We start from the raw sequence: 288,358 nt of genomic DNA, 5'->3' as shown, positions 1-288,358 counted from the left end.
AACACCTCCAGTATGCGCTCACGGCTTTGCAGTGTCCAAAGGGCTTTCTCCCGCACTATCTAGTGCAAGCTCTCGTGACCCTTAGGAGGTCAGGTCAGTCCTGCAAGTCCTATGTTATAGATAAGGGAATGAAGATGCTGGAAAGTGAAATGACAAGTCCAAGTTGGAGAAGCTGGTCAGTGGCAGAGTTTAATGTCACTTATATGCCAATAACTGCCCAGCACAGAAAATATAACACGTCATCTTTCCATACCTGTACTTTTGACCCTGGGCCAAGGGAGGGGGAAAAGCAAGGAGTCTTTCTGTCTAATCATATCTTTCCTTCATCCTTCCTTTCTACCATTCCTTCATTCCTCCCACTTTCTTCTCTGTTTGGAACACAGAAGAGGTGAGGAAGAGGACTCTGCCAGAGAGGTAAACAGATAATCACCACTGGGCAGTCTAGTTTCATGCAAATTTACATTATGCTTCAGATTTGAAGCAGTGTGGTAGAAATATATTGATCACGGATCATTTATGTGCAAATACTCAAGAAAGGAGAAGCTTCTTGAGTTGTAAGTGTTGAGTTGTGTAAGTTCGGGGCTGGCAGACAGTATTCGCCCTTTTGCCACATGGGGGCATTGGCATGGTAAATAGACAGCTGGTCAACTGGTCAGGGCCTGAACGTGGGCGCTTTGCACAGCCCCAGGTTTTCAGGGATTCCTCCTCCCTGCCCCACCCCCACACCTGATGCCACTCTATTCAGCATGACTAGGGCACAGAGAGGCACCCAACTCAGCCTGGAGAATGAAGAATTGGCACTAGGAGGTGACACATAAACTGAGCCCTGAATCCTGCAGTGATAGGATAAGATATGTCAGGCATGCCCTTCTCTACCAGCCTGCGGTCTCTCACGTGCGCTCGTGCAGGCCAGCCATGAGGTCTAGGACAGATGCAGAAGCTGCTGGGTCAGCCTCTCTCTCCCCTGGTCAGGGTAAGTTGCCCGCTCAATACTTTACCCTCTTTGCTTAAAATGGACCATTAGCACAGCTCTCTCCCTCACCAAACTGAATCTCTTGGGGGAAGACCTGGACTTATTCTTCTTTCAAACCCTGTCTCCTGTGTATGGTATATAGCAGCTTCTCAATAATTTTTTTTTCCATTTAAAAATATTTTTATATGGCCAGATGTGGTGGTGCACACCTGTAAGTCCAGCAGCTTGGGAAGCTGAGGCAGGAGGATTGCAAGTTCAAAGCCAGCCTCAGAAACTTACTGAGGCCCTAAGCAACTCAGTGAGACCCTGTCTCTAAATAAAATACAAAAAAGGGCTGGGATGTGGTTCAGTGGTTAAGTGGTTCAATCCCTAGGACCAAAAAAAAAAAAAAAAAAAAAAATTTCCTTAGTATGAAGGATTTCTGGGGTCTTGGTTCAAAGGTAGAAGACTTCCTTAGTATGTGCAAGGCCCTGTGTTGGATCCCCAGCACTATCACAAGCGTGCACACACACACGCACACACACATACAAAAAAATTAATGTGGAAAATTTCCAATATATTCAAACAATATAATGAACCCTTTTGTCTTATTATTATCCAGCTTCAATAACTACCAACTCATGGCCAATCATCTTTCCTTTCTACTTCCCATTCACCCCCAGTCCCTCATCCCATTATTTCAAAATTAATCTTAGAAGTAAATACTTGTAAGAAAAGAATTAACTGCCAGTCTTCTCTCACTACCTTTAAAATACCAGGGTGGGTAGGGAGGATAGAGTGGAGAGGAAGAATATTTTTCCAGAGGTCTAAGCCTTCTATGGAACAAGTCCTTATGACGAGAAGAGCTAAGAAGGGAAGGTGGAAGGAGTACTGATTATTATGTGTCAAGCACTGTGCATTATTTTTCTATTTTGTCCTCCTAGGAGGCACAGGCATTATTATCCTACTTTAAAGACAAAGCTTGGAGATCGAGTGAAGTATCTATGGCAGAAGTGACCTTGGAATCCAGTCCCTTGAGGCCTCCAGGTCTGGGTCCTCAACTTCTGATAGGACGACCCCTGCACCCAGCCCCAACAAAGTCTGTCCGAGGTCTGAGGCTTCCGAAGAGCGCTTCCTGAGCTGCTGGCTCCTGCCTTCCTCCTCTCATGTACCTGAGCTCAGCTAATTTCCCTGGGCCCTGGGGACATACCCTGCCAGTTATTCCAATCCTGGGAAGAGGAAGGGTTTCCATGCCCAGGATGCCAAAGAGGAATTAAGTTCCTTATTAAAAAGAAGGTCATTTCCTCCCATTTTAAGTCCCTAGGAAATGACAGCTAGGAGTCCAGAGGAACTTATAAATCAATTTATAAGGAGTTAAACAATAAAATACACATAATAAGCTATTTGTGTGAAAGATCCAAGAGATTGTGTTTAAATGTATTTTTGAGTAGATGAGACTGGATTGGATTGTGACAATAACGGAGTAAACAAAGCCCTAATTATTTTAGGAGCAAGATGACCACATTTTAAGAAAAGGAAATTGGCCGGTACTGGAGCATGACACGTCTCAGGGCCAAATGCTGGTCCTGCCTGACCACTCGGAGTCCAGGCAAGAAGACTTGGCAAGCAGACCTAATCAGGGAGGCTCCCAGGAGGCAAAGCAGCGCTACAGGGCAAGAACTCCTGGGGCAGCTCAGTGAGGGGCGTGTCTTAGGCTTAGCCCTTGCCCTGCGTCCTTGCTCACCAATTCTCTTCTGTATAATTTGGCTTGTTGGATATTTGTTTTTCAACAGGGAAAGAACAAGTTGCTCTGGCCACCGTGAACTTCCAGTAATCTTGAAAGTTGATTTTCTCATTGTAAAGGAATAAATTGGCTTTCTGGCTATAACCTGACTTCTGCAGTCATCCGCCTTCAGGGAGGGAATGGTCCGATCTCCCCACTAGAGTGTGCTTCTCTCTGCCAGCTTTCCTTGTCTCCGTCAGTTAGTGAACGAGTGTCCTGCAATTGTGTCACAGCCTCTTGAGTGTTCCGCATCCAGCTGCCAATGGAAGAAGGATCCAGGTGGGGAATACCAACAATGTCAGGCTTCTGTGGGGTGAGAGAGCAGGCCCTGCTGGTGGAGAAATCACCGAGACAATGATTTGGACTGACTTTGAGTCCCCAGGTTCTGAGGGGAAGATCTGGCCTCTGAACCACAGTGCTGTGAGTGACTTAATGCAGGGACCTGAAACCCTGCATGCTCCAAAGGAACTAGTCAGGATCCCTTCGCCCCTAAGCAGGTTTTTCCAGTTCAACTGAGAAGCATCCCTGTCTTGTTTCCATTGTCAGGAGGCGAAGAAGTTCACAAAAGCAAAACTCTACCATGCTGCTCCTTCCTTCAAGATCCTTTGATGGCTCCTACTACCTACAGCATTAAGTTCAAACCCATGAGTCAGACTTACACTTGTGGAAGCAAAACTAAAAAGATTATTGCTCCACTGTCAAATGAACTGTGGCACCCCATAGATAATAATGCACATCCAATTTCAGATGGATTAAAATATGGAACATACTGAGTCTTAAGGTCAAAATGTGGTGTTTAAAGCAAAAGCTGAGAGTTGCAGTTTTTCCCTCTTAGGGGAGATACACAATTTTTTATTTTTTATTTTTTGGTACTGGGTAACTCACCACTGAGTTACATCCGCAGCCATTTTTATTTTTTATTTTGAGACAGGGTCTCACTAAGTTGCTTAGGTCCTCACTAAGTTGCCAAACTTGAATTTGTAATCCTCTTGCCTTAACCTCCCAAGTGGCTGGGATTACCGGTGTGCACTACTACACCTGACTCACAATTCATTTTGGAGCAAAAGAATTCTGTTATTTAGGAAAAGAGTGTGATTAACAGTGAGTTATTCACACAAAAAACTACTGTTATTATTATCATTATTTTTTAGAAGATCTAGCCTAATGTTCTAAGTCTGGATAAGTGAGAGTAAATTAGACAGGGAAGGGAAGAGAGAGAGAGAGAGAGAGAGAGAGAGAGACAGAGACAGAGACAGAGACAGAGACAGAGATTGATTCCACATAAGGTAACAGGACCCCAGCCATCCTTGACTGCCAGGACAGGGGACTAAGAGCAACTCTTCTCTCCAGGTTCTAGGATCAAGTGGTGAGACCAAGTCAGTCCAGACCTCCATAGGCTTTACAAGATGACAGAGAGATAAATTAAGTAATTGTATAATCACAATGGTGGTAAATACTAAAAGGAGAAGTATATGATACTATGAGGATAATCAACAGAGAACCTTCGAATTCCAGAAAACTTCTCAGGGAAAGTAGTGTTTGAGCAGAGCAAAGGAGAGATTCTAGGAACAGGGTAGGTGGAGAGGTAAGGGGAGCAGTTTCCTGCAGAAGCATGGCCAGAGTGCCCAGTGGAGGCCCTTCTTCCAACGGTTGTCTGCTAGGAAGGGTCTGCCAGCCAGGCAACTGTCCCAGGACCTGCACGTAGCAGAGAGAGCAGTTCAAATCCCAGGTATTGTGAACTTCACCTTCCAGAAATCAGAGTGGAGCAGGAAGAACTGAGAAAAAGGCATGGAGGTGTCTTCCAGGAAATGACCTTGAAAGTTCTGACCTGCTGAATCTGTCCTGATCATTGATGGACTCCCACACCCAGAGCAGTACCTGGCACACTCTAAGAGCAAATCAATTATTCACTGTGGATGAATAGAATCATCAAGTGGGGTGGGGCTGGGTCAAGGGTGGTGACTTCAAGGCAGCCTGGGTTAATACCCACTAAACTGGAAGGAGCTTTCCAGTTTACAGAAAACGTGATGGAGGCATTTAACTTTCATGGCCATTATCTACAGCTATTAAGTACAGCTGCTCTCGATAATCCTAAAAATTCTGGCAATACATGTTCTCTGTCTGCAAGTGGTCCAGTTTGAAGTTCAGATGAACTGCTATTGGCATTCTTCACCCAAGCCAGGTCCACTATGCCGAAAACCTCAGAAGGGAGAGAATGTGTCCTTTCCTTTTCCAGTGGCTGCCTCCCTTGTTCAGAGGTCAGGTCACCATGACCTCTGGGCAAGGATGTTAGATGAGGGAAGAGGCACAGACCAACTCCAAAGCCGATGATTATATTGTTTAGGAAAATACTTCGATGGATTCTTGATTGACAGATGAAGATTTCAACTCCTTTTCCATTTTTTATTATTATTTTAAACGAAAGAGAATGTTTGTCTGAAATATAAAATACAAAAAAATCTGCTGAAAAATTAAAGTTATCTACAATCTCACAAAGCAGAACTAACTAGTATTTAGGTGTATTTCTTTGTGCTGGGGCTTGAGCCCAGGGCCTTTCATATGCTATACAGATGCCCTAACCCTGAACCTGAGCTGCAGCCCCTGAGCCTTACCAGTACTTTGGGTACACACACACACACACACACACACACACACACACATGCACTTACAGAAGTGAGATTATAGAGTACATGTCAATTTGCAACTAATTCAAATGTTCTGAAATTTATTTTAAACACCTTCCTATGTCAGTGGATATGAATCCACATCACTCTTGTAAATTCTGACCTGATCTGGTATTGCAACCTCTAAATTTTTCCATTGTCAATTTCTTCCCACCCTGTAACCAGATTAGTCCTGCTGAAGCAAAACCTTTTGACTGTGTCATTCTCTTGTTAAACCCCTCCGAAGTTTTCCCACTCCTCATTTTCTATAAAGTCCAAATTATTTTAGTCAAAATTCAAGACACTTCAACTTAGTTTTCCACTTTTATCTCCCACTACTTTCCCAGATATACTTGATGCACTAATAAATGCCTGATGTTTCCCAAGGTCCTTTTTATGCTTCTGACCTCTGTTCAAGCTGTTCCCATCCACCTGGAATGCCATTCCCATCCTACTTCCCAGCTGCTGGAACCCCATGCCACCTTCTGGGCATCAATCAGTTATCGCCTTCTTCACAAAACCACATTCCCCCCAGCAAATGAGCCAGGAACTAAGCCAAGTTTCTTATGTAAGGATAAAAGGTAATTTATCACTCTTTGCAATCACTTAAAACATGCTTTGCTTCTCTGGATGTGCGTGGACACATCTATACAGTAAACACAGATTATGGCAAATTGTGCAAAAGAAGATTCATTACAGGGCAGACTTAGAATTTAGCTTTTTATCTTTCTATTTTTTTTTTTTTAATTTGTCCTTTTTAGGTAGGGTGCAGACTTACAATTTAGGACTTCTCTCCCACTAATACTTTTTTTCATTTACAAAAATTATTTATATACACCTACATATCCACAGATATATTTATGTATATGTGTATATATGTATGTGTGTGGGGGGGAGTGTATTCATGTACATAATATTTAAAAGTGTTCTCACAATTTATTTCCTGGAGGCTGACATTTCTAAGGTACCAGGTAATCCTGCAGTGTATATAGTTTTCAGGTGACCATGACATTTCATTAGGGATCTTGCAGGGAAAAGGCACCTGAGTCATGCTCTACATAAATCTGTCCGGAATCGGGCCCCTCCTTAGTTGTGTGCTATAAAATTGACAAATAGTTCTTAATAAATCCACAGAGCTTACCTAATTCAGCTTGGGGACTGTGAGACTTGACAACTGGAGGAATGTTGGAAGGTGTGCTGGTTTGGGGCAATCTCACAGTGAACCAGCTGGATTTTCCAGGTTAGTTCTTCTCGTCCAGCATTGGCATTCCAGGGCCAGACTCCCTTTTCTGCCTGAGAAATTAGACTTCCTCTGCTTCTGGCATCAACTCTGTAGGTACCCAGCATTTTAAAGCTGCAAACATGGCAAGGAGGGCGTTTTGCATGGAGTCTTTTATCTGAGAGGAGTTTAGAGTTCCCACCGTGTGCCCATCAGGAGTTGGCTTATTTAAGAGTTATCAGGATGAAAACACGCAGTTCTCTCCCTCTACCTGAGGTTGCCTTGCCAAATTGCTTGACTGACCTTTACCCACTGCTGATCGGGTCAGCTCCCAGTCCAACAGGGAAGAATCGGTGGTGGGCACTGGAGATCATTCTGGGCTCCCCTGAGCCTTCATTGTTGATGACAGTGTCATGAAGACTTTTCCTGGACTCTGACTCCTGTCACACTCAACAGTCTTTTCACTCTCCCTAAGTGATCTCATCCACACCCCTGGCTTTTAATGCCACCTACAGGATGACAGCTCCCACATGCGTACCTCCACTTCGGCTCTGTCTTCTGAGCCTGTGTCTCCAGCCACCTACTTATCATCACCATCTGGATGTTGGCATCACAACCTCAATGAACTTAAAATGAATTCGTCAGCCGCCTTCTCGACTGGCTCCTCCCTGCAGGTTCCTAGCTAGAGGATGACAGCACCTGCCACCTCGGTACTCAAGATTTCCGGGAGGGAAGTGTCGTTTTCGTTTTGATACCTCCTCTTCCTTTCACCTCCCTGAACTCCATCCTGCTGCATAACTGGATAATCTTTGAGTCCAGTCAATTCGATAACCTCCAGAAAAGTCTTCACTTCTGTTCCTTGCTTTTCACTTTCACCACACCTTTCTTGTTCTGTTCAATCTTTGCAACTCAACAGACCTCCATAGAGCATCACCAGGATTCTCTGGTTCTCAGCCTCAAGTTGGAAAGCTGGGTTTCAAAGTCCCAATGCAGCAAGCCTGCTGGATGGTTCTGCAGGAATAAAAATTCTCTATTTGGACTCTCCAAAGAAGGCCTTGCACGTGGTCTTCCTGGGAACGATCTTCTCAATACTTTTAAATCCACTTGTCCTCTATCCTATCAGTGGACATGGAGTGAGAACGACACAGGCACCTGGGACCTGAGGCTGAGCATGCCAACTAAAGGCGTGTGGATTTTAACAGGCACTGAAATATTCATGCTGGCCTGCAGAGTCACCCTGCCTCATCCAGGGCTGTGATCTGCTACCATATCTCCTACTCAGCCCAATCCCGTTGCTCCCTCTTCCTCTCCTTGCCCCTTTACACCACCCCTTCCCTCCTCTTCCACCCTTCTCTTTCTCTGTCTTTTACCATTTCATTGACATATAGTTGAAATCCGAAAAAAAAAAAAAAACTGCAGATGTTTGCACTGCTACCAAAACTGAGTTTGGACTTATGCATATACCCATGCCCCCCCAGGTATAGTTTTGCTGTTCTTTAATGTATTTTACACAGAGCAGCTAGAGAAGGTCTCTAAAAACACAAATCCAATGGTGTTGCTCTCCTATTAAATACTACCAGTTTTTTTTTTTTCATTAAAAAATTCAAACCCTTGACCACGGTTCACTTTGCTCTGTGCGACCTGGACATACCCTCCTCTCCAGTGCCACCCCACTCCCTCACTCTGTCCTCTTGTATGTTTGCTACACAGGGCTTCTCCAGTTCATTAGACTCAGGGATGGACAGAGCTCCTTCCTGTCACAGTGGTTGTTTCCTCTTTGTCTAGCTAATTTGCATTTATCTTTTAGGTTGCAGCTTAAACGTCTTCTCCAGAGGAACACATTCTGGGGCCCCTGACGTGGGATCAGTGATCACATCCGGCAGCGCTGTGCCCCTTCTTGCACTGCTACCAGCACAGGCTGCCGTCTGATCAACCTGTTTATATGGTTCCCTCTGCTACTTTGTTAAGCTCATGAAGTCAGGATTGGCATCTTGTTCAGTGAGTGTCCAATATGTATTGTGGAATGAATAAAAGATATCCTAACTCTTGATCTTTCCAATGTAGTAGAACACATTAGTAATTTCTGTTGGTGTCATTCCAGCTTTGAGTGACTCTAGCTTTGTTTGTTGCTTGACCACTGATCAATTCTACTTTTTTACAGAATGTGCCATAAGCATTTGCTCTAGCAGGGGTTAGGAGTAGGTGCACTAAGTACTGGGAATCGAAGTTGAATTGAAACTTCTCCTGCCCAGAGGAGTTTACCAACTAACCAGGGTATAGTTCAAGTTTATATTTTTATGGAAAATGTAGACAATGGGAGGTTTGTGGGTTTTCATAGAAACAAAAACTCCTATATATGTTATACTCTGTGAGATCATTCTCCCAAGAATAGGCAGGGTGTCAGAGAAAGGGTTATGGGTTCTCTTGACTGAGCCACTGTGGCAATGGCCAGGTTAATTAGGGTCAGAGTACAGCCCAGGGTCAGGAGAGTTGGGCTGACTAATCTGGTGAGGAGAGCAACTGGGAGTCAGGCCAGGTAAGGTTAGCAGGCTGGGGTTCACCTGCAGGAGAAGCAAACACAGAACACCTTGAGTGCTTACCCTTGGTGGGTCAAACACCTGGCTGCCTCCAGTGATATCTCTCTGTCCACCACAAGACTCACTTGCAAAGGAAGCCTTCTGTTTCCAGCTCATGGCTTGCCAGCAAGGGTGCGCCAGGGACTCCAGGCAAAAGATTGAGCAATCAGCCTTCCTCAGGAAGAGCTGGGTTTGCATCTGGCACACTTGGACACTCGAAACTCTGTGTGATTCTAAAGCAAGTTAGGTTTTATGAAGCTCAATTTCCTCTAGTAAAATGAGACAAGAAAGTCTGTCATCCATCAGGGAGATGAAATAACATGGTTGTTGCTTCACTAGAGTGGATATTCTTTAGTTGTTTGTTCACTTTCTGCCATTAGGACACAGGTGTGGGATTTGCCTTGGTGACCTTTTTCTCTCCTTTCCTTAGGGTCTGGTCCTCTCACACCCCTGCCCCCACATTTCCTCTCCAGTCTTGAAAATCTCCACTTGTAGTGGGATGAGTAGGCTCATGCTGTGGAGGGGAACCTGGAACCTAGAAAGCACTCCACAAGTATTGGAGAGATAAATGGTCAAATGGATGGAGAGACAGAGGGGGAAATGAACATTGAAAGGCTTCTGTTGCTGGGTGTGGTTGTGCAAGCCTATAATTCCAGCAACTCAGAGGCTGAGGCAAGTTCAAGGCCAGCCCCAGCAATTTAGAGAGACCTTGACTCAAAATAAAAAATATTAAAAAGGGCTGGGGAAATGGCAGAATGAATCAAACAACATTACCCTATGTAAATTTATGATTACACAAATGGTATGCCTTTATGCCATGTACTGACAGAGAAACAACATGTATCCCATTTGTTTACAATAAAAAAAAAATTAAATAGAAAACAAAATTAGGGTTACAAAAAAAAAAAAAAAAAAGGGCTGGGGATATAGCTCAGTGCTAGGGTGCTACTGTGTTCAATCCCCAGTACCAAAAATAAGTGAAAAATACAAAAGTCTTCTGCTGCCACTACAGTAGCCATGACCAACATTGACATCATACAGAAGGATCTTTTTTTTTTTTTTGTACCAGGGATTGAACCCAGGGCACTCAATCCCTGAGCCACATCCCCAGCCCCTTTTCATTTTTTATTTTGAGACAGGGTTTCACTAAGTTGCTTAGGCTGGTTTTGAACCTGTGATCATCCTGCTTCAGTCTCCTGAGTTGCTAGGATTACAGGCATGTGCCACTGCACCAGGCCATAGAGGGCCTTTTTACCCTTGACTGTCAGGGACTGCTTTGTTTTCAAGTCACCTTGCCCAAGGTCACAACCCTTCCTGGAGTGACCCATAATTAATAAATTTTCAAAGTGATGCTTGGTCATTTCCACTCAGCTCTGATAACTCTAGAAGATGCTACCTCCAGGGCTCTCTGGGTTCCATTGAGGCTGTCTGGGGTCCTGCCCTGGGTTTGAGTCCTCCCTCTACATCTTCTTCTCCCTTCTCCTTTCCTCAAGTGCTGAAGGCTCAGTGCTCCCTGATAAATTCCTTGCACCCTAAACCCCACTGCAAAGTTCACTTTCTGGGGGATGAAACTGCAACCTGTTGACTGATCCAGGGGCCTTCAGGCACAACTGGGTACAAAGTTAAGCTAGAGAATCCCTGCCCTGGCAGACTTAAAATCTAATGAACAAGAGATTCTCTCAACAAATAAAGGCAGATTCAATATAGTCATTGCTGTTACATAGATGATGCTAAAGAAAAGAAAGGGTGAGTTGAGGGTTTATAGTTGGAGATGGGGCCTCAGGGTCCAGGGAGGCATCCCTGAGCAGGGGCCAGTAAGCTGACTTTATAGAATAAGAAGGAAGCAGGTAGGGGTACAGCCTGCCCAAGCAGAGGGGTCCCTACTCTGTAGTTTAATCTATTAGAGCAACTGAAAGGTAAAGCATGGGGAGCCTGAGGCAGCAAAATATTAATATAGGAAAGAGCTTTATTTTGTGGACTCCTCCCTTTCTTTGCCTGAACCTATTGCTCTAAATCCTTTACCTTCCTGATCTTCCTGCTGCGTCTCGGATGCCCAGAGCTCACTTGAGCTCTCTCTCTTTCTGTTCAGACCTGCTACTTTTCTAACATCCACATTTACCAACTCTTTCCCCCTCAAACTAGTCTGTTCTGTGCCCCTTTGGCTCCCCTTGTACTTCTTTAGTGATTCCAAAAAAAATGAATGACAGTGTGTGCCCCTCCTCAGACCATCTGGTCCCTAAGGAACTTTGACGTAATAACTTGGTTGCAGGTGTGTGGAAGGATTATGCAGAGAGGAAACTGTGGAGGCAGAGGCCCCAGCCAAGGAGAAAAAGGAAAGGTTTTGCTGAAATGCCACGCCAAGGGGGTGAGGAACAGGAGCCAGGTCCTGGCAGGAGGGAGATGGACCGGAACCAGGAAGCAGGTCAAATCAGAGGCCCAATTACTGGACTCCCGGAAAGTGGAGTGTGGGGCTCAGTCAGCTGGAAGGTGGTTGATCTGTGGTTAAGAGACTTTTATGGTCTTGCACTGGCTTCCCTTGAGAGCTGCAGCCCAAGGCACAGGGCCTCCCGCAGGTGTGAGTAATACAGAGAATGGTGGCATGGGAGGACCTGGGGCGGGAGGAAGGGGAGGGTGGGGAGGACAGGCACACCAGAGAAGGGAGGTTTCTGGAGACAGGAACCACACCTGTCTACATCTTTTAAAGCTTTATCACCTTTGCAAGTTCAGCAGTTTCATTTCCACTGAGATTAGAAAGTAAGTGTGAGCAACTGGATAAATAGTGCCTAATTTACTTCTCCCAAAGGAAGTGTGAGAGAATTACCCTGAACTTCATCCTACCTATCAAATATCTTGGCCATAATTGCCTTCTTTATATTTTTGAATTTTGAAATAGATATCTATTTTTGTTATTTCACATACACATTTTTGTAAGGATGTTTTAGCGTTTTATCTTGCAAGCATTCAGTTCAATAACCTTTTCTTGCCATGGTCTTTTAGGTAGGCAGATTTCTCCTACCCTTCTGCTGCAGTGGCCAGACCAAGAGGTGTCTATTTAGTCCACAAACCCATCCTCCTACCAGCCCTGCTCCTGCCATCCTGGCTCTGCCTTCCTTGTTTCCAGCCTCCGCAGCAACCAGTCACAAGTTGAAATGCCACTTTCTCTAGAAGGCCTTCCAACCCCCAGGGGCTCTGCAGGGCCACCTTTGGGCTTCCCTAATGTGGGTGTCCGTAGCACACTCTGTTGTAATCACGGGCTGCTCTGCTCTCTCTTGGGTGTTTTTAAGATTGCCTTGTGACCCATGGAGGGACTGTGAAGTCAAGACAGAGGGCCGGGACTGGCACTGGCACTTTTGGTTTTATATTATGTATTTCAGGGTCTTTTTCCATGTTATATTTGAATATAAATAAAATCATGTTTGCACAGTTGGCAGTGTAGCTCAGTGGTAGAGTGCCTGGCAAGTGCAAGGCTCTGGGTTCAAAATACAAAATAATAATAGTAATAATAAAAATAATATTTATAATAATAATAGTAATAATAATAATAGTGTTTGCTATTTAACTTTGTCATGTTTTACTTAATCATATTACTAAGAATGAATATTGTCTTATGAAACCGTCGTTTCCATCATGTATGTGTATGTGTGTGTGTGTGTGTGTGTGTGTGTGTGTGTGTGTACAATCGTGAAGAAGACAGACATAGGCCTAGACATTTTGAAACATGTGGTGTGGAGCAGTGTTTTTCTTTCAATTTTTAAATTGTCACCTGCAGCAAGAAGTCCATTTATAATGCAGCACAGTAAAGTCAGCCCTCTGCCTAAGTAGGTTATATATCTAACCATGGATGGAAAATATTTTTAAAAATTGTATCTGTGCTGAATATGTATGTTTTTGCTTGTCGTTATTCCCTAAACAGTATAGTATAACAACTATTTACACAAAAATTACAATTGTATTAAGTACTATAAGTAATCTAGAGATGATTTAAAGTATATAAGGGATGTTAGGTTATACACAAATAGTATGTCATTTTATATTCAGGAACTTGAGCTTCTGTGGATTTTTATATTCTCAGGGGGTGCTAGAACCAGCTCCCATAGATTCCAAGGGACATTTATATGGATACAGACATGCAGAATTTTCAAAGCATATTACATATATGACTTCATTCTGATCTGATGTGACATAGAGAGTATTAACGCATTTTAGACGTGAGGATATGTAGAGTGAACGAGTAAGTGATGTGTCAAAGGTCACAGCTCATATTGTTGGAGCCTGGGACCTGAATACCAGGGTTCTGACCTTGTACTCTTCCTCACTTACAAAATTTTATATGCCTACACACAGAGAGCCAGAGTATGACAAGCTTTAATAGCTAATCAAAATAGTGAATTGTGATTTATTATATACAACATTGTTCAAAATCTAACAGCACCACTGTGGCACGAGGGGTTGTAGGCAGCACTAGAGCCTGGGCATGCGATGTGGAGAGTTTGGCAAACAGTACACGAGGTGTAAGTCAATCTTCATGTCCACCAAGGAAAGTTCATTATTTTGATCTTGACTCCATTATTGAAGTGGAATACCAGAAGGAGGGAAGTGGTTATCACAGGCTCCTTTAAGGGCATCGTATTTCATTCTAGGCAGCACAATTTTTAACTAAAGAAAAAAAAAAAAAAGAAAAGAAAATGTTTAGAGGTGGGAGGGCTCACAGCTATGCATATAGGACAAGCTGGAAGAGCAGGCCTGCAGAGGTGCAGGCTGAAGGTGGGATGGAATGGAGGTCTCTAAACACATGAAGGGCTGACCAGAGGACTGGGGCTTGGACTTTGCTTCCTGTGGAGCAATTTCCAAGTGGCAAAATTGCAGATCTTCATGGCATTTGCCTGCTTGGTGACTGCATTTCTTTCTTCTGGACACTGAACCATGTGTTGCATAGGGAGCAGCTCTTCTCCCATTCTTGGTCCCCACCATCTGTTTGGGTAGGCTGACTTTGTCCCTTAATCCCTGTAAATGTAAGACTGATTTCAGCTAATTGGCATAGCCCACTCTCTCTGGCCTCAATGATTAGTTCAAGAATGAGTTTGGGGTTCAACTAGTTCAGTAAGAAGTAAATTTTGAATTCTGATAGAATTGTTGGTCAGAGGATTCCTCACCATGGAATTTAGGGCAGCAATCACGCTGCTGGCGACCACCATGGAGAGAGATTAGTGAAAGTGAAGTCAAGACAGAGTCAAGAGAAGGGATGGAATTATGCCCAATGTCTTCCTCCTAAAGTCCCTGGAACAAGATGTGCCTGATAGCCTCTGGATGCTTTCATTAGGTAAACCAATATGTTGTAGATTTGCTTTCAGGACAGTGGACTCTGCAACAGGGTTTAGGGTACAGGAGTGCCTAGCGGTCAACCCTTGAGGAAGGGAGAGAAAGGGAGCAGAAGATGCAGAAGGAGGACTCAAGCCCAGGGCAGGCTCCCAGACAGCTTCAGCTGAACCCAGAGGGCCCTGAAGGTGGCATGGTCTTCCAGCATTCTCAGGGCTGAGTGGAGATGAACAGGCTTTTATACTTTGACAGCAATCAATTCCTACCTGTGGTTTGCTGTGGGTGGTTTGCACTGATGAAGATTTCAGAAGAGATTGACAGTTACTCCTGCAGTTCTCTAAGTGATGGAGCTGAAAACATTTAATGGATGTGCTCTTGGTGGCACATCAAGGGTCCACTACACAATATATTCCTTATTTATTCATTATTTTATTTTTGCTAAAGACTGCTTCGATTGGACATTTTTGTCACTAGCAACTGAAGAAATCCTTCAGTTATGTAATAAGGGAACATTTTCTAAAGTTCAGCGCTGTCCACAGATGGAAGGGGCTGCCTCAATAGGTGGTGAGGCCCCCATCACCAGAGGGGTGCAAGAAGAGTTTGGCAGATCACTTTGGAAGTGTCCTTCACTGCAGGGACACTTGAGTCAGATGATCTTTCAGATGAGGATCCCATGACTTCACATCTTCTGGAAGATAAAGCCTAGAGAAATCCTGATCACTTCCACTAGACTGACAAGTGGGCACATGAGGACATCCAGAGAATCCCAGCTAAGGATTCTTCCAACTAAAGAAAGACACCTGAATGGAACTAGAAGGTGTCCTAAAGGACTCTTGCTGACAGTACCAGAGGCAAGAGAGCTCTCAGCTGCCACACCTCAAGGGGTCCAGTTAGGCTGAACTAATGCTGTCTTGGAGTCTCCTCAGTCCAGGCCTCTTCCTTCTGTCTGCCCAGCTCTGAGTATCTTCACATGTCTCCTTGTCTCACCTCTCGTGTTGCTGTGTCTCTCATTGAGTCAGCCTTCACCAACTGCAAGTTCCCTTCTTCCTTTTAATACCAAGACCTTGGCCTCACATGCTCCTCTGGCTCTCCCTTTGGGGGACATGGGATTTAGTCTCTCTACCCTGCAACTGGGCCCTTGCTCCCTCAAGCTCTGGGATTCTAGCGCCTGCCAGTCTGGTGGATGTTCCAGTCTCTGCTTTGACTGTCTGATCTGGGTGTGTCTCTAGCCACATGGTCTCAGGTTCAGCTGAGTGTTGCCACTTTGGCGCAGGGAGAAGAGTAGGCAGATTGTATGTGGCGGGAGATAAGGGCCCTGGCTCAGCGTCTAGAAAACCTGAGCTTAAACCCCAGCAGGCTTTGTCACTCACAGAATCACTCTGCATGTCAGAGCCCCCAATTTCTTCATCTATAAAGGGGGGAATCTCTGCCATGCCTCACAAAGTCATGGAGGGGATCATCACAATCCTGGCCGTTCCATGTCTCAGGCATTTTGGTTAGGACTTGACTCTCCTTCTTGATCCCCTCTCCATAACCCTTGGAAGATGACACTTTCCCTCTGACTTTACAGATGAGGAAATGGAGGATTGGGAGGCTAAGTAACTTACCCAAGTTTATATAATAGGACTAAATTTGAATCTTGGTCTGTCAACTTGACATTTATGTACTTCACTATAAAATTAGGAACACGGAAATATTTTACAATGGTGAGAAGTCTTTTCTGCACATTGGCATTTATTACTATTTTTAAATCATCCCTGGGTCTCTTTGGGTCTCAGAGGCACAAGGACTGTCAGACAGAGGTAGTGCTGGCACAGGGTGGGCAAACTGCTGGGAGAGCCATCTTGAGTTTGCAGTCCTTCACATCTTTAATTTCTTTATTCTCTAGAAATGTTCACCTACCAAGAAGAAAATAAGACCTACTGTCACTTGAGATGGATTGGAACACTTGAACCGGAAGTTTGATTTTGAGATCAACTTTGAGGTAAAAACCTCTGTCGGGGTCAAAATAATTAGTGTCGTCGCGCTGCTCAGATACGCCTGCGATATGTGGTGTAGCTCCTGCAGGGGCCCCTACTGCCTCTCTGATGCCCTCAGCATGCCCATCCCAGGAGCAGAAGCAGATGCTGGGAGAATGTTCCCACTCATCCAAGCACCAGAAGGATCACAGGCGTGCTGCTGGAGACCAGGCACTCCAAGCTGCGCCACATCCTGGAGTCTCCAAAGAGCAAAGGTCTGCGGTGGTTCCCCAGGGGCATCACATCAGGAAAGAGGCCGCCCAGAAGGTAAGCACTGTTGCTGCCACCAGCTGTGAGACAAGGAAGAATGGAAAGCAAAATATTGAAAGCTAACTGTCCTCCCAGAGAATTCAGCTCAAGATTTGAAGAGTTACTAGCTTATCCTATTGAAATCAAAACCAAGAATCACAAATTACAAACATAAAAAGTTCTATTGTACCAGAAGGTAAGTTATAAAGTGCCTAGACTTTCTTAATTATATGAATATGTTCATAATATTATATGAATATGTTATCTAGGGTTCTTTTGGCCTAGATAATTTTTTTTTAAGTTTATGAGTTTTCATTTCCCCAAGAAATTGGTTTTACTTGATGCATTTAAGTCTTAAGCTTCTCTAAAAAGAAAAAGAGGGGGAAAAAAAAACCAGTCCCCTGGGGGTGGGATTGGGGGAGAGGGGGAGAGGGGGAGGGTAGATGGGGTGGGGAATAACCATCTTGGCAGGTGCTGGCAGTGAGTAACCAGATGGTGGCGCCAGAGAGGCAGGGGTGCTGAGGGCAGGGTAGGGAGAGGCTCCTGAAATCTTGTCTTCAGTTTCCAAGTGCCATTTCATTTGCCAGGTACTTTGCAGTCTTCAAGTTTCGGCTCTCTGCATTCCTCAGTGCTCTTGTTCCTCATAGTCTAGTGACATGTCCTAGGATTTGTCCCTAACTGGTCACCCAGAGTCCGTCAGGAAGTGACAGCAGTTACCTCCTGCTGCAGAGAGACACTTATTCCCTTTGGAAAGAAACACAAGTTCACCACAGTGGGCCCCTGACACACTGCTGCTCCTTCTTGTTCATAGGTTTGTCTCCTGCTCTGTATTTATGGCAAACATTTATGGAAGGCTTATGCTGGCCCAGGTAGAATCTGAATGCTTCTTCAAGACAGAACTTCCTAAAATGACATACGAGAGTTACAGGTGCTTCAATTTTTGATACCCCTCATCCCTGGCCAGGAGTACAATCATCTGTTTATGATGCTATAATTTGTATTGCATATTGTGCTAGTATATAATACCAATATTCTCTATTTTCTCTGGGTGCCATGATATAAAAAAGCTGTGAAACATTGCCCTCACTGAATCTTTGCAATAATTTATGGATTATTTACTATTAACATACCCACTTTAATCATCAGAAAATGGAAGCACCAAGGGTTTGCTTTATTGGACAATGTCCCACAGTTAATAAGTACTAGGAACCCAAATAGCCTCCCTCTAGAATTCCCATGCTTTTGACCTTAGACCAGTTCTCAACCCTGGCTGCATATGAAATTCCAAGGAACGTAAAAAAATACCAAAGCCAAGAAATTGTCACTGCCAAGAGAAGCCTAAAGAAACATAATCCCCTAAATGGGATCCTGGGACAGGAAAAGGGCATTAGAGAAAAACTGAAGAAATCTGTGTGAAGTATGACTTTCCCTAATAATAATCAATATTAGTCCATTATTTATGACACATGTACCACACTGATGTAAGATATTAATATCCGGGGAAAGTGGGTGTGGAATATACAGGAACTGGACTCTGAACTACCTCTGTAAAACGTCTGTAAATCTAAAAGTGTTCTAAAGTAAAACTTAAAAAAAAAAAAAAATTGCTGGCCATACCTCATAACAATTAACCAGAGTCCCTGGAGGTCAGGCTTTTCCAAAACACTTGCCTGGCCTCCCTGAGGGAGGTGCTAAGCACCCTTAGTGAGGGGTCTTTTCTCCTTCATTTTCCTACCCGAGTACCTAGCAGTGCCCGTCAGTACACATTTGATGAGTAAGTGAATGAATGAATTAGATATTGAATGAACATTTTGACCTTTCCTTAATTAAACTTGGTTAATCACCTCTAAAGAGAGTAAATGAAAACATTTACTGTTGCCAGGTGACCAGCCCGCCAGTGAGTGCTGGTTACTGTGAGGAAAGAACTAGGTTCCACCCGGGAGGACATCAGGAAGCTGTGCCTGCCCTCGAGGCATCTCTTGTGAAGGGTCTTCAGGCCCTGTGGCAGTGGTTAAGCCGCAGGGTCTGGAATCAGATGGTCTAGATTCAAATCTCACTTCCCCCAGTTGTGGTCAGCTTTGTGAACCTAGGTTTGCGGGAACCACACAGGAACTAAGGGCCACAGGAAATTGAAGCAGAAACTGGCCCTGTTGCTGTGGGAAGCAGAACCCAGGTGTGGAGACCTGAGAGAAGAAATGGTGCAGATGGGCATATTGACCGGCTCTTCACTGGATGGAGTTCCTGTCATCAACACTGCACCTGCGACCCAGTTGGAAATCACCTGCTTCAGGGACAAGAGACGAGGCTGTCTCGGCATAACAGCTGGGATCCTGGCTGAGCCACGAGCTTGGGAAGGGAGGAAGGAGGAAAAAGAACTTGTCTGGGCCCCTGAGGAGGAACTCCTCTTGGCTTTGCTGGGTTCCGCCAGGGCCAGAGCTGCTTTCGTGCCTAGTGGGGTGAAGGGGTGAAAGAATGATGTTCATAGAGAGCCAAATCTGCAACAGGAGTTTTTCTAAGTGCTTTATTTGCTAAGCTCATTTAGTGTCCATGACGTCTAATGAACTGATCACTCTCTTTTTATCATTCCTGTTTTACTGATGATGAAACTGAGGCCTGGAGTTAGAAACTCATCCGAGGTCACATAGCTAATAAATAGCAAGACCAGGTTTCAACTCAGGTTGAGTGTGTGCCTCTAACCATTACCCTGCACCCTGGAAAGGGGGATGCAGCCTGGTTTTGCAGGAAAAGCATTCACTTCAGAATCAGGCAGAGAGAGGAGCTAATCTGGTTCTGCACCCTTGGATTTGGCACTTAAACTTCCTCTTCTATAAAGTGGAAATCATAACCGAGTTGTTCTGGGGATTAAATGAGATAATACATAGTCATTCTCTTTCCCTTCCTCTGTCTCCAGGTTCTCCTGTCTTCCTCTGTCTCCTCTACCCTTGTTTTACTTTCACATTTCCTTACCTTGATTTTTTTCTTCTCTCTCTCTGTGTATGTGTCTGTTCTGGTGTGTTGCATACAGTCTAGGCAAGTGCTCTACCACTGAGCTACATCCCAAACCCTGGATGAAGTCTTCAAAAACACTATATATACATACACATATACACACACATTAAATATATGAACATATTTAACACATATAATATACATTATATATGAGTATATATAATGTATGTATTCATATCTATGTAATTAATATATTTGAATTTGTATATATATGAATAGGCCAAAGGAGAATGGGTAGGCTTCTCAGAGGACACTGCACTGGAGGGCAGGTTTGGTGAGGTGGAGGGCAGCATTCTGTGACATGGACAAGACCTGAAGGAAGGGAGCTGAGGGGTCTGCCACAGTGTTTTTGGTTAAATGCATCTCTGGAGGGCTGATGAGCTGCAATGTGGAGATGAACAGGACCAGTCGCCCCATCTGTCGTCTCCTTTGATCATCTTGACAACCTGTATTATTATGCCCATTTTACAGGGAGGTTAAGTCACCTGCCCTAAACCACAAGGTTAAGGAAGAAAGGCGCCAAGTTATGGCTGGTGCCACACAGTCTTCCGCCCAGAATACATAAGGTGAGGGGGCCTGCGGATGTGGAAAAGAGGGCTCAAGAAAACGGCAGCGCTGAGTTTTCGTACCAAATGTCCTTTGTTATGCGTTTCAATGAGATCATGCATTTTTAAAAGCTCTCATATGAAGTGCTATGCAAATGGAAGATGTGTTAGAACCAGAATAAAGATGTGTCTAATGCGATTATGCAAACCCTGGAGGTCTACAGACTCCTGAGAACTGGAGGTACAAGCACGTCCTGGACTTGGGCATCAGGCAGACCTGGGTTCTAGTCCTTGCCCTCTGCGATCACTCGCTAGCATGTGGTCTGAGCATGCTGCCTGAGCATGCCCTTTCTCTGGGCCTCAGGCCCTTTGTATTTAAAGTGGAGACATTGAATCCCCTGTGCTCCAGGGTCTCTGCTGGCACTACAGGTAAGGTTCTGGTCTGCCCTCACCAGACAGCCCAGCTGGGCTCATTCACCTTCAAGTTGGCCTGCAGTGACTCCAAAGGCAGCCTGTCAGTCTCAGGATCACAAGCATTATCATGACTAAATAAAAAACCTGGATAATTCTACTTATTATGTACAAATTCAGAAAATAAGCACAAACATAGAGAAGCCTATAAAGTCTGAAAAATTAAATTTGCTGAAAAATATAATTATGAATATAAAGTTGGTCTAGGCCCAGATACTCTCAGTTTTTTGGTGGGGGGGGGGGTCACTGCAAATTTTTGATTAAATGAAATCCTGATCTTTTCCTTTTTTTATAATCTTCCCTCATTTTAAATATAAGGGATAGGCTTGATAGATAGAAACTGGTTTTAACAATTCTGGTTGGATTCAGGTAACCAAACAAAACAGCTTAATTTTAACAGTTTTTAATTTTAATTTTATTTTTGGTACCAGGAATTGAACCCAGGGGTACTTTACCACTGAGCTACATCTTAGCCCTTTTAATTTTTTTATTATGAGGCAGAGTTGGGATCTTACTAAATTGCTGAGGCTGACCTCAAACTTGTGATCCTCCTGCCTTAGCCTCCTGAGTCTGTGATGACAGGTGTGTGCCATGGCACCTCGCCCATTTTTTTAAAATTAGTGGAGCAGTTTTTGTCAATATCAATTATTTGATTGTTATTACATCTGTCAAATAGAAAGTGAAAAGCCCATTTGATTCCAAACTATTCTCAACATTCTGCAACTTTAAAAAAAAAATCAGTCAAACACAAATCTGGTTAATTCAAATGGACTTTCCCTCTTCAGTTTCAGGAGATACAGTTGCTATTCTTAATTTATACTGCTTTAAGATGAGCTCACTCCCTATGCAATATTCTGTTAAAAAAATTGACTCAAGGCAGCACATCTGGGAGAAGAGTGCCTGGTGTATCAAACCAGCAGACAAAGCTGTCAATGACTGTCTAGAGCCTTCTGCCAGGAGCTGGAATTTGACAGCTGTCTCCCCTTCCTGTCATAAATGATCTAGCTCAGTCAATCAGATTAGCTCAGCCGGGGGAGAAAGCGTTGTCAGGGCAGAGTTGACTGGGGTTAGGTAATGTACTAGGAGTTGCACAACGCACTTGCTTGCCCAAGCTCTCATTCTTAGCCCCCTCAGATCAGTCAGGAGAAGCAAGGATCTGCTGTGATAACAACACCTATCTTCAAACCTCCATGGTAAAAATGTATTTCTCACTTGATGCTACCCTTGTGGCCAGGTGAACTCTGCTCATTCCAGTCCCTAAGGGACCCAGGCAGGCAAAGACTTCATTGCAACCCACAGTGACAAGAAAAGTGGGGAACCTTAAATCTTACTTCTGGAAGGGCAGTAGGCAGCTTCCACTTTCATTTTATTGGACAAAGCAAGTCACAGGGTTGCAGTTAACTTCAAAGCAGGTGGGGAAATGTGATAGTCATTTCACCACAAAGTTATGTAACCTTGGATAGAAGAGTCATGCTGTCTACCTTGGCCTCAGCATTTATAAAATGAGGGGTTCCCTGGCCTCTGTATTCAGTCATTCAGTGCTGTGATGAGGAAACTCTGGAGCCAACTTACCTGTGCTCTTTCTTAACTAAGTCACATGCTGCCTGCATATCCCTAGGTAAGTCATTTAATATCTTTTGGACCTCAGTTTTCTTACCTGTAAGATGGGGATGATAAGAGCACCCAGTTCATAGAGTTGAGGGGATTTAATGCATGTGTTATGAAGTTACATAGAACAGGTAAAATGCTTAAAGTAGCTCCATGTATTAAGTGCTTTACATGTGTTAGTTTTATTACTCAGGCATCCAGTTCACCATTTAGACAATAACTATATTCATAATCTTTCCTGTTTTCTTTCCCCCCCAGTACTAGGAATGGAACCCAGGGGCACTCTACCACTGACCTACATCCCCAACCCTTCTTAGTTTTTATTCAGAGACAGAGTCTTACTAAGTTGTCCAAATAGGCTTCAAACTCACAATCCTCCTGCCTCAGCCTCCCAAATCGCTGGGATAACAGGCATGTGCCACCACATCTGGCTTCCTGGTTATCTTTGTAGGCTCTAATGAGCACTGAGTGAAAACACAGATGTAAAGTTGTATCGCAAATGATAGGCTATCCCTAGGGAGGCAGGATTGGAAGAGGTGGCATTTTTATAGGACTTGAATTTCTTTTTGCCATATTTATTGAGTTCCAGAATGTGCCGGGGCCTACATGGATGCTTTTGCAACAACCTAAGAGGGGGTGTCTCATAGATTGGGAATGGGGCACCAGGGGGCAACTGGTCCTAGATCCACAGAAGGGAAGTGGTGGGGCTTGTCCAGGAAACAGACCGAGGGACCATCTGCCTTGCAGGAAAGTGCTTGCTCTTCTCTGATGCTGAGCTTCCAAGAACTACCTCCCATCGTTCAACCTGCTGTTTTGTCTACTAGAATAAAGCTCCTCAAAGGAAAGTGTTCCTCTGAATTCTTGGTGTTCTTTCCTTGCCAGGACCACAGCAGTGACACCATGGATTGGCCATTAGCCAAAAGGGGAGAAGAAGAAAGTTTAACCCAACATGGTGTCTTGGCAAGCAATATCTCTTCCCAGCTGATAATCTTTGGAATGTCCCTTCTTCTCCCAGGTTTCTCAGCTCCTTGCTGTTAAATCAGTTCCACGGCCCTGTCTATCCACAAAGACTCCATGACTCCTGATCTCCAAATACTTACAGCTTAGTAGGTACGTGTTGACTGGACAAGAAGACATGGCCACACTTAAAAGACTATTTAGAATCCAGGTTAGGCTATTTGGGTTTTCTCTGACACACTTCAAAGTCAGAGAAGAAAAGAGCATATCTGACATTAAACATCTTTCTTCATGTGAGCACAAATTTTCCATTTTGCCTCTGGTTATGAAAAAGAGAGAGAGAGAGAGAGAGAGAGAGAGAGAGAGAGAGAGAGAGAGAGAGAGAGCGAGGGAGGAGGGGATTGGGGAGGAGAAGGGGAAATACAGTCAAACTGTGGCTCTCAGGAGCCCTCATGCACTGTATCCAGAGGAGATTTCCAAGGTCAAGGCCCTTGGTGGGTAAGAGCAGTTCCAGCAGACCCTCACCCTGGTGGAAAGTCCTCTTGAGACAGTGTCATGGGGTCATGCCCTTCCAGCTTGCCAAGGCAAAATGCACATGCTGCAAACACAATAGGGGTGTGTGTCGGGGGTGGGGGGGTAAACAAGTCCTTCCTGCAGATAGGAGTCTGCAGAAAACACATTTTGGGAGTTGCTGGCCAGAGCAAGGGTATGTGACATTTAGCCCTGCAGCAGCTGACATTGCCATAGCAAGTTGACTCGCTCAGCTGGTGAGCAAGGAAGACTGGGCTAGATTCATGGCCACCCAGAGGCTGCCAGATCCAACTCACAGATTTCCTTCCCGCTTATGACGACTACTGCTATCAAGCACCTACCAGGCGTGGTAACTGCTCAGCACTGTGTAGTCGCCAACTTGTTGGTATTTGTTGTTTTTGTTTGTTTTTCTTTAAAAGCACCCATTCTTTTAATCTCATATCATCCCTCTGAAGCAAGTGCTGTTCTCTTTCCCTTCTGCAGAGAGAACCCTGAAGCTCAGACAGTTACCTAACGGGCTATGGTCACACTGCTAGTAAGTGACACGTTTAGGATGTAACCCATGACCTGATTCCAAGTCCATTCCTGAGGTTTGTTTCAGTGCTTCCAGATGGAGCCTCTCGCTCTGGGGACAATGCTGGGCCGGCCTGTGGTTGCCTACCCAGGATGGACGGAGACGTGCATACCGCACCTTATCTCCTGGGAACCTTCAGCAGCCCCAGCTTTCGTGGGCTGAGTCACTGCAGCGTAGCCAGTGTTCTGAGCTGGAACAGTCATAGGAAAGTTCTGGAAACTCCCCCAGGTCTTATCAGCAGAGAATATGTCGAAGACGACTCTGCCACATTCCTCCGCTCTCTCCGACCTCACCTTGCTCGGGAAGGATGAGAGTGAAAACAGGAAGAGCTTCTAATGCCAGCTCAGGGAACTGGAAGGCCTGAAAACACACCTGAAAACAGCTTGCCTGTGAGGGCCCAAGGACAATGACCCTATGCCCTGCTGCACTCCTTGGAGGGCTCACTAATTCCTGCCCCACACCACTCATCCAACCTGACAGTTGGTTCCGAATGCCTAATGTATTCAAGGAACTGGTGGCTCAAAAGTCCAGTCATCAAAAGTGTATTAGACAGATCTGGACTCAAAGTTCAGATCTGCTGCTTAGTGGCTGTGTGACCTTGAGAAGGTTATTCAACCTCTCTTAGTCTCACTTTCCTATTTGTCATTTGTCAAAACTCATTAACTATTGTGAGGATTAAATAAGAAAATAGATATGCTCAGCATAATATGTGACACACCACAAGCACTCAAGCTATTATTATTATGAGGTATAAAATAATCATGTCACACATTCATGAACTCAATTCACTTCTACCGCATTTATGGAGCACAGGATACATCTTAGGAACTGCGCTTGGCTCTGGGAGAGGTGGAAAGACAGATACAGTCTCTGCAGCTCATAGGACATAGTTCAATAGCAATTTCTTACTACACCATGAGGAAGTGTGGCAACAGAGGGTTGCTGTCTTTCATGGGTATGATAGGAGCGGAGAATAGAGATAGGAGAAGGGTCTGCACAGGTTCCTGGAGAAGGTGAACCAGAGCTGGTACCAAAGGGGAATGGGATTGGGCCAGCTACAGGCGGGAAGGTTGGAGGCAAGGGTGGCAAGAGGTGACAGCTGGAGCAAAGGCCGAGCAAGGACCTGTGCAAAGGCCTGTGCATTGCTCAATATAAGGTCTGAGTTGGAGGTGGAATGGTCCAGGACAGAAGGATTGGGGGCTTGGTGTAGAAGAGCTGCTTCAAAAGGGTTGCACTTAACTTTTCTAGCTATTCACACTGGGCAAGTCTTACTACCTTTGGGAAATTCAACTTCCTCATCAGGAAAAGAGAAATAACACTAGCTACTTAACTCCAGGAATAAAAACCATGGTGTTGGCACAGCAGCAGGTGTGTGGTTGTCTCTGGCTCAGCAAGGCTGCCCCCGATGCCGCCAAGACTTTGGGCACGCCAAAGGAGCACCTTGGTGAGAACTCACTGCCTGACAGGAACTGTGATGACCACTCTGGATCCTGCCCCCTGAGCCCTTTCCATGGAGAAGCTGAGCGTGACATGAGCCTTTCTGATGTGTCCAGAGGGAGGGGATTCCCAGCACTCAAAACCCCCCAGCAAACCTGGAGGAGTTGGCCACCAACAAACAGGGACACAAGAATTTACCCAAAGTCCTGCTGCAGGTCAGGCACCCAGCTGGAATGGGGACCCAGGCTTGTGAGGCCTGAGCACCCGAGTTCTTAACCACAGTGCTATTACCTCGACCCATAAACCATGTTCTTTCAAAACAGCGTAATCGCTGAACTCTGATTCATTCCCAAACAGAGCAATTAGTCTTCCCTGTCTTCAACTCACTAATTCTTCTTCCACACAATGGGCCTGGCGTTCCATCTTGGACTATGACGCCCATATTTAGAATACTTCAAATATTGTCCCAGGAACAGACTGTAAACAGAGAGGCGAGCAGAGGGGGAGGAGAGGAAGGGAGGGCAGCGGGACCCGGCAGCAGCCGCCAGCACCTGTCCTCCGGGACCGCAGCCCAGGGCAATCTCAGGCTCTCTGTGCCACCCGCCACCCCTGCCACCACCAGCCCCCCTCCACGTGGTCACCCGGCTTCTGTCCGGTGCCTGGGGAGGAGGGGGAAACCAGATTCAAATATCTGGCCAGCTCACCCCCTGAATGCTGTGGTGGAACAGCAGCCGTGAAGAGGGTTTGAGGGGGCACTGAGCTGAGCAGGGAGCAGAAGCCACGAGGACCGTCAATTCCTTGTTCAAAGCACATTTTTGAGCAGCAGCACCCTGTCACGCTGACGCGGGGCTAGTGGCCCACAGGAAGGATGGACTGGATGCCTGCTTGGCGACAGGCAGGCGTGTGACACAAGGGTAAGGTATTATTTACTCCCAGGAAACAGGTGCTGCCCGGGACGCACAGTCCTCTCTGGCCTGACTTCTCGGCCCACATGTCCCAGCCCTTCTCAGAGACAGCTCCTTCCAACGCCCCACACAGCCGATGCCCTGGGTGCTGCTTCCTTCTCGGCCCTGGTAGCACAGAGCACGCAGCGCCTGGCCGGTGTCCTGGGGGCGGGGCGGCTCCTGCCCGGCCATGTGCTTGCTGGGATCAGCTCATTTTACATAAGCGATTGGCACACATGTCAGGTGACAGCAGCATTTCAGCCCCAGTTAACCTGCAACTGCCCTGTCTGTGCCCGCACGGATGCAGCACAAAGCACAAAGGGGAGGGTGGGAACGCTGCAAGGGTCTCTGCAGACCGGCAAGTCCACTCCGGGAAAACAACCCGACCTGGCCCACTGTCAGCTTGTCAGCGGGAGGGAGACAAACGACCCTGCAGCCTGACTCCGTGCACAGCTGGCCTGTGCCTCCCCGAGCGTGTGCTATTTCCTCAACGCTCTGGTGAGAGAACGTGCAAGAGAAAAGGTCTGGACTTTCTGTTGACTCACAAAACAACACAGAAGGCCGCTAAGATGTCTTTGCACAGTGCGATTAAGGACAAATAGAGAGGGGAAGTGTGTGTGCAGAAGTCTTGCCTGGCTCCGAGCGGACCTGGTGCCAGGGTCCCCCGTGCCCTTCTCCCTGAGCCCCGTGACCCTCACAGCATGTTCGTGCCGACTGCAAGCCAGCTCCTCAGCCCAGCCATGCAGAGGGAAAAACGCTCTCGCCCTGGCTGTGGAGGAAAAACAAACACGGACGATGAGCACACATGGCCCGGGTCACAGTGGGGCAGCCACGTGCTGTGAGTTTAGAAGAGGACTTGGTTGCACATGGTCGAAGAGCTTGGGAGAAGACGGCCACCTAGGTTCCCGGTCAGGCCCTCATCCTCTCTCCTGGACCACAGTAAATTGCATCTTCACCGGCATCTTGCCTCCAAGGTTGCTCCTGTGCTAATGAATCCCACAAGCTGCTGCTAAAGGAGTCTACCTTGAAAATTGACATAGTCCTCCATTCACCCAAAACCCCTCACAGGCCATCATTGCTCCAGGATGAAGGCTAACATCTAACCCCTCCCCCACCCCAGCCTCATCTCTCAGACACATCTTTTCCCACTACTTTTACCTCATTGCTGATGAACTTTGTCATTTCTCCTTCCTTAGATGACTTCCTGGTGAACTTCTATTCATCCTTCAAAACCCATCTATGTAACTGCCTCATAGTATTAATCATGCTGTCTTATGTGCACAATTGCTCTTCTGGTGTCTCCCAAGTGCTTGCTCCTTCGATATCACAGCAACCAGGGAACAAGATGCTTTTACTTCCATTCTACAGAGTAGGACCCTGAGGCTCAGTGACAGCCTGTGACTGTCCCATGGTCACTCAGCTGACAGGTGGTGGAGTCAGGATTCCAACCCACATTGTCTGACTCCAGAGGGCTTTCACCTTTTTCTGGATGTGGAGCAAAAGTCTGTGGAGTTGGGGGTGGAGATGTTTCCCAGTTACTCTCTGGACAGAAAACAAAAGCCCATTGCCCTGATTATTTCCCTGCCTGAGAAGTCCCAGGCTGAAGTTCCACGTTTAGTAGGGGCTCCTCTCCTCCATGGGACCCAGGCTGGACTCCCTCCCTGTGTCACCCAGGTGGGGAGGTATTCTACATTGCACCAGTCCCTGGTTCTAGTTTCTTTTTTCTGTTTTTTCCTGCGATGCTGAGGCTCAAACCCGGGGGCCTCACACATACTAGGTAGTGCTCTGCTACTGAGCCACATCCTCAGTCCTTTATTATTTTTGTTTTGAGACAGGGTCTCGCTGCACTGCTGAGGCTGGCCAGGAATCTGCGACCTCCTGCCTCAGCCTCTGGGCACTGAGATTGCAGACGCGCTTGCAGAAGCGTTCTAGTTTCCTGTGCACATCTTTCACCTCAACCCGAGGGTGGGAAACAGGCCCATGGGCCCCAGACAGGGTCTAGGGCAATATCAGGCACACGGTAAGCAGTCAACCTAAGTCCTTTTATGGCAAAGACATCGATTCACAGAGGCAGAGTCCCCAGTTCCACCTCCAATGACTTTCAGATCTTGGGCAAGTCACTTTCCTTTCCTTGGACTTTGGTCTCCTTATCTCTAAAGTGAGACGTTTGAACTAGAATGCTCTCCATATCTAAGATTCACATAAACTTGACTGTGTGCTAGGCATTGTTCTAAGCGCTTTACATGTGCTAACTCATTTAGTTCTCACAACTTCCCCTGGAGGCAGATACTCTCATGATCTCATTTTACAGACACAGGAAACCAAAGCACAGAGAGGTTAAATAACTTTCCCAAGGCCACACAGCTAATAAGTAGCCTGGATTCAAAGCTAAGCAATCTGGTTCCAGAGTCCATGCTGTAACCATTGTACTATACCTCCTCTCTTAGTTTTCTTTTTAAGACATACATACTATCCTCATTCATTCCATAACCACATACTGACCCTGTCCCTCCTGGTCCCTTCACCACGGTCTCCATGGTGTGATAGAGAGAGGGAGCTGAATAACCCGATCAACCTGGGTGTCCTGCTGGAGGCCTGAGCTGACTGTGAGACAGGCACATCTGCCCTGTGTGTCCCTCAAAGTGGCCTTAAATTGTATTTTCCAGTTTCCTGTTTTATTTTTCATGGACACATTCTGTAACATGACATTCCCTGTCAGGAATCGGAACTCGGCTCCGCTGCCCTGAGGCAGCCCAGTCCTGCCCTGTGTGGAGTGGTCTATCAGCCCCCTTGGCTCCGGCTTCATTCAGGGGACACCATCACGTGCCTCCAGGTTCCCCTGGCCTCCCTGTCCTGCAGCACCGTCCACAGGACTCACAAGCCCACACGCACGTCACCGTCACCCTCCTCCTCCGCCCCCGCCCAGCCGGGGCCCACTCATCCTTCTTGGCTCATTACGGAGTCCACCTCCGTGAGGCCGCTCCCGCTTCCACCACCAGATGGGATCGCTCTCTCCTAACCCTTCTCCGCAGAGTTCAAGTTCCTAGCAGGCAAGAACACGTTTTATAGGCGACGTCCAAAGCACGCAACGCAGCAGTTCCTGGCACAGAGGAGAAACTCAGAGGCACAGTAGAAAGTGCACGGACTTGGCTGTGATTCCAGCCTCCTTGCCTCTCTCTGATCCTGCTGGGATGCACGGAATAGGCATTAAAATACTTAGGGTGTTTGTTCCTTCGGGTCACTACAGAATCGCCAACAGTCTCAAGAAGGGCTCGGTCATTCATACCCAGCACCCACCGCTACTCATTGTTCTGTTTCCTTCTTCCCTTGCATGTGACTCACTCTGTGGAAGCAAAGCTACTGTAAATATGGTTTTGTAACCTCCTTCATAAAAAATTAGTTTTATGAATATGGTCCCTGATGCAAATCTTTTTTTATAGAAGAATGTTTTAAGAAATTGTATTGGGCTGGGGATATAGCTCAGTTGGTAGAGTGCTTGCCTTGCAAGCACAAGGCCCTGGGTTCAATCCCTAGCACCGCCAAAAAAAAAAAAAAAAAAAAAAAAAAAAAAAAAAAAAATTGTATTGAGGAATAATTCACATTCAACAAATGCACGCATTTTAAACGTGTGGTCTGATGAATACTGGCAACTGTATGCACTCCTGTAACCCTTGTCACAATCACAATTTAGAATATTTCCACTGTCCCCAAGAGTTCCTGAATGTCCCTTTGAAGTCACTTTCCCACTACTCTTGGTCCCAGGAAATCACTGATCAACAACCCCCCCTCCCCCATGGTGCAGGTACAGGGGATTGAACCCAGGACCTTACTCATGCCAGGCAAATGCTCTACCACTGAACCCCACCCCCAGCACCTAGAGCCCAGTTTTCAATACCTACATAATATTCCATCTATGGCATTTCCTTATTTTTGTGGCCATTTCCTAATTGTTGAACATAGGATGACGTTTCATTTTTCCCTGTAATAAATGACAATCCAATGAGCAATCTTTGGTCTACCTCTAATTATTTCCTTGGGATAAATGCCCAGATTCGGCATTGTGGATCAAGGGGGTAGGTACAATTTCAAGGTTTATGGTAAATATTTGTGCAAGTTACTTTTAATCTCTCTGAGTCTCGGTTTCCTCATTTGTAAAATAGGGATTAAAAATTCCAACCTCAAGGAGTGGTGAGGATTACATGAGAAAAGAAACAAGACACTTTGACTAACTAGTAAACCATCCACAAATACTTAGGATGCTGACTAGGAGGGTGAGCCTTCGGTCAGGTGCAGCTGGGTTTGAATACTGCCTCGGCTTCTTTTCTGGCTGTTGACCTGAGTGAGTTATGCTTGGCAGGTCTCAATCTGTGCATTGTGAAGTGGGAATAGCAGATCTATCTCCTCAGGGTTGCGACCAGGGCGGTACAATAACCCATGTAAAGAGCTTAGAATAATTCCTAGCTCATAACTGCTCAATAATTTGCAGTTATTCGTTCCGGTCAGGGTTCTTGTTTATAAATAAATAGACACCAATATCTTTAACTTAAAGAACGTAGGAATGTACTGGAAGGATATTGGTAGCTCATGGAATTGACAGGAAGACTTGAACCAAGCGTGGAAAATAGGCAGGAACCAGAGTACACTAGGCAGCTGAGAACACAGCCAGTCTTTGCCAGGGAGTTGTCTGCCTGGCCCATGGGGCATTGCTGCCCTGGAGCCTCATTGCCGAGGTCACCACTGTACACCTACACATGTGGCTGTGATCATTCTGGGCCACTCTGTGTCTCTGTAGCACTTACTTCAGAGAGAGGCGTCCAAATGCCTGAGTCCAGCACATAGGCCTTGGCCCTGCTTGACAGCACTTGGATGAAAAGCTGCAGCTTTCTTTCAGCTGCTACAGACAGAGGAGGGCCCCTGCCTCTTCCCAAGACCTGTACCACAAGGGAATCACCTAAGATAGGAAATGGGCTCAGGCACTAGATAGGAAAATGATTAGGATCCATGGTGCTTTAATTTTTAATTTATGTGCTAAATGTAGGGCAAAATTTTGAAGAAACTTCTTCATGTATGCTTTGATAAAAGGTATTTTCAAGTTTGCACAGTGAGATGGTGTCATCCTGGGCTTTCTTCCTGTGAGAATAGGTCCATACAACTTCCTGGTGTGTGTGTGTATGTGTGTGTGTGTGTATGTGTGTGTGCGTATGTATGTGTGTGTGTGTGTGTGTGTGTGAGAGAGAGAGAGAGAGAGAGAGAGAGAGGTCTAACATGGACAGAGAGGATCTGTGATTTACTGAAAGAGATCACTCTTGATCAAATCCATTTATTTATTTCTTGTTGTTTTGATTCAGGATTTTTTGTTAGAACAGAAGTCCATAAAGTAGGAGGAGGTAGTCAGTCCAGCTGGCCACAGCTCAGGGTAACTTGAGGCCTGCTTGGATTTCATGGGCAATCAGTTGGACACAGTCAACTGCTGTTATTTATTCTTCTGTTATTTACTTAAGCTATGATTTATTGAGTACTTAATTTACATTACCTTATTTAATTCTTGCAATCGTCCAGTGATGAGGGTAGCTCAGAAGATATCTCATTTTCTCAAGGTCATACAACTCTCGAGTGAAAATTTTGGGATCTAAAGTGGAATTTGCCTGGCTTTGAAATCAGGCATTTAGGTACAAGTGTAGCAAAGCAAACAGCATGTCCATGGCTGCAGGGAGCTGAGTCAGGACCACTGTGTAAACAGACCTGTGGGCTGGCAGATGTAGCAATGAGACCAAAGATGGGACGTGGTTTCTCCAACAGTCCACTCAGACATCCCAGGAGATTCCCAGGGCCTGAGCTCAGGGAGCGGAAGCTCATCATCGATGCAATAGATATTGAAAAACTTTGGGTTTTTTCTTTAAAAACTTTATTACAAAAAGTATATATCGACATAGAAAAGAATCTACTTAAATCTCCTTAAAATGTACTTTAAGATCTATGCAAAACTTTACCTTAAAAAATCTACTTATGAAGGTTTCTACTTAACCCTACCTCTCTCCCCCATCCTTCTAGGCAACTGACATTATCAGCACATACATGTTCTTCCAGAGTGCTTTCTCTACATTCACACTTATAAGGAAACATTCACAGGTTCCTCCATGTAAAACATAATTGATATCATACTACATGCATTGTTCTACCATTTAATTTGCTCATAATACATCTTGGGGGGATATTTCCATGATGATTCATGTAGTTTACCTCATTTTTAACAATTGCATAATTTTCCATAGTGTGACTATTGTATGAATAGACCATAATTCACTGAACTATCATCTATTAAAGATTTGGCTTGCTTTGCTCTTATAAACAATGTTGCAACCATCCTCAAATGATGCTTCTGCTTCTGATGGCGAATATAGACTGATGGCCTGTATAAGCATGGCATCCTGTCTCAGTGATTGGCAGGTTTCCCTCCAGAGGATGGTGGGTTTCACTCCGCTCAAGTTCTCCTCTGGAAACCACTCCTGACCAGCCCCGTCTCTTTGAGATGGTCCCTTCTCCTCGAGTCACCTTTGCTCTCTACACGCTGTGGTCATTGCTCTTATCACTCTGAAGTGTGTTTATTTACACTCGTGCTTTTTCTACCAGATTGTGGATTCTGTGAACGCAGGAACTGTGCTGTCTGAGTTGCAGCCCAATGCTTGGCATGTGGTAGAATCCATAAACATTTGTAAAATTAAGCAGAATTCATGTATTTAGTACTCTGCCAGCCCCCTCCCTGGTTGATAAAAACATGATTACTCTTCCTCCTTCTTGCATTGAATCACACATACATAGACAAACAGCATACATAGTATTAAAGAGAAATGAAACACTCCTGTAAAATATTCAAATTCGCCAATGACGAGAACAGACCAAGATGATGTCCTTTTTCTCTCTGTCTGAAGAAAGAGAGGCTGCTTACTTTCGTATTAATTTCCTGGACTGCCTACTATAACCAAGTACCACATACGGTGGTGGTGGTGGGGGGTGCTTAAACAACAGGGGTTTCCTGTCCACAGTTTGGGAGGCCGGCAGTCTGAGATCAAGCTGGGCGGGGTGGTGGGGGTGGATCTGTCCCAGGCCAATCCTTCAGCTTGTGGATGTCGCTTCCCTCTGTGCCTGTCTGTGTCCAAGCTTCCTTTTCTTATAAGACACCAGTCATACTGGATTGGGGTCCACCTTAAAGACTTCATTTTAACTTGATTACCTCTCTAAAGAGCCCATCTCCAATGAGGGCATATTCTGAGGTGCCGAGGCTTAGAACTTCAATGTATGAATTTTGGGGAGAGACACATGCAACCTCTGCAAATCATTTAAAAATCACATCAGGACCTGAGTGCAGTGGCACACACCTGTAATTCCAGTGACGAGGGAGGCTGAGACAGGAGGATCACAAGTTTGAAGTCAGCCTCAGCAACTTGGCAGGACCCTCAGCAACTTAGTGAGACCCTACCTCAAAATGAAAAATAAAAAGGACTGGGGAGGTGGCTCAGTGGCAAGCCTAAGTTCAACCCCCAGTACCCCTCAGAAAAACATCTTGTCAAGGAACTCCGATCAGCAGGAATTATGAAAGTAAAAAAGTAAGGTCTTTGGGTATGTGACTCACAGTGAACAAGGTTGGTAAGACACTCTCCCCTCACAGCCAGGAAGTCGGCAGTGAGCCACCCTCTCCTCTTCTGGCAACGGCATCTGGAGCCCAAGTTCACTCTGACAGTAGCAGGTGCTCTTCTCACTAATTACACTGCCCGACTGCTACTCCCTGGGGCCTTTAAATACCTCTCTGATGATGTGGCATTTTGAACTCCCAGACTGATAAGTGTCTAGTTTCACTAGAGTTTGGTTCTCCAGGTACTTTTTCAACTCAGGATAAATGCGACAGCTTACCTATGCGTCATCCCTCCGTGCTTTATTTCGGATGAAGTTCTGTGATGGAGCCCAGCTTTGTCCAAGAGGGACTTCTACCCTCAGCGTGGTTTGTGGGCCTTCCTCTGTGGTCTCATCCTCCCTAGGCTTCTCTGACCCAGCTCCAGAGCAGATGTGATCGGCATCCTATTCCTCTGTTTCTCCCATTGGCCCATCGGTCTGTCTTGTTTGCTGTGTCCCCTTAACAGCTGACATGGGGACAGCTGATCTTTCTGGACTAGTCAGCAAATCCCAAACTGCTTGTGCCAGAAACCTGCCTCCTGAGATGAGTCTTGCTTTGGCAAACTGGGTCAACTGTGAGGAAAGGGTCTGTGGGGGGGAGACTTGGGAGCACTTTGGGGCAGAGAATGGGAGTTGGGTGGGGGCTGCCCATGAGGGAATGTGGTTGGGAGTTTGAAGAGGGGAAAGCTGGTGGAAATAGATACAAAAGGCTCCCCAAAGGGGCTGCTGGACCTATTCATCCATTCAACCACACACGTGCTCACTCATTCCCTGGCTTGACGGCTATTTCTCAAGCATCTGTTATGTGGCAAAGTTATTACCAGGCACTAGGAAGGACAAGGCAGCAAAACAGGTACCTGTCTTCATGGAGATGACATTTCAGTGTGGACACAAACAAAAGGCAATCAAAGAAAGGCACAAACGCTCTGTGATCGCTGTAATTCCTCTGTGAAATGGGGAGGTCGCTCTTTCGGAGGTGATGAGAAGGAAGATTTCTGAGTATTTTAGTAAACACCCAAAAGAAGTGGGAGAAAAAGCCACATGGCTACTTGGGGGAGGGCATGCCAGGCAACGGGAAAAATAATTCAGGGCCCAAGATAAGAATGGACCAGCATGGATGGCTACAGGAGGAGTCACTGAGGTGGCAGCAAAGGAAGCTGGCAGCAAATGATGACAACTTAAGGCCCAATTCTTCTAGTTTGCTTTCTATTTACTTTTTTTCTTTTTCTTTTCTTTCTTTTTTTTTTTTTTTTTTGTGTTAAGGATTGAACCCAAGGGCACTCAACCACTGAAACTACATCATCCCCAGCCCTTTTATATTTTTTTAGATATAGGGCCTCGCTAAGTGACTGAGGTTGTCATTGAACTTTCAATCCTCCTGCCTCAGCCTCCCAAGCCACTGTGATTACAGGAATGCACCACTGTGTCCCGAAACTCTATTTATTTTTTGTAGCTAACATTTATCGAACGCTTACATGAGATGTGTAGATGGAGCATCCATAATCCAAAAATCCAAAACTCCAAAATGTTCTAAAATCTCAAGTTTTTTTTTTTTTTTTTTTTAGTGCAAACACTCAAAAAGTTTGGATTGAAAGCATTTCAGACTTAGGATTTTCAGTTAGGGATGGTCAATCAGTAAAATCTATGCCAATATTTCAAACTTTAAACTCTGAAATCTGGTGCACTTCTGTTCCCATGCATTTCAGATGAGGGATCCTCAACCTGTATTAAATCATTTATTTTTCAAAAACACTCTCCAGTAGGTATTCTTATCAACCCTATTTTGTAGTGAAGAGAATGAGGCATGGGAGATTCACCTTGCCCAAGCACCCAGCTTGTAGGTGACAGAGCCTAGATTTGTGCTCCAGGCACACTCCGTGACCACAACACGATGCTTTCTTTGGATTAGAGCCTCTACTTTGTTCAGAGCAGCAATAAGCTGCCCCCTCACCTGCGCCTCCCTAGGGTTCCACAGAGCAGCCAGGATCCATTCATCCTCTCCACAAATGTGTGCTGACCTCCACATGCTCATTAGGTGCTGGGGACACAGGAGGACAGGTGAAAAAGGAGACGATTTGCTAGATCCACAAAAGAGAGAAGCACAGGATATCATGAGGACACAGAGGAGGACCACACATCCACCCCTGGGGAGAAAGGTGACCTGGAACCAGGTCATCCTAGGCTCCAGGGCAGAAGGCTGGAACCAGCCTTTCTCCAGCTCCTCTCACTGGGAGAGAGCCTGGCGTGTGGCAACGCCACTGCTGACACCGTCCTTTCCACTTCCCACTGTCCACTAATTACCAATCACTTTCCTCCTGCCCTCACCTCCATCCCTACCCCAGCTGGGATCTCAAGTGTTGGAATAGCTAAAAAGTTGTTCCTCTCCCCAAAGGAGAGGAGCCCTGCTGAGCTGCGGAAGTTTCAATGGAGGCGTGTGAGGATTTACTGACTAGCTGGGAGAGGATTTGGGATGTGATGGCACCTTTTACGACACCCCCCACCCCCGAGTCACAGCATGAGGGCTGCTGCGGCAGGGTGATGAGGGGGTTGGGGAGAGCCATGCCTACTCCTGGAAGGGAGAGCAGCCGGCTGGCAGGAAGGAGCCGTGAGGCCTTGGAAGCACAAGAAAGGACCAACCGACAGCTGGGTGCAGGAGAACCCCCCACAGCCTGGCCGGCCCCAGGCCTCTGCTGCCAACGATAATCCTGGGGGCTGCAGCCCACAAACACTGGCCCTTACTTTCTTCCTCAGAGGGGAGAAAAAAGGTGAGGAAGTGGGTTGCTCTTAGAAGACTGTTATAGTTTCAAAGGAAAAAAAGGAGTTGTTTTTGATGTCTGCCCAGAGATAGAGCCAGGTCCCAGGGGACTGAATTTGTGGTTCCAGTAAATGGAGCAATGTTGACATGGAATTCTTGGATTGGCCTCATTTCGTTAAATACAAGCTGCCAAACCAAATGGGAAATGAAGTTCAGCAGAGAAAGTATGTGCTGACTCTCCCCGCCCCCAAATTTGACTTCCAACACCAATCAGCACACAACTTAGGGACCCTCACCAAAGTTCCAGCATCAGGGAATTTGCTGGCAGGGTCCCAAGTTCACAGGACATGCAGTTTGCTCCTGATGGACTGTCTCTCAGCAGGGCCAGCCTGAGCTCAGGGCCTTGTCACTTTTCAAACTTTCCTTCTATAGAGGGATCAAAAAGGACTAGACAGAGAGATTATTGCAACCAGACCAGCTGTCCTAATTAGGGGTTCCAGAACCGGATATCTTCAGGGAACTCTCAGACTTTCAGTTCCTACTTATTGTGTAAGAGTAGTGTCTTAGGAGTCCACTTCCCACGGCCTGCTTCCGGGGTTCAGGCCAATTTCCTGTGCGTCAGTCACTGAAGGCAAAGATCAGTTCCACTCCTATTTTAACGCCCACCAGCTCTGTGGCTTTGAATGACTTGCTTAACCTCTCTGTGTCTTGGTTCTCTTGGCTGTTAAATAGAGACAGAATAGTCACATTATTAGATTCCTAAGAGGATTAAATAAGAACATATGCACAAAACTAAGGCACAGTGTTCATTCATAGAACCATTTGATACATTGTGATTTTTTTATTATTTTTATTATTAATATCAGTCAACTTCTTAATTGAAGTACTTCTGATTATAAAGAACTAAAATAAGAACGAGAATCTAGTTCAAGAAAAAAGTAGTGATGGGAGGAGGGGTGGTAGGTTACTATAAGAATGCAAATGATCTCGTGGAGTGTGGGACAGGAGGTCTGGGAATGGGAGGATCGGAAGCTGGAAACTTGGAACTAAGATTCCTTATTCTCAAACCTAGTGTGTTGTCCAGACCAAACCTGCCCAATAGGACCACATGCAGTGACAGAAATGTTCTACGCCAGCACAGTATCACTGAAGAACTGAATTTTAATTTCTAATATTATATAAATAAATTTAAGCAAATTCACTGACTTCAATCAATCCACTGAAATGGTTGCACAAATAGAATCAAGTCGGTACCGCGGCTGCGGTGCTGCCCAGCATGTTTCCAGACCTTTCTTTCCTTACTCTTCTCCTGCCTTCACCGTCTCACTTCACAGCTCAGGACCAGCGAGAGATTGCCAGAGTCTTTTGGGTTCCAGTTCCTCAGAGTGTGATTTGATGGACAACACTCATCTTTTCAGGTCAGTCTATGTAAGACCCATGTTGGGGTCATGGAATTACTTCCAGGTCATGGGGTCATGAAGTTTTACCCTCTCTCAATAGGGTTGGTTGGGAATTCTCCCAGGAGAGGCTGAGTGGGGCAGGCAACTCTAAGGCATTGTGCTTTTTTTTTTTTTTTTTTTTGGTACTGAGGCTTGAACCCAGAGGCACTTTACCATTAAGACACATCCCCAGTTCTTTTTATGGTTCTTTTGAATTGCTGAGGCTGTCCTCAAACTTGTGATCCTCCTGCTTCAGCCTCCGGAAAATAGGTGTGCCCTGGATAATTGGCTGTGATAATAGGTGTGCCCCGTCATTTCTGGCAGGCACTGTGCTTTTTACCTCAGGAGAGCAGTGACCCAGTGATTGTCCTCATCCATGGGGCCTGGCCCAGGAACTGGAGCGCTAAGGACAGGAAGCATGACCGTGCCTTTCCCCGGCTTCTGTGGTGACTCAAGCCCTGTTTGCAAGGAAAGCCCAAAGATCTTGTGTTAACCAGTGAATCTGGGGGAAGCAGATAAGGCGGGACCTGCCAGTCCACCTGGGTGCCCTGGGGTCCACATCTGAGCTCGTGGGTGCCCCCCTTGCAGCTAATGATGACAAGACACTGGAAAAACATGGGATCGAAAAAGAATGTTTTTGTTTTCCTACAGATTTCTGCAGCCACAGGGACGCAGCTTAATACGGGCAAGAGAGAACAATGGCAGATCTGGAGACTGTGTCATTGTGGGCTACTGGTTCACTCTGTTGATTGAGCCTGACACGGCTTCCCGCTCCAGCAACTGACCAGTGCCGGCAAACAGCTGGTATGTCTAGTCTTTGTTTTGAGGCCTTTTAATTGGGTTGCCTGATTCTTTGAATCAATGAGTTGTTTAACTTATTAATCAAACACCAAATATTATTAAAGGGACAGCTCCCTGCCCCAAACTGTGCTTGGCTTTGTGGAAAGATCAAAATAGGATTCCCATCAAAATTGGGGGTGAAACACCTCTCATGGCTGTGGTGAGAAAGTGGAGGCTGGGAAGACAGAGCCAGAGCAAGAGGAGACAGTCTCCTCGCCCAGCTTCCACTCCCACCTGTTGCCCCAACCCGAATCTACCTGTCACACAGCAGCCTCAGGGACTGCTCACGTCCATGACAAAACCCTTCAATGACTCTCCATCAGACAGAGAATGGAATACCAGCTTTGACCTGAAAAACCCCTGCCCTGCCCCGCTGCACCTCCCTGACCCCACCTCCCAGGAATTTCAAACTCACTCAGCCTGCCGTGGCACCCTGACCTGCGGCAGCTCCTCCACACCAAAGCCCATCTCATATCCACACAGGCAGGTGCTGCCTCCTGGAGTGTCCTTTTCCTAGATTTTTTGCATGATTGACTCTTGTTCACAGCACATCTTCAGAGAGGCCTTTCCTGATCATCCAATTGCAAGCCTCTCCCCTGTCCCTCTGAATCAGGCCTGCTTTGCTCTTCTTCCTCAGAGTGCTGCAGGCATGCTGCCTAAGGTCCTATGGGTGGTGGCAGGATGGTTTACTTCCCAAACTTCACTCAACTTGAACTTTGTCTTGTTCGCCTTATATATTTTCAACTTCTAGAACTGCACAATGCACAGACAGGTCCTCAGTCATGGTTTAGTGAATGATTGACATAATGAGGGATTGACTGTGGTTTTACCAAGATCCAGGGTTGCATGCTGTGTTTTAGTTGTATGAGCTAGATTTTTATTTTTGAGCAAACCTAAGGAATTAACCCTCTAACTTCCTGAGTGCAGGCTTTGAGTCTTTGGGGCCCCTAGTGTCCTCTGCTGTAAATGGTGATGTCCCTATCCCAAACTGATGTGGCTATCAAAAGTGTGCCTAAGGGCTGGGGATATAGCTCAATTGGTAGAGTGCTTGTCTCGCAAGCCTAAGGCCCTGGGTTCAATCCCCAGCACACACACACACACACACAAAAGTGTGTCTAATTCATTCTTTAAAAATGCATTAGAAAGACCAATTCTGGGGTGAGAACAAATTCAGATAACCTGGACTCTCTCTTGGACATCTAGTTGCTTCTCAAACTTTAGCACTGGGATGTTTTGCTGGCACCTCCAACTGAGTATGTGGAACCGAGTCCAGCATCTTGCATGCACCTCCCCAAGGCAGCTCCCCATCTTGTTCCCTGCATCCTTGAACAGCACAGTCATCCTCCCAGTGGAATAGCCAGGACCCTGAGTCCGATTCTCATTGCCCATTTCCCCCTTTGTCTTCATTTTGAGTCTGTTTTTCCTCCTGCTGCTTGAATCTGTTCACATCTGTCCTCACCTCCGTCCATTCTACTACTACCATTTTCCAGCCCCCTTTTATTCCTTGCTTAGATGACTCAAACAGCCTCCTTACTAGCCTCCCTGCCTCCATTCTTTCCAATTTCCTATCCATTCTCCATCCCACAAACATCACCAGTTAAAATTTGAGTCTCATCATTTTTCCTTCCATGGGTCCCTGTTGTCCCTGAAAATCAGAACTCCTTAACCTGGTTTGTGAGACCTTAGCCTTGCTTACATCCCAGCCTCCCTTCTGGTAACTTCTCCTTCCACTCCATCCTCAACTTCTTTGTGTTTCCCTAACTCTATGTGCTGCTCTTATCTTCATCCCTGATGCCCATGCATTACTCTCTGCCCAGAACATTCTTGCCCTTCTCTTGGCCTTGAAGTTTAGTAGTTCCTTCAGTCTTTCCTACATCAAGACTTCAGGTGCCCTGGTTGAAGATGAGTGTTCCTCCTCAGTGTACCATAAGGAGTTGTCCAACTAGGGCTACTACCACTGTTAATGAACCAAGAGAGCTTTCGACATAAGTGTATTTCTTTCTCATATAACAGACTGAAATTGGGGGGAGGTCATGTCTCCTTCTGCATTCTTGTTTCACCACCCTTAGGGTGTGGCCCTTGTCACCCTGGTCCCAGATGGCTCTCTGCCACATCTAACATTCCATCCATCCTGGATGGCATTAAAAGGAGAAGTAAAGAGAAAGTTCCTTCTCCTTTAAGGGTATCTCCTGAGACAAAGCAATGTAAGAGTATGACAAAGGAGAACAGAGAGGACAACTTGCCAATAGTTAAGGCTAATATTTATGACTAAATAAATGCTCTTTCTCATTTGACTCTCTCAATTGTGCTATGGAAATACTGTTATTTACCCCACCCCTATTTTTAAGTAGATGATGTTTTCTCAACAAGTCAGCCTTGGGAGTCTGAGAACTAATGTGAAGGACGGCTAGCCTGGGCTCACCATGTGATGGCAATCCCTTCTTAGAAAGGTTTTCATGTGATACGCACATGACTTCCATGTTTGCTAACAAACACCAAGGCATTCCAGCACTTTGTGTTCTGTATAGCTGTTAGTTTACATTTAATTTTATGAGATCCAAGTTATATGTGCATGTAGTTAAAGAGTCAAGCAGCTCTACATACTTTGGTTTTAAAAAAATGGTGATCACCTCCCTGATCCCCACTCCATCCCCAAACCCACACCATATGATTCCCACAGGCCAGAGACTACCACCTTCCGTGCCTTAGCAGGCTCCTTGCTGTCTAGCACTGCACTCTCCACCCCAAGCTTAGACAGCTGCTTTGTGATTTCTGTTTAAAGCATTATCTATTGGCTTTGTACCATGGAGAATAAAGATTTAGCTCTGGCATCGACCTACCACCCATGTTCAACACACACACACACACACTGTACACCCGTATACATACACACACACTCTGCACACATACTGTACACATGCACACATACATAGGCAGCACACATACATCCTGCATCCACACACCCCTGCACTTACCTACACACATGCCTTACACACACACCTTACACCCACACACACTGCACACAGCACACTTGCTGCACACACACATACACACATAAACACTCTGCACCTAACCACATACACCCTACACACAACTTATGGCCACACACCCTAAACCCACACATTCTGCACCCACACCTATCCTCACACGCTCTGCACACACACACATCCTATATCCACACATTCACACACTCACACACACACACACACACACACATCCCATACATGCACACACCCTACATCCACACATATACCCCCTTTTCTGTTCTCCTAGTACAAATAATCTTAATTTTCACCAAATCCCTATTTTCACTACTGTGTCATTTAGCATGTCACATTTTCTAATTTACCTGCACAATTTTTTGGTCACCTCACATTATTTTCTTCAAGTCTGCTTCATATTCTGCACACTTACATCTCATTCCCCCTCCCACATGTCTGTAGTTGCATGCTTTCTAAATACTTACACCAACTATATTTAGTTGGTATTCTATCAATTTCATCTTCCTGAAGCAATCTCTCCGGGGCCTTCTAATCAGCTCAGATCTGGACAGGTGGCCTCTGTGCCTGGTGTGCAGCTGTCACTGGGCTCCCGGACTCTCTCTTAGGTTAGAACTCCTTATTTCTGGGCCCCTTGCTCTCCTCTTGCTTGGATTGTTCTTTCATTTTGGAGCGTGGGAAAGAGGACATGTGAAGGTTGTGTTTGTTTGTTTTGACCATCTGTGCACATGTTTAACCTGCCATCCTAGCCTCACGCCAGAGATGAAGCAACTGAAGTTCGGGATTATTCAGCAAATTGGAAGTTTTTTAGTTGGTCCAGGAGACTGCTTCTCCTGCAGGCTCCCCATCACACTGTTTTCCCCTGTATCTTCCCCGCGGATCCTTAAACTCCTTCAGAACAAGATGGAGTCTATCTTGTTCACTGAGGTTATCTCCAGAGGCTGGCCCATCCTGGGCACTCAGCTGATGCTTCCTAAGTGAGGCCGTTGAGTCTGATTCTGCAGAACCTGGCTTACTACATCGTCAATGTTTTGTTCCAGCTTCCCAAACTGATGATCTGTACTTGCTGTAAATTATTTCCCTCCCCGCTGCTTCAGGTTCGTCATCTTAGGAGACAGATGGTCGGCCGTCTACACCTGAAAGAGCTCAGAAAAATTCCATAGGAAGGCCTTGCTTTCACTCGTGAGTCACAGCACATTCATCCAACGTTTATTTTTGTGAGATCCCAATGTATAATCACAAAATATTTTTTTCCTAAAAGAATAACTTTAGCGAAGGCAACGCTGTATTTATGACATTTTTTTCCTGTTTTTAGGGGACCTCATGGAAACTTCATAGAACAAAGGATTTATTTTTATTAGGTTAAATCCGTGTATAAGGCCCTGTTTGCCTGCTGCCCATTATGAACATCTCAAATTGAAAAAAAAAAATCACTCTGATTAATAAAAAAACAACCTGAAACAGATCCCTGCAGCGGGTGACTCTGTATTATGTTAAAATGTAATGTAACAAACAGGGCTCCAGAGCCCTCCCCAGAACCCAAACCTACCACAGCTAAAAATAGCCCTCGGTCTTTCCCTGAGACTCAAAAACAGGAACAGCACAACTTGTTTGCCTCATTATAAGCTCTGCACAGGGATCCAGCCCCTCTTGCAGCCTGGTTCCTACACACTTGAGCAAATTCTCATCAGCCGATTATACATCTAACAGGTCTGACCCTAAGGAAGCCAATTCTGCACAAACACGGCTGCTCCGGGTCTTTAAACAATGCACTGTTCACCCATGGACTTATGGGAGGGAATAATAACCAGAACCACCACTCAGGGGAGGCCTTGGTAGGTTTCCAGGTTCTGTGGGCACAGAGCTGGGTACTCTGTGTATGTTAACCCTTTCAGTACTCACCAAGTGGGAGGATGTCTTATTATCCCCATTTTGTGGATTAAAGAGTTGAGGCCTCAGAAGAGAAAAGAACTTGCCCACACTTACCCAAGACAGTGTAAGCATGGTACCCAAATCCAGCTGGGTTTGACTCTAATGAGCAGCGCACCAAACTACCTTACCTGTAGTTCTATGGTGCCAGGCCAGGGGAGTTTGCTTCACTCAGAAGCAGAGAGTGAGGGAGGAAAGCACTCTGATTTCTTTTGACTCATGAAGATAAAGGTAGGAAGGACACACGGTCAGAGTTGTGAGAGATGTGAAGATGGTCTGTCCTCCAACATCTCTCCTGCTGCAGACCTGATAAGCTCCCACCCAACTCCATGGGAAAAATCACAGACACAGGCTTTGGAATTAACGAGACCTCATGATTTAACTTCTCATTCATTCATTACAAAATATCAGACAACATTGACAGTGATAGTAACAAGTGACCAACACTTCTCTCTGCATCGTCCCTGCAATCCTCACCACGGTCCTATAGGGCACGTTACTGCCATCACTTTGCAGAGGAGGACCCTGATGCTTGGGGCGGTAAAGAAAGAGCACCAGCTTACTATGCCAGACAAAGCCTGGGCTTCTCAGGAGTTAAACATCCCTGACTTAGATCCTAATTTCTACTGTATGGCCCTGGGCCAGTTTCTGAACCTCTCTGATCCTGTTTCTCCACCAGTAAATGGGGATAATTATATAAAACTTGCAGGGTTGTTGTGAGAATGAAATGAGAAAATCTTTTGCAATAGGCATCTAATAATAGTTCCTTGAACCTTCCCCCTTTCTAAAAGAGCTCAATCCATTCTTAGTTTGAATTATTTGAAAGACCTTTTTATATTACATCTGAAAATCTTGCTTTTGATTGCATGGGTCTCCTCTCATGCAAGAATCTAGCTAAGGACAGATCTGCATTTTGGAACTTGGAGGACTTAGTTTATAATTCATTCATTCCACAAATATGTTTCGAGTGCTAGGTGTCCTAGGCTAGTGACAGTGAAGGGTAGCTTAGTGGGGAGAGAAAGTGTTGGGGTGGAGGTTAGAGTTAGCCGCTAAATAAGTCATGCAAATATCTTAAGGATGCAATATCGGGTTCCATTTTTTTCTTCAGTAACTATGAAGAAAATTGATCAAGATAGTGTGATCGCAAATGTCATAGGTATGGTGGCGATGGTGGTAGGCGAGGCTTTTGGCCGAATGCCGAGGAAAGGCTGTGTCTCAGTGACACAGGATGAATCTGGAAGGATCCATCCAAGCCGAGGTCTACAGGCAGAGCATTCTAGCAGAAGTTATAGCAAAGTTCCCATGGTAGGGACAACCTTCCAAGTCCAGAGGACACAGGGGGTCGGCATGAGTGGTACAGGGTGAGTGAGAGGAGAGGAGACAGTGGACAGGGCCAGATGTGACAAAAATTACAGTTTTTCTCCTAAGTTGGGTGGGAAGACATAAAGTAGGAAGGTGACATGGAATAGTCTACTCTTTTCAAAGATAATCCTGGCAGGTGTTTGGAGGATGGTGTGGAGGGCAGGAGCCAGCAGGGTGGAGGAGAGTCTTATTAGAAGCCTTTCATAGCTGTCCAGGCAGCTATGAGACTTGCTGCTGGAGACTTGGTTGAGGATGCAAGTGGAGGCAGCAGTAAAACATGAATGGATTCTGATGGGGATGAAGGAAGGGAGGAAATCAGGTCACTCCTGGTTTTCAGGTTGGAGTAACTGAGTGAGTGATGATGCCACTTTTTAAAATTTATTTATTAAATTAGGAAACCTGGTGAGGTTCAAACTGGCAGGAGAATGGAGTCAAGCTTGCATCATGTTTAATTTGGTTCAGCCACATGAAGGTATCAAGGAGGCAGTTGGATAGAGTTGGGAATTCTACTGAGAGGCCAAGACTGGAGGTATAATTTGGGAATCAGATTTAAATTGGTATTTAAACTGTGGGACTAAATTAGATTACAAAGGAAAGAAGGAATGTAGTCTAGATAAGAGGCCTCAGAATCCCAATATTTAAAATCAAAAAGGAGAAAGATCCAGTAAAGGAAATAAGGAAGAAGCATCCAGTGAGGTAGGATAAGACCAAGACAGTTTGATATCACGGATGTCAAAAGAAAAAAAAAAAAATTTTCAGAAGGAGAGTCAGCCATGTGTGAAATGAGAGTGTGAAATTCTGGTAAGAACAACAAAGTGACTATTGGGTTTGGTCATCTGGAGGCCACTGACCACTTTCCCATGAGGCATCACTGCAGAGAAGGAGAGACAAGAAAGAACCAGTGGGGACAAGAACTGGTGAGAAGCAGCAGGCTGCAGGCACAGATGGCTACTCCACATGCTGGTCAGTAAAGGAGATGGAGCTTTAGACCAACAGTGGGAGGGGAATGTGGGGCTAAGCAGCGTTCACTCATTTCTGCTTTGGCTTTGCCTTGTGTTTGTGGTGCTGGGGATGGAGGCCAGGGCCTTAGCTTCATGCTAACCAGGTACTCCATGACTGAACGGCACCCCAGTCCCCCGGTTTAGTTTCTGAAAACTTTGATTCTTGAACATCTGTGGAGGACAAGCAGAGTGAACCAGTAGAAAGGAAGACAGTGAAGGAGAGAAGAGAGGACGTATTTAAAGAAGTGCTGTCCAGGACAAGGCAAGAGGGGAGAGCGGGCCTAGCCTGAGATGGGAGCAGGGACCTGTCTCCTGTAGAAACAGAGGGAAAGGTGCAGATGTGAGGTACAGGCCCAGTTAAGATGGAAGATTTGTCAGCATGCTTCCTATGGGATTCTCCTTTCCCTCAATGAGTTACAGGTCAAGGCCATCAGCTGAAAGCAAAGGAAGGAGAAGAGAAAGCAAAGAAGAGGAGCGAACACGTGAATAGTAGTTTTGGAGAGAGTACAAGTGAAGATCGTGAAGTGTCACGAAGTGTCCACTTGAGATGTGAGACTATAAATATAAAAGGAACCCCATCCTCATAGTCAGAGGATTCTGCAAGAACACGCAGCTGCTTGGGTACAGATGAGAGAGCTGGAAAGTCAGAGATTGGCAGGGAAGGTTGCTGGAGGGGAGTTACAGGAGTGACCATAAGAAAAAACTGCGAGCTGGGTGTGGTGGCACGTGCCTGTAATTCTTAAGAGGTTCAAGAGGCTGAGGCAGGATGGTTGCAAGTTCAAAGCCAGCCTCAGTAATTTAAGGAGAACTTAAGCAACTTGGTAAGACCCTGTCTCAAAATAAAAAATAAGGGTTGAGGATGTAGCTCAGTAGTAAAGTGCTCCTGGGTTCAATCACCAGTATCCGCCCCTCCTGCCCTCCCACCCCTGCAAAAAATGTATCTGTAAGCTGAGATGGGGTGAGTTGACTGATGAGAACACAGGGGGTTCATAGAATCGAAGTTCTCTCCAAGGTTGTAAACACACTGGGCTGGAGGACCAGAGAGAGCAAACTGGAATCAGAGACTAAGATGCTTGAGACTGGAATTTGGGAGATGGTATATTTAGTGTGATTCCAGGTTTTAGTGCAGGAAATTTAAGTAAATCTGTTTATTTTACTTTGATTAAAACCCTTTAATAGCTTTGCATAGCCCTTGGATCAAGGTCAGACTCCTTAACATCTTGAACAATGTCAGGTCTGGCCTAGACCCTCTGGCCTCCGAGGTCAAGAGACCTCAGAGTCTGCCACAGCATTGAGCTGAAGGTAACTTATTTCCTGGTCTCTTGACATTTCGGGCAGTACAGCTCAGTGGTTAAACACAGAGATCCTGCTTCCAGGTGATCTGGGTTTGAATCCTGGTTCTTTAACTTTCTGCTATGTGACCTTGGGCATGGTATTTCACTGCTCTGTGCCTCAGTTTCCTCATGTGCAAGATGGGACCTATAATGGTATGAACCTTCAAGATTTGCACACATGGCATAGTTCACAGATCACTGTCACCTGGGCTAGTTGTAATTATTACTCCCTCCGCATGTCATTCCTTTAGCCTGGAATATTTAACGCCACCCTTGCTTTCCCCAAACTCAACCTCCCCTCCACCCACCTCCTTCAAGAGTCACCTGAGACATCTGCAGAAAGCTTTCCCTGGTGTCCCCAGAGGAGTCATAGGCTCCATGGCTGTGGCCCTGAGGCTGCCACATCCACTATGACAATGATCCCTGCCTGTCAGGGTCTGCCATTCTTCCTAGTACACAGCAGGTACTCATAAGTGTTTTTTAATAAGACACCGAATGTGGGCAACTCCTCCAGGGCAGTGGGGTTCTGGGATGATGGCGTGCGGAGCTCTGTAGACATGGTGGGGCACAAGCTATGTGGCTTCTCACTCACATCTACCTTGGCCTGGAGTAGCCGTCCCCCACCTGTGGTACAGAACTAGCTCACCTAGGGGGACTTCTGTGCTTTTATTGCTTCTTTTAAAAATATTGAATTTTGGTTTAAAAGAAAAAAAGATTCTACCCAGAAAAATACGAAAATCATTGGTCCTGGTGCTCTGTGAACTCTCCTCCTGCTCAGGAGGTGGCACTAGGCTCAGCAGCACCCAGCCTTTGAGTAGAAGGACCCTGAGGGACATTTTGTTCTTTTAAGACCTGTTGATTTCGATATTGACACAAATTTGATCACACAACCAAAATAAAGTTTATTCATCTATAAGCATATAAAGCAGTGCATGCCTATGAGAAACAGGTTTTCAGCACATGAACTCCGTTTACTGCGCAAGCGCACATGGATTTAGGCCTGCCCGCCATGCCTTGAGATGGCCCAGGGCAGTGACCCAGCAGCGAACCTGGAGTCAGTCCTGTCTTGAGGTTCTAAAAACTGACGTTCTCTGTTCTCCAAAGCAGAATAAAAGCCTAAGGCCATTTCCAAAGCATGGCTGTGAGAATATTGGTTGCCTCTAAAATTTTGGCTCAGACTAAGCAACTCGCCCTGACCTCTGATGCCACGGAGGTGCCGCCCGCCGCCGCCCTGGCAGCGGCTTGTTGCAACAGGCCTGGAGGAGAGCAGAACCACCGCAGCCAAAGTGCAGACAGGCACCGTCTGAGCCAGGGTCAGGTTTCTGTTACAGTGGAGGGAGAGCTTGGGGAGAAAGAGACCGACCGCTAAGGAGCAGCACCTGGGATGAAAAAACCCAACGGTCTCTTGCTAATGGGCCTCCACCGTTGTGTTGGTTTAACAACTGGCTGTTTTTTGATACACATCAGTAGCCTCCAGCGGAAGGAGGCAGATGGGCCAGGTGGAGGCACACATCCAATCCCCCTCACCTTGCTACCTGGAGGTAAGCTGTGATGAAAGCAGGACTTGGACCAATTCTGCCAGACTTGTATTCCTTAGCAGGTTAGGTGCAAAACCCATGATCGGTTCTTTTAAGTGTGTGGGATAAGAGGAGGGAGTTCTGTAAGCACCTTGCCTGAAAGATTCACTGGAGAGAGAAACCCACCACCTGTCCAGGTCAAGGACAGAAAATCGGTGGGAAGAGGGAGTCCCAGACCCAGGGCTGCCCTGGGGCACACTGCTGCCAAATTTGCTGGTTCTCAAGTCTTGTTTGTCAAGAAAACTGTGCTGTGTAACCCCTTCTCCAGCATGAATAATTATTTTTGACATTGGTGATGCTAATTAACAAAACCCTAGTGTTGATTTCTGTATTTGAAAAGCTTGAGCAATCTCTCTAGAGTGTAGATTTCTGAAAGGAGCACTTTGAATATTACCTAACTGCCCTGGGGGCGGAGATGAAAGTGAAGGTAGACACTGGCATTGTGCTTTTTAAAAAGACCTATTTTTAAGCAAATTGTCACGCGTGCAAAATGGTATAAGCACAAAGATGAAAAGGGCCAAGACACTCCCCGCCCAGTGGATCTTATTCATTGATGTATTTATCCACTCACTCGGTGGTGCTGGAAGACAGTACCCAGGCTATGCCAGACTCTGTTCTAGGCCCTGGGATCAGAGTGGGGAGCAGAAAATAAAGTCGTCCCTGCCATTCTGGAGCTTCGATTTCACTGGGCGAGGCTGGCAATAAATAAAACAAATAGATCTGCTACTATCTGGTGGCACTAGCCCCTATGGGAAAAAACCAGGGCTGTACCAGGGACTAGCACATCTCTGTTCAATAGAAATATAATGAAAGCCACAAGTGTAATTTCAAATTTCCTAGCAGGCCCCTTTAAAAGGGTGAAGAGAAATAGTTATAATTTTATTGAAATTTTTATTTAACTGGATATAGTATATTCAAAATAATATCATTCCAACAGGTAATATATTTATTTATTTATTTATTTATAAATTATTAGTGAGATATTTTACATTCTATTTTGAACAAAGTGTTTGAAATCCACTGTTCCCATGTTTACAACTGATCTTAGCTTGGACTAACCACATTTCAAGTGCTCTGTAGGCACAAGTGACCGGTGACTACTTAGGTTAGACAGCACAGAGTTGGCAAGTGAAAGGACAATGGTTATCTTTTCATAGTGTGGCCAGAAATTGTGTGTCTGAGTAGAAGACTCTCAAATGAAGATTGAAGTGAAGTTCTGCAGCAAACCTTAAGGTATCTGGAGAAGACAGACTATCAAGAACAAAGGTTGTGAAGTAGGAATAAGTTTAGTGGCACGGAAGAGCAAGGAGACCAATGGGACTCAACTAGCATGTGCCTTTAGTCCCTCACCTTTCTCCTTGGAATGCAGATGCAGAGCCTGGGGTACAGCAGCCATCTTTTAACCCTGAGGAAAACATAGGCTCTGGAGTTAGACTGTCCCAGTCAAATTCCAGATCTGCCATTGCTAGCTATTTCATTGCTTCTGGAACTGTACTTGGCAAAGGAATAATTGCTTTATCCTATTTCAGATCAATACCTTTGTAAAGTAAAATAAAGGGAATTACTCATAGGGAGTGAAATAAAAGAAAACAAACATAAAATACAAGACCCACTTTAAAAACTTTATTCAACAGACAAAAAATTGTCTTCAAATTGCTACAAACAAACTCATTTTCCATGCTCATTTTGTCAAGCCACTGACAAGCGGGTATGTCCAAGGACAACACACCTGGTAGCAGAGTTGGAAATTCCATAGATTAGTTTTTAGCACATCTAAACCTTGGTAGTCTCATTTGCAAAATGGAGATGATATTAGTACCTCACAGGCTCTTTTCTATATGGATTAAATAAAATAGCCCCTGTAAAAGCAAGCCTAGCTTTGTCAGTAAATGTTAACTATTACTAATTACCATATACTGTCTCCACAATTTGTTGCCCCTAAAAACAGGGACAACTGTGATCAGCTCTCTATGGTACCTGGAGAGCAGATAACCAATAAATACCTGCAGAATTCTTTAAAAAAAAATTGCTTTGAAATTGTCAGGTGAAAGGCATTTGGAAATAACATTCATACTTTTCATTCATTCATTCATTCTTCACTCGTTCATTTCCAGTGTATCATAATGAAGTGGATAGCAGCCTTGGATAAAGACTAAGTTCAAATCTAATTTCTTCCACTCACTAGTTTCAGCAAGTCACTTTAACTCTTCGAACTTCAGTTTTAACATCCAAAAAACGTAGTAGTCACCCCATGTGAGGATTCAATGAGATAATATATGCAAAATACTAAGGTGCCATAAATGGAAGCCCTTGTTTCTGCTCTGCAGAGTGCCAGTTAGTGCAGATCACTGTGCTGGGCACTGACCAGGATGGAGGCCTGGAATTTCAGGCTGGGTGAGCATTCCTGAGCCTTTTCTTGGCAGCACTGGAAGATCAGGCAGCTGGTAGCAAACGGGCACCAGTGTTTGACAGAGGCATACAAATGGAGCCTCACCCATCAGGCTCTGCTCTTGCCCTACCCTGCCTGGAGGCTAGTTCCAAACACTCCCTGGGACTGTGGGTGGTGACAAGTGTCTGCTTTGAAGTCAGCAATTGCACCCAAAGTCCTCCCTGCCTTTAAAACAACGCAAACCCCAACAATAAACCTTCCTGTGTGGCCTGCCACACTGGATAAAATCTTACAGTGCTCCCCACTTTTGGGGGGGCCGAAGGTGCAGAAACCCTTTTTTAAAGTGAAAGTTCTTGAGGGAGAGCTTAGGGTATTTGGGTCATTAAACCCTTTAACTCTCAATTTTATGTGCCAGTCTATTTCATTTGACACAACACTTCTCAGATGTAGACTAGTTTATTGGTTTTTTTACTAGATTATTTTTTAAATTGTAGTAAAATACTCTTAACATAAAGTTTACCATCTTAACCATTTTAAAGTGTACAGTTCATTGTGAACCCAGCTGATGATAAAGTGCAAGTATATTCCACGGTCACGATCATCCATCTCCAAAACTCATTGCATCTTGCAAAACTGAAACTCTGTGCCTGTTAAACAACTCCCTGTTTCTCCAATTCCAACGGCCCCTGGCAATCACCATTCTGTTTTTTTCTCTATGAATCCAATACTCTAGGTCCCTCATGTAAGTGGAATCACGTAGTATTTGTCCTTTTGCAACCGGTATATTAGCTTAATGTCTGCAAGATGCATCCATAGTGTAGTATATATCAGAATTTCCTTCCTTTATAAGGCTCAATACTATTCCACTGAGTGTATATACCATCTATGGTTTATCCATTCATCCATTGGACAAACACTTAGGCTGCTTTTCTACCTTTTGGCTGTTGTAAATGATGCTTCTATGAACATGGGTGTACAAATATCTCTTTGAAACCCTGCCTTCAATTCTTTTGAGTGTATCTGCAGAAGTGCAATTGCTGGATCATACAGTAATTCTATTTTTTTAATGTCTCAAAGGTTCACTACACTGTTTTCCATAGTGGCTGCATAATTTTACCTCCCCAGTAATAGTGCACAGGGATCCCAGCTCCTCCCCATCCTCACCAATACTAGTCATTTTTTTATAATAGCCATTCAATCAGGAGTGAGGTGAGTATCTCATTTTGGTTTTGGTTTTATGGTTTATTGATTTTTAGTCATCATTTTACAGAAGAGGGAACTTCAGCTTAGAAATGGGGGGTAACTTGCCCAAGACCACCCCGCTGATCTGAAGAGAGCAGCCTGCACACTCTGCCCACCTCCTGAGGCATCTCTGGAGCTGAGCAGCCTCAGAATGTGGCCCCTCCTCCACCCAACCCCTTCTGTGCCATGTCTCCAGCCAGTGCTTGCTCTGCCTATGGCGTTCTACAAGTGTCAATCAAGGAAGTGTGATGGAATGGGTGAGCGCCAGAGCCCTCCTGTGCTCTGAGCTACTGGGATGATTCCGCCACTCACTGGCTATAGGATTGAGTGGAGTGAAGTCACATGACAAACTTTGCTTTGCCTCATAGTCTTCAGCAGAAAAAAAAATGCTTGGTAAGAGCTCCCACCTTGAGCGTTTGCTGTAAGGATGTGTGGGATCATGTGTGAAGGGACCCCAGCGTGGTCCCCTGCACGCACAGAACCTCAGGGAACACGGGGCCTCAGAGTGTCCAGGGTAAAGGGCAGCACCTGTCCTGGGAGCGTCCATCAGAAGCCCAGATCAGAGTCCCTGCTCTCCTGCAGCTCATGACTCAGTGGAGGAGACAGAGGTTAACCAAGTGTTTACACTAACCTGGGCTCAGTGGCAGAGGTGAGAAGTGCCCGGTGAGAACCAGTCTTTCAGTCTCTGGGAACAGACAGATTTTCCCTATTTTCATTTCTGTCAGGTTTTCATTTATAAAAAAGGCAAAGCAGCCCCTTTGGCTCTACCTCTGAAACTGAAGAGGAAAGGTCAGAAGTCTTGCTTCAGCATTTATACTTTGTTGTTTGTGGTGGCGGTAGAGCTTGAACTCAAGGGTGCTTTACTGCTGAGCTACATCCCCTAGCCCTTTTTATTTTTTATTTTGAGATAGGGTCCCATTAAGTTACTGAGGCCGGTTTTGAATTCAAGAGCCTCCTGCCTTAGCCTCCCAAGTCACTGGGATTACAGGCATGTGCCACTGCGACTGGCCTGCATTTATACTTTGAAATTCTCAACTCCTCCTTGGCTAGTTTGGGGTCCTCTAAACTAATACTCTCCTGTGATTCTCAGAGTAGAAAACTGAGCTGTGAGGTTTGGGCTTTTTTTTTTTTTAAACACTTCAAAAAGTGCTACCTTTCAAGAGAAACAAGGCATCAAGGGAAGATTTAAGTTTATGGAGACTCCTCCCCTGATTCACACACCAGCCTGTGATGGCAGAACTGTGTCTGTGTGGCTCAGCTTTTACACTCAGGTGCACAGTGCCATCTTCCCTGGCCATAGTAAAAAGTGCAATAGGTGTGCATGAAACAAAAGGGTTCAGTCCAATCAATATTCCCAGCACTTATTATGTGCCTGGCAGTACTAATATTGATTAACATTAATCAAAGTATCCATTTATTTGGGTATAAGTGCCCAATAAACAAATCTAAGCCCTACAAGCATTACCACCTTTGGGCAAATGAAGAACCTGGAAATGGTGGAGTGAGGATTTGAACCTAGATCCCCTGTGCCATCCCTATAGTCCTACTTGCTTGATCTCTGTGCATTACACCTTGCCCTTCGCTCAATCAGGTGTGTGCGTCCCCCTCCCCCCACCCCACTCATAAAGTATCACAGAATTCTAGGGCTGGAGGAAAATGTGGGAGATTCTTCTCCCGTGCTGAAGGCTTGGGTGGAATTTGCAGCAGCCCCTCCCAGGAGCTCTAACTAGCCCTTTGCTAAGTACAAGGCGCAGAGTCTGCCCCGCCTGCCCGCCTGCCTGCCCGCCTGCAGTCATCGCTGGTCTTGCTAATTAGTTCCTCTTTCATCTACTGAGCTCCAAAAGCTTTTCCCCACATTAGCTTGTTAATCTTAGCCCCATCCTCCGATGCAGATGACAAGCATAATTAGTCCTAGTCAGGAGACAAAACAGAGCCAGGAGACAGTGGCAGAGCCAGAGGAAAAACACTGGCTAGCTTATTTCTCCTTCTCTCCTGGCTCGCCTCTCTTGCTGAAGAAGCGTTTTCAGTTTTGCCTTGGATTGGCTTCTGCCCCGGCCTTTCTGTATCCCAATTTTTAAAATATAGTGAAGTTGGTTTGAATCTTATGCACAAAATCGGGCGTACAAACATATCGCGTTGCTTTCTTCTCAACCTTCAACTCAGCTCAGTCTAAGGTGTACCCTCCATCAATAGTTGATCTCAGCCTTGATTGATGCTAACTGTATTTTTCCCATGCCTCCAGAAGCAGTAGCATTTGTAGGATCCATAGGCAGAGAAAAACTCCTCAGCTGTCACTGTAGTTGTGGATCCACACTGCCAGTCCACAGGCTTCAGGGTCGGTGCTCTACTGCAGGAGGATTCAGCCTTGCCAGGTAGGTGTGCAGTGCAGTGCTTGGAGAAAGCAAGGCTTGGATCCTGCTTGGTAGCACTCTCAAACTTCCATCACCTCTTTTCCTCAGACAATTCATGTCTCCCATGGAGGGCTCTCTCCTACCCTCCAGGACCTATGACCATCTCCTTAATAAACTGGCTCTTACAAAAGCCAGAAAAGAAATCGTCTCCCAGCACCTTTGCTTCTGCAGATGCCCCAGAGGCAGAGGAAATGGAGGGTCCTGAGGATCCTCTTGAGATGTGCATGTCAGTGTGGGAGAGGACAAAACCCCAGACCTCTCACTCTTTTTAATTCTACAGCAGAGAACACAGTTAACAGAACACGGTTAACATCCTTTCAGTTTTCACACCATCCAAACAACGTCCCCAATGAGGAAACAAGGTGTGTTAGTTTGCTAGGGTACCATAAAAAAGGACTGCTGACTAGGCAGCTTAATTCCTCCCTGTTCTGGAGGCCAGAAGTCAGGATCCAGGTATCCAACAGGCTTGCTTTCCCCTGAGGCCTCTCTCCCTGGTTTGCTGATGACCTCCCTTCTCTCACTGTGTCCTCACATGACCTTTTCTGTGCACATGTGCATCCTCTGTGTCTCTTCCTTTTCTTATAAACTCATCAGTTATATTGGATTAGAGCCCCACCTGAAGGCACTCATTTAACTTAATTGCCTCTTTAAAAGACTGTACCATCCAAATACATTACATTTTAAGATACCAGGAGTTAGGAAATTCAGCATATGGATGGGGAGGGGCACAGTTCAACTTCTGAAACAAAGGTTGACTGTATTTTTCCAATAAAATGGAGATAATGCTAGTGTCAACCAGAAGGTGCTGCAGGGATCGGATGAGAACTTTTTAGTAGAACACTTAGCACCATGAGAAACATAAAAGTGCTCCGGTGTGAAAGCTGTCCCTCCCCAGCCTGCCTGCTCCATTCCAAATCTGCCTTGAGTCTTTGCACAGAGGGAGCAATCTCCCTGATGCTTCAAGTTTAGCATGGGGGCATCTTGCTATTTCCCCAATCATGATGCTTAACATACTGTACTGTGAAGTTCAGCTAAAGTATCTCTGTGTATGGAAATGATCACAAAGCAGGTCCCAGTCTCATGCCTTCCTCACAGCTGACAGTCAGATGAGCATTTGATTATTACTGACTGCTAGGCAAATGTTCTAGAAGAGATTGGAGGTGGGGTTGTAGGGAAGCAGGGTTTCTCCACCTTGGCACCTTAGACCTTGACATTTGTGCCAGATATTTCTTCTTTGTGTGCATGCTCTGTGCATTAAAGGAGCCTCAGCAACAGCTCTGGTCTCTACTCACTAGATGCTGGTGGCACCTGCTCAGCTGTAACAACCAGTAATGCATCCAGCTACTGACAAATACCCACTGGGGGACAAAGTAGCCCAAATGAGAATGATTGCTTTAGAGGGATTCTAGGGCTTAAGTTAGTGGTTCTCAAACTACTGTGCATTGGAACCTCAGAAACACCTGGATTCCTGATTTGGTTTGTCGAGGGTGGGAGCCTGAGAACTTAGGTTTCTAACTCATTCCAGGTGCTGCTGGTTCAAGGCCACTTGGAACCACTGCCTTAAAGAGACACACGCTCTGAGCAACAATGTCTTATTGACATTCAAATTCGTGTGCTGAGTACTTATTGGCAGAGACAAAAGTGGTAGAGTCAACAGGAATCCTACAGGCTGGGGTTCTTGAGGGATTTATGCCAGATCTCCCTAACTTTGTGTATCCAGGGGACGACAGGGATGGAGGGAGGTGGAGAGAGAGTGACCAAGTGGGGTCAGTTCATGAGTCTGGAAAGACACCACTGGGTGAGGGCAAGGACCTGGAGAGCCCACCCAACCCCACCAGTTTATCTCACAGAGAGGCCCTATGTTCACTGCCAACATTCATACAGTTAAGATTATCTGTTTTACACACTCTTATGGATGCTGAGGATACATGAAGGACATCACAGAAAAAAATCCTTGCCATCGTGGGGCTTAGATGCTGATGCGGGAGGACAGGAAATAAGGATACTAAAAAGACTGTGTGAAACTTAATTTATATTTTATGATATGATTTTTTTTTCCAGTGTGTAAAATGCACTTTGAAAATAAATTAATCATTTTTCAAAGTTAAAAAAAAAAACCTATGTAACAAATTAGAAAACATATGTTCTACTGAAAAAAATAAATTGAAATAGAACTGGAGGTGGGAAGTGGTTAGTTTTGGGGGTGCAGGTAAATGTTTAACAACTGGTTTTATAGGAGAAAAACATGACAGATGGCAAACTATGAATCAGACATCATTAAAGGTGAAATTGGGAAGAAGTGCACAGCATTATACAGTCTTGTTACCAGACAGACAAGGGATATAATAACCTTGAGTATAGATAATAGTAAAATGTAAAGTAATAGGGAAACTATGAGTTTGGGTATTTTAATCTTGGCTTCCAATTTAGTTATAAGTTTGCATAATTTAATTTTTATTAATGGCTTTGTTTATTAAGTGGAACCACAGATTTCCTGAAATTTTGACAATTGGCTCTAGTGAACTGAGACTCACTGGTGGGTAGGGAAGGCCTTGTTGAGAAAGAAAATTTGAACAGAAACCTGATAGAGGTGAGGGACTGAGATGTGGGAATGTCTGAGAACAAGTGCTCTGCTTCTGTCCTGGGAAAAGCAGCATCCAGGACTGGGGTGTCCACGCAAGGGGCCCGAGATGTGCTGTCCCCTGAGCCTGAGCTATCTCTGTCCTCCCGTCACCAAGTGAGTCTTGAGTGCTACTCTCACAGATGACCTCTTGAGTAGAATTCCATATTTTTCTAGGCTTCCTTAAATCCTTTTTGCAAAAAAAAGTGACTATGATGGTGGTATGAGTACACAAATGACCACAAGGAAACCAATGGTGTTCCTCCCTAAGCCACGTGGAACCCAGCAATTGGCCTTCCATTACTGTTCTGTTCCTCTGTCCATGTCTGCCTCCAACAGCCACCTCTGGATCCCCTTTCCAGGTGTGAAAATGCCGGCCCTGCAGCTGATGTTCCGTAGGTGCTTGGTTAGTCCATGGGTCAGCACTAATCTGAACTGGGATGGCTTCGGATATGAGTCTTAGTGATGGTCCTTCTGTTGGGGAAGTCCCCAGGCTGGGTCCCTTCTGCAACAGCAACCTTGTTAGCATGACCACCCATGCCCGGCTCTGCACAGGTGAGGTGAAGAGGAGCCTGTCCACTGCCACAGCTCACTGACCACAGTCCCCAGCCACCTGGCTCCAGGCTGGGGCTCTGTTTAGGTCTCATTACTTAATCCTCATGGCAGCCCTCAAGTGTTGGGGACTGGTGGTGTTCTTACTCCAGTTTTACCACTGAAGAAATGAGGCTCAGAGAGACCAGCCCAGTCCAGCCAAGGTCGTGGGTGGTGACCAAGCTTTCGTTTTGCTGCATAGGGTAAGTAAGAACTGGTTTCACTAGTGAGGAGGTCAGATACGTAGAACATTAACTGTACTCATACCAGGTGGTGTGGATAAGTACTCTGGAACTGCCACCATGCTTGGGAGGCGGAGGAAGAGACCAGCAGTTCCCTCTGGGGTGGGCAGGCTGGGAGCACGTGCATATCATGCAGGCCACAACCTAGCTCTGACTCTGGGTCAGGGTGTATGTGTGTGTGTGCTCTGGGTCCTCCTATTGGGAATACAAGTGTTCCTTGGACCCCAGGAGAAAAGTTTTCCATGGGACTGTCTCAGGATCCCCCTAAGTGCCCTGGGCCAGTGCCATTTATTCAGTATTTATTCACCCAAACAAACTGGGATAATGCTCTTTAAATATTAACTTATTTTCTCCCTTTCCTGGTATTTCCCCCTGAGGCAACAGACTGGTCTGGTCCCAGGCCTCAGGGGAGAGTTGGGGAAGAGGTGTGAAGAGCCTGCAGCTGCCTTCTGGACTTTTCTTTCCAAAACTGAGTCCACAGGGCAACTGAGAGGATTGGGACATCCCTAAAATGTCTAGGGAAATACAGTAAAGACAGAGAAACATCCCAGCAATCCAACTGTGTTTGGGGAGGTAATAGGGAAAGTTAATAAAAGTAGGGGCAAGATGGTCTTAGAACAGGATTCTCGTGGCTGCAGCTCCTCAAAAAGCTTTAGGGAGCCTAGGGGCAGGGGTGCTGTACCTCCTTCCCACACAGAGCTTGAAGGAAGCAGGAGACTGCAGGAGGGAGTGACTACAGGCATAAAGTTCAGAGAGGGAGGGAGGGAGAGAGAGAGAGAGAGAGAGAGAGACAAAGACAGAGACAGAGACAGAGAGAGAGAGCCATGTTCCAGCCTGGGTACAGAGGGTACAGAAGGATCCTTTGTCCTGGTGAGATAGGGAGGTGGTAAAGAGCCCTCTGGGCCTGAGGGACATTGGGACAGGAATAAGTCTGTGGAGGTCTCACTAGAAGCATGGATAGATCCATGAAATAAGAACTAGCTCCCATGCTCTGAGTCCTGGTATAACATAGTTCTCTGAAATTTACCACAATCCTAGGCAAAGGAAGAAAGAAACCCCAAATTGACAGCTCTTAGTTTCTATCACCCTGGGGGTATAGTGGCCCAAGTAAACATTAAGTCTAGTTATAAAATCATAAACTGCAGAAAATATTTAATGAACCCAGAAGATTCTAGGCACCATACTAAGTACGGGGGTGGGCCTGGAAGTAAAGAAAGGAGCAAAATTTCTGCCTATTTCTGAATTAGAAGTGATGGCAGCCTTGGCTTCTACAGATCATCCTCTGTGCACATAGTGGTAAGCACTGGTGTTTATTAGGCACTTACTTTGTGCTAATCCTTGCATCAAGAGGATTCTTTGTCCCATTTTAGGCAGGTTACTGGGGTTAGGAGACATTCAGCAGTTTGTGCAAGACCACACAGCCAGTAATTTCCCCAAGACCACACAGTCAGTAAATGGCAGAGTTGGGACTCAAACCTACAAGGCTGTTATGAATTGAATTGTGTCTCCCTCACCACCACCTCCCAAATACACTAAAGTCCTAACCCTGATATCTTCTGAATGTGACCTTATTTGGAAAAAGGATCTTTGCAGACAATAAAGTAAGATGAGGTCATTAGGGTGGGCCCTAATGCAATGTAACTGTGTCCTTATGAAAAGGGAAAATTTGAACATGGAGACAGGCATGCATGCAGGGAGAACACCACATGAAGATGAAAGCAGAGATCTGGGTGATGCACCTACAAGCCAAGGAATGCCAAAGATGCCAGCAAACCACAGAAGCTGGAAGAGCGGCACGCAACAGATTCTCCCTCCCAGACTTCAGAGGGGGCCACGTCCTGCCAACACTTTGATTTCTGACTTCAAGCCTCCGGAACTGTGAGACAATGAATTTCTGATGTTCAAGCCACCCAATTTGCGGTACTTTGTTATGGCCCCCTAGGACATTAACACTGTGGCTGGCTCAAGAGCTTGTGACTTTAGCCACCAAATTATATAGCCCTTCTGCTAAACCCTATGCTGCTAGTACTGCTGGATTCCACAGAACAGAAGCTGTCTCTCTTCTTTGCTGTATTAACTCTTCTTATTCCCTCCCAATTCCTTGGCAGTATTTTCTTCATATTTTCAACTGAAGCCGAATTCACTCTTTCTTAGCAAATACCTAACTGGAGTGTCCTGTGACTCTTCTTCCCTGGGGCACTGGGAATTCCAGCAACATCACTTATACTCAGACCCCCAGATTGTGACTCCTGCCTTTCCCAACTGAAACACTCTCCCCTGTTCACCAATAAACACCTGGTAAAATCTCAACACACCTTCACGTCATATTTTTTTTCTCTCTTCTCTAGCATCAGCTGCATTAAATTATTATTGTTTCTTTAGACTAGGAATCATTTTGGAAACAGACACACCTGTCCTCTTTACTACCAAACACTGTGGACGCACAGAAGCAGGTGCTTCAAAATGTCCCCACCTTCCAAGATAACTGCACCTGTGGACTTCGAACCTGGAGTTCCTTACCACTTCTTTCTCTTTGGTACTTTTTTTTTTAACTTGCTTTCCCTTGAGGGGAAAAAAATCTTCAAACAACTCTATACTTGGCATAGATCTATCATCTTAGCAGATTTTTCAATCCAGGCAAGAAAACCTTATCCCTCTTCCTTCCTTTCCCCTTCCTGTATTTTAACAAGGCTTGGTCATCTCCCTGAGCCAGCTCAGCAGAGACAACTGGGCTGGGTGAGTATTTTATTTTGGCATTTGAGGATGGTGTTGGTTGGAGCCTTCCATCCGCATGCTGTAAAAGAACAGAATGAAACAAAAACATCCAGCTTTTAGGCCATGGATCCCCTCCAGTTCCAGATTAAGGCAAAAGGCCTGTTTCTCCAGAATCAGAGCACCGGCAGGCTCCCCAAGAGCAGAGAGTGGGGAACAAAGACACTGATGTCTGCTGCCCTTGATGCTTATAGGAATTTAGAGGAGCTGCTGGCCTGTCTCTGTGTAAGAGCTATGCTGAGAACTCTGACATACACCTCTCCTTAGTGGCTTTCTGTCTCCAACCTTAGAGAGTGAAGGCCTCTCTGTCTTGCTATGGGCTGCTTCCCTGGGGAGCCTCGGAGACTCTGGATTTTATAGGAATTGACTGAAGAAGTATGCACTTGCCTGTCCAAGGAGAAAGGTGACATAAGTTATCCTTTCTCATCCACCAACAAAGCCAATGGGCCCACAGGCACGACTGAATCTAGCAAATATTTCTTTAGCTCCTATAGCATGTTTAGAGCATGGGTCAGCTCTGGGCTAGTGGGAGGAGGGGCAGGAGCTGTCTTTTATATTTGTTTTATAATTCTTTATCAAACAGGAAACACTCTATGCTGCTATAACAATAAGACTCTAAGCACAAGGGCTTTTCATAAGAGAGAAATTTAGTTGCTTCATGCACTAGTCCAAAGGCAGGCAGTCTGATGGGGTGGTCCTGCCAAACTCATGTGCCTTCCTACTCAGAACATTCACCAACCTCTGCATTCTAATCAAGGGGAAAGGAGAAACGTTTGTCCAAGGTTCAGCTTGCATCCCATTAACCAAAAATTGGAAACATGGCTTCCTCTAATTGCAAGAAATATTGGAAAATGTCATCTCTAGGGAAGTACCTGTGTGCCCAGCTAGAAATAAACAACTCTATTATTGAAGAAGAAATATTTTAAAACATTTTTGTATTGGTGTGTTATAATTATACATAATAGTGGAATTCTTTGTTACACATTCATACATGCACAAAATAAAACAATGTAATTTCATCAGTTTTATTCCCTACTATCTCTTCTTTCCTTCTCCCCCATTCTGGTCTCCCTTCTCTTTTCATAAGATTCCTCCTATATTTTTCCTCTTTTTTTCTCTCTAGCTTCCACATAATGAGAGAAAACATACAACCTTTAACTTTCTGAGTTTGACTTGTTTGCTTAATATAATAGTCTCATGTTCCCTTCATTTTCCTGCAAATGACACAATCTCTTTCTTTTTTACAACAGAATAAAACTCCATTGTGTATATATACCACATTTTCTTCATTGTTCATCCATTGATGAACACCTAGGGCAGGAATGTATGTATACTATAGTATGCTAACTTTCGTTCTTTAGGATAAATATCAAGGAGTTGTACAGCTGGATTTGTTTGGTGGTGCCATTCCTAGTCTTTTCTGGAAACTCCATACTGGTTTACATAGTGGTTGTGCAGATTTACAGTTCTATCACAGTGTAAAAGTGTTCCTTTTCCCCACATCCACTCCAGAAGTTATTATTATTTGCATTCTCTGTGGTTGCCATTCTAAGTAGAGCAAAATCTCAGCACAGTTTTATTTTCATTCCCCTAGTTGCTAATGATGTTGGTGGTTTTTTCGTATTTGTATTTCTTGTCATTTGTATTTCTCCTTTTGAGAAGCGTCTATTTAGTTCATTTGTCCATTTACTGATTGGGTTATTTGGTGGTAAATTTTTTGAGTTCTTTATAATTCTGGATATTAACCTTCTGTTGGGAGAAGAGCTAGCAAAGTTTTTCTCCCATGATAGGTTCTCTCTTCACATTCTTGTTTCCTTGGCTGTGTAGAAGTTTTTCAATTTGATGCCCACCCCATTTGTTAATCCTTCACATTATCTCCTGAGTTTTAGGAATCCTAGTGAGGAAGGCATTGCCTATGCCTAGGTGTTGGAGTATTTCTGAAGAAGAGATATAATGGACATGTGCTAGTGTCTGACACCTTGTCTTTCACCTATTCACCCACTCAACAGTTATTTACTCATCCCTGTAATCCCAGTGGCTCAAGAGGCTGAGACAGGAAGTTTGCAAAGTCAAAGCCAGCTTCAGTAACAGTAAGGTGCTAAGCAACTCAGTGAGACCCTGTCTCTAAAGAAAATACAAAATAGGGCTGGGCATGTGGCTCAGTGATCAAGTGCCACTGAGTTCGATCCCTGGTACAGCCCCCCACCAGAAAAAAAAAAAAAAGTATTTACTGTGTTCAAGCCATATGTTTGGCACTGTTTTTACTCAATTGCTTAAAGTCCTCCCATTTTTGTTCACATCCACTCAGTTAAAGCCACACTGTGCTGTGTTCTTTAACAGGAGTTTAGATGCCATAGAATTTGGGGGAGGAAAAACTCATTCCAACTAGAAGGATGAATCCAGTTTTTCACAGCACTTAATGGGCACTATGGTGGGCAGCCTCTCAGATGGCCCCAGGGAGCCCACCTCCTGGTAGTCACAGTCTTGAGCAACCCTCTCCCCTTGTGTGTGCTGGACCTGGTGACTCACTTTTAATAACTGAATACAGCAAAAGTGTTGGAATGTTACTTCTGAGATTAGGTTACAAAATGACTGTGACTTCTACCTCTCTCTTCTCTCTCTCTCTCTTCCCCCCTCCTCCTCATCCTGGGGAAATCCAGCTGCCATGTTCGAGTAACAGTATGGAGAAGTTCATGTCACAAGAAAATAATGTCTTCATTCAACAGCCAGCAAGGGCCTAAAGCCTGCCCACAGCCATGTGACGTGACTGAGATTGGAAGCAGATTTTCTGAGGCCAGCCCTGCAGCCATAGGAGCTGTGGAAGCAGCTCCTACCATAGTCGATCCTCGAGGTGACTGCAGCCTGATGAACACCTTGGTGAGCAGCCTTGTGAGAGACCCTGAGTCATGATCACCCACCAAACTGTACCTTGACCTGATTCTGAACCCACAGAAACCGTGAGATTACAGCTAGTGATGCAATGTGTTACACAGCAATAGATGTTTTGTACAAGTACCTGCTCTTTCAGGTAGTATGTGAGGCCATAAGAACGTGAAAGCTGAGTGATGTATCAGTGAGGGGAGACGGGAAGAGAGGTACGCAGGCCAAGACCGTACTTCCAAGAGAAGGTGGTAAGCACAGAGATGGGTGTGCCGAGTGGGAAAGAGGAGCACAGAGGAAGGGCTGTGTCCAGAGGAGGAGCAGAGATGAAGAGACTACTGGAGACCACACTCCAGGGAAAACTGGGAAAAGGTCATTCTGTGGAGAGGGGACAGTATGAGGAATGCCTGACCAGGGGACAGTGGTGTCTGCTTGGGAACAGAGCTCTCTGTATTTTGTGTGCGAAGCAAGAGGTGAAGGAAGAGAAAGCTGAAAAACGACCAAAAACCAGTCTCATGCCAGTAATTAAAAAAAAAAAAAAAAATTATGAAATCCTGTTTTGAGTGAAAGGAGTTAGTAAAGGAACTAGCATGTTCTCAGCAGCCCACCACCTGAATTTTAAGAAGTCAAATTCAATTACCTATACAACACTGACAAGTGTAATTTGTTTCATTGTTTTTGCTCATAAAATCTGAGCCAAGAGGAGCTGACACATTTCCATGATTAATTGTGGTTCCTACTGAGAACCGTTCAGGTGATGTCTGTTGCATTTACAAGTGGGAAATTGGCCCTTCTAGCTTTAGGATTTTACAAATCTGTATTTTGAACGTCTAAGGAGACATTTAGAAAGAATTCCTTCTTTCTTTTCTTCCTCTCTTCCTCCTCCCTCCTCCCTTCCTGTTTTTCAGAATGTCCCATAATATTTCTAGGTGCTAAGCTTCATCTTTGCCAGGAATGGAAAGAAAACAAAAGCCCTGCTCTCTCCCTGTGAGGAGGATTAGCCCTAAGATTTGTAAACTGGTTCGGGAAGGCTCTCTGGGCCATTACTGCTCACGAGCAAGTCTAGTGACTCAGCCGACCACAAGATTATTTGAAATAAGATGACTACGAAACTATGCTCGTGGATAGGGTTGGTCCTTCATAGGAAGAAACAAAAACAATGAAATTAACTTTCAAAATTAAAATGTTTTATGATACCATTTCAAAATTATTTTCTGCATCTGGAATCCATAATTATTAACATGAAGTAACTCCCAGATGCCCCTTGTCTCTGGACTACATGATTCCTTGATCAGGTGTATGCATGTGCTCATGCTAGAGGGGGGCAGGGGCTGTGAGGAGATGGTGTCGGGGCTGTGTTGGGTTCTGCTGGAGGTTGCACCCCTTTCAAATTTAACTATGCACCTTCTCAGATCCTGGAGAAGTTATTCCCTCCTCTGTCCACCATACATGAATGCTTGTGCCTCTATCACTACCTGCACAGATGATACTAAAATATTACCAGCTAAAAAGGCAAAAGTATTGACCAATCAGAATGGGCATAGTGCTGGAGGAGTGTTCTGGGATCTCTCTTTGGTGCCAGCTATTATCCCTTGAGTAGGGAGATATGGGGGGTTGCAGGGGAAAGATTTATTGGCAAGAAGTTCCTTAGGGGCTCAGGGACTCCTTGAGGGCTCCAACTGATACAAGCAGAGCACAACTGATACAGAGCAGTGTTTTAATTTCTATTAGTGGGTAGTTTGAGGGTAGGACTCCATCTTCCTCTCCTTTTTTACTAACATGTCAGTTCATGGTAGCTTACTGAATATTTACTGTGCAAAACTGAAATATACCAGTTTACTTAGACATTGGGTATTTGTGGTTCCACCTGGAGTTAGACACCGTGCTAAGCAATTTAAAGCAAGTTAAGAGTTGGCTTTTACCTTTGATGAGTTTTCAGTCAGTTACCAGACTCTGCTGGAAACTGCCTTCTTCCTCTGGGTATCCCAGTGTCTGGTACAGGGCTTGGCACTGAGCAGACAGTAAACTCTTGCTGATTAACTGTAACTTCACGTGTCTGGGCTAGAGAAGTTGCTTCAGACTGGTCACTCATCGTCTTCCCCTCCAAATCTGCCAGCCCAGCAAAGCCAGTCCTGCAGAATCCCTCCCAGAGATCCAACACACTGTTATGGTTAGCCAGGAACAAAAGCCACTGGGAAAATAACGCATCGCTTTTCATCTGGCTGTTTCAAAAGGAACTGAAGTATTAAAATAAGGTCACAGTTGTCCCAATCAGATCATCTTTTCAAAGGAATTACAGGGTTGTGAGCCAACAGCGACCACATACACCTTTGTAGTCATCAGAACCAGTGTTCTCGACACTGAAAGCAAAATCAAGTAAACAAGGTCGTGCTGTGGACTTCCTTGACCCAGACTTTCAGGAAGGAGCTGACACAGTGCCCAGACCAGCGCTCACCCACATTGCTCTGAAGCCAAACAGACTCCTGTTTTCCCAGCTGTGTGATGCACAACTGCACAAGCCACTTGCCAGAAAACAAGGGCGAGAAAGAAAATAGCCTGTGCAGACAAGGCAAGGAAAGAATTGCTTCAGCTGGCCTTTGTTTTTCTTATTTTCATCATGGATCAAGATATATGAAAATGGAGAAAGTTAGATCTATGACTCTTAGTTACTGAAAAGGAAACAAAAAAAAAAAAAAGTTTTTTTTTTTGTTTTGTTTTGTTTTCCTTTTAGAGATCTGGTCATATTATTACTCCTTCTGGGACTTCCTAATACAAAATCTTCAAACCCCGTGGCGTCACTTTTAGGTCCTTTAAAACCTATTTAAGACAACGGTTCTGGCCACGTCTGTCCCATCTCCTCCCACTCAAAGCTGTTCTTGCTGGGCTGCTGCTGTATGTTGTATTTCTTGTGCTTTACTGGCAACAAGCTTTTGCTCATGCTGTTCCTTCAGCTTAGAATGCCCTTCCTTGCCTTAATCGCTAGTGGAACTCCAACTCACATTTTTTATTTTTGTTTTTCTTTTCAGGACTGGAGATCAAACCCAGGGCCTTGCATGTGCTAAGCACTTGGTCTACCACCTGCAGCTCTCCAATTCATTTTCAAGAACAATTCAAAAGGGGGCTTTCTCTGTGTCAGTCACCCCGTAGTAGAATCGGCTGCTCCTTCATCTGACTCCACAGAATAGGTGTGTACCTGTTATTGCACTAGATCCCTGTATCATTCATTCATTTATTCAGCAGCATTCACTGTCTTTGCACTTTGCTCTCGATCCTGGGGATCCAGGTGTAAAATGTGAGTGGAGGATCCAGACAAGTAAATCAATTGTTACAGACAAAATTGGAAGTTTTCTGTAAAGTCAGGCATAGGGTGCTTCAGAAGGTCAGAGGAAGGTTGCGTACCTGTCTAGTTGGTGAAAGGCTTCCTGGAGGAGGCAGCACCTGAACAGTCTAAAGGATGAGATTTTCTGTCCATCTCCTTTCTTGGCAGAGCACTCTTTGGAGGAAGAGATCAACCATAGACCATACTGAATCAGGTTATTTATTCTACACATGTTTATTGAGCTCTTTACTTGGAGACAAACACTGTTACTCCTAAGTGCAGTTTGGGAACTGTGGAGTAGCCATCGAGAGGTAGAGTAGCGAATGAAGGAAATATTAGAAGAAATCAAGGATGAGTAGCAGGTTTCCGGCTGTGGATAGTGGATCAAAGCTCCATGTGCAGGTGTTCAGGCTGTGGACTCTACAGGCAAGGCCGCACAGGTGGAAGGTTGAATTCAACAAGGAAGTATCTTCCTACTGACACCACGTACAACACTTTATTTATGCTGCTGGAATACACTGGAGTTGAGAGAATGGTTTTGTTGTTTTGTTTTTTCAAAAGCAATTCCTCTATTCTGTCTTGATTGGATCAGGAAGTCCACTTTCCTGCTATCTACATTTTACTCCTTGTTTTGAGACATCAAAAAACACTGTGAATCATTCATGTCTTTCCCACATGTCTTCTAGGTTTGGATCATTTTGACACCTCTACTAGAGATTTTAGGATTTCTGGTTAAAGTGAAGCTTGAACATTAGTTGGGAAACTGAATAATTTATTCAGTTGTTCATATCAATTATTAATCAACAATGGGGCTATTGATATAATGGCATTAATAAAACTAATGGTGTATCCTTATTAAATTAATAACCAAAGATTGGTTTTTTTATTAGTAGGATTATTTCAAGTTATAATTTGATCATCTCATAATAGCGGTAATGCCATTTTTACCTGGAATTTTATCTTCCCTACTTTTATCAGAGTTTTCTTTTTACATAGTGAAAGAAATGTAAGCAGGAATTTTGATCACTGAATATTCTTTATGAAAACAAATAATCCCTTCAAAAGCTTTAATGTATACTTAATATACCCTAAATAATTCCCTTCTTAGAATTTGGCTCTCTCCAAAATATTCTGTAGGTTACCATTTGACTTCCTGGTTCATTAGAAAGATATGCAAATTTTAAAATAAACGTACTGCTTTAATCTGTTTCAGAGTCTTTCAGTAAAATCAGCTTTTCATTAATCTTGACTTCTGTTCTTTGACTTTCCCATTTCTTTCTAGAACAGCTGGGCCCCAGCATATGAATCTCACAATAGTAGAACTTAAGAATCTACAAAAGACAGCTGAGACAGGAAGCTAACCTGTCACCCCTCTCACTGCCTGGTTTCCTCACCCCGCCTCCCTGCAACATTTAATTTGCTCTTAGTGGTGCATCCTCTGTTCATTCTCTCTCTCTCTCTCTCTCTCTCTCTCTCTTTCTGTCTCTCTCTTATTTTGTCTTCCAACTACATCTCTCTGAAGCAATTTGATTTTGGACTGTAGTGTCTCATAATTGATGCAGTTTGATGAAATCTTCTTAACAGATCAACATCTTTGGATTATTCCAAGCCTCCATCTTGTGACTAAGTGGAGAAAGACAGGAGGTAGTTTACTTTTACATTATTTATGGGTAAAGTTATATGTGTACATTATTTATGGGTAAAGTTATGTGTGTACATATAGAATATGCAATGGTTGATAGTCTGTTTAGTTGTTAAAAAAAAAAAAAAACAAATGGTATTTTAGTCAGTTTTTTTGCTGCTATGACTAAATGACCCAACCAGCACAACTATAGAGGAGGAAGAGTTTATTTGGGGGCTCACAGTTTCGAGGTCTTAGTCCATAGATGACCAGCTCCATTCCTCGGGGCCCAAGGTGAGGCAGAACATCATGGCAGAAGAGAGTGGCAGAGGGAAGCAGCTCCCATTCTCAGGAAGCAGAGAGACTCCACTCTCCAGATACAAAATATGTACCCCATAGTCATGCCCCCAATGAACCACTCCCTCCAGTCACACCCTGCCTGCCTCCAGTTACCACTCAAATAATCCCATCAAGGATGAATTCACTGATTATGTTAATACTGTCACAACCCACTCATTTCTCCTCTGAACCTCCTTGCATTGTCTCACATGTGAACTTTTGGGGGATACCTCACATTCAAGTCATAACAAATGGTTATTGGTAGAAACACCATTTCTACACCATTCTTAATTATTTAACATTTTTATCTATTCATAGAAACAAATACTCTTAAAGCAGTCACCTCCAGATTTTTGCCTGTGTACTCCTCAAAAAAAAAATCTGAAAACTATATATCCGTCATGTTTTTTTTTTTAAGTAAACAGCTAAAAAGTTTCATGGTAAATGAAAGTAGTTGCAAAGGATATAATTTACAACTTACTTGACAATAAAGCTTTTCTTTTCTCAGAACACCCATTAATACCTGAAAGAATCACCGTTCTTGGAATACTCCATGGGAAAGCTACCTAAGAGGTTCATTTAATAAATCTTAATTAGCTTCCCAATTAGATAATAAAATGTTAAGCTGTGAGCTGGAGGTTGTAGGAGAATGGATGTGATGGTGGGGGTTCGGGGGGGTGGGGGGTGTGATATGGTAGCTATTGCTATTGATTGTGCTTGTTTCACATAGCAGAGATCCCAACAAATGCTGGGGAAGACTAATAAGGAGGTTATTCCACTTGTCTCACACAGCAAAAAAAAAAAAAAAAAAAAAAAAAAATACTGACAGGGCAGATAGCCCCAGACTAAACAGTAGCTCAACCATGTCAACAGTTAGCCAGTTCTTTCTGGGTCCAGGTAGCATCATTCTGAGCCCCTGATGTAAGGTGGCTGCTTGGCATTCCGTTCCAGGCAGGAAGAGAGAAGGGCAGAGAGAGGGTAAGGGCTTGCTGCTCAGAAGCATGGACTTTTTATTTGAAAAAATCAGACTTCTAGTTACATCTCATGGGCCAGCACTGGATTTTGTGAGCACACCTAGATGCAGAGGAGCTGGGAGTTTGGGTATTTCCTTTTTTACCCTCACTAGTCACGGAAAACAAAGCAGAAGGCATTTGAGAATAGATGTTGGGTGAACCTAGTTAGAGGATCTGTCACATCCTCCTATCCTAAGCCAGGCATCCCACATATATCTATGGCAACAGTCCTGTGGGAATGGTTTATTATCCCTATTTTCAGACAAAGAAATGAAAGCTCACCGCGCTTAAGGCAACCGATGAAACATTATCACTAACTTGTGATGAAAGTGGGACTGGAACCAGTTCTTCTAACCACAACAGACACAGTGACTTTTTGCTTTGCTTCCTGGTAGCTTCCTCCTTCCTGGAGCTAGACCTAAGCCCTTCCGCGGGTAAGGGACTCCCAAAACCTGCACCAAGATCAGAGGAGTGGGCTGGGGGGTAAGGGACTGAACAGGAAGGACTCCCTTGGCCTGTCCTACCCCCGTTGCCAAGCTCTCCTGATGTGGCAAGAGTGGGTCCCAGGATGGAAGGGCAAGGAAGGAAGCAGCAGCCGTGGGCTGGAAGGCAGGGCGCTGGGCTCAATCTCTGACTGAGTCTGGCGTTTTAGGTCACCTTAACTCTGCAGGCTTCAGTGTCTCCACCCTGTTCTTCCGTGTGCCATTGTGTGGCAGGACACTGGTGTTGAGACAGCAGGACTGTGACCTGGTGGGAAGCGGGTGTGGTCTCTCCTCTGGCAGCTTCCCAGTGCTCTGGAGGCTGTCTGTCAGCCGGCTCTGTGTGCAAAACCCAGCTGAATTCTCACCCTGGCAGTGGACATCTTACCTGCCCACTCCCTCCACCTACTACAGACTTAAATACACCTTCACCCTGGGGGCTCTGAGCTGATGTGACCTGCTCAGTCAGGGACCATGGAGCAAGGGTGCCCCAGAGACTCCACCCATGACACAGACTTCCAGAAACTTCCAGAATTCAACTGTTTCTCAGCCCTGTTACCATCCTGGTCTAAACCACCAACATCTCCCACTTAGATGGCTGTAACAGCCTTCTATCTGTTCTGCCTGTGCCTCTACAGTCTCTTCCCTACAGAGCATCCAGAGTGACCACACTGATGCCTCAATCAAGACATGGTGATCCTCTGGGACTCCCTTGTCCCCTCAGAGTAAAAGCCAAAGTTTTGCGAACAGCTTTCAAGACCCTACACTGTCTACATGCTCTTTCTTTCCTTCCCCTGCCCTTCTTCCAGTACCTAATTTTACTTTCTTTACTTCTACCTCCTCAAAACATCTTCCTGCCTCAGGATCTCTGCATGGATTGTTTCCTCTGCTGAGAACATTCTTCTTTGAGAGATCCAAATAGCTCCCAATTCTCCTTTAAGACTTTGGCCTACTGTGATTGCCTTGTTTAAAAATGCCACCCTCTCTGTTCTCTCCCAACATTGCCAGCAGATCTTACCTTAATGGGCTTTTTTCCATGGCATTGATCACATTCAAACAGATTCTATAGCTTATTTATTTATCATTTATTATGCCTATAGACTCTGTTCTACCATCTGGCAGATATAATACTTACCAAATAGTCCATATGCTCCCTCAAATTTCTTAGTCCCGTCGTCATTAGGTGAGGCCATGTGATGAGTCCTGGAAGAAAGTGTTGTGGGTCATTACCTAGCTGTAGTACTGACAAGTTTATGGGAGGTCTCCACCATAATGGAGGAAGAGAAGCCAAGGAAACTCAGATTGAGATGGCGAAGCTTCCTGGGCCCTTGAGTTACCACATGGGAGACAATTGCCCCAAGAAACTTAATGGACTTTGTGCAAAAAAGAAATAAATGGAGCATTATTTTGTTAAGTCACTGATATTTGCAGTCACTTATTAATACAACATAAATTAGTCTCTCCTGAGTAATAGGCCCCATCAGGACATAAAGTCCACAAGAGCAGGCTCTTCATCCGATTTGCTCTCTGATGTATTCTGAGCAGCTGGATCAGTGCCTGGCACATAAGAGTCCCTCAGTGAATCTGTTGAATAAATGCACTGACACCTGAAACAGCCAGATGAAAAGCGATGCGTTATTTTCCCAGTGGCTTTTGTTCCTGGCTAACCATAACAGTGTGTTGGATCTCTGGGAGGGATTCTGCAGGACTGGCTTTGCTGGGCTGGCAGATTTGGAGGGGAAGACGATGAGTGACCAGTCTGAAGCAACTTCTCTAGCCCAGACACGTGAAGTTACAGTTAATCAGCAAGAGTTTACTGTTTACAGGTCAGCATCCTGACCCAGTCTGGGTTTGCACTTCCTCTGCTGTGTAGCTATGCTTGAAAGCTCCTTTGGAGGAGGAATGCAATCACAAGCGCCCCTATATCATCCTTAGTTACCTGCGTAAGGCCTTCTGCATTGCTGATGCTCAGTAAATACTAGACTAATAGTAACAACCAACTGCCAGCCCAAAGGCTGTCCTGTAGCACCCAGGTTGTGAGCTCCTAGGAGAGGGAAGTTCCAATTCAGGCCTCCTTCCATCACAGCATGTAATACTGTCTCATCAAGCATACTAAGGCCCTTTTGCCTGATCTTCCTCAGCTCCTGACTCTCCAACCTAAAACCTGGCCCATTTCCACTCCTGTCTCCCCTCCTCACTACCCATGTTCTGCCCAAGGCTATCCTTGTGTCTACACAGTTGCATTTATTTCCAGCTTCCTAACTGTCATTCATATCTCAAGCTAATATTTACTGGTCTCCAATACCACAATTCTATGGACCATCCTCTTACTCATGGTACCCAATACTTCCTGATTGCCAAATGCAGGAGAATTCCTCATGGTATGTGATGTATTGACAAGCATGCTCCTTGCCACTTGCTACCACTGATCCCATGTACCACACTTTCAAGGCTCTTCCTACCTCTCCCTGGGCATGCCTGTGCTTCAGTGGGCCCCCTCTTCCTCTGGCTACTCCTTACTCATCACCCAGGGTACTGCTATTTCACTGCTCTGTGTACTCAACACACTTCCCCATGGTTTCAACTACCTCCTGTATACTGAGGTTTCCCAGAACCTTACCCCAGCCCTGGCCACTCTTCAGAGCTTTAGGTGATTTGTACATCTACCAATGAGGCAGGCTCGCCTGGATGTCCTTTGACTAAGATGCTTCTTGTGCACCATCCCACACCCTTGTGGCCTTGCCTCTGAGTCCAGCACTAGCTCTGATGAGCAGCTCTTCTCTGGCTTCATCTCAGTTTGCACTGATGGCAACTTTCTTCAGCAAGTGTCTTATGCTTTACCCTGAGTTTTGATGTCCCTGAACATCTATTCCTTCCTTCTAGATGCCTGGGGAAGTCCCCAGCACCTGTGCATAAGCAACCCAGATATGAGGCAGGAAGGTGGGGGGCTGCTACTCCATGGGGAAGTGCTAGACCAATGAGGTGTAAGAGCCAGTAGACATTTATGCCTCTGTCTCTGGAGTGGACAGTCCGAAGAGCAATCGAAATACCTCTCAGGATGCCCCAGGGGGATCCAGTGCCAGTGTCCCAGGCAGAGGTCAACTCCATACTCATCTTTTATTAGCTTTCCATGCTTCCTTATTTCACCTCCTTGATCCCTCTCTCTTCTGTTCCCTGGGGTCACCTTCCACATAAAAGACCCATAGGTAAACCTCTGCCTCAGTCTTGTTAAAGTTCAAGAGAAATGGAGTTAAAATATTTTTTAGGAACCTCTATTTCCACATGTCTAAAACACAGCTCGTGGTCTTTCTTCCAGTCCAATTCTTCTTCCTCTGCTCTTAGCCTACTCAGTTATCAAAGCCAGAAACTGGAGACTCATCCTTGACTCTTCCCTCTTCCTCCTCTTGACCTCATCAATCCCAAATCTGCCCCTCCACGCCTTCCTGAAACTGTAGTTTAAGCCCTTATCATCTCACCTAAGCCTCTGCCTCCTGTCAGCATTGGCCTCTCCACCAACCCTCTCAAATCCATCCCATACCCCAACCACCAGCATGAAATACCTCAAGTACAAATCTTGCCTTGGCATGTCTTTACTTAATCCCCACCAAAAGCTCCATAGGAAAGATAAAACCAAGCACTCCATTAAAGCCCAGGGCCTCACCAGAAAGGAAATGATCATCTTGAAGAGATCTTTTAATATGTTCCCTAGGGAGCGTCCCAACAGCGAAGCTGCTATGCAAATCAAGTTGGCAGGGCTACTCTCCAGGGTCTCTCAATCAGTCTTTCTGGACTGGTAGCTTCATAAGACACAGACTACAGGACAGATAGTGTGAGGACTGGAAAATTCGCTGGAGGTAGAGTTAGAATCCTGGGTTCAAGGCCTGCTCTGACCTCTTAGCTCTGTGTGCCTGGCTAAATTCCCTGGTTTCTGTATTTAAAAGTGGGAAAATATCATCTAACTGCCACAGGGTGTGCTAAGTGCATAAAATGGTAATAGTGAGGATAGAGAGGATAGCTAACATTAACTGAGCACTTACCACTGGAGACATGGAAGCAGAAGGTACTTTGTGAGCAGGTCATGGGTCAGCTACTACCTGGATAATGCTCTCTGAGATAGTAATTTCCTGTGCCTGACCTCAGTCTCGCCCTGGAAGCAATGGGGTTGAACTAGTTCAGAGCTTTTGGACTGGATGGTCAATGACATCCTTCACTGCAATAAAACTGGGTTTATGAGCTAGCACACCAGGGCGATTGCACATCCCAAAGTGGGCTGAGCCTCCGTCTCTTTTCTACTCTGACGTGCTCTCTGGGATGAACAGAGCATGTTGGAGGTGACCTCACTGGTCCTCGCACCAGCCTACTTCCCCTGTGTACTGGGGAGAAAAGAACTGATTGTGTCCTGAGCCAGGAAGTAGAGATGTTGGGTCTCTTGCATTTTTTTTTTTTTTTTTTTGAGTTGGTGGGTGTCTGGCACTCAGTAACAACGAGGGCAATTCTGTCCAAAAAAGCAATCAAGTTTTTTGGCAAGTGCTGAGCTTTCCCCATGGAATTTACTGTCACATCATTGCCAAATTAGACAGATTCTTATCAGAGCCAGGTCAAATCCAGGTCAAGCCCAAGGCCGGTCTCCCTGCAGGCTGTCTGGTCCTCTGGCATGGCTCCTCACACCTTCCTGGGCACCTGGTCCCAGGGATTCAGGCACTGGTACACAGATCCCTCATTTGCTGCCTCTAACTTGATGCTTGTGCTGAAATTGAAAGATTGTGTTTTATTTGTTAATTTGCTTCCTCCCATCCTTCAATACCTTATTATTATTCCCAGTTTGAGTGAAAATTGAAGGAGTAAATATATTCTAAAGATCTTCTCCTGTCTGTCACCACTGAAACTTGCACTTCCCATTGTTTACTAGTTTCTTTTTCTAGCTGATCCTGGTTACAAGATATCAATACCCCTCTACTTTGCATATGATTGAGGTAGTCAAAATAAAAAATCCTAAAGTGGATCTGAATTGAAAGACAACTTATTTGATCGAACTGACAGTAGTCGAAAATGCATTCGTACCAAAAGAGCCATGAAGCTGGGCAGTGATTGTTCCTTTATTTCTTCCTCTTATGGTTTGAATACATCTCCAAAAGTTCAGGGTTAGAAACTGAATCCTGGGTGCACATTGCTGGGGAGTGGAGCCTGATAAGAGGTGCCTGGTCAAGAGGGCTCTGCATCATGAGTGGACTGGTGTTGGGGTCATGGGGTTGGGTTAGTCATTGTGAGTGGGCTTGTTCCCCAGGTGAGTTCAGGCTTTTCTTGCCCACCTGCTTGCCTTTGAACTCTCCTACCCTGCTTTCTACTATGGCATATGCACCATCAAGGCCCTCACCAGATGCCCACAGCTTGATGTTAAACTTCCCAGCTTCCAGAACTGTGAGAATAAATTTATTTTTTAAGACCAATTACCTGGTCTGTGATATTCTGTTACAGTGACATGAAGCAGACAAGACTTTCACCAGACTGGGGGCTTGTGAAGGGGGTTCCCAGCTAAGTTTTCTGAGGGGAAGAGCTTAGGGTAAAGAATCCAGGACACTTGACCTTCATTCATTCCTTGGCACCTTATACCTCTGGCATCTTGTCGACTTTTGGTAGGGTGGGGGCAAGGAGGGGCACAGAGGAAAAGATTTGTCACCTCCAATTCCTCCTCATCACTCCTATGGCATATATGCACTAACAGATTACATTTCAAAGTATTATTTATTCCACAGACAATTGCTGAATGCACACTATGTATGTGCCAAGCTCTGTACTAGAAATTGGAGATGTAATTCCAAGCAGGCTTAGTCCTTGATCTTCAGGATATTCATAACCTAGTACATTTGCTGTGCCAATCAGATGTGGAACATGACAAATGAGTTCTGTAGAATATGGTCCACTTGGATCTCATTTATAGCATCACTGCTGGTATAATTAAATAACTGTTTGGGCAATTAGTGTTCATCTTCCGTTTTAGACTAAAGGTCTCATAAGGACAAGGATGCCATTACCACTACAACCCCTAGCACAATACCTAGCCTGTGAGTAGGGACTCAGTAAACACTCCTGAAGAAGGAAGGAAGAGATGAGAGAGGGAGGAAGAGGGAAGGAGAAGGTTAGATGATCTAGAAAGGAGAGAGAGGGCTGGGGTTGTGACTCAGTGGTGGAGCACTTGCCTAGCCTGTGTAAGGCACTGGGTTCGATCCTCAGTACCACATAAAAATAAGTAAATAAAATAAAGGTTTTGTGTCCTACAACTAAAATGAAAGAAAGAAAGGAGGGAGAAAGAATGAGAGGGATCTATCAGGAGAGGGGAGGGAAAAGGTAGATTAGCACCCTGGAAGAAGGGGGAAGGGATGTTGTAAATGAGCTCAGGGAATCAGGGAAGCCCTAGGGTGTTGAGAGGGAGAGGAAGTGGTTAAAAGTAAGAGGAGGCCGGGCCTCAGGCCCTGGGCTGCACCGGAAGGGAGCTGTTTCATCTGGGAATTTCTGTGGCAGAAAGTCTGGAAGCTGCCCTGGAGCCTGGCGTCCTCTGACCCAGGCCGGGAGGCATCCCGACTCCTCAGAAAGCCACACCTCTGGCTGGAACTGGGTGTAACTGGGACCTATGACTGGAACTGAGCCAAGTCAGACTGAGGATTCAGGCCTCTGGACTCTGAGCTCAGACCCACTGGTCTGGAGCTTGTGCTGCCAAGAATCTAGAGGGAAGCTTCTAGTTTGTGTTTCTCTAAAGAGCTGCTGCGGAGAGGGCTGGTGCTGAGGACAGCCCTGCTGACGCCTGTTTTGGAGGCAGCCCTGGACCCCTCACTTTTACCTTGGCTAACTGACCCCAGTGAACTGTTGCGCTCCTTTACGGTTTCTTGTCCTTAGCAATAATAGCACCAAAATTACACCTTTCTCACTGTTTCTTAGATCCCTTCTTTTTCAAATTGAACTTTGATCTTACTTATTAAAACCACATTTTTTCAAACAAAGATTGTATTGGATCGTCTGAAAATCACAAGCACATTTATATGGGGAATCCTGGGTAAAATAGCACATACAGAGGGATGTGGTGTGCTGGGCCTCAGGCTAAGTGCGATATTTCATCCAGTCTGTGCAACACCCCTCAAGACAGGTATTATTTGCCCCCATTGACAGGGAAGGAAACGAGACCCAGCTAGCTTGAAGACACCTCTCTGCAGTCTCCAGTCACAGAAGTGGAAACAGGACCCAGGGGCTGACACTCGGTCAGGCCAAACTCTCCAGCCCTCTCCAGGCCAGGGTGAGGCAGGCAGACCCAATGGCAGTGAGCTGTGGATGTAGAAAAAACTTGGACAAATGATATCTACCACAGTAGTTAACTCTAATGTTAAAGTTATTTTCTTTTTTGTGGGGTGCAGAGGGTATTGGGGATTGAACTCAGGGGCACTCGACATTTTATTGTATTTTATTTAGAGACAGGGTGTCTCTGAGTTGCTTAGCCCCTCGCTTTTGTTGAGGTTGGCTTTAAATTCCTGATCCTCCTGCCTCAGCCTCCAGAACTGCTGGGATTATAGGTGTGGCTCACCCCTCCTTGTTTACCTTCTAGTTTTTTTTTTTTTTTTTTTTTGTGGTGCTGGGAATTGAACCCAGGACCTTGTGGTTGACAGGCAAGCATTCTACCAACTGAGCTATCTTCCCAGCCCCTACCTTCTGTATTTTTGACAAGTGATTCTCATTTTTCCACTTACTATAAAATTTCATTTAAGTTTAAAGTGAGTTTTTTAAAGAAAAATGTTCAGTAAGGAACAGTGCAGTGAATAGAAAAGAAAGAAGAGTAAAGACAGACATAGGTGACCATCTGTGAATCCAGTGGCCATGCCCAAGGCTGGCTTTGATCTCTGCAGTTGGACTCTGTGATGCTATCACAGAGTGCCGACCCTCATGGGACACGCAAATAGGGGGAGCTTATTGCATCTCACTGGGCCTCTCAGTGTGAGTTTGCCTGGTCTCTAGGTCATGGTTGTGCTTGTCTTGATAGGATAAACACCAGGAATTAGGTACAAGGTGATTTGGTAAAGGTCAGGAAAGAAATGCCCTCAGCTGGATCTAGCACAGCACACTCCAAGGCTTGTTAGGAAGAGTTGCCAAAGATAAGGACCCCTCTGTCCTCAGCACAGGACCTGGGACGTGTCGGGAGCCACAATGGGATGTGTGCATACACAGCAAGAGATAGGTCTCCAGAAGGAAAGTTTTGTAGTGCTGACCAGGAGGCTGCAGGCTGGGAGATTTTCTGCTGTGTCACTGTGAAGGTCACCTTCAGGCCGGCATGCCTCTAATTCTGACCTTTACTCCTTCTGTGGGTACGAGGCCTCACACCAACCAGGCACTCTTTGAACATGTTCTGCATTCATTCCCCTGTCTCTGCACCTGACAGAGGACATGGTACACAGAGGACCTAAGTCAGGGTTGATCAGGCACCCAGCTCTGCTCCTCCACTACCCAGCACTGGATTCGCAGCAATTTACTGCCCAAAGATTGCTGGAACTTTCTTTAACATCACCCGCTTTTCCCAGAGGCATTCCTTAGTGAATGAATAATCCAGTTCCAGGTTAGTAAGGCTCTAACCAGTTCTTGGAGAAGAAATTATAAACTCACCTCTTGAGGTGTCCCTGCTGCCTCCCACCTCTCCCCCTCAGTAGCTGACTAGGTGGGAACACCTTGTGTGCAGTCTGCTCACAGGCAACAGTCCTCTTGTGTTGAAAATTATTAAGTAATAATATTTAGCAACAGGCCAATAATGCTGGGTAACTTGGTTTACTAATTTGAAAGTTGTATGCTCCCTGCGTTTGTGTTCTGTGTAAGGAAAAATTAAAGGTCTGAGCAAAAGTTTAAACAAATCTTTCCTTCTACTGGAATCAAGAGCATTATGCTTGAGGATGAGGTTTTGGAGTTGCACTAATTGGAAACTGAATTTCTACTCCACCAATTAGCTGGTGGCAAGTTGCTTCTCTGAGTCGTCTTCATCTGCAGCTGTGAGTGATTGGGTCTCTTGACTCTCATATAACAGAGATTTTTCGAGGCTCATGCTGGTAATGGGGTTCTGATAAGGCCTGGGAGGGAGGAAAGCAAAACTGAGAGGAGGAACCATTCTGAGGGAATTTCAGAGGCTGGAACCGGATCCCAGGGATCTTCTCTCTAGTGCCCTCTCTCCAGGGGCTCACTTGCTCTCCAAGTGCTGATGGGGCTCTTGGTTTGTGTTTCTCTCCTTGTGAAATAGTTGGTCTCCCTCATCCAGGATCTTTTCCCTACCTCTGTTTCCACTTCCCTGTGCCTTTGTTTTGCTCATGCTTTTAACACTCAGACCAAAGAGGTCTCCCTGGCTTCTCCATCTTTCAACTTCAGTTTCTATAATAAACTGATTTCCTTTATAGATTCCAACTTGAAATGTCTAAAACCAAGAATCTCTTTGGACAAAACTTTTTGTCTTACAATACTACACACATTGCTGACCGGTCTGTGGAGTCTGTGGATGGGTTGCTGTTGGGCTCAAAGTCAGGGGTGTGTGTGTGTGTGTGTGTGTGTGTGTGTGTGCGCGTACTACCACAAGGGGAAAATCAAAGTCACAGGGGGCAACTACATTCCATTGAGTGGCAGTAATCCTCCTCTTAGAAGGGATGCCAGCCATGGCAATTGACACATATGATTCAAAAAACATTTCATAAGGTTGTTGTAAAGATGAAATGAGATAAAACTTGCAAAAGATTTAACGCAGAACTAGAACACATAGTAAGTACTCAAAAAAATGATAGCTATCCCTTGTCTTCTTATTAAGTGATTGTTATTGTTGACATTATTATAATCTACCACCAGTGCAGATGTAGTTCCAAAGGTACAGAGTGATTTATAGGCCACTCTAGAAGATGCACCGGGGGGTTATTTTCTTAACACATTTAGTACATTTACTAAAGGGAGGAAGTGGGAGGGGGAGAGGGATCTCTGCATGTACAACATCAAGGAATAAAAAACTCCCGGAGGCAAATTGTAGGAGTTCCTCTAAAAGTTATCTTTTAAAACCACAAACAGGATCCTGTAAGCCTATCTAAACTCTTAATAACTTCCCATTTTTCTTAAATAAAACCAAAAATTCTTCATAAGGCCTTTGTGGTCTACTCCCCAGTTATGGGTGCCACAGCCACACAGGTGGCTTCCAGGACCCCAGAGCACCTTGTTTGCACTCTACAGAGGGGCCCATGATGTGCTGTTCTGCTGAGGACACTCTTCACTCTTCCCTAGCCCTTTTCTTAGTTAACTTCTACTCATCCTTAGATTCCCTTTTCAAACTCCAGGAAAGCCTCCCTAGGATGGGATCTTCTGTGAAACACACTCGCAGAATCAAATGTGCGTTCTTTGACCCTTCGTTTCACTAGTGGGACTGACTGATTCATGTCCTCTTCTCTGAACTCACATGGACAGTACCATGTCTATTGTTGCTCACCTTTGTGTCCCTGAAGTCTATAGTTCCTAGAACTGCAGGTATTTGAAAAAAACGCCTGTTGAATAAATACACCAATGATAATTTTGCTATCAAATGCCTCAGAGTTATTGCCTCAGAGTCTGTGACAATAATGGAAAGTAAAAATAATGCTTTGTACTTTTTTAAAATTAAAAAACACACAGGCAGAGTTCACCCAGTTTGACTCTGTTCTATGCCCAAAGGAAATAGCACATTTTAAAATAACTGCTATTATATAGGCCACATTCATTGACCAGAATGCAATAAATTTAGAAATTAACAAATGGGAGCCAAGAAAAATCTATACTCCTGAAATATAAAACACACTTCTGAAGTTCTGTTGGTTTAAAGAGGAAGTAAACTACTTGGAACTGGACCACAATAAAGCAGCACACATCAAAGCCAGTGGGGCATGGCCAAAGCAATTTTCAGAAGAGAACTCTAGCCTTCTATTTATCTATTCAAATATAAAAAAGATGGAGAAGAAAAAATAAGGACAAATACATAGTAACAAATGAATTAATTACTGTAGAAGCAGAAATTGATGAAATGGGGTTAACTCAGCAAAACACACCAATAAAACCACAGGGTTGCTTTTTTTAATAGGGTAAAAAATTATTTGATTAGAGAATTAATTTTTAAAAAGAAGATGCTTCATACACAATGTGAATGAAAAGGACTATATACCAATAAAGGATAACTTGGTGAATAACTTGAAATATATACCAATAAAGGATAATCCCCACTAGGGATTGAAGCCATGGGCACTTAGCCACATTCCCTGCCCTTTTTTGTATTTTATTTAGAGATAGGGTCTCACCGAGTTGCTTAGGGCTTCACTAAGTTGCTGAGACTGGCTTTGGACTCACGAGCGTCCTGCCTCAGCCTCATGAGCTGCTGGGATTACAGGTGTGCACCACCATGCCCAAATAAAGGATAACTTTTAAAAGTGACATTATATACAACTTTATACCAATAAATTTGAGACCCAAATAAAAGGGATGTTATCCTAAGAAAATACAAGAAACCAAAATTTACCCAAGAAGCATAAAGCATTAATAAAGCAATAACAATCAAAGAAATGGAACTGTTAGCTAAAAATGTACCCCCTTCCAGTCCATGCAAAGGACACTAGGCTCAGAGGTTTATAAGCAATTTCTCCAAAAAAACAGAAGAATCAATAATAGGTTTATGATCTTGGTTGTGCAGAAGGCCTTCTTAAACAAGTCATAAAAACAAAAAGCCATAAAAAAAGAAGAACAAAATTAAATGTATCTATGACAAATATATCATTAACACAATAAAAAGCCATGACCTAGGTTAAAACACTTGTATTTGTGTATATATGCATGTATGTGTCTACACACACACACACACACACACACACACACACACACACACATGCAAACACAGGCTAAAGAATAGTACTCTGGTGCTGTAGATTGGATTGTGTCCTCCCCACCAAATTCATATTTTGAAGCCCAAACTTTCAGTGTGACTATATTTGGAGATGGGGCTTTAAGGAGGTCGTTTAGGTTAAATGAGATCATAAGGAAGAGGTCTTAATCCCACGAGATTAGTGGCCTTATAAGCAGAGGTAGTTTTCATTCTCTCTTTGTCTCTCTCCCTCTCTTCTTGCACACATCAAGGAAAGGCCACAACGCGATGCCCAGGGAAGAGCCCACACCAGACACTGAGCTACAGGAACCTTGGTCTTGGACTCCTAGCTTCCAGAACTGTGAGAAATTAACTCTTATGGTTTAAGTCATCCAGGTTATGGTATCTTGATATGGTAGCCTGAGTTAAGACACTGGAATGTATAAATCCATAAGAAAAGTGAAGAAAGAAAACCAGATCTCCCCCACCCCAAAAAAGTCAAAGATATGAACAAGATATTTACAGAATAGATATGGTCAATAAACCACAGGAGAAAAAAATATTGCCTATCAATACTAAAATACCCTTCTAACAGTCATAAGATTGACAAACCTTAAGTTTGATGATCTTTAGAATTAGCAAGGGTGAGGGGAAATAGTGTAAATTGCTAGTAGTGACTTTGAGGTAATTACAGAACTCTTCAAATATGAAAAATGTATATAATCTAAAATTCCACAATTCCATTCCTCTATAGCTATTCCTAGAAAATGCCAGACAGTCTACGGCCATACCACCCTGAACGCGCCCGATCTCGTCTGATCTCGGAAAATGCCAGACATACACAAGATATTCACCAAGACATTATTTGTGAAAGCAAAATCTTTGAAAAGATGATCAGTGGTTCTGTCAGCGTGGTCAGCCAGAAGTCTGGGCCTTGAAGGGGTGAAGAGGCAGGCCATGGAGGATAACGAGGAGTTGCTGTATTGGGGTGGGTTGCTCCAATGAGAGGCTCAAGTTAACTGCCTGGGTGAGGACAGCCAGGAAGGAATGTCCAGGCTACATTGTGGCCAAGGTCCCCATAGGAACTAAGCTGACATTGAATCATGCAAGAGACTCACTAGAAATGCTGACCAAATCCAGAGATGATCGGCCTTAGACTTCAGCTGCTAATTACTTTAGGATGAGTAATAAGTGGGGGGACAAGGGACATCACCCTGGAGATTAGCTGTGGGACAGGACTCCGCCCCTTTTGTTGATCCAGGAAGCATAAATAGCCATACCATCCCCTTATACACAGACACCAACCATCTTAGGAGGAAACCAAGGGCGGGGAAAGGCTGAGAGAGTGTTAGCCAAGACACATGGTCACCATCTAAAAGGAACTGCTCACCCGACCAGATTCGATTGCTCTTCAAATCAGATTGACTCCTGAGCATATCTTTCCCCGCACTCACCAATCAATACCATTTAGTAAGGAAGACCAGATCAACAAGGAAATGATATATTATATTCATAATATCTGAATTATGAATATTATTATATTCATGAATATTATATATTATATTCAGATATGAATATTATCATATTTATAATATCTGAATTATGAAGTAAGTGTGTTTTGTGATCTTGCTACCTTCTTCTTTTTATTTTTCCTTCATGAAAGTGCATGATGAAAATCTCAACATTCAAGGAGATAAGGCATTAAGTTTTTCCAGGAAGCAAAATGCTGATTGCATAAAAATGCAGAAAACTCCTGGACTTCAAAAGTGGGCCCTAAAGATGGTGATGAGCATTCACTCCAAGAGCCATACCTCAAGTGGCATGGGGCACTGGTCCACAGACTGGAAGGCCTGCAATCCCCAGGAGGCCAGCCCTGGTGTGGACCACGGGGCTGGGAGCACTAGTACTGATTCCAGTATTCTTTGTGGTGATTATCAGCACTGTATTGGTCTCACTGACTAAAGAAGGAGAATTTCAAATGAACATGAACAACTTCTACTCTGAATGAAATAAATAACAATGACAATATTAATGATGATACTTAAAATCATGATTGGTGCACATGTTATCTGCATTTATCATATATCACCTTCACTATAATCTTGTTATTGTTGTTTTGTTTTTTTGTGGTGCTGGAGATTGAACCCAGGGCCTTGTGCATGCAAAGTAAGCAAGCACTCTACCAACTGAGCTATATCCCCAGCCCCATGAGTTTTGTTTTTTTTTTCCCCTCTGAGGTGCTGGAGTTTCGAACCGCGGTCCTTGCACATGCTAGGTGAGCACTCTCCAAAACAAGCTATTTCTTCAGTTCCCACCATAATCTTGTAAAGATAACTATGATGGGGAAACTGAGGCTTAGGGATGGTTTGTTTGCAGATATGACCATGTATTTATCCCATTCTAGTATACATATGCCCCTCCTCCCACCAACTATTAAAGTCTATTCTCTCTCCTATTGAGTCTTGGATCTTCTTTGGCTGCTTTCAACAACAACAACAACAACAACAACAAACCCAACTGGAAGTGATTTTGGTCCATTCTCATTTACTTTCAAGGACACTGGCAATTTCCATTTTCTTTCTCTTGGAATTCGGTTGCCAAGTAAAGAAGCCTGACTAACCTGTTGAGAAAGGCCAAATGGAGAGAAGGGCCCAGGTTTTATAAGATAATAAGAAGAAAGAGGGAAAGACCCAGCCAGAGCCCAGCGACTCCAGCTACTCCCATTGATGTATGACATCTGTGTGAGGCCTCTTCCTCACTGGAACCCCAGTGGAGCTCACTCAAGAGTGCAGCCATGGGAGTGGCCCCAGCTGACACCAGGCAGAGCACAAGAGGTAGACCCACAGCATTTCAATGAATCATAACATAGTCACTGTCTCAAGTCATTAAGTTTTGGAGTGTTTCGTTATGCAGCAATAAATATCTGAAACGAGAAGCTAGAAGCTTGCCTCAGGTCATCCAACTTGTAAGGAGCAGAGCCAGGACTTGAAGCCAGTTTTCCTTGACCACACTGAGCATGCTCTGAAGAGCTGCATGACCAGTCCATAAATCCTTAAACACACAGACATTATTAGCAGAGGTCTACTAAACCACAGAATGTGAGAGCTGAAGGAGGGGTGAGGAGAACAGAAGAGACACAGCAAGGGTGCAGACGGGCTTCTAACAGGAGCTTGGGGAAAAAATCCTTTTACCCATGAGTTTATGGAGGATGTTAGACGCAAGTTTCTAGGAGGTCCAAGGGACTCGGAAGTGAATGCAACAGGGCATGTGATCTCAGGAAGACAGCAACCTAACTGGAAGAAGAAAAGTGAATAAAAATAACACCATAATACAAAGTGGCACAATTGCAGAAGACAGTTGGGTGTTTCCCTAAAACGTTAAAAATAGAACTGTCATGTGATCCAGCAGTTCTGCTTTAAGAAAAAGAATTGCTGACACAGATATTTGCACACCCATCTCAACGCAGCACTCTTCACAACAGCCGTGAAGGTGGAAGTAGCCCTAGTGTTCATCCTTCAGGTGAATGACCAGCAAAATGAGTAACATCACTCAGCCTTTGAAGGAAAGGAAGTTCTGACACTTGCTCCAATGTGGGTGAAGTGGGAGGGCATTATGCCAAGTGGAATAAACCAGTCACAGAAGGACCGTACTGTGATGCCACTCCTGTGACCAGGGGGTGAAGGGCAGGAGGCAGAGAGAGTGATTGTGCAGAGGTACAAAGCTAGCTCAAGATGACCAAAAAGTTCTGAAAGTGGAGAGAGGTGACTGTTGCACATCCATGTTTATGTGTACTTACTGCCATCAAACTAATCATATGCTTAAAAATAGTTAAGACGGACAGGAGAGTGAAGGATCAAATGTGTAGGAGGAAACTGGTGGAGGTGGTGGATATGTTATTTTGATTGTGATAGTTCCATGGGAGCATACATATGTGAAAGCATATTAAAGTGTGCACTTCCAAAAAAATCGTTAAAATGATAACTTTTATGGGATGCATATTTTTATTTTTTGTGGTATTATATATAGCAGCGGGACTCATTATGCCATATTCATACATGTATGTAACATAATTTGACCAATCTTTTTCCCCAGCACCTTCCCTTTCCCTCCTCTCCTCCCTCTCCCTGATCCACTTACTCTACTCTACTGATCTCACTTTTATTATTATTATTATTATTCTAGTTAGTGCATTATAATTTTATGTATATACATATATATGCAGGATTCATTGTAGTATGTTCATACATGGACATAGCATATCTGGTAGATTTCATATGTGGTACATGTATTTTACTACAATAAAAAAAAAGAACTATCATTAAAAAACAAAACCCCAAAACCACCCAAACCAACAACACTACAGAAGGCAGAGTCATAAGGAGAATGAAACCTGGCAGAGAGCAGAAGCCAGGGTACATGTGGCCTAGGCCCTGATGGGGCTCCTTGTGGTCTCCACATCATGAGGTCTTCCTGACAGTCCAGGAAGGTGAACAGTATCACCCATGGGATACTGGGAAGTAAGTTTATGGATTTAATCGCCCACACAGTAGCCATATACAATTACAGATTGCTTCAAAATTTCAGATAAAGTTTACTATGACAAATTCAGAATGAGTATTTAAAGAAATCTAGAGATGTTGAAGAGTGGCAGGGAGGGGTTAACAATGTGTAAAAATTAACTCCATAGAGGAATATAATGTCCCTGCACAAAATTTCTCTTAAAACTTGGTTATTTTAGAAATAGTAAACATTTAAACATTTTAAAAGTATAGAGTGTAAATAAAAAATAAAGCCATGCATAATCTCACCCTCATTGTTTCATTCTTAATATTTTAGTTCATATTTTTCTAGTCTTTTTTTTTCTGTATATGTAAATCTGTAATTTTTCCACACTGAAAGTACATACCATGTACATTTTATATCCTGATTTTTTAAGTCTTTTTTTTTTGAAATTTTAAAATTTGTTTTAATTAGTTATATGTGACAGAATGCACATCATATATAATGGAGTACAATTTCTCATTTTTCTGATGTATATGATGTAGAATCTCACCAGTCATTTAGTTACATATGTCCATAGGGTAATAATGTCTGATTCATTCTACTATCCTTCCTACCTGTATATTCCCTTCTCTCCCTTCACTCCTGATTTTTAATAAATTTTAATACATAAAGGAAATATTTTTATATCACTAAATATTCCTTAAAACTTGATTTGTAATGATTTACCTCCTATTGACAGGCCCAAATTTTACTACACCTTTCCTATTTAACATTTAGAGATTTCTTTTTCTCTTTCAAATAACATTCTAATGACTGCCAAAGTACACAAAACTTTGACCATATCTCTGATTGTTTCCTTGGAATAGATTCCTAGAATTATATGGAATGTTTTAAATCACTGTCAGAGACAAATAATAATAATAATAATAATAATAATAATAATGGTCTATAGAAGCCTTAGTTCTGAACAAGAGTGGCAAGTATACTATTGCATGTGGACATGTACCTTTGGGTTATGCTCTTAAAAGTTATCTGTCTCTCATGGCCTCCAGTACTTCAGATAAAGAAACACATAACTTATTTATAGTTCAGCTAAATCAATAATTTATGTATATTTCAGACCAATAAATTATCATGTACTGTTGTGTCTCAGCACCTCACATTGCTGACTCTTAGCTAATTCAATAAGTATTTGGTGCATCGATATCTACAGAATGAAATTCTTCAAAAGTAACTGTAGTGACCTGAGACTAAAAATGTGATTCTGGTGTTTTCCCACCACTATGCAATACACAAGTGCAGATGGCTGCATGCACATCTTCTGGCCAGCAGTGGCAAGCACTGCTCCGTAATGATTGCAAGCTGGGGAGCAGTCTCAGTGGTCAGAGCCAAGCTTGTTCAGCGTCTAACACAACTGCTCTGAGCCAGTGAGTGCTGAGCCTCTCTGGCAGCAGTGCGGGTGGCTGTCCTTTCTCAGCCTTCCTCCAGTTGTGTTCACACAGCCTACTTTGCTCTTCTCTGTTTAGTGTCAATAGAGCCCCAGGGAGAGCAAGAATCTGCCCAGAAGTGTAAAACCACCCATTTTATGAAAGCAGAACTTTCAAAACCATTCAATGAACTGACTGGAAATCTCAGAGGATACCCAGACAGCGCAAAATCTGGAAAAAGTGGGGAGCCATCTAAAAAGGGGCCTACTAAATTGTTCACCTTCTTCCATCAAATCAACTCCTTTTTCTGTAATCTGTTGCCTTCACAGACTGGACCTGGGTGCTCCTCTCACTCCTCAGCTCACTTCTGGGGGAAAGATCCTGTCCTTTTTAATGCAAATGTGATGGTGAATATGACCCGGAAGCAAAGCATGGAACACAAAAGGCTGTGAGCAATGATGGAAAGAAAGGACATGAAGATCAAGGGACCCTGAGACTCAGCCTTAAGTCTTTCTGAGTGACCTTGGTCATCACTGAGCTCATGCATTCATTTAACTAACATTTGAGTGCTCGTGATATACTAGAGCAGTCATGCAAGAGAAGTATAAGGCAAGCCTCAGGTGCAATTTAGAATTTTCTAGTAGCCAACTTTAAAAAAAATGGTAAAAGAAACAGGTCAGATCAATTTTAATAACATAGTTTATTAACCCTGTCTGTTCAAAATTTTACTATTTCAACATGTATTTAATATAGAAATTCCTTAAGACTTTTTTTTAACATTCTCTTTTCTGTACTAAGTCTTGAGAATTCAGTATATATTTTATACTTCGAGCATATCTGAATTCAGATAATAAGTTTTTACCAGAAATAGTGGAATTGTAATTAGTCTTCGTAAAATTAATGGTTGAAGATAAATTCATATACCTGAATTATTACAAACATATTTAAAAGTTTTCCAATAATTGATTAAGACTTTATATTTAAATTAATAAAAATTTTATAAAATTTTATAAAATCAATTCCTCCATTTTATTAGCTGCATTTCACATGCGCAATAGCCACATGGGGCTCATGACTACTATACCGGACTACTGTCTTCTAGAGCTCAGGACAAAAACTCGGGTAACACATTGAACCCTGCCCTCTAGATTTCAATCCAATAGGGAACTTGGGCAGAGAAATCAACAACTGCAATACAAGAAGACTTCTTATTGAATGCAGTTAGGACTAGAGGTTTGTAGGTTAATTTTTAGCCAGTTCAGTTTGTGAGAGGAGTCGTAAAAATGGTATTTACATAAGCATTTTAAAATAAACGTACATTCATTCACCAACTTACGGTGTATGACCAATGGGTTCTCTCTGAGTAAAGTGCGTGCTGATTGGAATTTTTATTTGCCTTCCTTGTGTAAGTCAGATTCACTATGCAGGAACAATAATTCTCAAGAAATGAGAAAAAAAACTCAGAGTCGTACCTGCAGGCCTTGGTCAGACACTAATTACAGTCAGTAGAGGACCCACATGACAGGGGCCAATAATGCTGACAGAAGTGACAGATGCCATTCACTGTCTGCTCAGCCACCTTCTCCCTCCCTTCTCTGCCAATGAGAACAGTTTTATTCATATAGAAATAGGATCCCTTGACCTCAAGGAAGCTGGTCGTGGTCTACTCAGACCAGGGAAGAATCACAACTGATTTAAACCTTTGCCGGGAATTGGCTAGCAGTCGGCATATGACTCCGTTCTGACCAGTGAGGTTTCAGGGTAAATCTGTTGCAGTGCTCTGGAAAAGACTTTCTTCCTAGAGCTAATATGTAGAACATCTTTGGTCCTTGCCCCTCTCTTCACGCTTGGAATACAGTTTGTGGGAAGCTGCAGCTGCCATCTTGTGACCATGAGGAAATTAACCTATGGTACACGAATCATCCCACTGCAGATGGTGGAGTGAAGGGCATATTAGCCTGGGCCCCTGTTGACATGTGGGCAGCTACAGCAACTGTGGACTCCTTGTGTGAGATAAGTAAACATCTTTAACAACTACTGCTAACAATCACAATAGCTTGATTAAAGTTACTGTTAACCAAGCACCCCATTACCGGAAGCTGAATACATCCGAATCCTATACTCTTATTCAACAGGGCACAGAATGCACCTGCCAGGTCTGTCGCATGGTGAGGCAGCATCTGAAATACACCCTAGCAATCCATGTTTGCCATCGCCTTCCTTTTTTTTTTTTTTTTTGGTACCAGAGATTGAACCCAGGGCTGCTTAACCAGAGCCACATCTGCAGCCCCCTTTTTACTATTTTGTTTAGCAATGGTCTTGCTGAGTTACCCCAGTCCACCTTTTGTTTCTTTATCCCAACGTGTGACTTGGGTCACTACCTTGAGTGCAGGCCCAATGGACCTCTTCTTCCCTGGCATCTAGCACCAGGCAGGCACCAGGTTAGTGTTAGATAGGCCAGTGGAACTGAATGGAACTGCAAGTCCAGAGATCTTCACTCTCTTGATCCTGGAGTGGTATTTACCTTAAGTAGCATCTAAATCAGTGGTGAATTGTATGTGTATATTGCTATTATTACATCACACAAACTCTTAAGTTCTACTTCTGTATTTGAAGCAAGATGTGCTCCTATTTCTTAAGTTCTCTCTCAGTTTTAGAGTCACGGTATTCTTAACCACTTGACTGATGCTCTAAGTGCCCCACCCATAACCATTTCTTTTGCTTATATTCCAAAGAATTTATCCTAAGTCTCTTTATACTCCTTTCTTGAAGATTCTCCCTTCTCACATTTCTGCCACATAGAGACAAACATACTTCAAATATTTCCTAGGAAATCTGCTCTATTTCCCCCTCCACCTCTCTATCTGGACAGCCTCTGAAGGTGTGGGCAGAGAGGGAAGGCCCGACCACAGTGCCTATGGTTGGTTAGTCCAAAACAGGACCATCGCAAGCGTGGGGGGTTCCGCCTGGGGCAGCCAAGAATCAAAACAGCCTAATTCCCCGGGGGAGTGCTGACGGTACAAACACAGGAAGCCAGGGGCCCACACCAGCTTTGAGGCAAACAGAAGGAATGGAAGGTCAGCAACTCTGCAGAAGCTGGAACAAAGTGGAAGAAGGCCGAAATGGAAGATCCTGGGCATTTCCAAGATAAGCTTTGCAGGGGCCTTGCTTCCCACACCCATTCACAGCCGATGTGGCCCATAGGAAGTGTCACCCAAGCACAGACAGGAGGGAGAATGAGAGGACACTTCTTTCTACATCATTTTCTCTCCCCAGTCCTGCAACTTTTACAGTAAACTTTGTCTGGTAATTCCATTTATTAAACAGGTAATTCCCTGGCCACCCTCTGGGACTAGGCTGCCCCAGGGACAACTGGCCATTTGCCCAGCTGCCTGCACATTTGCAAGTGAAGGACACTATCAGTTTGGATGCTTCAAGGTTCCAGAAGGATGATGGCCTCCCTAGGTGGCCTGCCAGAGAGGAGGTTAACCTCCTGCAAAGAGAGGAGGTTAAAAAAAAAAAAGGAGAAAAGCAATATAATGTGGACAGCAAAATGCTAAGAAGGCTGCTTAGAAAAACAAACAGATCTATATCTAGCCCTAGAACAGCAGCAGCGTGCAGAGGGTGGTCAGAAGCCCAGTGAAGCAAGTAAAAGATAACAGACAGCAAGCAGCAGGCAGCAACTGACAGATTTCTCAGAGAAGGCAGGAGGTAGCCTGAGCAATTATCCAGGGATGAGGCTGAGACCCGCAGAGAAATGAAAAGAGATGGAATGGTGCCAGCAAAGACTGAGGGGAGAGGGGCCTCAGAGGGAACAAGGAACAAGACTCCGTATTTGCCACTAGACACCTGATAAAGCAAGTTCCAGATCAATAAGACAGATTGGGTCCTCTAGGAGGAAGAGAGGAGGGGGAAGGGAATGGCTGTTTCAGGACAATTGCTTTTAAAGCTTTTTTTTTTTTTTTTTTACTAAGATGAGCTCAAAATGAGATCACTGGGAACTATTGCTTCAGCCTACAGCTGCCATAGTAAAATAGGAAGGTCAAGAATTTCTGGAAGTGCAAAGTCACCCCAGTGAGTCATTAAGGGGACTCCCAGAGGTCTTAAGTATCTGTTACCGGTGACCCCAGATTGGGCTCCTGGCTGCAGTGACCGAGCAATGAGGCAGGCACAAAGAGAGAATTCTGGTTCCTGAATACAGCGTGGAGGGCCTTGATCTATAAGCGAAGTTTTGAGTGGCTAGGAGGATGGTGGGTCTGGGCTTAGAGAGGGCTCTTGGCAAGAGTGGGCTCGCAGGAGCATTGGGACTGACTTGACGAGTGGATAGTGGAGTCTGGATGCCACAGCAACCCGCCTTATTTTTAGCAGGGAACCTCTGCAAGGGCCGGGTTTGTTTAGGTATGCCATTCTCAGCACTTCTTTGGCATTTAGCCTCCCTCTCCTCCCTTGACCTTCTGCCACATCCTCTGGCCCATTTCCAAACCTAGATCATTTTCAGGATCCACTTTTTTGGGGGTCTTGCCCCGAAGACCCCAAGCCCACCACATGACCCAACCCACCACCTATCTATTCTTCTGAGTCTGGCAGACATCAGTATAGCCTTCAAATGATTTCTTTTGTCCATTTCTGGCACACTTCTCACAAACTTTCTGAAGTGAAAGTTCCCTGCCCTCAAGTGAGTTAGCTTTTAATAAAAGGAAGTTCCTTCCACTTCTACCCGCTTTCCTCCAACACACACACTGACACACAGCCGCTGGGACATTCACTTGTCTTTGACTTTGGACCATCAATTCTCCCATCATCTCCCAATTACCTTCCTCTCAACAACTGTTAGGAATCTTCTCCTTTCTCAAACTCCAACTGGGTTCACACCTCCACCGCCCCCACACCCAGCCAGGCTCCTGTCTGCGGATCATATCGCCTCTACTTAAGGAACTAGGTCATCTGACATCTTTTTCCTTTCACGGTCCCAGACTTTTGCCTCCCTTTTCCTCACACTGGTCCTCCTGAGCCTTGCACTATGTGCGGCACACTTCTTCCTGGTGCCCCTATTCCTGACCATTCCCTTTACTCTCTTTCCTTCACATGAAAAAGGTTTTTGGCTCTAATTGTGGTTCAAATTACCCAAAGAGCCTTAACGAGTTCTGGATAGAGCCCAAAGAATTGAAAACAGGATCTCAACAAGACATTTGTACCCTGCATTCATAGTGGCACTATCCCAGTAACCAAAAGGTAGAAGCAGCCCCTGGTGCACACACAGATGAATGGATGAACTAACTATGGTATGTCCAAATGATGGAATGTTATTCAGTCTTCAAAAAGGAAGGAAATTGTGATACATTCTGCAACATGGATGAAATAATATGAGACTGGGTAGACCTGTGACTTTTTCTCTGCCACATGGAATATGCTACAGTGTTTGGCATATCTGGGACCCTCAGGAACAGATCTTTTCTCCTCCCTTCCTATTAGGTTCAGGCAAATGAAGGGTGAAGAGAAGTGATGAAAGTCACTCCTCAGCAAGACCCTGGAAGACCCCCACTTATCCCCCTTTCTCTCCCACTCCCTTGGCATCCATAGACGCTCCAGATGGACAAGTCGCAGGTGGAGAAAGGTCTCTTGACCAGGACAGGGTTAGCTGTGAGTCAAAAAACTTTTATTGGGATAAAGCACCTGAGGACTGGGGGGGTTTTCTGTTGCAGAGGCTGACTTTCTCCATCTCTGTCCACTCACTCATTCAACACTTTTAAAAACACTGATTGTGTGCCTGGCACGTGTCTGTGAGATCCTCATCGCCCTTATTTTCTCTTTAGAATCCAACTGGGGATCTTCCTCCTGGAGTTTGCTGTCCCTGGGTCTTGGTCACAGGGCTTCCTGCTGGTCTCGCCACTCTCATGGTGTTCTTCATCCGCCTCTGTCCTCCCTTACAAAAACAAAGGCATTTCACAGAGTTTTGTCCTTGGCTTCTCTTCCTCTCTAACTCTACTGTGTCCATGAAAGGAGAAGAAGCAGGAGTAGGTGAGGAGGGCCTTGCACAGTCATGCAGATCAGACAGCTGTGGAAGGAGAGGGGCAGGAAGGAAGCTTGGCTAGGAGGAGCCCCAGGCTGCCGTGAACCTCTGAGAAAGTGTGGTTCAGGCTGCCGGCTTCCCAGGCGGCGTACTTGCTAGAGGACTCAGTGTTGGATGGGAATGACCTGGCTGTAGCAGCTTTGCCATGCTGACAGTGGCTGGGAGCAGCTCAGGGAGAGCGTCACTTCAGCGTGCACAGGTGGTGGACTCCAGAGGGGCAACAGCTGCGGGCTGTCAGCGGCCATGCTCCTCCCACCCAGTCTCTCAGAAGAGACCTGAAGTGCACTGCCATGGCGGCCACTCCTGTCTACCCGCTCTCTCAGTGGCACTATGTCTTCTCTTGGGACGCTCATTAGTTCCAGCGTGTCCATTGACACTTGATATCCTGGGAGCAGTGAGCCCAGACCATCTGCAAGAGCACACGTTTTATACGTGGTTCAGCTCCAACTTCTCCTTCTCTGTGAAGCTCTTTTCTCCCCCAACTCCCCTTGTGTACCTCAGGCCACCTCTGGCCTTGCCACACAGTCTGGTTTTGTTTTTGTTTTGTTCCGTTTTGTTTTGTTTTGTTTTTAAATGTAAAAGCCTACTTTCCCCTATGGTTTGTGAGCATTGTAAACATGTTTACCTAACTTCACGTTCCTGCAGCCTGATACAATTGAGATATACAGTAGGTGCTCAGTTGTTCACTGAGTGAATTATAATGTGTTATTGGGCTAACCATGTAAAGTGTGGAAAACTGAACAGGCTGGGAGCAAAGGAGATGCATGCAAGTCCTTGCTCCCACACGTACTAGCTCATGAACTTGGGCAAGGTACTGAGCATCAGTGATCCTCATTGTTTTGTCTATAAAAAGGAAGTGGCCTTCATGAAGTACCCACTCTGAAGTAGGCACGTCATACATGGTAGCTCACTTAATAGAAGTTACCTGCCCTCCAAAAGCGAGATTATTATGAAGATCAGCAAAAACCCTGGATGTAAAAGCCATGGGCAAACTCCAAAGCTCTGCAAGAAATGATTTTTTTTACCACCTCTGTGCACACGGATCCCAAATCTTCATTTCTGTTGACTTATGTCCCGAGTCCCAGACTGGTACACCGGATCAAAGACTCTCCTTGCTCATAACAAACTCCTCAGCGAACGCCATCTTCTAGCTCCTAGTTCCTCCGTGTACAGACCTAGTCCATTTTCTTGGGCCTTGTCCTACACTTCCTATAGCCCTCTGCAGGGTCAAAAAGGCCTAAGCCGTGGGCAAGCCTGCCCTGGCCCAGAACGAGCCTTTTCTGACAGTTGCCCTCTGCTTCAGGAAAGCTTCATCCTCTCTACCTATCCAAATTTTGCCCCACTTAAAAACCAAGCTCAGATCCCACCCACCCAAAGTGATCTCTTTTAATTATGAGGAGTGCTACCAGTATTAATAATACTGCTACAATTACTAACATTTAGCTTAAAAACTGCCTGGCATTGTGTCTCTTGAGTCTAACATTTACTAGTTGTCTGACTCTGAGAAAATTAACCTCTCTATATTTCAGTTTAATCATCTGTAAAATTGGTACCTCACTGGGTTCTTATGAAGATCAGATGAAATAATGAGTTAACTACTTAACACAGCGATGGCACCGTTCCCACACAAGCAGAAAAGAGCCTGTGCTACAAGGGTCTCCATTGGACAGAGAACACAACTCTCTGCACACCCAACATAGCATGCAATTAACAAGACCTTTTTACATGGCGAGTTAGTTTTATTGCTCTGGCAATGCAATAATGGCACTGTTAGTCACTTTACCTATATTATTTATTTCTCATGATGGCACAAGTCTCCATTTTCAAAACAAGGAGACAGGTCCAGAAATACAGCAACTTGCCTTAAGTCATGAATTTTATTTCATTCTATGGACTTAAAATTCTGTACGTTGAAAATTCACCCCACATCTCCCTACTGTATGTCATATTTATCTGATTGCAGGTGACCTGAAGGCAGTGCCTATCTGCCTTTGCTTGCCAAAGGCTGTCTCCCAAGCAGACAATAAATATTCAATAAAATACACTGTGATTGAAAGATTAGTTTATTCCTCATTCATTGAGTACCTACAATGTCAGATAGAAGGGTAAAACACACATTAAATCATAAGTAAAAAATACTATTATAGTAAATCACATACTACAGTGTATATGCCCACACACACATGTAATCTATAGTGTAGTACAGAATAGCAGAGGAGAAGCACAACAAAAGGAGCCCTCAATGGATGGGTTCCACACACAGCAAACAGCACTGCGTACAAGTGCTCAGAACAAAACCTATCCAAGAAAACATTGTGTGTAGCAATGACCTAGCTAAAAACATTAGATTAGCAAGCAAAACTTGCAGAATTAGCCCTCCTTCACCCTTCACGGGTTGCAAAATGCTGTAAACAGATCTCTAGCAATGTTTTCGAGGGCAGATCCAGGACAAGGAGTCTGCCAGGAAGACAGCTGCCTCCTCTGCTGACTCTTACTCATGATCTACTGACTGAGTGCTTCTCCCCAGACCACAGCCATCAGAGTCCATGATCCTCTGCCAAAGGAGGCCCAGAGTGTAGCTGCAGTGGGCACCCTAGATAGAAGGAAGGGGTGTTGAAAATCAGGCACTAAACACGCACTCCCCATGGTGTCTCCACTATACACTCTGGACGTTCATTTCAAACACTCCTTTCTGGGCACTGCGGTGCATGACTGTAATCCCAGGAATTCTGAGGCAGAGACAGGAGGAGCACAAGTTCAAGGCCAGTCTCTGTAATTTAGCAAGACCCTCAGCAATTTAGTGAGGTCCTATCTCAAAATTTTAAAAAGGGCTAGTGGTAGAAGGCCCCTGGGTTAAGAGCTCCTCAAACCAACCTCCCCAGTTCCACTTCTGATGGCCTTAACCATATTGCATTGAGAAAACAGAATTTTTCAGAGGGAAATTACTTCATTTTCCCACCACTAAATTTCCAACCCTCACTGAATCTGTCCTTATTCCCTCTTGTTACTAGGGAGGAAGGGTCCTACCCACAATCAGAGGCAGAGAGATACTTCTACACTGCAAACAAGTATAAAGCCAGACAACTAACAACCACTTTGAAGTCCTGGAAATTATCAAAGTCAGGCAATAGATTGAGGAGCTTTACTCATGAAAACTCTACCATACCAAATAAGAAGAGCAAGTCTGTGGTCTTTGTTTGAAACCCCTGGACAGGGTACAAGAAGTGTTCCTATAAACAAGTCACAAAAGCAAGAGCCCACAGGTTCATCTGCGGGGGATGGTCATCTTCATTTGAGAAAGACTGTCAAACTGTTAACATGAGGGAATTTCAGAAGAGAGCATGAGGGGCTGATATAATAGAATTTCCACATAGTACTGGATGCTTGCTAACCTATGCATGCATTCCAGTGAAAACAGAATGTCTGCAGAGACTTGTGATATTCTGTACCGTTAAACATGCTCCTGACCCCATACACACCTCAGCAGAGTGAAAACCTTACCGATTAGAGGTTTCTTAGTACAGCCTCTGGCCATTACCAGTGCAGGGGAGACCTCGGGGAGCCAAGTACTTTTCTGCTAAAATGAAAAGAAAAAAAAAAAAAAAAGCTTAGCACAGACATTAGTGGCTACACCCCCTAGGAGAGGCAGATTTTGCAGTTTTGAGGACAGACAAGTTAGTTACTGAGACAAAAAAAAAAAAAAAATCATAAGAATAAAGCAGAATCCAAAAATAACTAAACATTATTTATGATGTTTTCTTTTTTAAACTAAAAAAAAATTTAGAAAAGAATGACCCATAACTCAGAATAGGAAAACAAGTGGATAAAAACTGATTTTAAATGACCCCAGATGTTGGATTTATGAAAATAAGATTTCAAAGCAGCTTTGAAATATAAATTTTTCTAAGGAATTTTAAAATGTGTATATTCAAAAATTAAGGTTGAACACCTTCGGGGACTTTGCCAGAGGAACACATCTTATAAAAAAGATGCAAATGGAAATTTTAGAACTGACAATTATTGTACCAGAATGAAAAATTTATTAGATAAGACCAAAAACACAAATTTCATTCAATTAATTTTTCACTTTGGATCTGGTGTGATTTCCTCCCTAGAAGTTTCATTTGGGTCTTTTACACATTTTCAAAATCTCTATCAGAAGAAAATTAGTGAGTTTAAAAAATAGATCCACACAGATTACAAACCTCAAGAAGACAGAAAAGAAAACTGTGAAGAAAAACGGACAGAACTCAGAGACCCATGCAGGATTACGTGAAACAGTATATCCCTCATCTAACTGACACCCCAGCTGAGGGTATTTGCACAAACCATTTCCCTTACTGGAAACACTTTTCCTATTTGCCATTTACTAGTTAATCCTTGGCATTCTTTAGATGTCAGCCTGATGCCCCCCCTTAGAGAGGCCTTCACTGACTGCCTACTTGAAAACAGGTTGTCACCTGCTAGAGTTTGATTCTGGTTTGTCCCCTCAAACTCATGCAAGAGTTTAATCCCCGAAGTCTTATTTTAATAGTATTAAAACAATGGGAACTTAATCCAACTCTGGTGTTTACAGTTGGGGTCTTTGGGATGTGACTAGATGATATGAAGTGGTTAGGGTGGAGCCCCTGTGATTGAATCCTGGGAGAGGGAGGGAAAACAGACATAGAGATACACATGTGCTCGTGCCAGGATGTGACACAGCCTACAGGAGCTTTTATGAGAACCTGTACAATGCTCTTTGGATCATGTACCTCCAGGACTATAAGCTAACATAAACCTCTTTTCTCTATAAAGTAGCCTGACTCAGGTATTTCTTTATACTAATGAAAAGCTGATTAACACACCACGCCTTTATCTTATCATTTTAGCACCCAGTTCATTTGTTGAACTCTCATAAGGTTTATGAGGACAGGAACAGTGTCTGTCTTGTTGAACATCACTTATTTAATGCCTCGTTCAATGCCTGGGATGCAGTAAGCATTTAAAATATATTCTCTGAATGAATGAATGAATAAATAAGCAAACTAATAAAATACTGTATTATCACCATTTTACACATAAGCTTGAAGATTTCAGATCCGGTTATGTAACACAGAAGTATGACACAGATCCTGAAGAAGCCAGGATCTGAGTAACAGGTTTCCAGGTTTTGGCTAACACAGTTAAAGTAACATTACTTTCCAATAGTTACGAAGGTGCTCTATTTCTGGGAGCTCTTCAGCCTCTAGTGTTCCAGAAGTTTGGGAAACATCTTGAGCAGAAATTAGCTAAAATATATCCATGGGCTATTGGGTACCTCTTATTCTAATATGTTAAACCTGCACTTTATAGATTAATGCCATACCACAGAAGGGCTTCCATATAGAGTGGAGAAAGGGAACACTTGGATATATTTCACCATAAAATCTAGACTATTCCACTGACTTATGATCAAGATTATTTATGCTTTAAATGAAAACCGGAATAAGTTGTTATGAATTCCTTGAACATGAGAACTGTGTCCTTACAACCTAGCATCCTGAAGGTCTAGAAGAATAACTTAGAACGAATACCCAACTCCTAGTCAAAGAGTGAAAAATGGCAGAAACTGGGTCAAGAGAGGGGACATCATTTTACCATATAGGTTAAAAAAAAATGCCCATGAGATTAAAACATACATATATCTTAATGACATGAAACGATACAGTGAGGATAATAATACTTACTCATAAATTTATCGTGAAGGTCATGTGATCCTGAATACTGAAACCACCCCTGGCACATGCTCAGTGTTCAGTAAGTGAGAGTTACTATTGTCATCATCGCTTTCATCAAGATCATCGTCTGTCATTTTGGTAATTTGAGTAATGCACTCCAAAGGTCATGTCATGGAACTGGACAGCTAATATTTGTGATGGTACAGAAAGTATTTTTTTCTGTGTATTTGCCATGGCCTCTCTTTTCTATTCAAACAATAAGATAATTGTAAAGTAATGACAAACTGGATTGATCTGCTATGATAGTAGTTAAGGCCAGTTGCATTAGTTACAAAAACAATATTAATCCCATTCCAAGGCAAGAATAATGAGTCCTCAAGATTATGGAGCATAGACAGTCTTCAATGATTAAAACAAAACAGACTTAGAGGAAGTTTCAGGAGAGGGAGGAGTATTGTCTTGTATAATGATCCTGGAGGAAGCAGGGTAGATCTGTGGTTGAGTCCCAGCTCCTTCCCTTTTCATAGGACTCTTGAGGCTAGATATATTTGTGAGCAGTAGTTTCTTCATTAATAATGTGGAATCATACAAGTCTATCAAGATTCCTGTGCGTACCAAATAATATAATCTCTGCTAAATTGCCTAGGAGAGAGCATAGCACAAAATACTGAAAAACAAACAAACAAAAAAAGTGATCTTCTTTTTCCTTCCCAAACTTCTTGAATATTCTAGAGTCTGGGGGAAAAGAAGCTTAAAAAAAATCCTTTCTGAGAATAAGGGGCAGCTAGATGGAAATGGGAGAGTCTTAGTTGGGGCCCAGGAGGTATTCCTGTTTTTACAAGAATATGAATTAAGTAAACAATAAATAATGGAACAGCGAAGGAGGAAGAATTTCTGAGTGTCCTCTCTGATTTTTCTTTGATTTCCACTTCTTGTCTGTCTAATGTACCTTCTTCTTAGGGTTGCCTTATAGCACAGATGCTCTTGAAACAAAAATATCCAGGTAACATGAACTCACAAATTAAGAATTAAGTATTGGAAGCTATAATAGAGGTATCATGTTGACATAAATCTTTAGAGGTTATGCATGTTTATAAGATTAATGGGTTCTCTGAGGCTTCATTTCTTCTTTTAACCCACAATTAATTAAGGACCAAGTATCAATTGAGGACTGTGCTAGTGGGCTGCGGTTATAGCTCAGTGGTAGAGTGCTTGCCCAGCATGTGTGAGGCTGAGGCACTGGGTTTGATTCTTAGCATCACATATAAATAAATAAATAAATAAATAAATAAATAAATAAATAAATGTCCATCGACAACTAAAAAAAATATTTAAAAAAAAGAACTGTGGTAGGTTTTAGTAATGCAGACATAGCACCATCAGTTCAAATTGTTTGTCCTCCAAATTCTTTCCTATTACTCCAACCCCGACTAATGTGACTGTGCACGAATATTTACACAAAGACAAAACCCTTTCATACCAATCTATGACCATTGTCAGCTTTTATAATGATAGGAAGTCAGAGGGGAGGAGGGATGCCAGAAGCTACAAGGACGAAACAGATAAACTCATATGGAAGAGGGAAATGCAGTACAAAGTTTAATTTTTGTGCCCAAATCTTCACTGATTCTCTTAATTGTTTCTAGACAGAATCTGCTTTCAGTCTTTTCACTTACAGCAATTAAAATGTCAATGTCAATTACTTCGGTTTTCTTTTGGATACATAAGAGAAACTCAAGTGTTGCTTGGATTGAGTGTTTAAGATACACAAACTTTCTTACATGCTGTGTACGAATCTCATGCACAGACCTCACCAGATTTTCTTACATTCAAATTCCCTTTGTCCCATCTTTAGAGTTACTGTAAATTAATTTTTCCTTGCCATATTGTTTGCCTTGTTCCATGCTATCTTAAACCCAAACTTTGAAATCAAGAAAAATAAAGAACAATATATGGCTCTGACTATTACACTAAATATACTGAGGAAAAGTCTGGCTGAGTATAATCTTTTGGAAATAGGTTTTCGCAAGATAGTTTGACCAGTGACAGTTAAGATAATGACTGCAATAACGGATACCAATTTTATAGGATTTTAATTGATTTCTTAAAAAGTAGTAATTCTGGGTATTTATTTTTAATAATAGCTCCAATTTCTGAGTCCTTTACAACTAGTTACAAAAAGACTTATTAGGAATATTTACCAAAATAGATCTCAATATATTTATCCCTGCAGACATTGCAATCTTTTCCTTCCAATCATTTTCTTACTGTTTGATTTATAAGCAACAAGATGGTTAAAGGTTCAGAGAGCCCCTGGAAGTCTTTCTTCTGGGATACATCCAAGTCATAGCGTGAAACGATATAGCTGCATCAATTATTAACATCACTTCAGTCCTCCGTTTGAAACTGCGGCGTGGAGCAGGCTGTTCCACTGTGTAAGCCACACCATGGGAGCATGTTAAGTCCCTTGGACACTGCTCTAATTCTTTCGGCACTTAGCACGGTGCCTCTGAGCATGATTAGCTCTGTTACACATGTTTTATTTGTTGGGTTCAGATCATTTGGGTGCTATTTGATACTTTAAATCATTAATAGGTGAAGTGGGGTTCACAGTTCAATCCAACATGCATTTATGGAGCACCTACTGTGTAATATGATCATGTCACTCCCATGCTTAAAATCTTTCATTTATTCCCTATAGGTTTCAGGATAAAATCCAAGCTTCCTGCTACAGATATGAGGTCCTACCTAATCCATCAACTATGGCAGATATGTGATGTACAGCTTCCCACTCTCCCCTTCTGCTCCCACAATAAATGGAATCTAATGGACCCCATCATTCTACCTATTGAGACTGGATGTGGGGGTCCTCTCTGCCACGTCCCAGGAGGAAAGGGTTAACTGCCAGAGAAGGATGTTGGCAGTTTTTCTATCTGTTACCCAAAAAACCTATCTGCTCAATGAACACATAAGAGTCAATGCTCTTTTTAAGAGAGAGCAGGTGTGACAGGTCCGGTCATACCAGCTCTGGCCTCTTACCACAACGTGGAAGTCGCCCAACTCTCCTTTATTTATAATACACAGGTAAAGGGGGCCAGGACTGGGTGGAGCTTCTTCTGTGATGGACCGGATAGGGTGGAGTTAGGGCAGCCATCCTCTTAGGGGGGAAATTCCAGGAGGAGGCAGGGAACCACTCCCAGGCAGCACCACATACTTCCTGGCAGTTCCTAGAAGTCAGGCCTCTGCGTCACATGGCTCAACCTAATCTGATTCTACTAAATAAGGATAGCTTCCCGCAGCTGGACATGGCTTCAGAATCCTCAACACAATGCTTCAGGCAACCACCACCAACAGACCAGAGTGAAATCCATTTGTCATTCCTGCCTGTCTCTCTATAGCCTCCAGAACGTCACCAAACATCACTTGCTCCAGTTACATAGGATGATACGTAGTTCCCTGTGCAATCATTTTTATATGTATGCACCTTTGCATATGTACCCTCTTCATAGAATAATCTCCCTCCTCTTCCATGTTTAACTAACTCTTACTCATCCTGCATAATTTGCATCAAGGTTCATCTACACAGGCTGATTTGAATGCCTTTCTTCTGTGCTCAGGGAAAAACTTGAATCTTAACATTTTATCATGCTTGACCATGATTGTCAATTGCTCATTCCTCTCCCTGACTCCTTGAGAAAAGAGATATTATCTTCCCTTACTTTGTATCTCAGGCAGCAAGCACGGAGTCTGGCATATAGTAGGTATTTAATAAATTTCTAGGAATAAATATTCTAGCCACTGTAGCAGGTTCTGGGAATACAAAAGAGAACAATGTTCAAGAACAAGTAACATTTATTCAACACTTCCTGTATGCCAGGTACTATTGTTCTATGCACTTTACATGGATTATCTTATTCAAACTTTACAGAACCAACCCTTCAAGGTAGAATCTGTGATTATCCTCCTTTGGTTAAGTAAGGAGATTAAGAAACAGAGAAATCAAGTTACTTCTCCAGGGTCACATCAGCCAGAGAGTCTTGTTGCAAAGTTCGTAAACTTTACACTCCACCTCCTTGATGTTGCATGAACCCTGTCCCCAAAGAGTTCAAAGTCTGACAGAAGGAGAAAGGCAGGTAAGAGATTATCACCACAGAGCCTGGAAGATCTACAGTAGACACATGCACACCATAAAGCGGGATGGGGAGTGTGAATGTGGTGGGAGGTGGAGGCACTGTGTTTAGGGACACTGTCCCTGAAGAAGTGGTATTCAAATTAGGTTTGAAGGAAAGGGCATTTGAAGTGAAGTGAAGGGAAAGATGCCAGGCAGAGAGAAAAGTGCAAGCAACACACAGACAAGTAAGGCAACATCAAGTTTGGGCACCAGAACTGGCAATCTAATTTGCAAGGTCCAGTGCAAAATAAAGATGTTGGATCCTGTGTGCACAAATTATTAAAAATTTCACAATAGTTCTAGCACAGCAGTGAATCAACAGGGAGCCCTTCTAAGCTCAGGGCCTTGTGCAACAGCACAGGTGTCACGCCCATAAAGCCAGACCTGATAGGCACCATAAATGCTTCAACATTGCTGGAACAAGAAGTACCTGGGGAAGAAGGATTTTATGAGGCAGGAAATGACACTGGTGAGGTCGGCAGAGTCCAAACCATGCTAAATAGCTTGGACTTTGTCCCATAGCTAACAAGAAGCCAGAGAAGGGTTCTCAGCAGCGATGTAACCTGATGGGATTAGTTTGCAAGAAGAAACTTCTGGCAGCTACTGGGAGGAGACTGGAGGGTCAGAGAGGAAAACAGGGGAACAAGCATGGCAGCAGAGGCGACTGAGTGGTCAAAAGAGGCTTAAGACTTGAACTTGACCTTCTCCTCAGGGAAGAAAGGTAGATTTGAGCAACCAGTAGGAGGTGTGACTTGCAGGAATTGACACTCAAGGTGCATGAAGAATCCATGAGGAAAGAGGCATGGACTAAAGGCTCAGCCAGGATATGAAGTTCAAGGGGAAAATTACCATTTTGTTCAGGCCCATCAGATGAGTTTAAGGCAGTGCTTGATAATAATTAATTATTTAGCATCAGTTACATCATTTTTATCAGGGACATCCCCATCCTGGAGAAGGTTAAAACACAAAATGCAAGAAATGAAGCTGTTGCATAGATTTCCATTTCTGTAACTCCCACAAGCAAAGAAGCACATGAAGAGTCTATTTATTTATTCTTGATCTCCTTCCAAAAAACCATTGCTCTTTGGGTCACTTGAATTTTTCCCATGAAATAAAAAGAAATGATCCTTACACCCTTCTGATGAGATTTCTCAATTACCAAGTTGTTCCAAGGAAGATTCCAGAATTCTCTTTGGTTTACTAGTAGTGCTTTGGAAGTTCAAGGTAAATATGGCAGTGTCAGTTTCATTTGCATGGAAACAGTAAATGCCTTGATCCAGGGAGGCTGACAATGGTTCATACAGCTAACCCTCAGATGGTATATTCTTTTGTTTAGTTTTTCAAAGTTCAATCTATTTGTGGAAACTCTTACTCATACTAACTTTCCTTTCACCTCTTTGCTGATAAAATTTAAGGAATTAACTAGATGTGGCGGCACATGCCTGTAATCCCAGCTACTATAGAAGCTGAGACAGAAGGATCTCAAGTTCAAACCTGAACCCTGTCTCAAAATAAAAAATAAAAAGGGCTGGGGAGATTAGCTCAGTGGTAGAGCACTGGCCATACTCATGCAAAGTTCAGCATTCAATTACAGTAAAGGGGTGGAAAAAAGGAACCAGAATATCAACATGCACAAATTTAAATAGTCAAACATGGATCTGCACAGAACTCATAATCATCTTTGTTAAATCATGATAAAGGGTACAGGCTTTAATATCGAATGTATGAGGGTTCATACCGATATGATGTTACACGATTATTCAATCTCCTTCACCTTCAGTTAACTTGGGTGGAAAATGGGACTTAGATCTTCATTGTAAGATTATCAGAGGCCTCAGTGAGCTCAGGAATTCATAAAACAATCGTCCTGATCAATAAAGTCAGGTTCCCTGTTTAGCTTATGTATACTTTTGATAAGAGAATTAAATGATACATAACACCTTTATAACTCCACAATTTCAGTTGGTTGGTGAGTGGTTTTCTTCCCTTTGGGCATAATCCTGTAGAAAAATCATTAGTGGTCCCAACTTCAGAACACCAATATATCAGCCATCCCAGGGTCAGCTCCCAAAACACCACCATCAGCACCAGGAAACTCAGAATCTCCATCCTACAGACAATTGGGGAGCTCTTCTCTTTATTTCCTCCCCAAATTGCTTTTAATTTCATATTCAGTGCTTTAGTAATTTCCTCAAAAGTCTCCCTGGACCTCCCCAGTTGATTGGATCCCCTGCTGTAAATTCTCATAGCAGCTTGCCCTGCTTCTTGTAGAATTTACTACAATTATAATTGAATAAGTAATTCTTAATTAGTTATTTTAAGTGCATCTCCAAGGTCAGTTCCACTAGATCTCTGTCTTGTCACTATATACACAGTACCTGGTGTACTCCCTTGCATATGGTAGGTACTTAACAACCACATGTGACTCAGTGAAAAGAAAGATGCTGGGCCCTAGTTAACTTATTTGGATCAACAAGTATATCATTCATAGATATAAATGCCATGGGTTATTTTATTCAATTCATAGGTATACTCTTCAGACTGAGGACTTCACTTCATGCATAGGATGTTTGTGATTGATAATCAACATAGCATATAATTAAGTTGCTTTCATCATGGTGGGGACGGATTTGTATAGATCCAGCCACACCCCTTCCCTTAATTTCTGTGCTCAATGGTATTCACTTATGACCTGGTGAGATTAATGACTATCACTCGAAGATGCCATGTCTTCTTGGGATGGACAAGTAAGAAAAGGAAGAGAGTGAGATAAACACTTTCCAGATCCAATGAAGTAGTACCATTAAGTTTGCCTCTAGAATTGAGTGTGTCTGAGAATAACTTCCTGAGTCTAGGATTCCTAACAGTGGAACAAACAAGTTGGGGTTGGGGGATACTTAATCAAGAAACTACAATGTAGAAGACATTGAATCCAATGACATTGATATAATCCTCCAGTGATAGTTGAAGAAACTGAGGTTCATAGATGTTAAGCAAATTTTCCCAGGTCAAAGAACTCAGATCCATAATTAAGACAACTGATCAGCAAAGGGTATAAAGAAAATACTGGAAAATGGCAAGAAAGAAAATATATGGGAAATAGAGAAGAATAGAATGGGTCTAGCACACAAAGGCCCAAGGACAGCCTCCTTTCTCCAAGAAATTACAGTTCTAACAGCTGGCTCTGTGACTCAGCCTACCTTCTTACTATGCATTCCATTCCACTTAAACGGCAAAGGTGCCAGGTATGTGAGGGTTTGAGAGTAGAAAAAAGGAAATGTCACCTTAGAACCACAGGGATAGAAAACACCTTAGTAGGGGTATCAGACACTGGGAAAATGTATGAGGGCTAATGAAAAAAGGGAGGAGCACCAGCAAGGGGAAGAAAAGGTACCCAAGAGAACAGGTAGTCACCAAATAAAATTCCTTCCAGTTTACCATTTTGCCCTGCATGAGTCATTACGATCACCACCTCTGCCCCTCCAGCATGCAACAGCTGTCTAATCCTCATCACAGGCAACCCTTGAGCTGGGTTTGTTGTGCAGAAATAATCTGAGAGAGAAAAAAACATTAAAGTAGTTCTACCATTGACCAAGTTGCTCATGTCAAGACCTGGAGACGTTTTTGAGACTTCCGCTCATTCATCATTGCCAATCACTTGCCAAGGCTTAGTCCCACCTCCCACAATGCTTTCAGGGTCACTAAGGTCCTTCTTCGTGGCTCCCTCCCAGTGCTATGCTACCTGCCTCTTAACACTGTTGATGTCAGATATAAGCTCCATGAGGTCAGGAACCAAGTCTACTATTTCACCATTATGTCTCCAGGGTTTAACACAATCCCAAGGCACATAGTAAGAGTTCAATAAATATTTGTGGGAAGAATAAATAAATATTTGTTGACTAACTGAATAGTATCACTTATTCAGTCTGCAAATATTTATTGAGTCAGGGCCCTGTGCTAGGTACCGTGTAAGGCACCTGGGATACAGTAAGCAAGACAAACAGTCCCCAACCTCTTAGAGCTCACAGTCTAGCATCCGCTTCTCTTTTTCTACTGCAGTGTGGTGAGGGATCTCAGATCGTATAGCATCTTGCGCGATTGTCACTCTCTGAGTTCTCTTGAGCTACATGACTTGATCCTTCAACATCTGTTCCTAAGCTATCTCTATGTTATTGTTTTTATCTCCTCACCAGCAAGGCAAAATCCTTGAAGGCAGGAAATGGTTTCGACATTTTGTATGTTTGTCCTCAGTCTACACAGACACTTCTTTTAAAAGACTGTTGTGTTTATCAAAAAGTGACCCATGCTTATCATGGTGATAGAAATCAGAATAGAGGTTGCTTGTGGGATGTGAGGATTGAGTAGACAGGGACTAGAGGGAGTTTTCTGGAGTGATGGAGATGTTATATATCTTACTGGTGGTATATCTTTTTGGGGTTATATCCTGATTGGGATTTATATCTTGAATGGGTTACAAGAGTGTATACATTTGTCAAAACGCAGATAGAGTCGGGCATGGTGGTATCATCCATGATATCAGCTACCAGGGCATCTAAAACAGGAGGATCTCAAGTTAGAGATGTCCTGGGTAGCTTAATGAGACTCTGTCTCAAAATAAAATATAAAAAAGTTGCGGATATAACTCAGTGGTAGAGTACTCCTGGGTTCAATCCCTAACACTGCAAAAAACAAATAAACTAACAAACAAAAAACCCACGTCAGGTCATGCACTTAAGATCTGTGTGCTTTGCTAAAGATAAATTTTTACCTTAATTAAAAATATCTTTAAGGCAAAACACGCTTTTTAAACAAATAAAAGTGTAAGTTAAAAAAAAATCCACGTGACCTGTGATCCCACCACTCAAAGAGAAACATTGCTTATATTTCAACATGTGTCCTTCCAAATTATCCTTTTACATAACACCACACACACACACACACACACACACATGCAGGAAGGATTCATATAGAATGTAGTGTCTTTTAATGTTTTATAAACAGTATACTATCATAAAAGGCTCTTTATCATTACCTTTTAAAGGATCAGTTCGATAAACTAGATAGAAATCAGGATCCTCCACTAGTTGCCAGAGCTTGTGGAGCCTGCGATGTCCCAACACTGTCAACAGCACTTCTTGAAGGTAAAACGCCCTCCCTAAGAAGCTTCCTAGACTAAGAACCATCCTCAGGCTATGGTGCTAATATTGCTAAATCTTAACTACCAGACTATCACTAACAGTAAATCTTCAGGCCGATGTCAAATTTATGATCAGCTTCTGTTTTTGAGAACATTCTAGTGACTGAGTACACCAAGCATCACCTCAGAATTCATTCTTCTGTCCCCTCAGAGAATTAAACTGTTAGAAGATCCAATTTATAGCATGTTACTATTTTATTTATTGTTTAATTTGTACAGATTTTAATTCAAACAGGGTTCCACATAATTGTATGGCTAGACTGTTGTGATCCACATCCTCATAAAACTCACCACAGCCTGAGATCATACAGGCGAATCTCACATTTATATCAGAAATTCAAACCACATCAAACTTAAGACATAATATTTGAAGTCAACAAAGCCACAGCCTACCTCTAACACTTCCCTTAAAATCCATTGCTAAATCAAGTTCCACAAGAAGACACCATATAGGTGAATATTCTAGTGGTTTCTTTGTTTCCTGATGTTGGAGCATAGCCTCAGACAGGAGAATTATTTGAAACTACCCAGAAAATCAGAAAAGCAAGGAGGAGAAGCAAAGATCTGTGAGAAAGAGAAATGTCTTTAGCTTTACACTTTTGGCAAGCGATAAAAGGCAGCTTTAGTGACAGCAGCCAGATGGAGATCAAATGACAACTGTGAGTTCATAATGGTCTCCAGCACTCTGGCAAGCACAGGGGCAGTAGGGGAAGTGGGAGGGGTCAGCTTTACTGGTACTACAAGCCAATCTGGTGCACATCAGCGTTATCTGACGTCAGCTAAAACCAGTTCTGAGGCGCTGCTGCCCCAGGACCAGCTGCTAGATGCTGAAAGCACCCTGGCCTGCCTCTGTGCATGCCCTGAGCTCCTGTCTATGACATTTACAGGACGCTACCAGTTAATTTATGCTCCCTGCAGCAGGAAGGATCCAGATGTTGAGGCTGCAGTTGCTGATCTGAAAGGAGTTCACAAATACAGGAAGCTCTCAGAGGATAAAAGAAAACATAAGGGTATTCTACAGTGAATTTGAGAAACTCATTGTTCTCTATTTAAAAACGCACACACAAGGAGTGTTTGGATAACATCAAGCCCCTTTCTTAGCACACAGAAATACATCATTCACATTATCAAAACTGCCTAAATATCTAAAGTGCACAAACGGGGAAGTTTGGTTCATCTGTAGAATAGGAGCACGTACGTATATTGGGTTTATCTGGGACTGTATTAAAATTCAGAGGAATTTTTCACAACAGTTAAGTGAGGGCTGGGAAGTCCGGTACTTTTGCCATCAGCAACAATGGCCCATATGTTAAAGAAAATAATAATAAGTGCAATATTTTTCTTAGATGAAGGAGTTAAGAACAAATAGTATTAGAAAGGAATTGGAAAATGGGTGTCACGTAACTAACATTGATGGCGTCCTACTACATGCTATGTACTCTAAGTGCTGTATGAATACTCATTATCTTATTTAATGCTCATAATGAACTTACGGCTTTTGTCAGGAAAGAGAAAAAAGAGGTTAGGTGACTTGCCCAAACCTGAGTTAAGTCACATTCTGAACACTACTGATGTCATGTGAACTGGAGATGTTCTGGAGGAAGAGTATAGACGGTGTAGGATGTGAGATCCTGGCCCAGCCACTGAGCTGTGGGTCCTTTGAGCCAGGAGCTAGCTTAATTTCTCCAAAAGACTACAGTCCTCTCAGCAATGAAATGAAGAAGATAGCAGCCTCATGGATTATTGTGAGAGTCTAGTGATGTCATATAAATAAAAATTTACTCATAGTGCCAAGCATATGATAAGTATTTAACAAGTTAGGTTTTGTTATTAATGGATACAAGCATAATCAGAGAGACAGTCTCTAAACCTGAAGCTATTACAGTGGTGGTGATGGTACAACTTCTTCATCTTTCAAAACATCCTGGAAACCAATTCACTGTTGCACACGTTTTATGAGAAGGTCCTCTGAATGTGCACACAAGGGTTGAAGTTTTGACATCTCTGATTGTTGAAAACTATGCTAATATGTGTCTCAGGTTAAGAGGAAGTTCTTTTTTATTGATAAAAACTTAGAAAAGAATGAAGGGAAACATCCATGACGTGGATGTCAAGAAGTAACCTGAGAAAAACTAAATCACAGCATTGTAAAAGCCTGGCATTAAGGGCTCCCCACAGCTAGAACCAAAGAAATGAGGATTACCTTCGGTCTTAGGGCAAGTTTAGCTTCAGGATCACAGATGGACTTGTTTTGATAGTTTACATAAAAGACATAAATCCAAACTTTTAAAGTGGAGTAGAGGGTCCAGTTGCTAGGGATAATTAGAGACATGCCAAATTAACCAAACTTAATTCAGATGGTCATTAAACAATGACCCCACCTGGTTTGCAGTCGTTTTACCATCTGTTGTAGCTGTTTCTTCTCAGATGGGAGAGTTCCCACTAGCTCCCAGGTGTGACCTGTTTATTAGGACTCAGTGCCAAATCACACTGCATAGCATTTGGTAACCAGACAATATATTGAGGTTAATACAGCAAGTTCTAACAAAACCTCAGTTGACCTGTGGAGATGGACTAAAATTTTTGAAAGTTCGAATCAAAGCAAGGAAAACGACTGTGTTTTTAATTCCTTAGATACATTCTCCGGTGATTGAATTTTTAAGACTTTTGTGGTCTTTTGTAAGTACTACAAAAGTGACTGAAGAAAATCATAGAATAAATACAGAATAACAAAATGATGAAGTCAAGAGTATTAGAACTAGAAGTGACTTAGAGTCATGATCAGAGTGTGTCTCAAGGGCTATAGGTGAGTTGGGGCCAGGGGTGAGTGGAAGACTGCATCTTGCAAACTTCTGCCCTGACCCCCACTTCTAGCCGGCTGCTTCAGGCATACCTGGTTTCTATCCATCTATGTGTAGAAGTATGCCTTCTATGTCTTTTGGGAAAAGGAAATTTTCTTTGGGGAAAAAAAAGCTTACAAATATTTGACAAATAAGGAAACCAAGGAACAGAGAGGGTAAATAACCTGCCTCAGGTGATACATCATTCAAGCCACATTCTTGGAGGGACATCAAACTAGATTTATCATAGTTGGCTATATATGCAATGTAGCTATCTACATCGTATTTTACAGCATAATTTTAAAAGTTCCTTAAGTACAAACCAGATGTAAGATATAAACAACCATGTAGGGAAGAATAGAGGTACTTTGGATTAGACAGAGGAGAGTGAGGGGAGGGGAGGGGGCATGGGGGTAGGAAAGATGGTAGCATGAATTGGACATTATTACGCCATATACATCTATGACTACATGACTGGTGTCATGTACAATCTGCATCGTGTACAATCAGAAGAATGAGAAGTTATACTCCATTTATGTGTGATGTGTCAAAATGCATTCTAGTGTCATGTATGACTAATTAGAACAAATTAAAAAAAGATACAAACAACCAAATAAGTCTATAAACAGACCTTTGGTATTTGATAGTGATGCTTTCCCCAAAATGGGAGGACAGCTTGCCAAGGCTGAAGCTCCAGCTGAGAAAGCAAAATCCCTGACACTTTTCTGCTTAGTGACCAGTGATACTAATAAGATTTCCCCCTACTATATCTTAAGGGGATGAGCTGGAACATATGGCAAAAATCCGTGCAGGTCAATGACAGAATGTTAAGTACGATCCATCACTTTGCCGCAAACTGATGCGGCCCGTGAAGCACAAACATCGAGGGTCCATAATGGACAGCCAGAAAACAGAGCGCTCACTGTAGCCTTTGGTTACTAAAAAGGAGGCTACTTTGGACCTCTACGATATAAGGTCATATGGTAGCCAGAAAGAGTGCTGTCAGATAAACGTGGCTGTGGCCAACTTCTAAGACCAGTCATCCAGAAATGAGGGCTCCAAAAGACCCCGTCCTGGGCCCTTTTCGAAAGATCGCAGTCTTACAAGGCTTAATCTTAAATTATTCTGTTTTAATATTTAATATCTTCCAGACCTGGAGCCCGACATTTCATTGCCAAAGTAAAGCAGGACCAAAGAGAAATAGCCACATGCATATTATTCACAGGACAACAGAAATCTTATAAGCAATTTCAAAGTATAAGTTTACTGATGGAAATTTCCAGTTAATAAAGATTAAATGCTTACCAGCACCAAGACAGAGCGCTAAAGTTCAAATAGCCATAAAGAATGCTCTAATTTTCGTTTACTCCTTATTTCTTCTGTTTCAGTCTCCTAAGTACTTCTCAACTTGCTTGTCTTCATCTTCATGGTGCTTGCTGCAAGTTGCTGCTATAATAAAACATCCCATCTTTGTTCTTTAAAATCTCCCAATTCAAAAATCACCTTCATAAAACCTTTAACGTTGTTTTCCTCATCCTTATCATCTCTTTATGCTACACTGAAAGAATAAGCCTTGAAGCTTGGCTATTAAGCACCTATTCATCTATTGGGTTTTATGTGTGTACAATACAGACTAGTAGAGATCACAAATCCTTAGTTTACCAAATAGACCAGTTTATAGCTCCTGGGGGGGGGAAATATATATATATATATATATCCCCCCCAGGAGCTATAAATATATATATATATAGACATATATATATATATATGACAAAGGTTTGGGTGGGGTGGAGGAAGTTTGAAGAATAAAATGCAGATAAGGGTCAAAATCCTCTGTAGTTAAAAAATATGAGCTGCAAAATAGAATTCTATCAAGATATCTTCCTTTCTGATATGTGAAAAGAGATCAGAAGGTTTATGGCCCTATGTTCTGGTTTATTCATTACATCTTTAAATACGTATTATTCCTTCTGCAATATCTGATTTAACAAATATATACTAAGGGTCTATTCTATGTGAGGCACTGTTCTGGTCACATAGAGATTAAACAGTGAACAAAATAAAATCCTACCCCATTGAACTTATACTTGAGGGCTTGGGTGGGCAGGAGAGGGGAGTCGGATAACAAATATATATAAGTAAAAAATATATGTGAGAAGGTGACCAGTGGTATGATTTTAAAAAGAGAGAGAATGGGGCTTTGGGGCTCAGAAGTGTCACAGAGTAGAGGTGTTACACCTAAAGAGTGAACAGGGTAGCCTCATTCATTCTGACCAGGACTGGAAGTAAGCATCTCAAGAAAGGATATTCCAGGCATGCAGTCAGTACAAAGGCCCTGAGGCAAAAGGAGACCAATGCAGCTAGAAAGGAAAGACGAAACCCGAGTTTGAAACAAATCTCTATTCGCCTCACTCTGCTGCAAGGGCGGGAATTGGGGGTGGGGGGCGGTCTGTGTAAGCTACATGCCTCTGCAGCTGAAAAAAAAACCATTTTAGTGTTAGCAGCTAATCACAGAAGTGGATACTTGCTGGTGTCAGCTCCGAGGGTTGCAGCTAGCAAAGCCAGATTCTTCTCCACTCCACTACTATCCAGTGGTGTGTTGCAGCTTTTAATGACTGGCTATGCCCTCCAGTGTTGTAGCAGAACCCAGAAGCTCACTGACAATTTCTTTCTGAGTTCTTGTCTTGTAAATTTGAAGAATGAAAGCCATGGAGAATAACCAAAGGCAAAAGTGAAAGGAATAGGATTTATTTAAGTGAGAAGAAAAAAGATAGAACTCTGGCAAGGCAAGAGGGGACCTGAGAGCAGATTGCCACTTAAATACAAGTCTAGGAGCTTATATAGCTACTGGATAGAGGCACTGATCAATTCCTATGCTAATCAGGTCTTGGAAAAGTACCAACTCTATTGGTCAAATTTTACGCTAATCCAGTCTTGGAAAAGTACCAATGCTGTTGATTTGGTCTGTGACTTTCTAATTGGTTGTGCTCTTTTAGCCTTGAGTTTGAATTTTCCTGTAAACTCCATTTGGGTACACCCCCACTTCCATTCCCCATTCCCCAGCCTCTGCTCTAGACAAAGGCTTGGCTGGAATGTTTGTAATGTTTCTACAGATTTTCATGGAGTGATCTTTACATTTGAAAAAAATCTTAATTGGGGTCCACTGCCTATCCAACTTATTCATGAGCATGGGGGAGTAAAAGATGAGTTCGGGGTAGGAATCAGATTTTTTTAAATACAACTGCTTTACAAAATATAATTCAGAACCCATATAATTCACCCTAAATGTACTCTTTGATGGGTTTTACTATATTCAGAGAGTTGTACAATTTGATAATTAATAATCTCTCAATATTAGTACAGTTTCAACATAAGAAACAGATTTTGCTGGGTGTTTTGAGACACAGGAAGGACTTTGAATCTTACTGAGCGAGTGAAAAGAGAAACCGTCACTTTAGCAGCTAGAGGTGAAGGGACAAAGGACAAAAGCAGAGAAACCAGTTGTTACATTCATCCAGGTGGAACATGGTGGTGGTGGTGAGAAAAGGTTGAATGATTTTACATTTTGAAGTAAAGCCAGTAGGATTTGCTGATGGGCTGAATGTGGGTTGCAAGAGAAAGGAATCAAGAATAACACCCAGGTTTGATTGTTAGTGGAACTACAAAGTAATGCAACCACTCTGGAAAGCAGATTTTTCAAAAAACTAGAAATGGAACTACCATGTAATCCAGTTATCCCACTCCTTGGTACCTAAAATCAGCATACTATCAAGACATAGCCACATCAATGCTTATAGCAGCATAATTCACAATAACCAAACTATGGAACTAACCAAGGTGCCCTTCAACAGATGAATGAATAAAGAAAAAGTGATTTATATATACCATGGAATATATAAGGAGAATGAAATTATATCATTTGCTGGTAAATGGATGGAACTGGAGATTATCATGCTAAGTGAAACAAGCCAGACTCAGAAAGCCAAAGGTTGAATGTTTTCTCTGATATTCGGAAGCTAGTACAAAATAAAGGGGGAATAGAGAAAGGAAAAAGGTGGGTAGATTCCATCAAAATAGAAGAAAGATCAGTGGACTAGATAAAGGAGACTGAGGGGAAGGGAGAAAAAATGGGATAAGGTAAGAACAGTGAAATGAATTTGACCTAACTTTCCAATGTACATACATGAATATACCACAGTGAATCTCACCATCATGTATATCTGCAAGACACTAACAAAACAAAACAAAACAAAACAAAAGCCCTAAAAGTAAATAGCAGAAAGATCAGTAGAATAGAAAGAAGGGAACAGGAGGAGGCAGGAGGGAGGGAAAGGGAAAATACTGGGGACTGAATTAGAGTAAATTGTATTCCATGCTTTTATGTCAAAATGAATCCTAAGGGGCTGGGGAGATAGCTCGGTTGGCAGAGTGCTTGCTTTGTAAGCACAAGGCACTGGGTTCGATCCCCAGCACCCAAAAAAAAAAAAAAAAAAAAAAAAAAAGAATCCTGATATTATGTATAACTTAAACAAAACCAATGGAAAAAAAAAAAAAAAAAAAAAAGGAGTAATACCCAGATTTGGAGGTCAAACAGCAGGAAGAATGGAGTTATCCTTGACCTATAGTAGGATCAGTTTTAGGACAATCAAAAGGGCATCTTTTGTCATTTTAAGTTGGAGATGCTTATTGTACATTGGCATAACGACTATGAGTAAGCTCTGAGGTTCAGAAGAGATGACTGACCAGGTTGGAAATACATCTGGGAGTCATCAGCATATAAATATTTAAGGACATGAGACCAGATGAAGTCACCAAGAGAGTGAGTGAGGATATAGAGAAGAAGTTCAAGGACTGAGCTGTTAAGAGGTTAGGGAGAAGAAAACTTCTGTTCTGTGCATGGCACAGTGGTATATGCCTATAATCCCAGCTACTAAGCAGGCTGAGGCAGGAGGATCATAAGTTTGAGGCCAGCCTCAGCAACTTCATGAGATCCTGTCTCAAAATAAAAATAAAATAAATAGAAAGGACTGAGTGTGTAGTAGCTCAGTGGTAGAGTACTCCTGGGTTCAATCCACGGTATCACCAGGAAAAAAAAAAAATAAGGAAAAGAAAACTTTGTAATGAAATTGATGAGTGAATAGAATCACCTAGAATCACCTCCTCTATTTCAGAAACCTATTCAAGGTGCAGGAACAAAAAACCAATGGCTGAATACCAACTCAGACAACCTGCCTTCCTCACCAGTGATTAGTCCACCAGGCAGAGACTTTCAGAACATTCCTCCTGTGCTGGAAGCCTTCTGATGCACACTTTCCACTTGGGAGTTGGTGAAATGGGGTGAAGGACTCTTAAAGAAATCCTCCTCATCTGACACCTCCACTCGCTGGGCCTGTGTGTCTGGTGAAATGCAAATACCTGATGGCAGCCAAGAGGTTGACCCAAAGTTCAAAATGATACCGTGAGTCCACTATCAGTGACTCTGAACAGTCAAAGAGAATTTCCAAAGGTAAGGACTTCCTAAACACACAAAAAGATGGCACTGGGGGTATTATGTTAGTTTTTAATGGTAGGTAATAAATTACCACAACATAGCTTAAAACGACATATATTTATTATCTCACAATTTCTGTCCATCAGAAGTCTAGGCATGGTTTAGAAGGATTCTAGGGATCTCAGAAGAATAAAACCCCTGTTGGCCAGGCTGCATTACCATCTGGAGGCTTGACAAGGGAAGGATCTGTTTCTGAGTTTCTTTGGGTTGTCAGAAAAATTTGTTTCCTTGCACAAGCTATATTTGCTTCTTTCAAACCAACAGTGGAGAAATAGACCCAGTCTCTCTTCAGAGAAGGACTAGTTATTTTTTGAAGGCCTCACTTATATAAAGTCAGGCCTGGGGCTGGGGAGATAGCTCAGTTGGTAGAGTGCTTGCCTCGCAAGCACAAGGCCCTGGGTTCAAATCCCTGGCACCACAAAAAAATAAATAAATAAATAAAAATAAAGTCAGGCCTAAGAGAATGTTCCTTTCTTTAAGTCAAGTCAACTGATTAGGGACCCTAATCACACCTACAAAGTTCTTTCACCTTTGCAACAAAATGCTATATGATCATGGGGGATCTGGCACCACTGCCACATTCTGTTGTTAAAGCAAGTCCTGTGTTTTGCCCACACTGAAGGAGGGGTGGATTAATCAGAATGTAACACCAGAGACTGGAGATCATCAAGGTCATGTTAGAATTTTGCCTACCACAGTGAAGGTACAAGAACCTAAACTTTAGTGTTAAATTTAACAGGAAGTACTGAGCCTATAAAAGAGCTCATATTTTGGGTGACCATAATATTGTTGAATAATCCTCTCTGGGGAAAACTGACGGACATTCACAGGCCTGCTTTGAGAAAATAATATCACCAGCCAATACAAAAAAATAGACAAAATAACAAAATCAAGATGTCAGCAACCTTGTGATTTATCAATGAAATACAATTCTAGGAAGGTGGTAAATACATCTGTTAGTCAGATGAGACGCGGTGGTGCACACCTGTAATCCCAGCAACTCAGGAGGCTGAGGCAGGAGGATCACATTTTGAGGCCAGCCTGGGCGATTTAATGAGCCCATCTCAAAATAAAATAGAAAAAGGGCTGGAGATGTAACTCAGTGGTAGAATGCTTCAGTATAGGTGAGGGCCTGGATTCAATCCTCAGTCCTGCAAAAAAAATCAAAAAGTGATCTTATCATTTTTTTTTTTTCCTGATGGTACTGGGGATTGAATCCAGGGTCTCCCCTATGCTGAAGCACTCTATACTGAGCTATGCCCCAGTCCTTTTTCTATTTTGTTCTGAAACATGATCTCACTATGTTGCCCCTGCTGGCCTGGAATTTGCAATTCTCTTGCCTCAATCTCCCTAATACTAGTGTTTACAGGTGTGCCACCACACTCTGCTTGATCTTATCCTTTAATGTGAACAATGATCTAATACTGATATAACAAACATTTTAGATGTTAGAGCATTTACTACTCTTTGAAAAAAGAAACATTATAATTCTCTATTACAGAAACCAGTAGTAGAAATGTATATAGGATAAGAATGAAGCTGGGTGGCACATACCTGTAATCCCAGTAGCTCAGGAGGCTCTCAAGTTCAAAGCCAGCCTCAGCAAAAGCAAGGCAGTAAGCAACTCAGCAAGACTCTGTCTCTAAAATAAAATACAAAATAGGGCTGGGGATGTGGCTCAGTGGTCAAGTGCCCCTGAGTTCAATCCCCAATACCACACCTCAAAAAAAAATAAGAGTGAAGAAAATACAAAAATATTTTAAATATGAAAAGCAGGTAGCAGGGCTAAAATAAGTTATTTTGGGATGCGTGGGGGGGGGGCAGGGCACAGGGGAATGAACTCAGGAGTACTCTACCATTAAGCCACATCCCAAGCCCCTTTTATTTTATTTTGAAACAGGATCTCACAAAGTTTTTGAGGCTGGCCTTGAACTTGTGATGCTTCTGCCTCAGTCTCCTGAGTCACTGGGATTAGAGGCCTGTGCCACCACACCCAGAGATTTAACAGTTCCCGAGTACATATTTCCATATGACTTCCAAACATAACCATTTGGCATTCTTATAAGTACTCTAGTACAATGTCACTGTAGGCCTATGTTCTTGTAGCACCTGAGGCTACCAAAGAGTTTTAAAAATGACTTATTGGAGTTATACTGATTATAAAGCTCTATTTAGCTAGCTAGCTAGCTATTAAACTGATCTAGAGAAATTCCTCTGATTTACCATTAAACACCAACTCCTCCCAAGACTAATAACATTTACAAAATAAATAATCTATGGTCACTCTAATATATAACTGCAATTTGTGTAGCTAAATGCAGTTCCTACTTCCAGCCATGAGGGCAGTTTGGGAGAATCACAGATAAAGCATCTGGGTAAACTCATCAATGAGGTAAAATAATATAACATATGCGAGTCACAAAGTATGACAAATGAATATTTTTGAATATTGGGAGACTAAGAGTATCTCACAGAGAAAACTCCACAACACTTGAACAAATAACTTTCCTATGTGGTCAAATATAGCATGCAGAGACTAAACTTATATTTTTGCCATTTTATCACACATTTATACTGCATATAATTGACTTGGGTGGGGCACTGTTAGGACTGTGTTTCATTTGAATTGGTGTAAACAATACATGAGTTCTACTATCCCACGGCTTCCATTCAGATGACTAAAGTCATGGGACTTTCAGCATAGCTAGCTGATGACAGTGGATACTATTTTGTCTCAAAATCCAGTTGAAGCATGGCCATATGAATTTGATTCTAAGCTCTTTACAGGAAAAAACCAGGAATTGTACAGTTCTTGGTATATAATAGGACATAAAAAGTATTTTTGAACTAATGTTTAAGGTGGGATATCAGAATTCACTCAATGCACAGAACTTCAGGATTCTGAGATTTTTCTTAACTCTCAGATTCTATTCAACTCAATAAACAAATGTGTTTTTTGCTAAATGCAGGAAATGTGCTAGGTGCTAAGGACACCAAGCTGATAAGTCAGTCCTTGCTGTCAAGAAACTCACATGAGGGCTGGGGAGATAGCTCAGTCGGTAAAGTGCTTGCCTTGCGGGCACAAGGCCCTGGGTTCGATCCCCAGCACCACAAAAAACAAAAACAAACAAACAAACAAAAAAACAAAAAAGAAACTCACATGAGCCTGCAGGGTGTTACATGCCTATAATCCCAGTAACTCTGAAGACTGAGGCAGGTGGACCATAAGTTTGATGCCAGCCTGGGCAACTTAGAAACTGTCTCAAAAAATGTGGGGAGTGGAGGTTAGTGATGTAGCTCAAAGGTAGAGTGCCCCTGGGTGCAATCCCAGTACTACCAAATAAATTAATTAATCATAATTTTTAAAAAATAAAAAATTAAAAGGGCTAGGGTGTAACCCTGTGGTAGAGTGCCCCTGGGTCCAACTCCTAGTACTCGAGAGAAAAAAAAAAAAAGAGAAAAGAAAAGAAACTCACATTATTTCCTAATTCTTTGTCAGCTTGTTGTCACACTTCCTTTTAAAGAACCTCTAAGAAATAGGTAGTGGATAGACCCTTGGAGTTCCGTAGAACACATTCCAACAATCTCGAGATGTTGACTCAGGCCAGATTGTATAATTTGGGTTTTGTCTGCAAAACTTAAAATGCTTCAATACCTACCTAAATTTCAATGTTGAGGGTTTTGTTGTTGTTGTTGTTTTGCTGGGCTGGGGATTGAACCCAGGAACTCTACAGATGCTCGGAAAACACTCCACCATTAAACTATGTCCCCAGCCCCAATGTTGAGGAGCTCTTTAACAAAAACATCTCATGTAAGGATTTAAGGCATGGATACGAAATACATGGCACCCTTGGGTGAATTAGGCACTGATGATGACTATTCCTTTACTCAAACATTGTCCCTTTTAGGAACTGTGTGCAAAGTGGCAGCTCAAATAAATGAACCAGAAAACCAAACTATTCTTTTCCACTAAATAAAGATTCAAGGAGCTGGAGAGTATTTTGCCTAGAATGATAAAAGCATAGGATCACAAAATTCCCATGTACCTTTGCAAAATTTACCTCTGTGACCTGTAGCAGTGCAGAGACCTTAATAATGTAAGCAATGTTTTGAATGCAAGCATATGGGAGGCATTTTTACCACTTGAGTGACTTCAGTAGGTTTATGAAATGTTTTTGCATATATTGCATAAACTCATAAAATAAAGGAAGGGACTTTTGAACTATTCAGTGAAATCTGTACATTAAAGTTTGTTTTAAAAAACATGTAACTTCTGCTTGCAGTTATAAAGCTCTGCTTTCCTCCTACAAGTTGCCATTATCTCAAAGGTGAAATTTCAGCATATGACTAAAAAGTCCTATAGTTACAGCTTCATGATTCAGCATCTGACATCAATAATTCACAGTGAGATCACAGACTTTCTGTGGAAGATAGTGACATACTCACTTGCCTTATGAAAAATAGTTCAGGGTATGCCCAGAGCATTTTGAATTTTTGCTGTGGCTGGCTTGTGTGGGTGTCAGATATTTGACTCTCAGCTATTGTGCATACAGAAGGACCCTTCTTTGGAAAATGCACTTTGAGAAAGGTGAACTTGGGTTGTCAGGCTGAAATTCTGACATGTGGTCACCAGCTCCCCACGGATATACACGCTAGGTCAGGGTTTCCCAGAGCTACACGTTGCTGGTGGGAAGCCTTTTTGCTTTTTGTGGAAAAGATTCCAACTTGGTTCCCTGCCATCACTAAACACAAATGTGTTGGTTTTTCTTTTTTGAGCTTCCAACCCTTGCGACTTTCCAAAAATAAATCAAACCAGCCATCAGGGCACCGAAATACCACTACTACTAATAAGCAGCTTTGCTTAGACTTACACAAAACTTCTGAGGTAAACTTTGCCCTGGAGGTCTGGACATACTTTTTTTTTTTTTTTTTTTTTTTTTTTTTTTTTTTAAATGTAACCTGCTTACTAATAATTACTAGACTTGGGTGCATTAACCCTGGAAATAGATTCTAATAGCAATCCCTTAAAACAAAAGATATGAAACAATAATTTTAAAATGTGCACCAACTAGAAAAACAATCGGCAGGCTGCTGCAGCCCAAACTGAAGTCACCTCCTGCTACCGCAACGTCCTCCACTCCAGATGGCCCCCCCACCAACCGGATAAGGGAATCCGCTCCGGCCCCGCCTTCCCGGTCTCTGCACCACCCGCGTCCCCTCCGCTCTCCACCCTCCTAGCTCCGCCTTCTTCCGCTCCTCTCAGCCGGGCTCTCAGAGCTGGGGTCAAATTGCCGAAGCAGTCTAATTTGCATGGACCAATGACTGCAGTGCATGCAAATGAGACGGAATGTGGTTGGTTGAGGATTGGCAGGATAACTCCGGCGAGCCAGGCCCTTTGTCCTCCAGTGGCTGTGAAGCAGCTGCCCTAGTGGTGTCGCGGTTCTTGGCGAGGCTAGGGCCCGCGAGCGAGCGACCCGGCGAACGGGGCAGGAAGGCAGGGACGGCGCGGCAGCGTTGATCGCTGCAGGAGGAGCCCGGGCGGGCGAGGGGCTATCGGACTGCGCGGGATCGGAGCGCGCCACAAGAAGCCCGAGAGCGAGTGCAGAGAGCTGGCGCCCGCGCGCCCACGGTGGCAGGAGCAGCCCGCACGCCGCGCTCTCTGTGAAGGACTTGCAGTTGCAATATGACTTTGGAGGAATTCTCGGCTGGAGAGCAGAAGACCGAAAGGTAAGTCCGCCTGCGAACTTATCCGGCCTGAACTCCTCTCGCCCTCCCGGCGCATTTCCCGGAGTGTTTGGGCTGTGGAGTTGCAGGGAAGCAAGCGGAAAAGTTTGTCTAGGGCACCTCCCGCCCTCACTCCCTCGGGATCCTCGAGGGGCACCCGTCAACGGAAACTACCCCGCCGGGGCTTTGCGAAGTCTGAATGGCTTCCGTGGCAGAGAGCCTGTGCTCGTGACCCCCGGGGAGGGTGACGGGGAACTCTCGGGGCTTCTCACGGGACACCCGGTCTCCGGGCGTGAGAGGGGTCATAAGGGGTGACGCGGCCAGGGCAGTCCGGGTTTGCAGAAAGCCCGGGTGCTCTGGCCCTCGGTGCAGAGGGGAGGGTTCGGCAGTGACCCCAGGGCTCGGCAGTAACCCGAGGGCTCACAGGTCCTCTTGTTTTTGTTCGCCCATAGGATGGACAAGGTGGGCGATGCCCTGGAGGAAGTGCTCAGCAAAGCCCTGAGTCAGCGCACCATCACCGTAGGGGTGTACGAGGCGGCCAAGCTGCTCAACGTGTAAGTGGGGCCGTCGCTGTCCCCTCGTGGCACCCCCTTCCCACCCCAGCCTGCGGAGGTCGCCTCCGGGACGCCCCTCACCCTTCAGTGCCTCTCTGCGCAGTGCATCTGCTGCTTGCTGCCTGCCCCGGGTTGGGTGGGGGGAGCCAGAGGCCGGAGGTGACCCCGGGAGCCGGCTGGGGCTGCGGGTGCCCACGCGGGTCTGGGGAGCCTCTGCACTTACGCGTTTTGCCCACTGCCCTCAGCGACCCGGATAATGTGGTTCTGTGCCTGCTGGCGGCAGACGAGGACGACGATAGGGATGTGGCTCTGCAGATCCACTTCACTCTGATCCAGGCGTTCTGTTGTGAGAACGACATCAACATCCTGCGCGTCAGCAACCCGGGCCGGCTGGCGGAGCTCCTACTGCTGGAAACAGACGCGAGCCCAACTACGAGCGAGGGCGCAGCGCAGCCCCCGGACCTGCACTGCGTGCTGGTTACGGTAAGGGAGAAGGGAACTGCGACCAACTGGGGCTAGAACCCTGGAAGGAAGCGAGCCAGGGCTGAGTGATCCGGCTGCAGACCTGTATGGGTGGGGGTCAAGAGTGTGGCTGCCTTTGCCCCACTAAAGTGTGTGGTGGACTTTCAGCCGAGAGGTACTAGTTTCATCATCAGGATTTTCTCTGGTACAGAACAAGTCTAAGCACGTTGGCTGGTGCCAACAGCGGAAGAGATCCCTGTGAGTCAGCAGTCAGCCCGGCTACTCCCTACCTACATCTGCACTACCTCGCGTGACTAATTCCTTTAGCAGGGCAGATTAGATAAAGCCAAATAAATTCCTGGCTCACCCCTCATTAAGAAGTCAGCTTCATTCTCTGCCAGTCAAAGCTAAAAATAGAAATGGTGTAGGAGACTGACCTTATTAATTCCCTAGAAATACATTAAGAGACTTCAGTGGAATTTTTTTTCTTTGAAAATCTTGCAATTTTTAAATGCATCCCCCACCCCATAAAGCTTTTGGAAGGTAGACAAGATGTTTTTAGAGGTAAATGTGCTGGCTTTGTCTTCAGAATTTTGCTCCTTTTGACTGGTTTAGGGAAGTGCAACCTCCTAATGCTACTTCTGAGAAGTACTACGCATTGTCTTTTGGAAGATAACAGGTGGCAATTTCAGTTAGCTGTTCAGCTCCCATCTTAGTGCACACACAGCATGGAAATACTTTTCAGAATTGTTACATTCAAGGCTCTGCCAGGGTACAAATACTGGAGGGCAAACCTGTGAATGATCCTGTCATGCAAAATTGAATAGATATGCAAACTTATGTTCATGGCCCATTGTGGATTTCATGTGGTTAGACTTTGCAGAGTACAGTTTGATAGATAATTACTTTTAGTGGTTTTACAGGAAACCCAACTACCTAGAAGAATTTATTTTGTTTGTGCTTATAACTCGTCTCCTTGTCACATAGCCAAAATATAGAATGTTCAGGTATCTTCCTTTCATTAATAGTGTAATTATTAGCAAATGCTGATGATTTTATGGGAAATTAATTTTTCTAAATTTGTTCCCAGAATCCACATTCATCACAATGGAAGGATCCTGCTTTAAGTCAACTTATTTGTTTCTGCCGGGAAAGTCGCTACATGGATCAGTGGGTTCCAGTGATTAATCTCCCTGAACGGTGATGGCATCTGAATGAAAATAACTGAACCAAATTGCACTGAAGTTTTGAAATACCTTTGTAGTTACTCAAGCAGTTACTCCCTACACTGATGCAAGGATTACAGAAACTGATGTCAAGGGGCTGAGTGAGTTCAACTACATGTTCTGGGGGCCCAGAGATAGATGACTTTGCAGTTGGAAAGGTGAAAATGAAGAAAGAAGCTGTGTTGAAACAAATACAAGTCAAAAGGAACAAAAACTACAAAGAACCATGTGGGAAGGAAAACTATGTATTAATTTAGGATGGTTGAGTTACATTAAAATAAACCAAATATTCTTTGTTAAAAGTTTAAATGTGCAGCAGTAGTTTGGGTATTTTGGTTTATATTCCTCCCTCAAGTTTAAAAAAAAAAAAAAAAAACTGAAAGGGTTAATCATATTTTAAAACCATATTTTATTGTATTTTGATGAGATGTTAAATTCTCAAAAGTTTTATTATAAATTGTACTAAGTTATTTTATAACATGAAAGGTTATTTATGCTATAAATTTTTGAAACAATACCTACAATAAACTGATATGGAATAATTGCATCATTCTCAGTGTATGCTTTTGTCTTTTGTTAGCTTGGACTTGTATTAACAGACATTTCGCTGGTGGCTTGCTCGACCACTAGGTCAGAAAAACGTAATTTAAGAGGAATTGGAGTTGGGGTTAGGAAAAAGAAAAGGTTACATATTCAACTTGCAGGCTGGAGATGCAGCTCAGTGGTAGACCACTTGCCTAGCATGCACCAAGCCTTGAGTTCAATCCTCAGCACTGCAAACCCAAAAACCTTGATGAGGTTCAACTTGCAAAATATGAAAAATTACAACTTAATGATGTTAGTGCTATAGTAAAATTGTGTGCAAAATGTGGAAGCAGAGAGGAATTACCAAAGATACCTGCAGGAGGAGTGAGGCTTTTAATGAGGAGAATCATTTTTATTTGGGTCTTAAAAAGTTTCATTTCTCTTCAGTAGAAGACAGGGATATTACTAGCAGCTGCACTAGTTTGTGCAAAGGTGTGGAGGCCTAAAACATCACAACCTGTTCCAGGAACAAAGTGACTCTGTGTACCTCTGGCATGGACAGATAAGGGAGAGATAGTTGAAAAGGTAGGTGGAGATTAGGCCCAGACTGAAAGGCATTCTATGTCACCCTTATGCATATGGGCTTCTGTAAATGAGCAGCCTGCAGACACCTTCATGATCTGTGTGGCACAGTCAGTATTAGAAGATAATATTGGACTGTGAGAAACCGCTACTGGGATGAATGATGAGGTAAAGAGGCCAATTAGGAAGTGACTATCAGTCTAAGGCTGCACACTTAGCAGGAACTTATTTAGGGGACAAAGTGACCTGGCAGTGTTGTGGTGCCCTCAGCCTCTTCCTAGGGTTTTTTACCCTCCAACTGAACATTACCACCAGTTCTAAGTGGTCTGGTTAAATTATGTCAATTGGTAAAGATGGCAGAGAGGAAAGAAGTAAAAGAAATGGAAGTTTTCAGCAGAACAATCATCTTTTAGTTGGCACAGTCACTTGATAATTAACTGCAACAATCTCCTCTAGACAGAGCCAAAGAAAGCAAAAAGGCTTACTGAGGCGAAGCCTAGCATAACTTCGGTCCTCAGGGTTTTTCTTTTGTACTTCTCAAACCATACCCTCCCATGCCACCCCTGCTATGGGTCTCCCATCCTTACATATGATCAGGAAAAAGTAGAAAAAACCAACTAATAACAACAACAACAAAGAAAAAGAAAACCCTCTTAAGTTTCTGCATATCTTATAACAGGTCCATAAAGAGTCTTTCTTTTCATATTATTTTTAGTTACAGATGGACACAGTACTTTATTTTTATGTGGTGCTGAGGCTCGAACCCAGTGCCTCACATGTGCTAGGCAAGTGCTCCACCACTGAACTACAACCCCAGCCCCTCATAAAGAGCCTTTCAACTTGCATAGATGTTTCTGCTTTTAACTGTCTGCTAGAATTCTATGTGGGCTTGTTTAGGTGTACATCTTTAAGCCAAAGCAAAATCTAAACCATAATTGGAATTTATCTTTTCTTTTTATATTACAAGAAAATTGAGAACAGTGAGTTTTAAACAGCATTTTTTTTTTTTTTTGCATTCCCACCAGAGTAAGGATTTTCAATCTTTTTTCACTACTATGTTTGATTAAAAACCCTTCTGCAAAGATGAGTGAATTAAACCAGGTAGGCAGAGTGGAGAAAAGCAACTTTGATGAAGAGAGCCTTGGTAGCAGCCAGTCTGGGTTGGTCCTTCTCCGTTTGTTCTTATTTATAAAATGGAGATAAAATGACCTGTCTTGCAGGGTTGTTGTCTTTCCTACAACTTGAGGGCAGGAATTAATATCTGGTTTGTGGTTGTAGGCCAGTGGTTAACACACATGCATGGCAGCAATAGGTGCTGAATGTTATTTGTTAAATAAGTGATTAGAAATAATGAGTGCAGGGCTGGGGTGGCAGAGCATATGGTTGGCAAGAGTGAGCCCTGTGTTCAATCCCTGGCACCTCGGAAAAAAAAAAAAAAAAAAGAAAAAGAATGACTGCTAACTACTGGCATATAATAGTTGTTTAATAGAGGGTGTCATATTGATAGCAATAAGAAACCATTTAAGGCTTTACAGAGATTTGTTGCTTATGATATGCATATGTGTGTGTTTGTATGTGTATATGTATATGTATGTTTATATATCTATAAAATTAAAAAGGAGTCTTGAATCTTTATCCTAAATTTATAAGGCTTAGGGATATGAAGTAGTAGCATACATTCTTCAGATTGCCTTGTTTGTCTAAAATCTCAACAATTAGTGCAATGCTATTGTTTGAGATTTGCCTCATTGTTTCTTTTCTGAACATAATATAAAGTTAACATGGCATTGAAAAGTCCAATCATGAAACAGTTAATTATAAATAAGTACACAATTGCTTGGACAGCATCTGCCTCTAATCCATGCCAATATTCTTCAGCTGTTGCTTGTAAAAATCATTATACCTATTTATCATAAGCCAGGTGGAAATGTTACAATAAGAACAAAAATCCCCTCATCTGCCTAAGGTGTGTTATATGTTGAAAAGTGGAAAATACCTATTTTTTTCTACTACTGGCAACTTAACCTCAGCATCATAAGTAGCATTGCCTCCTCCTTCCACAATTAACCAGGACCTCAGTAAGTCAAACTTCTATAAGGAAAGGACCCATGAAAGTAGCTAATCTCCTGTTATTTACTATTTCTCAAATAAAGAAAAAAGATTATTTGTAGGAAGGAGCTATTAGTATACTGTCAATTAGAAGTTTTCAAAGAATGTTTTTAGTTGACTTACTATAACCCTTATGAAATAATTGTTGCCTTTATTTTCAACTATAAGGGTTAAAATTTATTATTTGACATGTGCTAGAAGGCTGTGAGCACTGAGGCATGTTTCTTTCAAATGAAGAGAACTCATTTGAATAGAATTCATTCTAAGTTGAGGGATTTTTTTTTTTTTTTACAATCTTTTCCTAAACATAAGAACTTCTGTGAAAATGTTGTATTCATAGAAACCACCAAGAAACAGTGAGTGTTCACTATGGGCAAGGGACTAGGCTGGTTACACTGAAGTCTTGGGAAAATAATGAGACAGGCAGACTTCAGGGAGCTCACGGTCTGGAGAAGCAAGGAGTTAAGTATATTGATACTTACAATCTAAAGCAGAAAATGCCCAGCAACAAAAGGAAGGCCAAGAGAATCTTTAGGGAAGTTTAAAGGGTAGAAATCTGCAGGGCATAGAGGGATGGAAGGGAGAAAAGGTTGTAAGTTCTTTGATCAGAAGCTAGCACTGTATTTTGCGACTTGCGAAAAATTCTTGATTAATTGAATATAATTTTACTAAGCGCTATAGAGACTACTAAGATCCAGCCTGAGGGAACACTTGCCCTTAAATTGATAATCTATAAGGAAATCAAGATAAGCACATTCATTCCTTTAATGCTCTTTACCAAATACTTATCATGTACCTGGCACTGTATTAGGTTCCAGGGCTATAAAAGATGAAGCACAAGGATGTACACAATTTAGTAGGGATGACTGACACCTGTAAAACTGGGTGATGAGTGACAATAAATGATAAGTGATATACCCCAGACCTAAGTGTTCCTGGGTCAAGGTGTGTTTTCCAGGTCCAATGAGATATGAAAGGTGAAGAGACCTGCCAGAGGACAGTGAAGGGTACTTATTCATTGGAGGAGGAATTACAGCTCAAGGCATATTTAGGGCTAGCTTCTGGGGACGACAACAATAATATGGTTTAGGCTGAGCACTGATCTAAGTATTTTACCTATTGCAACTCACCAGCACTTGCAACAATTCTATGGAAGTAGGTACTATTATTGTATCCATTTTGAAGGTGAAAAGACTGATATATAGACAGAGTAATTTTGCCCAGAGTCATAATGGTTAGTAAGTGGCAAATCCAGATGCGGAATTGTCCTTCGGTAATGGGTGATGACATGGGAAAAATGGCAGGACTCTAACTATGATTTTGCTGCAAGCCAAGCTTTTTTCCAGTGGTGATGCAAAGCAATTAAAAAATAATGCATTGGGTTGCAGTGTAACTCAGTTAGTAGAGCACTTCCCTAGCGTGAGGGAAGTCCTGGATTTGGTTTCCAGCACCATGGAGGAAAAATAAAAAAGATTTAAAAAATTACTGGTGGCCAATTGGGTGTGATGTACATGCCCATAATCCCAGCAACTTGGGAAGCTGAGGTAGGAAGATTACAAGTTTGAGGTCAGCCTCTGCAATTTAGCAGGACCCTCAGCAATTTATTTTTCCCCAGATAAAATATTAAAAGGGCTGGGGATGTAGCTCTGTGGTTAAGTGCTCCTGGGCTTGATCCCCAATACCAAGGGGGGGAAAAAAGAAGAAGAACAAAGCAAAAAACAAAACTTGAGAAGAGAAAGGATGTTATTACTACCACAGAGAGCCAGAAAAAGAGGACACCATGACACAAAGTCCGAGCATGAATGTGGAAATGGATAGCCAAGAAAAATTTGGCTCACTTAATATTTAGCAATTTTTAAGATATCAGCTTTAACATTTAAATGTGGGAAAAACTCTTTGCAAAATCTTGATTACTATTATCTCTTGAAGATTTGCTATATGCTGTAGCCATGACTGGAGCTGTGAGGAGGCTCCTCCCTTTTAGACTAGGATTTCTAATTTGCCACAGACCTCACTCTTCTCTACAGTCAGCTCTAGCTTGCTGGATGCAGGTAGACTTCCCTCCCTAACCTTTTGGGCAAGTGTGGTCTGCTCTTCACCCCCAATCTTTAAAACTATCATCTCTCTGTCTAGGACTCAGAATCTACTTGCATCAAAAGAAGTGCCTACACTATCAGAACTTCTCAAACTGCTGATGAAAACAAGGCCCTGGAGTGCTTGTTAAAAATACAATTTTTCAAGATCCCTTCCCAGAAGTTTCAGATTAAGTGGGACTGTGATAAGGCTCAGAATTTCTTTAAGCGCTTTGGGTAAGTCTTTTTATCAGGAAAGCCTGAAGAACACCTCACGATTTCCCGAGTTCCTGTGGTTGCAGATGCAGCTCTGCCGCTTTGCAAGTCCCAGAGGTGGGGAGGTAGGGAGCAACATTGTCTCCTTGATGTCAGCACCCCCAGGAGCTGAGGGATGAATGTATCTTCCTCTGCAAATTGCAGAGATTCCCAGGGAAGAAGTGTAACAGAACCATACACCACATGGAGACAGAGTTAAAATTCAGTAGTTTACTAATGTGATTGCTACACAAATTACCGGAATCTCAAAAGGTAGGAAAGTTCACAAACATAAAGGCTGTCACCTCCACCTCGAGCTGATCAGTCAACAGATCTGTTATGCTCCAGCACAGTGCTGGAAGTTGAGGAAGAAGATGATTGGCATAATCAGTTGTTGTACTGGTATTGTTGTACAGGCATACTGCTGGGTGTAAGACAGGTAGCAGGTTCTGGAGAATGAATGGGTTCCCATTTTTCTTCTGTCCTCTAGTACACTGTACTTTCCATATTTATTAACTCGTTTGTTTTCCTGCTTAAAGCAACTGAGGCTCAGAGAAGTCAAGAGACATCCCCAAGATTCTTTGGCAAGAACAGAATTTCCAGTGAACTCAATCCTCTTTATACTGAGGCCATCTCTAAAAGGCCAACCAGACAGTGGAGATTGCCTGGGGAGGATGAAGCTAATTGAATCTAATCTTTTACTTAACCCTGATAAACAGGACCAAGCCTCAGGAAAACTTAAGGAGATGAAAAGCAGGGTGGAGAGCATTCTAAGAATTGTTCTGGCATCATAGAATCAGATCACTGGGAAAAGAGATCTTCACAGTGTTTTTATGCTAACTAACATCTTTTTCTGGAATTAATGCTCTGAGAAAGGATTTATTCAGAAAAGCAACAAACTTACATGATTCTATCACCATATTGCAATCATGAAACAAACATTGAAATAAGTACTCAACAAGAAGAGGCTTGCTTGGAGAAGAGTCTTCCCATTTCACTTTGCTTTTTTGTGTGACTATGAAGGACGAGGCTGGCAAAAGAAAGGGGGAGAGCAGAAGAGGTGAGACAGTGGGGTTTTGGAGCCAGCAAGACCCGGGCTGGCATCCTGGGAAAGTGAACATGTAACTTCTCTAAGCCTTACTTCTATAAAAGAGGGTGGAGGATGGGGAGTGTTGTGAAGATGAAGAAAACAATACATTGAAAACACTTAGCTTAGTTCCTAGAAATAATATGTGCAATCAAATAACAATTACATTTCCCATGAGTTGGTAATTTTCTATGTATGTGTGTATGTTTTCTATGGAATTATTCTAAATTTGCAAATTAGAGAGTTGTTTAAATAAAAAAAGAACTGCCCTGCCCTCTCACCGCCCCCCAAGCTGCATAGCCCAACCTAACTGAATACAGCAAGACACCATCCAATTACATTATGTTAATTTTCACTAATTTGGCTTCTCCTTTCAGGGAACCCAATTCAGTTCTTTATCCCTTACTTGGACTCTCAGAGCAGTTCTGTTCAGCTTCTCGGGCTGAGAACAAGCTGCATGCCAAGCACCGAGCTGCAGCCTGTTCCATACAGATGACTATGCCCGGAGTCTGCCTGCAGTCTCGGATGTGGGTACAGGAAGCTGAGAGACACAAGACAACTGTCAAGCCAGCTTAGTGTCATGGCATGTCTGGGCATGTGCAGTGGGCGTGTGTGTGCGCGTGAGCACGTGGAGTGCAGGGTGGTGGTCAGGGAGCCAGCCTTCCAGGAAAGGGAGACGCTTGACAGGAGTCTTGAAGTATGATTAGGAGCTCAGGGGAGAAGGGCGTGGCCCAAGGCGGGTCTCATTCTGTGCTGTTGACTAGAGGATTAGGTGTGAAGGGAGGGAGTGGAGACCTGTAAGATGGAAAGGTGGACGGAGACAAATCACAGAGGACCTTGTGTGTCCTTCCCTGCAGTGTGGACTTTGCCCTGCTGGCAATGAGGAGGAGGTTCTGAGGATTTTTATGTAGGATAAAATGTTCAAATCTGAGTGTACTGTGGCTCACTTTTCTCAGATGGATTCAATTGCCCAGGACACAGTGTGCTGGAAGGGATCTGAGGGTAATGTAAAGGGACATTTATTTATCGTTGCTATCTGTCTATCTGTCCTGTTCCTCTCCCTCTTCCTTCTGCTAACTTCTTTCCTCCCGTCTCCTCACTCCAGTCTGTAGGATACATTTGTCTTGGAGGCCTGGCCTATCCTTTTGCCTTGGTGACTGAGATGGATAAGTAACTTCGACTGGCCAATCAGAGATCTCCTTGGCACTTTTCTGTCACACTGATCCTCTTCAGGTGTGGCCTAGCTGACGGCTATGTCTATGATGCTGGCAGTCATCTTACCTACCAGAGATTAAGCCTGTTCAAGAAAGAAGGGCAGAGAAGAGACTGAAAAGTAGAGCTCCCAAATCCGGTTCTACCTGAAGTTGGTCTGGATTTGCAGTTATGTGCTTAAACTAGTTTCATTCGCAACCAAAAGAAGATGAGCAGTGGAGGCAGAGAGCTTTCTGGAATGTGGGACTTTAGTGCTAAAACTGGGACAGTCCCAAGTAAACCAAGCCAGGGTCAAATATGGAGACTGCAACCTAGATGGGAGACTTGTGCAGTTGTTCAGTTAAGGAAGGACACACGTCCACCTTGTTCCAGTTGTTTAGGAAACTAGCAGATGGATTTCAGTATCTGGAAAATACTTAGACCAGTATAAGGAATGAGAGGTAATTCTTGAATGCCTCTCAGGCTTCCTGTTTGGGTAACTTAGTGACAATGATGCTACCAATGAAATTTTAGGGAGCCGGGCACAGTGGTGCAGGTTTATAATCCAGAGACTCAGAAGGCTGAAGCAGGAGGATCACAAGTTCTAGGCCAGTCTAGGCAACTTACTTAGATCCTTGTCTCAAGAAAAAATAAAAATGGCTGGGGATCTAGCTCAGTGGTAATGTGCCCTTGGATTCAGTCCCCAGCACTGGGGAAAATATAGGGAGAGGAGATGGATTTTACCATGCTGTTTCAGGGTCTTGCGTGACTGTTAAAAATGTCTAGTAGGCAACAGACAAATTCGATGCTTGGACAAGAGATTGGGGCTGGATGTTTAGATGATGTCACAGAGGCTAGTGGAAAAGAATGGTGAGTTTATGGAAGAGGATGATTCACACTATTGGAGGGGTCCATGAGGCAAGGACTGAAAGGCTTCATTGAATTTTGAAATTAGGAGTTCACTGGTCACTCAGTTGTGAGATCAGTTTCATTGCAATAATGGAGGTAAAAGCCAGATTATAGTTCCCTGGGAGGATGGGGAGACTGCACATTGAAAACAAAATTTTAAAAAATTCTTGTTGTTCTTTTTAGTTATACATGTCAGTAGATCATATTTTGACATATCGAACATACATGGAGTATAACTTTCAATTCTGTGGTTGTCTGTGATGTGGAGTACATGGTGGTATATTCATATACAACCATAGGAAAGTCATGTCTGATTCATTCCACGGTCTTTCCTATTCCCGTCCCGCCCCTTCCCTTCATCCCCCTTTGTCTAATCCAGTGAACTTCCATTCTTCTCCCCACCTCCATATTGAAACATTTTGATAAAAGGACAGAAGATGGGGCCTAAGTGGAAGCTGTAGGGCTTGACCTTGACTGGGAGGGCACCTCTCAACCTGTGAGCCTGACGGCAGGTGGGTGGGATGGAGATATGGGGATATGGGAAGGCAGGAAGTTTCAAGAATTCAGGCCAGATGGCTGGTGTGTATGTGTACACATGTGTGGTGTGTGGTGTGTGTGTATGTGTGTGTGTATACATGTGTGTGTGGTGCATGGTGTGTGTGTGTGTGTGTGTATACATGTGTGTGTGGTGCATGGTGTGTGTGTGGTGGAGGGTGTGGTGGGGGGTGGGTGTGTATTTGGTGTAGAAGACAGGGGCACTTGGAGGGCTACGAGCATTTGGAATGGAGGAGTTCAACAAACTCTAACAAAAGGATTGGAATATCATTTAGGACCCAGTAGGAATCAGAAACACTGCCACCACTTTTTCTCAGCTATGATTTAGTCTCTTTGTTCATTCTAATTATCTTCCTGATAACAAAGGTTATCATGTTAAGACTCTCCTTAAAAATCTCTACCAACTACCTATACCATGTAATTCAATGCAAACTGCCGATCTGACCCAACCTTCCTTTGCAACCTCATCAATATTCCCTGTTTCCTCCGTAAAGATCTCTGTTGTCATGACACCCCGGCTTTTTGAGAATTCAGTGCTTTGGCACACTGTTTTCACTGTTGAGACTAGTCTTTCCTTACTCTTCATCAATAAAACTCCTATTCAACCTTTGAAGCCCAACTGATATTTTACTCTTCTGTAAAATCTTTTCTGACTCATTCAGGCAGAGCAACGTCTTATTATAGCATCTGCCACATTTCACAGTAATTTATCTGTTTGCCTCCTACTGTCTGCTCCCCGTTATTTCCATCCAAACTATTCTGAGATCCTATCTTCACTGGGTTTATCCTGAGATACACCTACCACAATGCTAATAGGAGCTACTATCCTAGTAGCAGCTCAACAAACAAATGAATTCCTGTCTAAAAACCAAAGTCCCCATCATTCACATTATTGAGTGTGCTGTTTTTCTTTTGAAGTTATGTTTTACAAACTCATAAGGCATGTTAATACTTTAGTTTCCTGAAGAACTTTACTCAATTCTAAAATTACAGCATGTCGAGATTCAAAATAATTTTCATTTTTAAAAAATTTATATCCAAAACACACACACACACACACACACACACACACACACACCATTTAGTTGTAGATGGACACAATACCTTTATTTTTCATTTTTATGTGGTTCTGAGAGGATCGAACCCAGTGCCTCACACATGCTAGGCAATATTCTTACCACTGATCCACAACCCCAGTCCTAAAATAAAAATAACTTTCTGCAATTCATTTTTCCTTAAAAAATTTATCCAGGACTGGGGGTGTAGTTCAGTGGTAGAGTGCTGGTCAAGCATACACAAGGCCCTGGGTTCAATCTCCAGCACCGAAAAAAATAAAATTCTTTCCAGTCCTGCTGAGAAGTCAGTAACTGAAGTATCAGGAAATGATTCTTTAAATATCTTTTAAATACCTCTAATTATACACAGCAAACCCACATACCCTTCTCTGACTTCATACCCTAGACTTTGGTTTTTCTCCTGATTTTCAATTCACTGAGGAAAATGTGAAATGCCTTAGAGAGGAGATGAAAAAAGAAAAAAAATCCAAACCCAAAAAACTGAAAATAAGTTGTTCTCCCTTCTCAGATTTATGCAAAATTTAAAACTAGAGGAAACATTAAGTATTACTTAGACTAAATCCTTGTTATTAGATGAGGAAACCAAACTAGAAGCCCTGTCCTCAGATTGCACAGAAAATTGGTGGCAATCAGACCAGAAGAGATATTTCCTAATTTTTAGGTACAGTAGTCCCCCTTTGTCCAAGGTTTCAGTCACTCAAGGTTGGAAAATATTAAATGGAAAATTCCAGAAATAGTTTATAAATTTCACTTTTATTACAGTATTATTTATATTGTTATAATCATTTTGTTTTATTACTAGTTGATATTATGAATCTCTTACTGCACCTAACATAAATTTATAATAGATATATATGTATGGGAAAAACATCTTATGTATATATATAGGGTTTGGTATTATCTGTAGTTCATGCAACCGCTGGGGTCTTGGAACATATCCCCCAGGCACAAAGTGGGGGCCGTATGTGTTCTTTCTTTCTCTTAAATCATACTGACTATGATGAACGATTCAGGTTTCTTTGAAAAGCATATAAAATATGCTTCTGGATCTCTCCAAAAAGAGATTCTCTTTCGTTTATAAAGTAGGGATGATCTAGTAGCTCCCTCCTGGATTTGTGGTGAGAATTAAATGAGTTAATAGATGCATAATGTTAAACACAGTACCTGGTTATAGTAAATGCCTAGAATATATTACTGTTCATTCTTACTACTAGTAAGTGCAAGATACCACTTTTTTTCTTTTTTTGGTAATGGGAATTGAACCCAGGGATACTTAACCACAGAGCCACATCCCCAGATCTTTTTATTTTTTATTTTGAGACAGAGTCTCACTAAGTTGCTTAGGGTCATGCTAAGTTGCTGAGGCTGGCTTTGAACTTGCAATCCTACCTTAGCCTCCCAAATTTCTGGGATTATAGGCATGTGCCTGGCCCAAGATATTACATTCTTGATTATGAAAGAACTTGATTATTAAAGAACTTGTTTGTTCAACTTACCTTAATTGATTGATTTTAACATTCCCAAAGTTATTTCATTTTTTTCCCTCCCTACTCAAACTATGCATGAAGACAACCAATGGTAATCTGGCTGATACGTGAGCCGGTATATTAACTTAGGATCTGCACTTTTTAGTTGTGGAAACTGGCATGACTTCTCGGAGCCCATTTCCTCATTTGTAAGATGGAATTAAATCACATTGATTTTCCTTTGTTTAACAGCTGTGAGGCTTTGATGGACAGTCACACGCAAAATGCCTGCCTGGTGTCTGGAGTTCACTGTTGGGTTCTTCCTTTCTCCAATGCCTTTCACAGATGTCTATGAATATTGACAGGTTGTGTAGTCCATATCAAAATGTACTTCATTGTCATAGATCTAACAATCTTACTTAGGACAAATAATTTCCAATGCACTGACCATAGGAAAAGCTTTCAAAGTTAAATGTAGAAACGTGAACCTGTGTGTTCTAATGGGCAATTCTTAGAGTACCGTTCTCAAAAGGGATGTTGCCTTACTTAAGTACAAGCTTTGTGCTAAGTAAGCATTGCTCCTCCATAGTTCTGTTTTACAGTGCCAGTGGTCTACAGATTGAAATATTAAGTCTCTAGTACTTTCTTCCAGGGCAAAGAAAAAATTTGGTCCTAAAAAAATTGACAGATGAGATGAGGGTTCCTTGGATCACAGCTCATGTTTGCCCAGGGTTGGCCGATAGTTAAATGGCCTTAATAGATTTTAATGGCTCAGATAAGGAGACAGCAACTGGAGTAACAGAGGGCTCATCTGAAGGCAAAGGTTATTTGCTGCTTGAAGAGGGAAAGGGTGGAGTAGCAGGCAGAGCCCAGGTCTGCAAGTCAGCTGCGGGTGGCTGTGTCAGGTTATGCAAAGACAGCTGAAGCTGACAGTGGGATCAGGTCCTACAAACACAGTCGGAGCTTAAGCCGAAAGATGGCAAAGGTGGGCTTAGGGAGGGAAAAGTACTCAAGAGACTGTCTACGTGGTCCCCCCAAAAGGCTCATAGTGCTACCCATGTACTATTTAGTCACTGACCCTCTTGCCAATGAGAAGCTGATGATAATCCATATCCAGAAGAGTTGAAAGATTATGTGACAGGGATCACCGCATAAGAAGCCATCACACCTGCAGGCTTATTTCTTGCTTGTAACATTAAGGCAGTGTACATTTCACCTGCCACATTTACTTACACACCCCTCTCATCTCATCACTTGTTTTTGGTAGTACTGGGGATTAAAGCCCATTGGTGCTCTCCCACTGAGCTACATCCTACCACTATTTATTTTTTGAGACAAGGTCTTGCTAAATTGCCCAGACTTGCCTTTTTCTTGTGATCCTCCTCTCTCAGTCTCCTGAGTCCAAGGGATTATACTACAGGACTGCCCTTGGCTTCTATCTTTTAAAAACTTTTTTTAAAAACTTCTATCTTTTAAAAACTTTTCTATCCAATCCTGTCCACAATCCCCAATATAGTTGTTTTCCACTTACTCACAAGAATTTGGGGAATTTGGTCAGAACTGTAAATTGTTGCCTAGTTCTCATAAACATAGTACCTGGGTTCTTCCTCTGTCCTTTACCAGAATGAATTGAGTAACCATCTTTTGTTCATGCTTTTTTTTTTTTGGTAGTAGTGGAGATTGTACCCAGGTTATTCTACCACTATGCCACATTCCCAGCCCTTTTTATTTTGATACAGGGTCTTGTTAGGCTGGCCTTGAACTTGTGATCCTCCTGCCTCAGTCTCCTGAGTAGCTGGGATCACAGGCCTGAGTCGCTGTGCTGGGCAGTTGCCACTCTTGGCATGTGTGTACTGGTTCCAAGAGACGGGCCATCTTTCTAGATTGATAGATTCATGATCTGGTGCTCTTTAGCTGCTTCCCTTTTCTTTCCTTTTGGAAGATGTTGCTTTCCCTTAATCTCTGTGGGAAATACAGCCTGGGGGGAGGGTCAGAGGAGGAGGCAGGGTACCTTCTGCAAGCAGTCAGTGAATGAGTCACCAGAAGTCTATCGACCTTTCCATTTGTTATCTGTTGCCATGGTCACAGCTGGGTCTCAGGACGGGGAACAGCCCTCTGGGCATGGGGAATCACCACCTCTCTCTTAACAACCTCTTCGGTCTCCTTGTTACTTATAGGATAGACACTTAGCATGGGAGACCTTCTGCACATTAGCTTTGTGTCCACTTTTCTTCTGTCATCTCCCAAGACTTCATGTTAATGCACACAGTGTTTCTTCTGCCTTTCAAGCACCAGCTCACAATTCCCTCCCTTGGAAGCCTTCTCAGAAGGCTCTCTGGTGTGGAGCTGGTCCCTGTCTCTTCTGGGCTCTCAGCACCTGTGCTCATGAGTCCCAGCACCTCTCAGATGGCTCTTTCATGCTTTCATGTGTGTGTCTGTCTGTCATTCCTGCCCTTTTCACTCCAGACTCTGGTTCTCAGGTTGGTGTGAGTCTAATTTGTCTTTGTGTCACCAGAGCCTGACTCTCAGTACCCAGAGCCTGACTCTCAGTACCCATATTCCAACAGGTATTCAGGAAACGTTAACTGAATGAAGAGAAATGGTCTTTTATTAATTTATTGAGCAACATGGGCAAAACGATACGAGGCACTGACTCAGTAACAAAAGCAACAGTGCTTTTAATACACTTTCTTTCAAATCTGTGAACATGCTAGCTGTGAAGTAAATGCTTTTATTCTTTCCATAGAACATATTTTAAACAATGATCACAGTGTTAAGGTTAATAAGATGCTGGACAGATGAGTAGCCAAAGAATGTTACAAAACAACAAAATCTCACCAACAATATATCAAATGCAAATTTACCCAGATATCAAGAAAGTAAGTGTTTGTAGTTACATGGCTAAAAACATCATTACAGTAACCAAGTCTGTAAAATTAGGAAAAAAGCACTGTATAACAAAAAGGCCTTTCATAAGCTATCAAGGGAGCACACGTTATAGACAAACCGTTTCTATTTGAAGTAGCTTGTAGCACCAACACGTTGGCAGGACCAGCAGAGGGGCAGTGGTATTGAACAAGGCATCTGGGACAGGAAGGGATCTCGGGGGCCATCTGCTGCCAGCCCCTTATTTTACAAATGGGAAAATGGAGGCCCAGAGAGATGAAGAGCCTTGTCCAAAGTAAGATGATAACAGGATAGGCTAGAAAATGATTGAAGGTTAAATATCAGGCCACTGATTTTAGGTCAGTGCTCTATTTTAATATATTTACATAACTATTTGATTTGATTTGATGTATCTTTTCCTACTGATCTATTATCATGAAATAGATCAATACAATTCATAGTATACTCTGGTATTACATTGATTTCATCAAGAAATGCCTGCAATGTACTGTTGTTATTCACTTCTTGGACCTGTATATATCTTAAATAAAACTCAGAGGGATCAGTCAGATGTTACTACCTTAGTTATAAATTGGTTGAAAAGACAGAATCTGAAGAGAAAATTGTCACATCTTCTACTATGGAAATTAATCTAAGCCTCAAAATTACCAAATCATTGGTACAAAGTTTTTTTTTTTTTTTTTTTCCTGATAATTTAAAGATTAGTAAAGTAGACACACAGTCCAAACATGGAGACCACAAAACAGGCCTTTCCTTTAAAAAGTAAGTAAGGTACTTTTCACTTTAATAAGGTAAAGAATTTAAAAACCTGATTTTTTTTTTTTTTTTAGAAAAGGAAAAAAAAGTATTTATCTACAACCCATGTGAACCACCTTGTATATAAAGTATTTTCCCTATTTAAAAAAAAAAGTGTTTTTGTAAAATACTTTGGAGTCATGTGTTTGGCCTACCCCATCTTGCCGTGGTGATGAGACCTCAACTGGACAAATTTATGATGAACTAATGAAAATATAGGAATGAAAAAGGAACGAGATCACTGTTAACAGAAGCAGCATTAAAGACAAGATATATTGAGTGTTTTTTAAATAGTTCAATGGGAATGAAGCCAAGAAGCTGCCTGTATATATTTAAGTGTGTCATTATAGTGGTAGCAGAAAAAAAATAACACAAATTGGCACTTACCATTATCACAAACCAACTGCTGCAGACAGTTTAACTGTGACTTCACAAGTAGAACAGACCAGATAAATAAAAGTGACTTCTGCATATCATATATATGTATACATATATTATATTTTCCTCACATAGTATCTAGTTATAAGAAATCAACATGTGGCTACAATTTTTCCCCTCTTGGAAAATGTGGACAATTTGATTTCATTTTTTAATGAACATGCCCTACACCTGGTTAGGAAATTACCTGACATTTATACTTACAGACTTTATTCCATCTGACCAGTAAAAATAAAATGAAATCTCCTGGAACCTCAAGCCCATTTCTTATTACAACAAGCTTATTAACAAATACATAGCAAAACCTGCTTGTTTTCTATTAGGCAAAAGACTATGTTTTAGTGCTAAAGAATAAAGTACGCTTGCTACTGGTAATGTGCACAAGATGGTATAGTAAGAATGATTTCATGAAAAGATTCTGTAGTAAGTTGTGCTATAAATATTTAAAGAAACATGTTAAAAATCAGAGTGAAAATAATCAGTATTCTGAAACTGTCAGTAGAAAAAATGCTTATAAAAAAAGAATGTCTCATTAAGTGAAGCATTAAATGTAAAGTTGTCTCTTTAGTGTATATTTCCAATTTCACCTTTTGAAAGGTAAACACTTTCTCTCCTATGCAGAAGCTTGTAATTCACTTGGGACTGAGTGTTTTGCAGAACCAAGCAGTAGGTGACAAAAGGTTGAGGGCAGTGCTGTGACTTTCACAGGGTCAGTTCACAGTGCTGACTAGACAGGTGACTGGGAGAAATACTGACTGTTCAAGCCATTTAAAAACAGGACTGTATTTGCTCACCACCAATGAGCATGACGCTCAAGCCCAGGACGTTGGATTTTAAAAGGGTTTTGCTTTTCAGGGCAGATTGTACACAGGTAAGAAAATCACTGTAAATAATTCTTTCTCAGGGTTGAATCCTTTGTGATTAAGTTTTTAACCTTTCCTTAGTAGTTACTTTTTTTCTTTTCTTGGTGCTGGGGACTGAACCCAGGGCCTTGTGCTTTCCAGGAAAGCACTCTACCAACTGAGCTATATCCCCAGCCCAGTAGTTATTTTTAATGAGCTGAAGGTGGATTAAAGTATCAAATCCTCAGTATGGTATGGGCCCCTAAATAAGCATTTAAAAAGGACCCTCCCTTCCTCTTTGAGAAAGTCAAGATTCCTCTTTGGCCAGAGGAGATGCATGCCTCTGGCTTTCCCACTGGACATCTTGAGGACATAGGGCTATCTTCTTGTCCAGAGGAAGGCTGAGGAACTCCATGTGCAGCTGCTGGGACCCTAGGGTCCAAGGAGTGTACCGCTGAGCCCAAGCCCCTCCTGGGAGGCTTGTAGTCCCCCTTGGAGGGTCTATGGACAAGCAGAATTGAAACTGCAGACATCTGGGGAGAGCATAGGTGTCTTGATACCTTAACGTTTTAAGTCTGTTTCTTTCCCATCATGTCCCATCCTTGTGAGGCTGGGAGGGGACTGTCACCTCTAAAAACAAATAATCGAGCAGCAGAGGGAAGATTCAGGGAAGGTGAATAGAGAAGAGGGGGGAAAACTGGAAATCTGGGCTGAGAAGAGCAGTTGGTTTTCATACATGTTTGTTCCCCTTGGCCAGGCTCACTATTCACTGTCTTATTCTAATCACCAGGGCAGAAATTTCAGAGGTGGCTAGCCCTAACCCAGCAGCAATCAGGAACTGGGAGAGCACAGCTACTAAGGGTTCCCTCCCCTTTTTTAGACTCAAGATGGCTGAAGCCCAAAAGGATCCCTATGAATGAATACCTTATCAAAGGGCTTTCAGTTCAGTTTCAGTTTTTAATTGGCATGGTTCATTATCACCTAAGAGGTCCAGCAAGATTTCAAGAGAGGAGAGATGATGTATCACCTGATCACAATGAATATAATCTTTAGGATGCTCTTTCTTTATTTTTTTGCACAATAACTATATGAAAATAATTTTTATTCTACCTACACAGCTGAAGATAAATACAACTTCTGGAGTTGAGGAACGATGTTACATAGAGAGGGGAGTTTTGATGAGGAAAAAAGCTTTGATATGTGTACATACAAAGACATACATATACAAAATACACCCCTCTCCCTTGTACACTATACAGGTTGGCACAAACCTTATTAAGGATAGAATATGATATAAAGGTTTCAGGACTGAAGTTATTCTTGGCATTTTAATTTGACAGGTGCTCAGGCAATTTAGGTCTTGACATATCTGAATCAACTGTATATATGAAATATATAATTGTGTTTTTAAGAAGGCCCAGGCCAACTCTCCTTAAACAGCAACCCAAAGTAATACCATAGTTACCAAATGGAAAACAAGATTGTTATTCTGTATTAAATCAGTAAAGGGCATTTTAAAGAAAGGGCAACTTGGAAAATAAAGACTTTAGAGTCTATTATTCCAAGAGAAGAGCATTTTAGTTATTAGCAGTGGTTACCAAATAAGCTGGAGGCAAATCTCTTCAAGGAGCTGCTCAGGATTTGCTTTGTTGGGAAGAGGCAAGGAATGGTCCCACTCTTCCACTATAAGATGATGCAGGTTTTTTTATCCTTGAAAGGGTTTTCTGAAGTCGGTATGCCTGTCAGCAAAGGGTCACTCCTGGCGTGCTCCTCACAGTAGGACATGAGGTCTGCTGATGCCTTTGAGACCTGAGGAGGAGATAAACAAAGCAACAAACAAGAAAGAAAATCCTTTATTCAGAAACCTCCACAGTGCATGTGAATGCTAAGCCATGGGGTGGAGACTGATTCAAACGGTGTAATCAGCCTTAGAACATCATTCTCAGTCAGGTGCAAAGAGAATGGTTTCTGGCAGGGATGGCTTTCCCTAGCCAAGTGATCAGATAAGCTGGCATGGTTGTCCCACGTGTGAGTACTGAGAATACCACACCAGCTAGCTAGCTGGTATTCCTGCCAAAATGTTTAACCAGAATCTGATCCACAAAGGAGCATGACCCAAGCCAATGAGTGCACTGGGTTCTTAAAAAATGGATCATGTGTTAGATATTATTATTAGAAATATAAATAAGTTTTAAGTGTCTTACAGAAAAAGTTATATGTGTTTTGTTAATGTGTATACAGAGAAGTGGGGGTGATACAAGCAAACATGGTGAAAAAATGTTAAGAACTGGCAAATCCTGATGAAGAGAATATGAAGATTTAGTGTTACAAGTCTTTTGGAGGTTTAAAATTTTTCAGAGTAAAAATTGTGGGGTGCATCAGGAAAGGAAAAGTGTGTGGAAAAAGGGAAGGTTTTATCTAGTTTTTATCCAGGTAAAAATAGATTGGAATGCAGAACAGAACTGAATTACTGGCTTGAAGCCAGAATTCTGGAGCCAAGTTGTAGAGCTTCAAGATTTACTGTTAGAGGGCAGGGGGTGCCACTCAGTGGTTGAGTGCTTGCCTAGTATGACTGAGGCTCTGGGTTCTGTCCCTAGCACGGGGTGGGGGACGGGGGCAGAATAAACAAGAAAAGATTTATTGTTACCGATTGGGTTTGAGGAGATACAAAAGTTTGCAAAACCAACACAGAAAAATGCTGTGTCTTAGCCCAGCTTGAGTTAGGCATGGAATATGCCATACCCTGTTCTCAGAAGCCTAAGTGGAAGGCCCCAGGTAATAATCAGGTCAGGTGCCCAGGCCATGAGTGTGGGAGAGCTGGTTCTATGGAGCTCTGCACAGGGCAGCCTCCTGCTTTGAGGACAGGTGACCATCTCCAGTCTAGAGGAATTTATCAGATGACTGCTTCTGTTCTTGGAACCAGTCTTAGTCACCACATTCCAGGGTTCTCACTGCCTAGTCCTCTCTTGGGACCAAAGGGGAAAAGACTTCAAAGTCATGTGACCTAAGAAATGCATTCCAGCTCCTCTGTGGGATCTGCACTCACCCTGGGAGTAGAAAGTGGTCAATAAAGGGCACACATTTAAAAAGCTGCATTTCCTAAAAGGAAGACCCTAACTGTTGACTTCAAAGTACCCTCAGCTGCACTGATACCCTAGAACATTTGAAATTCCAGAGGTATGAGAAGGGTGTTTTAGAAATCCACCTGGAACCTCTGTCTCAATTTAGAACACAGCAATCACAGGACTTGACCTGTCTCATTTAGGAAAGGCAGGTCCTTTGGAAATCCTCTCCAGGATTTTACAAACAGAAGGGTCAACTCAGATTCTGATTCTTCAGTTTTATTGAAATGAGGCCTGTGCTAGGTAGGTAATGAAAATTAAGATTGTGAAGCTCTTGACCTGGTCTAGGAAAATCCTGGAAGCAAGCAGGATTAAATGGCATCATCTCCTCTGTCTTGTGGCCCAGTCCTGGAAAAGCAGGGGAGACCACAGCAGGCATGGCCTGTACCCTCAGGTTCCTTACCTTTATCCTTTCGATGGAGGCTTCTAGTCTCAGCTGCTGCACAGTTCTCCTCGCCTGGGCTATGTTGTTGGTGCTTGCTGTTTTGCTGGACATCTTCAATGGTTGTTTTTCCCTGAAATCTGAAGAGAATTTTTTTTTTCAAATGGTGAGTAACAGTCATCTTTAAGTTATTTAAACATTCATAGAAAATGTGTGTTACTTGAAGGGAAACGTGTTGATCTGCCCATCAGCACAGCCTTTTGGAGGCAGTTACTAAAGCGCCCTGAACAATTCCAGTGGTGGCTTAGATGTTCTAGCTTGTCATCTATTTGACTGTCCATATAAAATTGGTTTCCAGAAACCCAGAACAGCAGTTTAATCAATGTAACCCAACATATAGTATAAGAGTGGCCTTTTAAACAATTTTCTAGGAAGAAACAAATACATACCAATATTTGCAGTAGTTAAGGAGCCTTTGGCTACCAGAGGCTACATTACATGTCAATTTAATATGACAACTACATACTCTAACAGAAGCTCTGAGTTTCTTTCTTTTGGATTCTCTTACCCAACGATCAGGCTGATGTAAGTCCTGGCAAGAGAAAACAATGAGAAGGCCTCCTCCAGAGATCTCTGCACAAAGGCACATTTTCAGGTACTATCAAGATGTGCAAATGTTTTCAGAATGTTAGGCAGGTAAGCAAGTCTTTATTCAAGGAAAAGTGGGAAATCTTTTAGCTGAAAAGAATGATAGATTCACATTAAATGTCAAATGAGATCATGAGCAGTCGGAAGCCTGAAATAATCAATAAAGCCTTATCATTCCTTCCTTTGACCTCTCCCTGGCCTCATCCTGGTGGCCAAGGCACTTGCTAATCCTATTACCTTCCCCTTCCCCTGTATGTTTGGCAAGGATTGACTCTCCTCTTTCACCAGAGCCCTTGATTCCAGGCTGCCCTGTTGCCCTCTCTCCCCAGACACCTGATGTAAAACAACGGAAACATTCTGGCCCTTGGGCTTTGACCTGCCTGGTTTCCAGTGGCGCATTTCAAGAGGAAGGCAGGCCTGGGACAAGCACTGCCTGGTGCCCCTGCCATATATGGTTAAGTTTTCTCTTGGAATGGTGGTGAATGGAGGAAAAGGCAGAGCTGGCAGGCCGAGCAGCAGCGTGGCAGTTTTATGACTCACAGGAGCAGGTGGACAGTAGGTGTGTCTCACCAGCACTAGGCAAGGGCTCAGCAGTCTTGGGGCACCTTGGCGCCAGCAGCAAACCCAGGCTGACTCAACCTGCATCAGGACCTGCGGCTGCATGAAGACTTAGACCAGACAGGCTGCAAAAAACACCAGCAAGCCACAGGCTCCACGCTGTCCACCATGTGGGCATTCTGGTGCCCCAACACTGGTTTCATCAGATTATGAAATCCCCAGGACTGAGTTCGAGGACCTGCAAGGGGATTGTCCTCTGAGGTTGGAGGAAGCATTGGGTCAAGTGCACAAATAAAATGACTTTTAACTGGGTGTGGAACTTTCAAATCAGCTTCACCAGCAGACTTCACATTCTTGGGTCTGCACCCTGTGTCTGCCACTTCCCAGATGGGCGAAAGTGGGCAGATTATTTCACTTCTATGAGCCCAAGTTTTTTTGGTGGTTGTTGTTTTGTTCTTGCATACCCAGGGCTGCTCTACCACCGAGCTACATCCCCAGCCTTTTTTATTCTGAGACAAGGTCTTGCTATGTTGCCCAGGCTGGTCTTGAACTTGTGATCCTCCTGCCTCAGTCTCCCAAGTCACTGGGATTACAGGCATGAGCCACCACACTCAATTTTTTTTTATTTGTAATATAAAAATACTACTACCCACTTCAAAAGCCTTTTTGGGATTCATTTGCTGAGGCACATAAGGGTCAGCACAGGACCAAGACACTCCCATAAAACACAACTGCTATTTTTATCCTGGGGGTCACACATAGACCATGAACTGGTATTCCTTGTTTACCTGTCTGTTCTGCCCACCTCTCCCCCATCCTGGTCAGTGAGTATCAAGGGTTTTGACTGACTGCATCTGGGCAGGGGTTCAGGGATGAGCCCTTTTGAGTCTGCCCCCAGGCACTTCTGCCACACTCTGGTAGAATGGAAAGGATGGCGACAGCCGACAGAGGATTGCCATAGGAAAAGCAAAGCCCTAACAAGTACAGGAGATTGGGAGGAGGAAGCATGTGGCAGGGCAGGGTGGCCTTGCCTTGTGCTGGCTTTGGGCAATCTCAGTTCAACACATACCTGGACTAGCTGTCTCTTCCTCCGAATCAGAGGTACTGCTACCCGACCCGAAGAGAGGCCGCAGGTCTCTTCCCTGGGGGTGTCACCCATACCCAGTCACCTGGCCTAACCCCTCCCAGGCCAGCATCTGAAGTGTGCCTGAGGCCGTGGGCAACCTCACCCCAACAGTGCCCAGTGAGTTGGTTATGAATTTCATTACCTTGCAGCACATTGAACTGGGCTGCCCTTTAGCTGGTGGCTGTTCTCAGCCTCCAGAATGTGAACATGACACCTTTTCTGAGTGGCCTGTGGTTTCCAGGCTACACCCTCAGGATTTTCTAAATGTGCCACTTGCGTGAGAATAATGCCAAGCATTCTCCTCCACCTCCAGGGCATAAACTTTCCAAGGTCTGGGCAAGTTTTCCTGTAACTGCAACTGGGTCACACATATGGGACCTTGATCAGTCATTGCTCTCACCCGTGTGACCATAAGCAAACAGTCCACAGTCAGGCTCTATTTATAAAAAGCCTGGGTAGGTCCCTCTCAAAGTGGTGAGAAAGTTGGCACCTAGAACATGGAGGACTTTTTTCCTTCTTGCTGAATTATAATCAGGATTTAAAACAGCTAGTTAGTAAGAAGAAACAAAATAAAACAGAAAAAAGATAAAAACAGGAACTCTTGGGTCCTAGTGAGCCTCCTGCCTCAGTCTCAGCCTCCGAGCAGTTGGGAACTAGTATGTGACACATTTTTATTTATTTATTTGTTTGTTTGTTTGTTTGAGGGATTAAACCCGGGGCGCTTAACCACAACCCCAGTCCTTTTTATTTGAAGACAGAGTCTGCTAAGTTTCTTAGGGTCTTACTAAGTTGCTAAGCCTGTATCCTTTGCTGGGATACAGGTGTGTGCCACCGTGCCCAGCTGCAACACATTTTTAAACGAGTGCTTCTGGTACTTGGTACAGCAGGCTAAGAAAAAAATACAGCTTCTGCCCTCACAGAGACATTAGACAAGAGGAACCCTTCCTCTTGTGCTTCACAAAGAGCCCAACCCCTGCCACTGCTCTCATGTTCCCACTCAATCTGTTCTTGAAAGTTCCTTCCCCTCTGCTGGTAAATGAGTAACTGATTCAAGTTTTGGAGATGGGAGATTTTTTTTATAGCTTCAAAGGTATTAAACACAAACAACTTTCTACTCAGTATCATATAGCAATAGCTTCAAGAAGTCAATTAAATGGGGTATTTGAGGGCATCCCTAGAAAACACTGTACACTGGGCCACTGGAAAATGATATCATCCCTGATTATCACTTCATTCCTATGGAGAAATCAGATCAAAATTATATTGTTTGAAATTGAGGAGCCTCTTCTAGGGACCCTGAGTTTCTCTGCTGAGCTGCCTGGTCTCAAGGCCCCTTCACTCTTGAGGAGCAAGGTGCTCCCAGAGCTTTGCACTGCCTCAACAGCTGGGCAGGCTATCTGCAAACATCTCGGCACCTTCAGAGGGCTTGCTCTGGTCTTTCGATGGCAGGGATGTCTACTGTTTGTGCTACTAATGCCACTCACTTGCTTTCCTTACATCAAGAACAGCTTCCAGTTCGGCACAATGACACACGCCTGTAATCCCAGTGGTCTAGGAGGCTGAGACAGGAGGATCTTGCGTTCAAAGTCAGTCTCAGCAAAAGCAAGGCCCTAAGCAACTCAGTGAGACCTTGTCTCTAAATAAAATATAAAATAGGGCTGGGCATGTGGCTCAGTGGTCGAGTGCCCCGAGTTCAATCCCCAGTACCCCACCTCCCCACCAAAAAAAAAAAAAAAGAAAAGGCTTCTAAGGCAGACACCCTCAATCTTTGTATGGAGCCCAAGAGGGCTCAGGCTGCATCATTCCAGAACACCTCACTAGAATCCTGAATGGGGAATTACTATTCATCCTTGTTTTACAGATGAGGCAACCAAGGTTAGAAAAACTGGTTTCAAAGCCACCCAGTTTGTACACCACAATCCACCTTATAATCCTTTTCTCGCCAGAAGCCACTCTTCTGGAGAGGGAGCAAATTCCAACTAAATCCAAGGAAAGGGAGCAATTCCAACTAAATCTATTCACACTGAGGGCATCACTAAATGTTCCACAATGTGGCTCTTAGGAGTGACTGACACTCATTAACTTGGGGGCAGTGGGCCTGCTGACCACCTTGTGTTTACCCCTCTTGGGCAGAAGGCATCTTGTTTGTCTACCTGGTGCCTGCAGAGCAGTCTTGCCCTCTCATATGCACCAGCTGGGCAAGGGCTGGAGTCAACATCTGGGGTTCTGAGCTCCAGTGCCCCATTCCACCCAGAGGGGTCAAGGCCTGTGTGAGCCTGTGCAGAACACCATCTGGTGAAACTATGGCTATCTCTTCTGTCGCCTTATTTTCAGTTTTATGTAAGGGTAACAGATTTGAATAAACATATGAGGTATTCAGCTAGTCAAATCATTTGCATTGGTTTTAATGCTGTGGTTCATCTGAATTCTCTGGTTCCTAGAAATTCCCAGGAACAAGATGTCCCGTTAGGACATCAACTTTGTTGAGGTGGGCGGTGCTAAAGTCAAGAGAGGAGGAGAGTGGGGATGGAAAGTGTCACCAAGCATGCTCTGGGAGGAAGGCCCCAGGAAGCTTCATGGGCATCATGGCCTAGCCAGTAACTGAACCACTGGAATGAAGCCAACTTTCATGAGCAAACATACCCCTGTGGCTGTAATGATAGAGCAGTTTAGGACAAAAAAAAAAAAGTCACAGGCCTCCACTTCCCTTCTGATCTTGCCTTCAACTTCTAATGTCTTACTCCAGCTCTCTGTTTTCCCTCTTCTGTGAAAAGGGGAAAAGAGAGCCACCTTTCAGGGTTTTCCGGAGCAGACAGAAGCTCTGTGGCTCCCTGGGCTCCTGCATGCAGAGGGAAACAAGAGGAAGATCAGACAGTTACTCTCCAACTTCAAGGCTGTGTGACCAGGTAGCCACGGCTTTCTAAAATGGCCTTGGTGGGAATGGGGGAGTGCGGAGCAGTCTGTTGAGAAACTTTTCTGTTCTCATGAGCACTTATTATTCCTATCAGAGACTGCAAGCCAGAGTCAGACTACAGATGTTTTTGGTTGGGCCACACACAGAGAGTTAGCTCCAGTGTGTGTGTGTGTGTGTGTGTGTGTGTGTGTGTGTGTTTGAACTTTAAATTGACTGTCAACATTTGAGAAATTGAGAGATTTTACTTTTAAAAGGAAGATCAAAAAAGAGCTGAATCTAAGTAGTGGCATCCCCTTCAACACATGCTGGTATACCTGTGGGGCCCCTGATTTGAACTTGTGACTCTGCCTTTCCTCTGTGGCCTAGATAGCTACTTCCAGGGACACATTCGAGGATCAGCCAGGGGATGTGGGTTCACTCTTGCTCTTGTCACTTCCCAGCGCTAAGTCCCTGAGCATGACTTGAAAACTATTTGAAGCCTCAATTTTCTCACGGGAATGAACAGAATAATAATACTTTCCTATTTCAAAGGACTGTTAAAAGTATCAGATAAAGTAAGTGTGTGGTATGTAATCCCAGCTACTCAGGAAGCTGAGGTAGGAGGATCACAAGTTCAAGGACAGCCCTGGCAACTTAGTGAGACCCTGTCTCAAAATAAAAAGAACTGAATATACTTCAGTGTCAAAGTACCCTGGGTTCAATCCTCAGTATCAAACAAAGTGAAACAATAACAACAAAAAACCCCAACAACAACAACAACAAACAAACCCCCAAAACAAAAACAAACAAAAAGTGTGTGGGCTGCTAGGAATGTAACTCAGTGACTGTGAATGCCTAGCATACAAGAGATTCTGGGTTTAATCCCTAGCACTGTAAGAGAAAAAAAAAATTATATCACTATAATAAATATAAAGAATTTGTTTTTGTGCCTGTTCAGCACCTGTATTTCTTGTCATATACCATGTGATGTGTGACAAGCCCTTGCAATCCCTCATGGGCTGGCACTGGGCAGCAGCCCTACCCTCTTCCTGGCTTGGCTAATGGACTACAAGGGCTGGAAAGTGAAAAATGACACCTCCAGGGCCGTGAGAAGTACTGGGTCCCCCACAAGTTCATACGCTGACGTTCTAAACCTCCAGGTACCTCAGAATCTGACTGTATTTGGAGAAAGGTTCTTCAGAGAGGAAATTAAGATAAAATGAGATCCTGAGAATGGGCCCTAATCTAGCATGACTGGTGTCCTTAGAAGAGGAGGGAATCTGACACAGAGGGAAGACTGGGAGAAGACGGCCATCCACAAGCCGACAAGAAAGAGGCCTCAGGAGAAGCAAACCCTGCCAACACGTTGACCTTAGATCTCTAGTCTCCAGAAACATGAGAAAATGAATTGCTGCTGCTTAAGCCCCAAATCTGTGGTAGCTGGCTATGGTGTCCCTAGCGCACGAATACACCTTGCTTCTCCTGCTGCCAGGGCACAGGAAAATGCCAGTTCTGCCAATCAATATGTTCAGAAGAGATCTGACAGGGGGCAGTCAGAGGAAGACTGGTTTCTGCTGACAAGCAGGGTGGTGGGCTAGTTGCTGGGTGTGGACGCAGGGGCATCCCAGCCACCAGCAATGAGGATGAGAGTCCCTCTGGCTGTGACAGCCTCCTGATTCTGCACTCCCTACTGGGTCCTGGGGGCCAGTTCTATGGTGCTGGCAGTCCCTCCAAGGGACTCTGAGAGGCTGCTCCTCCAGACTTCAGGTGATTAGGCAAGCACCCAACCCCTGCACCAAGCCCATTCTACTGAAACTGCCAAAAGCGCTTTCTGTTTGCTGTAACTGAACCATGAACAACACACAACTGCTAATCTGCTGTTCTGTAAAGTGTAAATAACTTGCAGATATTAGCTATGCTTTCTATTACTGCCTTGCCATCGCTGCTGAACACCCCAAACTCTAGGGCTTGAAAGGAGAGAGGAGTAAGACATAAAATTCTCTCTCAGTCAGACCAGCAGCAGGCTTTGAGGCCAATGGTGGTGGAACCTGTGCTCAGCTGCAGGTCCTGCCCCTTCTGCACAGTTCTGAGAGCAAAGGGTAGAAAGAGCAAGCTGCTAGTTACGGGGAGGAGAATGAGAGGGAGAGGAAAGGACGGGCTGCAGAAACTGTGGAAAACGTGGTCTGCGATGGGGAAGAGATGGTGTCTTGAGCTAAGAGAAATTTACAAAGAATCAGCAGAATGGAAAATAAAACAGCTCTCACAAGGCCTCAGCAAGTCGTTCTGTAAGAGTAGTAGGCTTCTAGACTTGTAAATGTTTTTGAGGTCCTTGTCTGGTACCCTAAAATCATTAGTTGATTTTACCTGCTTTCCAGGGAGCTTCTCTCTGAATAATAATGAAAAAGGTAAGTTAAATATATGATTAATTTTGATGACAGCCACCATTTACTGAGCACTTAAGTGTGCCAGGTGAGTAAATTCCATGCACCACTGCATTTAGTTCTTATAATAATTCTGGGAGATACATCCTTTTATTGTGTCTGTTTTACAGATGAAGTGGAGAGGTTAAAAAATTCATGCTTAGAATCATGCTGGTTTACATGGTGTAGCTGGGCTCTGTCTGACTTGACTCTCAAGGTCACAATCACCACCCTGTACCACCTGCCTCTAAACAGAAAGAACACAAGGAAGGAGGGGGGAGAAAGGAGGGGCAGGTGCCAGTCAAAAAGCTCTTCTGGGAAGACACTGTGCCCTATTCAGGGGCTGAGGCTCACTTAGAGAGGTGGTCCCCACACACTGCCAGCAGGAAGTGAGGAGCTAACCAGTCTCACAAGATGGAAGCCAAGGAGAATAGGTTGTTCTCAGTTAAAAGAACAACTGCCCCAGATTCCAGGTAAGGCTTTTGCTAAAGACACAAGATGATCCTATCATCTCTCAGAGCCCCAGAGAAGTTGGCAGGGAGTCATGAGAATGAGCCAAACCAGGTAATAAATCCAGAAGGAGAGGTTGCTGCAGAGCCTGGGCAGCAAGTTCCTGGCTTCACGGTGTCCAGAACACTATGGGCACTTGGTAAAAAAAAAAATCTGATTCAGGGGCTGGGGCTGTAGTTCAGTGGCAGAGTGCTTACCTAGCACGTGTGAGGCACTGGGTTTGATCCTTAGCACCACAGAAAATTAAATAAAATAAAGGCATGCTGTTCATCTACAACTACAAAAAAAAAAAAAATAATAATAATAAAGCAAACCAAAAAAATCCTGATTCAATAGGTCCAGGGCTCAAGAAGCTGCATTTACAAACTTCTTGGGTGACTCCGACAGCTTCTCTTGAGAAAGTCACATGATAGGTAGTCTCTGCTTCCAGAGCCTGCCTGTGTTTATTTCTACCTGGGAATTAAAACAGGTCAATTTAGAAGAATGCCGCCTCCTATCTATGCTTAAATTGTCAAAGCTCTGAACAAGCCCTGAAAAATTCTCTGCTTAATTACTTTCACCTACAGGACTAAGCCTCCTTCAGCTTGAAATCACTCATTTTAACATATTTCTTTGCTACAAAAGTCTAAATTTGTTTTCTTAATAGCCACTTGCTTCTGGAAAGTGCACAGAGGCTAGACATCCCCATCTTGCCCTGCCCAGTGGTACCCTTCACTACTGTTCTCACTACTTCTGACCAGGTACCCTCAGGATTCAATCCTGGGGCTCTGAAGATAGCAGTCAACAAAGGCTTTTATAGTTAGAAAAATGCAAACTGTGGCTCTTTACTTAGGACTCCAAGGTGCTTTATTTCTCTGAGCCTCATCTGTAAAAGGGGAAGGGATAATACTGGTAAATACCTCAAAGGGCTGCTTCCAGGACGAACTGAGGGGACACATGTAAATTAGGACTTGCCTGACACACATTGATCCTCAGGGGAGGAAGAGGATGCTCTCTCCACCCTACGACTTTGGCTGTGACCAATGATGCACTTGATCTTTACCTCAGTTCCAATGTTCAAATGGTAGTCCATTTAAATGTACCCTAGAATGGTCCACAGTCACAGGTGAAGTCCAATGAAACACCCCTGTTGGTCCCTCCATTGTCCTGGTCATTGAGCACCCCTTGGTCTCAACTCTCCTTCTTAACTTCTCATATCAAGAGCTACCTAACAGAAATATGAGGCACATGTGTGATTTGAAAGTTTTCACTGGCTACATGAAAAGAAAAATTAAAAAAAGTGAAATTAATTAATATGAACAAAATCGACAGGTATTCCTTATAAAAATTATTGAGGTAGTTTTCATTTTTTAATACCAGTGTGTATTTTTCACTTACGGTGTGTCCCAATCTGGACGTGCCACATTGGAGTGCTCTGCAGGCCCGGTGCCTTACTGGACACAACACTGTCTATTATGATAGACGGTACAACCTTAGACTCTGGCACTTTCCAAATTCTCATGACTCTGACTCTGAAAAACTGTTTTAATTTCCCCTTTCTCTGAGTCTTGCTCCCAGGGCCTTGAGCCAGGGCTGCTGCCTCAGCTTGCTACAGCACTCCAGGCCCTAATCTTCCCCCAGTACATCCTCTCCTGACACTCTGTTCAGATAGAGTACCACTTTCAGCTTATTCTTCTGCAAAGCTGGCTCCAACAAGTTCCTGGGATTTCCCAGGATTCCCTAAGAGAAGTCCAAAGGGCTTGGCTTTACCCTCAAGATCCTCTCTAATGTTTCTAGTACCATAATAAAAATCCTGATCACCACAGAAGCTTATTTCTACTTAGAGCTTGCTGGAGGTCACACACCAGGCTACATGCCAGACACTATCAGTCTGGTATCTTTCTAGGTCCTCACAATGGCCCTATAAGACAGGTTCTGTTTTCACCCCCATTTTACAAATGAAACCGAGGCACAGTGAAGTATGCCTAGTGCCAAACAGCTGGCAAGCTGGTGGGCCAGGGTTTGTACCCACTTAGGGGGACGGCAGTGACCAGACCAGGAGACTCTACTTCTGTATGGCTGCAGCGACAGGGTACATTGGCAGGCCCTGGCCTCAGGGGCTGCCCTTTCAAGTCCCACCTGTGATCCCCCTCCCAAGCTCTCCACCTGCTTCTCTTGGCTTAAATTCTGTTGTTTTAGGCTCCAGATCACATTTTTACCTCTTGGAAGGAAGTTTTCCCTACTTTTCCTTTTGGTGACTAATTCCCTTTATGAATTCCTGCCATGTGCATATAGTTCAGGGGTTCAAGGTCACCTGAGGACTGGCCATGCAAAGAATGGGTAGGCAGGGGGAGGTGTTTCTGAGTACCCTAAAATTGTATGCAAAATTTGGGGTGTATGTCTAGACTTTTGTTTTGTTTTGCTGAGAAGAGGGTTAATAACCATTATTAAGCTCTCAAAAAAGGTTTGTAATACCATTTATTTCAGTGCTTAATTGTAAGCTATTTAATGCCTATTGTTATGTAGCTGACATTGTATAAATATTGTCTTCCAACTAAACTCTTAGTTCTGTAATACAGCAACTACATTTATTCCTTACTATGTGCCAGCTACTGTATTAGGTACTCTATACAGATATCAGTTCATTTAATACAAACCTAAGAGGTTGGTTTGTCATACTCATTGAGACCCAAACTCAGAATGTTACATAATTTGCCAAAGATCACATAGCTATTAAGTGGTAGAAATAGGATTTTAATTGATTTCTTCAACTTCAAAACCGTCTCCTAATCAAGCAGATGAGGTATCCCATGCCACCTTCTGTTTCATATTGACTAATGTAGAGAATGAGGCCTCAGTAATACCTAGTTAGATAAAGACATGATATAGTAACCAACACATTAGCTAGCAAGTGAACGTACCACCTGGGGGTGTTTGAGAGTCCAGTGTTTGTTTTCTTAGAAACAAGATACACTTTGCTGCTCCTTGCCACAGGTACTCTGCAAAATACTGACTGTTGTGAGTCAATGGATACCCACCTGCTTGGTTCCCTGCATAGTTCTGAGAAGTCCGGGTGGAGTTCCTGGGGTTCCCACATACTTGTTTAGTGTCAATTATTAATTCTGAACTTTTACCTCCAGCATGGAATGCCACTTGTGTGGTTCCCAGGTTCTAAGAGCCATGTTGCAATGTACCTGCATACTGTGCCCCAAACAGGTTTCCAGCTGTTGAAGGTGGGCTCACAAGGAGGTACCCTCTGATGTTGACCCACCGAGGTGTAGGACCCAGCCTCTTCCATGCTATGCTACGCCAGAATCCAGTCATGCATAGAGATATGTGTTTATAGTCAACACTGAGAATGACACTTACAAATAAGCTTTACTCTTTACCTAATGTTTCAAGACTGACTGAGGAAAGATTTGCTTATATCTGCATGGCTGGCTCAAGATGGCCTGATGTCTCATATGTTTACCTAATGACTGAATAAAAGAATGGATGAACTCAACCACTACTTAATATTGAAAACAAAAGGTAACATTAATGGAGTGCTTTTTTTAAATTTAAACTTTTTATTTTCTTCATTTGTTCTAATTAGTTATACATGACAGTAGAATGCATTTAGATACATTGTACAGAAATGGAGCACAACTTCTCCTTCCTCTGGCTGAATATGGTGCAGAGTCACACTCTGCACCATACATGTACGTAGTGCAATCATACGTGTATATAGGGTGATAATGTCCATCTCATTCCACCAACCTTCCCATCCCCATACCCCCTCCTTTTTTTTTTTTTTTTGGCCAGGGTCTGTGTTAAGGGTTTTATGTAAAGTTATTTTATTTACTTTTCACAATGCTCCTGAAAAAGATATTACTTTTACTTCATTAATTAGCTTTCAAATATTAATGAAGAAATAAGTATATAGTAAACATTTTAAATAGTTTGAAAAGGTCTTCAACATAAACTAGTTCTCCTTGAACTCTAGACTTTCCCAGGCAATTGCTGCTCCAAGTTTCTCATATTTCCTTCTGAGGACATCCCATGCATATACAGACATGATCACACATGTATCTGTCTTAAAAATACAGAAGGGAGCATGTTACATTCATTACTCTGTACCTGTTTTATTCTAACAAACACTATATTTTGGAGATCATGTTAATGTTAATATGTAATGACTTCTATTTTCCAAACAGGGATGCTGAAGCTCTCAGAGATATCCAGAAAATAAATGCCAAGGCTGAAATGAAGCCTGGTGCCCCTAACCACTGTTTTACACTGTATCCCTCCTGCATCTCCCAGGACCTTCCTGAGGCCAGTGAAGAAGTGGGAATGACCAGGGATGTAAAAGACAAAAACTCTGTCCTAAAAGGACTCACTGCTTTTGAGGGCAACACTACAATATGAAGTAAGAAATTTCAAAACAATATAAAAATGTACCCAGGACATGTTTCACTGTATTTCAAGGTGCCAGGTGTTGGTGAAGGGAAAGAGACACAGCACCCCTCCTGCCACCCACACACACAGCAGGAAGTCCCCTGGCACCGTGGCTCTCAGCCTGTGGCCTACACTAGCAGCAGCAACCTCAGGATCACTGGGATTTCTTAGAAATGGAAATTTCTCAGATGTCAGCCCAGACCTACAAAATCAGAAATGGGTTGGGCCCTGACCATCAGTGTTCTAACAAGCCCCTGGGTGATTGTGACACTCCTTAAAGCTTAAGAACCACAGTGCTAGAGGAAGTGACTTCTGAATTGGAGCTGTAAGCAGAAGAGTCCATCAGTCTATAAACTAACATTCACTTTAGGTAAACCAAGCTTGAGCCATATTTCCCACACTATCCTAGGACTAAGCTGAGAGCCACAATACAAAGACACACAGCCTGTATCCTGAGGAAGTAGAAGGGATGTAAGTCTCACCTGTCTAAGCCAGGAGGTAGAACATCCACAGGCCCAGGTTGAGGACTCCACCTCTTAGCTCTGACAAAGTGCTCTGTGGCTCTTCTAATACCTAAACCCAGAAAACCTGCAACTTCCTTTCCATCTACGTGACCAACTAACTGGGTGTCCTCCCCGTCAGCTTTCCTGAAGGACCTGCCTTCAACCGTCTATGACCCCCTTGGCTGAACAGGGCTGGAGGTTTCCTGCCTGGGGACCTCTCACCCTGGATGTTGTCTACACAGAGCAATCAGAAGAGAGATATTTAGGACCCTGGCCTTAAAGGTCTAGCGTTTGATTCACATTGAACAGAGGGCATGCTTTCTAATATTGCTAAGCAGACAGGGGTTGGTCCCTTATGCATGCATTTAAACAAAAGCAAAAAACCCAAATGCCTAATGGGATGAATGTAAATAAGGCTACCAGGCAGCGAGGCTGCATCTAGTAAAGATTAGAGGCAACGGTAGCCACTGCCCTGCTTTGAGTGGTGCTGCCTTCTTGAAGGGGCAGGAGAAATGATTGAGAGAGGATCAGACTGGGAAAGGCCTGAGGAAAGCTCGTGCAGCTCAGGGCTGGGGCTGGGCATTGCCAACAATAAACGTGGGGTTACTGACTGGTGGAGAAGGGCTTATGATTAAGTCCTGAATATGAATAAGCAGTGTAAGCAGGCCAAGAAAATTACCAAAGGCAGGAATCAGGAACTCAGAGACGGATGGTGAGTGAGTGCTGCAGCAGGCAAAGAAGCCCAGTGCTGACACAGGTCTGAACTGAATTATTCCTGGAAAGGTGGGAACTGGACAGATGGGGGTGAAGAGATGGAGAGGATTTCAGAATAGTTATTGAGGGATTGAGGGGAGCAGCAGAGTGAGGATTTAAGTGACTTTCTAATGTACAATGGGAGCCACCAAAAGTTTCTGGGCAGAATGACAGGTTTAAGTGGAGGGTTGATGGCAAAATGATTGAGCAATCTCAGGCCGGGAGGACTAGAAGTGAGAGACAGGGGAAGACAAGGTAGACTGTACCTACGGAAGGTCTGGTGGTTGGCCGTTTGATCAGGTCTGGGGGTCAGATGGAACTGGGTGCAAATCTGAGCTCTGCCACTTAGTATAGTAGGATGTTAAGTCATTTATGTTCCCTGAACTCCCACATACCCTAACTGCAAAATAAGACAGTTTTCCCTACCTTTTAGGACTGTCATGATTAAATGAAAAAAATGCAGAAAAAAGTTAACACATGGAAAAAACTCAGTACCTACCACCATCAGGAATTAGAGCATGAGACTGCAAACAGATGAAGACAACTGGAATGCAAAAAAAAAAAAAAAAAAAAAAATTGCTTGCAAGAGATATGAAAATGTAAGAGTGAACACAATTTTGTTCGTGGGGCTGAACAGGGGGTGACAGTAAAAAGATGGCCACTGGTGAATACAGGAAAGAGAGAGCAGAGCACACCTGTGAGCCCTGAGGCTTCCTCACAGGGACAGGCTCAAGCAGGGCATCTTCAGAGGAGAAGAGCAGCAGCAGGACACGTGCTCAGCCTGGGCAACACTGTCACCAAAGCTGGAGGAGGGGGGACAGTGTTAGGGAAGAAGGGCAGCTAATGTTGTATGTTTGTTTATGCCCAGAGAGCATGTAAGGTGAGCACACTCCAAGCTGTACTTACTGCGAGGTGATAACGACGTTAGGGAATTTTGGTGCTGCTTTTTATGTACTCCTGCAGTTTGAAGCTTTAGTTTTTTTGGTAATAGTAGATAATACACAGCACTTAGGTTTGCCAAGCATTGTTCTGAGGGCTTTACAGATAAACTTATTCCTCAAAACAATGCTACGGGTTGTTACTATTCTTCTTCCCGTTTAGAACTGAGGGAACTGAGGGAGGCAGACGCTCGGAAGACAGTCCAGGTCAGGGAGGACTAGGTAGGTGGAGCACTCAGACCAGCACCCGGCTCCAGAGCCTGTGCTCTCAGCCACATGACACTTTTATGATTATAACCAAACAGCAAACATCCCATAATTGTCATTTACCACACTAGGAGGAGGGGTTTATGGGAATAAAGGAAGTAGAGAACAAAAACTAGCTCACTCGACTTGGTGACTGGGGAGTTGCCAGCTGGTGACTGGGGACCTCTACATGACTAATTTTCACAGTGCGAAGGGAACGGAGGTCAAATAATAAAGAACTGAAGAGGAAACTTAACTCAGGGACACACCAGCAGTGGGGATAGAGGAGTATTTAGAGAAGTTTGGCAGTGTAGTGAAGACTAGGAATTGGACAGAAGCCTTCAGTGGGCAGAACTGTTGTATTAGAAGGGTGGTGTCAGAGCATTTCTTTTTTTGGTACTATGAATTGAGCCCAGAGTACTTTACCACTGAGCTACATCCCCGTCCTTTTAATCTTTTACTTTGAAATAGGTTCTAGCTAAACTGATGAGGCTGGCCTCAAACATGATCCTCCAGCCTCAGCCTCCCAAGTTGCTGGGATTACAGGTGTGAGCCACTATACCTGGTTGGCATTGGAGTTTTTCTGAAAGCAGAGTTAGAGTGTTGAGAAAGTAGAGAGTGAGGATGCTGGAAGGAGGGTCATCTGTGAGTGCTGAAGATGATGAGCTCAGGACTGGGCTGGGAAATTAAGAGGAGGAGGGACCAAAAAAGAGACAGAGAAGGTACAGAGAGAGATGAAAAAACAGCAGAGTAGGGAGCCAGAAGCTAAGGCTGAAAACCTTACAAAACGAAGAAAAGAACAAAAAGGAAGAAAGAAAAATCTAAACCAATTACTGATACATGTAACAGGTGAATCTTACAGACCCATGAGCAAAAGCTATCATCTGCAAAAAAGCATGTACTGGCCACTTGAACTATAAAATTCAAGAGCAGGAAAAACCAATCTATGGTGGCAGAAACTAAAAATGGGCAGAATGTGGGTGGGCAAGATAGATGGCGCAAGACTAGCTATGAGTTAGTTGTTGAAGCTGAGTGGCTTCTACAGTTAAGTTGCATGGGGTTCATCCTACTTTGGGATATGCTGAAAAATTTAAGAGTAAGAAGTTAAAAGTAAATTTTTATGATCCTGTACAATATATTACATGACAATCACTGACCTTATCAGCTGGGATCTGTCATTAAAGAATGCCAGATATGTACATTAATGATTATCTAATTTCCTTCATTTCCTCTCCAGATCAGCTCTAACCAGTAAGAACAGTGTCCGCAGGGCAATGAACTAACTGCCTTTCAAGGAGGCACAGATGGGACTACAAGCCATGATCCAGGCCCGCCGCCCATTTCACACAGTGCTCAACTCTGGGTCACAGATGCCCAAGGGTACCTTGCCAGGAAGCATCGCTCCCTTCAGACATCCATAAAAATGAGAGGCAACACTGTGGTCCAGATACCCATGACTTTCCATGCCAAAATGCAGAATAGGAAACTTCATTCATGTTTCATCTCACCTTTCATCTCACCTTCTCTCACGAACCTATGTCTGGAGCTGAGGAGGAACATTCCTGGGTTACAGCAGGGAAGCATTCTGTGTGGGCTTTACGGTACCTAAATATTTATATATTTTCAAAGGGAAAAGGACTGAGGATACAAGAGGTTCCCAAGTTGACTTCTTATTGTTCTAACTCATTTTCTGTTAAATTGATTAGAATTCTACCTCTGAAAGCAAACTTGTTGATTAACAACTTCTATTTTTTTTTTTTTTTTTTTTTAATGTTACTTGAGGGAAAACAGGGAACAGGAAACAAGGGTGGGTTGCTGAAGGTTCAAACATCAGCAGTGGCAGCAGTAGTGTGATTAAATAATGTGGCAGTAAAAGGCACACTTCTTTGGTTCACTGCATTCTGTAAAATTTCTGAATGTCTCCAGTTCATCTAAAGGAATGATATAAAATTTCTCAGAAATACAAATTAATTCAAATTCGTTAATCTTTTTCTTTAGATGGGGTGTAGGATAAAGACTGTTGAGGCAAACAAATCATGACAAAAACATCATCACTTAGAACAGTTGGAGAAATGACAGCAATTTAAATAGGCTGCAGGTTACGACACACAACTTGCCTAGTAAGTTTTGTTCACTTAACACTCAAGAACTTCACAAAATAAGATCTTCAACTGGAACAGAGTGCAGGATTTCCACCTGCAAACTCCAAAAAAGAACTTCTATGGCTACTTTTATCCTGATTTCCCAGGTCAGACCTACTTAAAGTATTCTGCTTCTCTAGACCATGCGTTCTGAGTCGACTTTACAGCTGTGGTCATCCTGCCTCTTGCGAGCACTGACATCTACTTTGCCCACTTTCCTTCAGCGTCACACACTACCTGACGGTGGCTCCTAGAGGGCAGGCATGGTGCATTACAGAGTTCTCTGTACCTTCCACAGGCAATACACAAATACACCTCCTGACTTATTCATCACAGACACACGGATGACCCTGCAATTCCTCTTCATGATTCGGGAAATGGACAATATATTTCTAGGGCTGGGCACAGAGCGAGAATTCAATGAACACTTAATTCCATCAAATGATAACACAGTATCTTAGGTGAGTAATGATAAAGGTCTAAACCTTTATCATGTATGAAAATCAGCATTTCTGAAACAAAATGAGATGATGTCACGCTATAAGAGGATTCCTTCAGAGAAGACTTTTCCAAATGCACTGCCTACTAGACAAAAAGGTTAGGTTAGATAAACTAATTAGTTTTTGATCCTAATTAAGTATCAGGTAGGAACTATAATAACCATCTCTAAATTAGAACATAAAACTTTTCTACAACTGCTTGTGTGTCTAGAGCATAGTTCAACATCAGCTTCCAAAGTACAACATCAGTGAGCAGGGTTTAGTAGTGCATACCCATAATACCTAGTACCAGGGAGGCTGAGGGAGGAGGATTCCAAATCCAAAGCCAGCTTCAGCAACTTAGCAAGACCCTCAGGAACTTAGCAAGATCCTGTCTCAAAATAAAAAATATAAATGGCTGGGGATGTAGGTCAGTGATGAAGTGCTTCTGGGTTCAATCCCCAGTACCAAAACAAAACAAAACAAAAGTACAATACTAGTGCACACGCTCTCACCACTCCTGTAGTTGTGAATGGGAATGTGATATCAACTTTGATTTTAGGATACCTACTATCTTTGGTTTCACAAAGCAACTCTTTCTTTGGTGGCACTTTCCTCCTTGTATTAAAGACCAATATAGGAAAATATGTTTCTGAAGCTGCAAGCTCTGAAGGAAAGCAGTACCCCAAGTCCTTTCTTTGCTTAAATCTGCCTGTGCAGGTCAAGCACTTAGGGTGGAGGGAAGCAGGCTGCTTCCCAAGGCTAAATCATCTTACAAGCAGCATTGGGCACATACTTGCAAGTAAATCCTAATGGTGAATACAACAATATTCAGGACTTTTACTTAATCATGTCCTTAATTGCAAAATCAATTAAACTTTCCTAATACTGAAGAGGTCCAGGGATTAAACTCCTAAGAAAGATCACAGGAGATCAGCATTTGGTTGTCTGTAACCAAACAGGAGTTTCAGAAGGTTGAAGCAGATTCTATCAGAAGTCTGTCCTGAGGATATTTTTAGAAGTGCATGAGTTTTTTTTTTTAAGTTATGTGAAGATTTACTTTGTAACGTATGTATGTATGCATGTATGTAGTTTTTGCAGTACTGATGATTAAACTCAGAATGTACCACTGAGCTATATCTTTAATCCATATTTTAAAAAAAATTAAGACAGGGTCCCACTGAATTGCTGAGATTACAGGCATACCTTACCACCCTTGGCTATGAGATTCTTTTATGCCCAATGAAAATCAGAACAAATGGCATGTGTTTATATTATACCAGAAATTATAAGATTACAAGAATTTGCATGCAATTCTTATAACCAGCCATTACCTGTTAGTGTAAACATTTCCAAATGAACAGACCTGGTGATCACGTGATCCCTGCATGCTTGTGCTCTTACAGGTTGAAGGGATTAACAACTAAAAACTATTCCCAGCTGAGATCTGGGTACACACACCTAGCTGTCAAATGTAGATGCTGCCACATGTTTGTATGCCACTTCCACCTTTACCCAACGAAGAACCCCCCTGTCCTACTTGTAAAGTGGTAAACCTGATAAAATAATAATGCCATCAAAAGCATTGAAAAGTGCTTTCTTACACACCATCTACATTGTGCAGGGTCAATTAATTACTTAATTTTATTTTTATTTGTACTTATGGACTTCTGTGAACCTTTTGAATTAGCATGTAAATTTATGTTATTGGTATTTTTGCAGATAACTGGAAGAAACAATCTTTCTGCCTCAAGAAATGCCCTATTCACTAGTAGCCTATCAAGTGCTTCCTCTTGTAAATATTTAGAGCATTTTTGGTTTCAGTAATTTCATGTGGATCTTCAACAGAGAAAGTTTTTTTTTTTGATTGATTTTTGTTTTTTTCTTTCTCCCTTTTCTCTTAAATGGAAGCTATTTGCAATGGTGAGGATATGGTTTGAGTGTAACACCAAAGGTTCATTGCTGGAAGTTCAGTGCCCAGTGTGGCAGTGTTGAGAGGCAGTGGAACCCCAGTGGAAGATGAGCAGATCACTGGGGATGCCCCTCCTGGAAGTATTAATGGAGATCTCACAGGACCTTAGTTGGTTCCCTTGAGAGCTGGCTGTTACCAAAGAGGACAGCTGGGCCCAAGTCTCTCTGGTTTCCTGTCTCACTGTGGGGTCTCTTCTGCACATACACCTGCCACTGTGATGCCATCCACCACGAGCTCCACCCAACATTGAACTTTCGGCCTCCAAAACTGACCTAAATAAACTCCTTTAAAAAGTATACAGCCTTAAGTATTTTGTTATAGAACAGAAAACAGATTAATATAGCAATTTGTATTTCTCTAGAAGCAGATTATACCTGCACTCAAAAGGTACAACAACATGAAAGACAGAAAGCACCAACGAAGTGAGTGCTAGATGGTTTCCTAAGAGGGATGCCTTCTAGACCCACCTGGGCAGCTCTTTCAATGCACCCAGGGCCTAATCGCATGCCAAACCTCCAGAATCAGGGTATCAGGGTAGAATCTAGCCAAGGTGCATTCTGGGAAAGCCCCAGGTGACTCTGATGTGCACTCCTGGTTAAAAGTCACAGGACTAGACCATGACAGGACTGCTCAGTCACAAGGATGAGGCCTTCTTGACTGTTCTGCCTGGTAAAGGAGCTAGTTTCTTCCCCTTCAGGGCCTCAGCTTCCTCTCCCTAACAGAGGGGAGCAATATAGAAGCTCTGCACCCCACTTCTTGGTTTCCCTCTGAGCAGCCCTACCTTTCCCGTTCTTTAGCACTACTCAGACCACCGGTGTAAGATTCCTAATGGTCAAGGCAGGAACTGAGTGTCACTAAAGTGAACTGTAGAAGTGATACAAACAACTATGGCTACTGCCAACAGAATTACGCTAGGGGGTGGTATGCAGGGGTCAGTACTAAGCTGCTTCTGAAGCCTTGGAAGACTTTACAACTGGGGACCAGCTTACATGGGGAGGGGGACGTTTTCCTTACCATGGGGTTATAAGGCAGGTGAGTATTAAGGAGAGAAAATAGTGCTAATGGATGTCTGGGTGGAGGGAACCATGACCACAAATACAGGAAGCTCTTTTAGCTATAATGTTCTGGGAAAGGGTATCAGAGCAAACTGAAATTTCTGGATGAGATGCCATGAGCAAGGGCTGCTGATAATTTTCAAAGATAACAGCAAAAGCACATAGAGCCCAGAACACAGAATGATGACAAAGACAACACTTCTGCTAAACTTCCTATTTTCAGCTAAAACTAAAACTTTGAACAAGTCTACTTTTTGACGCTGACATGGCTAAGCTAGCCTCTCCTGGTTTCTGGCCCAGGTCTCCCTTGGGTACCTCTTCAGGTTTCAGACTGCCCCTGCCCTGTCTCTTCCCTGCTCTGTCTTTAAATACAGCTGACCTTGAAGATTTGTCCCAGTACTTGGTTTTCCTGTGTCTTTCCTCTCCTCCACTCCCATTTCTTGCGCAGTATTCCTGCATCTGTCCTTGGACCCAGACCATTCCCTCAACCAGAGAGCTTGCCAGTTCCTTGGCTACCAAAGGGTCATATACCTCTTCCTCCCAGTGCCCTTGAATCCAAAGGCCCAGAAGTCCTCCTCTGGACTCAACCCTCCTTGCGCTCTCCAAATAAAATGTCATTACAGTTACCTAGACTCAAAACTTGAGCTCTGTTTCTGAGACCACCACCATGCCCCCTCACATGCAAAGGGCCAGCTAGCCCTGCCAGTTCCATTTTTCTCAGCACCTCACTCTGCAGTCCCCACTAGCAGCCTTTGGTTCAGGTCCTGCTCCACAAGTGTTGGGAGATGATGGCAATGGCCTTGGAGTTTTCAATTCCCTGGAACTGTCCTTCAAGGCTTTTCAGTCTGTCAGACCCTGGGCCTTGGCCAAGATGCCCTTGATAATGACAAAAGTGAACTTGAAACACAAGCAGGCCATGCTGGTGGAGGTGGGGTGGCCATGAGAAGCCTGGAGCACGACCACTAGCTCACCTTCCCTCTCTCCCCTGGGGCAACCTGTGGGAATCTGCAGACACCCAGGGCCTCTGAAACAACTGAAACCACTGTTGAAAGCCACCACAGACACCAACGCAGGTATATCTTCCTAAAACTCATCTCTGATGGTATTATGGCCCTCAGAAACACCAGCATGTTGGTGGATATGCAAATTATGTGGGCAGAATGTTTACACGTTGCTGCTCTAGTCCAGGTGTGTTCCCAACAGGAAGGTGTCCCTACATTCAGCAGAAGATAGTAGCACCATTACACTCTCACCCCAGATGGAGGCTGCCCAAATGACCAAACGGGAGTCGCTTCAGAGAGTACTACACAGAGAACAGCAAAGAACAAGCTTCCACCAGGCTACAGCATGGATGAGTCTCGTGCATGCAAGGCTGAGTGAAAGAAACCAAACACCAGAGTGAAAACGGAACACACACCATGCTAGCTGCACCTGGCACTGTAACAGGTGAAACTGATCTATACCATCAGAAGTCAGGACAATGGACAGTGGTGATCCTCCTAAGAGCAGAGTGGCAAGGGACACACCATGTGTTGACAACGAGGGTGTGCTTCGCTTGTCAATCACTCACTCCACTGATGATCATGGTCCTGTTCTGTCTGTCATACTTCCATAAAAAGCTTAAAACCAACCAACCAACCATCCATTCATTGCCTCACTAACAGCTGGGCTGACAGCAGCTGTCACTGTGGCCCGGAAGCCTTTCTTGATATGGCTATGAGCCAGCCTCATGGCCGTCGCTGTTCTTACTCTGGGGCTTCTTTACCTCTCAAGAATCTAGGTATCCACTGTGAAATGTGATGCTGTGGACATTTCTGGGGAGAGGCATGCCCAGCATTCCACAGCATCATCCACAGCATTCGCCAGATTTTCAGTCTCCCCATAACCCTGATCAGGCAAAGAACAATTGCAGTTGCTGTTCCTCAAGAGATCCCTGAATTTAACTCCATGACTTGCTCTTCTTCCTGTTTTTTTCCTCCAGAAAGTCTTCCCCTTTCCAATCCCCCAATGGAATTCTACCCTTGTTTCTAGGTTACATTAGGTTACTTCTACCACCAAGTCTCCGCTGACCCTCCAACGAAAATCTATCCCCTCCCCCACAACTACTCCTCAGGAGTCTGAGGATGTACAATGAACCCTTATCCCTGCTCACACGAACTCTCCACCAGTAGGGAACCTGATGTATCACAGATAATTTTAATCAAAAAAGCAGCATTAGGAGAGAGAGAGAGCAGGTAAATCCAGGGGGATTCAGAAAAAGGAGAGATTCCTCGGGGCTACGGAAAATCTAGGCAGGCTTCATGGAGGAGTGGCACTGCCTATGGGATTTAGAGCTAGGTGGGAAGGATACTCTAAGTGGAGGGCAAAGACTAGCACTGTGAAAGCCCTGAACCTGTGCAGGGAAGGGCAGTTTCCCTAAGCAGAGACACCATGAAGAAGAGGATGGCAGAAGGAGTGGGTGGGAGTGAACTGGTCAAGCTGCCAGGCTCAGGAGCTTGGATTTTATGCTATAGGCAACTGAAAGCCACAGGAAACTGTAAAGCAGGGCATGATATGCCTCAGGGGCTATGCCTCAGTCCCCCAAATGAATGAGATAAAGATAATCTCTTCTTTGGAGGTTCTGTGGTCCTGGTTCCTCCCTGCCCCTTTCTGCATAACATGGCCTTCTACCAGCTAGTTTGCTTGCACACTCTGCCCAACTCCACCCAACTTAGGTGAATGGAAGACAAGAATGGTTCTAACTCTACCACACTGTCTTACAAATAGCAGCACTCAATAAATATTTAACAAATGAATGTGCAATCACCACTGAAAAATGAGGAAAGTGGGTGGGAAAGCACAGAAGAAAAAAACACCCCGGGTCTAACACAAACAGAGCTGGAGGAGTACAGGGTCCCTTTAACCTTCAGACCCTGTGTGGACACCACGATGCTCACTATTCAGAGTGACTGACATGGAGGAAAGACTGCAATGGCAAAGGAGATACTCAAGTTCCTTAAGACTATGGGGAAGTGTGTGTGGGGGGTGATGTCCAGGTCTATGTTCTGAGATCAGGACTGATGTAGCGAGAGTCCTGTTTGATGCTCAGCACCTGGAACAGGAACCCAGAGAGTCCAGTCTCACTGTGGCCCTCTTTCCTGGGATTTGGGATGGAGGGAAAGAGAGACAAACTGTTCAACCTCTCAGGTTGAACTTCTATATTTTTATACTTTTTTAAAAAAGGAATAAAGAGCTTTGCATGCTGCAAAGAAAGGGGCTCCACCTCTAAATCAAGAAAGAATACAACACTCCACTAGGAGAGAGAGAGGTCCACTCTCTCCCAGGTCCACACTGGGTGGTAGGCTCCAGAGCTTGCCGCAGCTAATAATCATGTTCCCTATGCTATTTTTTCTTTGTACATCACCACCTTTTACTTTTGAAGCCCTTTCACTTATATTATCATACCTCAAACCACCCTGTAATTAAATTACTTTGTCCAGCTGGCACATAAGGAGATCTGATGACTTGCCCAAGATCCCTCAGAACTAGGAAAAGAATTCAGGTTCCTGACTCTCAGACCAGACTCCTTCCCTGGGTCTCACAGTTTCTGGGGAAGTAACTTTCATGGGTGTGGCAAGGACTCCCCAGAGATGACCCAGTGATAGCTACTGCCTTTCTGGAAGTTGTGCACATTTGTCCTTGAGCTTGGGATGGGTCCCTCCATTTGGTGCAGGCCTGGGTGATCATGTGCTTTATCCTGGCCCAGGGCAATGTGTGGAAGCTGAAGCTTGGAGGATGTGAGCAGCTGGTGTGGCTTACCCGAGGGAGGGAGGAAGGGCGTGGGAAAGGAAAAGCAGAACTTAGTACCATTTGCAACTGCAGCACTCCAAAGCTATATCCTGCATGGCCCAGTTTAATGTGTACCCTGCAGTGCTGACTGTGACTGGAATTCCCATTTTCTGGTCTAAGCTTCCTTTTAACTGCAAAGCCTTCCAGGCGGTCAGGCAGTAACACCCATTACTAGCCACTACTATTTAGTCTAGCCCTATTTTTAGAGACAGCTCAGGGTGTTTGCCTCTTTTTCTTTTAAACAACAAAAGTAAGTGCATTGCAAAATTCAAACTATAAGCATGTGACTAGAATAAAAAGTTAAAACTTTCTTTTAATTTCACACCAAAGGGGTAATTCCTGTCAATAGCTTTTTTCTTTCCTGCCACACCTACTGACCTTTACACGCCCCCACACACACACAACTTCATATACACATATGTGATTATTTAAACAAATGGGATATTTGCATATAATTCTGCAAACTGCATTTTTCGTTTAACGACAAACATATCATGTGCAATCAACCTTGCCCATACAGAGGGCTGGTGTGTTTTTCTAATTTTAATTTCTCATTTTGAGTCATTTATAATGTACAGAAAAAGCAAAAAGTACGGTATAAGAAATATTTAGGGTCAATTTTGAAAATTAGTAAATTGCTATAATGGACCTCCTCCCCAGACCTTTCTGGGAGTTCATGCAGGATCAGCTTCAGAACATGCAGGGGAGGGGACCAGCAAAACCCAGTTACATGATATCTGCCTGGTACAGGACTTCACAACAAGTGGCCCAAACAGGCCTGGGGCTTAGAGGTCAGCACTCAGAAACTGAGCCTGCAGGACTGTAAGGCTCCTCCCCCAGTGCCCAATCCATTGGGGGGGGGGGGCTTTAAGAAAAGCTGCAGGTGACAGGGCAGAGGCAGGTTCCGTGAGAGTGCAATGCTTTGAGAGTTTCCCCTTCTTAAAATCCAGGAGCCAGTGGTTTGCAAGGGCAATTGCCTTGTTCAAACACAGGGAACTCAAGTTCCTTTCTCACTAGCATGTTCTCTGCAGATTCTATGGGGCCACCCACATGGTGTGGCTAACCCTGATAGCTATCCTCTGTCCCAGGAGTGCATGCTAATCCTGACTCAAGGGCAGAGACCTACTGCCTAGATCTGAGTCCAGGTCTGGGCTGCTATCTGGAGCAACCAGATGGGGAGGGGCAGAGGGTACAGGGCAGCTAGGGAGAGCACTAGGGGAAAGGGGGTAAGGGCATACTTCCTTTCTGAAATGTTTTTTCAAGATCCATAAAACAGCATTTTGGCTATGGGCAGAGCCCATGGGTAGTGAACATTTTGATTCCTTCTGCTGCCTTTAGAACATGGAGTACTTCTCTGTGTGTACAGCACTGTTTAGGTCCTTTAGATGCACTGAATAATTTAGTTCTTATAACTGCACTGTGAGTGCATGCTATAATATTTTCCCTGTTATACTGATGGGAAAAAGAAGGCACAAGAAACCATGTGATTTACCTAGGGAGTAGCAGACATAAGATTTGAACTCAGTACTGTGGCTCCAAAACCATGCACCTACATATCACACACCTTCTTAAACTGATGTGTCGATCTCAAAATGTATTACAATTAGAAGTAGGGTTCCATGTCATTTCCAGTTTGGAAAACCCTAGTTCAAACAAAGATTAGCAGGCTTCTTTCATGCAAGACTTCTGAGGGTCTCTTCTACACTGGGTTGCATTTATGATCTGCAATAAACATATAGTTTGCAGCATTTCCCCAAATTATTTGAGCATGGAAATGTTTTCCTAGCAATTTCTCATGAGATTAGTAGTTTTGCTGACCATACTGTGAGTAAAATGCTGGCAAAGGAAGTTGTTAGGAACAGGGTTGATTCTTGCCATTGAACTGTGTGATTCTTGAAACTGCTGAACTGGAGCCTGTCTCCTCATCTGGGACAGGAGAAGAATGTGGTCTGAGTACCTCACCGAACTATTTGAAGATGAAATGCATATGTAAAGTTCTTAAGAGGTGCCTGGCTCTGGTTGGAAGTAGGGCCCCATACCTGTAATCCCAGTAGCTCAGGAGGCTGAGACAGAAGGATCCCAAGTTCAAGGTCAGCCTCAGCAATTTAGCAAGACCCTAAGCAATTTAGTGAGGCCCTATCTCAAGATAAAAACAAAACACAACAAAAACAAAAACAACAATCCTGAAGCTTCTGCCCCATCACCTGCAGCTTTCCTGGAAGCTCCCCGCAGTGGACTGGGCACTGGGGGAGCAGCCTCAGGTCCTGCAGGCTCAGCTTCTGAGTGCTGGCCTCTAGTGCTGGGAAACTCTTATGATAATAAAGAATCTAAAATAATTTAAGAAGTGAGATTTCAACTTTAAAAAGCAGAGAATCACTGCAAGTACTATAACCTCTGAGTGTACATTACCAACAGCAGTTTTTGTCAGAAAAACATGCAAAATCCTCACAAAAAAACAACCCTGAAGCACTCAGAGTATATTACCATTCTAAGGAAAGGAGGAACAGGGAAATATTTTTTAAAAACTACCTCTGACAAAAAGTTTCTTTGCAAAGATGATCCTCTGACGTGGTAATAGAGGCAGACAGAGGACAGGGCCAATATTCTGAGTGCTGACAAGTGGGTCATCCCTCGGGACAGAAAGGGTCAGGTCACGCCCACCACACTTGGGACAGAGGGAAGATCCATGCTAACTTTCTTGGGGGTGAATTCTCATCACTGAACTGAAAATGGCTTGGCATCAGCAGGACACCTTCCTGTTCCCTGTTCCCGTCTTACACTGACTCATGCATCTGTGTTCGTTTCAATTGCAGTCGCTGTGGGAGAGGAGCTGAAGGACTGTGTTGTCAGGAACTCTGACTCCACAAAGGCACCCTCCCAGCAACACAGTACTCTTCCCGTCACGCCTGCCAGACACGTGAGGGTGGACAAAAAACAAACCAAAAACTCCACGGAGCAGGCTGGGAGAAGGCTGCAGCAGGCAACCACGGCTGTTTGTGTGTAAACTGGGGGCCGCCTTGCTCTGGGACCCAGCCGGGCACCGAAGGCAATGTGCTCAGTGGACCAGACCAGCTCTGTACCAGGGGCCTGCTTCCTGTTGTGCAACTGTGAGGATTTTGCATGTTTTCCTGTTCCTGTGCGGGCAGGGCTGGCTGTGTCCTGTGGCAGGGATGTGTGAGTGGCGGAGCAGTGGGGCCCAGGGCAGCTCTCAGTGGAACTTGCTCTTGCAGCCTGCAGGCTCAGATGCCTGATGCCATCCCCAGGAGCATGGCCCCTGCCTCTGCCAGGGAACCCATCCATGTGGTAGGACAGACAATTCCTTGGCAAGCACAACCTGGTGAAGGTGAAGCCAGTAACCTCAGGAAATGTGGGAATGAGGCGGAGGATGATTAAAACTTAGGGGACTGAACTCCAGACTGAACTCAAAATGGTTTCCCTAGGTCACTTCTGCAAACAGTCTTATGTGTAAGATGAAAGGGGCTCTGTCTTAGGGCAGGAACCAAATGGGGGTGATTTCCAATGTTCACACTGATGCTGCAAAGAAAGGGTCTTATTCTCCATTTTGCAGACATGTAAACTGAGGCTTGGAGGAATGAGCATGGTCGATGTCAGTACAGGTGCAAGTCATGGAGCCAAAATTTGAACCAGAAACTGTGGGTACAGTGTCTCCTGAAATTTTACATAGGCTTCTAAGCTTCTTTAAAGTGATGTTTACAACTAAAATCAATTCTTAATTTTTCAGACATTAACATTACTTAGTTGGTAAATTATCTACTACAAATTAAAAATCTTACTTGCATCAACTCTTCTTGGGCTACTTATTCTTTTGCATCACTAAATGGAATGTTCTCAGGGGACTGCAAATGGGTTTTGAAATTAGCTAAAGCAAATTCTAATTATAATTCCCATTTTAAATCATTAGCAAAATAAATCACTAAAACTAGTCTACAACCAATTATAAATTATTTCTGTTCTAAGCTAATAGTATATTTAGTGATCTCAGGAAAGTTGTACCAAGATAGAAGAGGCACAAGATGGTGGGAAGCACACTGGACTCAAGGTCAAGAGACCTGGGGTCTACCCAGGCCCCCAAATTAGGTTACTGCAAACCAGCTGTCCCTGCCCTCCGACCTTCCTGCATCAGTAAAACATAGGGCTTAGATCAGATCAATGTCTCTCATCCATTTTAATATGAAGATTTTTATTTTTAGGGGATGCTAGTGCTAGGAATTGAACCCAGGGTCTTATGCATTCTAGGCAAGCGCTCTACCATGGAGTTGCATTCTAGCCCAAGAAGATGCTTTCATTGTACAAACTCTTACTAGATTCTGCTCCTCCAAAGACAGTTGTACTTTTGAAGCCTATTGGTTATAAGATCATATAATGACAAAAAATTAACATAAATGTTCTCCTATTAATTGCAACATTTTCATATATTGAACAAGAGTAGTGCCTTTATGTTTAAGACATTATTATTCAGTTTACTGTCAATGTGTGGTCTCTACAAAAATGCCCTTACCCTTTGTAATAAACTACCCACTCCCCTTTCCATTTGTTACCTATATATTGTGAACCTTTGCATTAAACGAACTCAAAGGTTCCTTTCAGTATCAAGCTTTGATTATATCACAAGTCAAACACTTTTGAAGAAACTACACACTAGCTTTCTATTTTTTGTTCAGAATAATGAAGCAAATTTTTCAGTTAGTGATTTTGTTATGCAGTAAACTACACCCACTGTACAACAATGACAGGTTAATTTATTCTTCCAATACACGTGTGTATATACACACAAAATGCCTGTGCTGGGTAAAGACAGATGAATAAAGTAGACAAGATCACTGGTCTACATCAAGTCTTTAACATGATTCTTGAGCCCTCCCCTCTGTTTTATTTCTAGCTTCAACCTCTCTTGGAGTTCTGATCCATAATCTCTACCTATCTGCTCAACATCTCTACTTGGATATCTAAATTCATCTCAAACTTCTTGTTTGTAAAGCAAACCTCTGGATTTTCTCCCTGCCATGCTTGCCAAAATCGAAAATCCTTTTTCTGATGGCAATCCCCATCTCTGAAATGACATCATTTACCCAAATGCTCAGGTCTAAAAGATTCTTCCTGTCTGAGATTTTCTTGCTGAGGTAGCATCTACAGATACTTGATCACAGGGACCAGAATTATCTTAATGCAACCTAAGTTTATTGAACATGTGAGGCATTAGAGATGCAGGAGAGGATACAGTAACATCACGCAGGTGATAAATTGTGGTGTGGTACTGTGTGGGGACCTGACAGCTGTTGGGGAATCATGGAGCAAAGGGGCTCTCTCTGCTCCAGACAGAGTTTTGGAAATGGGGTTCAAGGTCTCTACCTTTAAAGGAAGATGCCCCTTCAAAGTCTTCCATTTGAAAGGTTAAAGATATCGCCTAATGATGTGCTCCCATAACTCAAATTATCCAACAGTGAACACCAGAGATGAAGGAAGAATTATGCTTCTACTCCTGCACATCAGTGCTGGGCATGAACCAGTCAGGCTGAGTTTGGATATTCAGAGAACAAATGACCTGCTTTACTCTAAGCCTAACCTAGCCACAAAAGCCACTGTGAAACAGTACCTTTGCAATGGCCCAGTTAAGTAGTAGCAACTCTGTTTTGAAGTCACTTTTCATTCCCTTTCAAAATGCATAAAAACTGGGGGCTAGGAGGTGTAGCTCAGTGATACAGCACCTGCCAAGCATGCCTGAGGTCCTGGGTTCAGGCCCCAGCACCACAAAGAAAACAACAGGCCTAAAAATGTTCATATCCTTTGACTCAATAATCCTAACCAGGGAATTTATCCTAAGGAAATAATCCAAAGTATATGAGTGAAGATATTCACTATAAAATTATTCATTAAAAATTTAAAAATGAGTTGGGCATGGTAGTACACACTTGTAATCCCAGTGGTCCAGAAGGCTGAGAAGGGAGAATCACAGGTTTGAGGCCAGCCTGAGCAATTTAGCAAGATCAAAATTTTAAAAATCCAAAATAAAAATAAAGGGCTGTGATGTAGCTCAGTGGTAGAGTAATCCTGGGTTCAATCCTCAGTACTTTACTTCCATATATATATAAAATAAAAATTCATGCCAGCTGGATGGTGCATCCTGAACCATTGAAGGTATATTTGAAGACTGTACAGCTATATAAAATGTGTCTAGCAACACAATGAACCCCACACCATGTACATCCATAAGAATGGAACTCTATACATTCCATGCTTATAGAATTATATCAAAATGAATTCTGCTGTCATATATAACTAAAAAGAACTAATGAAAAATAAAATAAATGTTTAGGATATGACATTAAGTAAAAAATTATATATTCTTGTCTGTGTAACTCACAAGATACATAAAGTTTACATATGAAATGGACAGAGGGCAGAACATACAAAAATGAAGTTCGTATCTAGGAATATTCTTTCACTATTGTTTGAACAATAAAAACAAGTAAAATTCATTCACTGAAATCCTAACTACCAAAGTGATGGTATTAGGAAGTAGTGATTAGATCTCTTCATGATGGGATTAATGTCTTTATAAAATCAGCCCAAGGGAACTCACTGGCCCCCACCATGGTGTGAGGATACAGTCAGAATGCATTATCTAAGTGGAAGCAGACCTCAGAAGACACCAAATCTGAGAGAGCCTTGATCTTGGACATTGCAGGCTCTGGAACTGTGAGCAAGAAATCTTAGTTGTGTCTAAGACACCTAGTTTATAATATTTTTGTTATAACAATGTGTACGGACTAGGACAATAACTTAGCAGATACTCCATGAATATGGATGAATGAACAGGGTTTTATCTATGTTTTATACTATCATCTAATAGTTCTTCTATTTTTTGTGGTGCTGGGGATCAAACCCAAGGCCTAATGCATGTGAGGCAAGTGCTCTACCACTGAGCTACACCTTACGTTCCTTACTACTAGATCTTAAAAAAAAGAATAAAACAACTACGACCCCACTGGGTGCAGTGGCACACACCTGTAATCCCAGTGGCTCTGGAGGCTAAGGCGGGAGGATCATGAGTTCAAAACCATGATCCAGCCTCAGCAAAAGTGAAGCACTAAGCACCTCAGTGAGACCCTGTCTCTAAATAAAATACAAAATAGGGCTGGGGATGTGGCTCCGTGATTGAGTGCCCCTGAGTTCAATCCCCAGTATCCCCCTGTACCCCCCCAAAAAATATCACCCCCAGTAACTCTCCCCACAGTTTCTATTTCAATTTGGATAGGACATACATTAATCAAAAATCTTATTATCTAAATTGAATTCCAGTTCATTTTTATATAATATAGACCAGGGAGAGGCGACAGAAAAGCTTCTTATGTTAAGGACTACTGCTGAGAACTGAAAAGCATTTCTTATAATTTAAGCGTTTTGTTTATTTGCTTGCATTTGAAAGGTCTGACCTTTGGGAAGGACAAACAGTCAGAGGTCCCTGGCTCTTCTGATGTTGCACACTTGAACTTCACAGCCATCATCTTCCTGTGTAAGGTCACCAACACGTGCAGACAAGGTGGATTTCTCTTCTAAACCATTCTTTGTTGCACCACAAGAATGCATTGAGCTGTGTGCAATGATGCATGCCTATAATCCTAGCAGCTCGGGAGGCTGAGGCCATGAGGATCACAAGTTCAAAGCCAGCCTCAGCAACTTAGGCTCTAAGCAACTTAGACCTTGTTTCAAAATAAAAAATAAAAAGGGCTGGGGATGTGGCTCAGTGGTTGAGTGCCCCTGGGTTCAGTCCCTGGTACTAAAAAAAGATAATGCATTGACCCTGGAAGTTCATAGTATTCAATCCAAATTCCCTAAGGAGTACCTGTGCCCTTAGCTGCCCAGTATCTGTTCCCTTTGCTTGCTGACAGGGGAAGGACTGAAGCCTCCCAATTGAGGTCCAGAGCTCAGATTGCCATGGCTACAAAGAGAAACTGACCACCAAAGTTACAAACCACTCTTGGGCTCTGGCATTGTTAGAGACTGTACCAATTGAACAAGATGTATGACACTAGAATTAATTAAAAATTCTATGTAACTTGGGACATTGCCAAAAATCGAATTAAGGAAGTAAAATCTAAGCCAAAAGTCAGCAACTGAAAGGCTGGAGTTGGCTTGCAGAATTGTTTTATTTGGCTCACAGAGAATTATTAAAAAAAAAAAAAAAAAAAAAAAAAAAAAAAGGAGCTAATATTTAGGAATTGGGAGCTTTCACATGAAAATCCAGATTTATGGCTTTCCAGAGAGCACACTCCCCATGACTTCTGGGCTGAGGTGGAGTGGCAGTGGTGCCTTGGGACAGGGTGGCCTTACTCCTTACATGCAATACTTGCCCAACCTTCAGGCCTCTGCAGTTGATACCCTGGGTAAGACATCTTCAAACAGGCAATGGGGCTAGGGACAAGTTTAGGAATCAAAATGCTGGGACTGAAGTTCAGTCCTTTCTACCTCTCCACTTGGAGGTGGCACAGATGAGGATGAGGTGGAGGACTCTCTAACACTCTTGCAGGAATGACTTGAAATTTACAGAAAGACAGCCTACCACAATATACATTAATTAATACTGAGCAACATTTTATTCTCATGACTCTAATCTCTGCTGATTCCCCCTGACCAGCTAATTCACTAAATTTCAGTGAAAGATCACTGGCAAATTATGCCATTTGATTGGTCTCCACATCAAAGAGTGCAACTTTCCACTCTTGGGAAGGTATAATGATTTTTGGTGGTACACAGATGTATATCTATTTTAATATAAAAAGCCAGTATTTATATCAATGTTTGTTAGGAAAAAAGATAATTACCTATCAAACCAGTGACTTTATGAATAATAGTTAATTTAAAATAGAGTGATTAGAATATGCTACCTCATTAGAAGAGTAAAGATGCAAACTGTCCACCTATTAATGAGGAAGAACAAAGGTATCCGGCTGCTTGGTACAAAATTCACAATAAACACTGGATTCAGCTTCTCAGGGTGGAGTCCCCAAGCTACCTTCCTGGATTTATAGCCTAATTGGGAGGAAGCACAGCTGGGAGAGAATGAAATGTTTTAAAGAATTTGCATCCTGGATTCATAATGTCAAGATTTACTATGCTCTGAACCTAGTACCTGAAGCAGGAGCAAGGTGGGTGGGCAAAACATCATCAAAACACAAACAGGACAAAATGCAACACATTTTTGTTAACACATAATAAAAATGACACCTGATTCAGGCACAAATGTCTCTATGCCACAAATGATAGAGATTATTATCTACTGAGGACACAAAGGCAAAAGGAAAGTGGCACCCAGATGAGATAAGGAGGTTGACAACCCAGGAAGTCTCTGCAGAAAGGGATTCCTTGCCAGTTGAGGCCCTAGGGAAATCAGACAATTTATTTAGTTTTACCCTTGTTTGCCTAGGTTTGAAGTTGCTTTCTGACTCCCTCCCTACCAAAGAAAGTTCCATCTAAATGAATGATCTATTTTTAAAATGTAAAAAAAACACATCATGTAAAGCTACGAGAATGGAATCCTAATTAGAATAAGTTATACTCCATGTATTTATAATATGTCAAAATATACTGTCATGTATAGCTAAAAAGAACAAATTTTAAAAACTTCAAAAAAGTCAAAGAGCAATTAAAGGCTTCTGTAATACTTAAGACAGTTCTATATTTCTATTAATCAATAAACTGAATTCCATGCATATAGAAATAGGAGAGGCAGGTCAGTCATCCAGTTCTTTTCAAGTATATTTGTCCCTCAGAGACTTGGGAACATCAGTTGGATGCTAAACAACTGTCTGGAAATATATCAAAGTAGAGAAAATGGTATTTAACTGTCAGCAGAGTACTGAAAATGGAAGTGGAAATAACATAGTAAGCCATTCCAAGTGTGTGTGTGTGAGAGACAGACAGACAAAGGCAGATAGATCCCCAAAGGGCACTGCTTGAATGGTAATACTAAGGACAGTGGTGAGGCCCTCACTGGGTACTTCGTATGTATTAGGCACTGTGCTAAGCGCTACGCTCACCCTGACAGGGTTCCACGTGACACATGAAGAAACTAAGGCAAGAAGAAATGAAGTCAGCTGGAGCTAGCAAATTGCAGAGGTAGACTGACCCCTAACCTTTACTCTTACATGCTGGTTTCCCCCCCCCCCCCTTTGGCTACTTTCTAAGCCAAGAGAGTACTGGGCTAAAGAGCAGGGCTTCTGTGTTACCAAATGCTGCACAGGAATCTAGGGCCTAAGCTCAAATTCTGGGGTATCGGAGGAAAGGCAGGAGCTACCCCTCATGCTCCTCCACTATGTCCCACACCATGCCCAGGCACTTCTCTAAATAATTGGTTTTCAGATATGCAAAGAATGTCTGTGAGGAGTGCCAATTTGCAGTCTGCCCAGAGAGCCAACATATCTTAGTCTAGCGGAAATGGACAGAGACAAGGCACCATTCCAGAATCACCAGTGTGTGGCTGCTACTCATAGGGCAGCTGCTGCGAGGGACTCTGCACGTGCTAACTCCCTGCAGCTCCACCTCAGCCCTACAAAGCATGAATAAGCTCCAGGTTTCAGAGGGAGGAGAGAACTTCAACCATTTGTGCCAAATGATACAGCTAGCAAGGAGCAGATTCAGAATTTGAAATCTTCAAATCTTCTGTCTCTCTTAGCATATCACCTAAGGGAGTGTGTGATCTTGTTTAAAGCAACAGCCAAGGTCAGGGGCTAAGTTCATAACTGGACTCCCAAATCTTCTGTCTCTCTTAGCATATCACCTAAGGGAGTGTGTGACCTTGTTTAAAACAGCAGCCAAGGTCAGGGGCTAAGTTCATAACTGGAGTCAGGTAGTCTGGGTTTGACCAGCTCTGCCACCTACCTACCTGCTGTATGACTGAGGGCAAGTCACTAATTTTCCCTGTGCCTTTTTCTACAACTGAAGGATGAGAGTAATAATTGTACCTATCCTATTGGTACAATTACTATTCATCTGGGAGTGAATGCATTAATATTTGCAGTGTTTAGAATGGTGCTTGATACACAGACAAGAGCATATTTATCTAAGTATGCAAAAAAATAAAAAATATAAAACTTTCTCTTATACACAGATGGCATATAAAGTAAGAAAATGGATATTTTTTCAATGGAAAAAATACACATAAATCAGTTTCTGTAGTGGTCAATACAGCAAACCCATCACAAACAAGGGCTGTGGGACCTGGTAACTTTCCATCCGAATTGTTGAACTAAAGAACACATTTGGAAAAGGGTCCTAAGCTTTAGTCTCAGAACTGGTGTGAACTGGCTGCACAAACTGGAGAAGGCCAGCTCCTCCAGGCCTTGTTTCCTCCCAGGGTCAAACTGTCCCTCATGACAAGGCAGCAAAGAACAGGGAAGGAAAGGGCTCAGGATAGGAGCCCATGGCCCCTGGGGTCCAGTTTTCCCACACATGAATTTTATAACTGCTTCATCTCTTTGAGTTTCAATTTCCACTTTCCTAAAATGGAGAAAATAATGCTAGGGTTGGGGGCAAATAAGAAGGCAACTGTAAGAGTCCTCTACAAACAGGGCTCCTATTGGCTGTGGCTGGGTGGCAGGTGGACCTTAATAAACATTTGTGAAAATGATCTGAAGCACCTCCCACTGTCTGAAGTAACCTCCCTTATTTGTTTATTACAATCTCTCCACCCGCTAGAATTGAAGATCTCTAAAAGCAGGTATGTCTTGATAAAAAGTCAGCACCTAACGAATACTTCTGGACTGAGTGGAAAGTAGGACTACACGGATCAGTCAGTAAATGACTGAAGTTACAGGAGGAGCTAATGAACTGACCTAGAGGCTAATGAAAGCCTAAGAAATAGACATGCGGACACACACACGGAGGGGGGCTGGTGTGTAAAATCGTTCTTATCACCTGACTTCTGGATTCTTTTCTTTGGGAAGGTGGCTTGGGTGGGGAAAAGCACAGTGAAGATACTATAAAGTGGCTAAATTAACATACTCAGCAGGTACAGACTTTCTAAAGCTGAATACCAACCGGGATAATTAAAGGCTAGAGTCTTCTCCTTTTTTAAATTGACTCCCCTATAAACTACCTGCTGACAAAGGCATAATTAAGCTGGTTCTTCTAAGAATATACAGGGAAACTTTTTTCCTTCATTCCTAATTTTTTAAAAAGTCCACATTCCCCCTCCCTAAGTTCATCGAGCACTTAAATCACCAGAACTAAAAGGAAAGTTACAAAATAGTTATTTATTTTTAAAAAATGAAACCTCTAGTATCCCTTCTTTCCAGTAACCAATTCCTCAGAGCCTCAGAAGTACTGGAGCTTGGGGATGGGGGGGACATCGGGAGGCAAGCAGCTGCCCAGGCAAGAAGGTGGTCACACCAGCTCTTTACCAAGGGATGGAGCAGTGCCCAGGATTGTCCTGTTCCTGTGCATCCAATGTGTCTGGGAAAAAAAAAAAATCTGCAATTTTATGATACTTTTCTAAAAATAGGGAGTTTGGATTCAACATGCCAGTTGGTGTTTTGATTTTTAAATTATGTGCAAAAAATTATGCTGAAAACCTAGTGAGTACTGCTAAGTAATTTGAGGTTCTAAAACACGTATTCTCTCAGAATCTGGAGAAAGGTTAAACAGAGACAAAAGGAAGGTGATTGAGATGATACAGAAGGCTTAAACTCTAGTTGAAAAAGTGGTTTCTTTTGGTGAGCTATCATTCCTTCCAAAAGAATGGAAGAAAATTGGTGCATTTCAACTAAGTAACTCCAGTCTTACCTGATGTCATTTCTGGATCTAACCTTTCTGCTTACAACACTGCAAATAATTGCCAACAGCCAGCTTTGAAAGACTAAAGAATCTTCTTAGTGGTGGGTATTGCAAGGTTGGGTCTTAGGATAAGAGTGTTCAAGTCTCCCTCATTAGGCACCAATCATGGACCAGAACGTATTTCCAGAAAGGTGTGCTATGATGGATGTTCACTGATGAAGATTAATTTCAGATGAGCTTGGGCTGTTTAAAAGGCTCTAGTATAATGACAGTGGGGTGGGTGGGTGAGTAGCATTATAAGAAACAAGCATTAATGCTTTCTGCTCTGGATTAGAAGACTAAAGTACTTTAAATGCTTGATTTTACATGCTAACTTCAGCAACACAACTTTCAGCTAATCTCTAACGATCTGGGTTTGTGTGTTTGTGTGTGTGTGTGTGTGTGTGTACACAGAGTCACGTGTGGATCATGAAAGTCACCATCTCTCCCCCTCTCCCCGAAACAAACACCCACAAACGGATGGGGATGCTCTGGAGGTTGAACTGGCTATTTCAATTGTCCAGGAATGTTCGCTATGCAAACCATGTGGCTCCCTGTGCCAAGGCAGAGATACGGTGGGACTTGAGGCTGTAAGGAAAAGGATGTCGGTGCATAGTTCTGTTCTCTGGGGCAAAGTGGGAACCTGCAGAGTGGCTGAAATGTTTCATTATCCTAATCTGCAAAGGGCAAATAATTACAGAACTTGCCACATCAGAACAAGAGACTGTTAGTCTGCAGGGGGAGAAGGAGGGAGAGTTGAGGGATAAAAATCTTCCTTTTAGGGGATTTTTTTTTTTCCCAATGGAGGGAACCGGCAAAGTGGGTAACAATTCACTTCACAATTCATTTTGAAGAATTCTTCTGCTTGCAAAATGTTTCTTCTAAAGAGGTAAAGTCCTGGGTACTGAAGTGTTTGGTTAAGGATCAGTAAGAAATTCCTGGCTTTTCAGAGGCCGCTGCCAGAGAAGCCTGGATGTCAGGAGGTAGGTTACCAGTCAAAGATCAATCCGATGGAAAGTCAGAGGAGGCCACTGGGAAGATGCAATTTGCTTTATGGAAATCTGTGAATTGTTCCCCCCCCCCCCCTTCAGAGACACACAAAGAGGTGTGGGACCTTCAGCAGAAAAGGGCACGAGCAGCAGGCTAGGGCTTGGGGGCAGCTAGGAGAGGGGTGCAAGAAGAACTGCAGTGACTGCTCCTTGGGATGGCAGCTGTCTTATCTGTACCTCTAAGAGTTCCTGAAATAATTAACATGCATTGCCATTCTTGTTTTACCAGTGGTGATTTCACCAGGTCCCTACAGAAACTCAGAAACAAATGTCCTGGTTTTGTTCTTTGAAAGTCAAAACTAACCCCGCAAACAAGGGAGCTGTGCACACTGCAGAGAGCCTGGGAGATGGGACAGGCTTGCAGAGTGCTAATCATTAACATGTTACTTTTGAAGGCAGGACTGCCCTTTCCTGCTGACTCTCCAGCTTCCTTTATGTGATCCTGCCTGGTTTACTCACTGTTTCTCCCACTCACTTCCACACATTCTTCCCTAGCCCTTGCAAAGTGCAGAAAAACCTCTCCCTTGCTGCCAGCCAATTTGACACTTCCCTCACAAACCCTCCTTTTTCAAAATAACTTCATCTTGGACTTATTTTTCCAAGGCCTCACCCTCTTCCTACTCCCCTGGGAGGGGTGGGGAAGTCTACTTCTTCCCAAGGAGTGCAGGAGAATAAAGCAGAAATAATATCTGTAAGAAATAGTAAATAAAAAGGCGTCTGAGAAGAACAGATAATTCCATTTGGGTTTGTGTCCTGTTCTTGTCATTTATGAGTGGTGAAGCAAAGGACAGGTTACTTAACTTTCCTACACCCCAGTTTTTCAAATCTGCAAAAGGGAACCTTTAATTAGGGCAAAATTATTATTTTACAATAACATTATTAGGAGTTTTTGAATAATGTAAAATCTCTTCCAGGGCTATATGATAAGTTAAGTGAGACAAAGCACAGGGAGTCCTTCCAGGACCTGGAACATAGTAGGTACTCAATAAACGTTCTCTGCTACCAACAACGAGGAGGAGGAGGATGATGCAAACCCTTTGGACAGAAATGCCATCCTTTCCCTGAGTGCATGAGGAGAGGATTCAATACTTCTAAAGGCGAAATTGCAGTATCATAAAGAAGGGTCCAGATGCAATTAGTTGCTGATTACGGCTACAGGGGAGCACTTCTCAGAAGTCACAACAGAGCAAGGACTTATTTTAGAAGCCTCCAGTTAGGCTAGACTGGTTGATCCAGATGCCTTACCTGGCTGCAGCTCAGCCACACCCCCTCTCCAGCAGGCTGTCGGCATTCCCAGTGGGATGCACCACAGCCCCACACTCAGGAATGTTACCCCCACCTGGTCTCCCTTGCCAATTTCCCCTCTCCTTTTTGGTAAACTCAAGGCTTGCTGCAAATGGAAAGCAACAGTTCAGTCTCACAAGTAAGGCAAGGGCTCTGCCCCTCCGGTACTGAGTCACCGGTTAAGGTCTGTCTCCTTTGCAGACTCTCCCAGAAAATTACACAAAAACACACCAAGTCAGGCTCCAAATCCGAGGCTCTCAGAAGAGTTCTGATTCACCAGGGCGTGCTTTAGAGCTAGCAATTGGGACAGGAGGGACCCATCGCCCAGCCTGCTGAGAGCCTTGGTCTTCCTTGAAAAAATGTAGAAGAAAGAAAAGCCTGCACCTTTCCTAATAAGGTAATGCCACATGCCAGTTGTGGTTTCGAGTTGCCTGGCACACTGGGATCATATGACAGTCACTGTAGCCACAGCTTCACGTTTGTGCCGGCTCTCCAGGAAGAATGAGAAAGGAGTCTTTGGTGTGCCTCTGGGGATTACAAATGAATAGGGAGCATGCTCTGCGGGTGGAACCCCGCATTTTCCTGATTAACCACACTTGCCTCACATCCCTCCTTCATGCTGCTGCCCGCAGGACTCCTGCTTTGTAGGATCAGGCATCGTAAAAGTTCTCAGGTTGCTTTGTAGGCAGGTTTTCTCTCTCCAACTAGGGGCACACTTCTGGAGGGCAGAAACCCTCCTTTATTTCCTTTGTTTCTCCCTGCTATGCTTATCACGGCCTAATCCACCCAGCAGTTACTCAATAAATGCTTAATGACAGACTAGTGCTGAGAATTTTACAGATCAGTAGGTGATCGCTTTATATCATTAGCCCCCAACTTATAAATCGGCAGGGTTTCAAAAGTTGGTTTCAAAGAAGGTCCTTACGGAGCATGTTTTCCCATAGAAACAGTGTTATAACTGGGGCTTAGGTTTCCAGGCCACTCAGTTCTCAGAATATCCTCTGCATATTTATATACATTCTTGGGCTCTATCATTTGTCTCAGACTCCCATCAGACTGGCAGTGCTAAATTACAGTATCATCAGGAAAGGTCCAGATGCAATCACTTACAGATCACAGCTCCTGGGAAGCTCTTCCCAGAAGGCAGCATGCACAACAGGGCAAAGGGATTGTTTTAGGAGCCGGTATACTACAGACTACATTTCAGTTCTTTAAATTTACCTTAATGATTCATTTTAGTTACAGCAACATTGATTGCAGAGATTTTCCTTTATTAGTTGTATTTTCATGGTTTATGAGATTACATGTAGCATCAGATAATGATTTACACCTTAGGCCAGAGATGGCTGTGCATGCCTATAATCTCAGTGGCTCAGGAAGCTGAGGCAGGAGGATTGCAAGTTCAAAGACAGCCTCAGCATTAGTGAGGCCCTAGGAAACTTAGCAAGACCCTGTATCAAAATAAAAAAATAAAATAAAATAAAAAGGGCAGGGATATGGCTCAGTGGTGAAGAGCCCCTGGGTTTAATCCCTGGTCCAAAAAAACAAAAACAAAAACAAAAACACTACATGTTAGGTACTTAAAAATAACACTAAAGAGGGAGAGGTAGGAGTTATTTGTGCTTATCATTTTAAAAAGATGCATGTACTTTTGGTTTTCCTTTTGTTGTATTTTTTCAACAGTTTTTAACTTCAGTTATTATTCAGGCTACTCAAGATTTTCCCAAACGTTTGCACATATATGCACACATGCACATATATACCAACTCACATTCTACCTATTTCCAAAAAAGATTTGTAGTAAAAATCAAAGCCTCCAGTACTGAATATATACATGTATAAATTCTACTAAGTATCTATATATTCATATGCATCTGTGTATATTCCACTAAATAAATGACTGACATCAGTTTTACAACTAAAAACATAGTTGTTCAACAGTATAACAGAGTCTGTAGGACACCTTATCCCTGGGGTGTAGGAATACTGTTTAATCATCTGCCTTGGGAATAGCACTCACTATAAAGTATCTATGGGCAAAAAAAAAAAAAAAAAAAAAAAGTTTTGGTGGCTCAGAGAGGACAAACACCCTCAGTTGCATGGCCCATAGTGAGGACAGTCTGGGGCCTCTGTGCCCAGTTTCTTCAGAGCCTACAGAATGGCAGTTCCAGGGTGGGAACTTCAAATAGATAAGGGCTGCTGGGTTTGTACCATGAGGACCAAAGAACATATGTGCAAAAACCAACTGTCATACTTCTCCCCTGCAACACTTCCTAGACACTTTGGTAACCCAAGAAATCATACCTTGGCCCTATTCACATTCAATGGCATTCTGAAAAGAGAAATGTAACTTATTTATAGCATGGCAAACAAGATAGATCTTGTCATCTCTAAAATTGGTAGAAAGTGTTATCACGTAGACACTGAAGAAGAGCCCAAACCAAATAAGCCAACAGGAACCTCTGCCAAACCTAACCTCCCAAACACAAACATGTGCAAAATGAAATGTGTCTTCCCCCATCTTTTGGAGTTCAAAGCTGCCTTTCTAACCCAAACCAGCATTGACTCGGTACAACAAAGATGTCAGGTTAATGACTGTGAAGCGTGACAAGTACCAGTGTATCACATCTGCCTTTCAGCAAATTATTATCCTGACAAGAAAGAGCAATCTCCTCCTTCCCCCACTGCACATCTTAGTAACTCCACATGGCTCAACCCTGATTGACTGGGATGACCTTTTAATGAGAAGTTCTGGATAACTGGATATTCTTGTTAGGAACGTTTTGCTTGGATCAGCTCCTTTGGAAGGTCTAACATCTATTCCCTCACTTCCCTATCATTGAAAGAAATATAACTGAATCAGCATAGCAATTAATTACCTTGCATTCATCTTTGTTTGGTGATTCAGAATATTACTCTGCTTCTAGGTCTGACCACTGACAAAGGGCAGCTGTCTAGAGGTAACAAGAATTCCAGACTGGTTTCAGTGAACCTGTATTCCAACAGACTGTTTGCAAGTATGGGTGTTAACTTTGTCTCTGAAAACTGTCAGTGTATGGGGTTTGGAGTTCTAGGTTTTATGAAGTCAAATCCCAGTTAGTTGAACTATGATTCTAATTTCAGGGTGGCAGACCTGTGGTGTGTAGGCTCTCTTCCCCTCCTGTCATCTTGGCAGATGTCAGAAATGCGTCACAGTGCTCTTTCCTGTTGGGCCCAGGGTGAGTTAATGAATAACTTTTCAGTTCCCAGCTCTGGTCAACTGTAGATGGCATATAACTTGCAAACAGTGAGCTAGTCCTGTTTTTAACTGATTTCCTACACTTCAATTTCTTACCTTAGTGCAACTGACAGTTAACTAAGGTATCATTATTTTAGCAACATTCTTTGTATTCTTCTCAGTTAATCCTGCCACTAATCTGAGTTCCAAATAATAAGAGCTAGCATTCACTGCCAGTCACTATGTGCCACATACTGATAGCCACTAAGTGCCATCAAATGTTCCTGTGTCTTTAGAATAATCCCAAGGCAGAGAAAGGCAACTTGAATCTGATCTGTGCTACAGCTTCCAGCAACTTTCCCTGGTGACTCCCAGGCTGAACCCGAGGTCCCCCCTTTGGCTTCCTATAGGCATCACAATGGTCTGCTGATGTGATCGTCTTTCCTATTCAACTTCATGAAGGCAAGACATGCGTCTTACTCAACTATGAATGTCCAGCACCCGGAACACTGTGGAGTACATTGTGAGCATTGTGTAAATATATTGAAAGAATTTTGTTTTAAAAGCTCTGTTTTCAAACAGGCTCTGAGTTTCAACTCCTGCTCTACAATGAACAGATGATCTGTGACGACGGCTACCACTGGAGGTGATTTACAGCCAAAGCAAAGCGTGCTGGGCATGGGAGCCAGGATGCAGGCCGGGGCCAGGGCAGCGCCCAGTGACTTGAGCAAGCCTGTTCTTGGCACATGACTTGCCTCAGAGCACAGCAAGTGCCACAGCTACTCGGTTCTGTTTCTGCCTTTGTGTTGTGCAGATGTATTTTGTGCCTTCCTCACAGAACTGTGCTCTATATCCCTAGCACTTAGGAGAGTGCTTGGTCAGTGGTGAATGAAGACCCTCTGCAGGGGTCTGTGGTAAACAGAGCACTGGCCTGAGACAGGAGAACCCACAGCTCCTTCCTGAAGTGCCCTGACTGCCTTGGGCAGTTTCAGCATGGCTGGGGCAGTACTTGTTAATGGAAGCCTGCTCCAGCAGGACAGGCAGCGGGCACCGAGTATGACCGTGTACGCAAGCAAGCTGCCAAGTTAAAAGCAGGTGCTCGTGTTTCCCCGCTGTGAGGTACCAGGGCAGGTGCAGCCGCTCGAGCGTGTCCACTTGCCCTCTCCTCTAGCACCTCTAGTGTGGCCCATTTTACCATCACATACAGTGACTTGCTATCCCTGCCTGGGTCAGGAAAGGTGTGATGCTCTGACTCTGCTTCCAGCATTTGCTGTCTGTCCATCTCTGAACAGGTTCTCAGGGGACCACGTGTGACCTCTCAGCATGGCCCAGGGCTTTCATGGCTCATGCCTCCTCACCTCTTCAGCTGGTTTCTGATCTGCCCTCCTACCACACGCTGAGCTCGGACTTGCACCTGAACTCATTACTCCTGTACTCACCAGGCTGCTGTGCTCAGGGAGTGGCACTGCCACCAGGCAGCTGGCCAAGTAAGACCCCCGGAGTCACTCTGGGCAGGCCTTTCCTTCATGGTGCCCCTTCTGTCATCTCCAGGTCTGGCTTACTTCACCTCCTCGGTTGTTCTCAAATTGGTATGCTTCTTTCTCCACTGTCATGGCCCTGGCGGAGACTAAGCAGCTCCCAGGAGTCACTGCCATGTAGCAATAGCTTCCCTACCTTCCAGCACAGCCCTCTCCAATCCCTTCTCCAAGGCCAGAGTGTCTTTTTGAAGGAAAATCTGTGTCCGTCTTTTTAAAAACTTCTTCCATAACATGGACATCATTTCCTCTAGGAAGCCTGGCTGAGAGCACCTGTGCTTCCCTCCCTGGAACAAGGCTTGCTGGGGGTCTTCAACAGAAGCAAACTCTGCGAGGGCCCACCTTGCTCTCCTCTGAACAAAGCAGTTTTCCATGATTCCCTCCATGGCAGGCATGCGAGTTTGCTACTCGACAGACATCTCCCCACTTCCTCTTTGCGTGACACTCTTTTGTCCTTTGATTCAGGTGAATCCAGATGAGTCTGGCCACACAGGTGACCCCAGTCCATTTGTCAGGGATGAGCTCAGGGAGGGCATGTGTCTGAGTTCTGACCAATGAGACATGGGGGTAAGTTGCCTGGGGGCTTTCGGAAGGTCTCTTCATTTTACAAGAGATGCACCACAGGTAGTCCCTTGTTTGCCTTGGCATTGTTATGAAGGACTGGGATGTCTGCAACCTACAAGCAGGGCAGGGTGATGCCTGTAAGATGGCGCAACAGATGAAAAGAACTTGTTGTCGATGAGCTGCTCAGTGAGTAAACAGCAGTGAGCTTCTACACGTGAACTTCTTTTTATATGAGAAGATAAGTTCCCTTTTGGTTTCAGCTATTTGGAATTGGGTTTTTTGTTACTTGTAGCTCAAACATATAGTCTCTTGGGCATTTTATACCTCTCCTTTTGTCTTATAGACACTTAGATACAAATCTTATTTCTTCTATAGTCTGTGGGCTTAGGAGGGTAGGTTTGCATTGAACACATCCTGTATCTTCCAGAGACTGGGGCTTATCTCACTTCTGTGCTCGAATGATGGGCCACCACTATCTTTTGGCCTCACATTTTGGGTCTCACTACCCCCCAAGGGATCCCTCTTTGGGGGACTTAATTTGTTTGTTATTTTTATGTTCAATATAGGAAGAAATATAAACAATATAGAAGCCCCATGGACCATGCTAGGGGGAAAAACCTACCTTACGCATCCTTACATCCCTCGCCATACTGAGCACGTGCTTGTGCAAAGTGCATACTCAAAATGTTTGCTAAATGAATAATTTAATTTGCCTTTGATGAGTCAAGAGCACTTAAGACTTTTATAATGTCCTAGGGTCATAACAATGAACAGTAATCATCAACAAACTGTGCTAAATATAACTTGGTCCTAGGACATCCCTAGTGGTAAGTTTCTGTTTGTTTATGTGACAGCCTTGATTCACCAAGATGCGAGAGCTTTAAATAGAACAAGCAGAGCTGTGCATCGTACTGTGGGGCAAAAGCTGGATGCGCACTAAAGGCCTACCTTGTTTATGCCAGACCCTGGGGCTCTGACACTGATCAGACAGACCCACTGTCCTCAAGGGGCTAAGAGTCCAGGGTCTGGGGGGCAGAAAAACAACTTCAGTGTGATACATGTCCTAAGAGGTAAGGTAAAAGGTAACAAGTATCCCAACTCCACACTTGGGAAAAGTCTCCCAGAGGAACACCCACACTGCATCTAAACACAAAGGGCAAGTTCATCAACCTAATAGAGGGGAAGAAAGAAATAAAAAGGAGAAGATCAGAGTCAGGTCTGTGGTTTATAAAATGCTCATTCTGGCAGCATTCAGGGTGAGAGAGAAAAGGTTGAAGACTGAGACTACCATTGAGGTGCTGCCACAGAGATTCGCTGTGGAACATCTGGGTCTTTTCTGGCAAGAAACAGGCTGATGACCAATGAAACCAGGCCTGGTTCCCGAGAGCACATGGCTGTGGCTGCTGCCCAAAGGTTATGACTCTGGGTACCAGCTGCCCATCTTCTGGGCTCAGGATCGCGGTGGATCTGAGTTGGAAGCAACATGATAGAATACGGTGGTTGTCAATTTTCTTTTTGTTTGTACGGTACTTTGTTATGGAAGGTCGAGTCCTTCAAAGAAGCACAGTAGCTCTTGTTGAACCCCGTGAGAGAGAGGAAGTGTGCACGTGTATGTGCATGTGTGATGCAGAGTCCTGCCTCCTCCTTCACCTCATCCCACAGCCACGAGAGCACAGGGATGAGTGGTGTAGGCAGCCACTGACTGCTCCTTGACCAGCTCAAGTGGCCACACCTCTCTGACCCTCAGTTTCTTCATGAGTCCCAGCAATGGCTAGGCCTCACAACCTCTGAAGTCAAACAACTGGACTGCAGTGGTCTCTGCACTCCGAGGCTTACAATTCTCTGGACCAGAGTTTCTCAGACTGTGTGCCTTCTGACGCAGCTCCAGCTGGTCGGGCGGGGCCTGGGCAGCCCAGAGTCTCTAGTCACAGGCATCTTCCTCCATCCTACAGCATGACTTCTCCAAGCTTGTGATCACGATGAAACAGGTGGCAAGAACTGCTCCAGACAAGAGAAAGGAAAACATCCACACGAGCCCGGAGTCCTCTTTACTCTATCATCTTCCGTTACTCAAGTGTCCACTAGCTCTCTAATGACAAGGCAAACAACCTACTTCCAACTGCGTACTAGGGGTGGGGGTGAGCAAGGACAGATACAACTGACAGGTGACAAGCAGGAGGTCTGACAAGACCATGACAAACAGGAGCCTTCCCACCTGAGTGCTCAACCTCAAGTCTCCTGCCTTCTTGAGGACTTAGCTCTACCACAGCCCCAGACTCTACCCCCGTCTCCTTGGATAGGTGGCATTTTGCAAACAGTCTTGCTTTAGAAGGAGGAAAGTTCAGGAGGAAAGGCACTGCTTTCCTTGAGAAGGCTGAGCCTGGGGTCCCCAAGATGCTGGAGAGGGCTAAGAAGTCTGAAAACTACTGTCGATGGCTCAGGTCACCGAAAATGAGAACAGAGTGGTAGGCAGGGGGTTACAAAAACCAACCTCGGGGCTCAGAATCTCAAGTCTGATGAGGAAGTTTTAGTCTAGCTTTGTTTGTGCTTCCTATCATGGTGACATATTAAAAAGAACAAGTACCCAAACCTATGTGATTGAATTAGGTACCTGGAGAATGATTAATGTGGCCTGAGTCCTGCTTTCCCTCCTCAGACCGCAGCAACACTTGTCTGGTCACAGTGGCCAGCTCACCAACCTGGCAGTGGGTTCCTGCAGTCTTCACGGCCCCTGGCACTGGCCTGGTGTCGGGATCAGGGTGTCCCGCCTGGGGCAGACCGGGCACCCTATGCACAGGGGCACACGCTGGTGGTGCCACACTGGGCACTGCACTGACAACCCTCGTTCTGAATTTCAGAGGGTACAGAGAGGATGCTGGACACGACTGTTCCAGAACAAACAAACTGGAGAAATGTCTGCCAGAAAAATGTGAAGCAAGTAAAATGAGCTCAGATGCTCCCTGTGGAAGTGTTTCCTGAAAACACTTGCCATGAGGAAAGACTTTTCCTGACTGCTCGGAGAGACAAGTACCTTACTACTTAACTAGAAGTCTGGAGTTAATTCTAGCACACAGGATGGCCTATATAACCCGTAATACTAAAGGAGGCAGGCAGAGGTGTGGTTTTGGATGGGAGGAGTGTTAGGCCGACACAGTTCCTCCTTAGTGAGTCTTCTCTGTTGGCTAATTACAGTCCCTTAACTATTCCATTTGATAAACACTTATCAAGTACCTACTGTATACAAAGAACTACGGCAGTACAGCACAATGATTTTTAAAAAAAAAGTACTTTAGAATAAGGTGGGCCTGGGTTTGTATTCAAATTTGTTCACTCTTTCCTTAAATGGCCTTGGCAAAGTTATATGACCTCTCTGCGCCTCAGTTTCCTCATCGGTAAAATGAAGGCAGTAATGGTTCCTACCTCTTGGTTACTATAAGAATGGTACTTAAGGCTTCTAGAATAATGCCTGACCTATAGTAAGTACTTGACACTGGTTGGCTATTATCATAATATTTCTGTACACACCTCAATTTCTCCAGCTACAAAATGGGCACAATAACTATACCTACCTCATAGGGTCACTGTGAGGCTTAAATGGATGAATATGTATGAGTGTTTAGTATAACAACTTGCACAAACTAAGTGTACAACAAAAACGAGTAGTTGTTACTCCTAGAAGAGTCTCCTTAAATTATTTTAAAAATAAGATATTCAGATCTAAATGAAGGCTCAGGCAACAAAGAAATCCTTTCCTTGAAAAATTTCAATAAGGACATTTTGTGACAATGTCTATTCTCCTCTCTCCACCCCATGTCCAAGTTGTGTACAAAACTCTATTCCTTATGCTGACTACAATCCACAGTGACACTCCTAGAAGCTCTGATGTCCCTCCAATATTCTAGACTGCCATTTAACATGGGACTGAGGTATCCACACTACTATTTAAGGGACTATTAAGAATATGATTCTGAGAAACAGGGAGCGAGGCACAAAGCCTGCTAGCTCTGGAACTTGGCTTGGAGGGAACAGAAAAGCTGTTTTACAGTATTAAATACCAGAATTAGCCATGGCAGACACTAGCTGTGTGGAGCCCATTTTTCATTATGGCCAAGTGCTGAGCAAAGTACACCATTTGCTGGAGCAAGGGTCCTATGAAGTTTGTGTCTAAGGGCCTAGTGGGGGTGAGCAGAGCTGTGGGTCATAATCCACACTTGGCTCCAAAGTCCACGTGTGCTATTCCTGCCCTCTGCCTCCCCAGGGGCCCGGCCAGCTCACTGGGGTAATCACTCCCCCACACTCTGAGTAGGGCAATCTGTCCAAGGCTTGATTCTCCACGCCACCTTTTTCTTTGCTATTTGACCAACTATGCCACCTAGTGGCCAGTCAGGAACAAACACAGGTCTCCTCAAAAGGCTGGCACACAGGGTGCTCTGGGTCTGGAGAAACCTGACGGAGCACATCAAGGCTAGGAAACTGAGGTACAGGGAAATGAAGCAACTTCTCTAAAATAAAAGCCAAGAATCTTGTGGAAAACCAGGACCTCAGTGTTAGATCATGGGTTCTAAGTCACACTTTGTCTATGTTCTATCCGCAGGAGGGCTCTTCCTGGATTCATTTAACAAACATGGACTGAGCACCTACGTCAGGCACTGTGCCAGATGGTGGGGACATAATAAGTAAGCAGGACAAGTCTTTATCCTCACAGTCACACGAGAGGAGAAGATAAACAGGGAGCTGATGGTAACCACACCAGCTCATGTGTACTAAGAACTTACCCTGCCTGCCGCCAGCCCCAGCCTGTGGTTCACTAACTCACCTCGTCAAAACAGTCTACAAGGGATGCTGATTACTAGTCTTGCTTTAAAAATGAGAGGGAGAATATTTAATTATGGGTAATAAACTTAGGGTTCTTATGCTTTTCAAGGTCTAGGTTTCTGAAAATGAGGTTATTGGGCTAGATACTGAAAGATTTCTTTCTTATTTTTCATCTTTTTTTTTTTTTCCTTTCCTTTTTTGCAGTACTGGGGATGGAACCCAAGGCCACATAAATGCCAGGCAAGCAAGTACTCTGTCACCGGGCTACATTCCCATCCTGACACTAAACGACTCCTAAAGCATCTTTAGAGCTCAGTTTCTTTTCACTTTTCAAAACTTTGGAGTGGAGCTTGCACTGGAAACCAGTGGAGTGATTACCCCAGTGAGTCTGACCACAAGTCTCAGGCTCCCTCTTCTTGCACTGCACTGGTCAGTGTCTGTGGACAACGACTGGCAGTCACTGAACGCTCACTAAGAGCAGGGCTGTGCCCTGCACTGACATCGGCTCATGCAATCTTACCAACAACCCACAAGATAACTTTAAAACGGCTAAGGAGGTCCAAAGATAAATGGAGAGGATTCCAACTCAATCCAGTTGTGGGATTTTTAACCACTGTTCTGCTTCTGTTTGATTTAGTTACATGGTAGATTAAAAAATTTACACTTTGGTGTCCTCAGACTCTCATAACAGAAATGGACAGCAGGCCTAGGTGAATAGCTGAAAGATGAGTTTTTGGTCCACGGAAACGGGGAGCACACTGCTCAACAACACTGCTTTGGGGTGACTGTGAATCTCCAGATACACAGACACATGAACACATAGACATACAAGCACACACCTGGATCCTGCAAAGTCAACTGGTTTTATTTATGATTCCAAAAGAATAAAGCACATTCCAGTAGTTCCACTGAGTACCTAAGAGATCAGCAAACCCTCCAAAGTGGTGTGGACACCCACAAATTTATAATTTGTGATCTATAGATTAAAGAATCTCTCAGTGATTCTGTTATCACTGGGGGGTGGGGTGGGAAGGGCAGGCCTGGGGACCAAATATACCCTTTAAGTGAATGCCCACAATGACCTACGTTCTTCAACCAGGTTCCACCTCCTGAAGTCTCTGTCACCTTCCACTTTCTACCTATTAATACATAAATGGATTAATTCACTCATGAAGTCAGGTCCTCATGATCCCGACACCTCTCAAAGGCCCCCCTCTGACACTGCTGCATTGGGGACCAAGTCCACATGAGCCTCTGGGACAAGTAAAATCCAAACCATACAGTGTATGTATGTGCACACATACAAACATGGCTTCTTTCTGCATGAATAGAGTACATGGTGGTAAGACTAAGATTCTCTCAGATCTTCTGTGAGAGTTAGACTTCACCTTTTTAAAAATGTTTTCTTCCTTTTTTTCAAGAAATACATACTATTAGAGCAAATGTATAAAATATATTAAACTGGATAAAAAATAACAAAACTTGACATGAGGCTCTATTTTCTTATAATCTTTTCTACGTGAGTTTCTAAAGTAGTTGAAATGATGCTCTGCTATACAATTTTATACTTTGTTCCTCTTCAGCAAAAGCATAGCCCTATGTGATAATAAATTCTTTATAAGCATTGTGCTTTAAAATTTTTCTCTTTTTTCTATTTTGAAACAGTCTCACTATGTTGCTCAGGCTGGTCTTAAATTTCTGGGCTCAAGTAATTCTCCTACTGCAAACTCCCAAGGGTCTGGGATGACACAGCATTGGGCTTAGAACTTATTTTGACATAATTTTCAGCTTAAGAGGTAACAGCAAGAACAGTACAAGAAGACTCTGATATCCTTCAGCCACATATGGATCCCTCCAATGTCAACTACTCATGGCGCTTACTTTAACACCCACCTAACCATCTCAGGGTAGGCAAGGGAAAGAGACAAATAAGATGAGCATGGTGGCACATACCTATAATCCCAGCAACGTGGGAGGCAGAGGCAGGAGGATTGGAATTTTGAGGCCAGTCTTAGCAACTTAGTGAGATCCTAAACAACTTAGTGAAACTCTGCCTCAAAATAAAAAAAATAAAAAGGGCTGGGGATGTGACTCAGTGGAAAAACCGCTCCTGGGTTCATTCGCCAGAACCACACACCACCCCCCCAACAGAGAGAAAGGGGGGGGATACCATGTTGTTTTACTCCCAAATATTTAGTATGTACTTCCTATGAATAAGAAGTTCTTTTATGCAACCACACTACAATTAGTCTAATCAGGAAATTAACACTGATACAGTGCTATTATCTTATCTAGAACCTTAATAGATTTTGGCAATTGTCCAAATAATGTCCTTTACAGCAAAAGAAAATCCAAAATTACATACCCTGTTCAACTGTCATGTCTCATTAGTTTTCTTTAACCTGGGACACTTTCTGAGTCTCCGTGTTTCAAAAATACTGACTTTTTTAAGAGTAAGGACTAGGAGCTGGGGTTGTAGCTCAGTAGTAGAGCACTTGCCTAGCATGTGTGAGGCCCTGGGTTCTATCCTCTGCACCACATAAAAATAAATAAATAAAATAAAGGTATTGTAACCATCTACAACTAAAAAATTTTTTTTAAAAAAGAATAAGGACTAGTTATTTGGCAGAATGCCCCTCAATTTGCGTTTGTTAGATGATTTTTTTTCCTGATGAGATACAAGGTGCACTTTGGGCAGGGATACCACATGAATATGCATTAGTGTTAATTACTATAATGAGGTTCCACTTTACATGGGCACTTTCTCATTGTAGAATCTTGGGTTGTTTTATAATTTTAATATAATTCTAAAATGAACTCTTTATAAACTACCTATTGGCTTTTTCCCAATAATTTCTATATTAATAATTTCTTTGTTTTAAAGAATTAAGGCTATTGATATTTTATTAACAACTTTTTAATAAAAAGTTATCACTCTGCAGTCCAACAAGGGATGAGTGTCTACTTTACCCCAGGGTACCTAGCCTTGCATACTGACATACTAAAAATTACATTTTAATTTGGAAAGACAAAAATTAGTATTGCACTGCTATTTTAAGGTAGGTATGCTTACAAAAGAGGCTGTTCCCACCACAACCCTGAGCATATCCATTTGCTTGTTCTGTAGTTCTCACGTTTATTCATTCATAGGGAACATCCACTGAGTGTCCACTCTGGGCCAGTGTCCTAGGCATGAAATGAGGAGCTCAGTAGAGACAGAAGCAAGATAATACGGAGTGTGGTAAGAGATCTGAAATACACAGGGGGTGCAATTGAGAGTCCCCAAAGGGAGTGCTCAGGGAAACAGGGAAAAGCTGGTTGAGAAAGACAAATGAGTGGCTCCAGCTGGGAGCACAGAAGCAAGAGGGTGGGGCCTTGGATTTCACCCCACAGCACGCATGCTGTGCTCAGGTGTCCATGAATTCCTTATCTGTGAATTCAGCCAACCACAGGTCAGAAATATTCAGAAAAAAATGCAACAAGTCCCATCATCATTTGCGACTATAATGCACCAATAAAAAATGTAGAGAGAAAGAAAAAGTATTCAGAAAAAAATCCCTTTGTACTGAACTGTATGTATGGTCATTTTGGAGGTCATTATTCTCGAAATGATACAACATAACAACTACATACATCGTACTTACATTGTATACGATATTAAAAGTAATTGAGAGATGATTTAAAGTATACAGAAGGATGCTTATAAGTTATGTGTACTCCAATGCCATTTCATATGAGGAACTTGAGCAACTGTGGATTTTGGTATCTGCATGGAGTTGGGGGTCCTGGAATCAATCTACTGTGAGTATTTAGGGACAACTGAAATTCTATCAAAGTGTCTACAAAACACAGTCCTTATTAAAAATACCAGCCCTATTCAGACCTGCCCTAGGTATCCATTTCCAAAGTCTGCCCTTTCTCTCCTTCCTGTCTGTCCTAGTTAGCAGAGTCAAAACTTCAGCATGTTGCAATTTGCAAATAATAATGAAAGTCTGAAAATGTTCTGAAATTAAAGGGAATTTACATACCATTCTGAGGTTGCTCAACTCAGCCTTGCAATTACCTGACATCAAGGGACCATTAATGAATCAGGCTGTCTCAACATTATGTTAATGGCTACTTTCAAAAGTAGAAAGGGGGGACAGGTAAGGTAATGAATGGCTTTATGTGTGCACTTGCGTGCATGTGTATTCTTCTGTAAATAATAAGAGTGGCAGCTGTGGCCATAGGCAAAAAGATGGGTGTTCACAAGAAAATCAACCACCCTGTGCTTTGGACTCTGGTCCCACAGGAATTCCAGCTCCCTGGGGCACACGATCACCTTGGACTTCATCAGATGAGTCAAGAGGCAAAAGCAGAGAAGACCCCTAGGAACCCCTAGGAACCCCTAGGAGAAAAACATTCCTTCTGACCCAAGTAAAGCCTGTTAAATATTTAGGGAAATTGGTTTCCAAACAAACACATGATACTGTGAAGGAAAAAAAAATCTTTTTGTTTTGCAAGAGATAAAAAAATTTAAATTTTGCATGAGATGAAAACTTTTTAATTTGTATGAGATGAATAAAATTAGACAAGATACATAAGAAATTAATTATTAGAAGCCTCTGTCAAATATTGAAAAAGTAATTTCTAATAACCTAAGAGATGTGTGCACATGATTTTTCTTCATAAGGAAAGCCAGCATCCAATAAGCAATTAATCTGATATATGAATAACAACAACCTCTTAATGCCATGCTCGCAGATACTAAAGTGCAACTCAGTGTTTCTGAGAGCAAAGAAAGAAAACAAACCACTAAAATCACCACTAATAAAATTGATTGCATCTTTCACTTACAGGATGAAGATCCTGAACAATGAAGACAATAAACATATTCATCCAGGGATGGGAAATACTACTTGGTGAACAAAAGACAGGAGATGAGATTTTTATTATGAAGCCTCTATTTATAAGAGACACAATAGATGCTAAATAATTGGGTCAAATCTAGCAAATAAAAGCAACTGAATAATTAACAAAGGTTTAATAAAAGTGTCAGGATAAGATCATGGCTTAACAATGAAATATATGAGAAGGTTGTTATACTTCAATCATTATCAACAATGAAATATATGTGAAGGTTGTTATACTTCAATTATTATCTTTCTGAGTTTGATTTTCATTTTGCTTTCAAAAAGACACAAAAAATATAGGACACAGAAGTGAAATGACTATTAAGTAGTTAACCTAACTGTGACTAGGAGCTATTTCCTAGCAGTTGTTAGCTACAAGTGTTAAATGAACTGATACAAACAATTTAAACTAGCAAGGTCGAAATCAAAAGATTCCAATGTGGGCAATAAAGTTGAACTTTATAATTTAGGACTTCTAACATTCAGTTTGTGGTTGAAAATTCTTGTTCCCTGGTTGGTTTTAAGTCTCTGCTACAATTTCAAGGAGGGAAAGGAAGCTCAAGACTAATGAGGCTGTGCTATAACTAGCAATGGTGGTAAAGGCTTTGCAAAAATATCCACTGCAGGTTTAGTAGTTACGAGCCTTAAACTTGGGGGCATTTAAACCATTTTACGTTTCTCAGGTATAATGGAGTAGTCAATACTAAGTTTAGGATAACTGTCTCAAGGAGGAAGGCTGGCAAAAAAGAAAGAGAAGTCCCATGGACCAAGGTCCTAGATCACCACAATCTGACAATCTTTTCCAGATAGAACAGAGAGGAAGCCATTTTAAACAATTCTCTAGTTCTCCTCCAGGGGGCGAAGTTGACCAGCATTTCACTGAAAAATTCATTTTCACACTTTGAAATCTGCATAGTGCTGCAAAGATATACATATACAAGGGGCCTCTCCCTCCTCCCATTTCTTCTTAATACAGTTCACTCTGATCAGCAAAGCACTCCAGCTCTTTTGAGGCAAGCAACACGATTAAGGGCTAAGAGTGAGCAGGGACACACACTATCAGCACAATTCTGTGGGCTAGCCAGCCTACAGAAACCTTAAGTAGAAGCTGTGGTTTTTCCAAAGCTGATATGGTTTCAAAATTTTTTTTTAAAGGAGAATTTTCCACTGGGCCTTTTTCAGCCTGCTGAAGACTTACATGGGCTCCCTCCCTCCATGCCTCCTCTGTAAGACCTCTGAGCAACAACAAAGCTACTGGAGGTCTGACCTCTCCCCACTTCCCATCCTACAGGAGTGGTGGGACCTTTCCACTCCATGGAGGTGTCTGGTGTCCAGGAAAGGGCCCAGACAGCAATTTCTCCCTGGGCCTCCCTTCTCCCTCACTTGAAGGGTTAGAAGTTCCCAGTGGAAAACACATGAGGCCAAAGCCTGTTCCTGAGAGAGAAGCAAATCTAAGTTAGCTTCAGTGACTAGGTGGCCACACAAGATAACAGAGGAAAGGCCTGGAGGTCGTGCCAATCAACTCTCCCTCACCAAGATTCAGTTTTTGTAGGTTCTGAACCTTTCACAATTTTGAGAATCCTCTTTAGATCAAGAGTACAAAATTAAGACTACCACATTAGCTATAAGGAATGGGAAGGAGTTGCTGCCACTGTAAGAACCAGAAAGCTTAGCTTCATAATTGCCACTAGCTCCTGGTAGGCTCTGCTGATTGAGAAATATGTTGGTAAGGAGCTCCCACAAAACTTGTCCACAAAATAGAAAATACGGCTTCTCTAAGGCTATGTGGCTCAGCCTCTGCTTCAGGTAGTGGGCTGAGGGGTTCTGGAGTGAAGCATGCAAGGCAACCAGTAGCCCAAAGTCTCTCTCCTCCTTCAGTTTGAGTGCATGGCAGATGCTCATCACTCACTCACTGACCAGCCAACTGAAGCAGCCCAGCTGATTGCCACTGACCTGTCTTTCCCCTTAAGGCTGCACCATTCCTCTCTCTCTGGCTGACTAGCCGCATTTCACAGGAAAAAAGATTAGTACCAGGAAGTGGTGTAAGTCAGGTCCAACACAAGTGCTCACCAGGATAATTCATTCACCACAGTGCCCAGGCCTGAGTTATACTACTACAAAAATCAGTGCAGTCAATAATGACGTAGCCCTCACTCACACACTTGTATCTGGCAACGTCTGGGCACAGGTCTGGAAGACACGGCGGAGTTAGAGCTCTACCCTCTTGGGACTGTCCCTGCATGGAGACAGATCCTGGAGAGGAACTTCTGAAGGGAACACCTGCACTGCCACGGGAAAGGCATGAGCCTCCTTGCTCAGCACCCCGGCTCTGCCATGGCTGAGTTCTCCACGCCTGCCAGATCCAGCCTCACTCTCCAGTTTGGGTCATCCTGTTAGTTCGGGCCCTGTCTCCTTTCCCTTTCCCACCCATGGGAAATGACAGCCCCTTCTCAGACCTTTTAGGGCTACACAAAGGTGCCACCTATGCCGGGCTTAATTAAAAGAGCAAACTAAACTAATGTGAGTTTAGAGCATTTAGCTAAGTGCAGCTGCAATCACACATTTTCACCATCCTTGTAAAAATAATAAATTTCTCCTAATCTGGAGGCAAAAAAATCTGTTACTCAAATCTTAACAGTGAAATGAAATGAGGTCTAAAAAAAAAAAGAATGGGAAGTTGCTTAATTTGGTTAATGTAGTTTATTTTCATATGTGCTACAGTTTGGTCTCTCTAAGCAAATCAACCACTAAATGTTTCCTTGAACAAAACAGTGAGCACAATTCTTATATCCAAGAGTGTCCTCATGGAGCCACTGATCCCAAGGAGAACAGTTTCTGCAAATTCTTATTTTGCCAGTGGAGATAGTGCTAGGATGGGAAAATGGAGGCCACCAGGACTCGGCACTTGCAGAGCCACACCTGTACTGCACATTTCAAACAGATGGTGTCACCTACTTCTCTCCATAACCCTATGCAGTATCATTCCTGCTTAGTGCAGAAATTGAGGCTTCAAGAGGCAAGTGACCTGCCCACAGCCATGCAGGTATTCTGCCATGGATTTGGGGCTCTACAGGTTGAGCCTGATTCTCAGTGCCTGCCACACTGCCACGGAGAACTGATGAGTTCTACAAGGCAGACAGATGCACATATTTTGATTTTCTCTCAAATTCCTATTTGACTAGAAAAAAAAAAAAACCTGTTGTTGGAGAGTTGGGCTACTTTCTTAGGGGTTTAAATATGTCAAGAAAATGTGAAAACAGTCAAATGCAAATCATAATCTGAATGTATCCTGAATGACAGGCCACTGTGCTGAGTTCATCGTGTGCAATGTTTCCTTTAGTACTGCTATCTTGCGAGACAAATGGACTTATCTCCATTTAACAGACGAGGAATCTGAGGCTCAGAGAGGTTAAGTCACCTGTTTAAAGTGTCTCAGTAGCTGAGGAAAGATCTGAACTCTAGTTTGTCTGCCTACACTGTTACCTCCCTGTTGTACAATGTAGGTAAACAGAAAGTATGTTTTAGTTTGTAGTCTGTTAGCTATTTCATATTTGCATACAGACCTTTGAGTGGCCAAATGGAAACTGCTCTGTGTTTTTAGGCCAAGAGAAGACAGGTGAGCTGTCTAAGGGGAGTTCAGTTCTGCTTTCTGAGCCTCTGGCTCCAACATCATCTGGGCACAGGTCCATGTGATATGTCTATGGGAAGGGAAAGGAGGAAAGGAAGGAGGCAGATATATTCTGCCATCTACCATTGTTCACATCTGTATACTTGTTCAGTCTTGCCAAGGGAACCAGTCCACGATGGAAAGTATTTCATACATTCTTAAGACCACTGTCCCAGAGTGACTGCAACTTTAGCTGACCCAAGCTTTTTGCTAGCATGTATCATTTGCTCATTTGAGTTGCTGCCTTCATTATGGGTGGGGGGCCTAAACACAGAGAGTGACCTAATTGTTTCAGGACCCAACACCACAGTGGCTCAATTTGCACATGACAAAGGAGGGCCTGCTGGCAGAGAGGCTGAGATCAAAGTGCTGGGGCCAGAGAAGACAGAAAATGGATGACTCCAAAGAAAATCTGAGCATTAAAGCAAACTTGTTAAAAAGGTGGAGGGCAAGGGTCTTTGGATCCAAGTGGGGCACATTCTGCAAAGCTTGAAATTTTTGCAGAGTTCAGAAACTGTGCATGGAGCCCTGATACAAATGCCCCCATGCAGCACAGCAAATCAGCCCTCAGATCAAGAAAAACTGTCAGGGTCCTGAGCATGAGAAATGGTGACTGAGCACAGCTTCTAAACACACACTAGCTTTCTGTGGAGGTCATTATCAAGTGCACTTTGGCATGCAGGTAGAGAAAATCTACCCGGAGACACAGATCAAAGGCTTCTCTGTGGTCTCGGAGAACAGGGTATTCCAGCCTCACTTTGGAACCCTCCTACTTAGACCCATATTCTCGGATGAGGCATGTGTGTGTGTGTGTGTGTGTGTGTGTGTGTGTGTGTGTATGCACACACACTTTCTGACCCCTCAAACTTTACTGGAAGCTAGGTTTGGCTTGGTAGGAATGGCACCTTTCCAACAACTTCAAGTTATTGGAAAATCCAATGGGATGATTGGGGAGGAAGGAAAAGAGGAAGAGAGAGAGGGAGAGAAGAGAGGAGAGGGAGGGACAGGGAGGCAGAGTAAGCACCCCCATGCCTGGACAAGTTTCAAGCACAGGATGAAGAACCACTTTTCAGGCACTGGAGTGGAGTTTCTTGTACTGACTGGGTCAGGGGTTAAGAGTTAACAAATGCTGAAGTGGAAGTTTCCACTGCGGCATCAAGACGAGACTGATGGGAAATTCCAAAGCAAGGGCCCAGACCATTACATGGAAATTTCTAAGAAGTCAACCTAACTGGCTCTAGACCCATAAGGAGACTATAAACTGTCAGGACAGTGGAAAGAGAGGAGGAAGGTCCCTTGGAAAAGCTCTGATTCCTAGGACCCAGGTGGGTGAGGTAAAGAGGTTTGACCTTCCCCCTCAGGCCCAGAGGCAAGGGTTTGACCAGTATCTCCCAGGTGGCTCCTATGTGAAATCTGCCTGAGGGAACAAAAGCTGCATAAGACAGCGGGGAGAAGGCTGTGTTCCCTCCCATACTGGGGGCTAAAGGAATGAGGACTCCCTGGGCACCTGGATGTAGCCCCAGGCTCCTCAGAACTGGTGCTCTCTGGAGGCCTGCCCTGAGCCTGAAAGGACACCAAGATAGGGCCCCGTGGAAACCAGAGGCAAAAGGAGAAGAGGCAATTCCTGATTCCAGGAGGTCCAGAGAGAAAGGTCCAGCAGCAGATAGTCCTGAAGAAAGCCAGGGTGGAAGCCAGGGGAGAAAGAGGTTCCTTTTCCCCATCAGCCAGGTTCAGAGGGCTCAGGGCAGGTGTAACGATGCAATCAGGAAGGATTTGCACCCTCTCCCTCCCCCACCGCCTGGAAAGACCTGGCATCTGGTCCCTGATCCCTGGTCCCTGGGCCCGGATGGCAGACTTCCCTCAGAATGAATGCTGACTGTTTAGAGCACACTGCAGATTTCCAAAATGAATATGTGTGCATGGGTACTCATGGGGAGGCAGGGTTGACTTTAAGTGGCCTCAGGACTCTTCACTATCTAAAAGTAGCCAGGAAATGGGGGAAAACACACCTGAGTAAACTTGAAAGGAGTAGAGGCATATAAGAATCAAACTGGGGCTTAATTATGGCCCATGAGCATGTCTTACAGTTTACCTTGCTAAGCATTGACTGTGTGCCAGGTACCAGGCTGGGGACTTCACAGACATTACTTCATTCATCATCCCTAACAACTCTACGGGGCAGGCATTTCTGTCCCTTTGACAGATAATGAAACTGTGGCTCAGAGAGGTTAGGCAACTTGCACAAAGTCACAAAGGTAGATGAGCAGAGGGATCAGAACTTATACTCAACCTTATCTGACATCTAACCCTAAACTCTTGTGTTCTTCCAGACAAGGGCCTTTCTGCAGAATGTTTGTGACTGAAGGAAGCCAGGGACTTGAGTCCTGCTCATTTTTCTTTTCTTAGGAGTCCCTGAGCTAGAAAAGAGCAGAGTTTGAGACCCACTGAACTGCATTATCCTAGTGGTCTCCTCCAACACTGGGCTTTGATGATTATATCACTTATGGGTGGGAAGATGGAGAAAGGGGACCCTTAATAGCAGGCAGGAGTGAAAGGAAAAGAGTAAATATCCTGTACTCCCAGAGAAGCAGCTAGAAGGAGGCAGTATAAGGGACCAGGTTCTCAGGAGTAGAGTCCTGTGTATAAATACATAGTTCAGATAGTACACATAGGGTGCTTGGCAGAGCCTGGTATTAGGTAAATTGTAATTGTGATCATGAAAAGTTTATATATAAGTCTGAAAACCTGAACATATAATTTAATGCAACATGCTCAGCCACTGACATCACTGTGTCTGTTCCATCAGGAGCTGTGTTTATCATGGACACTAAACTTCACTAGTGGAGCCAAGACCAAGCCAGTCAAATCTAAATCAGCCAGAGAAAGTCAAGCAATGGCTCTTCAGCAGCAGGGGAACAGCTGAGTCTAAGGAGGAAATGATGGAAAGAAAACCTGATTCCTTTCTCCACTAAAAATGGGCATGAACATACATGCATAATTTTGCAAATAGTTACAGAAGGTGCTCAATACACTGAAACTCAATTATTGCCTCCAGGTTAAGAATGACCCCTGTAGATCTTTGGGCTACAGCCTGAGATCCGCAGGCCGAGTTGCCTACCAGACCCCGCAGTGGGGTCATCACTCATCTTTGCCACATGCTCACTGCTGATATTCTGAATCATGACATCAAACATGAAACAGTTATTCGATGCTACCAAGGCTGAACCTAATTTTCAAGCTTTCAAGTTTAGTGGATTCCAAATTAAGGATTTCTGGTACATGGAAATTTTATCTGTTTGGCATCCTTTTTCCTGCCTTCTTCTAGTAACATGACCCCTCCCTTTTTCATAGGGAACCCCTTCTATGTGATGCTGGTGGGATCTTTCCTCTCATGGGACACAGGGACATGCTTATCAAAGAGATACTGGCCACACTGATTCAAACAAGCAATAATCAATGAAGAGAACTCCTTGGTATTACTGTTTCAACTACAGCAGAGTCACTCTTCACTGGAATTTATAGTTGTGAGAACAGTGGCTGCTGCCAACAGCTACCTCTGCTACTGGATGAGGGACAGCAAGCCTGAGAACGTAGCTGATGGAGTTAAACAGAAGTGTGGGAGAGAGAACAGAATGGCCTGAATATATCTCGTGAGCCACTGAAGAGTTGTGCCTAAGCCTGGGCAGCATGAATACACCAGTTACCTCGGTCAGCAAGTTCGAGCTGGATTTTTATTGATCGCAACCAAAATAATTCTAACTAGCAAAACTGATCTAAAGGAAAACAAAGTCCTGAAGGAAATCCCCTTCATGGATAGCCCTTTAGGGAATTCTGGACTTCTGACAATAAACCTGACTTAATTAAAACTGCTTCTTCCTGTGACATTTCTGCAAAAAGTTCAGGCTCAGCCCAACCTCCATGCCACTCTGCACTGATGGTTCATCGTAACAGTGCTGCCTCCAAGCAGATGCCACCTCCTGGAATATATATCAAAGTCAGACCTAGAGAAGAGACCTAGCAGTGGGCAATGGCAGCGCAGTTTATAGCTGGCTTCCCTCAAACACACACTTGGAGTCAAGTCCCACAAGCTTCTCAAACTGCCCCCAAGAGGTACTGAACACTTTAGTGTAAGAAATGGCCTAGAGTTATGGGGTTCAAAACAAGGATACAGGTGGTGCAAAGGAAGAAGACTGCACATGTCAAAACAGACAGCTCTGCATGGAGAAGTCACTCCACAGACTGCATCATAAGTTAAAAGAATTGGGAATGGAGAGAAATAGAATCACAGAGTACTGTCAGGAAGGTTGTCTGTTATTCTTTTGGAATAAGGAGAGTAGTCAATGTCAACCCAAGTGCCAAACCTGGACCACAGCCAAATGTCAAGGCTCAGCATCAAGAGTGATGACAATCTGTGAAGTCCATCAGAAGCAAGGCAGAGAAAGGGGGGATATGAATACATACATGTACTTGTTATTGCAGTTGAAATTATTAAGTTTTGTCTTGGGGTTAAGCAAGGGCAGTGGAGAAGTGCACGCCTGGTCTGGAAGGCTTCTCTGGACTACACTTGGGTGTCACATCAATTGCCTCCACTGACGGCAGGCCTCCATTATTATACTTGTTGTAGGGACACTGTGTTACCCTTTGTGCTATCATCTTTACGAGCATTCTGTAGAAGCTCCTGAGTCTTGAATCACCATCAACCTTGCTTCTTGTGAGTAACTAGTGTGCTTTTTCGCTCCTCCTAGTCACTGCAAATTGCCAACTATGTGTGTTTTCCTTTTAGTACTGACTGCAGAAGCCCAGGGACAAGACTGTGGGACTTGCTATCAAATGAACAGGTTCCCATCACATTCTGGGACCTAATCTTATTTCTGACTTCATCTTACTTTTTCTTCCCCATACATTTCCTTCCTTCCTTATTTTTCTGAATCCCATTACACTGCATGACTATTTAAAAGGCAACTGAAAAATCTTTGACGGAGGGCAAGCACACAGACTAGATCAGGTGGCAATCAAAATGTAAAACACTCAGAGTCACAAACACATGTGAGTGGAGGACAACTTCACAAATGCTGCCTGCGATGGATGGCAGTCATTACAGGGAAGCTGCAACCTAGCAGGCTCAGGGTTGGTGGACCAGGAATGTCCCTGGGCCAAGCTGCCATGTCAGCCAACATCTTAGTCCCCTCCCGCCTCTTCCTGCTCTCTGGCTTACTGCCTGCATGCTCCACCCTTTCTGAGGCAGCTGAGCATCCTGAGGTCCATCCCAGGGCACTCACACCTACCCTCTCTTAATATTCTGGGTTGCCCTCCCTTTCTTAACTCCTCCACCAAATCCAAAGGTATTCCACCTCTGCAGGACCTTGTACTTGACTGTAAGTTGTCAATGATTGATAAAAAGGACCTTGCTTTCTCAGGAACCCATACATTTTAACAAGGAATTTTGAAGAGTTAAAAAAAAACCCACAGGAAAAATTCACCAATGGTGGAATACACTGCAAAAAAGTGGTACGGATGCAAGTGAACAGGCAATCTTCCTATAAATCTCAAGTAATTCTATGTAAAACCATTAGCACAATACCAGGTATACCCTCCACGTTCAGTAAGCAGAAGACACTAATTACTATTATTGCTGCTATGATTATTAATCCCACCATTCCCTCCACTACCACTCAACTACTCTGCCTATTCCTGTACTTCCAGCATGCACGGAACTGTCTTTTCCATAACGCCGGAGAGCTAGAGATCCACAATCAATTAATGCATGGAAATTACATTTTATGATTTATAAAAGCATTTTATTTACGTTGTCCTTTTTGATCTTCCTGGTAATCATCAAGCTAAATATTATTATTCCCATTTTGCAGCTGGGGAAACTGTAGCTCAGAGAGGTTGAGTTTGTAAGGTCTCAGAGCCAAGCTCAAACCCAGGCCTTATATAAATTTCTTGTTCTCTCCATAACAAGTCGCCAACCACAAAGCATCACATGGGAAACATGTGAGGGCTCTAAGATCCCCAGGGCCCACCCCAGGCTTGACAAATGTGGATGACCCAGTGGAAGGGACTATGAGTCTGTATTTCAACAGACCCTGATGAGCTACTGGTGGGAGAACCAGAGCAGAGTTCATGCTGCTTCCCTGCTGACTACATACCTGTTGTAGTCTCAGCCCTGTGCTAGGTACCACGAGGGAGACATATGATCTTCTGCTCTCCAAGAATTAACAAAGCAATTGAGGAAGGAAGACTAGCCAAGGTGAAAGAACAGTGAACCCTGGATGACGCAGCTTAGTTCTAGAAGAGGTCAGAGTAATTGAGATCACAGATGGCAGGAGCAGGGCTGCATTACAGAGGAGGGAAGATTCTACTGGGCCTCACAAAATGGGAAGGATTTCCAAGCAGGGAAGGAATAAGCAGAACAAGATGCCCTCAAGAGAGATGATAAACAGATTAGTCTGGCAAGAAAAAAGGGAATGGCCGGAGGTGAGCAAGGGAGTGGAGGAGCCAGAGAGTGGAGCCCAGGCTTGCGTGATGGATGGCAAGGAGGGAGGCACGGATGGCTTCTGAGCAGAGGAAGGTCCTGATACGTAAACTGATGGACGACTCATGTGGCAGTGCTATGCAGAATGAAGGGATGCCTCGAGGGTGAACACCTGGATAGGCAGGACCACCTAGGAACCTGCTGAACTGACTGTGATGCCACATGGCAAAGAATAAGAAGGGTTCCAGGGGGCTGACCACCAGGATGGGGCGAAAGAACGGGCCAGGAGACAGGAGTCTCACCTGAGACCTCTCTTTCTCCATGCTCTTCTAATTTTACACAGCTGTTTGCATGTGACTCAGAAATATGACTACAGTTACCCTCCTCCCTGTATCCAGGCTCCTCGCATTGTGATTCTGTAGCAACTCTCATCAAGAGGAGAACCCAAAGTTACAGCTCTTGAATCCAGGCTAGCCACAGAGCTTGCTTTGGTCAAGGGCATGCAGTGGAAGCGCTGCTGTGTCCACTCTGAGTCTCAGCCTTGTATATGTGCCTGTCTCTTGACACCCTGCCCAATCATCAACATGAACAAATGAAGAGCATCTTGAAGGGCCATGAGGCAGGTGGCTTAGCCATTGTTATCATGTCAGCTGACAGTGAGGTGAATCCCAGACCTGGACCTGACACAAGAGGAATTCTAGCTGAAAACAGATGAATCACAACTGAGTCCAGCCCAAATCAAGAGCCAGCCCACAGAATTGGGAGATACATAAATGACTGCTATTGTGAGTAAGTAAATTTTGGGGTGGTTTGTTATGCAACAAAAGCTAACTCATACATATCACAAGTACTAGTACAACTGTATTATCAGGAACTGATGTACCAGGAAGCCCAAAAAACTTCTTCACTTAAAAAGCACATTATTTTCCTAGCTCTAAAGGATATTTTCTCCCGCTGCCAAACTTTTAACACAACCATCATGTTTAGGTGAGATGACAGATGAGAAAAAAAATAAATAAAGCATTAAGAAGAGTACAGCTCAAATATCTATCTTGGAGCTTATGAGCCAATTTTCATTACAACATAGTATAAGGAACTGTCTGAATTCCTTGGCTAAAGAAACACTGTTGTTTTGGATACTGCTTGAAATAAGCAGACCATCAACAGGGGCCTGGAAATAGTTTCATTACCAAAAAAAAAAAAAAAAAAAAAAGATTTTATTTTAATAGTATTTGGCATACTCATGAATCTCTCTACTGCCCATGTTCTTAGCAAAAGAACATGGGTTGCTGTTTAAGGCATGAAAACATTGTAAATCATTTGGGAGAGGAAAAAAGAGCAAATAAATAGACATCTAGTCATAGTACTGGTAGGGATGCATCTAACTTAGAAGGGTGACTGTCATTTCAAAAATAATGTCATACGGTCACTTTGTTTTAATAATGAAAGAGAACTTACCAGTAAGACCTTGTGTGGTCCAACGTTTTCAGGTTTTCAATGGTAGGATGAATCTGAAATAGAATTAAACAAGCATTCCATAAGTCAGTCACTTGGAAAGAGTGTGCTTTCAATCCCAAGTGACTGCCATGATGTTTGAGTATTTATTCTTTTAGTTAAAGATTAACAAAGCTTTTTCTGGCTTTGAATGGAATAGGGAGTGTTTTTTCGCCTACGTACTTCAACTTCCTGAACAGAGAGCACTCTCTCATCTACTTCAGGGCGTGCTGAAAGTCCGAGGCCAGTATAACTATAAATGGTAGTGTTTTCGTCCAAATCCCTCCAAGTCAGTGAGATCCTTACTGCTGCTCTTGCCTTGATCCCTCAGCTGCCTTCTGCTAGGACCAAGCCATGGCTGCTCTATGGAACCAAACAAACTACTGGTCCATACTGGGCTTTCAAATGGGGTCACCTGATCATGTAAAAACCCATGAAGTTGTGTCTTACTGATAATGGTGAGCTTCAGGTACTGCTACTCAACAGAAATAATAATGCCGGCCCCACAAACAATATAAATGTTCCAGTTGTCACATTAAAAAGGTGAAATGAAACTAATCTTAATAACATATTTAACATAGCTTAATTTATCCAGAATATTATTACTTCAACATGTAATCAATATAAAAACTGAGATATTTTACAACTTTTTTTTCAATAAATTTTATTGTGTATATTTTAGGTTTACAGTGTTTTCTAGATATAGTGAGATGGTTAGTATCATGAAGATGATTAACGTATCTATTATCTTACATCCTTTTTGTGACAAGAGTAGCTAAATCTTAATAAAAGTCCCTAATACAATGGGATTTTATTATCTTTGGTCCTCATGTCCTATATTACATCTCTAGATTTGCTCCTCCAGCATACCTGCTCTCTTGTGCATATCTGCAGCATCTCCCCACATCCTCCCCTGCCTTGATTTTGCATAGCAAATCTTTAAGAACCAGTCCATCTCGACTCAGGCTAGCCAAACGGGTTAGTGGCTGCACACTAGACAGCACTGGTTTGGGAGTATGTTCTTGGCCTTCAGGTACTGGCAAGGCTCCAAAGCAAGTCCAGCACACATGGAGATTTTATTCACCTATTTCCTCTCCTAGTAATCCATCATTACCCTGTTTCATGGTGTCATTTTAATAAAAGTCATAAAGCAGTGACAGCAAATAACTTATACAGCACTCCTATGTGCCAGGACCTGTTCTTGTTCATTACCTCAGTTAATCCTCACAAAAACTTTATGCAGTTTAAGTCCATCATCGTTCCCACTTTGTGTTGAGAAAACTGAGGCACACAGAGGTTGAGTCCCTTACCCAAGGTTATAAGGTGGTGACAGAGTCTGCCTCCAGAGCATACTCTAAACCACTATGCTCTTGATTAAATTTGAACAGCTCAGAATAAGATCATTACTTTCAGTTTTAATTATAACCATCAAATGATCCAAAGTCTGCTCTCATGATAACATGGTTAGATAATAGCAGTGACAGCAGATGAAAGAGGTACTGGCTGTGCTGGCAAATTAAATTAAGAAACAACCTGGAGTGGGAGCATGAAAACCACAAGTCAGCCTGGGGTCAGAGAGACTGTGACGGACGTGGGGGCCTATTTGGGTAACCAGGGTAGAAGGAGGGGAGTTTAAGTTGTGCTCTCTAGAAATACTTGTCTTTGTGACTTGTCAGAGGGACGGGCCAATATCTTTCATCAGACTTCCAAGGGGCCTGAAAGATATCAACCTTTGCATCTGTTCCACAGGGCTAGGGACCTCAGACAAGAAGAATCAAGTAGACAAGAATTAAGAATACACATCCTGTGTGCTGGGCACTGTGGCACATGCCTGTAATTCTAGTGACTCGGAAGATTGAGAGAGCAGGATTCCAAGTTCGAGGCCACTAGGCAATTCAGAGACCCTGTCTCAAAATAAAAAGGGCTGGGGTATACCTCAGTGGTAGAGTGCCCCTGGGTTCAATTCCCAGTACTGCAAAACAAAAAAGAAAATACATCCTCTTTCACCTTACTAATCCACAGCCCTCCCCCATCCCCAAAATCAAACTCAGTGAGCAAGCTCAGATCCACATATGAGCTCCATGCCCAAATCACACTGGAAAGAGGTTGGTCAATTGGTCAGCCATGCTGCAGAATCACAGGCCATGAGCTCGGGATGCTGCAGAGCACTGTCGTGCACCTCCTACAGTGAGCAATGAACCTGATAAAAACCCTCCCGAGGCTTCCTCTAGGCTTTATGGTCCAGTCCAAGTTCCTCAACCTTGTCTAAAAAAATTCCCATGACCTCGTACCTGCCCCACATTGTACGACTCCTCATGGGCATCTTATCTTTCAGCCATCCAGAATTATCTATAGGGTTCTAAACACACCCCATCCTCCTCTGTGTCTTTGCAGATTCTGTTCTTTCTGCCAAACGTCCTTTCCCTATAGCATCAGCTTGTCTTCATGCTTTGGTTCAAAAGTCACCACCTCTGGGAATCCTTGTGAACTCCCCAAATGGCCTAGGGACAACTCTGTGGTAACAGAAACAAGCAGGGTTCATTCAATTCAGTTGATGGTTGCTGGTAACAATAAAAGCTGGTCTTTATGGAGCTATGTCTAAGTGCTTCACAAATGTCTTAAATCCTTTTAGTAATCCTATGAAGTAGATTTTATTGCTCCATTTAGCAGGTAAGCAAACTGAGGTACAGAAGTTCATTCAGTAGCCTATAGTTATAAGGCTTATAAATGGCAGGGCCAGATTGTGAGCCCGGCCAGTCTGGTTCAGAGCCTGCACTCTTCACAGTTCTACCGTACCTGCCACCAACTAGGTTCCACAGCCATCTATGCTAACTGCGCTCATGCTTCCTGTTACTTTAAGTAGCTCTTATCCTTCAATTTTTCATGCACTGGTTTCTCTACTCATTTGTTTACAGAATCCCTGATGGTTGAAAATCACTCTTCTAACTCATCTTTTCTCTCTAAGACCTAGCAAAGTGTTTAGTGTATAGTAGATGCTCAATAAAGGTGCACATAGGAAAACACTGGATCAGTACTGGTAGGATGGGTGACAGGGTTACAAGCAGGGGCTGAATGAAAACGCCAGGATAGAGAGTCTCTGAACATGAAATTTAACAAATAAGTTTAACCTCATCTTTTAAATTCAGTCAGTAAAAAGGAGACAATCACTTTCTAGGCCTGTTCACTAACAGAGGGAAAAGAAGTAACCCAAAGCTTGTCAGACTCGATCGTGTCTCCAGTGAGTTCATCAGCTCACTCTACTTTGCATGCAGATCTTAGGTAACAGCATGCCAATGATTCTGGCTGGCCAGAGGGGAAGAATGTCAGAAAGACACATGTTGAAAAAATCTCCTTTGGCTGCCTGAACATGGCTTGGACAATCTCTGCCCTAGCATTCTATGATATGTTTCTTTCCATTACTTTCTAAATCCCTCTTGCGTGACTATGAAAAGTGACCTTGTAGAAGGATACTCTTCTTTTTGTCTAAATAGTGGAAACAACAAAAGTCTTAAGATCTGGGACATACATAGACCTCTAGAGAGAGAAGAGCACCTTCTATCTCTCATCAGAGACTGCACTGAGGTTGTGGTCAAGTCTAACACTCACAGATAAATGAAAGCAGTCATAACTTCCTACTGCATCCAGAATATAAGATACCTGTGCACTAGAATCTAGTGTACATGGATATCAGCATCATCTGTCATTAACAATCAAATTCTAAATCTGTAGTTTGACTCTAGATAGCTCATCTTTTATTAACTGATGGTAATAAATAATAACATTAATTTGCTATTATTGAGAGGTTTACTGAGTGCAAATTATGTGCTGGGCGTGGTATAGATGTTGGAGACATAGCAGTGAATAAGGTAAATAATATTCCTGATTTGAAGTCCTTATACAGTTATGGGAGACAGAAAATGAACATGTACACAAAGAAGTAAACAAGATCAATTCAGTAGGGTGTGGTGGCTCATGCCTGTAATCCCAGTCACTCAAAAGGTTAAGGCAGGAGGATCAAAAGTTTGAAGTCAGTCTGCTCAATTTTATGAGACCCTGTCCCCAAAGAGTAAAATAGAAGGGGCTGGGAATGTAGCTGACTGGTAGAGTGCATGAAAGGCATATGGAAGAGGCCACAGTAGGCAAATGGTGATAAACTGTGAAGCCACTTGACTGTTCAGGTGAGATGTGATGGTACCTTGACCTAGGGTGGAGAGAAGTGGGTGGATTTGGTATGGGTCCTGTAGGTAAAGCAATTCAGACTTGCTGATGAAGTGCATGTGAGGTATGGCACCTAGGTTTTTTTATTTGCTCAAGTAACTGGGTCAATGATGACTTCACTTACTCAGGAAGAGAAACAGGTTGAGCGAGGAAGAAAATCAAGAACTCTGATTTGAGCTGGTTAACTCTGAGGCATTCAAGGGGAGATGCCAAGGAATTACACTGCCCAATAGAGACTAGTACGTATGGGTATTTAAATATTAATTAAATACAATTAAAAACTCACTTCCCCACTTACATGAGTTACATTTCAAGTGGTCAAGTAGCCACAGAAGTGGCTACTGTGTGGAACAGCATAGGTCTTTCCATCACTGTAAAAAGTTTTTGTCTAGAACGTACATGATAACCTTTTGCACTCCTTTTATTACTATAAAGTTTACTGCAACCATAAAATATAAAATTGGAGCCCTGGAAGATCCCAGTTTTACATGGCAACTGGATTCTGATTTGCCTGAATGTATTTGTTTCTTGTTTAACTTAAATTCTCAAGGAAAAAAACAAGTGGCATGAACACCAGATCTACAGGCCTGGTTTCCAGCTCTGTGCTCTCTACCAGTGACTTTCAGCAAGTCATTTAATTTATGTGTGCTTCCATTTCCCCACCTACACAGTCAGGAGTGACCCCCAATGGACAGCTCTGGAGGTAACTCCACTGTCAGGTCTATTTGCTTTTACTCATAAATTCTGATATAATGTTATCTCAAATGGCAAAACAGATGTAATGATGCACGTAAAGAACCCCACTATAGCAATAAATTATATATGCTCCACGAAGGTGGGGCCAAGTTGAAAAAAGGAAAAAGAAAAACCAACCCTATGCTTTAAGTCTATCAGAGAAATCTATTATTAGCTGTTGGCAAGAATGATGACTTTATAAAGCAATGCCATATGTGTCAAAGAAACAAATTAAGTCCTGAACTCCAAAGCTAAAAAGGAAGCAAGATGCTGACACTTTGCCCCATTGTGCAAGGGCTCTGTCCCAGGGATAGCCACCCAAGAGGGGAAACCGGCCTACTTTAACCAAGTGGAACCACCCCATTATCCCTACCTCGAGACTGGCTCCTGGCTGGAAGAGCTGGTCTGGGCTGTTTGTCAGGACTCGTCTGCCTGGTCACTATCCTTCTTCTTTTTTAATTTCAACACTTCCAAATTTATTATTATATCTTTTTTTATTGTTTGTTCTATTTAGTTATACATGACAGGAGGATGCATTTAGATTCACTGTACACAAATGGAGTACAACTTTTCATTTCTCTGGTTGTACCTGGTCACCATTCTTAATGCATAGACTAAAATTTTGTTCTTAATTGAGAAGCTAGCAGTGTATGTTCTCAACTAACAAGTGGATGAGCTGAAGGGGAAAGAATTCTGATAATGCCAAAGTCAGTGTGAAATCTAAAAAAATGCACATATATTTCCATTTTTTTACACTTTAAGACAGAATATATTAAAAGTCAGAGTAAACAATATATTGAAATATTACACTCAACTTATCTTTTCCCCTGTTTCCACTCAAAGGGCAGTAGCACTTTAAAAAATATGGCAAGCTTCTTTGGAATCTACACATATTCCCACCATGCTAGTGCCGATATCTATTTTTGCCTGTTACTTTTGATAGACATGTGTTTTTATGTGACTCTGGCTGCAGATTATAAGCCATTAATAATAAACGTAGTATAGGCTTTGCAGGTGGAGAGATCTAGGGTGAATGCTGAATCCTCAGCTAAAAAGCTGCTCCTGGACAATTTAACTCTAAGCCTCAATTTTCTAAACTGTAAAATGGGACTAGTAATTCCTCTTACATATAGTTGCTATAAAGATTAAAAAGAAAAAAGTTAGCAAGTGCTCCCAAACTCCATGAATGATGGCTACTATTTTTTCATTTCTCTTTAAATTTTAAATATTCAAAGTCTTTCATTCATGATGAAAAGTCATAATTTACTAAATCACCCTCCAATGCTGAATATTTGTTACTTCCAGTTATTATAAATATAATCACATTGGGCATTGTTATGCTCTAGCTGTTTCATTTCTTTATCTTATTTTTCTAGCTCCCTTAAATTCTAAGGCGTAGAATTGCCCACTTCTTTGCTTTTTTTTTTGGAAGGAGGGGTACCGGGGATTGAACTCAGGGGCACTCAACCACTGAGCCACATCCCCAGCCCTACTTTTATTTTATTTAGAGACAGGGTCTCACTGAGTTGCTTAGTGCCTTGCTTTTGCTGAGGCTGGCTTTGAACTCGCAACCCTCCTGGCTCAGCCTCCTTAGCCACTGGGGATTACAGGTGTGAGTCACCGAACCTAACTCCTTGCTTTTCTTAATGGGGTTTTTACTAACAATAATATCAACAAAATGACGAACAGTTCTTAAGATCTTGATATTTTATATGTAAAATGGTATTGCTAGGGTGATTTCTATCTTTCTTTTCTAAGATAATAAGTATAAACATTTTTCATGTTTATTTATTAAGTTTGTTACCTTGAAAAATAATGTTTATATTTTTTGCTCATTCGTGGACTAAAATATTGATATTATGAATTTGAATGACTTCTTTATAGTCCATGATCATCCACAATTAATATGTGTATTTGCTACAAATATATTCCCCAAACTTGCAATTCTGATAAACATCTTTTCATTTTTAAGGTATTTAATAAATAATATGCAACTGCCATATTTTGTTTAAACATCATTAAACAAAGCTATGGCATTGCTTCTTGGCAAACTGTTTGGCTTTTGATTTGCTTTTCAAAGTCCACTTATATCCACCTTGACCTTCAAGGCAAGTCTTGCTAGGGTGCTGGGGAGTAGGACAATTCTCAATGAACATCAGGGAAAACTGGGATACAGACCAGTCTCGTGTCTTGGGTAGGGCCCTGAATGCTGGACTTGGCCAAGACCATCTTTGGAGTCTCTTTTTTCTTTGAACCATAGGACTCCTTGTGAAAGGAAGCTTGTGAGGTCAACTGAAAAGATGGATTTTGTGCAAAATGGATTATTATTCAGAGTACCCATTCTATGGCATTTCCTATTGGAAAACCTTTACGCAAAGCATCAGGGATCCAACAGGTTTGCTGTTCTGGAGGCTCAAGAAATGTTTAGTGAATTTAGTAAATGTGTAAAAATGATGGCTTACATAATGGACCATCCTTAATGTACCTTTTTAAGCAAGCAAAATAATTTAAATAACTTGGACCTAAATTAAGTTTTGCTTCATTATTTTTTTAAAAATCTGGTATGAAAGTCATGTCTTCTCCTAAGGATTCCCTCATTCTTAGGTTCAGTAAAACCACTTTTCTCCCTGAATTTATACTTTTCCACTTTCTACCTTTTATAACAGGTATTTCAGAGTATGTTGTACTTCTTATAGTAGATGGTAAGGATCCAAAAAAGCATTTTTATTTGTAGTTATGTTTCCTAAATTGTCAAGCATCCTACACCAATTCAGTGTTGGTTGGGGATGTGGGGAGAGAAGTTTTAAGTAGTTAAGAGCCATTTAAAGAAAAAGCAGAATCTGGTTAAAATAAAAGCATTGAAGTATAAGTTGCCTTAACTGTGTTTTGCAATATCACTCCATTTTTTGGCAAGCATGCCATCAAGACACAATTCCAATGCATTCTTGAGCCAAAAGTCTGCATTAGCTAAACAACACAACCTGCATTAAAAAATGTCCAAAAATGTTTCCAATCTTGGACAAATCTGTAGAATTCTGCAGAAATATTTGTTTATGCTTTTATTTGCAAGTTCTGATATAACTCATTCCTCAAAAATCCAGTCTTGGTCAGCGTTTGGAAAAAAAACTTATACTGGAACAGCTGTTTCCTAATATCAGGAAAATTCACAGGAAGTGATTAATGTTAACTAGGGAGAAAGAAAAATAATCTGGATCAAATTATAAAATAAAAACATCTAAAATTAATAATTTAATACAGTATAGCCTGTGAGTCACCAGATCTTCAAAACTGAGGGGAAGATTACGTATCTTATTGAAATATTTGTCACTGTAGAATTGTGGTATGAGTGTGTATGTGATGCTGGGGAATGAACCCCGGTCCTTGCATATGCTAGGCAAGTGTTCCACCATTGAGCTACATTTCTAGCCCTTTTATTTTATTTTATTTTATTTTATTTTATTTTATTTTATTTTATTTTATTTTATTTTATGACAGTGTTTCATTAGGTTACAGAGGTTGATCTCCAATTTGCTATCCTCCTACCTCAACATCCCAAGTAGCTGAGATCACAGGCTATGGAGCCTGGCTAGAGATAATTTTATTCATATATATAAAAATTAACATAACATTGATGCCCCACCCTACACAATACAATCTTCAGTCCTACACTTCCCACTGATGTTTATGTAACCCTTACCTGTTGGGCTAGCCATTTCAGGTATTTTCATAAAGTTCCCAGTGCCTTACAGGCAAGGCTAAGACCTAACTACTCTGGATGGTGGTCCCTGGATAGAGAGAACTGAGTCTTTTGAAAAAAATCTAGTGTGCTTTGTCTCTCATGGAGAACTGAAAGGACAGTGACCAACAGCCACAGGCAAGATCATAAGGCAAGACCAACGCAAACTGTAGAAGAAGGAGGTTTGTGGCTTGTTGGCTCTTCTACCATGCTGCTCCTTTTATAAGCTTCTCTGGTACCTACCATGTGCCTGGCAGAGTGGACAGTGCTGGGGGATACAACAGAGAACAATATAATGCCCCTCTCCTCAAGGAGCCTACAATAAGTCATACAGATAACTAATAAGGCAACTACAGCTTTACTGGCGTATAATCTAACTGCAGTGAGCACAAGAAGCTGTGAGAATACAGGCAAGGACACCCCACCTAAATCAGTCTGGTATGATCGTAGAAGGTTTCCACAAGGAAGCAGGGTCAATGCTAAAATGTGATGAACCAACAGGATTAACCAGAAGAGAAAAAGAGTCCCTATGTATCCTGAGGGCTACAAGGAGCTTAGAGTGCAGGGCAAGCATTATTTCAAGTGGGAGATAGGCCTTACTAGCTAGGAGGTAACAGTCAGGCGAAGCCTAAGTGGGTAACTACAGCCAGACCCACAGGGCCAATGGAAAGAACCCAGAATCTCTACATCCTCACCTTGTCAGACCAAGCACTGACAGAGGGAAGAGTCAGAGTTCCTTTAGGTAACAGGCCTCTGGAGGCCAAGAAAACATGGAGGGCCCCACAGTTATAACCTCACTGAGGACAATGCTGGTCCCAAGTCCATGGAAAAACCAATAAGCTACCCAACCCAGCAGATGGGAACAGTGAGCATGCCTTATCACAAGTGCAGGAGGAGATGGAGTTATCTCTATTAACAGGTAAGTTGCTCATTTGAGAAGATAGTACCTATTGATATTCCTTTCTGCTAATTGATCCTGATTCTGAACTAGGAATGAACTCATCTTGGTTTGCCTGGGATTTTTCCAGTTTTAGCACTGAAAGTCTCCTATCCCTAGGAATTCCTGTGTCATATAAGCCAAAATGGCTGGTTACCTGACTCAGAGTTTGTTAAGCGCATAAAGTGGGCAATAAGAGGTACAACCCAGGTATTTGCAAAGAACTGGTGAAAAGTTAAGTGTTACCCCCAGTCCCCTGTCCCGGCTCACCTGGACCCTTTGAGCTATGGGACCCTCTGGAACAGCTTAGAGGCTTCTCTGGGACTCCAATACCATCTGCAGTAATCCATACCGGATAATACTTGCAAAGCATCAGACTAGCTGAGGGCCTAGTGATTATTATCTCTCATGCTAAAAAATTACATGGTTAATACCTTTAGAAAACATCAATAGCCAGAGGAGTGGTCTGAATTTAATTTTTTTTGTTGTTGTCATTAACTGAGAGTTAACCAAGTATCTTTCAGCTTTAGCTTTTGATATTGAAAAATATTCCTAAAATAAATTAATCTATTTAGATATAGAGAAGCAAATGTACTTTCCTATATCTTGGTTAGCTAGGGATTCTACAATGCCCCACACTCACTGCACTGGCTGACAGTCTTACTTTAAACAGTTATAAAAATTTAAAAGGCAACAAGAACATACTGCAGTTTCCAATCAACAGTCACAAGAGGATATTACTTTATGGCAATATTTGGCAGGCAGAAGGTGCCTGATAAATCTTCATCAAAAGAGTGATGATGGTGGAAAATGGAGACATACACAACCACAGAAGAGAAAGTAAGCAGGACTGTTAATGAGATGCAGGCTGGACTGGAGCTTTTCTACAGGGTTGTTGACTAAGGCAGTGCAACTCTGAGCTGCTGCACACAGTCCTTGTCTGAGAAAAGGAAGCAAGAGTTGTTCAAGAATTCATACTCCTTTCCTTATAACAGGGGTAATGACTGGACACAACATGTCTTTCGGTCAGCAGAAGATCCAGGAAGACTTCAAGCTGATCGGTGTCAAGGGCCTACCAGTCAGTCCTGATTCCAAAAGCATCCCAGAAAGCTGAGCCAAGGTCATCCAGGCCTCATGCTCTTTGGCAAGAATCACAGGATGAATGAACATATGAGCCTTGCGATCATTCTCTCACAAAAAGCAATCATATCCAACACATTTTGTTAGTTCTTGGTGAAAAAAGTATTTTTGAAATCCAACCATGCTTGAATAGAGCTACTTAAGAAAAATCTAAAACTATTTAAGAAAACAGGGCTGTATTTTTATTAGCTTCAAAAATGGGGGAAAATCTGAGTAATATTTAGCAGTATTTCCCACTGGTGATATATGTCATAGTTACATTCCCCTCTAAATATTCCAGTTTTATTGGAGTATTCTGGGTAACAGATTTTGCTTTCTGTTCAAAATAAACATTTTGCCCATGTGGTTTAGTCCTCTAATCACATCCCTTTTTTTTGATGACACACTTTCCATCAGACACTGAGATAGAGTCATCACAGAAATATTCAGGTCATTTCCACCATACAGAGCAAGGCCCCACGAGCAGTGCAGGATGCAGCAGAGGGCACTGCCCCATCCAGGTCAGGAAAACAAGCCAAGGAAGGTTTTGTTTTCACTTGGCCCTCTGGCGGGGAAGAGTCGACTTCACCAGGCCCTGGACACAGGTGAGGCAGTAAGCAGAGCCCGCCAGGCTCCGAGTTCACACAAGAAGCAGGTGGGCTGGAAAACATCGCACCCTGGTCTTGGGTGCTCTGTCTTCAACTATAGCCACCAAAACATGGCGGAATACTGACCATTTTTTGTTTTTGTTTTTGTTTTGATTTTGGTCACTGAAAATAATCAAAGGAGTAGGTAAGATACAAAGACTCCAAGCCTTTGTTTATGTTTTCCTGTATCATTAAGAGATGCACAGCTCCCACACCCAGCTGTGTTCAACGTGACCTCAAGGCCTTAATTCAACAGGAAGACAACTGCACACTTGTACCACCCACCTGTTCCTACACCTCCCTGTGCTTCTAGAACTATGTAGAAATCTGTGGACGATGCTTTGGGGAGTATACAAGCATATATTTACTGTACTGTACCAACAACAACAACAACAAAAATCCAGAGCTAGAAAAAAACAAAACAAAACCATCACCCACTGTATACTGGGAGGGGATTTAAAGGCAGCTGGGGCAGTCAACATTCTGTGAAACCAGCCACTTCCATGCTCAGTCCTTCTCTTAGGGATCTCCTGTTTCTCATTTGTTCATGTATCTGTGTTGACAACTTGATTATAAGGTCCTCTGACTGCACGGGCTATACTTTATTCTTCTATGTATTTATTTTCCTTCCCATAAAAATTAGTTGACACATCATAGATTTTCAGTAAATCGGTGGGGGGAGCTCTAGATGTGCTTGTTTTATTTCTAATTATCTATAATTGAAACGTTCACAGTGGCTTAGGAGAAAGGGAAGAGAAGAGTCAATTCAGAATTAGGTTACAGGACTGGGGATGTTGCTCAGTAGTAGAGCACTTGCCTAGCATGCATGAGGCACTGCAAATAAATAAATAAAATTAACAGAAATATAGCTGCTATTTATCTTCTATTGTCAGAGCTAGTTTTCACTCCTGTGAATGTGTCCCTAATTCCATGAAGGGTTGTGGATACTGATGATGTAGACAGTCTTTCTTAACCTTTTAAGACTTACACACCCATTTTTTTGATAACCATAAAACCTTATCCCTACCCGGATTCTGGCACACCCTTGCCTCACTGTCGGGAAACTGATTCGCATTCTCAGGCTCCTTTGCTCAACTCCTCTGCCCCACATCTGATGACTCTCCAATCTCTGTCCCTAGTCCCCGCCTTCTCTTTGAACTCCAGATTTTTATCTGACTGACTTGTAACTCGTCCATTAGGATACCTTATCAGTTCTCTCAAATTTAACAACAGACATGCCCAAATGCTCATCATCATCTGCCCAGGCTGCTCCACTCCTCAGCTTCCCTTTCAGAGGGACACCAAAGACTCCGCCCCTCCAAGTCCAACTTCTCATTGCATTTTTGTCTCCTGTTTCACCAACTCCACATCCAGTCAATCCATCAACAATTCCTGTCAACCCTATGTCCAAAATACCTTCTGAATCCAACCATGTCTCAGCACAGCTCCTGGCTGGTCTAAGCTGCAGCACCTCTTGCCCGAGATGCAACAGCCCCTAGTTTCTGGGCCTTCTTGCTCACTGCCCCAGGATGACTCCACCCAGTAAGGGAGGGTCAGTCATTCACTTCCCTCCCCTGCTCAGAACTCCAGTTCCCTTAGCACACCACTGAAGCCTACCCAGGGCCACCAGGCCCATAGGAACTGGCCCCACTCACTCCAGTCAGTCAGTCATATCAACCCCCAATTCTAGGTCTCAGGGCCTTGACACGTGTTCTTCCTGCTTCTTGAACTTCTTCCCACAGACACAGAGGCCTGCAAGCTCCCAGCCTCCCTGCCTGCAGGCTCTGGGTTCAGTCACCTCTCTTCAGAAGGGGCCTGCTCTGTCTTCCCTAGCCCTGCTTTGCCCTTTCTTCACAGCACTTAGCGCTTCCTGGCACTCTATTTTCTATCTATTGAGTGATGAGGCCTCCCCTTCACTGGAATGTAAACTCCATGAGAAAAGGACGTTGTTTGCTCCCTGCTATGCTCCCAGTGCCTGAGGCAAGCCTGGCACAGACTAGGCATTCAATATTTTTTTTTCTATTCCTGAATGAATGCATATTCTTAACTGGCCAGAAATATTTTGTTGAACTTGATTTTTTGTTGTTTGTATTATGAAAATAAATATTTCCTCTTTCCCCAAGTGAATCATAAAATAATGTGTGATTGTTAAACTACACACGCCTCCCCTGTAGTCTGTCATTTGCCCTCTTCTGAAACACCCCACTGTGCCCTATGCCACCCCCTGCCTCGAAAATCAATGATGTGATGGTTGAATGTATAAAAACCCATGATTGTACCTCAATTTTCGCTAAGGATCTGGCACTTTCTGAAGTTCTTTCTTACTAAAACCTTCAAGCTTTGTTACCTTAAAAAAATACTCATAGACTCAAGCCCATAAAGTCCTGTCTGCCTTATCTATGTAATGGTGGAGTTTCTTTCAGTTATTTCTGAATTCAGCTGGCTCAGAGTTCAATGCCAAGTGGTCTGCTACACTACTTTTGTTGTATAGAACATGCCACAGAAAGTACAGTGGAATGAAAAAAAACTCCTCAGGAGAGGACCCAGACATGTTTATAAATTCCTCCTGCCAGGGGTCTCCAATACATTGGGGTTTCTGGTTACTTGGCCAATATGGGTGCTTTTCAGAGCAGCAGTGTTTTCCTTCATGAATGATCCCTGTTTATCATGATGAACTAAATGGCAGTGTTAGCTTAAGGAGGCAGTCATTGTACCTGTCTTCTGCCATCTTCCCTGGAAGGCAGTGAATGTCACCCCATGAGACCACCATCACTCTCCATGAATTCCGCCTTTCCTGTTCTTGGCCTCTTAGTAAGCCTCAGCTTCAGAGAGTTCAGTCAATTGGTTGTTGTCTACTGTCTCCTTTCTCCTTTTCTTAAAGCATAATAATCTTTCTGCAGTTTTTATAGAAAAGACTTTGGAATTCATGCAGAAAAACAAAATATTCTTAGTCATGAATCATTTGAGGAATAATTCAGACATAGTACAGTTCAAGAATCTGGTCAAATTCTAACACTAGAGATAACATAAATAGAAAACACTGATAGAGTATCAGTTCTGCCCTTTGACCTCCTCAATAAATAAAATGCAATAAATCATATGCAACTTGATGAACTTTTATTTACATGTGTTAACTATTTCTTTACAGCTTAAAAGTTTCTATATGACATAGAATTCTATTTAATCATTTAGGAATTTAAATTGTTGGGTGACTTGTATCAAAGAGAAAAATGGTAGATCTCGATTATGAAGGAAGTATTTTGTTATCCAAATCAAAAGATCCCACAAAAACACTTTCTTTTTTTAAGTCACAAATCTGGATTCCTACAATGTGTGTGTAACTTAACTCTGGACTTAATTCCTCTGCAGTCTTTGCATCCTACTCTGACTGTGAAAGTGGTTTCCTTTCTTCCTCTGTTCTCTGAACACTGAACATGGCAGAGCCAACACTGGGGACATTCTGAACGACCCCCACATTCCTGCACACTTCTGTAAAGCTTCCCTGCCAACCCTTCCGCCTGCCCCCCACTCCAGCCTCCCCAAACACTGTATTTTGTTAATAGTCCTTTGGCTGGTTTTCGCATAGAGTTTCTGGCATGAGTCAGTGTTGGAGCATTTCAGAGGCCCAGCACTAACCCAAGAAAATATTTCCCTCTTGAACTCTTTCATTCCTCTATTCTTTTGCCATCTCCAGAAAGGAGGGGGGGTAGACAAAACTCCCACATACAACAAAGAGACATACAAGCACAAAAACATTTCTATTCAGCTCAAAGTGAACGAAATCCTAAAACTGAGCCCCATATCACAGATGTCTTACAAGTAAATTATACCTGATGAACTTTAAAAAGTTTTTCCTTTCTCTTGTGATTTGTGTGAAAATGTGAGAACACTATATCCTCAACACTGCCCTGCTAACACCCAGGTTTGCTGGGTGAGCTCAGAGCTCAGGAAAGGCAGGAGCCCTACCCAGGGAGGCCCAAGGGGCATTGTGTGGAGGATGCTGGGAAAGGGTTTTGTTTCCTCACCAAAGACAGGGGCAGTGTGATAGGCGCCTCCTGGGTTCTCCACATTGAAGCTGGACATAAGCCACATGACTGTGAAAGTCATCTGGTGACCACAAGAAAGCAAGTCTAAAATTTTAAAACTCAACCCAACCAAGAGGGTGAATAGAAGGGATAAGAAGAACATAGGTCTTTAATGACAAATAGCAGAAGCAGGTTCCTCCTCCTGAGTTTCTGAAGATGTGGAGAAGACTCTTAGGGTCGCAATGAGTCTGCTTTGCTTTTCTGTTATTTGTAGTCTTCATATATTGGAGGGGACAAAAGACAGGCTTATGCCTTCTTAATTTGGTCTCCTCTGACTAGAAGTAAAACTTTTTGCCTAGCAAATGTCCAGCTAATGGAGCAAATATGACTTACTCTTTTTAAAAATGTTATTAGTACATTATAATTATAATGACTTACCCTTCAAGGTTTTATATTTATCACAGAGGCCCTCAGTCTTCCTTAGTCCAGAGTTGTCACTCTGCCTATTCATATTTAACCACTCTTCTAACATTCAAGAAAAAACTTTTTTTCTGCCAACAACCAACTGCTGATCCCCTACCCTGTGCTGGGCACTTTACTAGGCAATGGGGATACGAACAACCCAAAGGACAGAAAATACTATATCCAATTTAGCGATAAGAGACCAAGGAGCAGAGGGTTTAAATATTTTTCCCTCAAACAAAAGCCTACACGTGGCAGAGTTAGGATTCAAACCTAGAACCATCTGAACTCACAAGCCTGTGCTTTTAACTACACCCGCAACTTCAAACACTAGCCATCATTTTGTTGGCCTAATTCAGAAATAATAAAAACTGTATTGCTTCCTAATAGTCTACAATTCTGACTGCCCCTAATCTCGCCATCTGCAGTAAGGTAGCTACTGTGTGTCATTTCTGGACATTTGGTGCCACTAGAACAAAGGTCTGCTTTCACTCAGAAGTCTAACTGTGCCAACAGGGCTGCAGAGCCACCAGGACAACCTTCATGCCGACAGCTTCATTTTGCACTTACTGGCTGCTGTACCTTGATCACCAGAGCCTGGAACTTTTCTACCTTGATCACCAGAGCCTGGACAGTCCCCAGCACATTCCAAGTCCTCCATAAACCATGCATCCTTTTTTTTTTCCCCCAATAGTGGGAATTGAACCCAGGGGTACTCTACCACTGAGTTACATCACCAGCCTTTTAAAAGTTTTTTTTGTAAATTTTGAGATGGTCTTGCAAAGTTGCCCAGGCTGGCCTCAAACATTCAATCCTCCTGCCTCGGCCTCCTGAGTAGCTGGGATTATAGGTGTGCACCACCATGCCCACTCCTACATACATATCCGCTGACTAAATGTGTGAAGCAAAATAAGCCAAAGAATAACATGCTGTCTCAGGAAATCCTGAATGCCAGTTCTTGAAACTCTTAATTTAATGAGTTGATGTCACTTCAAAGACCTTGGCAGACAGTCCCATTCCAGAAGGTGTTCAGTAACTTGCTGACTAAGCTCTCTGTACACAATGTTTATAGCAAATATGTTCCTAACTGAGAAACCCTGGAAACAACCCAAATGTCTAGTATTTGGATGAGAAGTTAAACCAATGACCACTTAACTGTGCAGGGGTTTATTTTATGGCCATCACAAGAGAAGGATGTAGAGTGTTAGGACCCAGACAGACCAACAGAGAACGACATACTGATTTCATCTGTGCAAAAAACTGCACATGGAAATTGGCACAAGAATGGGAACATGGACTCCCAGACTACTTCTTCTCCCAAGTGTTCAATAAATATCCATAATTTAATAAAACACTGACAATTGGCTCTTCTTTCCACTGTTTTGTTTCTGCAGAATCTGTATTAGCAATGTTGTGAATTCTTACAAAACGCACGCTCACAATTTAACATGTGACCAAGTTTGAAAAACACACCTTCTTTGTGCATGTCATGAACATGAATGCTTCTTGACAAAAGATGTCTATTTATTTGCCAAGCTAAACATATAAACTATTCTCAGTATCTGAAGGCCACACTCAGTGAATGCTGAGGGTGTGTGGAAAGTCCAGTATATGACTCTCCGGCTGCAGATTCAGATGACCCAGTCTCTGCTCTACAAAGGTCAGCCTTGCCTACTAAGACTGGCACACTTAGGAAGCTTTCTGCCTTAGACCTGCATTTCTACAAGCTGCATTTGGCTAACTCTGATTGTTCCAATATTTCTGAACTTGGGAGTACCTCTCTCAAGCAATAGTAACAACAATGCATTATCACTTGCTGAACATTTACCACATACTGGTCATGTCTGTAAGCACTTCCCTATGAACCTCAGTTCAATCTTGTTTTGCAGTATAATCCCAAACTCGGAGTATATGACACATAGTAGTGCTCAATAAATTCATCTTTGCTAGAAGCATTATACTTCAGTTCATGTAAATGTCATATCTGCACTACAAACGAGGTGTTGATGTTATAATTACCAACTTCTTACAGATGGGGTACACAGAGGTAAGGGCAATTGCTGTAAGCTAACATTTTACAAAGGTCAAGAGAAATGGGTTAGTTAGCCTCCTATCTCAGCTCACTGATTTTCAATTCTTGGCTCAGTCTCACCTGGAATATTAACACTTTTCTAAGTTAAAAATCAGTGACTAAAACACAAAAACCATGCTTACCAGAGTAAGTTCTAAAATTATTTTTCTACTCATACCTACCTTGTCCTGCCATGAAGACCCAAGACTCTGAAAGACCAGGACTCTGCCCACTTACTACACTGGGTGGAGAAACTGTTCCCCTAAAATGTCCCCGTAAGTATAGAGAAGTCCTGTCAGGCCTTGCTAACTTCATCTCTTCCAAGGAGAACCCCCAGACACCCCCCGCCCCCCCTCCCACACTAGCCAACTTCCAATCACCTTCCTCTACCTTAAACTCTTGTAGAAAGAAAGAGACTCCCTCAGGTGACCTTAAGTACTAGAGGTTTATGGTAAGGATATAGATGACAATTATGGCTCTGGAACCAGGGCCTGCCCAGATCAAAAGGCAGCTGCGTGGGGCGGGGTGGACACGCCTGAAATCCCAGCAGCTGGGGAGGCTGAGACAGGAGGATTGCAAGTTCAAAGTCAGCCTCAGCAAAAGCGAGGCGCTAAGCAACTCAGTGAGACCCTGTTTCTAAATAAAATACAAAATAGGGCTGGGGATGTGGCTCAGTGGTTAAGTGCCTGAGTTCAATCCCTGGTACTTTCCTTACCTGCAAAAAAAAGGCAGCTGAGAACTGAGAGCCAAGGTGCATTAGGACTGGAGTCCTCTGCTCTTCAGTCCACAGGAGGAGCCTGCATCCCACACTGATGATGACCCAGCCTTCCTGTCTCTGCTTTCACTGCTTCTAATGTCCATCTTGGGTCTCCCTTCCTCTGAGTTTCTCCTCACTGGGACTTGCCTGGTGACTGTGAGCACTTGCTCACTCTCCCCACCATAGATATTTTCACCTTCACCTAAAGAGGTCATAGTTGAAATCCATATACAGAATCTGACTGAATACATGGTGCTAGGGTTTTAACCTGGGCTGAGCTCTTCAGGACAGACCAGGTTGCTTGCCAGCTTGTGGCTACCTGGGAGTCAGGGTTCTTCTTGACACAATCAGCCTTGGTTAAGGAAAAAGGGTAAAAGTAGAAGAAATCACACTAGTTAGGGGCATGGTCACACTTCTTCCTGAACAGTGCAGGGTCGCTTTCCTCAGCAGAAAACAAGCCTTTTTAGTGGGGGTTCTAAAAACGCAGGGAGAAAAAACAAACTCAGTTTTTCCTCTACTGTCACTCAACAATCAACCCAATGACTTCTGCAGCCAAACGTACATGGGTTTCCCCCACACACCAAGCAAGAATTCTATAGTAGACACCAGCTGGGTGTCTTTTTAATTCATTTTAATTCTAACACTTTGCCTGAAGATAGGGTTAGATCCCACAAGTTGAGGGCTCAGTCCCCAAGACTTCAGATGACAGTCAAAAGTCCCAAGTTATTTACCTGTGCTTCTGACCAAATGGCTAGAAATCAGGTTCCCGTCCCCCACTCCTTCCCCTTTGGGTTCTACTGATTTGCTTGAGTGTTTCATTGAACTCAGGGAAATATTCGATATTTACTGGTTAATTATAAAGGATGTTATAAAAAACACTGAGGAATACTGGATGAAGAGGTGGACAGGACAAGGTGTGGGAAGGGCCATGAGCTTCCATGCCCTCTCTAGAGGTGCCTCCATGTGTTCAGCTTCCTGGAAGTTCTCTGAACCCTGTCCTTTGCGGGTATTATGGAGGTTTCATTACATAGGTGTGACTGATTAAAATCATTGGCCAACTTAACCTTTAGCTCCTCTCCCCTCCCAGGAGGTCTAAGGATGGGCCTGGAAGTCCCAACCCTCTAATCCTGTCTTGATCTTTTTGATAATCAATGCCCACCATGAAGTCACGTAAGAGCTACCACCCATAGATCAACTTATTAGCATATAAAAACACATCACCTGGAAGATTCAAGGATTTTAGCCCTTTTTAAAAACCAGAACAAGACAGAAGACCAAAAATAGGGCTACAGGCATGGCGGCACATTTGTTAGTCTCTTTGGAGAACTTCACTTGAGGAAGACACTTACAATACTATGCATCCCCGGGCTCAGTCACAGACAGAAGAGCACTGTGTCGTATTCTGCAATCGCTTCACCCCTATTTATTTGACTTCATACCTAATCAGGTGCTACCACTGATCCCAGACCACACAGATGTTCATGAATCAGCTTCATTAGAGGACTTTCACTAATGTATGCCAGTGACTACAACTGCTTACAGAGTGCCAAAATAGCAGTCCTCCTTTTAGTCTCACAACTTTTAACATTCTTAAAAGCTGAGAATCTCAAAGGGGTTTCTGTTTATTTGGATTCATCTATTGATATACAAGAAATTGAAACAGAAATTGAAAAAATATTAAATACATTAAAAATATAATAAACAGTAAATCTATTAGATTGTAACAAAAACTTTTTATGAAAAACAACTGTATTTTCCAAAAGGAAACAAATTTTAGGGAAGAAAAACTGTTCCACATTTTAAAAAATCTCTTTACTGTTAAGTTTCTTTGCAAATTTCTTTAATAGGAGACAATTGGAGTCTCATTTCTGCTTCTAAATTCATTTGTGTATGTGGTACTGGAGATTGTACCCAGGAGCATTCTACCATGGAACTACATCCCCAGACTACTACTACTCCTCCTCTTCCTCCTCTTCCTCTTCTTCCCCTTCCCCCTCCTCCATTTATTATTATTATATTTTATTTTGAGGCAGGGTATAAGTTGCCCAGGTTGGCCTCAAACTTGTGATCCTCCTGGATGGTTGGGATTACAGGTGTCTTCACTGTACCTGGCTCTAAGTTCAATTTGTTGTGCTATGTTGTTTTGGTTGTAGTATATGAGAATCTGGCCTCATACAGATGTACATGGAAAGTCTTTTCAGATAACTGTAGATATTATTCTCTGATACTATAGCAACACTTAATAAGTAGTACTTTTTTTTTAAACTACCTCCTCCTGTGTGTGTGTTTGTGTGTGAATGTTAAGTTGTAAAAGTGTGCTATACATTCTGGATATGTTACTCTTATATTCCCTAGTCTGTGACCTGCCTATTAATTTTCCTAACACTATCTTTTGACAAGTAGAAGCTTTTTAGTACAGTGAACTAAAAAGGCAGTGGGTTCTTAAAAAGTAACTGAAAACCTTTCAATGAATATTTCATATTTTGCTTTATTAGACTGATTATCTTGCACTGCAATAGACCTTTACCCAGGCAAGATTTGTAATACTACATATTGATCACTGAAAAATACTGGTTCACCGAGTTATGCAAGTTTTCCAAATGTGGATATATTATATTACATTATATCCAAAATGCACTACTGAGTTCATCAGGAAAATCTTTCAATATTGGGAAATGGTCAAGATCAAGATATAAATTTTTCAAAACTCTAATTTTTGCAAAAAATACTGATAGTGGCTTTTCTTAAAATGTCAGGTTGACTTTGTTCTTTTTTTGAAAAACTGTTAGCTAAATATCCAAGTCTGCATAATCATTGCTTATCTGTTAGACATTTTGCCCAGGTGGGTAAAGTAGCTAGTTCAGCTTATAACCAAAATAACTGCACAAGTATTTTTCCTTGAGAAACCATAGTGTATTAGCAGAAGAACTTTATTCCCCCCTTTATGTCACATATTAAAAAGACATGTGCTTTAAAACTGACGTTTAATAAATAAGTTTTACTGCTTCAGAGACATTTAAATGAAAGTGGTATTGTTTTGTATGGTAGTAAGAAAGGTGACTACTGGCTTGATTAATGATTAGGCATCAGAAATTAATCCACCACTGCTTTTACAGCATTATTCCAAATGTCAGTACAATGAAAACATCAAATTATATCTTAATATTAATATAAAAACAAAATACCTGATGGACTCCCTGCAAGGATGTCAGAGACTTTATGAACCACACTTTGAAAAACACTGTACTAAAAAGGGTTTATCAACAATTCTTGAATTCCTCACTAAAAGAATACAACCCGTATTAAGTAGGGAGATTCCAGGAGGTTTGATGGATAAGAGACCTTTTTGGTTTGGCTATTAAGACCATGTAAAACACTGAGAGGAGCTCAAAAAACAGTGAAGATCTAGAAGTGTGCAGGGAGCATCTGCGGAGCAGAAGCAGAAGACATGATGGGGGGAGATGGTAAAGCGTGATCTGTGCAGGGCTTCTCTCCCCATGCCTGTTTCCTCACTAATGAACATTCAGAATCTTCACACAGTGACCAGCACATAGAAAGCACACAAGAAATACTCATAGAAAAATTAAATGATTGAGGATCAAAGAAATTAACTATTTGCTCAAGGTCACACAGCTAGGTGTGTGGTGGCTTCAGGACTGAACCCAAGTCTTCATGTCCCAAATTCCATGTTGTTTCCCCACATGCCAATGATGGAAATCATGGGCATGACAATACAGATGGTCCACGATGCAAAGAATTTTTAGTCAAGGAGTCACATAATCATATTTATGCTGTGGAAAGATTGAACCCAACAGTATGTGAGATGGCTTGCAAAGGACAGGGACAGGAGGAGGAAAGACCAATTTCAGCCCTAGTTCACTGTTCTAGGTAAAGACCACAGTGGGTGGCAGTGGGTTTCAGACAGATCTCAAAAAGTTCCCCTTCTCTGACACTTAGCTGTGCAGATTTGGACAAATGGCCTTGATACTTACTTTCCTTAACTGCATAATGAAATAATAGTACATAATATCATAAAGTTATTTTCAGCAGTAAATAAAGGCATACAAAGCAATGAGTACAGTTCTTAGCTCAATAAATATTAGCTAAAAAAAAAAAAAGGAAAGAAGGGAGAGAGGGAGTGAGAAAAGAAGGAGGGAGGGGGGATGAGGAAGAGTGGAGAGGGACAGAGGAGGAAAAATGGCAGTGGGAGGGAAATATTTGTGGAATGAGAGTAAACCTGGGCAGTGTCATAGAGAGAGTGAATCTCTGAGCCCTGCTTGTGGTTTCCTAACCAGAAAATAACAAAGAAGCCTCCTGTCACTCCAAGGTTTCAAGCCTGGGTGACCATAAGAATGAACTGATCTGGAGGTGCCCACAGGGCATCCGGGTGGAGGTGCCAAGGAGGCTGGTATCATGGTGCCAGAGGGGTGAGAGTTTCCCTGAAGATGTGAGAGTCTGCTGCAGAGAAGGGCCCAGAGTGAAGGATCAATATCTCGTGGGGGACATGTGGCACTGTACATGAGGGCAGATGGAAAAGCAATGGGAGAAAACAGGTCAGACACACAAAAAGGAAGCACCTCTGGTGAGTTTCCAAACCCCTGTTGGCCAAACACATTTAGGTTCCACTGGTTTGTAGCCAGCCACTCCTGTCCCTCTGCCAAACCTGGGATCGGAGGCTCTCCCTCTGCATCAGCTATGCGTATTCTGCTCTCGCTCCCCTTCCCCAGATCCAGTTTCTCAAAAAGTGGCACATGTGGCACTCTCTTTTAAGATCATCAGATAACATTATGGCACAACAACAAAAAGAAAAAACAATCATTAAGAAGAACAGTGACACGGTGGTGTCTCTGAAGCCCTGGGCTGTGTCAGAGACTGTGGGGTAGTCCTGCCAGGCTACCTGTGTCTCTGGCCCTGCCTGCTGCATTTCCCTACCTGCCACAACACTCCCCTCTACCCAGTCCAGCAGCCAAAGCTTACTCAGCCCCAGGGCTCAGGCTGGACTTTGTTCCTTCTGCTGCCCACTCTTGGGTCTGTTTCCTGCTACAGAACATAGGTATCGTTCTCTCCCTAGATATGACTCTGTCCTGGACATCTCTGCCCAAGGCAAATAAATGTTCAGCCCCTGTTGTGTGGTTGAGTGGTTCAGGAAAGCAGAGAGTGAAGGAGTCCTCAGAGAAGCAGTACACAGAAGGTGGGAAAGGCTAGCCAGAGAAGCCAACAGGGAGGGGACGGTTTAAGAAAAGAAGCTTCACAAAGAGAAGACAGAGTGACCTACGGTGTGCATTCTCACTAGGAGGGACACTGCCTCCACCAGTGGGGAGGGAAGAGGTTTGTGGGGGAAGTGACTAAAAAAAATTCTTTGATATTACAATGGTTCATGACCCTCCAAAGCTCAACTGTATTCAAGATTTTATTCCTTAATACTTAACTTATCTCATTAGGGAGAAAATTTTAATTTAAGTTAATTAAAGTTGTCCACTCAAACTTACATTAGTTTTTCTCCCTATGTGGTGGTAATGAAAAACAGGCTGAGAAGCAGATCGAGGGGAGGGTGATTCAGAGACAGGCAAGAGAGGTCCACGAGGATTGAATGGAGACAGCTGGGGAGGCAGGGGTGCAGGGGCTCCTCTCTTCCCCTTCTTGGGCAAGCCTCCAGAACCCCACAGGGCTCGTGCTTCCTGTCAGGCTCTACGTCAAGTGCTCTGCACGCATTATTTTACTTTCATTCTCACAATGGCCTTATGAAGTAATGTTTCCTCTACAGATGCTTAGAGAATGTAGTAACTTAGCCAAGGACCCACAAATGGTCAGGGGTAAAGGATGCAAGATGAGGACTCAGCCCAAGTCTGACACATGGTCCAGGTGCACTGACTATGAGCAGAGCTGGCTGGCAGGCCTGGGCACTTCTGTTGGAAGATGGGAAGAGGTGTCCACTGCACAGAGGTGTCTGCTACACAGTGAGTATATCAAATAAAACATTATATGACTGAAACAGCAGAGGAGCAAAGACTGACTATGACCGGGAGAGAAGACAACTGATGAGTACAGCAACAGGACAGCATAGATCCCAGGAGAAAGGGCTGGCCTTGGCAAGCAACAGAGAAAGAAGCTGGGAAAACTGGTTAAGGGATGTGAGCAGGTGAGGGAGGCAGAGCCTCAGTAGACAGGAGCGGGGAAGAAAGCTCCATGGGGACTCAATCAACACAAGAGCATTACTTCTCCAGCAACCTTCCTGAATAAAAATCTATGAATTAACATTGTGCCTCCCCATCTCCTACTGCTCTTAAAAGAAAAAGCAGTTGGGCCTGGTGGTGCATGCCTGTAATCCCAGCAGCTTGGGAGAATGAGACAGGAGGATCGTAAGATCAAAGCCAGCCTCAGCAAAAGCAAGGCGCTAAGCAACTCAGTGAGACCCTGTCTCTAAATAGAATACATAATAGGGCTGGGATGTGGCTCAGTGGTCAAGTGTCCCTGAGTTCAATCCCCAGTACCCTCTGGCCAAAAAGAAAAGGCAAAAAGACATGGTGCTTTAGTGAAATAATTCTTTCCATACTTTGCCTGAGGCAATTCTGAAAAATTCCTACTGCTGAGTGACTTCATACCTGTTAGCATGTCACAGCACAATACCTGCTCACATGTTTGTGGTGATGCTGTTACAAACAAACTCACTGGGCTGCCAGGCATATAAAAGTACAGTACAGACACTTATGTGTACAAATGATTATGGCACTTGTTTCTGTATTTACTATAGCGTATTTTTTATTTTACTATAGTATATGTTTTACTGTTACAGTCCCAGTAGGTCTTCAGGAGGTACTCCAGAAGGCCTTGTTATCACAGCAGAGGACAGCTCCTGTTACCACTCCTGCCTGTGACTGTCACACCTTCCAGCGGGACAAGATGGGGAGGTAGAAGACAGTGATACTGATGGTCCTGACCCCAAGTAGCCCTAGTGTATTTGAGTCTTAGTTTTAACAAAAAAGTTTAAAAAGTTAAAAAAGATAAATTTTAAATAGAAAAAACCTTACAGAATAAATATATAAAGACAAAATATTTTTGTATAGTGTTATATTTTTAGGTTTTAAACTAAATCTTATTACAAATCAAAAGATTAAAAAATTATAAGTTTTAAAAAGTTATAGTAAGCTAATTTATTACTGAAGAATGAAAAAATATTTTTATATAAATTTAGTGCAGCCTGAGCATATAGCATTTAAAAGTCTACAGTCGTGTCCAGTCATGTCTTCAGCGTTCACACTCACTGACTCATCCAGGGCAACTTTCAGTCCTATAAGCTCCACTGTAAGTGCCTCATATATGTGTACCATATTTTACCTTTCATGCCACATTTTTATTATACACTTTCGACATTTAGATTTACTTAAGTACACCAACAGCACTGTGTTACAAATGCCTACAAGTACTGAGTACCGTGAACATGCTGTACCAGTTTGTAGCCTATGAGCAGCAGGCTGTACCATACACCCAAGGTATATGATAGGGTGTACTTTTTAGGGCTTTGTAAGCATACTCTATGATGTTCACACTACAAAACTGCCTAACGAAGTATCTCAGAATGTATTCCTGTCATTAAACAATATATTAGTAATCACCTTAAATGTCGAGGATCTAAAAATATACTAATTATAATTAAGTTAGAAATGGATGATATGCCAACTAAAAGAGTTTGTCAGAGTGGATTAAAAAAACAAGTCAATCAAACATTGTTACAATAAACCCACTTTAAATGTAAAGACATATAAAGATTAAAAGTAAAAAGATAGAGAAAGATAGACCATGCTAAAAATAACCAAAAGAAAGTAGGAATAACTATATTGATTTCTGACAGAAGAATTCAGAACAAAGGAAATTATCAGGCATAAAGAGGGGCATTACATGGTAATAAAGGGGTCAGTTCTCCAAGAAAATGTAACAAATTTTAATGTTACAGAGCACCAAAATACACAAGGCAAAAACAGAACTGCAAGAAAAAATAGATGAATTTGTATTATATTTGGAGACTTTCACACCACTCTGTCAGCCATGGAGAGACACAGCAGGCAGGAAGTCAATAAGTACACAGTTGAACTCAACAGTACCATCAATTTGCTGGATATAATAACATCTATAGACTACTCCATCCAACAGCAGGTTACACATTTTTTTTCAAGCTCACATGGAACATGTAATGAGAGTCCACATACCAGGACATTAAAAACACTTTAATATGCCTAACACTGCACATGCTTGTAATCCCAGTGACTTGGGAGGTTGAAGCAGGAAAATCCCAAGTTTGAGGCTAATCTCAGCAACTTACTGAGACCCTGTTTCAAAGGGAAAAAAGAAAAAGGGGTAGGTGTATAGTTCAGTGGCAGAGCACCCCTGGGTTCAATCCCCAGTACTAAAAACAACAATGTCAGAAACACCTTAATATATAAGAAATAGAAATGATATATAATGCCTGATCTCGGAGCACAATGTAATTAAATTAGAAATCATTAACAGAAATATAGCTAGAAAATTTTAAAATATTTGGAGATTAAATGATGCTTTTAAAAAACTCAAGGGTTGAAGAAATCTCAAGAGAAATTTATAAATATTTTGAACTAAATGAAAATGAAAATCCAACTTATCAAAATTTGTGGGATGCAGCAAAAACATTGCTTTTCAGAGGGAAACTTAGAGAACTGAATGCATGTCTTAGAAAATAAAAAACCTCTAAAATCAGTAACTTAAGTTTCTGCCTTAAAAAAGTATAAAAAGCAAATTAAATTCAAATTAAGCAGAAAAAAATTAGAGCATAAATAAGAGAAATTGAAAACAGGAAATCAATAATGAAAAATCAATTAAGTTAAAAGTTGTTTAAAATTAAAGCCTCTGGCAGGGATAACCAAGAAAAAAAGAACAAATTATTATTAGAAATGAAAGGGCTTAGCATGGTGGTGCACACCTGTAAGCCCAGTAGCTCAGGTGGTTGAGGAAGGACGATCACAAGTTTGAGGCCAGTCTGAGGCCAGTCTCAGCAGTTTATCAAGGCCCTAAACAAGTGAGTGAGACCCTGTCTCAAAATTTAAAATTAAGGAAAAAGGCTGGAGATGTTGATCAGTGGTGAAGTGCTATTTGGTTCAGTTCCCGGTACCAAAAAAAAAAAAAAAAAAAAAAAGAAAGAAAGAAAGAAATGAAAGAGGGAACATTCTACAGATCCGATGGACTTTAAAAGACTAATAAACAAATCCTATGCAAAATTCCAAGTTCATAAACTTGATAACCAACAACAGATGGATCATCGTCCTTTGAAAGATATACTCCACTAAAATTCACAGAAGAAACAATCTAAATAGTCCTGTTTCTATTAATAAAATTGAATCAATAATTAAAAACTCTCCAGATAATAAAGTATCAGACTCAGATGGTTTCACTGGTGAAGCCTTCCAAACATTTTAAGGAAGAACTTACACAAATTCTTTCAAACATTTAAAGAAGAAATTATACAAATTATCTAGAATCTGAGAAGATGGCAGCAGAGAGAATACTTCCTAACTTCCAAAACCAGATAAATGACACAAGTCTCAACTAATAACTCTTATGAACAGAGAAACACAAGAATTCTCAACAAAATAATAGCAAAATGAATCCAAATGCTTATAAAAAGAATGATACACTGCAACCAAGTGGGATTTATCTTGGGTAAGCAAGAGTGGGTCAACATTTCAAAATCAACTACTGAAATCCATCATATCAACAGGTTAAAAGAGAACAATCACATGATCATACCAAAAGAAAGGCATTAGGAAAAATTCAATGGTCATGATAAATAATCTCAGCAAACTAGAAGGAAACTTCCTCAACTTGATTTAAAAAAATCTATAGAAATCCCACAGCTAATGTCCTGCAGCCAATACTGAGTAACTTAAAGTTTTCCTGTTAAGATAAGGAAAAAGACAGGATGTCCCCTCTCGCCAATACTTTTCAACAGCATACTGGAAGTCCTAGCTAATGCAATAAGAAAAAGGATTTAAAGATATGCAGACATAGAAGGAAGAAACAAAACTGTCTTTTGTAATTTGAAATTAAAAAGATGTTACCATCTGTATTAGCACGCCCCTAAAATGAAATATTCAGGTATACACCTAACAATATGTACAAGAACTATGAGGAAAACTACAAAATTCTGATGAAATATACCTAATAATGAAACAAATGGAGAGATATCCCATGCCCACAGACAGGAAAGCACTACTATCAACATAGCAGTTCTTCCCAATGTAATCTATAGATCCAATGCAATTGCAACCAAAATCCCAGCAAACTAGTTCACAGATAACAACAAGCTGATTCTAAAGTTTTAGATGAAGAAGCAAAAAAACCAAATGGCCAACTCACTATTGAAGAGGAACAAATCTGGAGGGCAGACACTACCTGACTTCAGCTCAGTATAAAGCCACAGTAATCAAAACAGGGTGGTACTGGCAAAAGAACAAAGAGATCAATGGGATAGTACAGAATCAGAAATGGACCCACATAAATAATCTTTGACAAAGGAGCAAAGGCAGTAAAATGGTGCAAAGTTAAGTCTTTTCAACAAAAAGTGCCCAAACTGAACATCCACATGTAAAAAGAGAGGGAGTGAAGAGCGTTTAGATACATAATTTACACTATGCATAAGAATTAGCTAATATTGATCACAGGCCCAAATGTAAAATTCAAAGCTATAAAACTCCTAGAGGGTAATAAAGGAGAACATAGATGAACTCGGGAATGACAAACATTTTAGATATAACCAAAGGCATGCTCACAGAAAACTGCTAAGCTGAACTTCATTAAAATGAAAAAAAAAAAAAAAATCCTGCTCTGCCAAAGACAATAAAGAGAAGACAAGCCACAGACTGAGAGAAAATAATTGCAAAAGAAACTTCTGATAAAAAACTGTTATAAAAAATAGAGTTCTTAAAGCTAAACAATAAGAAAGCAACCTGATTTTAAAATGGGCAAAAGACCTAAAGAGACACCTCACTAAGGAAGATATACAGATGGCAAAAAGGCAGATGACAAGATAAACGACATCAGGGAATTACAAATTTTAAAAAGGAGATACCACTATACACCTAGGAGAATGGCTCAAATCCAAACAATGACAAAACCAAAAGGCGGTGAGGATGTGGTACAATAGGAACTCTCACTGCTGGCAGAAATGCAAAATGGTTCAGTCTACACTCTTTAAGATAGTTCATTAGTTTCTTACAAAATTAAACACAGTCTTACCATAATTCAGCAATCATGCTCTTTGGTATTTATTGAAATGAACTGAAAACTTATGTCTACACAAAGCTTGCACATATCAAGTTTTATCGTTTATAAAAGGAGTTTTATTCATAATTACCAAACCCTAGAAGCAACCAAGATGTTCTTCAGTAGGTGAAAATGCATACTACTAGAAGAAGCCACTTTGAGAAGGCTGTATACTATAATATGATTAAAACGATTAGACATTCTAGAAAAGACAAAACTACTGAGACAGTAAAAATATCTGAGGTTGAGGAGGGGAGGGATAAACAGCACAGAAGATTTTTAGGTCAGAGAAACTATTATGAGGGATACTAAGATGCTAGAGAGGAAAATGCACATTCACAAATCTGTCAAAACCCACAGACTGTACAACACTAAGAGTGAATGAACGCTACTGTAAACTATGGACTTGAGCTGAGAAGGGTGTGTCAGTGTAAGTTCATCAACTGCAATGAATATACTATTCTGGTGCAGGTGGTTAAGGCATGGAGAAACAGCAGATAAATAGGACTTTAAACCCTTTGTCCAATATTGCTGGGAACCTAAAAGTACAACAGAATATAAAGTTTACTACTTAAAACTTTTAAAAAAGAAGAGAAAAGGTATTGGTCTATGAGACATCCACACCATGGGCAAGGCCTGCTTTACATCCGGATTTGTGAACACCTTGCAATTAATCTGACCCCGTACCCAACCCTGGACCACAGACTGGGAACCTCTACTCTACAAAAAAGGCAAGAGATGTCCTGGTTGTGGGAGGTCTATTCCCACCTAGACCTGGTTCAAATTCCAGTTCTGTGATGACCAGCGGTGTGATGACAGGTGAGTTACTGAAATTGTGAATGGCTCTCTTTCCTCCTTTTTTCGCATCTAACATAATAGGTATTTATTAGTATCACCTGTGTCCACCTGAATCAATGGTTCAGTTTGCAATCAGTGGTCCCCAGACCAGCAGCCTGAGCATCACCTGGGAACTGACTGGAAGTACAAATTGTCAACCTGCAACTTAGACACACTATATCTGCTCTAGGGGAGGGTCCAGAGATTCGTGCTATCACAGCCCACTAGGAGCTCTGATACTCCTAGGACATTTTCAAGAACCATGCTCTAGAGCAGTGGCTTTCAACTTTTTTGTTTTTCTTTTTAAGCAGAGGAATTCTCTCTGCAATAGGGATCTTCTTCATAAGACTGATGTGTAAAACACATTACTTTGATTGTACTGGGTAGGAAGACCTCGACATGTGCCCTCAGGATTCCACTGTGTTTCCTGCAGTCACCCAGGGGGACTTCAGAGACAGAGAACAGTCTCTGTGGCATAGTTACAGATGATACAACTCTTGGTGGCACCACTGAAAGAATTAAAAGCCTTAAGAGTAAATCATTGGACCATAATTACAAGGCAAACCCTGATGCAATAAAAACAAAACAATCAACAAAACACACTTCCCGGGGCTACTAGAGGTTCAGCCACTTCACTATGGATCACACTCCAAGGTCATTCTCCAGCACTGTATTACTGGCTCGAGGAGACTATCTCGTGCACTTGGGGCAGTTATCAGAAGTGCCAATGCAGCCATCTTCCTGGGCTCAGCTCCAGATTGCTGTTACACTGCCTGCTACCCAGAGCAAATGGTACCCCACATTACATCAGGTCAAAAGACCTACTTGCTCTGCAAGAGTAAAATTACATTTTATGTCTTGTCACAATTTGGTGGCATATTCCTGAAGGGAATTGAGGCCTGTTAATGAGCTGTGGCATGCCAGCTGAAAGCCAATGTCTAGAAATAAAGTTTGAAAACCACGGACATAGAGGTTATAACCAAGGAGACAAATGGGAGAGGGTTTTGTTTACTGAAGAACGCACATTACAGATAATCAAAGAGGGACTTACAGAGGCCAACAGGGAATAAAGAGAGCAAAAGGAGAAATGTGAGAAAGGAGAGACATGGTTCCCAGAGAGGAGGTCCACTGTGGTTTCTGAGATGAGCCAGCTGGCTGTGGAGTGAAGGGAACACCTAGTTAGATTTCCTGAAAATGGGCACTCTTGCTCAAATCAGTCACCCTTCATCAGCACCCTGTCTTCCAGCTCGAACTTCGTGTGGACTGAGTTGTGAATGTCCCTGCCCTGACCGCAAGCATCACTTTGACACAGCAAGTCCATCCAACTGCAGCGTCTCAGAGAAAGGAAAATCCACCTCCAACTAGTACTGCAGTCAAAAAAGCATTTCCAGACACCAAAGACTGTTATTTTAAAAAGCAAGTTTGCAAAAGGAGTTCCTCTCATGACTTCCTAGTTTGTCCCCTCCCAACACCTCTGAGGGGCAGAACAGGTGTTAACTTCCGCTGACTTGAGGCAACTGAGGCACAGGCAGACTGTGTGCCCCACCAAAGGTCACCCTGAAGATCAATGGAAAGCCAGGTCTAGTCACAAAGCAGCAGAGGAGGTCTCAGAGAAACATCTACTCCAGCTCTGGTTTTACAGAAGAACACCTTTCACCTAGAGGGGAGGGAGGGTGTGGTGGGCATGGGTTATTCTCCTGCTTTGGTAGGAGTCACTGGAAAAAGAGAACCTCTTACCTGGTGGCAGTGAGGTAAACAGGAGGTGAGAACTGGCCTTGCTCTCCTCAATGTCCAACACGGTAGCCACTAGCCTCATGTGGCTACATAAATGTAATTTTTTATTAATTAAAATAAAATAAAGCAAAACATTCAACCCTTCAGTTACACTTGTCATATTTCAGTGCTCAAAAGCCATATGTAGCCGGTTGCTCATATACTGGACAGGAAGAACACTTCCATTCCCACAGAGGGTTCCTCTGCATAGAACTGCTGAAGCCTGTACCTTCTATGATCAAGGATGTGGTTGCTGGAACAATGAGCCAGACCTGGAATTCAGAAACCTGCAGCCACCTTCAGCAGCTCTATGAACCCAGGCAAAATTCTGGGCCTCTGTTTCCTCATCTGTAAGAAGGAAGTTGTTGATTGTATAATCACAATGGCCCTTTCAGCTGAACATCCCAGAACTCTGCCTCTGATCTCCAGAGAGCAGACCGGAGAGTCTACCTGCCCTTCTTTAGGACTTCAGGCTTGGCCTTTGATTAAACTGCATCAAGAGAACCAAGCCCCTGAACTTCACTCTTTCATGTAGAAACACTGTCACTGAATCCAAATTAGACAGTGTGCTTTTAATTACCCCAATGGTTAAGATTAAAAAGAATCTCTCTAAATGCTCACTAGGAAAGACTGCAGATCCTGAAGAAGCAATCCCCAGTGTTCCTCCCATCAGAAGCTATATGATAAAATTCACTGCATTTTAGGATCAGGAAAAAGGTATCTTTCTCCAGAACTGGTTGTTTCCTTTGGCCATAGAGTGAAAATGACATGGCATATTATGACTTGGGGTATCAATTAATGCCTAAGCATGTGGCGATCCCTATTCCACAGCAATGGAACACTCACACCTCCAACACAGAGCACCTGGTCTCTTCCTGGGCTTTATCTCCACCCCACAGAATACATACCTTCATCAGATGCCACATCAACACCTTTTGGAAGTAGAATTAAAATAAGAACATATTTTAAAAAATGAACAGTTCAATGACCTTCCCATTATACTGAACTGGGGAAATATAAATGTGGAGTACAGTGCAAACAAAAATTACAAACCTCAAATCACTGAACTGAACAGAATTATTTATCCTAGAAGAATTCACAGAAGGCTGGACTGTGGCAACTTCAGCATCTTCCCCCGCCCCCATTATCTCTAACTCTCCAATTAAATTAAATTAAGCTTCAATTAATTAAAATAACAATAGCCAAGCGTTTATGGAGTGTCTAGTCTACTCGGTGTCAGGCACCGCTGTAAGCACTTTATTAACTTACACTCACTATAACCACAGGAGGAAAACACTGTGATCTCTTTTCCAGGAAAGACACTGAGGCATCGAAAGGTTAAGTAACTTGTTCAAGGTCACACAAGCAGCAAGTGGCAGAGCTGAAATTTAAATCCTGCCTGTCAAGTTTCTACTACGTGAGCCCCCTTTTAAATACTGACAACGAACATTTTCAAAAACATTTCATTGTTAGAAAACATTACAGAAACATCAAGTTAAAAAAATTATATATATAATATATATATATAAAAGTGTGTGTGTGTGTGTGTGTGTGCGCGCGCGCGTGCACGCGCATGCACAAGCCCTTGCGCTTAGTATCAAACAGCTTCCAGATTTTGTCCCTAGCACCCTTCTAGACTGCTGGTCCTGAATCCTTCCTGAGTAGAAATTATGGAGAATGCCAACCCTTCAATTCTGTCACTTTTCCAATTATTTTGCCTAAAACTTCCTCAGCATTGTTTCCTGGGGATGTTAAAAAAAAAAAACAAAAAACCTTCCTTCAGTGTAACCATCAGCTGAAGGCATATTATGATCAGCAAAATTCTTTCTACCTACAACTCTGTATTTAGCAAGGGCAGGTTTCAAATAATAAAAAGACAACTGAGCTGGGGACAGATCATGCCAGTCTTTTCAGCTATTATGAGGCAGTTTAAAAACGAATATGCATGAGTGGCTGCTGGGCTCCTTATAAACATGGTACCTGCTAGGGAATAGTCCCACTTTCTCTTTGCTACATTTGGTATCCTCGGGTCCATGTTGGCTCCACTGAGCCTCAGGTTCAATAACACTTCATGCGCTTTTATGTTTTATGTTTATCCAGACAATCTTATGTGAACAATAAAAGAAAACAAGTCTTTTAAAGGTGCTAGAAAAATAACGCTAAGTTTTGTGTATTTTTTAAGTCTGAGGAGGATGGATGGGGTAGTCAAATGGGCACAGATCTGAATTCTGGTTCTGCTTCCCATGAGTTGTGCAGCATTGAGGAAGTTACTAAATCACTCAGAAGTTGCAATTTTCTCTTTTGAAGATGAATTAACTTCCTTGGTTTTGGTGGATTATAATACATGGTCCAGTAGGCACAAAAAAATAAGTTACTTCCCTCTCCTTCCTATAAATGAAGTTGTAAAAGGTTAGTTTTGAAACCAAGTTGCACCCCTGAGATTCCATTTTTCATTTTTATTTGGTTGGTGACCAGAAATGTTCCTAAGGAACTATCAGGTGCTTCTGGAAAGTGTTACCATACCAAAGTTTCTAGCTCTCAAGGGGGAATGGGAAAAAATACGTGGATCAGAAATTCAATACAAACAAAACCTTTCTTTAAAATAACAACTGTATTTATATCTAGCAAAACAAAGCCACAAATTGTTTTTGTGAGTGCAAATGTTGCAAGTTGCCCTCCCTCACAATTTTTCCTTTACTAAATCTCAGATAAAAAAAACAAAACATACTGCTGGACATCAAAGAAAATTAATGTTGACCTTGAAAACCATTTCTAGTCAAACCCTAGAGATCTACATAGACCCCTCGAAAACAATAATCTGCTCCCAGGCTCCATAGCAGAACATGGCTATGAGTATGTCTTATGTCCTGCAATCCCCAAATTCTGATTTTTCAAAAAAACAGTACATCTAGCAAGACTGCCTCGGAAAAAGGCCTCAGCCAAGACCACTTTGTAACTGTGTCCCTTGTCCCCAGAGGTGCTGTGCTATTATACTGCAGGTTACTAGGTCAAGAAGGGAAAGGAGATGGTCCTTCTCTCAGGACAGCCTTTTTGTTTTTACCTGGCAGGACACAATCATTGGCTTGTAAATAAGAAGAGTGTATGTTTCCAGGAAGCAGCTCTCTGGGCTGACAAGAATTCGTGATTACAGGTTCCTCCCAGACCCCATAAATGGATGAAGAAAACTGAGCCAGAACTGTGAGACTTCTCAGCAACCCAGGCCTAACTTCCCTCCCATGTGTTATCCACAGGAATAGCCAGATTATAACCTCAGTAGCAAGCCCACCTCCAAGGCTCCCCGTCTGACCTGCTGGCATCACTGGAGCTTGAAAGCAATCTGCTGCCCTGGGTCCACACAGGAGAGGCTGGCTCCATAGGCCAGGTGCCCAGTGGTGTAGCAGTGCAGCATTTCAAAATAAATCCCTGGCTGATGCTAGAATGCAGACAAGTTTGAGAAGCACTGTCCTGGTCACTTCTGACTTCTTGAGGTTACAGAAGCACTACATCCTGCTCCCTCAGAGAATCCTGTTACTTTTCTTCTAATGACAGAAGAAGAAAAGTACATGTACAAAGTCAAAACTGTTAACTTTTGTTCAAGTCAGGAAAGCTCAAGGTCAGAGTCCTTCATGTGAATTCATCCCTTTGCCCACCTACATAACAAAGATTACACCTTACACCTGATTTGAGTGTTTAGTGCACAGAACGTGCCCCTGAACAGGGTAAAGGAGACTGGTTCCAAAGGAAAGGAAGTGTACCATGTTGCTGCTGGCAGTGGTGGGGGCAGGGACAATCTGCAAAGCAGATCCACTGCCCTGGAGATATCCTTATCCATCAGCTTCCCAACTCCCAGACTTCCTTGGCTCCTCCCCCTCGACTGGCACTGCCCTCTGGGATTAGTTACAAATTACTCACTCTTGGTGGCAGATCCTCCCCCATGCCTTTCACTCTGCAGTGGCCTCCAGCTTCCAGGCCCTGCCCCACCTCCACAACCAGGTTTCCAGGTGGGCCCTCAGGCTCATGTGACCCATGAACACCTGTGGGACAGCAGGGAGTGAGAGGGTGGGGAAAGAGGGTGCCCTCCCCTGGCCTGGCTCCTGCCCACTCAGCGCCCCCAGGGCAGCAGGCAGGTAATAAGAGGTTGAGTCCAGCAGCACCCCACAGTTTCCCAGTCACAGGTAGACTCCCTGAGGCTGTAGAAACCAGGAAAATAAGGGGGCTGGGGTTCTAGTCCCACCACTGCCATCTACTGGCTCTGTAACCTTGGGCAAGCAACAGGAGTTATCTAGAATTAGCTGTTTCCATCTGTAAGGTGGAAATTAAGGTTTGGCCAAACTCCTCACAAAGCTTTCTGAAAAGTACTAAGTTCTCAAAGTTAGATCATTTTAATTCAATACATACTCTCTAGACACTTGCTGAGTCTTCTATGAGCTGGACACTGCCCATCACTGGCAATATAAAGACAAAAAATGCCATTGAATCCAATGGGGAAAACCCATTCTAGAAGGAAGACAAATATATAGTAGATAAAACTACATACTCCATTGTAATAAGAGTATGCTGGTTGAATAGCTTGCTGCAGGAATCCCAGACAAGGGAAATTTTAAATATGTCCAGAGAAGGGGATAAAGGAGAGAGCACAGTCATGGCAGGTAACATTATGGGTTTTTTATGTAGGAAGTCTTCTAAGCACACCATGTATACAATCTCCATTGAATCTCAAGACATTCTGGGGAGGTAGGCAGGTGCTGCTATTCCAGTTTTTCAGATGAGGAATGCCATGTTCAGAGAGGCAATCACTCTAAGTCACATGACTAGTGAGCGGCAGAGTTTGGCTTTGGCTATGGACTGGGCTTGACTCCAAGACTTTGACTTAATCTTTAGACACATGCCTTTCCCTCAATGGTGAAACCATTCCTGATTGCCTCTCCCGGCCAAGGCAAAGTCAGGCTCCACACTCCTCTGTTCACACGGCCCTTTAACACTCCTATCATACAGCCAATATTTGCCACATGTCTGTGTCCCCACATTAGCTCGGTGGTCCTTAGGACAGGAACAGAAGGCAGAAAGCACTCAGTAAATGCTAGTGTTTAATCAATGTCTTCCTAATGGACAAAAGAATGAAGTTATGATAGATATCAGGGGATAGGCAGAAATTCAAAGGGTAGTCTGAGAGAACTTTCTCAAAAGTAAAGGCAGTACCTTACTCAACTGTATGTCTGAGTCTTATGCTTACAGGTACATAATAAATATATAATAAACTTAAGGCAAAGGAATAGTGTGAGTCACAGAGATAGTATGTAGGGGTAGAGAAGCGCTCCTCAAAGTAATCATGGGAAAAGACCTGCCTTTTAATTTCCAACTTATCATGGAAGAATAGTTTTGTAAAATGCAATAAAAATGAACCTCCAGCCAGGCACAGTGGCACACACCTGTAATCCCACAACCTAGGAGACTGAGGTAGAAAGGTCTCAAATTGGAGAGGCCCTTGGTGAGATGCTGTCTCAAAGTAAAAAAATAAAATGGGCTGGGGATATGGATCAGTGATAAAGTGCCCCTGGATTTAATCCCAGTAACAAAAAAAGAAAAGATGAGCTTAAGTGTGCCATAAAGAACAGTGAGGGTTTCTGTATGCTGCGTGCTGCTCTGAGTGCCTCCACCTATTAACCCTCTCAATTTTACAACCTACCTGTGCAGTAGGTGCCACTATCACACTCATTTTAGAGATGGTAAAACATACACAGAGCAGATAAAAATATTTCCAAGGTTCCAGGTTGGTAAACAGTGTGGCCAGGCTGAACCTAGGCAGCAAGAACTCTTTACTACCAGCTTGGCATGCCCTATGGTACCTGTTGACAGCTTTCATCCAGGAAGTGACCTGTTCAGATCTATTTTAGGGAAGTCAGCCAGGCAGCAGTGTGGAGGGTTGAAGTCAGTGAGGAAACCAGGACAGCAAGGAGGGTGGCACAGAGAGTTACTGGTTAGGAAGGGCTGCCAAGGGTTTGATGGGGTAAATGAGTTGAGCTGAAGGAGGTTAAGAAGAGGAGGAAGGAGATTCACATGACTCAGAGAGTTCAGAGTCTGGAAACCTGGGAGGAGGGAAAGGTCCTGAACTGAGAACAGGAAGAAAAGCAAACATGTTTTGAAGGAAGATGAGATTAGTTTTCAACAATGTCTACTGAATTTGAAGAGCCTAAGATAGTTGATCTAGGATCTACAGTTGCCTTGAGAAAATTTTAGATTGTGATTCTGGAGTGGTTTATTGAGCTCAAGTAGCTCACCCGCCTTTTTTTTTTTTTAACCCCAGTTCTGCCAGACCACTTTGTTCCTCTTCTCCTTTTCTCCTTTGTCTTGATTACACCTAAAATTAGTTTAAAAAGCAGGAGTTCAATCCTAAACCTTCTCCCCTTTGAAAATAACACAGAATGCACACCCAGGACATTATATATTTCCAGCCTGCTACAACTTATTTGCAAACATAAACACATTTCTCTGCAAAGTTTTGATTGCATTTTCACTAAATCCCATCTTTTAGAATGGCCTAGATGATGTAGCCCCTGCCTCCTTCTACCACAGGGGCCTTATTTTTGTGCTCAGACATGCCAAGCTCATTCCTATCTTGGGCAGCCTCCTCAAGTCTGTGCTCAAATGTCACCTCTGCACACTGGTCTTTCCCAGGGTTTTGGCTCAGGCAGTGGTCTGTCCCCAGGGGGACATATCTCCTCTCAAACTCCCATATTCAGTGCCTTCCCAGGACGTACCCTTACCTGAATCGGTCTTGTTAATTTGGTTTCTCTCTAGGATGGAGTATCTTATTCAAAGATATATCCCCACAAGTAGGCAACCTTCATTTGTTGAATGAAAAAAGTTCATTTTGGTGCTTATTAAAAACTGAAAGAAAAAAAAAAAAAAAACAGCCGAAGCGACAGGGCCTTTGTCCACAATGAACTAAATGTCTAAGCAAAGAAACATGCAAGCACAGGAGAGAATCACAGCCTTCCGTGACTCCCTTCTGTCCCCTCTCCTTCCAGCAGGCCATCCCCTCCAGCTCCCCTGGTGGACACCTTTCCTGTTGCACTTTTCATATGGTATTAGCAGGAAGGAGGTGAGGGGACAGACAACATGGCACCACGAAAAGAGCGCCGGCTTCAGAGTTCAACATAATCAGATTCAAAGCAGGATGACACCTCCATTTATTACTGTGCACAGTAGCCTACCTCTCTGAACCTGCTTCCTTTCCTGTAAACAGAGCTAGACTCCCTACTCAGGGCTACAACAAGGAGTGAGAAAGAGCATGTAGAGATGCTACCACATGCCAGTGCAGAGCTGGCACTCAAGGAGTACCCGTCACCATCCTAACATCAAATTTACTGCCAGCACACAATTCTCTCTCAATTAGGGTTTGACAAATGCATAACTATAGAATAGTTTCAGTTGAGATTAAAGGTGATGCGTGGTATGTGACCTTGCTGATCATAATGTCAATTATAATTACAATAATAGTTAACCCCTGAGCACTTATTAACATGCCAAGAGCTTTATATATATCAGTAGCTCTTTTATTCCTAAAATAAAGACAGTACTTAATCAAAACTAAGAAGTATAGTTTGCTCACGTTTTACCACCCCTGATATTGGGATAACTTTACATAGAAGGCAGAATGCCCACCTCTCAAAAGATGTCCAAATCCTAATTCTTAGAATCTGTGAATATGGTATGTTAAGGGGCAAAATAAATTTTGTGTTATGTAATTAAGGTTATAGACCTTATACAGGAGGAGTAACTTATTGAGAAACATTAATCCAATCAACATGATCAAATGAGCCCTCATAAGCAGAGAATTTTCTCTGGCTGGGGGCAGAGACATACATCAGAAGGGACATCAAAGAGATTTAAGGCATGAGAAGAATCTGCCATACTATTGCTGGCTCTGAGAGTCCAGAGGCAAGGACTGGAGAGAGAGGTCTCTAAGAGATGAAGGTGCCCCCCAGCTGAGACCCCAAAGAAAGTAAAGCTCTGCAAAACAACTGCAGAGAATTAAAGTCTTCCAACAACCTACGAAAGCCTAGAAATGGACAACCCCCCAGGCTTCCAATAAGGGCCCAGCTGGCAGACACTTTAAGTTCAGCCTTGTAAAACCCGGAGGAGACAAACCAGGCAAGTCCACCCTGCATTTTAATCTGACAAACTGTGAGATAATACATTTGGACTTTCTTAAGCTGCTAACTTTGTGATAATTTGTTATAGCAGTCACAGAAAATGAATACACTCCTGTCACTGATGTTTGTTATATTTTAATTGGCAGCAGGTTTCCCTTTGTGACACAGAGTATAATGGCATATCTCATAATTGATGACATCTTAGATATATTGAAATACAGTGTTATTATTTCTGCTTCTCAAATGGTCAGATCTAAGTGGTCAGGTGATGCCCAGGTAATTCAGACTATACATTCAAGTTCTAAACCACCATAAATGCTTCCAGAGAGCTCCCAAGGGTAGTGTATCCTGCCAGAAGGCCAAGGAAAGGGTAACACAATCTTCCCAGGTCAGTGTCTGACACAGGGTCACAAATGCAACTGACAACAAAAATCCAGCTGGGTCCAGAAGGTACTTCAATAGCATCTGAGCCACCATGGATCTGGCTCCCAAATGTGCTGGTATCCTTCTATGTGCTGGGGATAGAATGCCAGACCAAGACCTTGTCCTTATGGGCTGACTCTACCGTGGGGAAGATCAACACCATAGTAACAGATCAAGATAAATGCTAGAAGAAAAACAAAACATTGGAAGAGCTTTATACCAAACTTTACAGAAGAACCCACATATTCAGGAGCTTAAAAGACATAGAGCTCTGAGATGGAAGATCCTTTTTCTGTGGGACATTTCAAGGGCCATCACTGCTAGTGGTGTAAATCTGAGTTTGGGGTTGTGGGTTTGTTAGTTTGCTTTTGGTTTCTACTTTTTTGGATGTAGACGTAGGCCAACTTTAAATACTACTGCCCCTTAGGAATTTCTAAAAACAAAAAGACTACAGATATCTTTTCACCAAATCACAATGTCCCTCTTTTTCAATGGAACTCCCACCTTCAAAAAATGAAAATTAATTTTATATTGAAATGACACCCCAAGAGCTAACTAAAGAGCAGCTCAAAAAGCAAGATACAATTTCAAACCTACTCCCTTCCTGGAATCCTGAGTTCTGGCCTGTCTTCTTACACTATACTTTTACTTTCATCTTTCCTTTCACCTTGGAAATAAAATGTCTCTCTGAAAGTGAAATCAAAGGAAAATCAGAAGCCTGATTCAGGGAGTAAACAAAAAAAAATTTGGCATGTATAAACCTTCTGGAGATACACAGAAATGGAAAATTCTAGATTTCTTAAAAGATTTTGTGGGAAATGTCATTGGAATTTACATATTCTCAATCTCTCTTTTGCTCTTGTTTTTTACGAGGGGAAGAAATTCTAGACCAGAAGATCATCTTCATTATGATTTTGGAGAAGCCCCAGTTTAATAATACCATTTGCTGAAAACTATTCATAATTCAGACATTAGCAACTGGCATAAAACCCTACTTTCCACTTCTCTTGATTCTGCAGTGACTATTTGGCAGCCCACTCTACTCTTAGGCCCAAATGAGGCATCACATTCTTAAGTCTGTATTTAAGAGATTCTGACAGGGATGTATGCAAATGGAAAGATCAATCAAGACCCATAAGGTAAACCTACTATCCCAGACAATGATCAAGAAAAGATGTACAAATGGCCCTGAACCTCTACCTTAATTGCAATAAGAAAACATTTAAATACTCTGAAGTGCCATTTTCTACCAACCAGATTAGCAAAACCAAAAAGAGTTGACACTTTTCTTGCTAGTGGGACTGTGGGAACCAGCCATCCAATATAGTGCCATGAGAGGGCACAGTGATCAGGCCCTTCCAGAGGTGGGTTATAGTGCACAGTGATTCAGCAGTCCCATTTCTGGAAATCAGTCCTTAGAGACACCTGCACAAGAGCAAGAAGTCTTATCCTTCACAGCACTGTTTGTAATAGCAAAAGACTGGATATGACTGAAGGGTCCCACATAGGGGACTTGGTCCATGATACACTGCACCATGAAAACAATTTTACTGTTAAAAAAGGGAGATCTCTATGTGCTGAGAGAAATCTCCAGGACCTACTGTTGATTTAAAAAAAAGCAAGGCATAGAACAAACAGATAAATATTACCATCTTTCATGAAAGAATGGGAAGTAATGTAAAACATGTGCTTATGGACTTGCTTTTACCTGTTGCTAGTTGTAGACAACATAGACAAGGTGTGGAGGGGGTTGGGGTGGGAGCAAGATTTTTCAGTGTTTTCCTTTTTATATATGGTGGTGAGATTTGGGGGAGGAACCAAATAAATATGTTGCTTATATTTTAAAATGAGGTTTTATAGCTCTTTCCAGGAGAGTGGTTTTATAGCTCTTTCCAGGAGAGTGAAGAAGAGGCTCTGGAATTCTGCTCAAGAGGAAGACCTGGGTGTAGGCAGGAAAGTTCTCACATGGAAGTCACTGAGCAGAAAAAGTCCAGAGTTCAGGAGGTGAGAGCACAGTGAGCATGGACAGGGTGACTTCTGCCCTATTGGGTGTGAGTGGCCTGGAGCCCCTGATATTTATTACTCCCAGAAGGAAGTCTGAGAATGGCAGGTGAACTGAAGGCAAAGGAGAAACACTCCAGGCAGCATGCCAGTAGCATTTATGTGCTCTCAGGATGTAGACAGTAATGGCTGAGGCATGCTGCTCATCAAACACGAACCTCAAAAAAGAGGGTGAAGCATGAACTGAATCCTCAATTCTGGAGATATTCCTGAAAAGTTGAAAACTGCTGGAATTTTGTAAAATCGAATCATACTGAAAATGCAATAGGAGAGTTTGCTATTTAATGAAATTCCATAGGGAATCATCTTCTGTCTCTGCTTTGGGAATCTGAGTTTGCTTGAAGAAGGGTACATTTAAACAGATTAAATGTGAAAGTGTTCACGTTTCTAATCCTGCTGGCTGTTTTCACAAGGTGTAGTCTCTCCATAAAACAGCAGAAGGCCGAGGTACAAAGTACAGGACAGCACCTTTATCCTCAGCACCACTGCCTTAGCAGTCACACCCACCCAACAGGGCTCATCCCACCTGCTGTGCAAATGCCTCCCAGGAAGAGAAGCCAGGAAGAGGAAGCTGATTCTGACAGTAGGCTTGTTAAAGGACCAGCCTGAAAGAGAAAGCAAGTATGCAGTGCCAGTTGGCACTAATGGGGGCACAAATGAATTTTCTTTTTTAGTCTCTGGTGGCTCTGGCATCAAGGCTCCGCACTTTTTACCTACACTAGAAAAATCGTTTTTCAAAATGTGACATTCCAAAGGCACTTGCAGTCATTGTCACTTGTCCCAAGGAGGAGGGCCCATAGTTGGTCAGTAAATAACATGAATTCCTCTTCATATCCTCAGGAGTTACTACTATTTCTTCCCCTGTATCAGAGAGACTATGTCAGAGCTGCAGGGTACCTTGGCATGAATCAGATGACACTGAGCATGTTTCTGTTCAATTAATAGTAAACAGTGTCAACAACTCCCCAAGTACTTGTCTTTACCTGCCCTTTAAGGAATGAAGAATTGAAGAGAAAGAAGTCCATCAGAGGACAGTCAGTGACTTAAACCTACATGAAGTCCTGTGGTCTAATGTGCACACATGTCTAATAATTCAAAAGGTTTCATTAGTCTAGATATAGCTCAGACTCCTAGTCTATTGATTTTGACACCTTTTCAGTTTGCCTGAGATTTTGGTTGAATCAACCTGGGTGATGGTTTTATCTCCTTAAGATCTTGGTAAGCCTCAATAAACTCCAAACACAGTTTGGACTTTGGTTCCTTTTTCCATCCTCAGATTTAGCTCATGTTGGGATTTCATGGGTTTCAGTTTGAATCTTCATTTGAGAAGAAGCTTCACAGTTCTCCTCTGGAATAATTCTTCCTCAAGAAGCAGACAAAATCTGAGGTCACCATAAGCTTGGGATCAGAGTCAAAATGTCCCAGTGGGGGCTAAGGGTTTAGTGTCCAGTGATTAGTGATATCTTGGCTGGCAGCATCTGCAGCTAAATAAAAGCCTGATTATTCTGCACCAGTGAAGATAAGATGCCACCCCCAACAGGCTCACATGGGTTTGCACACAGCCATTTTGAATGAAGGCAATTCTGTATACATAGAACGCAAGCGAAGACATGGCAACCAATTCAGACACACTCCAGTGAGCATCTGTGACCACGCCAACTCAAGTGCAACCAAGGCTTATGCTTCTCTCCTCCATCAACCAAAGGGAATCCTGTGTCAATTACATGACCATGCTTGCAAAAGGAAAGGTAGGGTATTTCTTTAAGGAAGCACACAGAATATAAGAGCTTCTGAGCCCCCAGCTCCCATCACCTATTTACAATTAATCAATGTGAAAAGTACAAAAGATTCTCAGCAACTGATTCACTCAGACCTAAAAAAAAAAATTCTTTTAGCTACTAATCCTCCAGCAGAGCTGAAATATCACAAGTCTAAATAGTTTGCATCACTCTGGTTTTTATTATAAAGTAATCTTCTGAAATGCAGACCCATTAAAAGAAGACAAAAACCCTCCTTGTCCCAGGATGGCAACCAGACACTCACAGCTAAGCACTTTTACGATACCCAATAAAACCTGACATGATAAACCAAACATTTAAGTGACACTAGAAATGATTTTCAAGAGAGACTTGGCAGTAAATGGGAGTAATCCAGTTACAAGTTACCTTCAGTCAAATCACCTGCACTCTTCTCTGGCTCCAAGCTACCTGCTTAAGACTGAACTGTCCTTCCTAAGAGAGAAGGAGAGAGAGAGAGAGCTCAGGACCTATTGTCAGAAGCTGGTTCTAGAGCAGGACTTAGGAGGCCAGTTCCCTCAGGACCTGTCAAACCTCCTCTGGGCATGCAGGGATGGGAAAGGCAGACTTCAGAGGTCACCAAAGCACTGGGTCTCTGCATTTACTTCAGGCCTGCTGAATCTCACAGTCATTTTGGAGACACTGACCACGAGATGGCTAAAGAGGGGTGAAGTTGATGGGAGGCCCTGATTATTCTCTTGATGGCTCCTTTTTCTCTTAGAAGGAGCCCTCTCATGTTTCTCTTGATCTCATTTATAGCTCCTTGACGGAACTGCCTTCATAAAGCCCTCTTCACTCCCAGATCTAGCTGGATACATGTCTACTGTGGCTCTTGGCAGAGCCCTTAGTTCAGGCGATGTGGAGGCAGAATGACTCCGGGGCAAATTCTGTCCCTGCCCCTTGAGCAAGGTTAGGAATTTGATCTGGGTCTTTCTGAGATACTGCAGGAAGGACTGTGTTGTGATTACTCTTTTTCTATGAAACTTTCCTGTTATAACCAAGAGCATGGATGTCTTCCTAAGTACTGTAGTCCAGGTGTCTGATAGATTGAAGGTGCTGTACAAATGCTGCTTAGCATTTGGATCTGGGAATAGTCATCTTCCATAAATCAAGGTAAGTGAACATGGCCTGCATGCAGATTTTTATTACCCATTGGTGGACTTTTCAAACATCTCTTATGAAGACAAACCCGTAAGCTTCTGAAAGGACCTCCCTTATTCTGCTACATAATTCTCATTGCAAAGGTTTTGACATTAAACTTGAAAATTTTAAAGTGTCATGAAATTTGTTTTTTTCTAAAACAGTACCAAAACCCTGCTATATGTAGTTAATAAGACTGAGTTTGTTTTGAGTAACTATTATATAAATGAACTATCGTTATACGTACATGTGGATTAGGGGAAAACAGGAGAAATTGGGGTGGATGTAATCCCATTACCCATTTGTATTTTCCTCTAGGCTTTTAAAAATGCAGTTGAAAATTTTTAAGTTGGCTGTAATAATGCACTAAAACTTGTACACTGCCTTCCCCCATTTAATCTATAACAGACTTCATGCATTACTGATTTTAAAAGTTTCTGAAAAAAAGGAGAATGGAATTGAGATCTAGAAGAATTATTTGAATAATTAAGATTGTAATCCATTTCATATTTAAAAGACAATGATATTGCCTAATTACTATATGTTCTCTTTTTAAGTTATTATTTGGCAGGACTTTTTAAATTTCCAAGACTTAGAAATATTTTGGAAAATGTTACCATTTCAGATAGCTGTTTTTCTGTTATAAAAATAAGCATGCTCATTATATAATAACATTCCAAAAAACAATTTAATGTTAATATTCATTGAACAGTGACTAAGTGCCCTGCACTGTCCTAAATGTTCTATATAGATTGACTTATTTAATTCCTCACAACAACTCAATGAAGCACAGAGGGATTAAGTAACTTGTCCATTGTATGCACATCTACAGGTATGAGCCAGGAATCTGTCATTATATTATGATGTTCAAGGAGTGCAAGCAATCAATAATTTATTCAATCAAGTCATCCACTGCTTCAGAGCATACTGTCACAGGCAAGAAACAGGTCATATTAACACTGTACCCTTTACAGTCATATGAAATTATTACAAACCACCATCTCTGTGTCCCTGTGGAACAATTAGTAAAATTAGAAGTCATCTGTGGCATGAGCTAAGATTCCAATCAGTCCAATTCTGTGCGCTTGATGTGCATTAAGAACACATACACACACACACACACACACACACACACACACACAGAAGCTTAAAGGGTTTGTTTTAAAGATGGAAGCATTTTTAAAATTTTGCAAATTTTAGCAAATGATCCAATGATGCAATGAGTAGAGTCCCTGAATTAACTGAACATCCATTCTCACAAAAGTTTAAAAATAAAACAAATGCTCACAATCAGTCCTAACACTTCTAGTGGCTTATCTGTTGGCCTTGCACATTAGTACACGCAAAAGCAAATAACCGGATACCTTTAGATCACATTTTTTCACACTTAAATTAAAAATCATACTTGCTTAAAGACAAATACTTCTGTTCCTGGTTTAATTTCCTGCCAAAGGCTAATAAACACAAATATTTGAAATAAACAGTCCTTTTAAATTTGAAAGATAATTAATGAAATGTTTCTGACTGGCCCTAAAAATACCATGCAACCGTAACTGCAGCTCTAAAAGCATATTAAAATTATTAATCATTCAATAATAATTATTCATACTGCTGTGGTAGAAACATGACAAACATATACACATACTTGAACACAAACACAACAGGTACCTTCTTTAGAATTTAAAATTGCTCTATCTAGTATTTCTGGAAGATTCAGGCTGCCATCTTATAATTTATCCATCAGCTTGCTGATGAAGCTAGATTAGTAAGACATCTAAAATTTTGAACATTTACTGTAGGTTAGGTACAAAGTGTTTTCTGAAAATAGGTTCATACACTTATTAAAATTCTAGAGATAGAGGCCATTATTATCCCTATTTTACAAATTAGACTAAAAAATGTTAAATAACTAATATTCTTATCCAAGTCTGTCTGACATCAAAGCCCACACCCCAAACCTCTGTTGAACTGCTTATCTTCAAAATTAGGAATCAGAAAAATTTATATGGCTTCCACAACTTACCTTTGTAGGTTCGGCTTAAGCTGAAATAAAACAAAAGACAAAGAAACAAATCCACCTAATAAAAATCTAACACAGCAAATGACATAATTCTAAACCTGATTTTTTTTTATTACTGCTAGACATGAAAGGTATTTAATATAAAAAATCTAAATTGGTATTAGCTAACTATTTCCTCAAAAATTTTAACCATGAAGGCCTTTGCTCTCACAAATTGACAAATACCTATGTTCTCTAACAAGTGACAACACAAACCCAAGACCACAAATCTAACTGTTGGAGAGCTAGTCTTTCAAATAAGATTGGGACTTTCTACACAGAATTTTTTTATATACATTTTTTAGTCTCTTGTGAAACACAGATTCACATTTTTATATATTTCTATACAAATCTAAGTGACATGCATCATGCCAGAGCCCCTTACCTAGTAAATTACTTGAGCTAAACAGAAATGCGTTGTTTATAAGGCCTAAAGACACACTAGACTGTTCTGTATTTTTTCTGGACTTAAACCAGAGCTTTATGGTGCTGGTTAACTGTTAAGGAAGGTGAAGGGACAGAACATTTGATCCAAAAGTCCTCTTGTCATTAAGTCTCTACAATGTTTGATTACCTTTAGAAATTGTGTGTGTGAACCACAAGTTTGTTTATTGGAAAAGGGTCTTGCTAATATACATAGTCTGGCTTAAAAAAAAAAAAAAAAAAAAAAAAAAAAAAAACCTAGCTCCTTACTTGAAAGTGATTGTTTTGGCAATAGTAAAATTCAATCCCGTCATCCTAGCGCTGCCTGCCTTCCTGGTTCTGCTGGGGGAGGGCCGGGATCCTGTGATAATTTACATCGAGAACCGAGAAGCAGCAGCAATGGTGCAACGTGGTGACTAGCACTTTAAAAACAAGGCCAAACTCTGCTTTTAACATAGAGAACACACAGACACAGACCCTGCCTCTGACAACATCCAAAAGATTCATTATAGACAATCTATTCAGGCGAAGCTACAACCGCCCCAGGAAATATAAACAGTGTCCGCAAAGACAGCAGTGGGGAGAGGAAATAACTGATGGAAAGGAAGCTAATCATGTGGAGTTTGTTCAACTCCACAAGGTCTAATAAATTCCCGTTTGTTTCCACTCGGTGCAGCCATTTAACGTGCGCTGGCACGTGGGCGCAGGGGACCTGCCTTCTAACTCCGGGGTTTGGCCATTCCTTCTCGGTCCCCTTGTTTGTATACAGCCACGCCCGCACAGGATGACCACACGATGACAGGCCTCTTCAGATCCCTCACTCAGATTTCCAGTTGTCCAAAGTTTCACTCCACCGCGTGAGTTCAACGAGAATCACCCTTCCCTTTCGGAACTTATGAATGGTTTAAGTGAAGTTTACGAATACACAAGGCAAGGGACAACTAAGTGTCCGGAGACGCTAGTGACAGCGTTTCAAAATTAGTTTTGATGATGTGCCTAATTAAAATGAAAAGAAGTCACCCTGATCTACGAAGTAAGTGTCCGTGCAATACTTAAAAAAAAAAAAAAAAAAATCACTCAAGACTCCAGCCTGAACTTTGACCTCCCCCTTACCACCTACGAATACAGTCTGTAAAAGGGCAGCCTCGGGGTCACTGCTCCGGGTCCCCTGCGGGGCGTGTCACCTGGGTTCTCTTCTCCGGTGACCCGCTATTTACCCGCTAGACCCCCAAACGCTTAGCGGGTGCCGAGGCTGCACTCCAGCCAGACTGTCGCAGGAAAGGAAGGAAGAAAGTAGGGAAGAGGGGCGTGGCGTGTCCGTGGCCCCCAGACTCCAGCCCCCTGCACAGCCCGGCCCCACCACCAGCACGGCGGGGACAGTGGGGGCCTCCGCGACCCGCACGGGGCGCGCGATGGGGGCCAGGAAGGAAGCGAGACAGAGGGGGGACCTTTCCTCCCTCTCCCCCAAGCCCGCGGGCCGCGGCCCCAGCCCCTGAGACCCCTGTTCCCCGCGCGCTCCGGCCGCCGCCCGTCGAGGGCGCGCGCCGCCTGGCTTTGGGTCTCGGTGTCCCTTGCCCTCCCTCCTCCACCCCCTTCTCTGGCGCCCAGTGCCCCGACCCAGTCCCCGCCCTCCGGGACACTCTTCCCTCCTTCCTTCCTTCCTTCCTTCCTCCGTTCCCTCCCTCCATCTCGCTTCCCAGCACCCGAACTCACGGGCCGCTGCCCCGCGCTGCGCCCCTGACCCCGCGGGGACCGACTGGGCACCCGCGCCCGCCGCCCAGTGCTCACTCGCCTGCCGGTGCGCTGGCCCCGCCGCCGCCGCCGCCGCCGGGGACTCGGTCTCTAAGGGCTCCTGGAGACGGCTGCGACCTCTCCTCCTCCCGCTCCTCTGGGCGCCGGCTCCGCCTCGCTCGGGGTGGGCGGGGCGGACGGCCCGACGGGCGGGGCGGCGGCCGGGACTCCTTCCCCCGCTCCCCGCCCTCCCTCCGCCCGGACGCCCGCGCAGTGCTGCGCTTGGGCCGCCCTGCGCGCGTCGGGTCCGGCCGGCTGAGGGGAGACGCCGCGAGCGGGCGAAGCTCGCCAGTGCCGGCGCCCCTGGCCATCCCCACTTACCCGAATTTCCCCCGAGGACCTGAGTTAGATTCCGGGGCCCTCACTTCGCCACCGGCCCAACGCTGGCCGCTCTGACTCCTTGCAAGTTTCCTTCGCGTGCGAACGCCTCTCCAGCCCTTATGCCAGCGGTCCCCTGGGCTGCGAAGATGAGCGCTGCCAAACCCCTACACAAAAGTTAGGCTCTGCTCCAGAAATTTCTGAGGAAAGCAGCCACAGTAACATTTAAAGGGCCCCGGGGCCACGGAGAGATTTTGTTTCCCAGAAGCGGAGGTATGACCAGATTGTTAAATTTGAAGTTCATCCACCCATCATGAGGTTTCCCTCCACCTCCCCGAAACCGCATGAAATTTGTGTTTCCGAATGCCCAGAATTTGGCAGAGTTCTGCGTAATGAATTAATTGGATTTGGTTGGCCTTTTCTGGATGGATTCGGGGTTGGGTAGATTGAAGAGCCACTTTGGCTTCCACAGACTTCATAGTATTCTTACCGCTTTTCAAAAATAGTATTGAGCACCTGCTTCATTCCCAGTATGGTGCTGAAGGTGATGGGGAGATAACAATCTGACAGAAGGCTTACTTTCAAAAAAACTTGGAGCCCCCAAGCAAGTGGAGCATGTAATTATGCATGTAATTCCAATTCGGGAGGCTGAGGTAGGAGGATTGCCGGCTCTAGACCCAGCCTCAAAATAAAAGTACTGAAGATGTAGCTCAGTGGTAGAGCACTCTTGGGTTCAGTCTCCAGTATTTACAAATAAAATTAAGTTTCTGAATCCTGACAGAATAAAGAAGGTGGATGTACAGAAATTTACAACATTACTACTCAGTAGACTTCTAGAGTATTCCTAGGTATCTGCTTTCTTGTTTGACAGGGTGGATAAAAGAGAAGGTGAGGTCAAAATGGGTCACTTAGAACCAGTGTGGGCAGAGTCCATTCTTGGAGTGATGCATTGGTGAAGGATGTAAGTGTTCAGTTTCACCAGCCGATGAGAAGTGGGCCCCAGGGAAGGTAGGCTCCAAGAACTGCTCTAGTGACTTTCTCTTCACTCCTGCTTTCCTCTTGACCACTACTCAAGTATCAGTTTTTGTGAAATCATTTGGGTAGGGTACAGAAGGGACAACCATACATTTCCTCTCCCTGCTGTAGCTGATGCCTTCTTCCAGTAGTGTGGTCTTAGCAACCTGTGAATGGCATGGTTGTTCAGGTGGAAGTCGTAGCCTGCCAGAGAAGCCCTTTATTTCCTGCTCTGTACATTAGGAAACACTTGACTGATTCAGATACTGGCAATTTGAAGGATACATCCTAAACAGAATGTCCTGACAACAGAATTGACTCCTATGGCCCTACCACAAATTTCCCTTTCCGGGGCACTATAGAGTTTATTAAGTGCTTTCATGTACCTAATTTTATTCTTCTTTCGTTATTCTCTTTAAAAATCTGGAAGGTGAGGTGCCAGAGCTAAGTGGCTTATTGAAGATTTTCTAGTTCAGTGCTATTCAAAGTATGCTCATAGACTAGCAAGAGTCTATAAACTGTTACTCATTTGTCATGGAAAGGGAGCAGAAATTGAAGCTGAACATGTAGACACTTCTATATAGCAGTTATGCCTGATGAAACATTTATTTTGTATGTTGGTTTATTTCACTTTTCTCATTCATTTTATATTTATCTTGTATGAAAGTATCAGCCTTCAACAACTTGAAAATAAAATACAGTTGACCCTCCCTGCATCTGCAGGTTCTAATTCTCAGATTCAGCCCACTGAAGATTGAAACTATCTGAGAAAAAATTAAGTCAGTACTGAAAAGTAAGTACAGACTTTTTTCTTGTCATTACTCCCTTTACAATATAGTATAATAGCTATTAATGTAGCATTTGCATTGTTTTAGGTATTATAAGTAATCTAGTGATGATTAAAGTATACAGGATATGCATAGGTTATATGCAAATACTACGTCATTTTATTTGATACTTTGTTGTCCTCAGATTTTGGTATCCACAGGATGTGGTGGTGATGGTTTTAGTCAGCTTTTTTCTCTGCAGTGACTAAATGACCTGACCAGCACAACTGTAGAGGAGGAAGAGATTATTTGAGGGCTCACAGTTTCAGAGGTCCCTAGAAGGCCAGCTCCATTCCTCAAGGCTTGAGGTAAGGCAGAACATCATGGTGGAAGAGTGTGGCAGAGGAAAACGGCTTATATCATCAGGAAGCAGAGACTCCACTGGCCACATACAAATATATACCCCAAAGCCACACCCTAATTCCTACCAGTCACACCCTACCACTCAGTTATCACTCAGTTAATCCCTATCAGAGGATTAAATCATTGACTGGGTTAAGACTCCACAACCCAATCATTTCTCCTCTGAACCTTCTTGCTTTGTCTCACATGTGAGCTTTTGGGGGATACCACATCTAAACCATAACAGGTGGGAAGGTGGTTCTGGAACCATTCTCCTATGGGCTTTGAGGAACAATTGCACTTCAGATAGTTGGAAAATCCCTGATAAAATTAGTTGAAAGACAAGAATAGTCAGAGCTAACATTTAACCAGCACTTCCTGCATGGCAGATGTTGCTTTAAGAGCTTTACATGTATTAAATTGTTTAATCACCCTAACAACCCCCAGCAGGTAGGCACAGGAAAGTTAAGTCAAACAATCCGAAAGTGGCAGAGCTAGGATTCAAACCCAGGGCACCTAGCTCTACATTTTGTACTTTTACTTATGGCCTTGGATCCAGTGTTCTTTCTCTGCTATTGTTTGCCAAACTTCAGTGACTCACATTTCATCCTCATATCACTGTATCTCCTACTTTTTATTTACATTTTTTAATTGAATCACTTTTGTTACTTCTTACATATATTACATGTGCCGTTAGCAATTCTACCCACAATATCATGAGTTTGATAATCAAGTGCTCTAGTTCATGTTGAAGTACATGATTAACTCCAGCTATAGCTGCTAGTGATGGTGATATCCCCTGTGATCCTTTTCCAACTTCATGCACATTGGTTCCGGGTGTGTTTCCTGCCTACTAGCACCTGTGTCTTCTGGTCAGCATACCACATTCAGCTATACCATTTGTTTTACCTGCACACAGAACAACTGGAAATGGTTGGTAATTAACTTCCTCCATCCTCTCACCTAGCCTTTAACCAATGACAGGGTAGTGTGGAGGTAAAAATACTCCAACTCTTTTGCAACTAATTTGGACCTTTCCCAGTTGGACCAACACTGTCTACAGAGGTCCTTCACTATGTGATGAGGCCAAATTCCTCTTTTCCTCTATGGGACTTTCATATCACCTCCTTCCTCAGCTTCTTACTCTTCAGTTGTACTTCTTACTCCCATACCAATTTTCCCTTGTAATACATCCTAATCAGGACCTGCAACATGAATTGGAGGGGCCTAATACATAATGAAAAATGTCCACAAAATAATTGAGAATTTCAAAATGGCAGCAGCCATATATTAAACCAAGCATAGGGCTCTATATGACTGCATGGGTATGTGTGTGTCTCTGCAGGTCACACATCAGTGAAGCCGGCTTGGATTCTAATAAATCATTTTCACTTGGGTCCTCATCTCAAGGTTTGCTTCTGGGGAATCCCAAGCTAAAATAATCACTATTAAAGTAAAAACAAGCCTAGCCAGTTACTACCAAAAATCATCTGTGTAAACACACTGTTGGCCTTCATCCCACACCGTGAGAGGCCCACCTTGTAGGAGAATGAGTTATGCCAAGATGTACATAAACAGATTTGGTCACAGAAGTATAGTAATTGAGAATGGTCTAGGTTAATGACCACCTCAGTGTCACAAAACCTGAGTTTCAGTCCAATTCTGACAGCAATAGGAGTGTGAATCTGGGTAGTATTTTACAATTGAGTTCCCTGGAAACATGCAATTTGTGAAGGTTTATTGGTGAGTGGTTAAAAAACACACATGTAAGGAAGTGAGGGTGGCAGACTTTGTGGAAGGAGAAACTGCCTCGTAATGTGGGGACAACTGAAACCTCAGCTGGGCCTGCAGCCCAGTGGGGGACTGAAGCATGGTCACTCTTCAGTTTGTTCAAATTGAGTCCAACGAGTTGGACCTTTGCATTTCCATATCCTACCTTGCCAGGAAGTGGTAAACCTTTGGCAAAGAAGTTCCCCAGGGCAGTACCCAGTGATGGACAACTGGGAGTGCTTAGAGGCCAGGACTTCCAGCAGTTGGGGAATAGCTAGGGCAGCCCTGATCAGGGATCTGAGAGAAGCTCTACAGCATACACTACATGCTGGTTATCTTTTGGATCTCATTTGATTCCTAGTCAATCACAATAGGAATACACAGCTCAATGTCGGAGGACCTGAACTTGGTCTTCCCTGTTAGCACTGGGGCAATTATTAGTTGTACTTTCCCTTCCTGATTTTATATGCTTATTTAATTTCCTACTTTTCTTCTCCAGACATTTTTTTTTTACACTTTTTCCTTTCCTTTGTATGTTCTTGCTCTATATTTTCCACTCTTCCCTTCACTTGAAATAAACAAATGAATTAATCAGATGCCTTATGAAGAAGTGGCAGTGGAATGAAGGGAAATTTGTGCCTCATAAGATGAGGTTTTGGGGATTAAATCCTGTCTTTGCCATTAGCAAACAAAACTGGTGAATCTGGGACAATCACTTGGCCTCACTGCATCTCTGCTTGTCTTTAAATGAAGGGATTGTAAGAGAATAGTTTCTAAAGTCCCGATTCTATGAAAATTAAATTTAAAAATTAAGTGACTTTTTCATTACACAATCGCTCACAAAGCAAGCAAGAAAAATGATCTAACATCTCAGGGCAGCCAAATTTTAAAATTAATTGCAATTCATGAATGAATCTACTGTGAACTTTTATTCAATATTCAATAACAATACCCTAACCAAAGTATCAGTAAGAAATAAAAAAATAAAAATAAAAAATAAATAAATAAATAAATAAATAAAACAGCGAGGCAAACCAGTCAGTCTCTGGGTGACCAGGAATCCACAGACTTTAGAACGATTTGTATGGGGTAGCAACTTTGCTCCCCACATATTTTACTTGTCCTGTTGCATATGACCATGCTCTGCCTGAACCTGCCCTGGAAGTTATGGAGAGCTACCTTTTTCTGAGTAGGATATCTGGGCAAGTGTTTCACAAACTGGTTTTTCTGCTCAGTCAGAGGCTGCCATATTCCCATGTAGAAGTCAGGTCAGGGAGAAGCACCCATAGTCTTGGAAATCCCCAGGAAATCTGTTGAAACATGTATTGCCACAGGCAGGAACTTTGACCAAAACTGTGGCTACAGATCAGAAGGCAATTTAACACAGTTCCATCTTCAGATGGGTGGAAGTCATCAAAGCCCTGGGTGGGAGTGACTCAAAAAGGAGGCATTGACTCAAGGTAGTTGATTACTAACTCAGTATGAGTTTTCTGGTTCATTACCAAGCTACACCCCATCCATATGCAAATCAGAAGTCCCCAGCTACTGCTATGTAGAGGTCAAATAAATGCATGGGCTCAAGAGTTAGCCAATATCCACCATTAGAAGAGTTCAACCAATAGTCAGTTAAAAAAAGTAGAGGTGTAGAGGGTCTGGGAAACTAGCCTAAATCCCCAACACAGAAGATATGGTAACTCCATCCATAGTACTCCGTGAAAAAAATATGGATCTAAATATATTCACACGAAAACATACCCTGAATGTATTTTTAAGCATAGAAAGCAGGTTATAGAACAGCATGTAAAGAATTTCCAATTCGTGCTTTAAAAAACACACACAGGCACACACAAATTTCTTTATGAATATATCTGCAATGATAATTAGCAATATATTAAAAGTGACTTTCTTGGAGTGGTGAGATTTCAGGTAACCTATATTTTTTATAGTGCATCAAATTTTTTTTAACAGTGAGCATGTAGCTTTTCTATGAATCACATAATTTTTATGTTTTAAATGTATTATTTTTAATATTATACAATGAAGAAAAAAAGGAATTGGATAGACCAGGAGTTGGGGAACTATGACCTGAAGGTCAGAGGACCACTATTTTTATAAGTGAAGTTTTACTGGAACATAGCCACATCATTCATTTGCCTAATTATCTATGGGTGCTTTTGCTTTACAATGGTAGGGTTGAGGCGCAAGGCCCTGGGTTCAATCCCCAGCAAAAACAAACAAACAAACATACAATTGTAGGGTTGAATAGCTGTGACAGAGTTACGGCTTATAAAACCTAACATATAATATTTATTTCTTTAGGGGAAAAGTGTAGCAATCCCTGTGTAGACAATTGAACTAGGAAACATTTTAAGTATGGCAAATTGCAACTTAGGTTTCTCCAGTTCTTCAGATTTCGGTGTATCTCAATTTCTATTTTTTTTTAAATATGGTCTGTATATTTTAAAGTACCTTCCAGTTCTGGGTAGGGATTATAATAACATAGTGAAAATACCAGTATTTTGGTCATTAGGGCCTATAGTAGTCTCCTTCCCCTCCTGCTCCTTCCCAACCTATTGTTTTCCTCCTTCTTTCCTTTCTCCTGCTCTTCCTTACTGTCTCATTCTTCTAATGAGATAGAGTTTGCTCTCAGATACCGTTTCACTTGAAAGAGAACCAGAGGGAGGATTGAGGTTCTCCTCTCTTTCTGGTTTGGATTTGTCCAAGGTAGAATGATTGAAGAAGTAGGGAACATAATTATCCTGGGAGAAGGATGAGGGCTTAAAGAATAGACGCAGATCCGAAGGACACCAAGCCAGGGAAGCGGAGGGAACGTGTCAGGCCCCAGAGGAAAGACTGTGAATTGGATAGAGCATATCTTCTTTCTCCCCATTCCTCCAGCTCATCCTTCTCATGCAATCCATCTAGCCTCCAAATGCACAGAGTAGGTTCAGGGATTTTTCTCCTTCACGGTCAGTGGTTCCCAGCAGCAAAGCTCCCTACTTGCAGAAACCACAAGAGGAAGCGTAACTGATGCCAGTCTGAACAATGCCAGGTCCTTGCTCATTTCCAGAACTCAACCATAAAAGCTGGATATTGGCCCTGATTTAAAATGTATTCGGATGCTAAGTAATTAAATGTATCAATAGAAACATTCTCTTCATCAACCACTCACTTCAGATCTTCCCTGTAGAAAATATAGGCCCTTGCTGTGTCAGAAAGGAAAGCAGCCTGTGAGATAATGATTAGATTATTGGTTCATCTATAGTCTGTTCTATTGGATTTTGACTCATGTAGTCAACTATGTGGACTGGTTAGTAAGTAGCAATGGGAATGGAAAGTATTTGTTCTGATGCTCTGATAACAGATTGTTCATTTCATTTTGCTTTGGATTTTGGTGAGATGGAAAGTACCAAGCCTCCAATCTCTGTGACTCCCATTGACACAGTTCCCAAAATATCTAAAATACTTTTTTTTTTGAGTATAGGAGAATTTCAGAAAATGTGATTAAAGTTCTTTTTTCTTTTTAATATTTCAGTATTACATGAGTACTGACATTTTGGGATTATTTTTTATATTTCTCAGTTATCTCAAGTTTTGCTTTGTTTTTTGTGATACTGGGGGTTGAACTCAGGAGCTCACACATGCTAGGCAACTACTCAACCTCTGAGCTACATCACCAGGCACCACTCCCTGAGACCCTTTTGTGTGGGGGACAGGGTCTTGCTAAGTTGCTCAGACTGCTGGTCTTGAAGTTGCAATCCTCTTGCCTTGGCTTCCTAAGTAACTGAGATTATCCGTGTGTGCCACCATGCCTGGCTCAATATTTAAAAATAAAAATATGGATTGTTTCTGTCTTGAGACTATCCTGAGAGTGTATACCACATTAAAATTTTGAAGGTAATAAAGGTGCATTAGTTTAAAGAATGTTCTAACCACATTCCTCTCCTGTTTAAACCCCCCTATTATTGTTTTTCCTTCTAGGTCCTGGATTACTAGGGAAAGTTGAATATCTTATGTTAAATCATCATCTATGGTCCCATTCCAATTTGGGCATGGATCTACTTATGGAGGTCTCTGATGAATTGTGCTGGGTATTTCTATATAAAAAAAAAAAAAACAACCCTTGAGCTTTTTCTGGAAGATAGTTAAGTTAATTGGAAACATGAATCCTTTTGGATCTTGCTTTTAAGATTTATTTGGCAAGATTGGAATGGCTGTCACTCTAGGGCTAATTTTTCTTCTGTAGAAATAAGACCTGTGTGCCTACCCAGTGCTCAATAAATCTTGAGATTTTCCAGACTGGCGGCTAAGAAAAGGCACTCTTCCTGGTCCTATGTGAGCAATAGGCACTGTTACTTCTAATTCTTGCAAACAGCTTTTTCTCCAGTGTTGGGTAGTTGGTAGGGAATACTATTCTGGAGTTCATGCACCACCTTGAGGTTTGTTCTAGTTGGTGAAACTCAGCTACATACAACCAGGTAACTAAATCTGCATGAGCTCATCTTCATTCTTCATATTCATCCTCATATTCAAGGGGAGCTTTTAGTCTCTGGGTTCTCCTTCTGCACAACTTCCTTCTTTCTGATTCTCTTTCCTGGTAATTCTAGTCATTTTGATCTCTACTTTCATCTTTATTTCCTCTTATAGTTTGGATCTGGAATATCCCTCAAAGACTCACGCAATGAAGACTTGGTCCCCAATGCAGAAATGTTCAGAGGTGGTCTTTTGGGAAGTGACTGGATCGTGAGGTTTCTGATCTCATTGGTGGACTATCCATTAACATATGTATAGATGAATGGACTATTGGGAGGTGGGGGAAACTGTAGGAGGTAGAATCTGGTTGAAGGGAGTGGTACTTTGGGGGTGTGCCCTTGAAGACTGTTTCTTGTCCCTGGCCCCACCCTGCTTCCTAGCTGCCATAAACAGCTTTGCTCTGCCAAGCCCTTCTGCCTCACCACATGCCCTGAAACCTCTGAAATTATGAGACAAAATAAATCTTTCCTCTTTCAGGTTGTTTTTCCTAGGTATTTTGGTCACAGCAGTGGAAAGCTGGTTAAGACATCTCTCCAACTCAAGTCCACTACCCTTTTCCTGAATTCCCTCTCTATGCTATGGCCTGGAAACTCCCTCAGTGGAGTTTGCTGGATCCACCTCACTTGTTTTCCATATCTCAGGGATTGCTGTGCTTTCATAATTTGAGGTAAATTTTTTTGAAAACTGTTATTTCATATATTTTAACCACTTTTTGTTTACTTGTTTGTTTCAGGTAGAAGGAGAAACCCGCTTTATTTTCTCCAACTCCACTAAGAGCAGAAGTTCCCACATCACTCTAAATCATTCATTCTTCTTTTCCACTTATCATTATTTAATATCACTGTCTGGCTTCTCCCATTCGACTATAAGCTCCACCAGGGCAATTCCTATGTCTGTTTGCTCACTCTTGTCTCCCCATCACCTGTCATATTGCCTGATACACAGTAGTGCTCATTCAATATTGAATGAATGAATGAAAGTCAGACCAGGACCAGATAAAGGGAAGTCTTGAATGCAGATCAAGGAAACTGCAGAGACTCTCCTGAGAGAGAGACTCCTATTCTATTCCTATTCTGAAACGAGAAGGATGTAGGTCAAATTAGATTCATTTTCAGTGTGAGGACCTTGAGGGGTGGCAATACTGGCTCAAACTAGTCTGTAAATCTGCCAAAGATATTGACAGATTAGGTCACATTTTTGGAGTCTACCTGGAATTCAGGAACCTGGCAGTAATAATGAATCTTGCTTTTGACGCTGCCTCTTAATATGATTGGCTCCAAGTCCTTTACAGATATTAATTATGTCTCACAATAGAGACTTTTCTTGAACTAGTAACTCTGGGCCCTCTGTTCAGCTCTTCAGTTCTCCAAAAGCTTGCCTATTTTTCCTTCCTTAGAAGAAATCTAGGGACAGTCTACAGTGATATCCTTAAATATTTAGTGTCCTCAGATGAACTTAACAATTGAACAGTGTTCTTAAAAATTACACTTGATAATTGCAAAGGTGTTTCCACTGGCGTTTTTTATTGAATCTCCAAAGTGATTCACCAGGGTGCAGGTAAACATGTTAGAAAACAAAACTGCATTTATTTATTTATTAATTTTCCTTTGGTTAGTACAATAGTTCTGATATGCAATTTAGAAATAAAGGCACATATATTGGGATTATATGCTTCACATCCTTACTAATGAAGTACACAATTAAAAACGTTTCTAGATGACAGATCTAGTCTCCCAATTTGCTCTAGGTGAGATGGACTTGCTCTTTCTACAAGGCACCTCTTATCATGCCTCTTTTTCATTCCCCCCAAACAAACAAAATCATCTGAGATTTTATTATAATAAAACAACTTTTAAAACAAACTAAAGTTGGAAAGGGATTTTCTATGGCGTTTTGCTATGTACATGCAGTACTGAGTTCACAGCTGTTAATGACCCCACTCTTGTGCAGTATTTTCTAATTTTACAATTACAATTGCACTGAACTTACCTACAGCCTTTTAATTTCAGAAGAACACAGTGTCTACTCTCCACCAAGATTCATATATGCTTAGTTTTTTGTGGAGCCTGTTAGCTCCACCTAGTCACTAAACTAGCAACTAAACAATGGACCTAGAATAATAAGTACAAGACCATGAACATTCCTAGGCCCCATCAGTACATATTGACAGACTGAATTACTGAAGAGATATGGATACAATGAACTGTAGATGTGCTAAGTTATTTACCATAGGATAGTTTATGTAAGCAGCAATTGAGTTAAAACTAAGCTACAACATATTGGTGTATGTGTGTGTACGTGTGTGTGTGTGTATGGGTAGGGACAAGGCGCACTGAAATGTCAGGCATGTGAATGAAATAGACATTCTGAAAGAGGAAACTCTGACCTTGGCCTGCCCACTTGACACTGAATAGACTGGAAATGAACTGTCCAGCTGAGCCATTCCTGGATTTCTAACACACATACACTAATGAACAAAGCAATATGATCATTGTAAGATTTAAGCTTGGGGATAGCAGATCTGAGAGTTGTAGACATTATTTGAGTACCTGGATCCAACTCTACCTGCAACAGAACTACCCTTGGAATTTTCAGTGAGCCAGTACATAGCTTTCAGTTTGTTTAAGTTGGGTTTCTGTCATTTGCAACCAAAACAATTGTGAAGAACACAATAGCTTTCTCTCTTTTAACACTCTTAAAACATGGAAGCTTTGCCTAATCATGTTTCTCCATTGGTGATTTGTGTTTATTACTATATGGATAAGGATCTTATTTAATTGACCCATTTTTTCCCATTTGAAACCTTTTAATCTTTTATTCCTGACCCATTCCCTTCCTATCCATAGACAAACATTCTAATTCTGATCTGTACCTTTTCATTTGCATTTGTTTTTATGATATATATATATATCAAGTGTTAATCAACCTTTCCCCATCCCTCCTCTCTTAGGGTTGATTAAATGCACTAAATTATGGTTAGATAGGAGTAAGAAGTTTTGGTGTTCTATTGTATAGTAAGGTGATGATAGATAATGATGATGTATATGCATATGGTTCTTTCTAGAAAAAGGATTTTAAATGTTTCCTATATCAATAAATAATAAGTGTTTGAGGAGATGGATACTTTACCTTGATTTGAATATATAATGTATATGTATCAAAATGTCACATGGGAGAACATAAATATGCATAATACATATCAGTTAAAATTAATTAAGTAATTAAATAAACAAAATTAAAAATATGTGTTATTTAGCAAATGTATATGTAAAATTTTTAAAAATTCAAAATAGAATTTCTGTCTAAAAAGTATACATTCTTTATACACACACACACACATATATATATATATGTATTTTATATGTATTTTAGTTGTAGGTGGACACAATACCTTTATTTTATTTTTATGTGGTGCTGAGGCTTGAACCCAGGGCCTCATGTGTGCTAGGCAAGCATGCTACCACTGAGCCACAACCCCAGCCCTAAAAGGTATACAGTCTAATGGAACCCATTTTTATTGACAGTTGTTCTGATTTCTTAGCATTTAAAAAATTGCCATTATTCTTGGAATGCTGCTTTCTTCAGTCCAACGACTCCACACATACATTTTGCTTTTTAACAGTAAAATATGATTCTTCTCATCTCTTTTAGACTAGTAATTATTTATTTTTAGAGGGTTTTTTTTTCTGTTCTTTTAATTGTATTTTTGTTTGTTTTCTATTTTTAGTTTTTAAATATTTTTTGGTACTGGAGAGTGAACCTAGAGACATTTTACCATCAAGGTATAATCCCAGTCCTTTATTTTATATTTTGAGTCAGGGTCTTGCTAAGTTGCTGAGGTTGGCTTCAAGCTTATGATTCTCTGCCTTGGTCTCTGAGCCCAACTTTTTAAAAAATTTCTTTTTAAAATTCCTTTTCATTTATGTCTTTCATGTTAGTTGCTTTCCTCAAATATCCATTAATCCTTGACTGATTCTGACTGGATCCTCTATATGGGCAGGGTTCCCTGAGTGATGACAATAGGTAAGGTAATATAGGAGAGGTTTGGCTGTATTGTCTGTAGAACTCTGGTTTCTACAGGTCCCTTGGGTTAGTCAGATTAGCTATCCTGCTTGGGGTTGGGGAAGGATTTAAGCTTGGCTACTGGTATTCCAGGAACCTGGAGGTCTCTTGGTGGCCTTTTGTTTTAATCTAGCTCTTTACTTAATCTCCTTGTTTTTCCTTGTAGTAAGTACTCTGTGCCTTCAACTTGTGTTCATACTCTTTGGATGTTTAATTTTCATTCATTCAGTAAACATTTATCACACATCCCCTTAGAGTATTATCCCAGACACAATTCTAAATGGTTGGGGACCCACCAGCATACAAAACAGATGACCCACCCTGCCCACCTGGGCCTACATTCTAATAGGAACACAACTCCACTGTTTGGCCAGAGTGAGGACACGGGTTCCCTAACTTCCTTTCCTACAAAAGGAAGTGGCAGGATCTGGAGGTCCAAGGGGTCCTTATAAATAAAGACCCCAATCCTCCTATTTTTAGCCTCACCCTATATCCCTATCTTCAAAAGTGCTTGTGCCTTGAATTTCTGAGCCTGTCTGGGTTCTGATACAATGAATTAACTTGCTTTAGTTGGTGTTCTCCTTCCCTTCAATGGACATTTGGATTCATTTTGTTTTGCTAAGCCAGTCCTTCTTACTTGAATGAGCATCTATTTTCCCTCTGTTGTCTGCTCTAGTCTCCCATTTTCCTTGTTTTTAAGGGCTTACGCTTTTTTTTTTCTTTTTCTTTTTTCATTTAATGTTGGTTTGATAGGGTTAGGAAGCAATAGAGACACTCCTATGATCAATCAACTTTATTTAATCATGTATAGCAACTTTCCACCCAGGCACAAAGTACTTGCTTGACAGGTAAAAATGGTGCCAGTCTGGATGGTGGCAGTATCAAGTTCTGATTTTCAGATAGTCACATCTTTGTGAAGCTCTATTGCTTGAATTTAGAATGAGATCACAGGAAGATACATAAACTTCCATGACTCCAGGCCTCATTATCATGGCTCATTTTCTTCCTTTCTCTCCCTCTCCCCTTCTCCTTCTCCCCTTCACCCTCCCTCTCTTTCTGTCCTTAGAATATGTCTTATTTAACTTTCTTCTCCTTCTAGTGACATTTTTTCTTTTCTTTTACTTTCTACTATTGACTTTCATGTTTTCTCTTCTTTGGTATCTACAAAAAGAGAGAATCTCAGATTAAATTCTGAGTCATTGCATACATGTATTATAATTTATAAAAGAGGTTTTCTAAGGACTTGGAGGAAAGTAACAGGTACACTAGTTGTTAACATTAAGTCTTGTCTGTATACAAGAAATAGTTTTAAGAATTTTATGCATATTACCTTATGAAATCTCTGCCTCACCCCGTGAGGTGGGTATTATCTCCATTTTCATGGATGAGATATTAGGTCCCACTACCTTATTTATTTATTTTTGGTAACAGGGATTGGATCCAGGGTTGCTTAATCACTGAGCCATGCTCCCAGCCCTTATAAAAATATTTTATTTATTTATTTTTTTTTTTGGGTGCTGGGGATCGAACCCAGGGCCTTGTGCTTGCAAGGCAAGCACTCTACTAACTGAGCTATCTCCTCAGCCCCAAAATGTTTTATTTTGATGCAGGGTCTCACTAAATTCTTAACACCTCACCAAGTTGCTGAGTTTATTCTCAAACTTGTGATCCTCCTGCTTCAGCCTTTCAAGTCACTGGGAGTACAGGCGTTCACATCACGTCCAGCCCCACTGCCTTATTTGATGAATGTAAGATAACAAAAGTAAAAACTTGCCTAAAGTCTTACAGAAAATTAGCAAATTTATAAAACACAGTCTTTATCCCTCAGTGTGCATGGAGTATTTGTTCCTGGGTCCCTTGAGAATGCCAAAATCCTCAGATGCTCAAATAAAATATTGTATATTTCCATAGTCTAAGCACATCCTCCAGTATATTTTAGATCATCTCTAGATTATTTATAATGTCTAACACAATGTAAATACTATGTAAATAGTTGCTCTACTGTATTGTTTAGGGAATAATGACAAGAAAAAAGTCTCTATATATTCAGTACAGATGCAATTTAAAAAAAAAATTTTTTTTTCTCTTTTGATCAGCAGGGGGCTGAACTCCCTGATGAGGAAGCTGCAGCTATGGAGGCTGACTGCATTCATGAAACAAATCCGGCTTTTTTATTAGAAGAATCTCATGTATTCCTTGCTAAGAGTTGGAGGTGGAGTTTGATGCCCTAAACCTCCAATACCAAAGAAGCCAATCAAGAGCCAATTAGAAGCCAATTAAAAGACAAGGAACTAGATTTACTTCATAGAATAGTAGGGGTTATCTGGTTAGCAGTGCTGGAGGGCTGTGTCTATAAGCCTCACGGAATTTTCTCCTCTCTCAGGGGAGGAGGGAGATGGCTGAGTCTAGGATGCCCAGGCCTGGACATGTTCAGGTTGTTCTAATAAAGGGAACTCACCGGCCAGGCAGTGAGGAAGGGCTGGCGGACCTCAACCACACAGTTGTAGTCCAGCAAGCTGGACCAAGAGCACAAGCTCTAAGAGACAGCTTGTGTCCAGGATGTGATTCCTTCAGGGGTCAAGGGGGCAGGGTAGGAAGGGGAGATTGCCCTCTGCACACAGGCATGTGAAGCAGAAGAGGATGCAGGAAGCAGACCAGCAGCCATTACAAACTGGCCTGTGTGACGCACTGGGATGTTAGGTATGTACCCTCAGGACCTAGGAGGTCCACTTGAGCTGCTTGTGATTGGATGACTGTGTTCCTTGTTTCTTATGTTTTTCTGTTTCCTGTAATGCACACATTAACTTTTTGTTTCTTATGTTTTTCTGTTTCCTGTAATGCACATATTAACTTTTTTAAAATAAAAGCTTTTAAAAAGAAGAGGAGGCCCTTTGTGAATCTGGCTCCAGTCACTGGAATTAGCACCTGCTGGCTCCTCCTGGGGGCACTGTCATGGGGTCTAGAGAAGCATGAGTAGGAATTTTCTCTCCTGGAAGCTGGATGGAAGTGTCCTTTTTTCTGTGAATTGATACAGAAATGTGGGAAGAAAATATAGGTTTCCTTCTTAACACTTTTATTCAGTAGACTTTAGAAGGCTAAATTTTATTTTGAAACAGATGAAGAAAAAAAGTTAATATTTTAAATATTTCTTGTAACTAGTTCTGTATTCCAAATTCAAAACAATTTCTTTTACTACCACTCACAGTAATACACATATTGAATTTTAAGATACTATTCATGATGCACTGTGGTATTTTTTCTGCTGTTTTATCTTTTAAATTAATGCTGGTGTCAACTGACTCCAAGGGTGTCCTGACTCACTAATGGGTCGAGGACCTTCAACTTGAAAAACATTGGTCTAGGAGTTTGTTGACACAATCTTGGATGAAAGAACTGTTCTTGGTTGCAAAACACTTCGGTGGCTCTTTGGTTACAGATAAGGCAAAAACTAGGGTCTAGATCAGACAGGAGTAGCTGAGACAAAAACATGCCTTTTAGCAAAATTGCAAAAGATATTCTTAGATATTTTTAGTAAAATTTAAAAGATATTCTCCTTGGATAAAGATTATTCTGAAGTTAAACTACTTTTATTTCCCTGGCTGTGGGGGACAAGTTTGAAGGAATGACATAGTTCCTGAGATGCAGTATGAAGGAGAGATAGACTGAGGAAGAGGGAGAGGAGGGAAGACTTTGATCTGGGCAGAAGTGGCCCTGGAACATGGGTCCAACAACAGTGGGAGCAACCATGCCTAGGGAATAGTTCATGGCTATGGAGTGCTTGTGTTTGACACTGTGCTTCATGCAGTTTCCATGCTCCATGTCAGAAATGACCTCAGACACCCACAAGTCTTCACTGAGGTTGCTTCATCATGACCATCAAGTATGACCTAGGGAAGGGAAGGAAAGCTTGTTTCCCATTCAAGGTACATCAATTGAGAGACTAAGCCCTGAAAGGTGGAGAGACTAGATACACAGTTGTAAGAAGCATACAGAAAAATGTTGTGTTTTCTTTTTCTGGTTTCCCCAATAGTAACATTTTGCAAAACTATAGCATAATATCAAAAGCAGGAAATTGGCATTGATACAGACAAGACAGGGCTCATTCATATCATCACAAGAATTCCTGGTGGTGTCTTTTTATAACCACAGGCCTTGAAGTCCTGAACCCCTGGCAACCACTTATCTGTTCTCCAGGTCTATAATTTTGTCATTTCAAAAGTTGTTACATAAATGGAAACATAAATTATATAAACTTTTGAGATTAGATTTTTTTTTTTTTTTTTTTACTCAGCATAAATCTCTGGAGAGCCATCCAAGTTCTTGTGGAGTATTAGTAGTTCATTTTTTATTGCTGTGTAGTATTGTTTGTTTAACCATTTACCTTTTTTTTTTTTTTTTTTTGCGGTGCTGGGGATTGAACTCAGGGCCTTGTACTTACAAGGCAGGCACTCTACCAACTGAGCTATATCCCCAGCCCCTAACCATTTACCTTTTGAAGGACGTATGGACTGTTCTCATTTTTGGATTATTGCCATTAAGTGACTATAAACATTTGTATACACATTTCTATATGAACATTAGTTTTCATTTCTCTGGGATAAATGCTCAAGAGTGCATTACTGGGTTTGGTAGTTGTATGTTGAATTTTTGAGAAGCTACCAACGATTTTCCAGACTGGTTGTTCCATTTTATATAACCACCAGCAATGTGAGAGTGAGATGGCATCCTCGCCAGCATTTGGTGTTGTCACTATTTTTTATTTTAGTTGTTCTGACCAGAGTGTAGTCATATCTCATTCTATTTTAAATTTACACTTCCTTCAAAGATAATAAGACTGAACATCTTCTCACTAGCTTATTTGCCATCTGTATATCCTCTTTGGTGAAGTGACAACCAGTATTTTTAATAAACTGCAAGCTAACAATATAAGGTATTAGTATTAATAATATTAGTAATAATATTGGTCATAATTGTAAGCTAGCTTTCTCTCTTTAAAAAAATCCTATATATAACACTCTATGCTGTGCACTAGGGATGCAAAGGTAAACTGAATAGATATGACTCTTTCCCTCAGGGAATTTAAAATCTTGAAATGGATGAGTAACTGGAAAACTTAACGCACACACACACACACACACACACACACACACACACAAACATTTAAAACAAATACAAAAAGAATATATCCTGAAAGGAAAAACAAAAGCTAAGATGTCATAAAAATATTGGAGATTTAATATGTATTTGAAGCTAATGTAATATGTCCAATTACCTGAACACTGAGTAGATGATATTCAAGCACAGTGGAGTCAGGAGCAACAGGCTGAGAGAGCAGCATATGTGAAGGTCCTGAGGCAGGAAAAAACTTGGGGTGTTGTAGAAACCCAAAGAAGACTGGTATACAATGAGAATGGAAGAGCAACATGAGATGTGTAGATGAATTTAGCAGTATAGTCAGGACCCAGGGCTGACACAGAAAAATTGCATTAATCCAAGCAAGAGATGGTAGTTTCAACCACCAAGTGGGTGAAGAGAGAAGCAGATGACTTTGAGGTATATTTTAGAGATGGAACTGTTAGGACCCAGTGAGGGACTGTGTGGAGTTGTGGGGGCAATGGAGATGGCAGGTATGGCTCCCAGGTTTTTTAATTAAACAACCTGGTTGATGGAGCTGACATTACTAGGCTGGTGAAAACAAGAAGAGGACTTGATTTATATGGAGGGTGGTAGGCAGTGGATAGCAGTATGTTATTTTTAGATGAATGAAAATTCTGAAGCTTGGAGTTTGTCAACAAAGAGAAGTCCCATTTAAATGTAGAGTACAAAGACAGGCCCTACAATGGAAGCTGAAACAGTTGAGGTTAAACAAGAACAACTCAAGTTCAAGATACATCACCCTTCCCTTGTTTTAATTTTTTTTTTCCCATGGATACTTTTTAAAAGTGTAACTGGGTATCCAGCAGATGGCAACATTTCTTTATAAAAGCCCAGATTTAGAAGCCATACCTTCTCAGCTACATCAATGTGGATTCTTGTGGGGCACACAGCCAGAGTTTAGTCAGAACTTTTGTGAGTGCAGCCCATCTGCTGAGTTCTTCAGGTAAAGTGCAAAGGTGGAGGTGGTTTTTTGAGCAAGGTCCTTCTGTGGCCCTTTAAGGCAACTAATGCTACGTAGTTAGTCCATGTGTGTGTGTGTAGGACCTGAGACTTGGTGCTTCATATTATGAAAAGTCCCTTAATCCTTCAGAGGCTCAGTGTTAGCACTGGAGATGCCCCAGAAGCCTTGGTTAACCTCTCTGAACTGCTTTCTGCACATGTAGAATATTGAGTATATTCTTAGTACCAATCTCATGGGGTCAGTGTGAATATGAAATTACACAATGTGTGCCTATTAATGTTCCTAGCACCATCCTGGGAAAAAGTAAACGCTTAATACATAATCTTATTATTATATTATTCCCACAATGCCCCTTATCCCTTTCTTCTGGCCCCATACTCTACTCTTCACCAGCATCCAACAGGGGCAGCTTTCCAGGCATGATTACCTAAGTAGAGCTTGTGAGTCATGCAAGATGGTGGCTGCCTTTCAGGTTCTCCTGAGCCTTGCTCCTGGCAGGTGCTTCTCCTGGATAATCCTTCCTCTGCTCTGCATTTACACAAGATGGAATCCTTCTGCAATTGACTTGTCTGATTTTTGGACAGGCAAGCCATGAAGATGGAGAGAGAGAAAGCTCCTGCATGGAATGCAAATGCCAGAAGATCAGCCTCTTCCTGACACACCGCACTGAGTTCAATTACTCTCTGTTCCGTTGCCTTTCCTAATCTACTGAAACATGTACCGTTGCTATCTGTTATAATCATATGTTCCTAGTCTCCCAGGTGGGAGAGGGCCAAGAGCTCATTTTGTTTGGAGCTTGACATAGAATGTATGATTATATGCATATAGCTCAGATTTGTCTGGGGAAGAAGTCTAATTGACGCTAGTGCCTGTGATTCAGCCGCAGGGAATATTTTTACAGCAAGGTCAGCCAGCTTCCCCCACTGTATATATCTTCTCCTTTTCCTACTTGCTCAGGCCACCAGATGCTTCATTTTCCTTAATAAAAGCCAAAATATTTGTGTGCTTTAAAATATGCTTTCTGAAATGTTGCCAATGAATACTATCTAATAAAATTGCCTTTTGGCTTCTTCCTATGTTGTTTGTGGGTTTTTCTGGGGATTGGTAATGAGAGCTTTATGAGAAGTACATAGAAAATGTATCTTTATTATGGAAGGAAGGAAAAAAATTTGTTGGATCTTTAATCTGTTTTGCAGGTAGCAAAATAATTTTCATATTTTTAGTCCATGTGAAGGATTGCTAAAGGGCAAGGTGTGAAAATGTGACCAGGTGGAAAGCAGATTCTCATTCTTTCTCACATGTATACCCTGCAGCTCAGTGTACATTGCATAGTATTTTACTAGCTCTCATGTGAATCTTGTGTTGCAGGTAGAGTTATTGCCTACATTCACTTCAAGTGATGTTCGAAAGGGTAGGTAACTTAGTTCACTTAACATATATTTATTGCAAGCATACCTTGTGCTGGGTACTGTTGGAAGCAGAGAAGGACAGCCCTGTCTTAATGCAGTTTACATTCTAGTGAGGTGCAAACACATATAGATAAAGTATATAGTATGCCAGATAGTGATGAGAGGCATGGAAAATTGGGAAGGGGGTTGTGTCTGGGGGAGTGTTGCAATTTTAAATATGGCAGGTAGGGAGGGCCTAATTTAAATGATGACATTTTGGTTAAGCGCTGAAGATGAGGGAGAAAAATGTGTATAAAGAGAAAAGAATATTCTAGCAAGAGGCAAGAGCAATGGCAAAACCTTGGTGGAGGATCAGAGCAGAGTGTGCGAACAAGAGAGTCAGGAGATAAGGCTTGGAGAGTTTAGAAGCAAGATCATGGGAGGTCTTGTGGGCCATCACAAGATTTTGAGGAGAGGTGCATGATATGATCTAGATTTTCAAAGGGTCACTCAAAACATTGTGTTGAAATTAGAATGTAGGGAGGCAAAGGCAGAATTGGGGACACCAACTAGGAGGCTATTATAATAATCTAGGAGAGATGAGGTTGGCTTGGACCAGGGTCATGATGGTGGAGGTGTGAGAGGTGGTCAGGCCTGGAGCCAACAGGATTTGTTGACAGATCAGTTATAGGGTATGAGAGAGACAGGAGCTGATGATGAATGCATGGTTCCTGGCAAGATGGAGCTACTGTTTCCTGAATTGAGAAGACTATGGTAGGGTAGGCTTGACTGACGAAAGGCAAGGAATTAGACTTAGGATAAATTTGAACCTCAAATTAGACATCTCAATGGAGATACTGAGACTTCAGTTGGATATGTAAGTCTGAAGATTTATTTTGGCTGAATAAATACATTTGGCAGTCTTTAGTGTACAGATATTTTTAAAATACCTTGAGATTTGACAGATTCATCAAGGGAGCAAGTGTAGACAGGGCAACACTTAAGAGTGGAAGAGAGTCTAGCAAAGGAGAAGGACCAGCCAGTGGAGGAGGAGGAAAGCCATGAGGATGGTTTCCTCTAAGTTATGTGAAGACTGGTCACTGTTTGAGAGCAGGGACCAGGACTGTTTTGGGACATAATGCCTGGCACATAATAGGAAGGTGTGGAATTGTTTTTTTTTTTTTTTTTTTTTTTTTTTTGGCTACATGGCACTCATTCCCCCTTCCTTGCCTTTCAAATCTCTTCAAATCTCTCCATTGAATTACCTCTCTTCTCTTATGCATGGTTCTGATGGGATGGCAAATTCAGTGTTATGGAAGCCAAAAGGGGCAAATGTTGCAGCTCTGGATTCCTACACCCAGGGGGCAAGTTCCAGCCAGCTGAGGCTCAGAAGCTACCCAAGGTCCAGAGGACAGGTGGAATGCCAGCATCACGGTCCTGAGCAGCCCATCCTGGTGAGAGGCTGTGGCCAGGCCTGGGTGCTCCTCAGGTTTATTGCTGAGCCTCCCTGCCCCCAGTCTCTTTTTACTTCTCTGAGCCCCTAATACCCTTCCAGTAAATTCCCTTTTGCTCAAATTAATCAAGGCCAGTTCCTGCTGTTCTTTTCAACCTGAAGGGGGGAAAAAATCTAAATCTCAACACCAAATGACTCAATAAATATTTGTCAAATGATTGGAAAAGTATGCTTTTCATTTTACAAATGAGGAGTCTGAAATTCAAAGAACCCAGGCCTCTTGTCTAAGGTCATGCATCTCCCACATTCCATTAATTTCTAGATGCACCCTTTTCTTATTCTCAGATTGTTGAAATCCATACAGGTTACAATTTGTGGCATCCCACAGTTAATTGGCAGTATTTTTCTGGTTTTAGAGGCATATAAAAATGCGATCTTATGTTAGTTTTATTCCAATGAAATATGGTGGTAAGTATCAGAGTCAGGATTCAAATAGCTCGAAAGCCTATATGTCTTTTGTCCCCTAGGAGTTTACTATCTAGTTGGAGAAAAAAATAAGTAAAAAAAGCCCACAGACCCCTTTCTGATACAGTAGCACTGCATAAATGCTGATTGGAGACCCCAGCCAAGGCTGCAGTGGGCCATGAACTCCAAAGGGCAGATGACGGAGGCTGGGGAGGGGGCATTTAAATCGATCCTGAAATAAGATTGTGATTGATGGAAAGTGGGGAGAAAAGGGAGGAGTGAGGACTACGTTGTGGACCATGGCAACCACGCAGACCCTCAAACACAGGTCTCAGGCTGAGATTTAGAGAGAACGGTATCACTATCTTCTCTCTCAGTCTGTCCTTTCTTCTTCTTTAGGCTAAATAATTCTTCCATTCCTCCATGGCTTCCCTGTCACAATTGCTTTCTGCTATGGTCTTTTTTTTTTTCTGGAAAATTCTGCCTTCTCAATTTGTCCTTTCTTCCAGTCACTTCAGTCCTTGGGTGTGGCAGACAGAAATCCACCCCTGACCCAGGAACACAAGGGGACAACTGGACTAGGTGGGGGAACAACAGGAAGGGGATAACATGGCAGGGTGCATGAGGTGTGGGCAAAAAGGAGAACGGTTGGATTTGATGGGAGGGTGGGCTGGGCAGAAGGCTTTATTCATTCATCCAACACATTTTTTACTGAGTGCACACCAGACACCATTCTAGGCATGAGGATCCAGCAGTGAAGGTGAAACGTTCTGCCTGCTTTGGGGGGCTTACATTTTATTAAGGGGGGATAAACCACAAGCAAGTAAAAAATGTTTAAATGTGTGTGTACACACACCTGTGAGAAACATTCCAGAAGAAAGGCATTATAAAGTTTAGAGAATGGAGTGTTGGCGTGGAGGCTGTGAACTCAGAACGGAGTGGGAAGTCCTCTCTGATCAAACAAGAAGTCTAAAGGGATCTGAAGAAAGTGGAGGGCAGGTTCTTGTGAATCTCTAGGTGGAAGTGCTCCAGGGAAAGGAGACAGTGAATGCAAAGTTCTAGAATGGGAACTTGCATGACAAGTCCAAGGCATTTATGTCCACAGCAGAGTGGAGGTGGGCAAGCAGTAGCCCAGGCACCGGGGACACCCGCAGGGCCCAGACTCGCAGGCCTGCTTAGCATTACGAGGACTTTGGATTTCACCCCAAGGGAGGACAAGTCTTTGCTGAGATCTGCATAAAGGAAAGGGAATGAGGAGTAGATGGGTCCTGATCTTTGAGGAGCTGGAATGTTGCCTAAATAGTTTGAATACAATTCTCTAATGTTCATGGAATTTTCATTTCTGAATCATTTACACTGAGCAGGAAATCCACCCTAATATAACTTTTTTTTATATGTGTGGCGCACAGAGAGCCCCCCACTTAGAACCCATATAATGAAGTGATAGTTTGTTTCAACAGAAACAGGCTATGGAAGGTCACGCTCCCTCCACTCTGCCTTTGGTTGTCAAGGAGATACCTCTGGAGACCTCTTCTTTTGTATCTAAATGTCACTGTGTAGCACTTAGATTTTTCATGTTCTCCTTTTATTATGTTATTGTAAAGTTCACCTTGTAATTTTGCCCAGGAGTTAACAATTTCATCAGGATGAGACTATTCACTGCAAACTACATTTTCCAATATTCTGATTGTTTGTCTTTATCTTTCTGAGGCTGGTTTGCAGGAGGGGGCTGCACTGAAAAATGCACATCTCTAGGAAGGTCCTGAGGGTCAGACAGGCTGTAAGAGACAGGTTCATTCTGAGAAGTGGATAGCAAAGTGGTGAATTGATGGATTTAGCTTTAGAAAATATATGGTGCTGTGTTGTTTTCAGTATAGTACATTTTTTCAACTGCTAACTAATCAGAGACATTGCTGCATACACTTTATAGAAGGGGAAATTGAGATTCAGAGGCAAAAAGAACTAACCAGGTAGTTGCTAGCCCTGGAGCTAATGTCTTCTAGTTTTTTATTTTA

The 288,358-nt window shown here is 42.8% G+C and overlaps 2 protein-coding genes across 7 annotated transcripts; one reads left to right on the top strand and one right to left on the bottom strand.

Annotated features, from left to right (window-relative positions):
* Positions 1–124,398: 124,398 nt before the first annotated feature.
* Gadd45a (growth arrest and DNA damage inducible alpha) lies at positions 124,399–127,525 on the top strand. The gene is made up of 4 exons (XM_047556769.1): positions 124,399–124,734; positions 125,184–125,285; positions 125,531–125,768; positions 126,838–127,525. The coding sequence occupies exons 1-4, from the start codon at positions 124,691–124,693 to the stop codon at positions 126,949–126,951; spliced, it is 498 nt and encodes a 165-aa protein (XP_047412725.1). The 5' UTR covers positions 124,399–124,690; the 3' UTR covers positions 126,952–127,525.
* A 13,861-nt stretch (positions 127,526–141,386) lies between these two features.
* Gng12 (G protein subunit gamma 12) lies at positions 141,387–264,399 on the bottom strand. 6 transcript variants are annotated; one of them, XM_047565534.1, is made up of 4 exons: positions 264,375–264,399; positions 213,563–213,615; positions 147,308–147,426; positions 141,387–145,591 (listed from the first exon to the last, which is right to left on the bottom strand). In XM_047565534.1, the coding sequence occupies exons 3-4, from the start codon at positions 147,398–147,400 to the stop codon at positions 145,466–145,468; spliced, it is 219 nt and encodes a 72-aa protein (XP_047421490.1). In that variant the 5' UTR covers positions 147,401–147,426; positions 213,563–213,615; positions 264,375–264,399; the 3' UTR covers positions 141,387–145,465. The 6 variants fall into 6 exon arrangements, with proteins under 6 accessions (XP_047421490.1, XP_047421475.1, XP_047421476.1 ...); XM_047565519.1 differs by lacking the exon at positions 264,375–264,399 and adding an exon at positions 264,051–264,148; XM_047565520.1 differs by lacking the exon at positions 264,375–264,399 and adding an exon at positions 264,055–264,121.
* Positions 264,400–288,358: the final 23,959 nt, after the last annotated feature.

The sequence above is a fragment of the Sciurus carolinensis genome, chromosome 1 (assembly GCF_902686445.1).
Source record: "Sciurus carolinensis chromosome 1, mSciCar1.2, whole genome shotgun sequence".
Taxonomy (NCBI): domain Eukaryota; kingdom Metazoa; phylum Chordata; class Mammalia; order Rodentia; family Sciuridae; genus Sciurus; species Sciurus carolinensis.
This window is presented reverse-complemented; position numbering and strand designations above follow the sequence as displayed.

What these genes read in the sequence shown, in the direction of transcription:
- Gadd45a (XM_047556769.1), top strand. Translation starts at nt 124,691, where the DNA reads ATGACTTTGGAGGAATTCTCGGCTGGAGAGCAGAAGACCGAAAG. An exon ending in GCGGCCAAGCTGCTCAACGT is followed by an intron (nt 125,286 to 125,530) that starts GTAAGTGGGGCC and finishes CACTGCCCTCAG; the next exon opens with CGACCCGGATAATGTGGTTC. An exon ending in TGCACTGCGTGCTGGTTACG is followed by an intron (nt 125,769 to 126,837) that starts GTAAGGGAGAAG and finishes ATTTGTTCCCAG; the next exon opens with AATCCACATTCATCACAATG.
- Gng12 (XM_047565534.1), bottom strand. Translation starts at nt 147,400, where the DNA reads ATGTCCAGCAAAACAGCAAGCACCAACAACATAGCCCAGGCGAGGAGA. An exon ending in CCTCCATCGAAAGGATAAAG is followed by an intron (nt 145,592 to 147,307) that starts GTAAGGAACCTG and finishes TCTCCTCCTCAG; the next exon opens with GTCTCAAAGGCATCAGCAGA.